The sequence below is a fragment of the Acinonyx jubatus genome, chromosome F2, assembly GCF_027475565.1.
Source record: "Acinonyx jubatus isolate Ajub_Pintada_27869175 chromosome F2, VMU_Ajub_asm_v1.0, whole genome shotgun sequence".
Lineage (NCBI taxonomy): Eukaryota > Metazoa > Chordata > Mammalia > Carnivora > Felidae > Acinonyx > Acinonyx jubatus.
In genome coordinates, this window is record NC_069394.1 from 29,997,620 (window position 1) to 30,259,268 (window position 261,649).

The window sequence follows — 261,649 nt, forward strand, 5'->3', positions numbered from 1 at the left end:
GATAGGCAATAATGGAATCGTTAATAAACAGGACTCTTCTAATAGTCTTATTGTTTCTACATGATTGTCTCAAGTTTCTAAATTTCTGAACATCTCCTGAAACTGAAGGCATAGAAAAGGAAATTTAAGCAGTACAAAATTCTAGCATATGGTCATATCTACAAACGTTCATACTGCCGTGGTTAGCAGTAAAAAAAAATCTTATCTTTTGCCTAAGGAGTAAATACATTCATTCCTACAGCAATGAAGGCAGGACCGAAGATTTCATCAGAATGAAATCAGTAGCATCAAGTGTATTCTCCAAACCTAAGGCACTAGATGTTTAAATCAGGAGTCTTTGAGGCTGGAGGGAGAGAGGAGGATTATGACTAAGAAATACTTGAGTGGAAAGTGAACTTTCCTTTAAAGAAACAAGGTCCCAATTTCTTGAGTACTGCAAGCAAAGGACTACAAGTTTTTAAAGTTTTTGTGGAGAAGAAACAAAGTCAAGAAATAACACTTCTGGGGATAAGCGAAAGCTGTTGGAAATACCCCTTTCACTCCGTACACTGAAGGCACGTTTTAATTTCAGCCTGCTAACAGATCGTCCTATAAAACAAAGGAAGACGTAAATTAAAAAGTGGCAGAGATGGGGTAGCTTTCGGGATGCGGCTCAAGTTCAAACTCAGCGGGTCAGAATCAGCAGTCCTGGCCGGTAGCTCAGGAAGGACGGTTTAGGAGAAGCCATCAGTCCGTCAGATGCTCCTGCAGGAAGGTCAGGGCAGAGGTTGGAAACGACCCCCGAGCGCCCGAAAAAGACGCCTTGGGGGTGAACACAGCTAGGCTCCCTGGCGCAGCGAGGTAAGGGGGCGCCCCCATCCTAGCCACTCCTCAGTTTAGCCAAGCACTCCAGGAAAGCCCGGAGGGGATTTGCCTTGGGTTGGGCTCGCTGGAGGCTGTCAGCGCTCTTTAGGACCACAGGGAAACCCGAGAGTTTCTGGCTTTAGGACCCAGGAACTCCGAGGCAGCCTGACACAGATGCCTTGGACCACAGCACCACCTACTTATAGAAGCATCCCGAGCCTCAGCCCGGCTGCATCTCCGTCGGAAAGTGCGCTCGTCACATCCCTTCGGCCTCGCGGGAGCGTTCTGTCTCCCACAGCTTGGAAAGGGAGAAATCCCTGATGTGAAGTGGCTGTGGAGTAGAGCCTAGGAAACCGCCCAGTTGGATAGGGACCCAGAAAGAGAGCGGTCGTGCCGGTCGCCCGAGCGCCGCACTCACCGGTGGGGACGCAGCATCCCCGAGGCTGCGGACGCGCCCGCCCCGCCGCGCTCCCGCTAGCGCCGCCAGCCCAGCGGACCGTGGGCGCACTGCGAGCCCGTGGCGTCCGCCGGAATCCCGGAGCTGCCGGGCGCTCCCGGCGGCTCCCGGCAAACTTTTCCCCAGCCCACGTGCTAGCGAGGCGCCTCGCTTCCCCAGCCCGGGATGGAGCGCCGCGCCTAGGCAAGCCGCACCGTCCGAGACGTAAGTGCCGCGGTAGGCGACCCGCGTCCGGCCACCGCGGCCAAGGCGCTTGCTTACCCCCACCGAGGGACCCAAAGGCCAGCGGGGGCTCTTTAAACCCTGCTCCCGCGGAGCTCTTTCCTTTCCCGGGAGCAGCCTCCCGACGCCCTTTCCCCTGGGTCGGAGTCTGTAGCTCCGCAGACATTGCGAATTCACTGATTGTAAATCACCCTCCCCACCAAATCGCCGGCAGCTGTGCTCTCGGGGTTAAACTGCCCCGCAGCTCGTGCCTGGCGGTGGGTTCGCGTCCCCCTCCCTCCCCTTCTTAAATTGGGACGCGCGAAGAGCCGGTTGTCTCCCCGGGGCGCTCTCCACTCCACGTCTCCTCGTCTCTCAGGTTCAAGGCTTGAGAGATGCTGACCGCGCAGAACTGACCAGTGCGGTCCCCGGGCTAGTGGCCACTCACCCTTTGCATCTTCCCCAGCAGCGCGGTGGGCGCCGGCTACTTGGATGAGCTCTCCAGTTCCCCGACTTTGAGAGGCGCCTGTCCCCCGCCCGACCGCCCAGATGCAGTTTCGCCTCTTCTCCTTTGCCCTCATCATCCTGAATTGTATGGATTACAGCCACTGCCAAGGCAATCGATGGAGACGCAGTAAGCGAGGTGGGTCCTACTCTGCCCGAGGTGCGTGGGAGCCGGTGGGATCGAGGAGGGGGCGGGTCGCGGCACTCAGGCGGGGGCTCCCGGGGCTCAGCTGGGCAGACAGTGCCCTCTACCTCGCTCTCGCGCGCCACCGCTCCGCACTTTGTGGGCCCCTGAGCTCGGCGGAACGCAGTCTTTTCCGTTCTCAGTAGGCACCGCGAGCGGGAGAGAGAGGTGCGGAGGGCCGGGGGAGCCCCGCGGGCGCTCAGGGCTAAGTGGTGCGGTCCGTAGCCGGTTCGTTGCCACGCTTCTACTCCTCAACTCTGCTCTTTCGCTCTCCTTTCTTATCGGGCATCCAGTTTTTCTTGTTCTTCTGCTTCTCTGTCTTCATTTCTTTTTGGTCCTCTTACCCATCTCCCGTGCAGCTCATCTGTCTCTACATTCCTCACCCACGTGCGCCCCAGATCGCTTTGAACACCGCCTAGTAGTGTGTGTGTGTGTGTATGTGTGTGGGAGGGCGGGCGAGTGAGCGAGCGCAAGCTGAGGAGGGGTACCAAGTCGAGGTGGAGGACCTAGACTTACAGGGAAAGGGAATAATTGACCTCTATTTCTGGAACCTAAGACTAGATGGGATGGTTTATTGAACTTTTTGCATTGAGCAGCAACTTGTACGCAGGGTTTCGGGGCGGGGGCATTGATGTTTTGGGGACAGGGCTGACTTTGCTCTCTCCGTGATACTTCCCGCAAAAGTAGCCGTTTATGTTCTCAATGAAATTCACTTGCGGCTTTTTAACCGCTCCCTTAATCTCCATCGCTTGTGTGCGCTGCAGGGAAGGCGAGGGAAGGCCTCCAGAAAGATTTCGGAGAGCTAGCTTTCAGGCAGATTTACTGTGCGCCCATTTCTGTCTGAGTCCTGCTGTGGCTGCAGCTAATCCAGCTGCATTTTAGGGGAAGGGCCGCTAGACACAATGAAGTCATCTGGGGGATTTAAACACAGCCTCAACACACACACACACACACACACTGTATTACCCGCGCATGGACGGTGCATAGCAGCCCCTTAGAACTGTCTTCGACTAGCAATTTGGACTTTGGCACAGTTAGGATTTGTCTTGAAGTTAACAAATTTCGAACCCCCCCCCCCTCGCACCCCGGGATCTAAACGTCGCACTCGACTTGTGATGTGATTTGTCTAGAACCCATTTAATAGAATCTCTGGTCCTGCACCCAGATTTTGGAGAGCGCTCTTCACGCCCTAATTTTTCATAGCTTTTTATAGGACGTTATTAAACTGGAGATTGGCGGGCCCAAGGGCAGAGCTCGGGGTAACTGGTGGTGTGCGATTTCCATAACCTCCGCTCTCCAGTTGACGCTACGGATCTGTGGTTTTTAAAAAGGCCACCCCTTCTCTTTTTCCCAATTCTGGCATTTGGAAAATGCTTATTTTCAGAAACCATTGCGCATAAAAATGCTAGGGAGAAATTTCTTCCCAGAAGCCATGAAAGTTTAATATTGATGTTCGTCCTGAAAAAGTCCTTTTCCATCTCCTCCTCCATCGCCCCTCCCCACTGCCTCCTCCCTCCACCTGCTATTTTCTTTTCAGGTATTATTCGCAGATCTGGCAATTTTTGGTTACACTGTGGTCAAGTGTGTTTGGAGAGACTTTCTCCCCACCTACCAGCACGCGATGCAGTCTACTTGGTCGGAAAAAAACTGACGTGCTTAAACTTTGTGCAAATATAGAAATTCCTAAGACGCACATGCCAGGTTGTTCGTTAGGTGACTTACTAATCCCGCGAGGTCTTTCTGATCCACACTGCCTGTCTCATTGTGGCCGAGGGAGGAAGATGCTAACATAACGTTTTAGTAGAACTTAACACGGCGATGCTGGATGGAGGACATTACAGCACCCCTGCGGCCAGAAGTGGTATTGCATGCGTTTCCCGGCCGTGCCGTCTCTAAACTTGGCCCTGTGCCGCCTTAGGTATCTGAGGCAAAACCTATTCATTTCAAAGCTGCTTGGCAAAATCTCATAGCAATTACCTTCCATGTCCCCCCCAAGTGCTGACACTTAGAAACCCAATTCTAAAGCGTGCAATAGTGACTTTTGCCAAACCAACCTTTCAATTTAATAAAATTCAACTGCTTTCAAGTACGTGTAAATTGGTAAGGGTGTAAAGGAAAAAAAATTTATCAAAGTTTGCCACTCCCCCCCCCCCCCCCCAACACACACACCGCCTTTTCTTAACAGATGTCCCTTTCCAAATTCCAAGTTTCTGGCTAAAATAACTACGGGTTTTAAAAGTGACCACACTATCTGTGCCAACAAAGGGTGTACTGTGTTTTTAATTAAAAGTGGAACTACTTGAAGGCCTGGCTAGACAGCCAGGGTGATAGTAGCTTTTCTGCTTTGCAAGAAAGCTTAGGGATTGCATTGTGAGTGTATTGAGATGAATAGAGATCTAACTCAGGTTGTGTGAATTGTCCCTCTTCACAAACTTAAGCTGGTTTTAATTGATCTCATGTCCACTGATTGATTCTACACCAATTGTTGTGCCTACCAAACAATTGGCTTTCCCAAAGGAGATTGATTTAAATTAGTTCTTTGGTGAATGCCTGACCACTAGCCAAATCATGTCAGCAGTGACAGTTGACACGCTAGAGCCTATTGTGTACCAACATTTCCCCTTTTCCCTTTGTTTTGGGTAGTGGCAGTTAAATATTACTTTCTAGGGAGAAAAGTGATTAGTACCTTCTCTCCCCCTCCCGCCCCCCCCCCCCAATAAAGAAGTGTTGTGGCTTAGAAGATCAGTTATTTTTTTTGGCTTTGTGCTACTGTGCAGGCAGCTGAGATCCCGGGATTGGTTAGACTGATGCCTGCGAGCTGATGCTTTTATTTTTTCTTCCATATTCCATCTGCAAATAATCAAACCTTCACTGTGGAGCACTCTCAGAACTCCTTTGGCATTATGTTTAGTCTGCTCTATGATCTCAGATGCTCTATAATATCATTTTCTTAATGAAATAAAATTCTTGGCAGAGACTAGATAATTTAGTCAGTTAAAATCAATTGCATCCAGTTTGGAATAGAGAGCAAATATTTAACTGTATGTTCTATTTCAAAATCTAGCCAGAGGACTGAGAGAATAGAATGTCAACCTTCCTACTTTTGGCCAAACCTAGTATGTGGGACAGATCACCATAAACCACAGTACCTACAGTCTTTCTTCCTCTTCTTTAGAAAAAAAAATCCTAAAATAAAAATGTATTTGATAATCACTCATAGGGCCTGGTAACAAAAATTTTTAATTAGGCCCAAACACAATAGAGAATGAATATCGTGTAGAGAGGAGACCCATGCTGATAGACAACTCATGTTTTGAAAAGCTGATAGACAACTCATGTTTTGTCTACATGGTAACAGTTGTAACTCCTTGGCCCCCTCACCCCACCCTCTTGTTCAAAAGTATAGTCATTATTAGCTACTATTAGCCCCCACTGCCTGTATCTGCCTTGGAACCACTTATGATTTATTTATATGGTAAATTGTGTTGATGTGTCTCATTCTTTGAAATGGTCTTAAGCCACATTTCAGGCTGACTTACCGAAAGATGGATAGACAAATTATAACTTTATTGCGGTTTCCGAGCTTTCTTGAGGTTGGAATGCAGTGACTTAATTATCTATCTCCTTCATTCTCTTTACATTTTAATCAGGGATTTGTGAAAACTTTTTGATACAACTCTTTAAAAGCAGCAAGACTCCCGGATATGTAGTTGGTGTTCCTGGTGGTCGGTTGGTAGGGGGCAGAGTGAGACAAGTGTTTCCTGCCTAGCCTTTTCCATACTAAAACCCCAGCTTCTCCCTCCCATAACCTCTCATTTTCCCTAAGATTAGATTTGGCTTCCTCTATGAAACGGAAGTGTTTATCACAAATAGTGTGGTATGTTTCTGGTAATCGAGGTTGGTGAGAAACATTTTCTCTTCTATGTTATCGGGCTACATAAAAACTTGATGAAGAGATTGGAGATACTTGGTTTTACAAGTACTTTTAATGCTAGCTTATTTCTCTTGGTATTCTTTCAAAAATACAAATGGCACTTGGGACATAGATTTACCTACACTTAAATGAAGAAGATTTAAAATGTTTTGTATATTAGCTTTTTAAAGTTCCAGAGTATTTCAGAAAATATCCTGTGATCTTTAACTTTGCATATACATATGTTCTTTCTTTACTTCTCTTTTGTTAATGGGCTGTTTTGTTCTTCTAGCATAATTCTGAGTTTTTCTGGCTAGTATCTTACCAGTGCACAGAGGTTAAAAATCGGCTGTGTCTCAACCAACATTTTGTTATGCTACTGAAATTTGGAAGCGATTCAGAATAGGTGATGTTCCCCCCAGGCCTCCATTTAATTCTGGCTTTCTTTATCTGCTTATAAATTCAGCTTGGGTAGAAGCCAGTATTTGTAGAAATCACAAGTTGGAAATGATGCTTCTAATTCCTTAATGTAAAACCACCTCTTGACTCATTCAGAGATGAACTGGCCAGTTTTTGGATCATCCAGGATACATTTTACTACATTCCTTCCAACCGATTGGCTTTTAAACCTTTTTACTCCCCTGGGGATCAGCACCCTTACCCCTCCTAAATGTAGGAAATAAATGACAGTCAAGTCATTTGATAAAACACATGATAACCACTCTGCTAAAAGGGGATGATAAGCTCTGGGATGAAAATAGTTTTAAATTTTCCCCCCTTTTTTCCCCCCAAAATGTCATGATCACTTTTTCCCATTATCTGCAACAATCAAGGATTGGTCATTAGGTACAGCGTTGCATGTCGATATTTACACATTTTCATAATTTTAGCTTGAGTAAATATGGAAGATGCTAATTATGAGAATTTATGAAATATGGAAGGTGCTAATTAATGCTGAAGAGCACATATAATGCATATAATTGTCTATGTGCTAGGGAAAGGATATATACACGTATAGGTGTATGTGTTTTCATGGGTGTGTAGAGAAAGAGATTGGGGTGGGATGACAATGGAGATTGGGTCTTCGGAACTAAAAAGGATTTTCACTCTTATTTCCCAGTTATTCTCTTGTCCTCTTTCTCAGACTGAATGACGGGACCAGGATGGGAGTGGAGGAGAGAGAATGAGTAAGGAGAGTGTGCTTTTATTCTTTCCAAGGCCTGCCCCTCCCCCATTCTTCTCTCTTCTAGGACCCGTCCATGCCAGTCATCTTTTCAAGCATGCTGCTTTCCCCCAAACTTAAAATTTTTAATTTCCTTCTTTCCCTTGCTTTACAATCTCTTCTTTTTAAAAAAAAATTTTTTTTTAATGTTTATTTTTGAGACAGGGACAGAGCATGAACAGGGGAGGGCCAGAGAGAGGGAGACACAGAATCTGAGGCAGGGTCCAGGCTCTGAGCCATCAGCACAGAATCCAACATGGGGCTCGAACTCACGGACGGAGAGATCATGACCTGAGCCGAAGTCAGATGCTTAACCGACTGAGCCACCCAGGCACCCCTACAATCTCTTCTTTTTCTCACTTGTACCCTTCCCTTCATTCCCTTGTATTCCCTTGTTAATAGTCCTGTTTCATTCACCCTTCAATCAGTTACAATCTGGTTTTATTTCATTCACCCTTCAATCAATCACAATCCACCATTTTATTGAAAAGTTTTTCTTAATGGTCCTCCGTACTTCTATTCACCTCATTGCAATGCCGCCAACATCACTACAGGCCTCTTTGACTCATTTCTCTGGAGAAATCCCTCCTTTCCAAAGAAGGGCTCTTCCTTTGACCAGTGACTTCACACTCTAGTTTTGCCTCCTGTATTTTACCCACTTCTCTTCTTTGGTCCCCTCATTCAGAGTAGGTGTACACCAGTGTTTATTTTCCTTTATTCTTTCCCTTGAGAGTATTTTATCCATCCCTGTATCTTCAACTGTTATTTCCATGTCACGTCCTTCAACTCCAGCTCTGACTTAGAAACAAATATAAATATTCTTTACTTCAGGGTATATTCCCCTCTCACTTCCCAACTACTGCCACATGGATAGATAATCCATGCACCCTCATGTATGGATAGATAGGACGTTCCATGCACACACAATCTCGACAACTCCTCTCCTCTTCTGTGCCCTCTCCCAAATGTTTTCTCTGCCTGTGTTTCTTACTCTGTTCATGAGGTTTGTGTGTTGAGGCTGGAAGCCTCACTGCAGTCTTTGCCCTCCCTAGTGCCTCTTATATCAGTTCATTGGGTCTAGTGCATGTATCTCAGAAATGTTTATATCCACCCCATCCTTTCTATTCCCAAAGATACTTCCTAGCTCACACCCTTGAGGATTCCTTATCTCCCAGCATCTACTACTTCTTCACTCCATCCTTCATGAGGCTGCCATGTTGAATTTTTCTCAACCACACATCTGATCATGTTATTTCATATTTATTTCTGTTAATAAACCCCCAAACATCGAGGTCTCCATACTGACAGCAGAGCAAGTGCCAGCCTCTTTCACACTGCATTCAAGGCTTTCCTCACCATTTAACCACAGCCCGTTTCCAACTTTCCACCACCCTGGAAGTGCCACAAGCTTAAGCTTTCCCAGATTACTCCATTTCCAAGCATACTATATGTTTTGAGGTTTTTAAGTTGTGGAGCATCTGGTGGTGCCCAGCTGAAGTCACTGCCTCTATGAAGCCCACTGGAATTTTCTGCCCTTTTTCTGAAGTCAGAATCTTATTCCCTCCTAGCTTTCTCGGCTTTCTGTGCTCCTCTTAAAGCATGCTCTTATTACTCCTTAGGCAAAATGTCTTACCGTAACCACATTTCAAACTCCTCTAGGGAGGAGCTTGGGGAGATTCATCTCCATATGCCCAAAGCAGGCCTTAACAGAGTGCTTCTCCACAAGCTGTGGCTGAACAAAAAGTCCTTGACTAAAAGATTTTGTCTGCCCTTGAAATAATTTTGGTAACTTGAAGTTTTTAAAAAAAACTCTAAGTTATTTGCACATAGTTGAAGTTTGAATGAATCATTAGATAATAGGCATAATCTCATTTGCTGTTCTTCATTTAAAGACAAAAAACGTTGCTACATAAAAGCCTCCCCAGTCCAGCCCTCACTCTGAAGTCTCTTCTGATAATCTTCAAATTTCATAGAGCACACTAGTGTCTGTTTGTATATCTGTATACCTGTTTATTAGTCGAATGATAGACATCCCACGTGGCAGAGGAGTTTGGGCCAGTGAAGGGGAAATCCTGGGGTGAGGATAATATACATATTTTAAAAGATTTTTTTCTAGATTGAGGGTCAATCAATAATTGTTCCCAAAACACTTTTCCCATATGAATAATCATTTAGAGGAAAATAAAAGAAAGCAGTATTTCTTTTCCTAAAAGGCAATTATATTAATAACCTACAAAGTGCAGGAAAAACATTCAATCCGCATTCTTGTCTTCTGACTTGAGTATAATCAACCCATGTAGACACGCCTATGAGAGACACAGGTGTGTGTGTGGGGGGGGGGGAGAGAACAAGTTCATTTGTAGGTGTCAATAGACCCCATAGGTTGTTTTTGCATAGTGCCTTCCAGGAGAGCATTGACCATTCACCATTTGGAGCAGGTGAGATCAGTTTAGCATAACTGGAAAGTAAACTGCTTACTGAAATGAGATTTTAAAAACTAATGGTTAAGTGGAAGAGAGAACTAGAATTGAGTCCTCCTGAATTCATGGCTCTTCTGTACACAATACATGTCCGACATAAACACTATTTAAAAAAAATCACCTTTGAACCCATTCAAAAGTCTTTTGAACTACAGACCTTTATGAAGCCTCAGAACTTCCTACAACTCCTAATTCTGCAAATAAAGTAACTAATATTAAGTAACTGAAGGCTGGATAGGTGGGTTAACTGAGGTGTAGGACCATAAGTGTGATCTGATTTTAAAAAACCTTTTTTTTCATACTTGTGTTGCTAAATTTTTTTTATTATACTTTGTTTTTTGTATGTGTATTTTTGGAACCCTGTTATGTCTTGAACTCCAGTAGCCAGAATAAATATGTGTGTCTGTAGGTGTGTGCCCATGCAGATGGGTGTGTCAGTGTGTGTGTTTGTAGATGTATTCATGTATTTTATGTGTACTCACATATATGTTAAACCATCATAATCAGAATAACCAACCAAGGTTAGAGAAAGACTATTAAATATTCTTTTACTCTTAAAATGTAGAGTAATTACAGGTAGTTTTCCTTCTCCTCTAGTTGCTTGGGGAAGACCTTTAAAATGTAGTTAAAACTTTTCAATTTTCATCACTTGAAGGCTGTTAAGAGCATTTAGAAAGTTTAGCTTACTTAGCACCTCTATTATTATTTTTACGGTTTATTTTTGAGTCAGAGACAGAACATGAGCTGGTGAGAGGCACAGAGAGAGGGAGACACAGAATCTGAATCAGGCTCCAGGCTCTGAGCTGTCAGCACAGAGCCTGACACGGGGCTCAAACCCATGAACCGTGAGATCATGACCTGGGATGAAGTGGGATGCTTAACTGACTGAGCCACCCAGGCACCCAAATACTTAGCACATTTCTTTAGAGCAGGCTTTCCTAACTTGGGGTCAAGAGATGGGACTGGGGTTTTTGTGAGTCCCCTGAAAATTAGGAGCAAAACCTTTCTTTTTAGGGTGTAGAGAGGAGCTAAAGCTTTCACTGGAGTCTCAACGTGGCCATGGTTGATCTGTTTCCTTCAATAGGTTAAAGAAGCATTGGTTAAAGTAATAAAAGGTAGACCTTCTTAATTAACATGATGCTAAATGGTTGTTTCAAATTGATATATACCTTTGTCTAAAATTTTATTTTCCAGGTATGGGTTTCCAGTCATTTGCCATATGTATATTTCACAATATGAAGGCACATCAGAGGCACTATCTCAAGATTTATCTCCATAAGTAATTACTTGGCTAGTGATCCCTTACTCAAAGAGAATGGATGTTTAATTCTCTCCATTCTTCTAAAAAGTTTGTGGAAGTGTGAAATACACAGAATAAGAGGTTTTGTTAAAACCCTCTTCTCATATGGTCTAATTTTACTTCATTAATAAAATGGTAATATAGAGTTTTTAGAAATTGCTCTTGCAATTTTCTAGCTGATGACACAGGCTGGCATTGAATTGATTCTTACATATCCTGCTGCTGGCTCACAGATTGGTCAAAACCAGGCAAACACACTTCCATTGAGGTCAAGTGGGCTTCTGTTAGGTGTTTGCTGGCTCAGTGGATTTTATATTTTTCTACGACGGTGGCTTTAGTGTCTTCCCTATCGCTGGATACAACTTGCCGACCAGCCACTCAGCGGTTAAAACTCACTGATCGATAGAGGGCACACTTTGCATTCTTTTCCTGTGCTTTGTTCTCTGAAGTTTGGTGGGATGTGTGCATACTTACTTCGTCCTGCAGGCTCAGGTGGGAAAACTGCTGTGCTTTCTCCAGTAAGATTGATGCTGTGATCATCTTGATATTCATACAGAAAGGGAGCAGGGGAAAAAGGAATAGAGGGTTCAGCTTTACTGGAGCATTTCTGGTTTGGGTCCCTAATCCTTTTTGATAAGACCTCACCAAAAGGCAAACGTAATCAACCTCCTAGTTTTAAGATCTGTGAGACAAAGATGGTGTCAACTTAGAGGTGGTTTCCAGCTTCTACAGTCACTTTAAAAACATGAGTTTTAGAATAATGTTTCCCATAGAGTGCATGCCTGAAAATTCAAGTAACTGGTAAAATTTGGAGTTGTCCAAAACCAACTCCAAATAAACACTTGCCAATTAATTGTCTGCCAAATTCTTGAATCTTTATGGAGAACATACATGGCTTTTAATCTCACAATTTTGCTTTTTGAGAATACTGAAAATTGTCCAATCTTTATTTTGAAAATCCAATGTTAAAGGTTCTCTTTCTTCATGTAATAAAGTCTGACAGGATCTAAAAATCCTCTGGCCCCTCATTGTTCACCTTACATGCTGTGTTCTAATACCTCCTTCTTGTAGATAAAAGCTGGCTTTTAATGTTGAGGGATTTGCTAGATCAGCATTATGACTTTGCATATTTAGCACACCTTTTTTTTCCAAGACCAGGTTTCAGTTTAGTTGAGTCATAGTGGGGTTGATATCCCAAAGTGATGGATCCTGTGCCCATTGTACCTCCCCCCCCCACCAGAGACTTTTGGGGTAACTATGACCCCTCCTTAGTCTTTTGGGGGTAACTATGGTATTTGTTGCTCTCTTCCACTACCATCATTGGTCTTTGGAGACTCTGCACTGAATGAAAAACCTTTGGAAGCCCAGTGGATTGAGAATTGCACCTGGGGCTCCAAGATTACCATCCTTAATATAAACTAAGGCAATTCTGATCTTTAACTTGTCATGCATTCGAGGTCGTTCTTGTAGGTAGAAGAATACTTCTGAAAAATTCTAATTTTTGATGCTTGAGTCTTGTTTTGTTTTGTTTTTTAGAGGTTCTTTGTCTTTGGAAGTGTTTATGTATGTGTGTTTAAGGGTCAGGTTCATAGGGAAATTGTGAGGAACTCTTAGGTGTTCTGGGCTCTCCTAAGTAGATAAGAAGTGGCAGAGAACAGCTGTATGTTGGATAAATTGAGAAAATCACCTTAAAATTTTCTATTTAAGGATCTGGAATCTGTAATTCTTTGAGTGAAATTAAGGCTGTTGTATCCATAGCATTCCTTCTACTGGTGAAAGATACCTGTGGTCACTGTCCTTCCTTCAGGTGAGTATAGTAGAGAAACTTTGTTAAAATTAGGTGACTAAGTAATTTTAAAACTCCAGTATTGTTTGATAGTGGACAGATGTGGTTCCCAGGAGCATGATTAGTGGGTTGGGGTTGGTTTATTGTGGAGTTAGGGAAGCTGTTTGTGCAACTTCTGGTCATCAGTAAGTCATACAGTGGCTGAGGTGATTCTTGACTGAATCCTGTCAATCACGAATGATTTCTTTGTCTCTCCTTTAAATAATACTACTCTGTAAATTGATCTAGGGGTGGGAAGTTCTCCCTTGAAAGTTGTTCAAAATTATGAATTTGGTGCAATGTAATTGTTCCCTTATGCAGAAATAAAAATTAGTCCTTTGCAGCCGCTATGGGTGATCAACATGATTTTGATTTGAAAGAGACTCAAGAGAATAATAACTATTGTAAAAGCTTTCGCAAGCTTCAAGTAATCCTCTTGTTGAATTCTGAGGGAAAGTTTTGAAGACATGGCAGAGCCTGGACCTAGAGAGGAGAAGAAAGAGGCAGGGACAAGATCACTCCTTTCCAAGACTTGTGGCCTGTTATGTGGAAAAATGATGTGATGTATCCCAACTTTTGGAGTTAGAAAAAAAAAATGAAGCTCCTAGGAAGATTCCAGCTGTGTTTAGGAAATTACCCACTAATGAAAGAGCCTCTTTCTTGAAAATCTAAATCGCTGGAAATTGCCCTTTTCTAACAACAACAGGTATTTCTCTTTTTATTAACAGAGGGTATTTCTTAAGAGTGTTGTAAAGTTGGTGACTGTACTGAGTGTGGAGGGACCTCTAAGGACCATTCATACCGCAAGAGCCATGACAAACACATCTGTAATGCATCTGGCATCTACTAGGTACTTAAATAGAAATTCTTGTTGACAACTATGGACTCCAATTATAAGACGCTTAGCTTTCTAAATCGGATACTAAGCAAAATTACTTCATTAGGTTCTGCATCATGCCTCTGAGTAATCATTTGAAACGTTTGTAATAAACAATACTGCAATACTATAGATACTGAAGCTTAATCTGAATTCCTAAAAAAGAAAGGCCTATTTCTCAATTCTGACATGACTCTGATGTCAATTTCTAGAATGCTTCATTTTAAGAAAGCTAGATTTCTTTTTTTTAATGTTTATTATTGAGAGACAGAGATAGAGCATGAGCATGGGAGGGACAGAGAGAGGGGGAGACACAGAATCTGAAGCAGGCTCCAGGCTCTGTGAGCTGTCAGCACAGAGCCCAATGTGGGGCTCGAACTCACTGGGCTCAAACTCACAAACCGTGAGATCATGACCTGAGCCGAAGTCAGAGGCTTAACCGACAGAGCCACCCAGAAGCCCCTAGAAAGCTAGATTTCAATGCAGCTATAGCCAGCATGAGTTATGCCATATAAATAATTTGCTTTCTTTAATAGGTTTACGAGACTGGGTGATAAATAAGTGTTTGACAAAAATTCATTAATAATAGCTTGCACTTACAAAAGCATAATTGCCTCTAAAAATACTTTTGGGAAAGGTAGGGAAATGCAGGTACATCATCACATGTTTCTTACTGAATTATATTTGACAGAGTGGTGAGTAATGGATTGTTCACTTTGAGGGACACCTCTGGTATAGTAAAGGAATCTCTCATCAGCCTTGTTTGGAATAAGGCTTTCTCTTTCTCTCTCTTTCTCTCTCTTTCTCTCTCTTTCTCTCTCTTTCTCTCTCTTTCTCTCTCTTTCTCTCTCTTTCTCTCTCTTTCTCTCTCTTTCTCTCTCTTTCTCTCTCTTTCTCTCTCTTTCTCTCTCTTTCTCTCTCTTTCTCTCTCTTTCTCTCTCTTTCTCTCTCTTTCTCTCTCTCTCTCTCTCTCTCTCTCTCTCTCTCTCTCTCTCTCTCTTTCTCTCTCTCTCTCTCTCTCTTTCTCTCTCTCTCTCTCTCTCTCTCTCTCTCTCTCTCTCTCTCTCTCTCTCTCTCTCTCTCTCTCTTTCTCTCTTTCTCTCTTTCTCTCTTTCTCTCTTTCTCTCTTTCTCTGTTTCTCTTTCTCTCTTTCTCTCTTTCTCTCTTTCTCTCTTTCTCTCTTTCTCTCTCTCTCTCTCTCTTTCTCTCTTTCTCTCTTCTCTCTTTCTCTCTCTTTCTCTCTTTCTCTCTTTCTCTCTTTCTCTCTTTCTCTCTTTCTCTCTTTCTCTCTTTCTCTCTTTCTCTCTTTCTCTCTCTCTCTCTCTTCTCTCTCTCTCTCTTTCTCTCTTTCTCTCTTTCTCTCTTTCTCTCTCTCTCTCTCTCTCTCTCTCTCTCTCTCTTCTCTCTCTTTCTCTCTCTTTCTCTCTCTTTCTCTCTCTTTCTCTCTCTTTCTCTCTCTTTCTCTCTCTTTCTCTCTCTCTCTCTCTCTTTCTCTCTCTTCTCTCTCTTTCTCTCTCTTTCTCTCTCTTTCTCTCTCTTTCTCTCTCTTTCTCTCTCTTTCTCTCTCTTTCTCTCTCTTTCTCTCTCTTTCTCTCTCTTTCTCTCTCTTTCTCTCTCTTTCTCTCTCTTTCTCTCTCTTTCTCTCTCTTTCTCTCTCTCTCTCTCTCTCTCTCTCTCTCTCTCTCTCTCTCTTTCTCTCTCTCTCTCTCTCTCTCTCTCTCCTCCCTTTCTCTCTCTCCCCCTCCCCCTCCCCCTCCCCCTTCCCCTCCCCCCTCCCCTCTCCCTCCCTCCTTCCCCTCCCCCCTTCCCCCTCTCCCCCTCCCCCTCTCCCTCTCTATCTCTCCAGATCATGATCTGAGCCACCCAGGCACTGCTGGAACTATATTAATGATGAGGTTGAAGACAGGTCGAAGACGGATGGCATTGCCAACTACACTTTTGCATGTTATGAAGTTGAACAGGACATTTAAATGTTGGCCAATGGGTTACAAAAGATACTGATAGCTGGGAATGACTAAATGAATTTATGAATGAAAATTTAACAGAAAAAAATGGAGAGTGTTTCTCTTAAGATCAAGGACACAACTATGGAGGATGAGGATGTTGGAGACCAGGGGTTATCGTTGATTTTTTTTGACTCATTCTGAGAGTATGACGTGATAGAGTTGCAAAAAGTAATTGGATACTATAAGAGGAATATTAACCTGGATTGAAGAATGAGGTAGAGGAAGGTCCCCAGCCCACACCATGTTCTGTTCTAGACATCCTTACTTTTAGAAGTGCAATGGCAGCACATACTATCCTACTGTATTGATTTTTAGGGCTGCTGTGACAAATTTCCCCAAATGAGGTGGCTTAAAAGACAAGAAATCAATTTTCTCACAGTTCTGGAGACTAGAAGTCCAACATTAAGGTGTCAGCAGGTGCATGTGCCCTCTGAAACTGCAGAGGGGGAACATCCTTCCTGGCCTCCTGCAGCTCCTGGAAGCCCCAGACATTCCTTAGGTGGGAGCAGCCTATTAACTCCAATCTCTGCTCCATTTTCACTATGGCTGTCTCCCCTCTGTGTCAGTCCCTCTCCCTTCTTCCAAGAATACTGGTTATATTGGATTAGGACCAACTCTAATGACCTCATGTTAACCTGATTACAGTTGCAAAGACCCCATTTCCAAATCCGTCTACATTCCTAGGTGCTGGCGATTAGGACTTCATCTCTTTTTGGGGTACACAGTCCAACCCACAGCAAGTCCTAACCTGTGACAGACATTTCGGTTCTTTCTATCCTCATTTTCACAACAATCCTGTGGAATTGGTGTTATTAACTATACTAATAACTAGTATTAATGGTACCAGAAGTAGAATGACTGCAGCAGTCCCATCTCTACTAGACTATGTGCTGCACACACAGGATGATATTACTGGCATCCCTGGAGTTGTGCACACAGTGGCCCTGGGGTTGAAGATGCTTTAGACCTGGTTCATAGGGTTTGGACTAAGACGTCAAATTCCTTTCCACCTCTGAAGTTATATGAAACTGCACCAATCTGAAGAACCACCTGCCTGTGTTGATTACTTTTTCAAATAACCATGAATCAAACTGACTTCTTATTCAGCTGAAGTTGAAAGATCGGTTTTACTAATTTCTTATTGAAGTTGACCGAATGCCAAGAGCTGTGAGCATCTTTTACGGAGCACTCCTGAAATCTCCATATTGTCTACAGTGCTTCTGGTGTTAGAGGAGTTTTCAATTCCTTTTGATTTTGAGTTGCATCCAGTATTGACATTGTCAAGGCACTTGTTCTATTCATACTTGTTAGCTACATATAAAGAGCTGATAAAACAGTCTTTTAAACGTTCTTTTTAATTTTAATTTTTTATAAATTTTTATTTTTGAGAGAGAGCACTAGCAGGGGAGGGGCAGGAAGAGAGGGGGGCAGAGGATCTGAGGCAGACTTCACAGGGACAGTAGAGAGCCTGATGTGGGGCTTGAACTTCTGAACTGGGAGATCATGACCTGAGCCAAAGGCAGACCGTTAACCAACTGAGCCTCCCAGGCACCCCTGTTCTCACATTTTAAATGTAAAATTTTTCGGGGCTCCTGGATGGATCAGTCGGTTAAGCAAGTGACTTCGGCTCAGGTCATGATCTCTCAGTCCATGAGTTTGAGCCCCACGTCGGGATCTGTGCTGACAGCTTGGAGCCTGGAGCCTGCTTCGGATTCTGTGTCTCCATCTCTCTCTACCCCTTCCCTGCTCATGTTTAATAAATAAACATTAAAAAATATTTTTAAAAAGTAAATGAAAATTTTCAAATGTATGCAAAAGCAGAGAGGGTACATAATGATTCCCCATACAGCCATCACCTAGATTGAATAAATACTGAGATTGTGCCACATTTCCTTTATTTTTTGGTTTCTTTTTTTACTTTGGTTTATAAAGCAAATGTCAGATATTTTGTCACTTTTACCTTAAGTATTTCTGAATGCATGTCTTACAAATAGGGACATTTTTTCCCCAAACCACAGCGTCATTAACATACCCAACAAAGTTGGTTATTCCTTGGCAACCTCCTTTAATCAAGGTGTAATCAAACTTCACCAATGGCCTTCGATGTTTTTATACAACTGCTATGTATGGATCAGCATTCACATAATACCCACTCGTACCTGGTTGGGATGTTCCTCGAATTCCTTTGATGCTAGAACAGTACTTCTCCCCTATTTTTCCATGCCATGGACTTATTGAAAAAAATCAAGTCAATTTTCTGCAGAATGGCATTCTGGATTTTTCCTGCTGCTCCCTTACTGGGGAGGTGGGTGGGAGGTCAGTTGACTTAGTCCTCTATCCTCTGTTTTTGTAAATTGGAAGCTCTCCTTGAAGATTCGATTCAGATTCGACCCTTTTGGCTAGAACACCTCACAGGTGGTGCTGTGTGCTTCACATTACACTGCCTCAGGAAGCACACAACATGCCGTTGGGCCATTCTTGGGAACGCAAAGATGAATCACTGGGTTCATGTGGTAACAGCCTGATCCCTCCATTTTAAGGTTCCTATTAACCTTTCATCTAATGGTTTCTTCGGTTGATGATTTTTGCTGACTCATTCATTTCATTAGGGTTACAAAATAGTTTCCCCCCCCCACTTCTGTTCTTTTCATATTTATTAGCTACAATTCTGTTTTATTTTTTTCAGATTAATTTCATTAAATGTTTTTAATATAGTTTATTGTCAAGTTGGCTAACATACAGTATAGACCGTGTGCTCTTGGTTTTGGGGGTAGATTCTTGTGATTCATCGCTTACATACAACACCCAGTGCTCATTTCAACAGTGCCCTCCTCAATACCCATCACCCATTTCCCCCTCCCCACACCCCCATCAAGCCTCAGTTCTCTGTATTTAAGAGTCTCTTATGGTTTGCCTCCCTCTCTGTTTTTATCTTATTTTTCCTTCTCTTATGCTCATCTGTTTTGTTTCTTAAATTCCACTTATGAGTGAAATCATATGATATCTGTGTTGACTGACTTATTTCACTTAGCATAATACCCTCCAATTCCATCCACGTCGCTGCAAATGGCAAGATTTCATTCTTTCTCGTTGTCAAGTAGTATTCCATTGTATATATAAATCATATCTTTATCCATTCATCAGTGCTAAAATTATATTTAAAAAGAACTGTTCTTTTTCAACCATAGATGTTTTGTTAATATGAAACACAGTTCTTCTAGGAAAAGCAGGCAATATGCCTAATCCTTCCCCTTTAATCGCCAACCTTCAGAAGAAGGAGTTGATGCATGTTTGGCTGGCTAAACATGATTAACTTCACTGCAAGTGTATAAAATGCTTTGATTTGTGTCAAGTCATTGCCTGTCAGACAGAGGAGGTGAAATCTTCCAGTAGTTTCTGCTTACGGAAACATTTGTGGTACAATGACATCAAAACAATCTTTTTGGCTTCTGCTAACAGGAATGAAATGCAAACCTTCTGAAAACCTGAATCCTATTAAACATCTTCTGATAATGTTTTCTGTTAACAGCCTTCAGAGACGCTACTGAGTGAACATACAGTAGCTTTGGCCTGGTGTAATCTGAGGCTCAGTGGGTGGAAAAACAGGACTTTGTGCTACTTAAACACTCTCTGGAAGGCTTAGAGAGGGAGGAAGGAAAATATTTGAGGAGATCAACTGGATGTTGTAGAATAGAAGTAACGTCACCTGAGAAGGATTAAGGTTTCCCCAAAGCTTGACCTGGTGACAACTAGCCACTTAGAATGTGCTCACTGAGGCTGTCAATAGCTTGTTTTCAGTTGTGCCATCTTGAATTTGCAGCGATATGAAGAGAGGGTCTAGAGATTGCATGTCTTCAGTGGGTAAGTGGCGGTAAAGTTGTAAAAAAAAAAAAATTAACATTCCTCTTACTTAAGAGCTGCAGCTGGCTCTAATTACAGAAATTGCTTTATCCATTAAAAACTTAGCTCATTGCTACCAATCAAGTTACCATTGGTATAGCTTTTATATTACCCAGTGAAGGATACCTGTGATATGTACATTTAATAGTTCAGTGGAGTTGAAGTTTGAAGTCACAGATATCTATGGCCTGCTAGAAAATTTGAATATAAACACCTTTAATACGTGGCTCACAAGAGCAAAGCTGCTGCTGGAGAAATAGTCTAGGTGTGTGCCTTTCTTATAGGTAAAGTGCCTTTATGGTACTTTTAAGAGTGCAAAAAGTATTGAGCTGAGGAAATTGGTTTTAAAGCCAGGAAAACAGAGTTGGAACGCACCTAACTGCTTTAACTGATTAAAGACTGAGAATGATTTTCTTCCCCTTTCAACCTGTATGTTTTTAAGAGAACAAATGAGCTATATCCACTAATTAGGGCTAGTAGTTCATGTCCTTCAGACCCTATTTGGTTTTGAAAGTTATTTTGGTCATAAACCCCCATCTTGAGACATTCAGGTATTTGGTCCTGGAAGCAAGACTTTACACCATGTCTCTATATGTAGTTTTTTTAAAAAAGCCACTAACTGTAGATCATTTCTTTTTAATGAAGTATAATTGACCTACAATATCCTGTTTCAAGTGTACGTCATAATTAGCTATTTTTATACATCTTGAAATGATCTTCACCATAAGTGCAGAATTTTTTTTATGGCTATAAATCCAATGTTTGCTCATTGTTGGAAATTTGGAAAATAGAACAATGAAGAAAACAAAATGACCAATAGTCTTTCTGCTCAGTGATCATGGCTATTAACATTTTGGTTTTTAACCTTCTAGATGTTTCTTTTCCTTCTACATAAATAGAAGATTTTAAAACAATATCCTAAACACATACTCGTAACTATTTTAATGACCTTATTTATAACTTCTGCATTATAAGTTCTTGTTCACCATGAAATTTAAAAATCCATTACCTTATTTTGGGGCAGTCTGTGCTGAAAACTTTTAATATTGAAATGTTACTGAGGCTCATGAACATCCTCTACACCTTTTCCTACATCGTTTCTCCTTAGGAATCGTTTGCAGAACTGAATATAATACACTATGATCATTGCATGTATTGAGTACTTTCTTCGTGCCAAGCACAGTACTTTATGTTACATATTTAATCCTTAAATGACCTTGTAAGGTAGACTCTCCCTTTCTAGCCATTTTACAGAGGAAGAATCCAGGCACAGGAGGGAAGGTAATTTGACAAGTTCACAGAACTCGTAGGTGTTAGAGTGAGAATTTTAGTCTGGGCATTTTGACTCAGCCATGCTGTTAACCACCAAGACAGACAGGTACAGTTTTTTACTTTCTTACCAATTGTTCTCCATAATATTGCACTGATTCTTACTTTTTAAGTGGGAGACAGGATGCTTATTGCTTTGAGCTTTTTATTTTTTTCATATATACATACACAGGTATATTTAAAACCTCTTGTTGGATGATTATTAAACAATTTTTTAAAGTTTATTCTGGAAGAGAGAGAGAGTGAGCAAGCAGGAGGGGCAGAGAGAGGCGGGGAGAGAATACCAAGCAAGCTTCCACTGTTTGCACAGAGCCCGTTGTGGTACTCAAAATCCCAAACTGTGAGATAGTGTCCTGAGCCAAAACCAAGAGTCAGACACTTAACTGATTAAGCCACCCAGGTGCCCCTTGTTGGATTATTGCTGGGACTAGAAAGAAGCCTCTCCTTTTCCGCTAAGGAACTCCCCATTTAAAATAGGGCCTTCTGGGGCGCCTGGGTGGTTCAATCGGTTGAGCATCTGACTTTGGCTCAGGTCCTGGTCTCACAGTTCATGAGTTCATGCCCCGTGTCAGGCTCTGTGCTGACAGCTCGGAGCCTGGAGCCTGCTTCATAGTCTGGGTCTCCCTCTCTCTCTGCCCCTCCCCCACTTGTGCTCTCTTTCTATCAAAAATAAATATTAAAAAATTTTTAAAAAATAGAGCATTCTTTCCCTGGTTCCACAAAACCTTAATATCCACTTAGTTGCTTAAATCTTCATTTCTCTTTTCTGAGCAATACCTCGGATTTCTATATGCCCCCTCCAGAATATTTTTGAATCCCTCCTCCAAGTCTATTGCTGTCTTGTAGATCATGTTATCCCCATCTCCCTCCCAAAACATGTCAGGTAGGCTTCCTGCAGCTCTTCCTGGGGTCTGTTCTCCACAGGTTGCTCACAGGGATTGCTTCCCAAACAAAACTCAGAGCCTTCAATTCTGCTGCTTTATTGCATCAGTGCTTTCTGTGACACCCAAAATAACACCCAAACTCCTTGCTCAGCCCAGAAGTCTCTCTGTCTCTGTGTGACATGGTTTCTGGTTATGTCTCCAACTCTCCTTTGACGTCTGTTTCTCAAACACTGTAACCAATTTTCCTGTTCCAGGACCTTTACATTTGTTGCTTACTCTGTCTAGAAAGCTCTTCCCCCAACTCCTTTTCATAAACAAGCTCCTTTTTCAATCACTGTATTTAAAGCAGCACATTGCTTTTTCTCCATTTCCTGCAGTTAAATTGTCTATTGGGGCCAAGATAGGGTGAGGCAAGAGGGAGTTCTGGGGGCGGGGGCGTGCACAGATCTAAGGTGTGCTTACCCAAGCCTGAGAGGGAGCGACACCTTACATTTTGTACCATGGGACCCTCACTCACCATCTCTAGTCCCGTCCCCCTCCATTCTATCACGTTAGGATATTTCTGTAGCCAAGAACACTATATTCATCAAAACCCATTTCCTTTGCCTCTTGTACATGCAACTAGACTACATTTGCCTTGAACCTGGGTGTGGCCATGGGCCTGTGGTTTGCAGTGGAATGTGTGCAGAAATGATATATTTATCTCTAGATCTGGCCCCAGTTAACCTCCTGTGGGACAGCCTCTGTTAAGTCACCCAACTTGGTGCAGAGGATCTAGCCCCCTTCTCTGAGCCTCCTGGGGAAGACAGGATCGCCAGGGGAACAAAGCTTGGGTCCCTGAAGGGCCCTGTGGAAGTCTGCTGGCTGCACATCTGCACCAGACTCTGTGTGAGCAAGAAACAAACTTCTTTTGTGTTAAGACTTTGACACTTGTACCAGCATGGGCGAACCTGGAGGGTATTATGCTAGGTGAAACAAGCCAGATGGAGAAAGGCAAATACTGCATGGCATCACTTATATATGCCCTCTAAAAAGTCACGTTCACAGAAATAGAGTAGAAAAGTAGTTGTCAGGGGTTGTGTGTGTGGGGGGGGGGGGGGAATAGGGAGAGGTTGGTAAAAGGTAACAAAGTTTCACATATGAGTAAAGTCTAAGGATCTAATGTGTAACATGGTGACTATAGTTATAGTCATCGTGATAACAGTTTTCTTTTTTTTTTTTTTTAACATTTATTCATTTTTGAGAGACTGAGACAGTGAGTGAGTGGGGGAGGGGGCAGAGAGAGAGGGAGACACAGAATCCTAAGCAGGCTCCGGGATCTGAGCTGTCAGCACAGAGCCTGATGTGAAGCTTGAACTCGCGAACCTCAATATCATGACCTGAGCCGAAGTTGGATGCCCAATCGACTGAGCCACCCAGGCGCCCCATATAACACTGTATTTTCTAATTGAAATTTGCTGAGTAGAACTCGTTCTCAGCCAAACAACAAAAAAGCCAGTAAAATAGGTAATGGATGTGTTAATTAACTTGGTGCAGGGAACATTTTCATAATGTATATGTATATCAAATCATCATGTACACTTTAGTAATACTACAAATTTATTTGCCAATATATTTATTTATTTGTCAATAAAACTGAGGGGGAAAAAAACTAGCATGGTCATAACCAATACAGGCTCTCTTATCCTCATCAAAGCTTTTAGAACGTAAGCTCCAAAGGAGTGGGAACCTTGTTCACACGGTCATCAGGGCTCAGTGCAAGGCTTAGTCCATCGTAGTAATCAAAGAAATACATTTTTTGAACAAATAAATGCAAGAGATCAATAGCAGTCTATAAAAAGTCTAAATGACAAAAGAATAATGCAGATAAAAAAATATCTTCGGGGCTCAAAGGGGAAGAAATGAATGATGCTCTAGGAAAAGAGTTCATGAAAATGGGGGCATAAGTTAACTCTTAAACATAAGGCACACACTTTTTATAAAGCAGTCCTTCCATTTCTTAGTTAAAAATGTTTCGAAAGCCTATACCAAAGGTATAGCATGGTGATTTCATGCTAAAATTATCATTTAATAGCAGCCAACATTAGGCCATTTTTTAGTTACATGATCATAACTAGAAAAATATCGAAAATTTCTTCCCTTAATTATTGATAATGCTTCATATACTTGAACTTTTAAGAATTTCTTAATTGGCAAAACAGGAGCAATGTCTGCTTTTACTATTAGTAAAGTAAAATTCCTTCACATTCAAGTTCAATAGATAATTTTCCTTGCCTAGTGATTGAAACATTAGTTTGGGGTTAGAACCTAGTGGCATTCCTTCTGGAAATATCTACAGGCTCTACGGAGAGCACATTGTCTGGAGTTGTACTGTTGATGGGAAGGATTTTTGGTTAAGATTATTAGGGTTTTTTTTTTTTAACCCTTTTATGAAGAGGTTAATGTCTTTAGTTTCTTTGAAGTCCCAAGATTGTGGGCATGGAGGAGGATGGGTAAGAGGAGAGAGGAGTGCTGCTGAAGGTCCCTGGAGGCTGCGGTGGGGGTGGCTGAGTGAGCCGCTGCTGGCTGTGGGTACCTTCCCACCGAGAAGAATGTGAGAACAGGATGCATGCGGGCAGCAGATGGCCCAGGTTCTGCATCTGTCAGAAGATCCACATACTCAGGCTCAGTACTCAGTGAAGACCCAGAGAGTATAAAATCTGACACTTTTTTTTTAATTTTTTTTTTTTTTTACGTTTATTTTTGAGACAGAGAGAGACAGAGCATGAACGGGGGAAGGGCAGACAGAGAGGGAGACACAGAACCGGAAGCAGGCTCCAGACTCTGAGCCATCAGCCCAGAGCCCGATGCGGGGCTCGAACTCACGGTCTGTGAGATCGTGACCTGAGCTGAAGTTGGACGCTTAACCAACTGAGCCACCCAGGCGCCCCTAAAATCTGACACTTTTAAAGTTATTGATAAGGTGCATGTGCTCTGGCTGGAATGGCTGTTTATGACTTTCTGTCCTAAGTGAACATGACTAGTAACTCTTCCCTAGCTCTGCCACACGCACACATGGGGCATGGCAGAGAGAGACGCACCCCCCCCCCCCACACACACAGACATACACACAGACACAGAGAGAGACAGACACATAGAGACCCACACACAGAGACATGTGCATGCAGAGACGCCAAGAGACCCACATGCACACATGCATACACCAAGAGACAGGGCAGGGAGAGGGACCCACAGAGATGGGGTGGGGGGACAGGGATGGACAGGAAAAGGCAGAGAGTGAGCATAAGAGAGAGACAGGGACAAACAGGGAAAGGCAGAGATTGAGAGAGGGACAGAGAGACAGGGGTGGACAGACAGGGATGGACAGAGACATAGAGGCAGACTGAGGGACACAGACAGGCAGACAGAGAGAGGGACAGAGAACTTCAATTCACCTTTTGACCATTCTGCTTATTTAAAATATAATTTTTGGACTAAATGGTCCCATGAATCCTTTTAACAGTAAAATTCCTATTTCCATTCATTTGGTCTGAACTTTTTCACCAAAAATTCTAGCACATTTTGATAATCTGTAATGTTGGTTAGATTATTCCCCATTTCTGTGCCTCGGTTTCTCTGTTTGTAGGGAGGGGGTGAGAGTGCTCACCTAGCTGATCTTGTTGTGGGAGTCCTAGGAGGCTGCGTGTTGAGCCTGCGGAGCAGTGCCTGGGGCGGAGCGAGCATGCGGTGACCGTTAGCTGCTGCTAATTAGATTTTCCACTTGCTGACTCTGGATGTCTTCTTGCTTATAGCTGCAACCACAAGCAAACCTCTAATAAATTGTCCATTCACGGTTTTGAAAGACACCCTGAAATAGCGTCTTTTAAAAAAGCATTCTGATTTCAATGAACTTTTAAGGGCTAAATTATGTAGGAATTAGAGAACACGTGGTTTAATTGATCTGGCACTATTGAACAGGGTGCCCAGGAATACATCCCTGTTAGGAGTTTGTTGAAAAAATCATAGGTAAGTTTGAATTTCTCAAAGGAAGGGCATTTTCTTTTAAGCTAGCTATTTGTGGTGAAGAACAGAAAATGTGTGTGCTTAGAGAAACCAAATATCGCTAGCTAAGGTGCAAAATATACCTTCTAATAAAAAGTAGTGTGTTCATAGAAACACATGTTAATCTAGAACTTACAATCAGCATATGTCCAGTTTCCTTGCTTTCTATATGATCCAGTTTTATATAAATAGCTTTATTTCAGTGTGAAAATGAGGAACATTAGAAATACTCCACCAACTGAAAAATCTAAAAATTTCCTTTATATTTTCTAGCATTTTTACTTTTTTAAAAAAAAAATTTTTTTAATGTTTATTTTTGAGACAGAGGGAGACAGAGCACGAATGGGGGAGGGGCAGAGAGAGAGGGAGACACAGAATCTGAAACAGGCTCCAGGCTCTGAGCTGTCAGCACAGAGCCCGATGTGGGGTTCGAGCCCACGAACCGTGAGATCATGACCTGAAGTTGGACACTTAACTGACTGAGCCACCCAGGTGCCCCTAGCATTTTTACTTTTTAAAAAATGTACAGACTAATACTTTAATGTGTATACAGCTTAGTTATTACTAAAGAACTAGGATAGAAATGCCTAAAGAAAACACTTGAAGAAACTAAAATTTACTTAACCCTGGTGGTACATGTGATTCAGATAATTGTATTGAGATCTATCTGACATGTTAAAAGCTGTATGTATTTATAAAGTTCAATGAGTTTGGGGACAAGTAGACACCTGGGAAACCATCATCAAGGCCCTAGACCTTCATCATGCCCCAAGTTTCTTCCCACCTTTGTTATTTATTTTGTGGAAAGAAAACTGAGTATAATATCTATCCTCCTAGCAGATTTTAAGCCAGTTAAATTTTAATTTGAATGCAATACTGTTAGCTGCAGTCACTATGTTCACAGATTTCCAGAACTGATTTTCGTGCATGTGACTTGAGTTCTTTGGTTATGATTTAGTAGAAAATTCTGACTTAGGAGGAAGGCGTCCTGGGTTTGAGTTCCTTCTGGATGGCCACCACCTCTCCCTGTGACTACAGTCCTTGAATCTTTCTGGCCATAGTAAAAGAATGAATTTGAACATCTGATTTTTACTTCCCCTTCTGTCTGTCTGGAAGACCAACTCCCTGTGTGTCTTTTTCACTTACTGGGATGATATTCACAACTACTTTGTCCTATCCTTTAAAAATTCTGGTGCTGATAAGCCCAGACCTTTCTGCCCTACTCTCAGAACATTCATGTATTTTCTGTGTACGTTGCTTTTTTTTTTTTTTTTTTTTTTTTTTTTTTTTTTGCTGAGGCTTTTAGGAAATAGGCAGTATATGAAACATTTGTTTTTTAATCATTGGACATCATTTAGTACCCATATTTTCTGTATACAGCAAGAAGCAGCCAGTTTAAAGGAAAACAATTTCTTTGTGGCCTTTCTTTATCTCCTACCTCTCCCCCACCCCCTCATTGACGGAGCCCCAAACCTTAAATGTACTGAATTTAGAGTCTTGATTTCTACTCCCCTACACTTGGTGTTAGTCACTCGGTGACTGTCAGTGACACACTGTCTAGATTATAGTAATAGACATCCTGTTTTAATAGTTAGGTGAGCTTTAAAAAATATTAGCTACCAGTTCTTATTCTCTCAACATGTCAGTGAGTTTTTCTTTGCCAAATGTGTTATTGGTGGGATCGGGGGGCAGTGGGGGCGAGCAGCTTTTCTCATCGCCGAAAGCCCTGCAGCGTTCTTCAGCTCTTGCACACATCCTTACATGTGGTTTTGATTTTATGGTGTGAGAGGGTTCTTCACTTCTTGATTCATTTGTGGCATGTTGCTGTAGCCATCACTGTAATTCATTTCCTAGGAAGAAATCCGAAAGTTCAAGTCAGTAAAAGAGAACCCAGGAAAAAGCAACTGAGAGATCTTTTATTTCTCCCAAATGACTCTTCTGTCCTTGTAGATGTGCTAGCTTTTCTTCCTGATCTCATAAAGTATAGTCTTCCTTTAAAAAAATTTTAGTGTTTATTTTTGAGAGGGAGAGAGAGAGAGAGAGAGAAAGTGAGTGAGCAGGGGAGGGGCAGAGAGAGAGAGAGAGGGAGACACAGAGTCTGAAGCAGGCTCCAGGCTCTGAGTGGTCAGCACAGAGCCCGATGAAGGGCTGGAACTTGTGAACTATGAGATCATGACCTGAGCCGAAGTCAGATGCTTAACTGACTGAGCCACCCAGGCATCCTGGTTTTTTGTTTTGTTTTGTTTAAATTCAGAGCTTGTGATGTAGGAACCAATTATCTAGCCCAGCCAGACTTCAGGTCCTGTTCAACATTTACCAGGTGGTGGTAGCAGTTTTCCTGGAGACTGTTTCATTTATTCATGCTTGCAATTAATTTCTTTGTTCATTTCAAACAGGATTTTATTAATGCCACCTTGAGTCCTTTTGTTACTTAAAAATTTTTTTCACTTCTAATTTTGTGAACTGGAAATAAACAGAAACCTAAAAAGAATCATAAACCTTCACACACCCAGAGCCTAGAATAAAAACTTAACACTTGACTATATTGGCTTCATCAATCTATATGTTCATACTCTTGTTCCTCATTTTTTATTTAAAGTTTTTTTAAATTTATTTTGAGAGAGAATGAGGGCATGCATGCATGAACAGGAGAGGGGCAGAGAGAGAGAATCCCAAGAAGGCTCTGTGCTGTCATTGTGGAGCCTGGCATAGGCCTTGATCCCACAAACTGTGAGATCATGACCTGAACCAAAATCAAGAGTCAGAGACTTAACCAACTGAGCCATCCAGGCGCCCCTCTTATTACACATGTTTAATAGTTAAACTATAGCTGCTTAGTATGGTACCATGAAAAAAGTGACAAATTATTTAAAAGGATGAATTTTACTCTTCTCTAAATGCTTTTTAAAATCAAGCATTATAATTAACTGATCTATAACTCAAGTTGGAAATCGTATGAAAGGTAGCATTTTAGCACTTAAATAGATGTAAGTAGAAAGCATTTTGTGTTCACTTGGAAGGCTTTGCTGGGCTGTGGACATTCTCTTTGAAAATGAATGAGATATAAAACAAATATATCTTGGAAACTCAAGTGGTTTGGAGGGTGCTAACGATTTTTTAGTGTTGACTAAGTGTAGTGGAAAAAGTAGAGCAGTGAGTGGTCTAGTGGTTTTACTGTTTTTGTTTTCCTGAGATTATGGAATCACGTACAAGATAGAAAACTTTTTTAAGCTTTGTAATTCCCAGCTTGGGGTAAAAAGAAAAAAATGGAACTGAAAGGGCTTCATGTGTTTTTTCTAAATGTCAAGGATTTAAAGTTACAGTAAAGTTTAAGCTATTTGTAACTGGAAAATGGGTCCTTTTGGAAAGCCAAGATTCCGGGTAGATGAAAATGATTACTTGAAATGTTGGTACTTAGAAAAATATTTTTCCTGACTCTAATAGATTTCCTAAAATTTCAGTTTCTTTGTGACTGATTTTTTAAAAATGTTTATTTATTTTGAGAGCACGATTTCTTGAGCAGGGTAGGTGCAGAGAGAGAGAGGGAGAGATAATCCCAAGCAGGCTCCGTGCAATCAGCCCAGAGCCCGATGTGGGGCTCAGCTCAATCTCCTGAACCATGAGATCATGACCTGAGTCGAAATTAAGAGTTGGACGCTTAACTGACTGAGGCTTCCAGGAGCCCCATGACTCTGATATTTGTAATTTTAACCAAATCTAGTTCTTGTGCAGCCTCAAGTGGGATTTAAAATTGAGTAGATGTTGATAGCTGAGCTCCACTTCCCTAGAATTTTCTAGTGTCCCTAGAATTTGCTTCCTTGAAGTCCTTCAGGACTTTTCTTAAAAGTTGGCTTGAGGCATGTAAAGAGAGGCAGGGTGTTCAATGGATAGCATTCTAGGTCTAAGCTATATGTCTTTGGCAGGTTGCTCAACCTTTCTTGGCCTCTGTTTTTCCATCTCTTAGATTGAGGTAAATAGCACCTACCTCCTTAGGGTAACTAGGGATTAGAGTGTGATACCTAAAGAGTGCTTAACATGGTACTTAGCGTACGGTAACAACAAAAAGGTTTTAGTTGTTGTTAATTTTCTACAGAACTCTTCAGCAAATGTACATAAGCATATCCCTTATATGTCTATATTTTCTCTTCATAATAAAAGAAAATCTTTATGAGGTCAGTCCCTAAACTTGTCCCTTACTTTGGGTGAATATTATACATACAGTGGACCACAGGCATCTCCTTAAATTGTATCAGCTTTCTTACTTTACCAAGTTATTCACTGAGGGAGAAGGCGCACACTGACCAGCAACCTTGCAAGTATTTTGTTGAGGTGTTTTGAGGAGCATATGTGGTGAAGTGTACAAATTCTTCAACGTTATCAGAAGATCGCACTTCTGCTAACCACACGTGAGGTCACAAGTTCCCCAAAGTTCCCCTTAATATACTTTGTGTGGTCTCTGCCATAAGCAGGATTAAAGATTGTAATTTAAATATTTATAGTAAGATTGAGAGCTTTGACTAGTGTTTTCTGGTACATGATTAAATTCTGCGTTCATTAATAATTCATATCCTGGATAAGGCCAGGTTTAAATTCTAGAAGGTGATAAAAATATTTCTCAGTGCTAGTCCTGCTCCCACAGGGTAATCATTGGCAAAGAAATGGCTTTCTGGTTGCTGCATCCGGCTAAACACACATGCCTCTGACATTGACTGATGCAGCTTCCAGCCTCCATCTTTGCTTTTTTCCCCCCTTTTCTTCATTGTTTCTTTTTACCTTTTTGGCTTTTTTCTCTGTGAACACTTGGGATCAATAGTATCCTAGCAGATGATTAGGATTTTTTTTTTAATTATGTCTGCTGACGACGTAAAAATGTAATGTTTTGTCTGCACACCCAAATGGTTTATTTCTAGAAAGCCTATAATGTGGACTGCCCTTGACAGTTATATTGGGACTGCCAATATAATGTTATAATGTGGACTGCCCTTGACAATTATATTGGGAAAGGGGATTCATAGGATGAATGTTTAAATTCTTGCCCATTATGTGTGTAATTTGGCCGAACTGCATTAATACACTGGGTCAGACTTGAATTACGGACTTGAAGCCTGCACCATTTCAGAACATGGGTGTGCCTATGAGGTGTTAGTAGCAGAGTATTTTGCAAATAGTGCTTTTGTCTCAAGGTGCCAATTTTAAACCAAGAAAAAAATTTACATGGCTGGATAGAATATAAGATTGTTCCTTCCCTCCCTAAACTAATGGTTTAAAAACATGACCCATGACCATTTTTTTCTTTGCTAGTCTGAGTTCTCTTCATTTTTCCTCTATATATCGTATCCTGTTCACATCTTCATGGTTTTGTGTACCACTGAATAAACCGTTTTCTTCCCAGTCTTTTGAATAGTCTAAGGATGTACTTGTTAAATGTTTCATGGTGTATGTGGTGTGAGAAAAATTTGTAGTTGTTCTTGATTTGGACATTTCACAAGGCAATGAAACCCCAGATACTGTAATCCAAGGTGAATGATAACACATTTTATCTTTGCATTGGTGAAATTGTATTCTACTGTCCTGCAAATGTGCAAATGTTTTCTTTTGCATAAGGCCCTAGGCTTGAATGGTGGCTGCTGATTAACAAAGGGCTTCCTACTCTGTGAAACTGTGTGTGCGGTGAGCCTTCTTCCAGCAGTGGTCCCTGCTGTTCATGCTGTCTTGGAATAGGGGTCATTTAGCATTTAACTCTCCCTGTCTTGGCTTTTGGCTTCTCCAAGATGAGGTGTTTCATGTTTTACTGAATATTTACTGATCTGAATCTGAGATACAGGGATTCTCCAGTTCAGTGAATAAAGATGGCAAGGTAGGAAGGAGGTTTAAGATGGAGCTGTGTTTTATATTCCACAGTTTAATTCCAACCATATATATAAAATATGTATATCCTTGGGTATCAACTCTATGGTGATCTGAATGGACTAAGCAGTTAGCAAATTGTTCACATATTGTCACCTGAAACTCACTTAGGTAGATGTAGGGAAAAATCTTTTACCATTTCAGATGTATACCAGTGTAACCTATACAGACAAGATGTCTATCTTTTTAATGTCTAGAAAAGGTGAGTATACTTCAGCTAAGCTTGTGTGGCAGCTACATGTGGAAAAGACATTTCTTCCCCCTACTAAATGCCCCCCCCAAATTTTAATATTTGTAAGTTTCAGTATTTGTGAATAGTGAATGAAACCTACTTTTTTTTACAAGCTCAAATATGTCATTTTATATAATAAAGGCAGAAAGAAATGAATGTTCTGAGAGTGTTTGGATTTTGAATCTGGTGGGGGCTAATACATGGGCTTTGTAATCAAGAGAGAAACTTCTGTGTTTAATTTACATTAAATTTTTTTTGTGTGTGTGGAAAATGGAGCAATATCAAGTTGCTATTGATAACAATACAAATGCAATTCTATCCATGTAACATCTCAAATTCTTGGTCATTAAAACAAAGTTTTGTGCAAGTGGCTCTTTGATTTCCTTTTCTCTGGAGTGTTCTTGCCTCACAGAGAGCCCTCTCTCGCCCCTGCTCAGACAGCCTTGACTACCCTACAGGGCTTTCACGTTCCTTGGCTTCTCCATTGGCTGTCACAATTACAAAGTTGTCATGGTTATCTCTTTAATTTTCTTTCCTATTAAACGTAGGTTGAGAGAATGTTGGCATGCTTCAAGGTGAGAAATGCTAAGACAATTTTTTTCCCGAAATCCTACTCCCCCCCCCTGCCCCCGCCAAGTATATTACTACCAAATCCAACCAAATTAAAATAACCATTCCCTCGTAGCAATTTAGCAAAAAGAGCAATGTGATGTTTTAGATAGAACTTTAGAAATCATTTGTTTTCTTTTGTTGCTTATTAGGAACAAAATATTACTTGCCACCATTAGAGAAACAAAGAAATGAAACAAGATCCTTACCTTGTCTGAGCAAGAAAAGTCACTGTGGGGTTCTCTCTCCTGGTAGGCTGGTGCTTGGTGCTGTAGCCCAGCCTCTGCATCTCTGAGGCTTACATGGGATTTCAGAATGACAGGGCGTTAACAGTACATGGAAATAGAAAAAGCATTTTAATCAAAACAAACCTCCCACTACAAATCCAGTGCACGCACTTAGGTTTGACGGTCCCATTTATCAAGACACTTGCTGTCATACAGTGGCTGCTGTCCTCTGCTCCCTTGCCACACACACCCCTTTCCCCCTTCCCGGTGCTGCCTCTGCTTTTCACAGCCTCTGAGACTCTTCAGCGCTTCCTCCCTTCTAGTAATGATAGCTACCATCTATTTTTGTTGTAGTTTTTATACATACTTTGTATGTTCCAGCCTTGCGCTTGACAGATATTCAATACTTCATTTACTCCTTGCAACAGCCACTTGCTATGGATCTGGAAGCTCATTGGCAGGAGTTAAGGGAGCCAAGAGGTGAGGCAAGAAGTTCTTACAGCTAGCATGTGATGGGCCCAGGATCTGAAGTTGGGCCTGACTCTAAACAAAGCCCTTGATCCCCCAACTGCCCAGTTTTGTCCTGCTTCCAAGCTGCAAGTTTTGAGCTTCCAGCATCTGTTACCCATCACTGTCACTCTGGATGCAGAGCTTGTCCTGCACCTCCTGCTAGTCTACTAATCATCTTGAAGGATGTCACTCCTCACTTCCTCATGTTTTCCTCTTTGTCACTTAGGTTTCCTACATGTCAGAAGAAAGCAGTGTTAATGGCAAAGTCACTTCTATTTCTGTATGATGACTTTTTCCATCTTGCCATTCATTAATCCCACATTTGATGAGCACTGGTGTTGAGCTATAATGGAATCTGGGTTGCAGTCCATAATGCTGCTTTTCTGGAATCTTCTCATGGAGTCCCCCTCCCTTCATTTCTCCAGACTTCCTCATTCAGTTCACAGGGTTCCTTTAAACTTAGCACCCATAGTTACTATGGTGGTGACCTTCAAGAACTGGTCTTTTATCTCATTTTCTCTTCAGCTATTGAAATAACTGTATTTTAAGACCCTTCTAAATATCAGTTATCCAATTTGTATCTTCTTCTCTTGAATACAATTTATATGGTTCAACCTGTCATAAACTCTGGGTCTAAAGTTCTATCTTTCTTTACTATCACTTAATTGACCTTGGTTTTTTTTTTTTTCACTTTTTTTACTTTTTTGTAACTACAGGTCTGTGTGTGTGTGTGTGTGTGTATATATATGTGCGTGTGTATACACATGCACACACACACACATATTTGACAGCATGTTGTATTGGTAGACTCAGGATTCTGACTGGACCTGTGTTCTTAGTCCATTTGGGCTGCTATAAGAGAACCTCATAGACAATGGGGCCTATACACAACAGAAATTCCTCAGTTCTAGAGGCTGAAAGTCTGAGATCAGGATGCCAGCATGGATGTTTTCAGTGAGGATCTTCCATGTTGCAGACAGCCATTTCCTTTTTGTATCTTCAGATGGTAGAGAGAGGGCTAGCTAGCTCACTGGCCCCTTCTTATAAGGGCACCAATCTATTCAGGAAGGTTCCACTCTCAGACACATCTCCCCAAGGCCCCACCTCCCAACATTATCACATTGGAATTAGAATTTCAGTATATGGACTTTTTTTGCGGGGGGGAGGAAGGGACACAAACATTTATTCCATAACCATCATCTTTGAGGCTGTAGTCTGTATTATTGCTTTCCCCTTGGACCATTTGTGAACGTCTCAAACTGCTAAGAGGTGTTTGGTGTAGTGTTGCCCTTAAGTGGGATTTACTACTCCTTGGAGATGCTTTTTGTCATCATTTGTATTGGACTCTATCACATCCTCCTTCCACACCTTCCAAATGGTTCCCTGCAGTCTTGGTCTTGATCCCATACTGTCTCTTGTCACTCCTGTAACAACCTTGCTGCTTAAGTTCCTGAGAAGAACAGAGCTGTACACTTAGTGCTCACTAATCTTTTCTCATTCTCACCACACGTGTTCTTTCCTGTTCCCATATCCCACTCTACTTAAAAACTTCTTTAGTCACCCATTCTTTAAATTCATTTTTTTTCCCACTATTTCAGATGAAGTGAAGCCTGTTGCTCCTACCTGGACCTTTGGTCTTCTTTACTGGGCCTTGCTCAGATGTGATCTGTTCCATTTGTATCTTCTGCCTCTTATTTGCTGGCACTGTCCTCTTTTACTTTGAAAGAAATTTTAGGAATCTTCGATAGTATGTACAAAACAACAGTGTCCTCTGACTTTACAACCCTTAAAATGCAATTTTTGCTCTTGCCATTCCTTTCATGGTCCATCTTTCTTGGAAAAAAATTACATCCCTATAGCATTCTTTTTTATTTTCCCCATACGTTTGTTCTTTTAACATCATCTAAAATGTTGCAAAGAGAAGAAACCTGATTTCAGTTCATGCTTTGGGGCTTGTCAAAATTGTTTGATAACTTTAAACTCTCTTAGACAAGCCCTGTATTTTCATTTGCATGCTGGAGAGCTCTACTTTCTTGGCCAACTTGTCCTAAAAGTGAACATGTCCTCCCTCAGCCAGAGCTAAGCAAGTGGGACCCACAACTCCACACTGTCCTCTTGCTCAGTACTGACTCTGCTGTTGATTTTGGTGATACTTCAGTTCTCTTTCCCAGATTGGAAATTTTGATGACATCTTAGAATATTCTGTTCCTTTAGAACCCTGTGCTCTATGTATTATTAACACTTGTTAGTTTTGGTTTATAATCAAATCCACCCTTTGTTAAATTTCTCCTTGTGGGTGTCCCGGCCCAGGTCAGTATTTTAGTCATGATTATTGCAAAAGTCTTTTAAATGTTTGATCTCCATTTATCACTCTAGTTTTTCCATTAGGTTTACACATCAAACCACATTAGTTTTCCTATGGTTACTCTTTGGTCCTGTCTTTCTGCTGCTCAGATTTTAGGAACTTAATGCCTGGAAGCTAACATTCTTAGTGTGATATTTCATGCACTGTTTGGTCTGGACCCAACCTGCCTTTGTAGCCATCTGAGACCATCAAGTGTTTATGCTCCAACTAAACTGCATCATTTATGGTTCCCAAGCATTTGCTCATGTAAGTTTTTTTTTCCTCCCTTCTAAAATGCCTTTACTTCTTACATTGCTTCCATTTGAAATCTAGCCCACAGGACCCATTCAGATACCTTCAGTGATCACCCAAGTTGAGAAGTTAATGGATTTTGAGGCGGCTGGGTAGCTCAGTCAGTTGAGCCTCCAGCTTTGGCTCAGGTCATGATCTCACAGTCTGTGGGTTCGAGCCCTGCGTCAGACTCTGTGCTGACAGCTCAGAGCCTGGAGCCTGCTTTGGATTCTGTGTCTTCCTCTCTCTCTGCCCCTCCCCTGCTCATGCTCTGTCTTTATCTGTCTCAAAAATAAATAAAATCATTAAAAAAAATTAAAAAGTTAATAGACTTAGGCAGGAAATTTTAATATGTATATTTTATATACTTGCCTATTAGTGTAGGTGTTTTAATGCCTATGCATACAGCCCTTCTAGTTGGATTCTTTTTAAGGACTCCAATAGTGACTTCTGTGTTTCTGTTCTTCAGAGTCTTCCAGCAACAGGCACTTAGTATTATTTTTTTTGATTAATCCCTTGTTCATACTATTTATTATCTGACCAATAGTGAGAGAGGGTAGAAGTGCTTGGCAGCTCAGTAGGCACTGGGACCTTCTTGGGGTTGATGGGAGAGGAGAGGGGCTGGGTCAGCCCAGTGGAGGCTGGATGGATGAGCTCAGTGCATCTTTACCCTCCAGTTCTTCATTCCTTTTGAAAGGAACCTTATGATTAAACTATCTTTCAAACATTGATTTTTTTCCACCCTGTTAAGCACAAGAAAAACACCCATGAAGCATTCTTTTGTTCTAAACATTAAAGCCAGACTGCCTGGGTTTGAATCCTGACTTTGTCAGTTATGAGCTGAATGACGTTGAACAAGATACATAACATCTCCGTGCTTCACTTTTACCTTTGGTATAATTGGAATAACAGTACCTCATAAGGTTCTCATAAATATTAAATGAGTGAATACATGTAAAGAATATTACTATGGTATATACTACATTCTCAGGTACAGGTAGTTGCTATTAAACAATAAGGAGATACAAGAACTTATGATTTTTAATTTCGTTGCCAGATGGTAAAAGTACTATGATTTTAGCACATGAAGACAAGAATAGTTAAGATCGAGAAACTCCTAAAATCTAGGACACAGTGGAAAAATGAAGGGAAGCATGAAGGGAAATGTCAGAATCTAGTATCATGTTTGTTTTGCTGTCCTGTACACTAGTGGGCTCATCAACTGACTTAATTAAGCCACTCAAGAACATGGATGATTATTTATGATACCCAGGAGGAGCAAAGCATTTCATCAAATACTTCCTAGATGCCGGTAACTTAAAATGAATAACACATGGTCTTGTTTTGGGGGATGCTCAAATTTGTGGAATAAACTGGTAAATACAACCCAACATAAAAAGCACTGTTGATACAGACACATAGGATGTGCCATAGGCTTTTATGCCTAGTCCAGAGGAGGTGTCTGAGGAGCCAAATCTTAGAAGATGGTCAGACTTTCACAGACAACAGAGCACATCTTCACATTTTGATAATATAAGGTGACTTTGTTTTGTATGCTATGCTAAGATCTGGGAGGAGAGCAAAACTGTAGTGGTGGTTTATTTGGTATGAAGGAACGCTAATTGTACCAAATTGTGTTTTTTTTTTAATAACAATTTTGGATTTTAATACAAATTCTTTCTTTTAAATTTTTTTTAATATTTATTTATTTTTGAGAGACAGAGAGCACAAGCAGGGGAGGCACAGAGAGAGAAAGGGAGACCCAGAATCCGAAGCAGGCTCCAGGCTCTGAGCTGTCAGCACAGAGCCTGACGCGGGCTTGAACTCATAAACCGTGAGATCATGACCTGAGCTGAAGTTGGACACCCAACCGACTGAGCCACCCAGGTGCCCCAATACAAATTATTTTTTTTAAAGGTGCGTTTTCATACTTGAAGGACAGTGTGCACAGATTGACAGGATGCTTTTGTGTCTCTGTCTTCATAACGGATTTAACAAAATAAGAAAGTCTGTTTATATTAGCAAGTATATGGACAGACTTTGTCTGTGGTTCCTAAATCTGAAAATGGTGGGAACAACCTTGGGAGCATCTAATGACCTGAGAGCCTGGGCTCCAATCAATCCAAAGAAACTGAAACAGCCTGTGTGAGAAGGGAGCTGGATTCTGTGTCCCATGAATCGCAGGTGTCTAAGTACTGCAGGAGAAACCAGTGCTCACTGTAAGCTTGTGCTGCTGATGTGGAAACTACTAATTGTCTGTGATACTGGTTTATACTCAAAAGCAAGATGAAACAGCAGGAAGACACAAAAGTGAGTTGAAACTCCATAGGAAATACCACCAACTCTTTGACTTGCACTTATCTCGTCCCTTACTTATCCTAAGAAGCAGCTACAAGAAGCAGTACTTTGAAGATAACAATATAATTCAGAAAAGCTATCTATATTTCTAAAGTTCCCTTGCTGCTGCTAGATACTCAGATAATCATTTGGTCTTTTGTCTCCATTGCTGTCTTGGAGAAGGATCCAATCTTGTTTCCAACTCCTTTTCTCTCCCTGTTGAGCAATGCAGACATGGAAGGTATGGTTGCCTGGAGGGAATGAATTTTCAATAGGTTTCAATTATTTAATGTAAAATTGATATGTGTTATGGTGGGGGGTGGGGAAGCAAAACAACCTGTAGGGGGAAAAAGTTGGTAATTTCAGTCAAAACAAAAAGAAAATAAAACTTGGCTTCTGTGTAGGAGTCTGCTTGGTCACATAAGGTTATCATAAAATAACATGTATATTTTCTAGACCTTATATTTAGGAGAATTTCTGGACTGATTTTCACATAGCTTTGGCCATAGCCAAAATCTTGGTCACAGCAAATCTTTCTCTACTTTGATGCTACTGTGACCCCAGTACCTTCTCAGCTGGGCCATCATTTTGAGCTCTACATAAAGGGGAAAAAGTAGACATCAAGAACTTTTTTATTACGAAGAATTCCAATCAAATAGAAGATATCTCACCGTATACATCACGCAGACTCCATATTTATTATTATGCTTGATCTGTCCTTTTGTTCCTGCTAAAGTATTTTAAAGCAAATCACAGATATCCTATATTTTACCTTAAGGTACTTCATTATCTGTAAACCATGGTTCCTTAAGAATCACAATGCCATCAGCACATTTAACAAAATTAATAGTACTTTCTCAGCATCATTTAATATCTATAACAACTAAATTTATTAGATTGTCTCTAAAAATGACTTATTACAGTTTATTTGAATTGGGATCCTACTTTGGGAAAAGGGCATTTTTAAGGATGGCATTAAAGATACACTTAAGGAACACTTTATTCCCACTATAATTAGAACAAGTCGGGGAGAAACTCAGAGGCTCATGGGATTTCTTAAGTATTTTGTGGAAGGAACTAATACTTTCTCTCAATTTTCTGTCCTTAAGGAGCACTATGATCTATCCCCTGAGAATGAACAATCCGACGCATTTTTCAAACCATATAAACCACAGTTTCTGGTTTAATGAGAGATTACTTTTCACATTGCATTCCATGTTAGTGCAGATACAGTGATTTCATGTTCTAAAGTTAGTCCTACAATTACCATTTTGATTGCTCTTAGAAAAATGTACACAAAGAATACAGTGACTCAGCGAAGGGTGTTGCCAGTGGGTTGTAGTTTTTAGCTTTCCAATTATGCTGGAATTGCATAAAGAATGTACATCTTGGTGTTGCATTTCTCTGCTCCCCGTGCCTTTCCACACGCCACCACCAGCATCAAGTACAACCACCCTCCTTTTCTTCATTTTTACTATTTTTTTTCACTAAAAAAAAAATAGGCAGCTTGAGGGAGACGGAAGTGCAGCCTGGGGAAGATGAGTGGTGTGGAGGGGATGAAGCTGGAATCGGAGAGGTCACCTAAAAGTGTTTGCAGTAATCTTGGCACAAGTCTATTGCAGCTGGACCAGGGGTCCTCCTATCGGGTGACAAGAAGAGCTGCTAGAAGGTTTTAGAAGTATCCTCTCATCTTGGTGCCTTACTGAATCTGGGGAATGAAAAAGTGGGGACCAAGAATTTGTGCTGCGGTACACTATAAAAGATATTTTGTTTTTGAGAAGAGGAAAATTGATAGGTGGTAGTTTTTTTTTTTTTATTTCATTATCTTCACTTTGAGATACTAGATAGCCAAGGGAAAATGTTCACTAAATATCTAAATATCTAGGATATGTGACCAGGATGCAGGATAGAAATGGGAACTATTGATTGGGAAGATCAAGTCACTTATTCATCTATAGAAAAAACATCAACCCTCATATGCTAGAAAGCGAACTAAGGTGTCAGTCTTAAAAATTTAAGACTGTCTGCCCTCAAAGAATTCAGCATTTAGTGGGAATGAAGATGAATAAACAGATTCTCAGCTCACATATGGTCAATCCCTCTATGTATATTACTGTTTATGATTATGTACAGTTAGGCTTAAATTTGGTAGAACAAATAAATGTTTTTTTTTCCTTTTTGTAACTTCCCCTTCTTTCCAATTCTCATTTTCCTTTTTTTTTTTTTTTTTTTTTTTAAATCTCAATTTTGAGAGGTGCCTGGGTGGCTCAGTCAGTTAAGCATCTGACTTCGGCTCAGGTCATGATCTCACGGTTTGTGAGTTTGAGCCCTGCGTTGGCTCTGTGCTGAAAGCTCAAAGCCTGGAGCCTGCTTCAGATTCTGTGTCTTTCCCTCTTTCATTGCCCCTCCCCTGCTCACACTCTCTCTCTCAAAAGTAAATAGGCTTTAAAAAAAATCTTAATTTTGAAATTAGGTCAAGAGTATGAAAGGTGTTTTACTTGAAGTTACTGAGTTGAAGAGGCAGGATTGGCATCAGAACATGTATTTGCCCCGTATGACTGTGGTCTAGTCCCTGGGAGAGAGCTACATCTTGTACAAGCTGTGTGTTGTTATATGGGGTGCCTAGCTCCCCTCTGTCTTTTCTCCCTTACTGGTCTCTGCTAATGTAAGCCAGTATTGTAGCTGCTGAACCAGTTTTGTTTTGAGCAAAATGTGGTGCATTAATCCTATTTTCTTCCATCACCTTTCTTTTCTACTTGGGCTGGAGAAGAGTAAGCTAGTCAATGTCTCCAAAACATGGCACATAATCCTGGATTAAGGTCACTTTGTTTTATTCCTCTTCCATTTACAGAGAGAGCAGGAGAGGGGGAGGGAGAGAAGAAAGACAAAAACAAAGTCTGCTTACTAGCCAAAACTTTAATCTTTGGCATTCCCATCATCAGTAAATATTGTTTTTACATTTTCATTTACAGTTGATCTTGAATTTTGAATGTACAAAATTATACCTTTTTATTCTCTGATTTTTATGTCCTTTCTTATTCTCACCCAGGTGACACTGAGTACTCCTACTCCTCTTGTTCTGAAAGGGCTTTTGCAGAACAAGAAAAGGTTTGACCCTTTGTGTTAAACTAAACTGGGGCACCTGGGTGGCTCAGGTCATGATCTCACAGTCTGTGAGTTCGACTCCCACATCAGGCTCTGAGCTGTCAGCACAGAGCCTGTAGCCTGTTTCAGATTCTGTGTCTCCCTCTCTCTCTGCCCCTCCCCCGCTCATGCTCTGTCTCTCTCTCTCTCTCTCTCTCTCTCTCTCTCTCTCTCTCTCAAAAATATATAAACATTAAAAAAATTAATAAATAAAATAGATTGACAATCTACTCCATAGTTTTCAAAGTGCATGGATGCATAGTGTTTTTAATAAGTAATAAGCATTATTTATATATATATTTTTAGTGGGTAGTATAAAGTCATTCCACAAGGAAGGAAAGTTATAACGGACTCCTGTTTACTCTTAAAACTTCCTACATCAAGTTTTCCACACCATATAATGATGATCCATTAGTGATACAAGATCTTTGGGATATTTAAAAAAAATTTTTTTAACGTTTTATTTATTTTTGAGACAGAGACAGAGCATGAACGGGGGAGGGGCAGAGAGAGAGGGAGACACAGAATCGGAAGCAGGCTCCAGGCTCTGAGCCGTCAGCCCAGATCCCGACGCGGGGCTCGAACTCACGGACCGCGAGATCGTGACCTGAGCTGAAGTAGGACGCTTAACCGACTGCGCCACCCAGGCGCCCCTGGGATATTTTAAATATCCTCTCTATAGCCATTATTTGAAGACAAGTTAATCTGGTGGTAGATTCAAGCCTATAACATCATGACTTGCAAATAGACTGGTTCAAGTTATGCTTGTTCCAGTTTGAGAATGTAACTTGGATGCATATCCTCTGAGATAAAAGAATAATCTAACATTGTCTACACTGAACATTGTCTAACATTGAACTCTGTCAATAGACTAATTTTCTCTCTGGTAGCATAAAAAGTCCTCTAGATCCTTACAGGATATTACTATGTTAGTGGCCAAATGCTTGTCAATTCTTCAAGGATACCATAGAGTGATTTCAATGAATGTTAGATATACTTGATGAAATGTATCCCGTTATTATATCTTCAAAAGGAGCAAAATTGAATAGTTGACAGAAATATAAAAAAGAGAACCATTTCATATCAAGTGATGGCTTTCCTTGTTGGATTCTTAAAAACATAACAGGTCTTATTCAGAGTTCTTTCTGACTTGCCTCTATTGGCTATTTTTGGAGTTCCTTCTCTGGATTTCCATAGGAACTTGCACATACTTCTATCATAGCACTTACAAAATATATTGGTTTTAATTTCATTATGTATCCTAAAGAAGTGGAACATATTTAAACCAGCAGAGGAATGATAAAAGGATTGTGGGTTCTATTCCCCATCAATTTACCCAGCTATTTTTGGGTATCACATGCAGTCACCATATGGCATCCATCATGGCTCTCCTCCCTTGCTTAGCCACTAGTCAATGTCTGTGGCTCATGAAGTCATTTGGGGGAGCCTCATCATGACCACTGCTCATGGCAGTGCAAATACCAGGCAAGACCGAAGATTCCCTCTTCTGAAACTTCTTGAGTTGCCAACCTGCGGGGGTATCAGAGCCAGGCTGGTTTCCATAAAGAGGTTTAGTCACCCTTCCAGACTCCACACTGTACTTTGGTTCAATGAATGAATTCTTCTTGGACCTCTCTCCACCATCTTGACCAGCTCACCCAGCTATGATACCTCACCCTTCTAACTTTGGGAACTAAAATCCAGTTCAAAGGGGTGGGCAACATCACAAGCTTCTTTGTCTTTTGATCTATCCTAGAATCCTCGATTGCAAAACTCTTTCCTCCATCCTGGGTACCAAACAAAATGAACCTGGAGCTGAGAAAAGGCAAGAAGGGCCATTTCTGCTAAAAGTGTTTGAACCGCAGTTGGAAGAATTCAGATAACCCTGTTAAATGATGATTGTGTTCCTCACTGAACTCTGAACTCTACAGGGACTGTCTTTATTTTGACACCTTACATAATGTTAAAGGAATCAGTTAAGTGGAGGAGGAATTACTGCAGTGTCTTGGTCAGATTTAATAGTTGTCACAACTACTTTCAAGGTGGAATAGTTCCCATCACTCTCCCCTGCTTCCTTTGAAGAACATTAAGTATGTAAATATACTTGTTGCTCACAATCTATTTCAAGCTTCCTTTTAGTGGAAAAAATGTTGAGTGTATCTTTTATTTTTCTTGAATCTCATTATGCTTGCGAAGACTGATACATGTTGTCTTGTAGATGCTTTGAAGTATAAGAGTTTTCTGGTAGGTAATGGTTCCTGAGCCTCTACATTTGTAGCAAATTAAAAGTGATGATTTTTGTGAGTGTTTGTTCCCTCCTTTAGGTATGGAATATTTGAGGATAGGGTACTTTAGTTGTTAATTTTCTATGTCCACAGGAATTTTCTTTTTAGAAAAATTATTTTGAATATTACCATTGTATTTAAATTGATAACAGCCAAAAATATGCTAGGCACTAACAATAAATAGCATCTGATCTGTAATCCTCACAAGAATCCTTAGCAGAGAAGCTGGCAAACTTTATCCATAAAGGGCCAGAGAGTAATAATTTTAGGCTTTGTGGATCACAAGTCTTTGTAGCAACTCCTCATTTGGGGAAAAACTAAGACTCCAATGTTGAGAGATACCCAAGATGACCTTGCTTGTAAACACCTGCTATAGGACTTGAATGGACTACATTCTGTCCTGTTTGAAATATATATATATATATATCTCAATAGTAAAATATTTGTTTCTACTCACTGGTGTAGGAGTATCTACTACCTGCAAAGCACTGCATAGTGTACTATGGAGACAATACAGGCCAATCATAGGATCATACAATGTAGATGGGAGGTAGTCAGTAAATAGCATTCCTCTTGTCTACCCAAGTTGTGAATGCTGATAAGAGGTCAGTGTGTGTGTGTGTGTGTGTGTGTGTGTGTTTATAAAATATATTTGTTTATTTTAAGAGAGTACGAACAGGAGAGGGACAGAAAGAGAGAGAGATAATCCCAAGCAGGCTCTGCACTGTCAGCATGGAGCTCCATACGGAGCTTGACCTCATGAACTGTGAGATCATGACCCGAGCTAAAACCAAGAATTGGACACTTAACCAACTGAGCCACCCAGGTGCGGCAAGAGGTTAGGATTTTTAGATAACAAATTAAAAAATCAGTTTTGTTACTGACAAAGCTGATACTGGAGAACATGGTTTTGATGTGGAGCAAAATGAGCTTCCTAATCTCAAACCTTGGATTCAGACAGGCCTAGCCAGCCAGGCACAGACTATGTGACTGCAAGACTCCTGTTTCTGTAACACTTTGGGAATGCAGGAAAATTCCAGTGAGGAAAAGATGGAAGAGGGTGCTGGTCTGCAATGCCTAATTCCTTATTCCCAAATCCTCATATAGAGCATTCTCTTCCTCTTTCTTGTGGAAGAATTCATGAGAGGGAGGAGAATGTGTATGGTATCATGTGAATAGATATCTCCCTGGGAAGAAGGAAACATCAGGAATGGGAAGTAGGTATCTCCCTTCTTTCTGTGCAACACAGAACAATTGACACAAAGGAGAGAATGATGGAGTTGCTTTGGAATTTACAGCGAAGAGAAAATACTTCCAGGATTGGAGAAAAGGAGACATTTAACTGAGAACGTGGTGGTTGGACAAGTCCTTGAATGGTTTTCACTTGAATATATGGACATAATGAGCCAAAGAATAGGAGCATCAAAAGCAGAGGTGCATTGGGAGGTCAAGAGGTCAGTTGCTGGGTCACAGAGCTAGGGTGACCAAATGTTCCAATATGCCTGAGACCATCTAGGTTTCAGCACTGAAAATCCTGCATCCTGGGAAACCCCTCAGTCCTGGACAAAGTGGATGGTTGGTTTCTTGAATGTCAGGTTGGGAACTTGACCCTTTAATTTGTTGGACTGTAGAATATATAGGATGGGTACATGTGTGGTAGGTGACTGGAGTTTTGGTACATTTAATTGCATGAGCCACTAGGCTGGATATAGAGGATTTAAAGGGTACTGTAGACATTGGAAACCATTGAAGAATTTTTGAAGGATGTGAGGGTTACATTGAACCTTATGGTATAGGAATATGTAGAAATGAGCTTGTAGACTATTGAATATAAAATCAGAGAAGAATATGTTTAGAGTGGGGCTCCTGGGTGGCTCAGTCAGTTAAGCATCTGACTGTTGATTTCAGCTCATGTCATGATCTCATGGTTTGTGGAATCAAGCTCTGCATTGAGCTCTGCGCTGACAGCACGGAGCCTGTTTGGGATTCACTTTGCCCCTCGCTCGCACACATGCATGCTCTCTCTCTCCTCTTTCTCTCTCTCCAGATAAAGAAAAAAAAGGATATATTAGAATGAATGGAAAAATCCAGGAGAGTTTTGTTTTTGAGATAGATGAAATCCAAAGAAATATGATCCCTTTTTATTGTTTCTGTTCAGCTGTGAAAAGTGCTGCTTAGAATTCACTCCTCAAAACTACATCCATCCTGATGCATTTCTTCTAATGGATAATGGTTTATGTGACGTGATAGAGGTGTTAGCTAATGCTGCAGTGATAATCATACTGTAATCTATAAATGTATTAATACATTGTACACCTTAAACTTATACAATGTTATATGTCAATTATATCTCAATTAAAAATCCAGAGGATGGTGGTGACTGGAATGAATTGCTTTAACTGAACTAATGGATTGTTTTTTAAGTACAAGCTCTCTACTGCTCTTTTTCCCCGATAAAAATACCTTTGTAATGGAAGTGTTTCCAGAAAGTTTTTTAAAATTATTATTCAAGAGTGGTTTTCATTACCTTGACTGTATTGAATGTTCTGCTTGCATGTTGGGAATCCTATCTGATTGACAAAATGGGTGACTTATTTGGCAAAGTCTACTGGGTAAAGTCTGCATGGTGGTTTGTCGTTGGCATTGAATAAACTGGATGAACCAGATGTAGATGTTATCTGTTGAAACATCTAGACAATGTCTTTCATTGAGTAACTATTCATTAAATCAGATTTCTCAGAGAAAATTGAGAAGAACATGTAATATGTTTGAGCATATTGGTCTCTTAAATAATCGTTATTATATAAGAACTATCAGGTTTTTGTGATTTACTTCAAAGCTCTATGAAATATAGAAGTAACATAGAAATTTGGGTCTTTGGAAAAACTGACAGCTTCACAAAACTACTTTGTATTAATCACTATAGTTTTTATAGGTAATTATTAATAGGATCAGTTGGCTATTGCTTCTTTTTAAGCTTGTTATATTTTTATTTTGAAATAATTTCAGACTTCTAGAAAAGTTGGAGTAAAATTTTAAGAGACAAAACAGATTAACATTAGGGAAGGGAAACAAAAATAATATAAAAACAGGGAGGGGGACAAAACAGAAGAGACTCCTAAATATGGAGAACAAACTGAGGGTTATGGGAGGGGTTGTGGGAGGGGGGATGGGCTAAATGGGTAAGGGGCGCTAAGGAATCTACTCCTGCAAACATTGTTGCACTATATGCTAACTAATTTGGATGTAAATTTTAAAAAATAAAAAAAAAGTTATAAAAAAATTGTACAAAGAATAATACCTGTAACTTAGATGCCTCAAATGTTAATATTTTACAAAACTTCAACATTATCTATTTTTTTCCTGAAATTTTGAGTAAGTTGGAGACCTCCTTAAAAACATCAGTGTTTAGTTCCTAAAAGCAAAAACCTTCTAATTTATAACCACATTTATTAAAAAAAGAAAACACTGATACAATACTGTTTTGTGGTCTTTAGGGCTTATCCCAATTTTCCCAGTTGCCCTACTAATGTGATATGTAGTAAGAGGGAAAAAAAAATGTTTCACTTCTAATCTGGAATCCTACCTTGTTTGAGTTTTCATGTTTCTTTATTCTTCTTTAATCTGGACCACTATTACAGCCTATCTTTCATGTTCTTGACCTTTTTAAAAGGTACTGGCTGGTCAGTCCGTATATTCCTCAGTTTGAATTTGTCTAATGTTTCCTTGTGATTAGACTGAAGTTCAGCTTTTTTTTTTTACTTTTTCAATGTTTATTTTTTGAGAGACAGAGTATGAGCGGGGGAGGAGCAGAGAGAGAGGGAGACAGAATCTGAAGCAGGCTCCAGGCTCTGAGCTGTCAGCACAGAGCCTGGACGCGGGGCACGAACCCACAAACCGGGAGATCAGGACTTGAGCCTAAGTCGAACACTCAACCGACTGAGCCACCCAGGTGCCCCAGAAGGTCTGTATTTTTGTTAGAGATATGACAGAAAATTTTTTTGCACCAGTGTATTATATCAGGAAGCACATGATATGTTCCATTTCTGGTGATACTACTTTTGATTAAAGTATCTTGTTTGTAAGGGCACCTGGGTGGCTCAGTCAGTTAAGTATCTGACTCCTGATTTTGGCGCAGATCTCATGGTTCCCCTCCCCTGCTCATGCATGCTTGGTTTTCTCTCTGGGTCTCAAAATAAACTTAGAGAAGAATAAAGTAACTTGTCTTAAGTTACTGCATTTCATTTTGACATTAAATATCTTGTGGGAAATACTTTGCTTACTATACAAAATGTTTTTTAGAGCAAGCCAGAGTGGGAGAGGGGCAGAGGGAGGGTTAGAGAGAATTTCTTTCTTTTTTTTTTTTTTTTTTTTTTTTTTGATGGAGAGAGAGAATCTTAAGCAGGCCCCTGCTCAGCATGGAGCTCAAAGCAGGGCTTGATCCCATGACCTTACGATCATGACCTAAGCAGAAATTAAGACTTGGTCACTCAACCAACTGGGCCACCCCATGGGGCCCCTAAAATGTTTTTTTTAAATGGTACATTTACTCAGTAGCTTTTTCTAGTGCTTGAAATGATTATTACTACAGTGATTTCCAAGTAGGAAATTCCTCATTTATTCTATATTCATTAGTTGGAATTCTGCAAAGAAGAACTTTCTTTTCTCCATTTATTCATTTGCAGCAGTACAGATTCATGGTTTATTGTTCTGTGGATTATGATCTCTTACTGTTATTTATTCTGTTCAAATTGTCCCAGATTGGGCCACTCTGAGCTCTTCTGGTCTTTTTGACGTGTTCCCATCATTCTTTGAAGACTTCTTTACTTTCTGGCACAAGATCTCTCAGGCTGACTTTGTTCTGTCTCTGATCCAGTCTTTGTATTAGTCATTTCTCCAGGGAGACCTAGCTCCTTGGAGTTGAGAATGGTGTTTAGAAAACAAAATCTGGATGCTAGTTATGCTCATTGCTATTAGGATGTCATTACTTATAGATTTTCTAAGCAAACAAAACTGGGAAATATATGCATGTGTGTTTGTGTATACACACATCTATTCATATACATATATGTACATATTAAAAATGACTTCATGCTGTCATGACTTCCAAATCTAATCCAACATTGCAAGGTTCATTCTAGTGTTCTCTCTTTCTATATTTTGAAGTCTCTTTTCTAACCTTGAGAAACCTGTCATTCATAGGATATTTACCTATTTGCTCAATTCTAAAATAGGGTACTTTTAGAAATGCTAAAATACATAAAATGCAAAACAAATGTACTAAGACTCAGTATTGATGTAGAGTTCTCTTTAGCTTAAGGAAATGTAGTAAAAATACTGTGTTCAAAAATTACTTGAGTTCCCCTCCCACCTCAGTATGGTTCTATTATTCATTTGAATTTCAGTTAGATTGATTTGTTTCTGGTTTTGTTATTTTTGTGGGGGAGGGTAATGGGTGGTTTCCTCTTCCCTATCCTTGTTGTTTTCATTTTTTAAGGATGTCAAATATTCCCATGATTCTGAAGGTCAGATCAATACAAAAGAGGTGTATGTACTTGGTACACCCTATCCTTTCTAGCCTGTTTCCACTCCATTTCACTTGCTGACTACAGGTAACCAATCTGACAAGTTTCAGGTTTATTCATCTTATTTCCCATTTTTACCCAGCTATCAACAGTAATATACATTAGATTTTTTTATTGTGGTTTTTTTTAACCTAACCATATATCCTGGAAATCCTATCCATTTACAGATCTTCCTCATTATTTTTTATGGCTGCATTGTACCTTGTGTGGATATATCATAATTTATTCATTTACTTTCCTGTGTATGGGGGTTTAGATTGCTTCTAAGCAAACAAAACTAGGAACTATATACATGTATATTTGTGTATACACACATGTATTCATATACATATATGTACATGTTAAAAATGACTTCATTATGTCATGGCTTCCAATTCTAATCCAACACTGCAGGATTCATTCTAGTATTCTCTCTTTCCATATTTTGAAGTCTCTTTCTAACCTCGAGAAGAATGTTGCACGGGAGAAAACTGATGCAAAGAATAACCCTGTGCATGTCTTCAGATTAGTATAATTTTTATTTTATTGAGGCAACTTAATCCAAGTTTTCTCCAAGTTTGGAGAGAAATTTGGAGTTAAGTATGTGTCAACGTGTTTTCTTCAGAAGTATCCTCAGTGCATAAAATCGTTAAATTCTCCTACCTTTAAACACAGCAACATATCATATTGGGGCCATCCACCATGAAATTTCAGTAACTTAATTCATGTTTAATGTGTGGTCAAAAGAGCCCTATGCTTCCTGGCTTTTTATTATCTTGGGTAATCTGAGTAGCTTCTAACGAGAGGTTCTAAAAGAATTTGGGTAACTGGTTTTACAGCCGTAATTGAGACACAGCCCTACATAACTCCTTCCATCGACCACTTCCTCCTCCCTGTATAGGATACAGGCCTTAAAGACCAGTTGCAGGGCCATGTGCCTTTCCAAATTAATAGTTTTTTTTTTAATATAGATAGTCTCCTAAACAATGCATTTTCTAAACACTTGGTTATGAATATCTATCTGTGGCTGTAACACAACGTCCTATTAAATGGAACCATATATATTGTGGATTTACGGATAAAAAATGTTTATAGGACTGTTCTGCGACACCTTTAATATTGCCACTTTTCTGTTCAACTGTCACCACCTAAGAGGAAGCCAATCTTAATTTTATTTGTACATCCTTTCTCTTAAGTGTTTGCATTCTGCTGGTTTCTTAACTTTTAATCTAAAATCAAAGCATATCATTTTAGTTCAGATGCCATGTGTTGTGTTTTATCTGATCCTCATGCACTTGAACTCAGGCTTCCTTGACAAAGACTCTGTTGTTTGTGGGTTGATTGACTTTAACCAGAAGCTGGTGTTTTCTAAGCTTCGTTTTTAGAATGGGCTCTGGGGGCAATGTGGCGTGTTCCTCAGGGATGCTTAAGTACTAGGATTTTTTTTTCTATTCTGAATTTTCTGCATTTGATTAAAGTGATATAATTTTGTTCCTCTGCACTAATGTTGAAGAGAATCTCTTCTCACTATTTCTGAAGAGTAAATTACTAAACAGTAATATGAGTGCTAAGCCTCTGAAAACTTGATGATGGAATCATTTCATTATAAGGAATCAGTCTACCTCCCTTATTTCCTCTCTCCATCTTTCTCTACCTCTCATTGTAGTTATGCTCATTATACACAAATACAGCTTCATGAAAAGCATGTCCCCATTCATTACCGTTCTCTAGGCACAACTACTGTTATTTTATATCAATTTCTGATTCTTTGTATGGGTTTACATCCTTGCACACACAAACTGTCATACACATTTGGGAGCTTGGGAATGAAGATGAAGTGTTTCTTCTCCCCAAAGGCCAAGGTAGGAACTTGAAGAAAACCACTTTGAAATTGAGTTGCTATGGACAGAAAGGGGAGAGCCTTTTCCTGCCGGTGTGGGAAATCTGCTTAGGTGGTACACAGCTGCTTTCCCTGTGTGCTGCCTAAAGAAGAGAAAGGAGATAGAGATGGAACTTCCTCTAGAAGGCGCTGGAGACAGAACCTGTGTGTTGGATTACAGGGTGGGTGAGGTTAGGGGCTATGGTCTTGACAGAACCTTTGTACATGGTAAGGATGGGGCTGGCTAACTCTTGGATTGGAGGATACAGTGTGAATGCAGTGTTAGCTGGAAAATGTGGTGTGATCTGTAAAGGGAGCACCCAAGCGAAGGGAAGTTGGCATGGGTATTAACCCCTCCACAACAGACTGCTTTTTGATAATAGTGATGAAGTCATCACTTTTCTTCCCAAGGCCATTAAGACCAACCAGGGAAAGGGCTAGAACCCTGCCCTGTAAGTGGAAGATACAGCTCTTTTCTCTCTGTAGCACACTGAGGACTTAATGGATCCAAACTCTGTGTACTCCAAGCTGTTGCAGAATTAGATTTTTCCTACTTATGTGTGGGGAGGGGAGGAATGACTTTGCATTCAATTCAAGTTGATGTTTTAAAGTAAAAAGAACTGGGCTTCATATCTGAAAGAACTATAATAAATTTTGACTGACTTTCATTTATGGACTATGTTCAATACCTAGAGAGCTGATACTTGACTAGAAAGCGAAAACTCAGGATAGCAGAAGGGGCAGGTTTGGGGAGAAAAAGTTTATTTATATATCTCAGTGAGTCAGACTGTCTCAGTACATTGGTTAATGATTTGTTTGGCAAAGAGATACAATTGATTAGCCTTTCAAATATATAAAACATTGTCATAAAATTGTTTAAAATGATTGAGATAAAACTTTAGAGATTTTTCCCTTTATTATTTAATGTTGCACTAAATTTGGCTTATCTGGAATAAATATCTTGTTAAATTAGACTGTTGGCTCCTGGAAACTAGGAGCCTTATTTTCTAACAAGCCAAGTAAAAGGTATGTATGTTACAGCTTGTTAGTTGAAAGGTGCTGTGTTTTAGCAATATATTCTGAACTAATAGCAAACATCTATACTAGATGTGAAGCACTGAGGTAGACTCTGGGCACATCAAAATATACAGGAGGTGATATTTGCCTTTGAAGAACTTTTCTTCTACTGGGAGAGACAGCTGGGTAGTTTCATCATAATGTAACAAATATAGAAATAGAAGATACTCTAGCATGTCTCAGGGGCATATTACAGTGACCCTTTAGCCCTTCAAAGTGGTTAAAGAATATCAGAGGCAGCTTCCTGGAGGGGGTTGCATATTCCTTTTTAAGTTAGGAAATGGTGTCATTTACTTATCATTATTCCTTATGTTCTATATACTACAGACATCATAATTGTTGAATGACTAAATGAATGAAATAGAGCCATATAAGAGCCTTGAATTAGGCATATTAAGTAACTAGAAAAATAAGGTCAAATAGGGGTGAGGTATTCTAGGGATTAATGGTGACGAGTGAAAACAGAACCCCAAGAATTTAGGGCTGGTGTTTTGTGGAGGGATGAAATCTAGCTTGGAGATAAGACTGGGTGGGCTTGGTTTTGGAGTAATGGAGACTATAGTGAACTTTTAAACAAGGGAAGTGGTAATACTTGTATTGAATTCTTAAATCCCTCTTGAAGCATAGTTACAGGAAAGACCAGATGGAAGGGAGAGTTGGAAGCATGAAAGTGTGTAGACGTGTGGAAAGCCCAAGTTCTGCAGTGAGAAATATGGTCATAAAAATGCGGGAGAGAGACTGAAGGGGATTGGAGAGTGAAGATTTTAGGTGTTGGCAACTAACTGTGGTGAGGGATGGAAGTTCAGGATGGATGTAAGGTGTTGGTCTCTGACCTATAAGCAGAAGTCTCTTGGATAGAGCTTCCAGAAAAGTTATTGGTTTCTTATAAAAAATGAGAGAGCCCCAGCAGACATAAACCCTTGTCCCTTGCCTGGAGTGCCATGCAATCAATGCCTCCTATTGTCTCCTTGAAGAAAAGTGGGATCCTGAAAGAATGGTAGGCAACGAGTAATGTCTGACACCTGGTAAGGTAAGTTACCTATTAGTCTTCCTATCACTAGTACTAAAAGGCACCAAAATCTATTCTTTTAAAGAAATCTTGGGAAGAACATTACATACCAATAGGGGATTACTATATTTGCAAGGAAAAAAAAATGTGGCTGTCATATCCTTAACATGCACTCAATTGGCAAGTGCTTTAGCGCTTCCTAAGACTGATATTGTCATTATCACAAAGAATAACAAAAAGTTAATAAAAGGAGGTGATTGTGGTCTTTCTCACCAGCTTGATTTGAATGAACAGTGTGAAAAATAGAAACTCTCAAAGGGAAGTTTAAAAGCACATGACCATGTGACTCCAGTGTGGCTCAGACCCAAAGGTTGAGGGAAGCCCACAAAAGGAAAAGGCTACCATGGAGTGTGGGTCAGCTTTGCAGAAGATCCAATAAAAATAAAAGTTGGTAAGGGTAGTATTTTATTAGTAACAAGACTCAGTGCCAGGTAGCTCACTATAACATTGTGAGTTGTATTCCTTTTGTTAGACTTGAAAATATTAGTGACTATGAGGTTCAGTGACCAGAAATAATAAATCTTGTATTAAGTTGATCCTTCTCTTGTATTTATATTTAAAATAATCTATATTTCATTGGCTACACTTATTTAAGTGTATATACCACCATACATCAGTTTTCAAAACTATTTTAAACATATGCATTAAGATGTGCAATACTTGGACTGGCATGAAGTCTGTTTTTTTAAAGTAGGAATTGTTAAACATAAAAACCAAGTTCTCTAATCGATCGTGAAGGCATGAAATTCAGGGTGCTGGTGGTTTTAGATTCTTCATGTTTTACGGGAAAAAATCTTCACATTTGGTGATACATGAATTTATTTTTAATGCTTTATCTGGATTTTCTATCATTTCCCTACCCCCTTTCCCATTCTCATTTAAGACTTTGAGACGTCTTGGCAAAGAGGAACAAAGAGATTTAATTCTTACTGAATATGAAACTCCTCAGGCCTGGATAATATCTGTATTTTTGCGAAGTCTGGAAAGTTATAAGTTTCAGCCAACACTGGAACAGCTTGAGAAACTGTTGAAATCATACATGTATTGTTTTGTCTCTTGTGTAGGAAAGTACTTCTGTGTGGCCTGGTTTTGTTTGATGTGGTCCTAGTTAATTTGGTTGGCCGTTTGAGGTCTCTAATGTTGACCTAAGGGAAATTTGGGAAATATTGGTTAATATGCCACAGTGTGAGAAGGATTTATAACAAATGCCATGTATCATTAATATAGGCATTCGTTCCTTGTAAACTCAATATTTGATATAAGAATGTATCATGATGGGTGTTTGGGTGGCTCTGTTGGTTACGAGTCCAATTCTTGATTTCAGCTCAGGTCATGATCTCCTGGTTGGTGTGGTGGAGCCCTATGTGGGGCATTGCCCTGAGAGCGAGGGGCCTGCTTGGGATTCTCTCTCTGCCCTTACCCTACTTGTGCACGAGCTCTCTCTCATAAACTTAAAAAATGCATCACAGTAACTTAGATGACTGATGCCCTCATTTCCCCCTCAAGGAAAATAAAAGAGCTCATTTACCACCCCAAAAGAGTCTCATCATGAAATAAGGTTGAACTGTTTGTTGGTCTTGAGACTCTCGTTTTCTGCTAAGATTGAAGTGAAGTGTAAGTGAAGTCCCCTTTTATTAAGAAAATACAAGTATGAATTCAGGCTATAACTTTATCCACAATGCATTAAATACAAACATTATAGCAAATTATATTTTGTTTTCCTCTACGTCAAAAAAATTAAGTTTTCTTCAATTGCTGAATGAAGCAAGATACTTTAGAATGAGCCCTTAGATTCTAAAGGCTTTTTTGTTACTTTTATAATTGGTAGCAATTAGAAAATATCTGGACTTATATTGTAGTATTTTAACATTCGGCTACATATTTCTCTCTAAATTTGTAAATGCTGTGTAATGGAATCGTTAGTTTGAAATTTCTTCTAACTTCATTCTATAAAATAGAATTTCCTAAGTATGGATAAATCATTCATTACAAATATAAGAATAAGCAGATTTTTTTGTCTTAATATTTTGTTTTTAATCAAAGTTATACACAAGATACAGTTTGGAGTCCAATAATTCGAACAGGCTTCTTTTGAAAAACTGTCCTTGTCCCAATGCCCTCCTGCCTCCTTTTCCCCAAGTACTTTCAACTCTTTTGATTTTTTATTAAAGTATAGTTGACACATAATATTATGTTAGTTTCACGTGTGGAAGTTCGTGATTTGATTCGACAGCGTGACCTGTTACACTGTGCTCACCATAAGTATAGCTACCATCTGTCACTCTGCAACCCTATTACAATACCATTGTCTATATTCCTATACTGTACCTTTATCCCCATGACTTAGTCATTCCATACTTTGAACTCTTCTAGAATCTTGGGTATTTATGTTCATAACTCTTTATAATATGCTTTTATTACTCCTCCTCTACTTTTTAGTTTCAAGCATTATGTATTCAGTTTCCCCTCTGGGAGATAAGGATTTAGCCTACTCTCACTACGTTCCTTCCTCACTGTACACAAGTATGCTACCGCTCCCCATCCTCCCAGTAGAGTTAGAGGATAGTTTTGGAAGGATGAATACCTTGTGTTTCTATTCCTATAACCATGCAAGCACAGCTGAGTTACATAGTGCATATATATTTTTGCATTTCCTACCCTGTGTTACTTGTTTTCTCTGGAGATGGTTTCTATTCTATACAGACATCCTTAATTCAACTATAAACTTTCTTTGGTCTCCCTAAATTTCTTCCTAGAGTGTGAGAAGATAATTATTTTATTAATTGTAACCTTTGGAGGAAACTTCTTGCAGAGTTTGATCTCCTGCAATCTGGACTGATTGCCCTACCGCCTCCTTCATAGATCTCATCCTGCCATTTTCCTTCACCATCATCTTGGGGATTCCTTTTGTCTCTAACTTGTGTTTGATGCCTTGTTTCCTGGATTCCGTCCATCTTTTTTTTTTTTTTTAATTTTTAATTCTCTGTGGAGCATATTCTTCAGTAACTTACTGAGAAAGAATACAAAGGATATATATTTTTGAGACCTACCTGTCAGAAAATATCTTTATCCTGCTCTATAGATGACACTTATAGATGTTTTTGGACACTTCTTGGAGATCTTCTTTAGTCATCTCCTAACTCTCAGATTTCAGCCTCAGGATGGACCTTCCTTTCTAACTCTCTTAATTTCCTCTCCAGTTCTTCTGCACCCAAGTGGGTGGTGGAAGTTAGGAGAATATGCTTCTCTAGAAGAGTACATTTCCTTTTTTCTGTAGCCTCACCTTCAAAAGTTTTATGGATGCTGACAGTTGGTTTGTGGTTGTCAAAGAGAACTAGAGCTGGACAATAGTTATAGTTGTAAAAGCATATTGTATTCAGGAATCACTGCAACTGAAGAAAAGAGACTTTGGTATAGAACTGGGTGCAATTCTGAATACAACCAGGAAAGAAATGGAGATTTACAGTCAAGGATTAGGGTGGGGAGAGGGTCATGGGGACAAACTTAGTAAAAGGAAATACTGAGTGTAGGGCGATATTCTTGCTAACTTAAAGGATTATTGATAAAGGTAGGCCAAAGTGATCAGATAGTAAGGGTGGAGGATGAGGAATGTGATCAGACATCAAGAATTGAGGAGGATTCTCTCTAAACTCACTTAGCAGGATTCTTGCCACTATTGGCCTATGCAGGCCCAGCAAGGTCAGGTCCAAGGTCAAGGCCTACTCAAAAAGAAGAGGAACAGGAGCCTGACAAGTGTGGTCAAGGGGAAAATCTTTGTGATTGAAGTTCTTGTTACTTTACCACATGGGTTCAGATTGTAGAGAGTAAAAAATTTCTCAAGGTAGTCCTTGTAATACACTCATGGGTGATGTCACTTGGTTTTTTATTTTTAGAATGTGAAATAGTACCACGGACATCTAAGTAATCTGGGGAGAATAATGTTTTCTTTTTTCTAAGACTAATCATGCTCAGTTATTAGTCACACTGAAGAATTTAAATATGTATGTATATCAGAAAAGAGTGATGTAATTTTATGTCTAAAAACCCACTGTTACCATATAATTGAAGAGGGTACTTAGGCTTCTATTAGGGTTCACAAACTAATTTAGGCCTAGGAATCACAGGTTTAATGGGGCATTTTTCTACAAAGGAAATATGTAACAAACTGGGCATCCTAAAGATTGATCAGTGTAGTTATAAATTAGCTTACTAATTTATAAGCATATACAGATTCTATTTTTGGCTATCAACATTGATCTCTACCAGGTAGTAGAAGGCCAAGCCAATGGGAAAAACTTAGGGCAAGCTCTTGAGCTTACCTGAGCATACAGACAATAGGAACAGGCAGATGAATTTATGTTCACAGTGGCGGAAAAATATAAGGATAAAGGCAAAAACAAAACAAAAACAAAAAACAAAAAAAGGTGATTAAGTGTGGGATATGAAGTTTCTAGTTTATATTGAAGTTATTAGTATTGAGGGTTTACAAGATCCCTGAGAATTTTGAGGTTTTAAATCATCAGGAAATGAATTTTGAAATTAGGTAGAGAGCATTCTCTTATCTTTAAACAAATGAATAGCATACCCATTCCTTGTTATGGACTGATAATCCCTACCAAAGATCTATCATGAAATTGGAGAAGATACAAGAAAGATTATAAAAAGGTCAATATACATAGTACCTATCCATGGGGAGTAAAGAAGAACAATAGGAATCTATAGACACAAGTGTTGGGGAGAGAGATGGCCATGTTTTTTTGATGGCACGGATATGAATAGTATCGATGGTAAGAACACTACTTTATTCCAAGATGGGGTGAGCAGTGGCACTATAAAATATCACCTTACCCAACTAGTTATAAACTTATGGAACTGATTACTCTAAGAGGAAGTAGGGGTGGAAAATATAAATAACCTCAAAAATGATTTAACTAAATTTGTGGATTACAGATTCATAATGGGTTATTACAGGGAACTAGGATGTTTTGGGTACACTCCTAACCTTTGAGGTTGACATCAAAGAACAGCCATTCTCCCCACAGCATGTCCCCTGGTGCCATCATCAGAATCCTGGACAGGAAGGATCATGAGTCTGATCCAATGTGGCAAGACCCATTAGACTCTGATCGGTGCCAGATCTGTGTGGGTTGTAAATTTAGGGTAAATTCCAATATGAGAGTGGTAAATTTCAATGAATGAAAACTTGAAAACCTTAATTTTAAACTGCCTAATTTTTGTTTGTTTTCCATCATTTAGTGTACTCCTAAAGCTTATTTTTCAATTCTTTGGAAGATATTTTTATTATGTAGCCTGTACTTGACTATGATTGTACTTTATGACCTAGTAATTTCCCATACTGTAGATTGAATATGATCAACTAATAACCCTGGGAAATACATCTTCTACCCTTTCTCTTGCACAGCAACACATTTTCAATTGCAGTTTAATATTGAGAGAATAAAATAGATTCTACTTCATTTTTGACTTTTGGCTTTCCTGATAGACATATCTATAAGATTCCCCTTTGAATCAATTTTAATCTATGTATAGGGATGCACAAAGATAATTTTAGTGCTTTCAGGTACAGAGATTTATTTTCCTTAATACTTTTTTGGTGGGAGGAGGGGGGTATTACATTCAGAACCTTGATCTGAATGCCTTAAAGCAATGTGCAGAATCAACCAGGGACCGTGTTTCAAAATGATTTCAGTTCACCAGGTGTGGAGTGAGGCCTGAGATTCTGCCTCCAGGTGATGCTGCTGCTACAGGGCTGAGAACCACATTTTGCAAACAAGGCTTTCAAGTGTTACTTGCTCATATAGCTCTGCAGTTTTCAAAACCAATCTTGGTCTCAGCTGTCTCTCAAAATATGTTTTTGGAAAGTTTAAGGAACACATAAAACAAATAATTTGAATGGACAAGATCCAAATGCTCTATTTAGATGTTGAGCTAATCTAGAAATACTTTTTTCCTTTTTTTTTTTTTTTACCTATTGTGAATTCTTCCATCTCTCTTCCTTTTCTATTTGCATTCTGTATTGAAAATTGTGACCAAATGACACAAATGTTTCTTGATTCTATTAAACTTAAGCACACACACATGCACACACTTTCAGTTCTGTGTATTTTGCCTAATTATTGGCAATAAACTTGGTAAAGGGATCTAAGGCTTACAAATGTTCTACTTGGAGGAAATTGTAATTAAGGCTATTAAGGCCTTTGGGTTCCTGTGTGTATTTTAAGCAAATTAGGATTTTATGTGTCTTTTAAAGAGACAGTAACTCTTCCCTGTCCAATTAGTTCCTCTTCATGGCTGAGCATGCGCATTCAGTGCATGTGGTTGAAAGGGCATGTGTCCTCCTTTGTTCTTTCATGTAAATCATTGGTGTAAATGAAGGATTTGTTTTTTCTAGATTCCATATGTGAAACTCTGGATAAGTAAAACCTAAGAAATGAATTGAAGGGGTCCATTGTAATTTGGTACCAAAATTATTTTTAAAAACCAACTTATTCTTTAAATAATTTTTAAAACATTTTAAGGCAGAATAATTGCTGTTACCTTTTATTTTCAAAATGGCATTGTTCCTATTAAAAAAGTATGTTCATTCCAAGACATTTATGAAGTACTGCAGAGTATAAAGAAGATTGATTCATTTTACCTCTTTGCATTAACTATGTTAACATTTTTGTGTCTATTTTTTTCTTTTTTTAAAATTAAATACCACTATAGTTACATACAGTGTTATATTAGTTGCAGGTGTACAGTATAGTGATTCAACTATTCCATGAACCACCCAGTGCTCATCAAAACGAGTACAAAGTTATTTTGCCTATTTTACCCATCCCCTACCCACCTCCCCTCTGGTAGCCATCAGTTCTCTACAGTTAAGAGCTTGTTTCTTGGCTTGTTTCTCTTTTTTTCCCTTTATCATTTTTTTTTTCTGTTGCTTATATTCTACATACGAGTGAAATCATGTGGTATTTGTCTTTCCTTGACTTACTTCACTTAGAATTGTATTCTCCAGCTCCAGTCATGTCATGGCAAATGTTGGGGTGCCTGGGTGGCTCATTTGGTTAAGCGTCCAACTTTGGCTCAGGTCATGATCTCACGATTCTTGAGTTTGAGCCCTGCGTTGGGCTCTGTGCTGACAGCTCAGAGCCTGGAGCCAACTTCAGATTCTGTGTCTCCCTCTCCCTCTACCCCTCCCCTGATTGTGCTCTGTCTCTCTCACTCTCAAAAATAAATAATAAAACATTTAAAAATTTTTTTTGGGGGGGGGAACTCCACATTGTAAAATTCATTACCCACAATTATTATATCACCATAAAAAATAGGAATTTTAACAAAGTTTGACATTCAAAAAGTGAAAATAAAAAAGTACATGATTTACAAGTACATAAATATCCATGCACACTTTTAGAATGATGGCTACTGGAAGCACAAGACCTTTTAAAATTCCAATCTAGACAAGACTGTCATTCCAACTGTCTCTTTCCTACATGTTGGAAATATCAGGAATCTTAAGAGAGCTGCTGTGGTCAGTGTCACATTCATCCCAGCCTCCTTCCTAAGCCTGTTGCTGATGTTGAAAATGTGATGAATCTTTTGGCTTAGCTTTGATGCTTTTTCATTAATTCACTTCTGTAGTAAACTGTGGCAGGTCTTCCACTTCAAATCCAGCAGCCATTTCCATCACTTTGTCTAAAAGGTCTTTGTTGTAACTGCAACCCAGGAAGAGGTAGTTGGCCTTACACCATGGAGAGGGACAGAAGCTGGGCCAAGCAGCCACTGCCATTGGGTGAGTCGCAGTAGTCAGGCAAATGGCACAGGATGAATTCCATGTGAACCTCCAATTTCTTCTCACTCTTTGAGTGGGAGCAAAACTGTTCTTAGTTGGCTGCCTGCCACACCCCCAAAACCAGCTCTTCCACCACAGCAGCCACCTCACTACCCAACATGGCCCTCTGCCACTGAAGCCTGTACCCCTACAGTCTTTGTTTTAAGGTCTCCTTTGTCTGATATTAGGTATTGCTACCCTGGCTTTCTTTTCACTCCTATTTGCATGATGGAGGTTTCTCCATCCCCTCACTTTCAATCTGCAGGTGTCTTCAGGTCTAAAATAAGTATCTTATAGGCAGCATATAGATGGATCTTGTATTTTTACTCATTCTATCGTCCTTTGTCTTTCGATTGGAGCGTTTAGTCCATTTACATTCAAAGTAGTTATTAATAGGTATGTATTTATTGCCATTTTGTTTCTTGTTTCATGATTGTTTTTGTAGTTCTTCTCTGTTTCTTGTTCTCTTCTCTGTGGGCTTTCTTTAGTGATGTATTTGGATTCCTTTCTCTTCATTTTTTGCATATCATTGTTTTTTGATTTGTGGTTATCATTAGGCTTGTATATAACATCTGCATGTTGCAGTCTAGATTAAGTTGATGGTTGCTCAAGTTTGAACCCATTCTTCTTTCCACTCCACATTTTAGGTTTATGGTGTCATACCCTTCCATCATCCAAGTGGATCCCTTGACTGATTTTTAGAGATCTACTTATTTTTACTGCTTTTGTGCTTCCCACTTTGCTTACTTTTATTGTCTTTTCCTTTCCATTCAGAGTCTCCTTTGACATTTCATGTAAGGTTGGTTTAGTGGTCATGAACTCTTTTAGCTTTTGTTTGAGAAACTCTTTATCTCTCCTTCTATCCTGAATGACAGCTTTACTGTATAGAATATTCTTTGCTGCACCTATTTCCTATTCAGCACTTTATATGTATCATGCCACTCCGTTCTGGGTTGGAAAGTTTCTGCTGAAAAATCCCCTGATAGCCTTATGGAATTTCCCATGTACATAATTATCTTCTTTTGTCCTGCCTGCTGTTTTTAATATTTTGTCTTTATTACTATATTTTGCCATTTTAATTATAATATATCTTGGTGTGGATCTGGTTTTGTTGATTTTGTTGGGCGTTCTCTGTGTCTCCTGGATCTGGATATTTGTTTCCTTCCCTAGATTAGGAAAAGTTTTCAGCTATTATTTCTTCAAATAAATTTTTTGCCCCCTTTTCTCTCCCTTCTCCAGCTCCTATAATGCAAATGTTATTACATTAGTTGGAGTCACTGAGTTCCCTAAGTCTCTTCTTGTTTTGCCTTTTTTTTCTTCTCCTTGCTTAGCTTCATTACTCTGTCTTCTAGGTTATTAATTTGTTTCTTTGCTCCTTCCAGCCTGCTGTTCATTCCATTATGCCTGGTTCTCATTTTATAGATTGATCCCTTTATCTCTGTGTTATTCCTTATTTCTGTGTTAAGGGTCTCACTCATGTCTTCTAATCTTCTCTTAAGTCCACTGAGTATCTTTATGATAATTACTTTAAATTCTCTATCAAGCATGTTACATATTTCTCTTTCACTTAGGTCTCTGGCTATGGCCTTGTCCTAATCCTTCATTTGGGACAAATTTCTCCATCTTATTTTATCTGAGTGTCTGTTCCTGTGTTAGGAAAATCAGCTATGTCTCCTGGTCTTGAGGGTAATGGTCTTCTGAAGAAGAGGTTCTTTAGGACCCGCAGTGTAGTGTCCCCTGTTCCCAGGGTCTAGCATTTGAGGAGTATCTGCAATGTATGCTGTGTACACTCTGCTCTTTTGTCCTGGCCACTCTACCCTTCAGGCCAGTTGTCTGTAGCGGCTTTCCTTGTCTGTTGTGGGCAGTGTTTGGTCCCTGGCCTGAATGTGGTAAGTTTTAATGAGGTATACTCTGGTCTGCTTGTGAAATAAAGGCATACTTCCCCCTTTGGAATTAATAAGTAATCTCCTGGGCAATATTTTTTCCCAATAAACTTTCACCTAATGGTGTTAGGATGGTGATGATCCCTGCCTTAATAAAATTATTGTATTGAGGGCAAAATGGTTAATCTAATTATGTGGCCACAGTCATTCAAATGCAATATTGTAAGATTGTCTACAAGATAACTGGCCTGAGCTCTAAAGGATCTCAATGTCTAGAAGGACAAAGAATAATGGATGAAGTATTCCTAATTAAAAGGACCCAGGAAACAAACCAAATGCAGTGCACATTTGATTGGTTTCTGGATAGATGGGAAAAACAGGACAATTTTGGAATAGTTGAGGAAATGTGAATATTCACAGCTTATTAGTAATATTTTACCCATGTTAAATTGCTGAGGTCCTGCAATGGTATTATGATTACATAAGACAATGACCTTATTCTCAGAAGGAGTATGCTAAATTTCACCTGAAGTATTGTGATGTCCTTACTTTCAAATAGTTTATCAAAACTATATGTGTGCATTTCCATGCCTTTACTTCTATTCATAGATCTATGTGTGCATAGGGATATTGATATATAACAGGGAGAGAAAACGGGAATGATATATATATTTTTTAAATAATGAACCTAGTTTTGATATGACTTATTCTTAGTGACTTAAAAATACCAGGATATGTTTATAATAATTGTTCTAAACCAAAAGTGTTTACAACTCTGATGTCCTAAAACCTCACCCAGAATTTGGAGATTTTGAAGTTCAGTTTACTGAAAATCAAACTCTCTTCTTTAAATTCCTGTTTCATTTTTTCAAAAACTAACTTCTCAAAATTAATGAATATAAACATAAAATTCATTAACATCTTCTTGCATATCTTATTTTTCAAAATTTTTTCCTAAGCCATACTTGATTTTCCTTCACTTTGAAGGTCTTTATTTTTAACAATTATAAAAAGGAAAACAGAAAATAAAAATTTGTCTCTTTCATGTAATGTTACCCATATCTTAATAGTTGGGTTTAACTTTTCCTTTTTGTTAATTTTGCTCTAAAAAAATTCATAAACCTTAAGAAACTTTAACCTCCTTTACATTTCATTTGTGATTATTTTTCTCCTGAGTACATACTGTTGTATATGTTGCTTGAAATGTTTGAATTTATTGGGGAACTTGCTATCAAACCAATTTGATTTCTGTAGAATGTCACTCATTTTTTCCCCCTTTGGGATTGTACAAGTAGATTCTTATTTTGAAAACATCCTCTTAACCCCTATTCTAATTTAGAAACATTGACTGCAAATCCAAAACTGTTTCCTTTCAAACTTAAAAAAAATACACATTCCTGAAGTCTTCAATTATATTTCTAGGGTCACAGTCTCTGTATTCTATTATAAACTCCCCAGTAACATAATAATTTCTGTGTTCTCAACACATTTTTCCTTGAATCCAAGTTAAGTACTGAGTGGCACCTTTTGTTGATTTTGCTGTTGGCTGAAAGATAAATTGTCAATAAAATAAGCCAAGATTTGTCTGATCTACTAAACATTTTTTTTCTTGCATTCCCCAACACTGTGCATACATCTCATACATACTGTTCTCTCTCTCTTTGGGATATCCTCCTCAAACTTCTGCTTTCTCTTTAATACCCAGCTCCTATTACCACCTATTTCTTAGCTATTCCAGGATAAATTAAATCTTCATGTTTACCCAAAACACTTGGTGGCATGCACATAAAATAAAATTTAAAAACCATGGCACCTTGTAGTGCTCTCACTGAACAAATCTAGGATAAGTTGAGCATTAAATACAGTAACAGATGACAGTCCACTGAATAAAATCCATGGTTCCCTACTGATAAAAACAGACAAATGAGGGAGAAGGGGAAGCTCCTCCTAACAACTGAATTCTCCCTTATCGATGGAGAAGGAATGATGGAGTTAGAAAATCACCTTTGAGAACCATCAGAGTAATAGTTGATTTAGGCAAGCATAAAAAAGAATACCATAACTATTGTGCGTAATTATGAGGAACAGGATATTTATACAATCTTACTGTATTTTTTCAAAAGTTACTTGTTACAGAGGTGAAAGTAATAACTTTATAGTATAGAAACCTGGAAGATAACATCTTAACTAAGGGATCAAGGTTAATATCATGAGTAATGGAACCAAATTCATTTGTTGCTCCTTGGCATGCACAAGAAAGGACACAACATCACTTCATACATTATCCAAAGAATGTGTGGCCAATCGGGGAGTATCAGACAAACCCAAGTAAACATTCTGTAAATAACTGACCTATTCTCTTCCAAAATGCAAGTTCATGAAAGAGGAGGTGTTCCAGATTAAGGAGACTAAAAAAGAAGACAGTCTAATGCAGTGCATAAAGTTGGATGGGATTCTAGTGTAAGAGAAAAATAGATATAAATGACGTTATTGGAATAATTGAATATGGACTGTGGATTAGAAAATAGTATTATATCAATATGGCTGATATAAGACAATGCCCTTATTTTTGGAAATATGTAGTGAACACTGAAAAAATGTAGAGATAAAAGAGCATAATGTCTGCTATCACTACTGAAATGGTTCAGAAAAAATAGTACATGCATACGTCTGTACATAATCTGTAAATGTAGGCATATATCCATGTCTATGGCTATCTATACATCTGTGTCTGTAAACACATACATATACTATATATAGTTTTGCCACTTTTTGAGAGTGACCAAACACTATTTCTAGTTTTTCATTAATAGGCAATTTGTTTTTGTCTTCCAAGGCCTGGAGGAAATGGAGGAGAACTGTGGTCAGAAAGCAGTGGCAAATTGGTCTCCAAATCTGTTTAGAACAGAGGTTTCTCCTGCATCAGAATGTTAGTCCATATCTCCCCACTGTAGCACATCTTAAAAGTCTAGTTTTGGATCATTTGAATGGTGTCCCCAGCCTTTCTAATTACACAGGTATGCTTGCTGTGTTACTTCAAAGGCCCTTTAGCCAGGATAGCATCTGTCTTCAAAGACAGGAGAGTGGCCCATTTGCAGGAAATTGTATGGTTTGGGTAGGTTTTTTTGTTTCTTCTTTGAACTTGTTAAGTAGAGATCCCTATTGAAGAAGTGCTGGCCTTTTGCTGTATGCCCAAACAGTGAAATACTTGCCATTTATAATTCTGAAGATTCTCTTTAACCTCTGCTAGGAGAACCCTGTAACTCAGTTTCTCCCTGTTCTCCTTTCTGTTGTATCAGCAGTGTTATTCTGAAATGTTTTTCTGAATGACATCTTAATTTGGTTGGTTTATGAGACTTAATATATTCCTACTTACGTTAGGAAAGAATTAGTATAGTGCTCTTAGTGACTAATCATCAAAAGGAATTTTGGTTATTTTGCTGCAGCTAAAAACAGAGCAAAGCGCAGGGGGCAAATTAAAAGGCACAGCCTAATTTGAAAAACTCACAGTTTTAATTATGCTAGAATGCATTTTTTCCCCTAGGTGCTATGCATATATCTCTTAATGGGGAAAGAAAAAGCATGGCTTTTGTGAGAGCTGGATTCAAATTTGTCACAAACAAACTGTATGACCTTGGAAAGGTTTCTTAAACTCTCTGATCTGTTTATTCACTTTGATAAACAGAAATTATGAGTAATAAGCATTACTTTCATGTAGCCTGCAATTTGTCACGTATTAGGTTCTCCAAAGTTCGTTTTCTTCCCCCCCCACCCACCCTTTTTGACTTTCCTCTTTTTCATTGCTTCTTGTTCTGAGTAGACAGAATTTTCTCAGAATAAATATGGTTAAGCAGCTAGATTTCAAACTGGGTCTGAGGTAAGGAATGCTGTGAGGCATATCGACAAAGCATTTTAAAATAAACTGTTTATAAATGTTAAATGCAGACAATCGATTTAAAAATTGAAAACTATCTTCTGTAGGTCTGGATATTTAATAGCGAATCATTCTCACTTCTGTTCAGGTGTGTGTGTGTGTATGTGTGTGTGTGTGTGTGTGTGTGTGTGTGTGTGGTTTTAACAAGAGTGACCTACATTGAATGTAATAAAGCTTTCACTTTTTTCCCTTGCTTCACAGTGTAGTCCTTAATAATTGTTGCATAATAATGTTTGTCAGCCCTAAGGGTTTGTTAGTGTGTTTTTCATTAATGCAGCTTAAAAAAATTTTATTATCTTTGAAGAAACCTTTCTCTGGGACAGCATAGCTAGCAGTGTTTATTCTCAATTTTCAGACACTGTGGTATGATCCATGGAAGTTTCCACATCTAAAACACATGGAGTCTTTAATCTGGTTAGTTATGACACAGATTCTTCTTGAGGGCTGTGTTTATGACACCAAATAAGCCATCCAGTTTGCCTTCCATTTATTGTTTTAAAATTAAAAGTGGAATAAGCAGGAGTTACCAAACTAGTTTCTATTCTAGGAAGCAGGTGTACATGTGGAATAGTTGAATAGCTTGTGCATGATGGGAATATATATTGAATAGACACCATCCCTCCCATCCTCCCCTTTTAAAAACAATTTAATTTTTGTGTAGTCCAAATGGGGGAGATTTTTTTTCTACAGGCAATTAGGCAGGTCAGACCCTATGGCCCTTACAAAGCATGTAAAGCTATTTTGAAGAAGTGTTAGTGTAAGATGTACTTAAGCACTTTTTGGAATAAAATTCTGGCTCTGCTTGTGAGCAATTTGTTTTTCTCTATTTAAATAATTGGATTATCTTCTTATATAAACATGGAACTGTGCGAGAGTGGTAGTTTCACAATCTTCCTAAATGTATATATTTAGATCTCATGTTGGAGTTACCATTAACACCAGCAGTCTGTCAACATTTCCATAGGGTTGCTTAAGTATGTTGTGAAAGCCCAAGCCAACCTTGGCATGGGAAATCTGTGCTACACAGCAATTTCTAGCTATGGCTTACAGGCTTACTGCACACATTCTAACTTTAAGCTTACTTTTAGCACTAGAACAGTTTTATAGAGTAAAATTTTTTCTCTCTCACAGATTCAGGTGAGTGGTTTATTTTATATAACAGAAGATCTGATTCTTTTGTCTCAAAAACATCATGTATCTTTGAAAAAAAATGAGCAGTCTCAAGCCATCTTATATTTTTCTCGGATTTCATCAACTAATTAATGTTATTAGTGTTAGTAGTTGTTGAAGCTGAAAAGCATATGATTCTGGTGGTGGTATTTGCCCTCTTGAGTAGCTTAGTTTTGTGATGAGTGTGTTTTGATCCTTAATTATACACTTTCTCCCCTATTTGTCAGAATTAATGTCTGGTATAGGGATATGCATTAATATTTTTGTGTCAAAGAGTTTTAGGGGAGGAAAAGGAATAATTCTTATAGGGCTTGGCTTTCAAAATGAATGTTAATTATGGGAAATACTTCATCATTTGGGGAATTATATATGCTAAATTGAGGGTTTAGGATTTTATTTTTTATAAGAGGCTATATATACATAACTACTTTTTTCCATTTATGTGACTTGTCATTTTACTTAGGGTATTAACGACCATTTTGAAAACATGTTTTTGGAGAATTTTGAAATCCCATTTAATTCTTTTGAATTTTTATGTTCAACCTGAGCTGCTTGCTCCTCAAGTTTGGGCAGACTGTCTTGATTGTTAATGATGTCTGACTTGTTAAGTTAGAAGGAGAATGTATTTCTCATGTTATGGATATGTTTGTTGCGCCCTCAAACAGACCCATGTAAGACTTCATGTTTATTTTGCAACTTTGTCTTGGTTCATTATCTTTCCTTGGCCTGCAGTTATTGATTATTCTGGGCTTCTCTATGACATCTTAGCTGTCCCACTTGAAGCATGCATGAGTCATGCCTCATAGAGGCTTTCTGCTTCCCTGTTCCATGTAAAAAAATGCCCAGTGAATCACACTATGGCCACAGTTAACTGTGGTGGTAAATGTACTTCTCAGGTGCCCAACTATGGGGATTATGGCTCAAATAGCACTGGCATGGGCAAATAATGAGCATATAACTGTGCTCATTTTTTTCCTTTTTTGTTTTTCAAGTTATTAGCACTTCACATGTTAAAATAAATCCATAACTCCATTTAGCTCTCTCCCCCCATATTTTAAAATCTCTTGGTAGCCTTGAGTTTTTGTACAGTGAGATACATATTTTTGTAAGTGAAGCAAGAGAATCTAATTAAAGACCTTTAATCCTGATGTCATTAAGAATATTCATCTCTAAAGATGATTTCCATGTTGGGGGGGGCTTATAAATTTTTAGAAATAATATTTTCCCAAGGATTACTTCTAGAGATAAAGACCTGTTAAGTCATTCATTCATTGTAGGTGAATAAAATGGAATTATAAACTATTAAATAATTATCAAATTTTCAGGTAGCCAATTAATATGGATTTCTCAAAGCTAGTACTTAGAGAAGTTAAATTTTTATAAGCCTTTTACTTAACAATATTGTTACCTGTTACCTCATGATAAAAGCTGAGAAGAGGTAATGAGAAATATGGTTTAATTCTAGAGATTGTAAAATTTTGGAATTCTTGGTGCAAGTTTGTCTTTTATTCTCAATTTTTTTCTAGAATAAATTCATGCTAATCTAGCTCCTCTAAAACGTAATGGAAATTTGAGAAATTTTTCTCTAAGCTTTGTTAACATTGTTAGTTTTAACGTCTATTTTCTTTCTGGGGCATGATGAGTATAATAATCTAGAGCATTAACATTCGTTGTCTTTATATCGAAGACCAAATTGCATGTTCCATGATGCTATTTCCTATAAATATTTACAACTTAGTGTAAAACTTAGTAAAGTATCCTAAGATAGCAATTTTTCATTTTGCTCAAATCTTTCGTAGCTCCTTAACTCATGATCTTGATTACTTAGTTGAGTTTGAGCTTGGGTAGTTCACATGATTAAAGGATTTTTATCCTAATGTTGCCAGGTTCTAGTGGGAGGATCTGTTCCCAACTCAATTTGTATAGGATCCAATAGGCAGGTTTCTTGTTATTGGTGCCAGAGATAGGGTGTTTAATTTTAAACCTATATCTTGAATTTGGGATTGGGCAGACACAAATATTAGCGATTTCATAAATTTGAATGATGAAGTTAACTGTTTACTTTTAAAAATTTGTTGAAATTGTAATGTTGTACTAGCAAAGATGGAGCAAAGCTAAGAGGCCAACAGCCCATTGTTAAGTCCCATTATTTTAGAGTTAGAAATTTGTACCTTTTGTCAGGAATGGATTCCTTCACCAGGAAGGAATTTAGATTTCTTTTTGCTTGGCAAGGGCTAAATTCTGAAACAGGGGAACACTTTTAAAAAGTGTTAGGAGTATATTAGAAACAGATGGGCATTCAACACCTACATAAAATGCTCAATGGGATAAAATGTGAATAACTGGATTTAATTTAACAAAGGATCAAACTTAAAATACCAGCATTCATAAAAGACCAAACTTACTTTTCAATTTAAGAGGAACACAAATCAAATAACTAGAATTAAGAAAAAGAGGTTATATTTATGCTGTTTTTCTCTCTTTATATACTTGTTAGTAATATAGGTATTTTGACCTGGGTTCTGCCTGATAATTTTTCTTGTTTTATGTATATCCACATATTCCTTTCCTTGTCAGGGAGATATGTGTAGACTTGTGTTAATAGTACTGCCTAACACCTTTCTGAAATTTGTTAATGTTTTATGTGATATATTTCATCTTTAGAATTTTGGGTGGGTCTAGACTTAGAAAAAAGTGTTTTGGTTGGAATGATGAAGCTCTGGATCTCAGCAGGCTTTAGTGTTGGAAAAGTTGAAGCTTACAGAGAGAGCAAATAAACATGGTCATCAAAGCTGGGAATTAAGATCTGTTTATTCACCTGCACAGTTGAATTAAACCTCCTAGCAATAGGCAGAGCCATTTAACTTATTAAGATCCTGACCAAATAAATTAGTCCTGTTTAAAAGGCTGTTTTTGCCTGGCTTTAGATACGGAGATTGCTGTAGTCACCATATAATGGATGAAGAAATTCTTGTTGAATTAAGTTACTAATTTACAAGATAGAGACCACTAGGATAGTTGACATTGGACAATGGTTCATTCAACTGAAAAGTCTATTTGACATTTGGGGCATGAAGCTTCAAATTGCAAAAAAAAAAAAAAAAAAAAAAAGAAAGAAAAAAAAGAAAAAAGAAAAAAATGTGCTCTTATCCTTCGGTGTTGAGGAGCACTATTAATGGCTAGAGAAAATGGGTGATTGGGAAGAGCACTTATGTTGGATATGGCTTACATCACTTTTGCTTTAAGAGAATTCCTCATTTGTGGGGTTATAAAGATAGCAGATATGGATTGAGATAAGTATTCCCTGATTCATTTTCATTAAGTCAGTCAAGGTTCAAGTAAATAAAGCCTTGCTTTTAATGATTTTAAGGATACCTTTAAAAAATGTGGAGCACAATTTGTTGACTCTAAAATCTTCGTGATCCAGATGAAAGTTGGCTTCAGATACATAAAGACAAAACAAAAAGCCTTTAATTTATGTTGGTTCTCTCAGTTCTGTAATTCTTTTTTCTCCATATTTGTTAGTATAGAATGTGATTTATGGTGATAAAGAGCTCTTGGTTTAGCTTTTGAACTAAAAGTATAGTTTCAGCACTTGTTTGCGATGATAGTCTTTTTAAACCATTCTATGTATGTAAATCTTCCAAATTTTGTCTTAATAAGCTAATTGGGAATTTGGACAACCTTGATAGAGTTCTTTTCTAAATCTATAGTTAAATTGAAGAGCAGAATGCAGCCAGCAAACTAACCACAGACATTACAGGGGGTTCTGAACACAGACATGTTACAGGGGGTTCCAAAATGTGGGGCTCCCTTTGATGCATCTCCAGCTAGCAACCTCTGCTCTTGCCTTAGTCTCCTGGTTACTCCTATTTAAGGGTTTCCCTCTCACAAGAGTCATCAATTGCTTCCCCAAATATCATGCCATAGGGTCTTTGTGCTTAAGGTGGGTTATGTTCTTAGACAGCCCTGAAAATAAAAATGAGTTGGGTTCTCCTAGTCACCTCCCCTGTCAAAGCCATTTTGTCCATCATATAGCTGATGAGTACTCCAGTTCTGTTCCTCTCACCCAGATTTCTGCACCATATCAACCCTTTAATTTTTACCCCTTTCTTACACAGAGAGGGTGAGCCAAATCTCAGTTTTTGAAACTTACCTACTCTTTACACCCTGCTCAGGATGCTAATAACCATATCAGAGTAGAATCTCTTCAGAAGACAGCTGGGGAAATTGTAAATAGTATAGGCTTATTTTCATTCAGCTGTATGAAAATGCTTTATAAATCAATATTATCTTGTCAGAGTAAAGTCTAACTGAAATCCTTTAATGAGCATAAAAGCAGGAGAATCAACCCAAAAACAGACTTTACGGTAAAATAAAGGTGGATATAGGGTTGGGGCACCATAAATGTCTTAGTGAGAAATAATAAGAGCCTGAATTATGAGAGAATTAGTGGGAATAAGGATAGTGAGTTGGAATTAAGTGTATAGGAGGAGACATTATCATAGAAGCCACAGGAGGAATAAAACTTTCTGAAGTGACCCAGGCTACAGGAGTTGTGAGGACCAGAAACTGAGAATGAGGTCTTGCATTAAAGTTTAGAAAACTGGTCATGGTCTTCAGAAAAGTAGTGTTGGGGATAACTGAATGGGTGGTTGTGGTAAACAGAGGAAGCAGATAGAACTGATGCTTCCAGAAAAATAAGAGAGTGATACTGGTTTTGTTCATTGCTAGGAAAAGATGCTCACAACTTAACTGAAATTGAACAAGTTAGCATACATGTAAAGTATGGTCAGTTATGAAAAATAAAGTTATGTTACACATACAAAAATGTATATATGTCTAGAAAGTAGACTTCTAAAATATAATGAAGAATTATATCTGAGGAAGTAACTTTTTGTCTGTGTCGATTCTTTTTTTTCCAACACAGTTGCAGATTTTGGAAAATATGGTAGTAAATAAGAAACAATTTGGAAAGCATCAATAGGTTTGTAAATAAGAGAAGGTCCATGAAATAGACTCCATATGCAGATAAAGCAGTTGAACAGTTTATAGAAAAAAAAATCCTGGGATAGGTGGGAAGAATCAGATATTAACGGTCAATTCAAAGAGCAACCTTGGCCTTAATTCCTGGTTTCTGAGTTCCTTTCAGAAGAACAAAACTCCTGTTTCAATATCTTCCTAGAAGAGAAGCTATAAAAATCAAATCAGGGCTGTTGGGAGCCCAGGAGAAGCAGGGAGAGCATCTTGTGGAACTAAAACCTATATAGATCTGCTACAACTAGCTGTAAATATATCAGATGTTGAATCAAAGGTGTGGTATACAGCTCACTTTGTTGTATAGCTGCTAGTTTGAATACTTAGGGCTTCATATTCTTTTATATGCAATAAAAATTGTATGTAGGGCAAAGAGGATGTGGCCTCAAAGCTAAAGTCTCAATAGTTGCTGAGTTTTCTCGTCCTTCTCTTACTTCTTTCCTCTGTGGGTTAACCTGATAAAATGAAGTCAGTGTGACCTCCTATATCTTGTTATGCTTATGACTTTGCTTGGTATAGTGATAACTAAAAGTTATATGAGTTTTTCATATTTTAGAAATTATATTAGGATATAAGATTTTATATCTGAATTTTATACTAGGGCTAGAAACAGTATTTTGTTTCTTTAAAATTACTCTTTTTATCATTAGATATAGTAAAGTTTATAAGGTTCATACATCAATTTTCCAGATGCTATTTCAACATTTACTTAGTATCGTCCCACCTTGTCCATCCAATAGGATATTTCTGTTTAAAAATAACCATAAATGTAAGTAATATTACATAGGTGAGCATCCAATATAATTTATAGAATCTTCAAAAGAGATGTAATTATAAGTAACAATTACATTATCCTGAAGTTAGTGTATGGCCTTTGTACCCATTTTTTTTCTTGTTTAAAACCTTCAGATACAATTTACTTATAAATTATGCACATTACTTGTAAAAATGCACATCTGGATAGGTTTTACGACTATATACGTTGCCCATCACCTCCTGTAGTGGGTTAAATAGGGTCCGCACCCCCAACCCCTGCCCTCATTCATGTCCACCTGGAGACTCAGAATATGACCTTATTTGAAAATAGGGGCTTTGCAAATACATTTAAGTGTGGAGATCATACTAGATTAAGGTGGTCCCTAAATCCAATGACAGGGTCTCTGTTAGCGACAGGACACACAGAGGTACATAGAGAAGAAGACTATGTGCCAATGAAGTCAGATTGGAGATCTGCCACCAGCCATGGAAAATCTGGGGCCACCAGAAGAAGAGAGAAGGATTCTTCCCTAGGGTCTTCAGAGGAAGCATGGCTCTATGGACACCTTGATTTCAGACTTCTAGCCTACAGAACTGAGAGAATGAATTCCTGGTGTTGAAGTCACTACATTGTGGAATTTGTTAAGGCAGGCTTAGGAAGCAAACATACCTGCCAAAAATTCCAGTATACCCCTTTCCAGTCAGTCTTAAACCCTCAAAGGCATTTAATGTTCTAATTTGTGTCCCCATAGATTAGTTTCACGTGTCCTTGACATCAATATAAATAGTTATATGGAGTATACCTTTTTCTTTTTTTAATCTGACTTTCTTCAACATAATATATAGAAGTTTCATTCCTGTTCATGTGTCAGTAGTTTTTTTCATCATTAAAATACACTACAATTTATCCATTATTTTGGTTACAGACATGTGGATTGTTACCTCCTACTTATATTTTATACATTTAGGACATCTGTAGTTGTCACTGGTTTAGAAGTTCTACATTACTGTTTTTGAGGTTGCTACCTAGAGTTTTAGCAAATACATTTAACTTGACAAAGTTTAATTCGTGTTGGTCTTCCTCACTCAAAATATAGAAACTTGAAATGCTTTTTGTTTTCCCTCAACTCTTCCACATTATTGCTGTTAAATATAAAATATGTATTATTTTTAAACCTTGGAAATTATTACTTTTTAAAAACTGGAATTTTTAATAGACACACCAACATTTCTCAATTGATTTGATCACTATTGCTTATTACATTCTACTTCCTTCTGGGTTCCATTTCATTTTTCCAATACATACAGTTTATTCTTTTGGTGAGTGGTTAATAAGTTTCTTGCCTTTAATTTGGCTGAATGGATCTTTATTTTGGCCTCATTCTTAAACTATCATTTAATTGCTTGTAGAATTATAGTTTGATAATTTTCTCTTAGCATGCTGAAGAAAATATTTCACTATCTAACACTTATTATTTCTGATGAGATTTCTCCTAGGGGCCAAAACTGTATTCCTTTGTATGTACAATAAAACCTTGGATTGCAAGTAACTTACTCTGCAAGTGTTCAGCAAGACAAGCAAACATTTCTAACAAATTTTAACTTGATAAATAAATGAGCGATGTCTTGCAATACAAGTAGTATATGATGCCGAACGTCACGTGAGCACAACTGAGCCAATGGTTCTTGCAATTTGCTTTGATATACAAGTGCTTTGGATTACAAGCATGTTCCAGAATGAGTTATGCTCGCAAACCAAGGTTTTACCGTTTCTCTCTGGTTTGATTTCATTCTTTAGTATAAATATGCTGTGTTCAGATGCAGACTTATTTTTACTGATCCCCTCAGTTCTACAAAGCTTTCATCTAAGAATCCATCTCTTTCTTTAAATCTGGAAACTGATCAGCCATGATCTCTTTGGATATTACGTCTTACTCATATTCTCTATTTTTTGATACTACAACACCTAATAATCATGTATTAAAACTTTTTCTTTTTACATGCTTCTTACCTTTTTCACATTTTTATCTTTTTTGGTGCTACAGTTATTTAAACATGTTTTCTAGTTAAATACCTTTTTTTTTTTTCTAATGTACCATTAAAGTTGTCTATAGAACTTTTTTTCAGTTTTAAAATTTTCATTTCTTTCTAACTTGCACAGTCACTATATGATATTGTTTCTTCCCATGTGATTTCTAGTTCTTGTTTTATCTCTTCAAATATTCTGAAGATAATCATTTGAGACTTTCAGATGGTTCTATTATATATGACTGGTTAGGTGTGAAGTCTGTCTTTCTGAGATTGATGACTCTTCCCCATGGAGGTTTGCTTGTACGTGTGATTGGTTCATTTTGTTTGTTTGTTTGTTTAACATTTATTCAGTTTTGAAAGGCAGAGACAGAGTGCAAATGGGGGAAGGGCAGAGGGGGAGGGAGACACAGAAACAGAAGCAGGCTCCAGGCTCCGAGCTATCAGCACAGAGCCCGATGAGGGGCCGGAACTCACGGACCACGAAATCATGACCTGAGGTGAAGTCGGCCACTTAACCAACTGAGCCACCCAGGCGCCCAGTGATTGGTTCATTTTGATGTGAAGTTTGTTTTCCATGCAAGTTCCAGGCCTCAGGATTGTAGAAAACTTTACAAGATAGTTTGATATTTGTTACTTTGTGGGTTTTCCTGGATTGACGTTTTTATGTTAGCCTCTTGATTTAGTTATTTGACACCAGATTGATAGTTTGAACTTGTATCCCATACTTGGATATATTGTGGATTTGGGGGTTCTTGTGCCTCATGGGCTATGTTTTCTCTCTACTGTGCTCACCCACTCTATCCCCCTAATCTGGGGTTGAAATCTTCTCTGGAAAATTAGGGCAGGGGCTTCTAGTACTGGTTTCATGTGCAAACAGCCCTCACAACTCCAGTCTACATAAGGAGACCCAAGTGTCTGGTCTTCATGTGCATATTTCTTGGCCTTGATTCAAGACCCTGACATAAGGTCTGCTTCTGTCTGGTCTAACATCTCCATAGGCCATGGTAGACCTTCAGCCCTACCTCTGAGTTTCCTCTTTGTTTCTAAGTTTGGTTGTGTATTAACCTTTTTTTTTTTTTTTCAGGTTGGGAGTGGATATTTTGTTCCACATTTCTATGTGATTAGAGTAGGACCAGAGACCCTTGTCCCTTCAGCATGTTGTATTGACCGGAGGTCTGATCATACTTCTATTTGAATGTGTGTTTTGTGTTTTCTCTTACAGCTAGTTATGTATCAAATCCCATTTGCAAGGGTTGTTTGTCTTGTTCAAAGGACAACGGGTGCAGCCGATGTCAACAGAAGTTGTTCTTCTTTCTTCGAAGAGAAGGCATGCGCCAGTATGGAGAATGCCTGCATTCCTGTCCATCTGGCTACTATGGACACCGAGCCCCAGACATGAACAGATGTGCAAGTGAGCAGTTGATTTTTGTCTACTATTTACTGTTGATGAAACTTGGGGGGAGCTAAATTGAAAATTTTGGCTAAAAACAAATGTAATTTTAATATGCTACAGAAATAGTGCAATCTTAAACTTAAAATTCAGTGGGGGTAGGATAAGAATATTTTTATCTTTTGTCTAGAAGTACATTGCATACACACTTTTTATTTTTAGGTTATTTAAGTATTTTTTGTATAACAAGCATCTCCAATACAAGCTTGTTAAGATCTGTATAAGGCATACTTAGCGCAACAACAACAAAATCCCCAAGGAATTTAAATGTCTTTATACTGGGAACATTGTCTCCACTTTACTACAGTGTCTATGGCTTCTTTTGCCTCTTTTTTTTTTTATCTGAGTTTGTAATCCATAGTTTAGTCTAATCTATAATACATTATATTAAATAGTTCTGTAAAGCACCGTTACTAATAAAAGATTTAACTAAAATATTTAGTTCATTTTAGAATATTTTGAGTTCTAAGTTTAACAATTAGAAAAAGTATTAAGGAATGGCATTCTATACATAGTCATACAGGAATGATTTTTATCTTTTAATCCAAAAATCACTTATAAAATGATTCTCAACTTCTAAGTGAATAGTAGTAATTGGAATTAAAAAAAAAAAAATGAATGACACACCAAAAGAACATCCCTTTCTTTAAGGAGCTTAAATGTTAGGGCATAGAGAGGATAAGGAAAAAAACAAAACAAAACATGGAGCGAAATGACAAAATGACAAAAGGGTAAAAGTTTAATTTTAATTCAGTACACTAAGTTATATCAGGCAAGCAGTATGTTAGGGGAGTAATTTAATTACCTCCCATTAATACTGTATACATGGCTATTAAATCAGCCAAGGCCTTTAGATTAGAGGAGAGTTTGAATTGAATCATCCAAGGACAATATTATTTTGGAAGAAGGCAGAACTAATGGTGGGAGGCTAAATAGATTTTAGAAAGAAGGAGACACACATGTGTAAAAATAATGTGCTTGGAGAACAATAAGTCCCATCTGGGATGTGGTTGGTATTTTGGCAAGGCCATTTAATCTACATTGCTGAACATTCAGTATCCTCAGTCCTTGCCCATGAAATGTTCTTTGTGCCCTCAAGTCACTGTGACAAGTAAAAATGTACCCAGACATTTTTGAACACCTCCTAGATGATTAGTCCAATTTATAATACATTATCTCTGGATAAGAACCATTGAGTCGGATGGGCTTAGTAGAAGGTGTGGTTGGAACTGAGAATGGAAAGGGACAGAGGTTGGAGTGCAAGGATAAAGGACTTGAATGCTGTGCCAAGGAGTCTGGATATTACCTACAGGTTTCAAGCAGGAGAGGACTGAAGAGGTTGCTTTGTTCAGGATAGTTTTAGCGGCAGTGCGGGCAATGAATTGGAGAAGGACAGAAAGTAGAGGAAGGCTACTGTAACAGTTACAGATGAGAAATCACATTCTGATGAAAGGTCTGTGGGTAATGAATTCCAGAGATTTTAAAAAATAGAATCAAGGAGACCTAGAAACTAATTTCAGAGAGTGCAAAGAGAATCAAATTTGGTCCTAAGTTTTCTAGGTGAATAATTTTCCATTAGCAGAGATAGAAATACATAGGCTCAGTGAAAATTCGTATCTGCTTCTATTTCATGGAATTGTTTGGATTAACAATTACAGAGACAGAACTCCCAACCTCTGACAACAGACTGTCTAATTTTTCAAGTATGTACCTTGTCCTTAATTTTTTGATTTGGGGGCTATCTAGTAATTTGTCTGCCATAGTTTTTTTAACTTCCATGGAATGATAGGTTTCCCTTAAAAGGGAGTCCTAGTCAGATTGCGTTAGACCACCTGGTGGGAGGGGGCAGGATTTGCGTTCCTGAATATTTGGTGCATTTTTCATTCCATACCATCAGTGCACAAGTAAGATGAGGTAAGAGTGTAGATGGCTCCAGGCAGTTACTCCAAGTTCTAGGCCTAGCACTTATGCAGTCTGTGTATGGACAGTACCCTGACAATGTAATGTGTTACTCAACCCTAGGACATTGGCGAGTCCAAGGGGCTGCTAATAATAACTATGCAGGGACACAGTTGTAAACCAGGACTGTCCCAGGCAAACCTGTATGGATAGCCACCTCAGCAATACTTTATAGTGTATCAACAGATATATCTTCAAACACATTTTGGCTAAGTTTATCCCTTTTCTCAGAAAGAGCAGTGACTGTAAATCAGCCTTGGAAAGAGAATTTCTATGTGAGAATGGGTTTGCTGTGGTTATACTTATTGTAACTGAATGTAATCGATGTTTGCAGTTTACTGACTTAGAGGAAATCATTACTTATCTGGTATAAGCTGGAAGGGCTTATGAGTAAGATTCCTGTGAATCAAAGTGAAAGTGGAAAATTATTTCTTAAATCTCACTATATGACTTTGGATGGCCATGATTCTTTCATACCAATTATTTGATTTTTTCCCCCATACTTTGCATATATTCCATTGTTGTTTGTATCGTATTCAGAGGATGAGACAGAGTTAAATTGGAAAAGCTGTTACAGACTTAGAATTTGAAATCATACCCACTTTTTATTAAGAAGCAATTATTGCTCTACAGTAGAGAAGAAAATTATACTTCAAGCAACAGTAGCTTTAAATTTTTTTTAATGTTTATTTATTTTTGAGAAAGAGCGAGCGAGCAAGAATGCATGCATGAGTGAGCAGGGGAGGGGCAGAGAGAGAGGAAGACACAGGATCTCAAGCAGGCTCCAGGCTCTGAGCTGTCAGCACAGAGCCCGACGAGGGGCTCAAACCCACGAACCACAAGATCATGACCTGAGCTAAAGTCAGACACTTAACAGAATGAGCCACCCAGGCACCCCAACAGTAGCTTTTTAAAAACATTCTTTTTCAGAGAGTGAGAGAACAGGCAAGAAAGAGGGGCAGAGGGGAAGAGAGAAGAGAGAATCCCAAGCAGGCTCCATGCTTAGTATGCAGCTGGATGTTGGGCTCAATTTCATGACCCTGCCAGGATAATGACCTGAGCCAAAATCAAGAGTTGGACACTCAACTGAGTGAGCCACCCGGGTGCCCCAAGCACAGTAGCTTTATAAAACTTCCTAGCACATCTGTTTTAAGATTTTAATTGCAAAGCAGTATTTTCAGAAGGAAGACTTGCTTTATGAAATGTTGGCTAGGTTTGGCCTCTTGGCACATACAGTGTGGAGCTTATAAAGCCAGACATGCTTTTAAAAACCAATTCAGTATCCATTTGAAGCATATTATGAAAAATGTATACACTCAAGGACACTAAGAGCTGCCATTGTCTCTGATGGTGTTAGGTGATATTTCTCTCGTTACTTTTTTCTCATTTATTGAAAAACTCATTTACATGAAAAAACTTTATTCCTTAGATAGTTACAAATATTCTTTGTAGAAAGCTTAGAAAGCACATAGGCCTTAAAAAAACAGCAAAAGCAAAAAAAAAAAAAAAAAAACAGAGATAACAAAAGTTAACATTTGGCTTCTACCCTCAACTTTTGTTTCTATGTATATTTATGTCTTTCTCCCTTTACAAGTGTACCCCTGTTCTATTTTGTAACTTGTTTCAACTTAATGGATTTTGAACATTATGTTAATGTCATTAAATATGGCTGCATATATCCTACTGAGTGGATATATCCTAATATATTTAATCACCTATTAAGAATTTGATTTTAGTTTTTCAATAATATGAAGAATATTCTTATATAGTCTCTCATATACACACTTTAGTTTTATACATTTATCTGATTTGCATAAGATAAACTTTTAAACATAAAAACATGTTTTCAGCTTTATTAAGATTAACATGTAACAATATCACATATTTAAAGACTTTTGATATATATTGCCAAATGGCCTTCTAGAAAAGTTGCACCAGTCCACATCTTAACTAATAGCAGACATTTGCCCTTGCGTCTAACAATAAGTGCTATTTACAAAAAGTACAAAAAAATGCATTTTTTGGTTTAATATTTTCTTTGGTAAGGTGAAGTTCATTTGTTTTTTACCTGAATATTGGCATTGTGACATTTACCAGAATCTCTGGCTTTTTTTCTTCTGTTTGCAAAACTGTCTTGTTCTTAGTGATTAAAAAACTTTAAATCAAATATCACAAGAAATTTATGTTCAAGATTATGAAGGGAGAGTTCCACGGATTATCACAAAAAGGGCAACTTGTGCAACTGCAATACAGGTCAAGAGGAATGTTAGCGCCCCAAGAATGCTTATGAGGTCTTTTAACAATCACTCCTATCACTTCTGCCTCCACAAAACTACCATCCTGACTTGTAACCAAAACACATATAAAAGATTACTCATGATCCTTTATAAAGATCTATAAATTGGAAACAACCCAAATGTCCAAGCAACACAACATTGAAAAAATGCATAACATATTAAAAAAGAAAATATATAAAAATAGAAATGAATGAACTACCTCAACATGCAGCAACATAGATAAATCTCACAATGTAATGTTGAATGAAGGAAGTCATAAAATGATACATTGACATACATTGTGAAAATAGTTAAAACTAACCTGTGGTACTAGAAGTCAGGATTGTGGTTCTTCTATGTGTTTATTGAACACTTCCTTTGTGCTGGATTTTGTACGGGTTACCTATCGATACGGTAATGAGTCATAATTAGTTGGTGCCCTTAAGTTGCTTATGGTATAGTGTAGTGGTTCTCTACCATGGGTAATTTCTCCCCTTAGGGGACATGTGGTAATGTTTGCAGATATTTTTGGTTATTTACAGTTGAAGGGATGCTGGTGGATAGACTATAGATACTGCAAAACATTAGACAAAGGCATAGGACAGCCCCCTGCAACAAAGAACCGTGCGGCCCAAAACATCAGTAGCATTGAGGCTGAGAAACCCTGTTCCGGTGGAGCAGGCAGACAAGTAATCAATTAGTTCAGGGTAGGGGTGTGATAAAGGGTGCTAATTTGCTTCTGTTTGCTACCAATTACTCTGTTAGATACATATTTTCTCATTTTTCAAAGAAGTGTGCAGAGGATGTCATACTATTTTTATTTTCTGTATGAAGTTTCCTAAACTGAGTGAAACGCACTTTCCAAAGGTTGGGTGGATTTCATCAATGGGGGAGATGACCCTTATAAAGACTCTAGGCATTTTCAGAATTGTCAGGATTAAGCGTTCTAGGTAAGAAAAAAAGAAAGGAAAAGCACACTTGAAGGTGTGGAGACACACAGAAAATCATCCACTGTTAAGTAAAATGTAGGTGATTGAGTCCAGTTCCACTGCATAACCAGAAATGATAGTCAAGGTGGCGGGGACTGAGTTTGACAGACCTTTTGTGCTAAAGTTAGTCGGTTTAAGCACCTTCCTGAAGCCACAAGTAGTCAGTGAAGGATTTTAAGTAGGGGAATAAGAAGAGGAAATATTTTTCTTTTGGCAGAATGAAATGTGCGTTAAAGGGAAGTCAGCAATGAAGGTGGCAAGGGCAATAATCTAGGTTAAAAAAAATGAAATGAGAATAGATATTTCCTCTTCAGACCTTCCCTGACTAATCTGTCTAAAATGTTAACTTTCCTTCCCAATGTTTCCTTTCTTCATTTTTTATCTCTCCCCCCTTTCCTCATTCTTTCACTCCCTCCTTTCCTCCCTTCTTTCCTCAGCACTATGGGTAGCTAACATACTCAGGTTTTGCCTGTTATATTCACTTCTCCCAATAGAATGTAAGCTCCAAGAGGGGAAGGGATTTAAGACTGTTTGGCTTGAATACAGGCTTACGATCTGCAGAACAGTGTTGACACATAGTGGGGCTCAACACATTTATTCAATGAATAAATGAAGGTAATCATAGTGGAAACGGGAATGAGAGAGATATTGAGGGATAATCAACAGGACTTGATAATGGGATGTTGACTAAAGGTGAAGGGAGACTGAGATTACTCTTATGATTTTGGCTTGGAAGTTGGGTAGTGAATTTATGAAGGTACGGAATCAGAGAAGGTGCATATGTGCTGGCAAGAAAGGCCATTATGGTGGAGAATGGGTGTTTTGGGACATGTTGAGTTCAAAGTGGTATGAGATATCCTGGGGAAGGTACCCAAAGGGCAGTTAGATGTAAGCATTCAAAGCTCTCAAGGGAACTCTAAACTTAGTCTTTGGCAGAAAATACTATGACCTACTCTGCATGCTTCTTTGAAAAATAAAATGAGAAAATATAGATCTAACAGATCATGAGTAATCTTTTATATGTGTTTTGGTTTCAAGTCAAGATGGTAGTTGAGGGAGAAGAGAGGGGAGTGATTGTTCAAAGACCTCACAAAAGTTCTTGAGGCACTAACATTCCTCTTGACTTGTATTATGGTTGCATATGTTGCCCATTTTGTGATAATCCATTGAACTCTCCATTTATAATTTGAACACAAAATTGTGGTATTTTTATTTTATGGATGAAATTTCCTAAACTGAGTGAAATACACTTTCTAAAGGTTGGATGGATTTCAGCAATGGGGGAGATATTGTTTAAACAATAGAACTGTTGACCTTTACGGGAGGAGTTTCATTGTTACTATTGGGGCACTGTCCTCATTGCTCTGGTTTGAGGGAGCACATGGAATCTTAGGCAAGCAGACATGGTGATTGTTGGTTGAAAAGTATCTATTGATAGCAAGACGGCTCTTGAATTAGGAGATTGTGTGTGTGTGTGTGTGTGTGTGTGTGTGTGTGTGTGGTGGAAGGAGACTTGAATGGGAAAGAGCCATATGAGGTGGAGAAATAGGGGAATGATTGAAGAAACAAGGTCACTGAGGAGACAGAAGAACATAGGATCCAAGACTTAAGTGGGAAAACTAGCCTTAGATGAAAGGCTTGTCTAATCAGAAATCTATAAAGTATCTATATCCTATCAGTCAAGCATTTGTTTTATTCATTTACCAGTGAGGGGATCAGAAATATGCTGAAGTGGCAGGAAAAGGATTAACTTTTTATGTATAAGAAAATACATATACATTTGTTGCCAGAGGCAGTGTATTTTCAAAAATAATTTGTAAACAAAAAATTACAGAAATGAGATCTGCATCCAGAGAATTTGCTACTTTTGTTTTTAGCTCCTTCTTCTGTATTTGATGATTCTGCCCTTCTCTTTGGCACTTTGTAAAAATGTGTTTTAGGCTAAGAGAATGTTAGCATTATGTTTTTGAAATGACATAGGTTTAAAAATGAGTAATTTAGAACATACAAGAAAATTCGCAGTTAAATGTAACCATCCCTTAATTTGTGAACTGCAAGACCAGTGTTGAAGGGTTTTTAAAGAATTACTGCATGTCAAATTTGAGTACTTTTAAAAATACCTGCCATTCTTGAATCATGAAGTTTAATGATGCATTTGGAAAAAGGGTGGGGCACCTGGGTGGCTGAGTTGATTAAGCCTCAGGCTTCATTCAGGTCATGATCTCTTGGTTTGTGGGTTCAAGCCCTGAGTCAGACTCTGTGCTGACAGCTCAGAGCCTGGAGCCTGCTTCTGATTCTGTGTCTCCCTCTCTCTGCCTCACCCTCACTTACACTCTGTCTCTCAAAAATGAATAAACATTATTTTTTTTAAAGGAAAAATGCCTAGGTATTTAAAATGAACAGAAGTGTTTAAAATGTTTTTAATCAAATCTGAATAACTATGAACTATAAGCGAGCAGGATGCATATGCTGACTCTGAGAACAATAAAGTCCATATGATGTGTGTTTAAATATCTGTAAAGAAGCAGATCTCTGACAAATATGTTACTGTGATCTCAGTGTCTGGGGGATTATATGAGAAGTAAAATAAAACTAAAAATTAAGAATGTCTTTATTTAGAAGATGCCTATGGATGGACTAAGGACCCAACTGGGTTGCTTGTGAAATTGATACAAATTAGACAGTGGTATTGTGTAATCACTATTACCCAAAGTGCTGCAAATCACAATAGACAAATAGGGTAGATGTATCACAGAATCAGAAGAGGTCAGAGAAGGGACATGTTAGCAGTAAGGTGAGAATAGTCATTGGAAGACTGTGGAAACAGTGGAACTTAGCTTTATTTTCTTCTGCCTTCACCATCTAGCCTGGGTGGCAAGGTAGTGAAGAGCTAGGGGGCATTTTGTGTTTAACACCTGTTAAAACACTGGTTGCTTTCTTCCATGCCCCGAGTTTCTTATTGGGTAGATCTGAAATGGTGCCTAAGAATTTATATTGTCAACAAATACCCAGGTGATGCTGACTTGGCTGGGTCAGAAACTAGCCTTTGAAAATTGCTGCAATGTAATAATTATGTTGTCTCCATCCATCACTGATTATGGAATAGGCAGGCCACTTTGTATTTAGTAGAAGACCAGTTTTAGTACCACCTAAGCATAATGAGGATATTTTGAGGAAATGTGTGTCCTTCTCCACATCAATCATTAATCATCAATATCATAATCAGTAATAATGTATCTGTTCGTGGACTCTACTAAGCTGATCACAATGAAATAGAATACACTGGCTTTCAGCCAGGCTTCTAATGCTCTTGAATCCTTCCTCCTCAGGCTCCTGTCTTTGCCTTCCCCACTTTCTCATGACTTGCTCTTCCTTCTTCTGAGATTTCCATTACTTTATGTATTCTGGCATGCTTAGTGTTCTAATTAATAATTATGTCTGGTATCTTAGAGTCTAATTCTTTTGATTTTGTTGATACAGGTACTGCAAAAGATTCTGATTGAAATATAGCTTCCATATGAATTGAAGCTTTTTAAAAATGTTTATTTTTGAGAGAGTAAAAGAGAGGGAGTAGAATACCAAGCAGGATCCACACTATCAGCATGGAGCCCAATGTGGGGCTCGAACTCATGAATTCTGAGATCATGACTTGAGTCAAAAATCAAGAGTCTATCACATAACTGACTGACCCACCCTGGCACTCCATGAATTGAAGAATTGTAAATAGTTGTTTGGGCCATATTATGAAAGGAAGAAACAGGGGAGGGTTTATGGGCAGGAGAAGAGGGATCATGGTGACTATTTAGACTGAGAGGACCCTTCTGATCGCTCTGTCCACAGCTGGCTCCTGAGCTACATGTCAGTCAGGTGTACTAACTTACTCTTTGATGATAGGTGAAGTTCATATTGAGTCCCAGTGTCTTCATCTTTAAAACTTAGGGGAGGTTAGGAGGTCATTGCTCTAATATTCTGTGATTCTATAACTGCCTCCAGAAGTTACTGCTTTTTGCTATTCTAGTCAGCCCCTCTCCTCAAATTTCTGGTGGGAATGGCTATTCTAACACTCCCCTCAACAACCCTGTGATGTAGGTAAGTGTTTACATTTTACCATTGAAGCTCAAAGAGGTTCAGAAACCTACCCAAGGACACACTTATGAAGCAGAGCTAAGAATGAGATCTAAGATTCTCTCTGATTGTGTTATTTATTTTTTATTTATTTTTATTTTATTTTTTAATTTTACATCCAAGTTAGCATATACTGGTTGGAACTAGAAGGTATTATGCTAAGCGAAATTAGTCAGAGAAAGACAAATATCAAAGGATTCTCTCTGATTCTAATGCCTGTTTCTTTTTCTTTTTAAGCCACTTTTACTGAGATATATAATTGACATATAGCACTGTGTATGTTTAACGTGTACAGCAAAATTTTACTTATGTATCTTGTGAAATGATTACCACAATAAGTTAACATCCATCATCTCATGTAAATACAAAAAATAAAGGAAAAGAAATGAGCTGTGATTAGATCTTTGGTATTTACTCTCTTAACACCTTTCACATATACCAAAAAGCAGTATTAACTGTAGCCATCACCTTGTATGTTTCACCCCTACTACTTATCTAACAACTGGAGGTTTGTACCTTTTGAGCACCTTCATTCAGTTCCCCCTCACCCTACCTTCAACCACTGGTAACAACAGATCTGATGTTTTTTGTTTTTGTTTTTCTCCTATGAGTTGTTTTTTCTTTTCTTTTTTTCTTTTCTTTTTGATTTCACATATAAGTGAAATCATGCGATATTTGCCTTTCCCTGTCTGATTTATTTCACTTAGCCATGTTTCTTTAGCTACTCCATGCTGCTGCTCTTAGAGAAAATAAAATCACAAAACACATTATTTGTTAAGCTTTAGAATCTGTCTTTTTTGAGCAGGGTTGAGGGTAGGTCATCACTTTTAATTGGCACACTTTGAAAAGCCATTCTCTTAAGCTGGTTCCTTTCCCAAAAAAGGACCTTGCCCTACAGGCTGCTCTGCAGAAAACATGTTCTCTTGGTTAACAGGTTACTGCCAGCTGGGAAAGTCTGATTAGCTGAAGTGGCTTGTACACCTTTATAAGAGCTGCTACCAGCCAGTTAATAAACTGACCATAACTGGATAAAGTTAAAGAATAGTTCTTTAGGGGAGGGACTGTGAGGATGGCCCTGCTGCCCCCTTATCAGAAGCTAATTGAGAGGTCGTCACCTGCTGGGTCTCTTGATTCTTATGCTTTCTTAAGAAATTCCATCCCTGCAGGAGAGCTGGCTAGGTTTTGATGCACCTATGATTGGGATAAAACAAAACATTTGTTAATTGACTTTAGTTTCAGGGGATTGTATCCAAGCTTGGTCTCCACCGAGCCACAGTTTAATTGCCTGAGCAGCCAGTCAAGAGCCTGTCATCTAAAAGGTGCTCGCTACATATGAACTGAATAATTGATATGAATCCTAGGTGGCTCAGGGTCTCTGAGAGGAGAGCAGTTTCTGTAACATTAGTTGCTCTTCTGTAAAAAACACCTTGAACTTATTACTAACAATAGACACTTATTTAGTACTTTCTTTTTGGCTAAATCTTCTCCACAGTTTATGCATATACCTGACTATTTGAGGCAAGTAAACGGGGAGGGGTGGGGGAAGCCTAGAGAAGTTAAGCAGCTCAGCTCATTCAAAGTCACCGACTGGTGCTTAGCAGAGTTGATAGTGGAATGTGTGTCTGACTAGTGACAACCCATGTTCTTTGTTCAAGCATTCTTGAAATGCTTTTTGGTTTGTTCTAAAGAGGCATTCCTTTATAAGTTCATGGAACATATAAGCTAAAAATTGAAAGTACTTATATATTTAATGAAGACATTCCTGTTAACTACCTTTAATATTTAAAATCTCATAAGGGTAAATTCCTAGTAGCACTGCTAGGAATTTACCCAAGGGATACAGGAGTGCTGATGCATAGGGGCACTTGTACCCCAATGTTTATAGCAGCATTCTCAACAATAGCCAAATTATGGAAAGAGCCTAAATGTCCATCAACTGAGGAATGGATAAAGAAGACGTGGTTTATATACACAATGGAATACTACTTGGCAATGAGAAAGAATGAAATATGGCCTTTTGTAGCAACGTGGATGGAACTGGAGAGTGTTATGCTAAAGGAAATAAGTCATACAAAGACAGATACCATATGTTTTCACTCGTATGTGGATCCTGAGAAACTTAACAGAAGACCATGGGGGAGGGGAAGGGGAAAAAAAAGTTACAGAGAGGGAAGGAGGCAAACCATAAGAGACTCTTAAAAACTGAGAATAAACTGAGGGTTGATGGGGTGGGGAGGGAGGGGAAAGTGGGTGATTGGCATTGAGGAGGGCACCTGTTGGGATGAGCACTGGGTGTTGTATGGAAACCAATTTGACAATAAATTTCATATTAAAAAAATAAAATCTCGTAATGGTAAAGACACTAACTTCTTGATGATCATTAGGAAGCTGGTGGTACAGTGAAGCAACCAGGTAGGCTTCTATTCATCATGTGACAGCCCTTTTCACTGTCTTTATTATTCTTTTAGTATGATGATGAGGATAGATGATGATGAATGTAATTGGGTGATACTTTTCTATGTAGTTGGGTGTATTGTGAAATCTCTCCTGTCTCATCATTTTGTAAGTGGAGTTCAAGTAAAGAGAAAGTAGTAGCTTTTAATGTGTTGTGCGAAAGAAAACAAATAGTAACAGCCATTTCAAATAGTGCTTAAAAGGATGTTTTGTTCAGTTAATAAGTAGTTAAACTGATCATCCAGAATGAATGTGTGTGTGTGTGTGTGTGTGTGTGTGTGTGTTCACAGCCCTACAAGGCTTCTGTCAGGCATGTAGAAATTCCCTTAATTAAAAAAAATTGTTATATAGATTTGGAAGAGACCTGGTTAATTCTCTCACTCTCTCTGCCTCCTCTCTCTCAACCCTCACCAAAAATATGCATATTGAGGTTTCTAAATAAGAACTTCCCCAGAGTTGCACAATTATCCAGTAACAGTGTGACCCCAGTGACTGAGATACTGTCATATTGTTCCTTAAAAAATAAACCATGGAATACAGAAGAAACTACTATGCACAATTACAAACCTGCATATAGAAAAATCTCAGGTTCTTTGACAATTTTTTTTCTGAAATGGTCAGTTTAAGTGTTTTCAATCCCACTAAGGATCAAAGACATTAGATTTTATCTTCTAAAGAGAGAAATCAATTTGTGGTTAAATCACATCTTTATTTTTTTAATATGAATTTATTTATTTATTTAAATATGAAATTTATTGTCAAATTGGTTTCCATACAACAAGTGCTCATCCCAACAAATGCCCTCCTCAATGCCAATCACCCACTTTCCCCTCCCTCCCACCCCCCATCAACCCTCAGTTTATTCTCAGTTTTTAAGAGTCTCTTATGGTTTGGCTCCCTCCCTCCCTAACTTTTTTTTCCCCTTCCCCTCCCCCATGGTCTTCTGTTAAGTTTCTCAGGATCCACATACGAGTGAAAACATATGGTATCTGTCTTTGTATGACTTATTTCCCTTAGCATAACACTCTCCAGTTCCATCCACGTTGCTACAAAAGGCCATATTTCATTCTTTGTCATTGCCAAGTAGTATTCCATTGTATATATAAACCACAATTTCTTTATCCATTCCTCAGTTGATGGACATTTAGGCTCTTTCCATAATTTGGCTATTGTTGAGAGTGCTGCTATAAACATTGGGGTACAAGTGCCCCTATGCATCAGCACTCCTATATCCCTTGGGTAAATTCCTAGCAGTGCTATTGCTGGGTCACAGGGTAGGTCTATTTTTAATTTTTTGAGGAAACTCCACACTGTTTTCCAGAGCAGTTGCGCCCGTTTGCATTCCCACCAACAGTGCAAGAGGGTTCCTGTTCCTCCACATCCTCTACAGCATCTATAGTCTCCCAATTTGTTCATTTTAGCCACTCTGACTGGCGTGAGCTGATATCTGAGTGTGGTTTTGATTTATATTTCCCTTAAATCACATCTTTAAAAGAGCACTAGATTAGAAGGAACTCAGCTCTGATTTGAGCTCTAAAAGTAACTAGCTTTGCAAGCTTACACAAGTTACATAGTATGGTCTAGGGCAATAGTCTTCTAGTTCCAATAACTGTCATAAGTCTATGAAAAAAAACCTGAGTAATATTTACTGTTGGCAGTCACCATTTTCATATTGGTCTCTTTGTGACTTTATATATATTTAAAGTCTAGTTTCTGCAAAATCCTGTCTCCCTGCAATGCTCATTTCTACTTGGTTTACAGTTAAGGAATATGCATACTTCTTGTTTCTTAGACAAAGATAAAAAAAAAAATCTAAGAGCTTCAACACCATATATAATCAGTTGGTGCCTAATTCGGAAATGGAGCTCTTTACAATGTAAAGTATTTTTATACCAAAATCATGCTATTGCATTAAAATGTACAAGGCAGACTCCGTTTCAGTATTTATTTTAAGCTGATAGAAATGTAATGGATTTGTTAGTCATTTGGCAGCTATACCTGTCATCCAATGTTATGTCAAGCACCTATGCTAGGCCCTGTGATGCAGAATAGAATAAGACATGTTCTGTTTTCTTCATGAGATCTTCATTTGATGGGAGGATTATGATGAATGTAAGAAAAACCACGAGAGTAGAATTGTTGTCTCAGGTACCTGGATGCTGGGAGGGCATAGGGAGTTTAGAGGAAACTTCAGCATTGCCAGGGTAAAGGTACTATGGCAATGAGGCAAGGGAAGTAGAAGGACATGTCTAGACAGAGGGATGTTGGGCTTTAAAATCAAGGGTTTGAACTGAACCTGGAAGTAAAGGGAAGCTGCTGAAGGATTTTAAACTTGAGCTTTGGAAGATCACAGTGGTCTTTCTGTGGCTAAGGCGGAGCCATCTTAGTTTATTTTATTTTTTATTTTTTTTTACATTTACTTATTTTTGAGAGAGAAACAGAGCACACGTGGGGAGGGGCAGAGAGAGAAGGAGACAGAATTCAAAGCAAGCTCCAGGCTCTGAGCTGTCAGCACAGAGCCTGACGCGGGGCTCCATCCCACAAACCATGAGATCGTGACCTGAGCCGAAGTTGGACATTCAACCAACTGAACCACCCAGGCACCCCAGAGCCATCTTAGTTTAGATCATTGTGACCTATAGCCCCGGTGTGGCTAAGCCATCAAGATTTGAAGAAGCAGACCACATGAGACATGCCATCAACAGCGACAGTAATGGTGATTTCACTTCACACTATGGATGTTTCGTATGCTGGTCCACAGCACTGATGCTCTAGCACCTTGTGAGCACACCCTGCTTTAATCGTATTACACAACCCTCTAAAGAAAAATCATGGAGCACTTGTTCTATTTATTCTGGAAGCCAAATTATATCAAATAGCCTGAGAGCTAGAATATTTATTTTCTTCTTTGTAACTTTGTAGTTTGTAACATGGCTTTGTAATTTTCAGGACTCTTAACAGAAGATTTAAAAAATTTTTAATTTAGGGTCCTAAAATGCTTGCTCTGATATGTAACAGAAGTCTTCTTTCTCACACTTACATTTAATTTTCTTAGGAGTTTGTAGTTCTCTTGAATGAGCCTCTCATTTCAGTTTAGACCCAAGTTTGACAGAATCATTCTGCTTTAAAGGCAGGTGCTACCTTGTGGTCTGTTTTCCTTTGTGCAAATAAAGCTTCTACTTAGCACTTCAGCTTTTAAAGTGTGTTTGCATCCATCCTTTCATTTGCTCCTGGAAATCCTAGGACGGAAGAAGTGTTATCCCCACTTATGGAGCAAGTAAGCAGTTCTGAGGAGTCCACTGGCAAGCCCGAGGGTTTGCAGCCTCTGCATTGCATGGCTGAAACTATCTATTGTTGTAATCAAACTGGATAAGCAGAACTAACAAAGCTACCTTCACAGAGTTGGGCAGATATATCAGCCTGTATATCAGGAGGCATAAATGTAATGCAGGTTTTAACCAAAATGCATTGTTTGGTAAAATTTTTCTCCCTTCTTTCTCTCCAACCAACACTTCACTGACTAGTCAATGCATATGTAATCAAGAAACCACAGGCTTATTAAAGGCAGCATGGAATTTTGATCTATTGATAACTCCTAAGGAGTCCTATTTCTTGATTTATCAATATAGTATGAAAAACAGGGAAGTACAAATGTTCCCATGTTGAGATAATCCAATTCCAGCAGCGTCTTGTTCATTTGATATTTGTATTATGTACACACCAGATGATGTATTTAAGACATCATTATGCCTCCCTAAGCTTAAATGCTACCATTTGGTGTTTTAAACATGAAGCCTGGTTCTTTCTTCCTTCAATGTGCCCATGGATTTCAATCATTTTCTAGCCTAGGACTCAGCAAACTATGACCCATGGGCAAAATCTGGCTTGCCAGCTTTTTGGGGGGCCCTTGTAAAAAATAGCTTTGAGAGTTTTAAGTGGTTGAGAAAAACGTCAAAGGGGGAACAATATTTTGTGGTACACAAAAATGATACTTCAAATTTCAGTGTTCATAAATAAAGTTTTATTGGAAAACAGCCATGCACTACATATTGTCTATGGCTGTTTTTGATCTACAACAGAGTCGAGTAGTTTAGACAGAGACTGCGTGGCCCACAAAACCTAAAATATTTATCTGGCCCTTTAGAGGAAAAGTTTGATGTTTCTTGCTCTAGCCTATTTAGAGTGTGAAGGGATTAAGAGATTCTTCTTGTTTTCCTTGAATGAGGGTTGAGTGGAGAGCAACCCCATGTTAGCTTCCATATACTTTGCTGTTTAGTTGGGTGGACAGAGGTGTATTTGCCAACATTTGGAAAAGTTCAACTAAATCTCAGGTCTGCAGTTTACAATAAACTGCTCTGGTTCCACCTTAATATGAAAAATTGACAAGTTGAAAAGAGAAAAGCGCACAAGGTGTAACCAAGATGAGAGATCTGCTACTTGGTAGGAAAATAAAATCTAGTAAGAGACATGAATTTGCTTTATGATTTTTACAATTGTTTCATTGTTACCATATTCCTTCCATTTGAGATAGTTGTCCTCTCCTCTCATTTGCTTTAAATAGGAAAAAAAAATCCCTTTAAACACCTGCCTTTGTATTCTCAGTAAATGTGTCCAAGTTTTAATTTCAGTTATTTTGAGAATACTTCAAATATGCATCACTTGAATATACAGGAAGTGAAGCCAACGTTTTTATAGTTTCTCATTGTTTGATTGCATGATTTTACATAAACATCAGTGTTTCTTCAGATTTTTTTGTGTGGGTGGGCCAGACATAATTTTTAAACATTCTAATATTAGAATGCATCTACCAACATATATTTCCCAATTTGAGTTTTGGGTATTTATTTTTTAAGTTTATTTATATATTAGCATGAATGGGGGGGTGCAGAGAGAGAGAGAGAGAGAGAGAGAGAGAGAGAGAATATCTCAAGCAGACCCATGCTGTCAGCACAGAGCTTGACGTGGGGCTTGATCTCAGAAACCCTGAGATGATAACCTGAATCTAAATCAAGAGTCTGATACGTAACTGACTGAGCCACCCAGGTGCCCCAAGGTTTTGTGTGTGTGTTTTTTTTAATGACCTATTTTAACACTTTAAAATGAGTCAGGAAAACAAAATACTTTTGATAGCATATGTATCCTCTAAAGTTGAAATAAGACACTTTTGGCATGCAAGGTAAAATTCTATAGATATCTGAAAAACAACATATGAATTTCCATTCATCCTATCTAATTAAAATTTGACTAAAGTTAAAAACAAGGCCAGAATTTTGCAACCCTTGTGGTCTTTCATAAATTGAAAGACCTTCATAAATTGAACATCTTCATTTTATGTAAAGGGCCCTGCACCTTTCTAGTAATATCTATTTAATATTTTGTGATACACAAGATAGCAATATTTTGGGTAGGCTTATGTAGCTCTAGGGAGTGATAAAATTATGTGGTACCTTCCACCTGTTCTTTTTGTTCTCATTTTAAATGTGATGCTCCAAACAATCCTATGATATGGTTAGGTCTGGTATTTTCCCTCCCATCTGATAGTGAAAGGAGTAGTAGGGCACAGAGAGGATGTAATTTCTCTTACTTCTAAGGTCAAAATTACATTTAGATCCATTTTCCTAAATCCTGGTTCCTAATATTTGAGTAGATGACTTCTCATGTAGGTAACCAACAAATGATTGTGTTCTGTTTCTTTAGCTGCATGGCCTAAAGAAGGGTGTAAAGCCACACGGGGTGCCTGGGTGGCTCAGTTGGTTAAGCGTCCGACTTTCAGCTCAGGTCATGATCTCATGGTTCATGAGTTCAAGCCCCATATTGAGCTCTGTGCTGACAGTTCAGAGCCTGAAGTCTGCTTCAGATTCTGTGTCTCCCTCTCTCTGCCCCTTGACTGCTTGCTTACGCACTCCCTCTCTAAAGTAAATACACATTAAAAAAATAAAAATGAAAAAGGAAGGGTAAAGCCATTATATTGAGTACAGGCATTAGTCTCAGGATAATGTCTTTCATTTGAGTAGTGCTAATATATAAATGTTTATTAAAATGATTACATATATATGCGCATCTGTAGATCTACTACAAATGGAGTATCCTGGTATTTTGTTGGTTCTTCCTTTCATCTGCCATCTTGGACTGTCCTGTTTGGTAAAGTTTTACTCTCATGATAGCTCACATTCTTTGATCACTAATTACGCAGTAGATACTGTGCTGAAATCTTTGCCTTTATCAAGCTTCTGAAATGTCTCAAAAACCCTAAGATAGGACTGATGTTAACCTTTTTTTTTTATATATAGATGATGATACTGAGGCAAAGGGTTTTGCCAACTTGCCCACAGTCACATAATGGTAAATGAGCCAAGATGCTAACCTCAGATCTGCTAACCACTGTACTATTTGAAAGGTCATGGTATTCTCAACATAGTTCTTGTTTCCTGCCTTTGGATCCTGTTCTGAGTCTCCTATTCTGCACTTGACATAGTTGAATTTCATCCTGTGCTAATTCTCCTAATTAATAAAGGCAATTTTAACATAAACCCATTGCAATGGGTTTTACACAGACTTCCACCCTGGATCTTCTTTTAACTCGGTAGTACTGGTTTTCTCTGTCATCACTCAAATAGTAAGTATGAAAACTTGAGTCCTGAAACCTCTGAGTCTGTCCTTTATTTATGTATTTCTTTAGGTTGAAATATCATGAAGCTTCTCATGAGCTGTGTATAGGCCATACTACAAAAAATGTAATTTAAAATTTTAGGTCATAATTTTCATCATTCCTTAGTCTAATGGGATTATTGCAATAGTATATATTAGAAAATGCATGCCTTTGGTAACATAAAGCTTAAAAACTTCAGTTAAGTATACCTAAGCCATTGCAAGTTTTGAGAAGGAATGTTAAACAAGAATATTTGAAGTTGTTAGAGAAGCCTAAAAATATTTAAACAATTTAAAAAAACCCTCATATTAAGTTGCACAGTTTAGTACTTCCCATGTGAAAAATTGCTAAAATTCTAATTCTGAATGTCTTTTGGAACAACCTGTCCCTTGAATTTCTGCAAAAATTTTAGCGTATACCGAGCTGGGGTTTTCCAGGGGCCAGCTTGATGCTTTTTGATACAGCTGCAATCCAAAGAATAAATACCCCTAGTGGGTGTCAGCATCTGCCACATTCTGAATGGAGATGCTGGTGCTTTGACAATAAAGGGCAGCTGAACAATTAGCAGTCAGATTTTCATGTTGTGCTAAGACAGCCTGTACCTGACAGCCTTGATGACCAAAAAATAATAGAAAAATGTTCATTTGCATGTGTCTGAGCTCCTGTCTACCTCACCGATTGCTTCCCTTTCTCCAATAATTAATTGCAATATATGGAATTACATTTTCACAGTTGGGTTTAACAAAGGCTGATTTTTCTATGCTTTTAATTTAAGGTTTTAATTCTCTTGTTTACTTGATTGCCATCTGAGATATTCATTTAAAAGATGGCTGTTGTCATCTAAATTTTTGGTGAGAAGATAAACAAAACTTTCTCTCCTGGTGTGCCAAAACCAGATTTATCAAATGGACAAACCTGTTGTATCAAAATCAGAGAGCTGATACCAAAGTTGGGGGTGGGGGGAATTGTGCATCTTTGGTTTCTCTCGGTTTTTCATCTCTTCTACCCAGTTTGTCACTTTTATTGGTTCATCCTGTGACCATTACCTTTTAGTGTTGAGCCTCTTGGTGATTTTCCTTACCTCCATTCTTTCTTCTTTCAGGAAACTTAAGTTTCCTAAAGTATTCCTTCCCTGCTCCCTTTGTATATAAGAAGGAGTAATCACATTATTACCTCATTGCCTGCCGCTGTACCTTTGCTTTTAGTAGACCAAGATCCTGAAATGCAGGAACATTGCTTTTTCATCTGAGCCTCTAGCTCTCCATCATGATGCCTGACCTCTGGCACTTTTTTTTTTTTTTTTTTTTTGAGAGAGAGGGAGGGAGGGAGGGGGCGGGCAGGCATATGGGCACAGTCAGTGCAGAGGGAGAGGGAGAAAGAATCTTAAGCAGCCTCCATGCCCAGCACAAAGCCTGCCTTCTGGGTTTGACCTCATCACCATGAGATCATGACCTAAGCTGAAATCAAGGGTCCAATACCTAACCGACTGAGCCACCCAGGCGCCCTATATGCTTCTGTCTGTTGAAATCAGGGAACAAACTGGGTACCATCTTGGTCATGTTGCTCTCATGCTCAAGAATCTATCAAGACTCTCTCCCTGCTAGACCAAGCCCTAATCTTGAGCCTAACTTCATTTATTAATTTTAATTATGACTTAAATACTTGAAGTCACACAAAGTTGAAGAGATTTATAACTTCCTTTTTTGAAACAAAGTAAATAAGAAGTAAATTCCCCACTTACAGCAAAGTAACCATTTAAAGTAACCATCTTCCACTTCTGATCTCCAGCTCATTTAAGCCACTCTTCATTGGGCTCATCATGTGCCATATAAATTTTCTGTTGTGTGATTATGAATGGAGTCACCCTCGTCAAGACTCCACTCTTCCCTCTGTCTCTTTAAAACCTGCCCAGCTGAGGTTCCAACTTCCATGGCATATGTTACCTGCCGCACTTGAATACTTAAGTTCTCTATTATAATTGTTTTCAGGTGTTGGACTATTTGTTCTTCCAATACGATTTGCATTCCTTTCCAGCAACCATGGCTTTTCTTTCTATATAACAGATATTTACAGGGCATGTGCAAGCAATCTCATACCTAGCATTCAAATGGGTTTTTAAATATAAAGGAATTGAGTTTTTAAATGGCACTTGTGTTCGTTCATTTGGCAAGCATTAAAACTCCACCATGTGTCCGGCACTGTGTTAGAAACAAAGAATTTACAGACTGAAAGAAAAACTGTAATGGCAGAACAGAAATGGATCTGTATTTTCTGCCTCTAATGTACACAGCACATGCCTTTAATATCTAGTATGCTATATTGCAGTACTTTGTGAGTGCCTCATGCCCCCCTGTCTTTGGCACCTCTAGGACAGGGAATGGGTATTATAATTTTATATTCTCAGGGTCTGGTACAATACCTGGCATGTGCTCCTTTTTTGGGGAATGCTTGGAATGAACTATTGAACTGAACTACAGTATAATTTGAAAAATGTTATAATGGAGCCTGTGTGGATACTGTGGAGGGACAGGAGAGGGGTACCTACCCTATTTTTGTTTCTTGGCCAGAGTAAGTTCCCCTTGCCAAATGACAGCTTCATCAGATTGTATTTGGACACAGTTTCACTTGGACAGTAGTTTTACTTAAACCAATATTGGCAGTGCTCACTTGGATTACATTTTTGAGGAGGCACTGTAATTTAGAAGCATGTAAGTTGGCTAAAGTAGGGTCTTATTTCTGAACAAGGACAAAGTATAGATTTTTATGGAGACCTCTGTTCAGCAAACTCTGGTATCTCTGTTTTCTTAAGCCATATAGAGTTTTCTAAAGTTGATCAGTCTATTGAATGATCTCATTGGTGTCTTAAAACTCATTTATTTATAAAATTGACATAAGGATTTTCCTGAACTGTTAATAAAGTAGCTATTTTTGGGAAGCAGTCCTATTGTACCATTCAGGTAAATACGAGTAGTTCTGTATCTTCTGCACCTGTTTTGATTTTTTTATTGATAACGAGAATGTTTTACTTTTATATAAAAGAATTAATAAGGTTGATGTGAATCCCACTTATTTAAGGATCACAAGCTGAAGAAATTTCTGGGAGAGAATGGATACAGGCTAGAGGGGAACCTGGAACTATAAGTTCCTACCAATAGTGGTTTTCTCCAAAGCAAGAGTTAGATCTGGGAGAAGTGGCTGAACGGGACAGGCGGTTGTGGATGGAACTGGAGTTGGTAATAGAGGTTCCAGGAAGCATGTCAAGAAGTAGATTGGCAGGGTAGGTGGTTGAGACAGTTGCTTTGAAAAGCTTTTGGTTCAAAGGTATTTGATTTGATGTGCTCTCAGTTTAGGCTTCTGAGTGTGTGGGCTGCCTGTGTTGGTTTTATGTTGTGGCAGGATCCCTGAGACCCAGGAAGGTTAGCGGAGCTTCAGATTATGTCAGGACTTGGAGCCAATCAAAGCTTCTGTTTAAATGCTTTGTTAAATAAGAAATATTTTGATATTTTTTTCTCCTAATGATTTGAATGAAGGAAAAGCACCATTGAACATATGGAAACGAAGGATATTGATGAGATGGTCAAAGAGTTGTGTATTTTGAAGGCTAAGGTAGTTCAACATTATCATATAAGGGGTATAATTTCATGCACATAGCTCTGAAAAGAAATTGTGTGCAGCATAATTGGGGATGCAATGCCTGTTAAAATCAAAATAACTTCTTTCAGAATGTAAATTTAATCACGTCACAGTGTTTATTAAAATAACTTTTTCTGTTTTACTTTTAATACATAAACCCATTAAAATTATAAAAGAGTCATATGATTCAGGGGCTCCTGGGTGGCTTAGTTGGTTGGGCATATGACTCTTGGTTTCGGCTCAGGTCATGATGCCGAAGTTATGGGATCCAACTCCATGTCAGTCTCCTGGCTGAGCATGGAGCCTGCTTAAGATTCCCTTTCTCTCTCTCTCTCAAATAAAAATTAAAAAAAAATTAAAGATTCAGATCATTCAGAAATGTATAATTTTTAACATATTTCAAAATTCCACCACCTCTTTCCCAAGTTCTCTAGGCTCCTTCATACATCACACATGTGCAGTCATTGCACCATACTCCATATATCCTGCAACAGGCCTTTTTAACTTACTGATAGATCTCAGAGCTTTTCTCAGTCACTGCTTATAATTCACCCTGTGCTGCTTCATGGTTGTAGTAGTCTACAGTTTGAATGCATCAGATATTTATTGTCCTTAAATTTGAGGACAAATAATCAAGATTTTCTTTAGGTATTTTTACATAGAATGATAGGTATTTCAGAAATTCCACATTCTGTGAACTGATATTAGGAGCATGGAATGAAATGAGGAAAGGGAGCTACAAGTAAGAGTAAATATCAGCAGAGGACCTTATAAAATTATTTCCAAATGCTTACTGCTATAAGTTTTAGGCCAAAAAGCTTATTGGCATAATCCATGTTTTAAAGAAAACGCAGACCTTGTAGATAACCGCAGATTTATGAAGTGTATAGTTCTCTTTTCTCTTCTTAATATAAATGCTTTGTTGTCTTTACCCTTTAGTTCTATTTTATCCTTTGGAATGTTTATAATTATTTTGAAAAATAATTCAGCTAATAGGAAGGGCTGCTTGCTTTTTTGAAAAAGCAAGACAACCAACAATTTGTGGACACAATGTATTTTGGTCATGATTAAGAACCAACTGACCAGCTATAGATGACAGTTTTATTAAAATATAAGTCACAGCATTTAAGATTACAAATGCATATTTTGTGGGGTGACAAATTGTTCTTTACCCACTATCCTCCCCCAAAGAGTGATAGTGTAATTTGACTATGGACTTCTACGCATTGGTTTTCCAGTTGTAAATTTAAAACATTTTAGGAACAGACTTAGATGCACCATGGTGGTCATTTAATGCATGAAGCCTGTTAGACCCTGTTAGACCCTGTTAGACCCTGTTTAATGCATGAAGCCTGTTAGATTGAAAGGTGAAGGTTGCTATTTACTTTTTATGGGTCCAGAAACTTTCGTTATTTAAACTGTAGTCTATTTCAACAAAAGTATTTTTTAGTCTTTAAATTCTGTTTTCTCACTTTACTTTCTCAATTTTCAAAATTTTAATATTCAGTGATATCCTGTTTTGGTTCTATGTTCTATTCCATTATCTCTTTGCTTGCAGCAACTGTACATTTTAAAGCTTTTCTGAATTATTAAAGGACCAAATACAGTAGTGACATTCAGAGGCTTGTTAAATGAATAAAAGTGATGCCATGGAGTTTTCCTAGAGGTTAACATATTGTCAGTTGCCGTCAACTAAATCTCTTACAAGTAATGCACTATATAATCTGTTGAAAACCTGAGTTTTCAATTAACCAGTCCTCCAGCCTTCTCTTCTTTCCTCTCCTTGAAGAGCAGAGTATATTTATTTTCACCTGTGTAAGCCAATTATCTCCAGTCCAGATGTTACCGGTCTACCAGGGAATCTGACCTAGAATACTAGTCTATAAATTAGTTCTTTTTACACTTTGTTGAAATGTGTGTGGTTTAGTGGAAAACATACACGTTTCTAATCTCCTGTTGCTTCTGTGTGCAGACTGCCTATTATGAGCCAGTCAATTTGCCTATACTATTACAAATCTCCACAATAATAGTCTTGTAAGGTCAGTGATGTGTCCCTGTTTTATACAGAAGGAAATAGACACTCAGAGCCCTGTAGTTACTTGCCCAGAGTCACAGAGCTGCTAAGAGGAGAGCTGGGATTCAAACCCAGAAATAGCAGACCTAAAAGCACTTCTTTTTAACAAACTGTTCCTAGAGAAATTCTGTTAGCACGTTATAGAGAAAAGAATACAGATTTAGAAGGCAATCAGTTTGGGGGCCTTTAAGAACCACCTCAGCCACTATTAGCTGTGTGACTTTCTCTTGATCTCAAGTTCCTTTTTTTGCAAACTATGGATAGTACTGCTTACCTTATAGGATTATTATAAAGACTAAATGGAAATGCATGTAAAGCCTTTGGCACATTGTAAGCTTTCAAAAAGAGTGACTATACTATCCCTCCAAGTTAAGACACCTTCTGCTGAAAGTAAATGTCAGCACTGACTAACATTAAAGAGAATTTTAATTTACTGTCCTGAAAACAGAAGATACTGATTAGAGTATTCCCATTGTGTTTTTCATTGTAGGTCTTTTGAAGAGCAGAACAGATTTCAATCCCAGCAGCAATGCAATTTGTAGTGGGCGTGTTTTCCTTTTCTTTTTAATCCTTTGTTTTAATCTCATTTGGAGTTGCAAAATTTTCTGAAGGGTCTTATGCTTGCTGCCTAGGGCCCTAGGCTGGAATTTTCTCTTAGCCTATTGATGTGGTGAGCTGTTGGAAGAGGTAGGAGTGATTTAGAATGAGATGGCATTAGGAAACAAATGAGTTGAACACATACTTTTCTGACCACTAGAATTTCGATTGAGCTAACCGGTAAATTTGTGAGTTTTATTTGCAAAACAAGTAAATTTCTTTGACTGAAATTTTCTTTTTCTCTTTAAAATTGTTTTTAGGATGCAGAATAGAAAACTGTGATTCTTGCTTTAGCAAAGACTTTTGTACCAAGTGCAAAGTAGGCTTTTATTTGCATAGAGGCCGTTGCTTTGATGAATGTCCAGATGGTTTTGCACCATTAGATGAAACCATGGAATGTGTGGGTGAGTAGTTTTTCATGTAACTTTCAAACGTCAACTTTTATTTTAACACCTGTTCCTTGAAAAAATTATGCATGCTGGATATATTTAACCTAAAAACAAATTGGTTCTCTTGTTAATTACAACTGAAAATTATTTAAGTTCTTTGCTGCCTTGCTGAATTTTTTTAGGCATCGTGACATTGGTAGTGTCCTATTAAATCTTCCTACAAAATTTGCTAGTCATACATTGGCTAGGTTCAACTCTTTAAATGCTGGTATGTTTTTATCATCTGTAATACATACATATATTAGAAATTGTAAAAAACAAAATTTCAAGCAGTACCATGAACTATTCTATCACTTTTTAATGTATCTTAATTATGGAGCTTCCTGTTTAGCCATTTAAAAAGTTGAAAAGAAAAATTTTGTGCAAAATGTTTTGTGGATTATCTGCTGCATGTTGGAAAGTGTATTAAAACAATGTTATTTTTTACTAAATTTAGATATCTAGAATGTGTAACTTAATATACACTGTTCATGAATAGTTAGGAGTACATGTTTTAAAAATGTTACAATTTTTGAGTGTTTGAAAAACACTTTGCTATTTTTAGACAACTGATTAGAATGTAAAGATCTGTGAATGCCTACATTTTGATGAATGCCTAATCTAACGAATCTAACGTCCAGGTGTAATGGCATCACCATCACACCCCCTTCTCACCACCCTGGATTCTATTTGACATGTTATACATGTGAGAGGATTTATAACAGAATTGTGTATTAAATGAGACTTTGCATCCCCTTAAAATGGGGACTTAGAAAATGGGAACTTTTTTTCTGCAGAAATATTGTTGAAATAGTCTAATGATCTATTTGAAAATTTGCAGAGAACACATTCAAATGACAGGATTTTGAAGAAATGTGTACTTATATTCTTGTTTATGTGGGGGTTAATATGATCATACAGGTGACACCCTATAAAAAAAAAGAAAGTCATCAGAAGAGAATATTCAGAATGTTGAATTTCCTTTTGAGAGGCAAGACCCACACCCATTACAAATGTTCAGTGGAAACTCTTATGAAATCCTTAAGTATAAAAAATTACAAATAGAGCCCTATGTACTTCCCTGAGTAAAAACTCTTAAATAGCTTTGAAAAGTCTATGTGTAACCACTATGCCTGCTGAGATCTGAAATGCCAAAATATTGTGTGTGGACTCAGGGCCTGAGTCCTCATCTGCTAGTGCAAAGGGGCTTTTGCATGGTGAATTTGGTGAGGAGGTTTAACTCTGCATATTTTTATCCTTTCATTCCCCATCCCAGGTGTTTGGAGGGGAGCCTACATCTCCACTATAGGAATTTACAAAATGAGATACTAAAAGCTTTTACATGAAAACCTACATTTGCAAATACCTGACCATACTTGCTTATAGTGTTACAGAGCACCAATTTAGGGAGTAAGAGATATAGACAGTGGTTTCTAGACAGCTAGTGAAAGGATTCTGATAACCAGAAGATGTGAAAACAAACTCCCTGTCCTTTTCCCCGAGTACTGGCTTCCACAGTAAAACTAACACAATTGTGAGTTGCCACGGGGGCATTTGGAATTAACCTGTAAAATTTTGTCTTCTTTCATAATTTGAAAAGAGGCTTTTCTTCTCTTGGTTTTAGCTATTGAATCTGTTAAAGACTCTGTATTTCAGTATCTTTAGAAGGAACCAATGGCATTCCTCTAAAAAATAAGATAAAAACAGTGTAATAGTCTTTAAATTACTTAAGTGGCAGTTCCTTGACGTAGATGAAAGTAACCCTATGGTCCAAAATATTAAAGTGTCTGAAAAGGGAATACAGGTCTTTGTGGTCTGTAAAACATAATTTATCTGAAGGAGGTGTGGAGAAAACACAGCTATAAAGTTTGACAGTGGAACAAATGGACACCAAATTGTTACCTGTGTTTGTATTTTTTTCTTTTTTTCTTTATTAGAAGGATGCGAAGTTGGTCATTGGAGTGAATGGGGAGCTTGTAGCAGAAATAATCGCACATGTGGATTTAAATGGGGTCTGGAAACCAGAACACGGCAAATTGTTAAAAAGCCAGCAAAGGACACGATACCATGTCCAACCATCGCTGAATCCAGGAGATGTAAGATGGCCATGAGGCATTGTCCGGGAGGTGAGTTTAGAGAATTAACGATGGTGGGCTCTGTGCTCTCTGACTTCTCTTCTCCCTAACCATCCTCCCTCCCCATAGAGGAAACCTAATAATATGACTGGTGATAGGGTAAAATGTATCCTGTAGTTACTAAGAGACAAATTCTTAAAATGTGAAGAATATAAAGTGAATATTTCACTTTCGTGATCCCTTGAAAATGATTTGGAAGAGTACATGACAAATGAGCTTTCTAAAATGAGAGTTTTACAATATGTGTGTGTGGGGGGGTGCTGATGTGCCCTGCAGATGTTGCTCTGAGGGAAGTGGCCAACTTTCAGTTGAGAAGAGTTTAGATTAGGAGGGTTTATGAAATCTGTAAAATCATCTGCATCATTACTAGTTGAAGATGACAACTTAAAATAAACTTGCCCAAACACTGGGAGGAATAAATGTTGTCTTAATGTTACCACAATTAGCTGGTTCCCTTTGTTTGGATAATAATTTGTAGAAAACAGCTACTGGTATGTGTGTGTTTATTCATGTCTTTGTAGTAATTGTGCTGATTTGCAGTAATTATTCTGTAATAACAGGATTAGGCCCATTTACAAATTAGGAGAAGCATACATAGCTCAGGTGCTGGCTGAAGCTGAGTCAGTACATTGAAATGCAGTTTTTAGCGATGTCACTGTGGTTCTTAAAGCATAATCGCTTGTTACTATTTATTTTATCACCAGCGGATGCTACGTTGCCAGAGATGAAGTGGGGATTTTTCTAGTGCACAAAATAGAAAGGCAAAAAAAAAAAAAAAAAAAAAAGCAAGTTGTGTTTGGAAAACTGCCCTTGAAAATAATCAAAACGTTTGTTTGCCTCCATTCTTGCTATTAGGACATAGCTTTTCAGCCCTGTAGCTGTAGCCCAGAAAGAGAATATATATCTGCTTAAATGGATTTATATTCCTATTATGCTTCCTCGTAGAGAGGTTTATGATCCATGGAGGAAGACAAAACTTTTAAGACTTGAAGACTCCAGTCGGCTTTTGAGAACTATTAGATCCAGATTCAGAAGCTACTATTAGGCAGGCAGATTTTCCTCTTGAATTAGTTTTGCTTTCCTTCACTGGGGCTTCGAAACAAAGTTTTTTTGGGTCTGCTTTTCACTAACAAGGATGGTTTTGTTCAGTTCAACGGAGTATTTTTGAGTCAAAATAAAAGAAAATATTTTCTTACAAAACTAATAAGGCACTTCTTGGATAGCTGAGAGCATTTAACCTGCAACCTTGTGCCTAAAAACAAACCCGATGTATTCAGGTATTGGAAATAAAGACTTTCTTTGTTGTATATTGTTTATGTAACTACCCCCCACCATCCCTCTTCCAGCAACGTGGCCCCCCAATTGTGGTTTACGTTAATAGCAAAAATTAACCTGAAAATGCTCCTATAACAAACATGCTTATGTGTAACAAGAGCCGGCACATTCCCCTCCCCTCTGAAATGATTTTGACCTACCCCAGGTCTGGCTTGAGAGTTTTGTAGATAACAGCTACATTGTTAACCTATAACGTTTATGGCATTTTTATATATTTTCTTTTGCTTCCAGCAATACTAAATAGAATATAACCTGACAGTGTCAGTAGCTGAAATTATGTCAAAACAAACATTTATGTATCATCTGCTAATAATCTCTTTTTGACCACTGAACCAGTAATGAACTTGGATTTAATTTCCTATTTAGGTTTTACCAAGCATTATTTATTAGGAGAGGGCAGCTATCACTTTAACCCCTGCATCTAAATTTTTGGTTTGATAAATTCAGTATTATCTAACCTTTAAAGTTAGGAGGTTTGAAAAGTTGTATTAGAATTTGTTTTACTGTTTAATGTTTCATAAAAAGAACTAAAATAGACCTGCTGATAGAAATTGAAGGTTACTCTCCAATAAAAAACTTCTATTTACAAATGTAGGAAATGAAAAGTAGAAAATTAGTCTTGGAACTTGAGCTCCAATTGATAAAAATTGGCATAACTTCCAGTGGAGTAACCCACCTTGCCTCAGGTGAGAGAGGGAACAGTTCCTTTTTTCAGCAGGTCATGGTCATTAATGGAAGAATGGAGAAGAAAACCACTTTATCCCATTTTACATCTTGACTTGATTTCAGTGATCTGCTTTGACAAACCATGCAAAAATGTAAGTCGTAATCAGGTTGGGAATACAGGCATTTTTCAGATCTTTTCAACATATGTATGGATTTCTCTCCTGTTGGAGCCAATCTTAACCTGATTGCACACAAATGCAGCCTTAACCTCCTTCACACTAAAGCACTGGCACATTAAAATCAGCTGCTTTTGATTACTGGAAGGCAGAAGTTAGAGGTCAGCTAAATGGAATAGTCACTAAGTGTATAAGATATTACACTGAGATCTATTAGAAATGAGAACATAAATGGATAGAAGATAAAAAAAAACCAATGTAATGTTTTAGTATAACTTTTCTTATTGCATGCTTATTTGCCTTTTTTAAGAAAGAAAGAATACCTGGAAATAACTTAAGTCATGGATTGATTTGCATGTTAAGTTATTCAGTGTCCATTCTCCAACTTCTCTGATTAGTTGAGTTTTGGGGGCTTTTCTGACACTCATTCGTTGGGATTCTGGTCTAGCGATCACAAGATCTGGGTCTCTGCACCCTGTCAACTCGTTAACTCTGTGACCCTTGGCAAGTCACTTAACCTCTCTTGGCCTCTATTTCCTCATTTGTAAATTGAGGGTATTGGGGCGGGCAATTTCTAAGATCCAGTCCAATTCTAAAATCCAATGATTCTAAGACAAATCACCAACAGATATGGGCAAGGTCTGCGGTCGTCATGTAAGTCCAAGAGCATTGTTCATGCCCAAAGGACTGAACACTCTTCCAGTAGCTATAGTGTGCATTTGCCAAACCCTTCCACATCTGGCAGCTTTTCTCCCTCCTCCTGCCTCCTCACGGGTAGTCAACTATCCAAGACTAAGCAAGACTCTAAATCTGCCTATGACCTGTGGTTTAGCAAAGATAGCAGGAGGCTGGAGGAAAAAAAAGGGGATCATAAAAGACCATGATAAAAAGAGGTAAACAGAGAGCCAAAAAAAAAAAAAAAAAAAAGAACAATGAGTGTAGGAAACAAGTGCAAAAAAGAAAAAAAGAAAGGTCTACTTAAAAATAAAGAGCCTACTTATTGTGGATATCTGTCTTCACTTTCCTTGCTCCATTCTGTAGGGACTAGTTTATTCTATTAATATACAGCCTGGAGCTTCAAATGGAAGGGATTTCAAGTCATGACCCTGTGCATTAGATAATATGTTAGTAGAAAAATAAAGACATGCTGTTATCTATTTAAATGACAAATGGGAGAATAGAATCATAGTGCTAAGGTGTAGAGTTGAAAGATGTTCATGTACAGGGGAAACTGTTACTTGGGTGACTGTAGTCTTCAGGACTGGCCAACATAACCTCAACCTGAGATATTCTGTCTGTGTGTATGGCACTCCTTGTTACTTTGTAAGGTCCCCTGACAATTAACGTTAATTTATCAGGTATTATTGAGCACTGTTATGTACCAATCACTTGCCTAGGCATGATACTGCTCAGAGTCCTCACAGAACTGTTTCTAGTGGGAATCTTGGCAATCAAGAAGTAAGTGGATGAATGCATAATTTCACGTGGAGATGGAGGCTGGCAAGAAACACAAAGCAGGATAATGAACTAGTGAAAGATTGAGAATAGGAGTGTACTATTTTACATAGGGAATTTAGGGAAATGGAGGGAGTAACATTTGATCAGAGATCTGAATGAAGGAGATCTTCTGAAGAGCTAAGGAAGGATCTTTTTAGCTATTGACAACAATGACTGTGAATGTCCTTGATTCTCCCACAGCATATTGGGGAAGAGGAAGAAACTGCAATCCAGGAAGGCTCTGACTGGTCCACGGTGATACGTGGCAAGTTTCTAGTGGTAGGTCCAGGACTAGGACTAATGTCTTGCTGCCTGGGAAACCCAAGTTTTCCTCGTTCCTTACAATAAAAATCAAAGATAAAGCTATGGTTGTCTATCAAAGAAGCCAACTCTAAACTATTTCTCCCCTAATCCCAACACATCATCTTAGTTTTGCTCTACAAATACTTTAAAAAAAACCTGACACCCTGCGGTTACCAACCCCTCCCAGTATCTTCCAACTCGAAATAGTAAAGCATACTCCAAGAGTCATTTCATAAATGCCCGAGTATTGAACCACTGGCTTTGCTTTGATTCAGACACCCCTACAAAGTCCTGCTTCTTTAATTTTAGTGTCATTGGTCCTCTGTTGGGGGGAAAAGTGTGACTTCCAGATTGTTCTTTTCATCTTAGTGTGTTTGAGTCACCCTCGAGGCCAGCCTCTAAGGCTGCCTTGCATTGAGCCATGCTCAGCACTCGCCTGGGCTTACTTGCTTTCAGGGGGAAGGTCTAGGGATTTGAGTCCCACCTCTGCATTTTGGGCTCTGTGCCCAGCATGGCTTTGCTCTTTCTGACCCAGTGAAGCAATCAGACTTGATAAAGTAATTTAGGCAATGCTTTGACAGACACTTATAGCTTTCTGTCTCTTTGGCTTGTGGCTGCCTCTACTCACTGTGCAGCAGTTATTAGTACATTATGATGCATTTCTTAAGCCCTCATCATATTTTCTCAGAATTGTGCTAACTTTAAATATAGAATCTCCTACTATATACTATTTCAATTTGAAAATGACTCATTCCTTTTATGAGACATTAATTGACCTTCATCTTTTTTTTAAGAGGCTTTTAACTTGATAGGAAACAAAAAATACTATTTAGCAACTCAGAAACTTAATCTCTGCAAACATCTACTTTTTAAAAGGCAGCAGTAATAAGACCTCTCTAATCTTTGTTTTCTGTATATAAACTGACAGCAACATGTGCACTAGGTATTAGATAATAGAACTAAAGATGGTTGTGGATTGTGATGGATTAAACTGAGAGCAGGAAATAAGTACATTTGCAGTAGGATAGGGTCAAGAAAATATGCTTTAGACATATGTTCTTTATTTTCTACATTTTGTTTACATTTGAGTTGCAATTTATGTGGTCTGCTTTATGCATGCCAACCTCAAGAGTTGGTTTGGAAGAGAGGAGAAGAGAAAAACCTTTTCTTCTGAAACTTTCCGAGTTGTCAGGAATGTAGGTGCCGAATTTATGATATGAAGAAGAGAGCATTCTGGTTGCCTCCATGTTTGCTATGCTAAATACCTTTCTATATTTCTTTTAAGATCAGTGATATGTGTTAGTCACTTTAGGCATATTGTGCACTTTCCCAGGTACTCTGGATACATGGCAGCTAATTGTGATGTTTATTCTAGAGAGATTATAAACTGGGACAGTCATCACCTTTTAAATGTTAATGTATAATTATTATATAAAATTGACATTTAACAAAGGTCCGTCTGTCTTTAAACATTTCTGCATTTTTGTTAGTAGCTAAAGTGTCCATAATTCCTGCATCGGTGGTCTGAACAATGAGCCTTTAGGTAGTGTCCTGTGACATGACCCCTCACTCTTTATTCCCTTCCCTATCACTTTTTAGTATTTTAAATTTGCTTCCTGGAAAGTGGATAGGTTTTCGTGTTTTAGCAGTGATTTCTTTGAGACTTGCTTATTGTCACATTTCCGATGGTAAGGGTCTAAGGCTATGGGGGAACAGAAAAGTGGGCTCTAATGCACCATGCTTTGGGGATGATGAAAACTCAAGACACAAAGCTAAGTACGGTCTTGGACACGGACATGGAAGTCCGAGGGTGTGCAAAGCACTGATAGCATGGAGTCTGCAGGAAAGGCTAGAAGACCAGCTCTTCTGCCAGTTTCATATTGAGCCTGACTTGGTGCCAGCCTTGCCTGCCCGAGGGGGCCAGGGAGTGAGTGAGTGAAAGATGCCCCACCTTTGTGCTGTTCTCTACAGCATCCCATCTGGGGTCTCTCCTAGCCTTGTTTAATTACAGTGAAGAGCAACATGTACTAGTCTCTTTTATGGGCACTTGTAAAAAGGATTTCTCAACTACACATGTCACCAAAGGCCTGATGTTCTATGTGCAAGAAGGCAAGGACAGAAAAATTCCAAAGGGGCCTTTGTCTTACACAGCAGTAAGCTACTCTGATCTTAATGTAAAATATATAAAGCAATTTTTACAACACTCTAAAATAAAAACAACTTTAATAGGACACACATGGTGTCAGTGGTAAAAATTTTTTCCCCCTTCTAGGGGACGTTTTTATTTTTCTTCCTTAGGAGATAAGAAAGCCTGAAGTATAAATCCCCTCATGGTTTCTTAGAACAACTTAATTTCCTCATCAGACACCTCTAGGATCTTTAAATGGTGTTGATAAAAATGGTGCAGGCGGTTTGCTCACTGAGATTTCCTGTAAATGCGTATCTAGCTACTGGACTGACCTAGAGCTGTGTGGTGGATATCGTCCAGGATCAGGAGGCAGAAAGAAAACATTTTAATGGAAATAGTGACAGAGTTTTACTAACATCTCAGAATGACTCATGTTGTCATCATACAGAAGTGGTTAAGAAGATACAATTATTCTGTGCAATAGAGTGGGGCACAAAGTTTCAGGTGGCAGAAGTTATTAGCATTTATTTAAACTAAACATGTAAAGGCAGTAGGTTTTGCTTTACAATCGACCTGTTTATGTAATACTTGGACCTACTATTTCTGTGTGTCAGTATTATTTTCTTCTATTTGAGGACTTTGGAAACTAGGAGTAAAATATTTGAACTTGTATAGTCAAGAGACATTGAACAATTGATGTTATGCCCTTATGTTCATTAGTCCAGTGATTTAATAATAACTTAATGTAAAAAGATATTTAATGACATGGTAAAACAAAATTTAAACATCAGAACTAGGACAAACTTAGAGGCTCAGGACTGATAAAGAAAATAGACTATATGAATACATGTAGTATTCATATTTTCAACCAACTGGTTGAAATAATTGAGCCAAAATTTGACCTTGGGTTACCTATCCAAGGCAAAGGGGAAAGGTAGATCTGTTTTTTTCTATCTTAATTTCAAAGAAATGACAAATTACAAAATACAATATCAATTTAATAAGTTTTTGAATGGAAAAGTTGGTGTATATGTACATATATGCACATATGTGTATATTCACATAACATACATAAACATATATACACATATATGCATATGTGTGTATATGAATGTATACATATATGCACACATGTATGTACACAAAAATGAGTACTCATTCCAATTTCAGACACATGAAAGTGTGTGCCTGTGTGTGGAGGGGGTGGGACCTGCATCATAGAATTAAGGAAATTAATGATAATTATTACAGAAAACATTTCCGTTCCATAGGGAGACAAACACTAAACAGATTTCTCAAATCAAGAATCACATTCAGAGCAATGAACAGTATGGTGGACCATGTCTTTACCAATATCCATATCTCAAGCATGTGTTTTCAGAAGATAGAAGGCAGCTTGGGAGTGTTTATTCCTTAATGTAAGCTGAAGGTGTAATCCATGAAAGTTGACTGTCTGGAGGCCTGGGCAATATGGAATTGAGATTTGTTGACTTATCAGTTGTATTTGAGTACAATTGTTCAGTAGGTTCTTTTAGTGAATAATGAATACATCTAGAACTTTGTGTAAGAGAATCCAGAAAATGTGCATTTGTATTGAGGGTCAGTTACTTTTTGAACTTGTCAATAACCATAACCGTGGTGTCTTTTCTATATAATACAATGTTCTTAAGTAAGATCAGGAGATGCATATTTAGATGTAGAGTTATTTCTGGTGATTATCTCAAGCCTTGCACTAATAATTTGGCCTTGTCCGTCCCCCCAAGGCTGACCTTCAGTTATTTTAATCTGTCAAAACTATTTGGTATGAGAGAACTACGTAAATTTTGAGTAAATTCTTACTGAGTGTAACTGACTTCATTAAAATATGTTGCAAGGTGACTTCTAATTTCTCTTTTGAGAAAATTTTTCCATTTTCATACCTATAAGTTCATTAAATCAATATTCAAACATCTATTAATACCTATGTTCTAAAGAAACAGGCAGATTGAAAGTGATACAAACAGATGAGTTTATAGTCTACTTAAGGACGAAGAAAATGCACATTACAAAATAATAAAAGCAGAGTTGAGTTGGTAAATGGTAAGTATCGTTTTAGGCTCTGGTGTTACAGGAAATATTTTTGGCTGTTGTGGCCAGGAGATGCTCCTTGAAGAACAAATTTAAATGATAATTAAAAGGGGTAGGTGGGAAACACATTTGAAAAGGGGAGGAGATTATTTTAGACTGAGAGACCATTGTGGGGAAAGATGTAGATGCCAAAGTGTGCCTCTTGTGTCCAAGAGAGGGTGAGCAGAAGAACCTGGCTGCAGCTCCGAGATTGTTAGTGGCAATACAGAAGCTCACAGCAAAAATAGAAGTTGCATACTGTTTGCCAAGTGCCTCTATGGAGAGGACAGGGTTTTTAATTTTACCTAGCACACAGTGGAGAGCCATGGGGTACTTGGCTGTGGACGTATTTTAGCAGAATGCTGGTTGAAGACAGAAGTGGTTGAGGTGGTGTCTGTGAAGTGTAACTAAGTACACTTCACATCCCAAATTTGGGGCAGAGCGTCAAGCAGAGCCTGAGTTTGGGAGAATTAACAGAGAATGCTTATGGGTTCTGATGTTTATGCATTTTTCTGTTATGCTCGCTTTTCTAAAGAGTGAAGGATTTTGCTTTGACTTGCGGTCCACTGTGACTCTTATCTTTTTCTGCCAACTTTCTAAGCCAGGCCGTTCGCTAGTTTGTAGTAGTGCAGTTTATTTTTTAAAAACGTAGGCACATTTTGCATTCACCCTAACTGAACTATATTTACTTTCTAACTGCTATTTCCATTTGCCATTTACCAAGACCCTTGGATGTATTATTCTTTATTTTCTGGCTTATGGTGTTAACCTTCTAATGGATTTCCTTTACCAGTCAGCTTGAAGTACTTTGAAAGTTTAAAGTATACACATTAAATACTATTCAAAGATGGAAATGCTCCTACAAGACACAATTTCCAATGTATAATCTAAGGTGCTTTTGTCTAGAATGTCATTTGCTAACTGTGCAAAGTGTTGGGTTAAGAAGGATTCAGAGTTAAATGCTAGGTTCAGGAGAAAACTGTACAGTTATCAATTTGTGGTGTTTGTGGCATAGAAAGCAATGTGTCCTGTATTCTCCCTAATTCTAATCCTTTAATCCATCCTGCTCTTGGCTTTCTCCTGCCTTTCCCTCCAATCTTCCAACACACACTTAGATGTCTTTGACAAGTAGTTATCTAGCTTCTATTTTATACCTGCAGTGATGGTGGAAGTCTGTATATTGGGGGAAAACAGTATGGAAAATGCGGGAAGAGTTTTAAATTTGATGTGTCCTGGTTTTCATCACTTGTTGAATGACATTGGTTTAAATTACTTAATTTCCCAAAGCTTTGTCTTATATGAAATGGGGATATGTCACAGGATCATTGTAAGGAGTAAATTGGTACATATGCAAATGGATTTTATGATTCTACACTTTGTTGTGATTCTATTAATTCTATATTTACCATTCTTCCCATGACTGGCTTACTCTTGTCTCTTTATTTTCCTTTAATTTCTCCCCATCTCATGGCTTTGGCTATCATTCAGATGTGAAATCCTCTCCCATTTGAGCCCCAACCTCACTGTTCGGGCTCTTGATGGGCATCTTTCCCTAGATATCTTCCCAGCATGTCAATACAAGTGTAGCTAAAACATACCTTGTTGTCTTTCCAAAACCTTACTTCTCCTGGGATGATCATCCTTTATAAAGACATCTCTAGGGGCACCTGGATGGCTCAGTTGGTTGAGTGTCTGATTTCAGCTTAGGTCATGATCTCACTGTTCCTGAGCTCGAGCCCTGCATTGGGCTCTGTGCAGCCAGCTCGGAGCCTGGAGCCTACTTAGGATTCAGTGTCTCCTTCTCTGTCTGTCTCTCTCTGCACCTCCCTTGCTGTCTCTCTCTCTCTCTCTCTCTCTCTCTCTCTCTCTCTCTCTCTCTCTCAAAAATAATAAACATAAAAAAAACCCTCCAAAGGCACCTCTAGCCTCCCAGTTACCCAGGCTCTTGGCCCTACATTTGTATCTCTTTTTACATTCAAACAAATTAGGGCTCAGACCTTTACTCAACCAGCTTGCAAGTATGCAAACCTGAGAAATTTACTCAATCTCTCTCAGCTCCAGCATCTATATTATAGGGATAATAGATAATCCTGCTTCATAGGATTGTTATGAGGTTTAAACAACATCATTTAAAATAATCAAGGATCAAAAAACATAGGTTGTTATTAATTTTGTTTTAATAATCCTGCACCCAGGTGTGTTTCTCCACCATCCATTCATCTTTATTTCTGTGGCCTCTACATGAAGCCTTTATTTGTGTAGAAGATTGCAGTAGTTTTTCATGGGCAGAGAGAGTATAGGTTAATTTACATCCCAGCTGACAGATGTGGCTGCATGTTCTAAGCCTAACTTGTTCCTCACGTACCTACTCTAATCTAGGTGTAAAATGGAAACCTTAAATTCTAAAAATGGCTGGGACAGCCATTGATTATCCTGATGAGCATAGGCCCTAGTACAGAGTAAGCCTCCAATGTGGAAAAGGATGAAGGTTGCAGGATGACTTGTACAGGTTAATGCTGGCTAAGGACGTGATACTTGAGAATATAGACCTGGAATCCTGGGACAATTTGAGTAAGTAAAAGTGAGTCGAGGGTGAAGGGAGAAAGAGAGTGAGCAAAAGTCTGACAAAATGCAAAGTATATAGGTTACCATTTATATAAACATGAAGAATCTGTTGAAACAGTCCATGTATTAGGAAGCAAAAGGGAAAAATTCGGGCAAAAGGTGTAGAAATAAGGAGAAGGAATGAGCTCAACAGATACTTCAAAACCAGTAAGTTACCAAATTAGACCTCCTGGATTGAACAGTGCCAGAAGAATTTGAGACTGCTTGAATAATTCTCACAGGGAAGAGAAAGTCTCTGTCCATTTGTGGTGATTCATTTATAAACTGCAAGTTGGGTAAGTGAATATTCAAAAAGGAATTAAAGCATAGGCATAACATATGATAAGTAGTTTATAACAACCAGCCACTCAAGGCATAAGAAAGTAATGAGCCCAAGGTTAGGAACACAGGTACAGATGTTCAACAAATTCAGTGATGTGTGTTGCCTCACTGTACCTAAAGACATTTTTGTTTTGGAAATTCATTTTCTTAAACCTATTTATAACAATAATCTTGAGGAAACCTATAGAAGGGAAGGAAGCTCTAGACCTGGATTCAAGAGTGCTCAAATTACATTCTGTACAGGATAGAATGGGGCAGTTGACCCTTGAACAGTGCAGGGGTTGGAGGCACTGACCATTCACATAGTCAAAACTCCATGTTTAACTTCCAACTCCCCAAAAACTTAACTACCAGTAGCCTACTGTTGACTGGAAGGCCTTACTGCTAACAGTCAATTTATACATATTTTGTATGTTATATGTATTTTATACTGTATTTTTACAACCAAGTAAGCTGCAGAAAAAATGTTCAGAAAATCATAAGGATGAGAAAATACATGTACAGGGCTATGCTGTATTTATCTTCAGAAATCCTCACATAAGTGGACTGGTGCAATTGAAACCCATGTTGTTCAAGGGTCAACCATATATGGTTTTTTCTTACAGCTTGCAAGGAGGCCTAGCAGGTTAGTGATCTGGTCTCTCAACCCTGGTTGAATGATAGTAGCTACTTTTTTCTTTATTTTGGAGGTTCAGCATGGATTTTCCTTTGTAAAAAGAGCATATCTTTCTATAAAACAAAACTTTACAGATGCACTCATTTATATTCTTTCCTTTACGTGTTTGAAGCCAAGGTGCAGGGTCATAGTAGATGCTAAAGGCAAAGCTTGGTTCTTGCTTAGACATCACACTTGGAACTCTTTCTTCCACACAGCCTTACCTTTCAACCCTCAGGAATCTCTGAGCATTCCTCAGAGGTAATACCACTAGGTTTGTTCATGTTATCACATATATATCCTCCATGGTGACTGGCCTTACGTTTTTGCAATGTTTCCCCTTGGAATAGTAGTATAACACTTAGGATGGACTGAATTCAACAACGTATCAACTATTTGCAGGAGTACACTGCAAGATGCAGTGATGGTCCAATAAAAACAAAAAGCCACTCTAGAATTTATAATTTTTCATTTGAACATACAAATTATATATAGTTAAAAATGGTATAAGCTGGACAAGCACATGATCTGCTCCAAGCCCAAATTTATTTCATCTTGAGCTGCCTCTTTACCATTTTATTCCATAGTTATTCTCTTGTTTCTAGGAGAAATTTTGGGCAGGTCTCACATCTTAACTGCTCATTTTCAGCAATACGATTCTGTGGTCACGTTTAGTCACTGATGTAGTCTTACCTTTAGTTATTACAATGTCTAGTCCAAGATAATAACCATAATTAGAAACTTGAATTAGTAATAAGTCTTTGATTGTTATCTTGGACTTCTAGAAAATGTGTAACAGACTTTGGCTGATACAAAGTTTATTTTCCAAAATACCTCTGTATAGAAGAGTCTACTTTCTAAACTACCTCTTTCTTGAAAATTCTAAAGTAAATGACCCTCTAATGAAATGGTAAAACTAAATGCTAAAACTAAAATGCTAAAACTAAATACTAAAACTAAATGCTAATCCTTGGAAGATGTATATTATATAGACTTGCATCCCTTTTGCACTCTCTTTCATTTTATGTCAAAACCTGGAGAAGGAAACCATATGCCTATGTGTTACACGTATGCAAAAATTTCTTGTAGTATTCTTGTATTTTCATGTTGAGAGTGGTATTGCTAACTTGAGTAATTTAAAGTAATTTCTGCCTCAAATGTCAAGTGTCTGTTGCATTTCAGATCTTCCTCCATTTGGTATAATTGTCAACTTGAAGCGCACAGACTGACCTAATACAGTAATCAAACATGCTTTGAATTAAGAGTTATTTGGCTCGCTTCTGTTTGAAGCAATGCACTTGGTATTGCCATTACAAGTTTGTCTCTCCTTTCTCAGAAACATAAGACTTGTATATCCCAAGAACCACCACATGAAATTTTCCACCAGGTGGATGACATGTGAGCATATCTAGTTGCAAAACTGTAACATGGGTAGTAGCCTAATTTGAACCATTCCTTTTATAATAGCTTACATTTATTAAGAACTTGCTTATGGAGTTCAAACATGGGTGGTGACCTCTTAAGCACCCATATTTTAAAACTTAAAAACATACAGCTCTCAAATTGCCCATGTTTTGTGTAACTTTTAGTGCTTAGTAAGAAATGATTCCACAATCCGTATTCTGCAATGAATGTGTAATTAAAGATGATTGAAAATTCAAAATTTGTGGTCACTTAGTCCCTTCATAAACATTTGCTCATGAGTGTGTGTGTGTGTGACAGAGAGAGAGAGTGAGTTAGGGGAGAGGGGGATGAGAATTAGTGGTTTCAGCACCACATTTAGGGAAATGTTCAATGTTGTGCTCAGCATTTTGTTTGACAGTTGTTACCTTGTTTTCATTGTCTCTCCACTTTTGTTTATTTCCCTGTTTCTTAAGCAGCCTAATGAAATCTCATCAGCTAACTGGGATTGAATTTTGATGAGTGCCAAGTTGCTTTGATGAAATCTAGTGTAATTATGTTAAACCCGACTTGATTTGGCTTTAATGCTGGCATTTTCCATATTGAGAAAATTAGTGCATTTGTCCGCTCCTGGAGAGAGAAGCCCAGTAAGAAACAAAGATAGCTCAAATACAAAAAGCAACCACAATTTAAGTTCATTTATATCTTTGTTTCAAAACTAGCTTTTCCAGGCATTCAAACCCTTTGTTTCAGCATCTGTTCCTTGTAATAGCAGCAGATTTGGAATTTGCTATTAGCCAAAACTACCTTCATCCATGAACTAGAAAACAAAAATATATAGTTCCTGTTGACCAAAAAAAAAGCTTTTGTGTCCTATTATCTGGATTTTTCTGGGGATGGGATAGGGCAAGAAAGATTTTAGCATTTTAAGTACAAAATATTGTTTCATTTTATCGACAAAGGAAAAACTGAATTTTAAAATTGTACTTCCTAGTGTTATTTCAGGTTGAAAATCTAATACTGTACAGGAGTCAAAGAATATTTGAGTCCAAAAACGCTCAAATTTACATCTTAATTTCTGATACTTGAGTAGAGGAAACTGTACTTCCTGAAATTTTATATAATTATAATAACAGTGTACCTCTTAGGAGAATACTATGATGCCAGAATTTCAAGAGATTTGGGCATTAGGTCATGGCACTGCACAGGGTGTTCAGAATGTTCACATCGGCTGAAGTAAGACCTTTAACTGCTCAGTCAGTGCACTTTCCCCTCCTCATATAGGAGGCCAGCAGGCTTCTGTCAGCAGCACTTTAAAACCGGATCCGGAATTGGAAGAGACCTCCCACTTCTAGTCAGTAACCATGAACTGACATAATATCTTTGAATTATCAGAAGATAATTTCCACTCTGGACAGTTCTTGAGGAGACTGGGCTATTCTGGGGACACTTAGAGATTATTCTGTCTGTTTTCTGCTTTGAGTTGTTCCCTGAAGTTACTGTAGAATTTTGACCTCTCAAGGCTGGCACAAAACATCCCTACTCTAAAACTCTTACAGATGGCGACAGTTTAATCAAAGTCAGAAAGCTGGTGGCAGATGAATGAAGGCAGTTCTGTGGCCCTGGGAGAAAGTTATATATGTTCTATTTCTTCAAAATCCTGTGTGTTGTGCCTTTATGTAACTGGATTCAAGTGCGTTTTCTTTTTTGTGTTTTCTCCCTGGTCAGTTTTTAGTAGGCACAACTTACCAGAATTATTAGTCACTAACTACAAAGAGTTCTTTACTGCATTGTTTATAGAGTGTTCAGTCAAGGACTGCTTTAGAATTACAGCATTACTGAATCTTGCTAACTGTGAACAGGATGGGTTCAACAAAATGCCAATTTCTCACTGGTTAGATTTATTCATGTTCTGACTCCCATATCCACTGGAAATGAACATTTGTCAGAGTGGTATCTATGATGATGTAAATTTAACGGTGTTTTACATTTTCAGTAATCCATGAAAGATCTGGCAAAGGGCTATCTTAATGGATTTTACAGCTGAAGCCCCAAAACACAAAATAAAAATAGTTTGCACTTACTATTTACAGTGTGTAGAAATTACCTTTGCATAAATGACTTCAGAATCTACTTGTTATGGTGTGTGTGTGTGTGTGTGTGTGTGTGTGTGTGTGTTCACTTTTTAGGCTATTAGAGCTGTTAGATTATGTCAGCAACATAATCTAGACCAAGGATCTGGTAAAGCTTTTGTACATCCCAGTTCCTAGACTTTTATGCAGATTGATTTAGAGTAAGGCTATCACAGAAGATAATTTCTAGATAAAGAATGTAGGAGAGTGGCTTCCAACAGCTCTGTTCTCAGCTTCCTTTTTGGATTCTGACTGTGACCTATGTCATAGCCCCGGATGAGTTGCACATAGTCATTCCAAGGTTTGGATATAATTGCTGTCTTCTTGGTATAAGGATTCCCTGATCCATAGTCTTGAGAGGAACTGATAAAATAGGCACTTTCTGCTAAGACGGATGGTTTTTCATTATAATGGGTATTTTACAAAACACGAGCCATGATGAGTGAAGTGATTTAAGATTTGAAAAAGTTTAAAAGCTACTGACATTAAAGCAAGAACCACATGCCAAAGGCAGGGAACACCGACACCATAAAAAAGTGTTGATGCCAGTTGCTTGAGAAACTCTTCAAGGAGGCATATTAAGGCTTAAAAAAAAAAACTTTATCAGAAAGGAGTTGTGATTTGTTGCATCAATGGCTAAAACAGTTCATGTATTTGATTTTTCCTCATTTCATTTGTTTGTCAAAGCTTTTCAAATTGTGTTTTCTATACATCAAATGGTCTTTCAAAATTGTGCTTGTTTCTTCAGATTTCCAGGTCCTTTAAGATTTTTTAAACTTTTTTGAGAGTAGTTGACACGCAATGTTACATTAGTTTCAGGTGTACGATATAGTGCTTGAACAAGCTTTATACGTTATGCTGTGCTGGCCACAGATGTAGCTATTGACTATCACCATACTGTACTATTATAGTATCATTGACTATATTCTTTATGCCATGTTTTTATTTCTGGGACTTATTCAACCCATAACTGGAAGCCTGTTTTTTTTTTTTTTTTTTTTTTTTTTTTTTAATAAGAATTGCACCTACTTAAGGTATACAGGCTCCTTTTTATTTGGTATCCTGACTCTCCATTGCTTGCTAGACCCTACTTCAGGAAGGGGTTTGTGGAGGCAAATCCTGAATGGCCTTGGGCCAAGATGCTATGAGCAAAGCATCCAAAGTGTAGAGACTGAGAGTTGAAGCTTTTCTGAGAGAAACAGACCATCTGAGTTTTTAATTAGAAAACTGCTCAAATCCACACCTCAGTGTCCTCTCCTGAGGCTCCTAAACCAGAATCTAGAGTATATTTACTAGTGTTTTTCTTTTTTAAAACATGCAATAAAAATGTAGAACCACAGCCAGGGGAGAGATGAAAGGGTAAGGGTGTGTATCTCAAGGGATTGATAACAGGATTAGAACTTTGTAGAAATCATTTGCATTTACAATACACACTTCTCTGAAGCTGTGAAACCTGGTGTTTTACATTTCAAGTTCCTTTTAGGCAAAATCCAACACCTTATCTGCTAAGCAGAAATGACTACCTCTGTGAAAATTTAAGAACTGGTCCCAAAAGCAGGAAGGAGTTAGACTAGCCTAACAGGAAAGCCATTCAGGACAAAGTCTTCTCTAAGTGAGTACCGTGGCAAAAAGGCAAGATTTCTCTCAAATTGTTTGTAGATGAAATTGAAGATATTACAATAGCGAAATCAAAAGGTTCTCAGGTGGCTACAAACTAAAACACTGAGGAAGCTGTGTTCCATGTGGACTTACGGGATGTCAGTTTGGATCTGTGGGTATTACCGCTTCCTTACGGTTGTCTCTGGTTCAGAGATGGTATTAAACAATTGTAGTTTTGTTTTTGTTTTTGTTTTTTGTTTTTTTAGGACAGATACTGTTTAGTGAAAAACACTTAAATAAAATCAGCATTGTGTTTGTACAACAGCCACAGAAAAATCAAGGATTGATTTTACTAGCAAGCCTGTAGCACACACTGGACATTGAGATTCTAGATGGTTCTTGTTACATTAATAGAATGTGGACAAGACACTTGGCAGTTAATGTATTGGCGTCTTTTGCCTCATGTTTGTCTGTGGCTGGGCAGGTGCTTCATGGGGATCAGTAACACCAGATCACAATAAATCTTTGAAATGCTACTTCTTTCAGCGTTTCAGGTAGTGCTCTTGCAAACGTTCTCCATTTGAGTGATTGAACAGCAAAGCAAAGGCATAGAGACAGCCTCAATGTGAATGCTAATTTAATTTAAACTGCTGTTCTAGTAACTTCTTAATCATTGTGTCATTTGGTTTAGTAACTTTCTTAGCCCTGCACCCTAAACAGTTTGTGATGGATCAGCTGTACTACCAGGCCATCAAATGTATTCATTTTTGGAAGCAAACACTTCATGGTTGTTTAAAAATCCAGAGTATTCACATGGGGGAAGTGTGGGAGGTTTCAAGTTTCTGAAACATTTCGCAGAAAATGAAGTGATAACAGTTCCTGCCGGTGGCCATATGACTCAATAATAACTAGAAGGAAAAAAAAAAATGTTTGTTTAGGCTTGGCCAGAGTTAATAACAAGCCAGAGTTACAATCTTAGTTTTGCTCACAAACGTGTTTCCTTTCTCCGTGACCCTATTCCTCATCTTCTGCAGACATCTTGTATTGAGCTTTCCTGAGACCTGCCTTCACCCTTTGAGAGACATTCAATATGTATTTTGAGTTGATTCAAGGCTTTTTCTTTGCCCCTGTTCACTAAAAACACAATATGAGCAAAATCTCAAATCTGTTGCCATAGTCCAGTGTCAGCCTGTGCTGTGGCAAAATGTGGGCAGCATTTGTGGTAGGAAGTCAGAGGTAAACAATTGGAAGTTTCTCATTTCAGTTCCGTGACTTACTGCCTCAGTTCATCAAAATTCTTTACTCTCAGGGATTGCAGGATACATTTGGCACCAACATGTGCTAACATGTGCTTTTGTTGTGTTTAAATTCCTTCTCAGCTTGGCTGGCCAGATCTTTATTTTATTTTGGTCTGTAGGCACATCTGTCACCTGTCTCTTCAGAGGTTATATGCCTCTGGGGAGGGACTCCTTTTTCCTGAACCTATGCTTCATGTTTAGCTTCCAAATACTTTTCACATTTCTATAGCCACAATCAGGTGAGCCACCCAATTTTTAACCCATTGGGTTGATGGGCTGGGGAGTTATGGCCTGTTTTATTGTATTTATTTATTTTCACTAAGTGGGTGGGATATTGTAGCTTTAATAAATGACTTTTTGTGCTGATAGTGTTGTGGGCTGAGAGACTGTGTATTTTGAAAAGAAAACCTTTCATTTCAATATGTTAAGTAATTCTGCAGGAATTTATAAATGAAAGGTTTAAGATAATGTATTTTAAGGAGGCGTCCTAGAGCATTTGCCTAGTAAAATGATAGGTAGTTTGTAAACTCTCACAAGAATGAAATTATTTGAAGATTTGTGGGTTAAACTAATTTTTCTGAATATGTCAAGCTCTGAATTCATAAATACTTTACTATAAACAGAAGCAAATTATTTGATTTAAAAATACCTAGAAATACAGCAGAACCAAAATTTTTAGCCATGACAATAAAACTCCCAAGTCTATTAAATGTTTTATCTCTTGTAACTTGAAATTTATACTCTAAATGACACCTAATGTTAAGGATATAAGAATGTTGTCTGATATAGTACTATACTGCAATTTCATTTCAAGGATCCTATTGTGGACAGTTTCAGGATTCTAAGCGGACACAAGAAATATCAGGCTTTATATACCTCACTCATATTCCCTGTGTATGTGTGTGTATATGATTGAAAAGCATATTTTCTTAATTGGCCTGCTGATGATATGGAGAAGGGGTGCTCCCTATACTATGGATCAAATCCATTTCGTGAAATGCTCAGCTACTGAAAAACTTGGTGAAAATAACCTTATAGAAAAGTTACTAATGTAGAATTGCAAGTTCAGACATCTAGGGATAAATATTTTGGTGTCTCACATGTGGATTGCCTTTAATTCCTTGATTACTTGGCATCTCCAGTTGATGTCAACCTGTTCCAACCTTGATGCCACCACAACCTGAGACTCCATCGTTGGCCACCTGCCCCATCTGTTTTTTCTTAGCCCTCACGTGATGGGAAGCAGAATAGCAAAGGAGTAAAGAGAGCAAAAGCCTTGCAGTTACAGTTTTGAGATTACCTTTCCGATAACTGTTTGCCATTGGACATCTCTCTGCTACTGTTTTTCTTTCTGGCAAGATGGGGACAGATGACGGAATCTACCTTTCAGGCTTGTGAGTTTGTAAGGAGAATGCCAAGTGTCTGCACGTAGCTAACATTCATTTCCTGTGTGCTCGTGGCTGTTAGTGGGCACGTGCCATCTCCTTCAGCTGACCTCAGAAGGCTTGCTAGGACACTAGAGCTCTTCAGGTTCCAGAAGGTAGGAGTATTGTTCCAGATTCCTAGCTCTTTCTGTTAAACATGTAAACCCAGGTTCTTTATTCATGCAGTGCAGAGGGCACCTGTCATTTAGAGTGCTATTTTGTGGGCCTGTACATCAGTCCCAGGCCTTTATGTTTTCTGATTCTTGCCACTTACTTGGGCATTTGTTTTTAATTTCCATGTCTAGAGACCTGGTCATACTTTCCACAAATCTTGACAATCATCCTGGGGGGATAAGGACTTGTTACAAGTTCGGGACCCAATAGCAAGCCATGAGATTGTGAAACTTAAAAGGTGAATATTTAGATTACCTCCATTTTGAGCCTTATCTCATTATGGGTATCTTTAAAAAAAATTTTTTTTTTAATGTTTATTTTTTTTTGAGAGAGAAAGAGTGGGGGAGGGGGGAGAGAGAGAGGGAGACACAGAATCCGAAGCAGGCTCCAGGCTCTGAGCTGTCAGCACAGAGCCTGATGTGGGGCTTGAACTCACAAACTGTGAGATCATGACCTGAGCCAAAGTCGGACGCTTAACTGACTGAGCCACCCATGCACCCCATGATGGGTATCTTTTGTGTTATTAATGTATATTTTCTAAAATAAGCTTTAAAATTATTAGCTTAAAGATTTATAGTAGTATATAATTTTTGTATATCTGAACATTTTTAGGCATATTCAAGTCTGAGTAGCGTATAAAATATACATTAAATTATATACATAGAATCTTTTATATATAATATATATTATACATATATAATATGTAGTATATAAAATATATATATTATATGTATAATAATTTTATAGAAAGAGAAGATTCTTTGCATGTAATAAGCATATGATATTTTTTACCATGCCTAAATTATAAAGTTGACTACTTAAGATTTTCCTGCATTTTGGGACAGTTGTTTCTTTTTCTCAGTAATTCTCTTGAGCAAAAAAGAATCAGGATGGAAAAATCGATAGCATTCCTAGTCATAAGTATCAGCCAACTAAATAATGAGTAAACATACTAAACAGAAAAATAAAGTGAAAATCACCAAGATACTAATAGTGGTTGTTGCTTGGTGGTGAGATTAAGGTTTATGACAGGAAGGAGTGTCACACCGAGTGTTCAATCTTCAGTGTTTAATAGGTCCTTGCATATAAGTGGGTAGTCAGTATCTGAATGAATGTGGATGTGTAAAAATGTTCTTCTCTTATACTTCTTGCAATTTTAAAATTTTATGTAATTAACACTGTCTTAGTACTATAATAAAACAAATCCTGAAGTTATTGTATAAGAAAAGATTTTTGTGATTATCAGTATGAATATAATCTGTATTTTGGCTTATTTTCTTAGGATAATTTGAATAGTAGAGTTACTGTAACAAAGAATATGATTTTTTTGGCCAAAATTTATATTATCAAATGGCTTTCCAAAGAGCTTATGTAGCCTTGTGCTACCAGCAAAGTATAACGGCCTCACCACACCTTGCTAGGATTATGTTTTATATTTTAAAACATAATTTTATTATGTTTTTAAAAATACTTCATTTTCAATTCTATTTGTTTATTAATGACGGGATCCCACTTAAATTTCTTTGCCAGTTTTATTTCCTGTTTTCTGAAATGTCTTTGTAACCTACACTCATGATAAGCAAGGAGTATGTGCATGACTTTAAAAGCTTAGGAAAAAAAGGACATACAAATTATGTGGTAATTTTACTTTTTCTTTTTAAAGATGAGGTTCTAAGAATTCTACAATTGCAAGGAGTTTGAAATTATCACAAGTTGGATAGTTAGGACTACTTTATTGGGTCCAAGTATAAGGTCTTTAATTTTTAGATGGACTGAAAGGAGTATAGAGTTGCACTAAAATTGCTGCATTTATAAGCTGTTGCATTGTACAAAGGTACTTTTAGCATCTGTTCTAAACTTTGAGTCTTGGGTGGCACCAGATAAGACAAATAGAATTAAGGGCATAATTGCTATTTTTTGAAAAATCGTTTTATGAAAATGAATTTTTACCCTTTGAGGTAAAACTTGGCATATGTGTTCTCCCTAGAAATCTGTTCATGGGATTCAACATTTTTTCTAGAGCTGTTCATGTGGTGGTACTTAAAAGTTTTTGACATAAATATGTATCTTTTACATGGGTGATAAATTTGAGACCAGCATTTTTATGAGCATGGTAGTAGATGAAAGAGAATGAATAATTTAAATACATGTATATTTCATATAAGTATATGTGCAATCTCTTTGGCCAATTGCTTTTCAAAAGCTGATTATATTATGTGGGCTTATATTTATTTTTATAGCACGCCCAACATATGTTGGACCCATGGATTAGGTTGTAATACTGGAAAAACTATGCTATCTGATTTTCATACTGATAGTGACGTGGTTCATTTAAACTCAGTGTCAGCTCAGAGAGGTATATGTATGTCTAAGTGAATCCTCCATTAGGCAGTGTTTACAAGGAGGTATCATGGGTGTTAGTTTTTCTATGACTGAACAACATACACAGGCTTGAACTCAGCCTCATGGTCTAGTACTCCAGAATCCTCCAAACCTGTTCAGTCTCAGGTTGAGGAAATCATAGACAGGTGTCCCCACAATCTTAGCTAATTCCTCAGCCCAGCTTAAGGATCCTGTTACCTCTCTCTCATTTGGCACAGTTGGTATCCCTAACCTTGACTGTTCTCAGAAGATGATGATAATTTCTCTTTCTGGCTTGAATCTGAAGTACCTCACCTTTCTTCCTGTTTATCTTCAAACACTATACCTACTTTTCTTGTATCTTCTCATGGAAGAAACCTCTTTCTTTCAAGGCTACCCCATATTCCTGAGTCTTAGCCCTTTTCCAGGAGGACCTATTTATCTGTTACAACATTTCCTTTATTATATTTCCCTCCTCTGTCCACTTCTTCTCAGCTGCCTTTATTACCCCAGCCCCTGACCTTCATATTCCCACCGGGTTTTCCCACATGCACTGCAAATTAAACACATCGAAAATGATTTCAAATTCTCCTTTGAAACAGGCTCTTCCACCTGCTCTCCCTTCCCTACTCATTTTAGCCACAACCTGGAAAGCAACCCAAACTCCTTTGTTCTTACTTGCCTGGCCGTTTGCTCACCGATTCTACTCGATTCTACCTCTACAACTCGTTGCCTTCTCCTTCTCTCTGCCTGGTTGCTGCTCTTTCTTCTCTTGGTACATCTTCCCTACTTTGACTGGTCTGTCTTCTTGTTTCTTTTTTGAGACCAACTCTAGAAGACTATCTCTTTATTATGTAAAGACTAGAATCTTTAAGGCATTAGCTTGAAACAAATATGCACCTTTATTAAATATTACTAAAATTTCTAGGTTAAGTATTTAGTGATAGTGATAGTCTTTTCTTTTTGTTTCTCTCTCTTTTTTTTTTTTTTTATAAAAGCATGCGTTGCATTTATTCTATCAAGTGTGGTCACTTCATTTTAAATTTTTAGTGAACTTGTTTCATGTTGTTAGTCCCTAGTTTTGTGTCACTGGACCTCTGCAAATTTTATTGTATTTTACTTTTCTATTTTTAGTATAATATTTCTGTGACTTGATACAAATGATCCAATTAATTTTGTGAGTGCCTAGCATCCGAACATAAAGTAACACAGAGTGATAACATTCATGTGCTTGGACAGCATTTAAAGGAAAAAGAAAGGAGGCTTGTGTCAAAAGTGTGCTGCAGATCTCAGATTACCAAGGGCATTACTGGACTTCAGGTATCTTGGAACCATAAGTACTGCAAAACTAGGATTTGGAGGATATGTGAAGAATAAAGACTACTTTATATTAACATTTCTTTTTACTATAAAGGAAATAGCATTAATTTGAAGAGAGTTAGTTTACACAAAGTAACTCTTGTTCATTGTTGGTTTCAATTTTTTAGGGCAAGATTAATAAGAATTATTAAGTAGTCTAAACCTTAAATTTGTGCCTTGTAATTAGCTTAATTTCATGTCACAGGTTTTTATGGGAGCCATCTAAATTTTTTTATTCACTGGGAGAGCACTGTTATGTTTCCAGCCTGAGCAGAGGAAGGCTGGTTTTCATGTATGTCCTGAAACAAATTAGCACAGTTTGGTTAAAACAGCTGCCTAAGTGATGAGAAACAAATTGGATTAGAAAATCCTACTTGGTAGTTTAACATGTCAATTAGTTAAGTTAGGATTTGAACCGTATCATACAGTCATGAGATGGAAAATGACACACGGTGGTCAAGCCAAGTGTCTGGTAATGGGGCCAGCCTCAATCCCTGGCTCTGCTTTGATCAAAAAGGAATGGTATATTTCCCCTTCTGACAACAGTCCAGTTTCTCCAAGTGCAAGATGAGAATTGTACACTTAATAAGGCTTGATCAAGTACCCATTGTGAATTAGATGACTTATTTAAAGATGAAGCAACATACTTGGAAATCATTACAGAAAGCAAGGCTATCTAATTTCAGTGCACTGGTGCTTTGTTATTCAGTGTGGTGGTTCAGAATGCATCCGCACATCATGAGGAATCCTGGTGGTCACATGGTATAATGTAGGAAATTCACTGGGTCAGATATAGGAGTGGACTTAACAATGTTCATCAGCCGTAAGTTCAAAACTGCAGGATCTGTGCTCCTCCAGAACTTGGGAGCGCTGGGAAAGTACTGCAGTAAGAAGGACTGAGGTCTGGCCAAGAGAGCCTGGAAAGCTTAGATCCTCTTTTATCCTTATTCTTCTTGCAAACCCAGTTTCCTATACTCCATTCCTACTTTATTTCTAACTCTTGAAGCTCTTACATAACCAGGCTTTTAAAGGCGAAAGCCTTGGAGTTCAACTTCTGGTTCCTTGACTTAGTAGCTTTGTGACTTTGGCAGCTACTTAACTTCACAACCCTTTGTTCCCCCATTTATAAAATGATAATATCTACCTTCAATGTTGTGACAACTATTAAACGGGTTAACACATGCAAAATGTGTAGTGTCTGTGTATATATTAATGTTACCTAGGAATGACGTTGATAACATCAGTTCACTTAAAAGAATATGGAGAAAGCAATCCTAATGGTACTTGAGAAGTGGTTTCCAAACCACAGAGAACATCAGAATCACCCAGAAGCCTCAAAATAGGTAGGGAAAAAGAAACATGGATTCTTTCTATGAATATTCTAGCTGAATTGGGCCTCATAATCTCCACTGGCAACATTTTTCCTCTCCAGCAGATATTTTGCCTAATACCTTCTTTAAAATCAGAGTTAATAGTCTAATTGCTTTGCATTTCTCTTCATAGTGGGAAACCTGTTTGGATAGGATAAAAAAAAAAAGCAGCCAAGCAGCTTTTGAAAAGATGAAATTTTTATGTTTCTAAGTTTTCTACAACTTGTCCCAGATCATTGTAAGATGATGGGGGGAAGGAAGGGAGGTTGTTCTTTTTTTTTTTTTTTAATGTTTATTTTTGAAAGGGAGAGATACAGAGTGCTAGTGGGGGCAGAGAGAGGGGGACAGAAGATCTGAAGTGGGCTCTGCACTGACAGAGAGCTTGATGTGGGGTTCGAACTCATGAACCCTGAGATTATGAACTGAGCCCAAGTCGGACATTTAACCACCTGAGCCACCCAGCTGCCCCAGGAGGGAATTATAGTGTCCATCAGAGATTTTGAAACTTAATTGAATATTTCTACCTTAGTAAAACTGAACCCATTTATCTGTATAATCTCTTCAAGCTTGTAGTTATTGAAAAATTTATATTCTCTTTCCCTATTCTTAGCCGAGAGCAGCTTGCACATTATTTACTTACTTGGGTGCTGTTCTGCAAATTCGTCTATTTAAAGCTTGTGAGGGAGCCAAGCCACAGGATCTGGCTGACTTTCAGCTGCTAAACAGGGGGCATGTAACTTGCCATTGGTCCCCAACTGAGAGAACTGTGGGTGTAATTTCTTTTTTGGTAAACCTCCATCCTGAAGTGAATTTATCTCCTCTACACATTTGTTTTCCTTTGAGTGTTTTCCTTTTGTTGCATGATCCTCACTTTGTTGGACAGAAGTACTTCTGTAGTGTTACTTACCCTCTCAAAACAACAAAATTTACTTTTGTGATGCTGTTTAAGTCAGAGGATATAAAGGAAATCCCATCCAAACCAGCAGTTACCATTCATCAGAGGTGGGCGGGGCAAATTGAAGCTGCTCTTGAAGTCAGAAAACCAATAGTCCGTGGCAAGACGGAGCTGGGACTGCAGGGCCACAATGTGGGCTTACGACAGTGTCAGGGCTTGTGGTCAAACCTACTCTGTGGTTTGACTCTGAGTTACGTTGTCTCATGTGGTTGGTTTAAGAAAGGTCATTCCTTCTCTCTCGGTGTCATTGATATTTTTTGTTATCAATGATTCCCCTCACCCCCCATTTCTACCACGGCCACCAACATATATTCAGTGTTTACTGTGTGCCATGAACTGGGCTCAAACTTCATTTTCTTATTTAATCACGACTTTTTTTTTTTTAATGTGGTAGGAAACTACTATTTCTCACATCTTACAGATGAGAAACCAAGGCTTAGAGAAGATACTAGCTGTGAAGCTTTGGAGAAAAAGTGGCAGAGCTCAGGTTTATGCCGGGGCTCTCAGTCCCCAAAGAGCATGTTCTTAACCTCTATGCTGTATTGCTTTCCTGAACTAAGATGATTGTTGGAAAGTATCCATGTTAGGAACTCACCACTTTTAAATGTTCCATACATAAAAATTTGGAATGGCTTTTCTCCCAGTTCCGTTATTTTAAAATAATGTAAGTACCTCTAGTAAAGGGAATCAAAAGGTTAGGCTAGAAAGCTTTATATAATTTGGCAAGACTAAATTTTTAGTTTCTTGTTTAAAATAAATATGACCTTTCAAAAGAAGAATAGGCAGTATGTGTTTATATAAAGCCAGTTATTTATGCAAACTTTGTCAGCTAAGTACTACATCTGTTAACTATATACTTTTTAAAAGGGTAGTAAAGGATGATCTAATAAGGCATAAAGATCATAAAGATTATATGAAACCTGGTGGCCAATGATTTTTTTTTTCTCTCTGAGAAATTGTACTTAACCACAGAAGAGGGTTTAGAGCTTAAATAGTCAAGGGTTCCTTGGTACTTAAAGTTGTTAAAAATACTTAGGTATTCTCTTGGGTCTCTAAAATACTCTGTCCAGGATAAATGGATGTAGACATATTTTAAGGCAGATGGATGAAGTAGATGAGCTTTCAGAATCCTAGCCAGCACTGTGATCTATTCTGTCCTGCATTTAATAATTCTGATTAGTCAGGAGATTTTTAGAATTTGACATTTACCATTGGTGTAAGTAAAACAGAATTGGACTTGACAGCTGTTCTTAGTCATGTAAACTTAAGTTTTAATATTTGAACATAAAACTAATGTTCAATGTCCTCTGGTTAAGAATGGTAACTAGATGGACTTGCCTTGGCCACCACCCAACCTGACTTGTCCCTAAAATCCAGAAGGAAGTTCCAACAACTAAAAACCAAAAGGACTGAATTTAAAAACAGAAGTTGAAGGCCATTTGTTATGCTTCTGATAGCTATGTCTACCTGAAAGCTAGAAATGGCTTCACTCCCAACCAGTGGACCCTGGGTGAGAAATGAAAGTTCTCTGCCAATGAGAGAACTGGACAGATGTCCTTTTTGTCCTTTTTGTTGCATGACTTCTTTGTAACAACAGAATGGTAATTATAAATAGTGAATACTTCTAATATTCCAGATACTACATTAAGTGATGTTAACTCATTTAATTACTGCAATGACTGTACAGGTTAGATACTGTTACTATTCCCGATTTCCAGATGAGGATATAGAGGCACAGAGATGACCATTATTAGCCGTGTGGTTTGAGCAAGTTAAGTAATGAAGTCAGATTCTGATCCAGAGGGTCTGGCTTCAGGGCTTGTGCTCCTAATGACAAGGATAAACTGTCCGTGAAGCCAGATTCCTCTTTCTTAAACCTTTCTCTCTAAAGTGTTTGTCTTGCAATTTCCTACAAATATTCACCAACTCCCAGAAAATAAATGCATAAGAAATAGGTGACACATTGTATCTTGGAAAGTGTGGTTCCTTTTAGTGGTATATAAGTCAGGGGGATGACAGAAAGAACCCTGATGGGAGTGACTGTAAAGATTATAATTAACATATTTCACTTCAGTATTCTAGAAATCCAGACAGTAGGTAAGAGAAGGTTCAATTCTAATTTAGCATAGTTAGAGCAGAGAAAAGTTGCCTAAACATTGAATTAGGTTGGGGAATGGGCATATCAAGTGCCACTCATGAGTTGGGATGAAAATAGAATTTAACCAACACCCAAACATTCAGAGAGAAAGCCCAAAGGCAGCCCTCACAATTTATCTCCTAGATCCTGAGTAGACTTGCCCTTCTTTGAGGAGAAAAAAAGTGTGTTGTGTAATTGTCACGTAATGAGAGGAAAATCATTCAGAAACTTTGCCAAGTTCAGATTCCTGATATTCCTGCATGAGAAGAACAGAAGAAAAATTAAGGAAAAAAGTTTGTCCTCAGTAGGGACAAACTAGTTTGTCAGTAGGATGCAGGGAAGACTTATTCTTCATAAGTTAGGTTGGGAAGCAGTGGTGCATGGGCTGAGATCAAGGGATAAGGTGATCCGATGAGAAGTGAGGTCAGATGACCCAAAGCAAGCTAAACCTAGAGCGGTCATAGGGTTTTCACTGGGGAGTGTCCAGTACAGAATTGATTGTTTGGAAAACAGAATAATGATATGGAGGAAAATCTTGAGAAACAAAATCTGAGAAGACAAGGACAAATTGATGAAAATGATGGCAGGAAAGATGATAGAGACCAACAATAAAAAGTCTCAGTTGAAAAATGGCCCAGTTTTATAGAGCCAGAGATTATGGCCTCAGACTGGCAAAAGTATTTGAATAAAAGGGATAAAGAGAAAAGTCCACAACCATCTATAGGAAAGTACTTTACATCCAAAGCACAAAAATCAAAATCAGACTGTCCTGAGACTTACAGTTTTGGTGTCAAAAGGAAAAAAGAGTAGACTAGCGCCTACATTTTGAAAGATGAAGATGTAACTAGATAATCTTGGAACACAGCCAAGTTGTCTTCACTGATGTGCCATGCCACCTGAGTTGTCACCATTGCAGTATTTGCTGTAATTGCAGAAAGCTTTACTCCAGCTTTGTGAAACAAATCCTGTCATAATGGGTTCACATGCACTTGCCAGCACAAACATTTAACTAGGGCATGAACCCAGGCAAGAAGGATGTGTGGCACATTTCAGTCTCCCCTCTGTGGCTCTCCCAGTAGGATAATGCATATCCTGGTTATCTATTACTGCGTGACAAATGTTCCAAACTTAGTAGCTTAAACTTACTAGTTTAAAACAATTATTGCTTATGAAAGAAATCTTATCATCTCTGGTGATCTGAGAGTTGACAGGTTGCATTTGGAGGCTCTCACTTGGGGACATTCATTCTGCTGTGTCCATTGACTGCTAAAGATGCCTCCATCTGGAGGCTTCTTCCTGACCCGTGTGGCTCCTGGGCTGGCATGGCTGGAAGAGTTGGTGCTGGTTGAGTGTCTCTCTCTCCATGTAGTCTCTTCATGTGTTTTGCTTGGGTTTCTTCACAGTGAGACCTCTGGGTGGACCCAGATTGAAGCTTCAGGCTTCTTAGGAAGTCCCAGAAAATCACCTCTCTCATGCAAGTTGTTAAGGCCAATCCAAATTCAAAGTCGTTGGGGGGGGGGGGGTGCAGGGAACAGAACAGACTCCACCTCTGGGTGAAGGAGTGGCAAATGCATATAAGGAGGGAAGTTTTGTCACCACTCACTTTATTTCCTAAATCTGGAAGCTTTCGAATACCATAGAGTGCCATTTCTTGGTTTAACACAAATACACCTATGGAAGAGTTTATTTAGTTTTACTAAAGAGGTAATTTGGCTATGTAAATTATTTTTATTCAGAAATCCTTGGTTGGATTGTTACATAGATGTTAACTAAGGATTTTAGTGATAGTCTGGGAAATTATTTTATTATATATTTATTAGTGATAGTCTGGGAAAGGTATTTTCATAAACTGGAAATAAACTTTTTCCATTTCAAAATGGAAGACAGGCTCCACTATCCAAAAATGTGCTATTCAGCATTTTTTCAGGAATGGATTAGATCCAGGTACTGACGGTTCCTGTAGTGAAAGGGCATAAAGACACTGAAATATGCAACAGTTACAAAGTGTGATGTTCATATTCTCATTTCTTGAAAAAATCTTTGTAAGATATCCTAAGAAATCAAGTAGTTGGTTAGCATTCATGATCTAGAACCATTTTTATTTAAAGCACACACATGAGTGCATACACACGTCTTTGGTTAACAATGGTTATTTCTTAGAGGTTTTTATAAAAAAACATTTTACAGTGATTTTGTATTTTGTGTTTTTTAAAAATTTTTTAGTTTTATAATTCATTGTCAAGTTAGCTAACATACAGAGTATACAGTGTGCTCTTGGCTTCGGGAATAGATTTCCATGATGCATCACTTACATACAATACCCAGTGCTCATCCCAACAAGTGCCCTCCTCAATGCCCATCACCCATTTCCCCCTCCTCTCTGCCCCTCCCATCAACCCTACATTTGTTGTCTGTATTTAAGAGTCTCTTATGATTTGACTCCCTCTCAGTTTGTAGCTTTTTTTTTTCTTTCTCCTGTGGTCTTCTGTTAAGTTTCTCAAATTCCACATGTGAGTGAGAACATAAGATATCTGTCTTTCTCTGACTGATTTATTTCACTTAGCATAACACCCTCCAGTTCCACGTTTGTTTACTTTTGAGAGAGAGAATGAGAAGGGGGAAGAGGATCCAAAGCGGGCTCTGTGCTTACAGCAGAGAACCTGTTGTGAGGCTCAAATCCATGAACCGTGAGATCATCACCTGAGCCAAAGTTAGATGCTTAACCAACAGAGTCACCCAGGTGCCCCAATTTTGTATTTTTAAAATAAATGTAGCTACCAAAAAGTACAAATAATTGATATGTATAAAGAACAATGATAAAATACAAAATCCCTGTACCCACCACTCAGTTTATAAAATAGACCATTATTGATGACATTGCCAAGATGGCAGAGGAGACCCCAGCCTTCATTCTCCACAAAGACTGGCAAACAAAAACGTTTCTGGGAGAGCTCTGGAGTCCACTTAAGAAACTTCAACAACCCATGTGACAAAATACTTGATAGTAAATGATCAAAAAAGGAAAGAAGTTTCATTTGGGCCTCATCATGCCATCCCCCATGACTGCATTGCTCAGAGCCAAGAGAGAACACCCAGCTAGGAAGAATTCCCCTCTCAGCTTTCTCAGCCTTTTGGGGTACTGCATGAAGGACCCGCTTTTGTCACCCCATCCAGAGACCAGAAAAGCTGAGATGTATACAGATGGCTAGGAACAAGGCCTAAACGCAGGGGCTACCAGTATCAGCCACACAGTGGGAGGAACCTCAGTTCCCAGGGACAACCTGCTCTGCAGATGAACCCAGTAGCTTTCACCACTGAAGAAACCAGGGTCACCCAGATCCCCGACAAATTTCACTAGTTTTCACCCGATGAGTACTCATATTTGGTGATGCAGCTGCCTGAGTCCCTACCCACTCCCTGCCCTCCACCCCTGACAAAAGCCCAAGACCCATACAGAAAGCCAGTCCCTGTGGCTATGTGAGTGCAAGACACCAGCTTAGAACACTCCCAGCTGATCCTCACCACTGTGCATGCTCTTGAAGCTAGCCCCTCCACCTGCACCCTTGAATGCTGCTGGTCTGATGCCCAGCGCTAGCCTCCATTGTCACATGCCCATCCATGGCAAGAGCTTAGAGCTATGAGAGTAGGTGCCTATAACCAAGGCCCCCACAGCTGCTTGCAGTTCTGGATCTGGCTCTGGCTCTGGCTCCTGTCCTTGGCCTGTACCACTGGGCTCACTTGCAGCTATCACCTCCAGCTTTATACCTGCATGCCTCTAGACTAACCTCTGACACTGGCCTCCACTGCCACATGCATGCCTGTGGAGGGACCATTCAGCTTCAGGAGGGCATATACATAGCCAGGGCTCCCGCAGCTGCCCATGGACCCTGATGTGGCCCTGACTTCTGTTACTGGCTTGTACCACTGAACTCACCTGTAGCTAACTATCCCAGCTATGTACTCACACACCCTCAGTCTGACTGTTGACACCAGCCTCTGCTGTGCACCAGTGATCACAACCATTAGCCACAGTCATGCACACTGATAGCCAGGGCCCCCAGAGTGTCCAGGGCATCTGCAGTTGGCCTTCACCATTGCTACCTGTCCTGGCTCCCCCTGTGTGTGTGTGTGTGTGTGTGTGTGTTTGTGTTTGTGTTTGCAATAGGCCTCTGCCACTAATCAGGCACCTGCAGCTGGTTCCCTGCAGCCAAATGCATGCCTGCCACTGGCTCCAGCCACTACTGCTGCCTGCTTTGGTTCCTAGCCTCTGAACCTGGAGTTGTTACTGAGGCTCCCAACAACCCTTACAGCTTCTGCAGACCTCTGCAGCAGTCACCAGGGACGTGTGGTTATTTAGTTGAGAGGGTGCCCACTCTTAAGACTCTTTGTCAACATTGTACCAGAATTCCTAGACAGAGTAATTAGGCAAGGGAAAATAAAAGGGATATAAATCAGAAAAAAGAAGTAAAACTATGTTTGCTGATGGCATTATCTTGTGTATATAAAATCCAAGATTCCATCCCCAAACTGTTATACCTAGTAAATGACTTTAGTAAAGTTGCAGGATACAGAATCAATGTACAAAAGTAAGTTGCGTGTTTGTACACTAGCAATGACCTATTGAAAAAAAAAAGAGTCCTATTTAAATAACATCAAAAGATAAATGTATTTAACCAAGGAAGTGAGTGATTTATATGCCAGAAACTATAAGATTCTGACGAAAGAGACAAATCAAAAGATATCTGATGTTCAGGGATCAGAAAAGTTACTATTGTTAAAATATCTATATTACCCAGAGCCATCTATAGGATTCAGTGCAATCTCTCTCCCAGAGTGGATTGATAAATTTTGATCTTACCTCCCACAAATGTTTTTAATGGGATATGGTAAATTTATTCATCTGGAAATTTAACTTCTTTCCCCTTTTAAGACCTCCATATTTGTAACCATGATTTTGAATTCAACTGATTGAAAATAACTTTCACACCAGAGCAAAACTATAAAGAACATTTGTATTAAAAGCAATTTACCTCTAAAAAAAATTTCTAATGGCATTTTTCACAGAAATATAAAAATTTCTATTTCACAGATATGGAAAAATTTTTGTGGAACCATAAAAGACCCTGAATAGCTAAAGCATCTTGAGAAAGAAAAAAAGTTGGAGGCATCACACTTACTCATTTTAAGCCATAATTGAGAGCCCAGAAATAAACACATGTATATATGGTCAACTTATATTTGACAAGGGAGCCAAGAACACAAAGGATAGTCTCTTTGATAAATGGTGTTAGGAAAACTGGATATCCACATGCAAAAGAATGAATTTAAGCTCCTATTATACATCACCAAAAATTAACTCAAAATGGATTAAAGATTGAAACATAAGGTCTGAAACCATAAAATTCTTAGAAGAAAAAATAGGGGAAAAACCCCATTGTACTTTATTTATTTATTTATTTATTTATTTATTTTATTTTTAATGTTTATTTATTCTTGAGACAGAGACAGAGTGTGAATAGGGGAGGAGCAGAGAGAGAGAGGGAGACACAGAATCCGAAACAGGCTCCAGGCTCTGAGCTGTCCGCACAGAGCCCGATGCAGGGCTCGAACCCACGAACTCTGAGATCATGACCTGAGCCGAAGTCAGACACTTAACCGACTGAGCCACCCAGGCGCCCCCATTGTACATTTAAACTAGACCTATAGATGAATTATTTCATTGCTTTTTATCTACTCTATATTTTAACATATTGCACTTAATTTTTAATGTGTACAGTTACATGTATACCAATTTTAACTGATAATATATAAAATTCTTCCAAAGTAGCATATGAGTAAAGAACTCTTCATCTGCTTGACACCATGCATTTAGATAAGCTTAATGATTAAATTCCTACCTCAAATAAAACCTTGCTGGCACTAGGGAATGTTCATTACTCAATGGAAAAGCCACAGTGTTTCAGTCAATCAGTGTGGTCAACTTGTGAAATGCTCAATTTGTGGTGTTATATGGAATGAAATTGAAAAAAGATTTATGCACAGATATTTTCTTTTTACTTTAACTTTTTTTATTGTCACAGTTTGACACAGAATACATTCACTTTTTGCTACTATAACATTAATTTTCTGTCTTGATCTTGTGAAGAGATCTAGGAAAGATAGTATGAGGAAGAAATTAGGAATCAAGGTTATTAAACATGTCAGTGGCTTCTGGATTTCTGTGCACTCCAGATACAGAATGAGTTATACAGGAATTAGTTTACCTCACTTGAATCTAATGTTACCAGATAAGTAGCTAATACATTTTTGCCTTCAGAGAATCCCTTCTCTTTGCATTTTTTTTTTTATTCCTTTGGTAATGGGAGTGTGGCCAGATACATTTTAGCCATAGTAGAAACCATAGCCCATCTTCTATTTGGTTCTCTTCCTCAGCCTTCAAAAACCTTGGATTTCCCATCCTAAATAACCCCTTGCTATCCGCTTCCATCTCTCTCTTGGAACAGCAGTCTCTAGTGGAACCTTCACTTCTGCCTCTTGACTTACTCCTGCCAGTCTGGTCTCTGCTCTGTCAGCATTACTGAACTCCTCTTTGACGTCATTGATGATATCCTAATATCCAAACTGAAAAGCCACTTTCTTTTAGTTTGTTAAATAAAAATTGTATTTAAGGTGTATAACCTGATTTGATATGCATATACATGATGAAATGGTTACCACAGTCAAGCTAATTTACATAACTTCTCCCATAGCTACATATGTGTGTGTGTGTGTGTGTGTGTGTTCGATGAGAGCACCTGAAGTCTCTCTCAGCAAATTTCCAGTATTCAATACAATGTTAACTATAGTCATCATACTTGTACCTTAACTTTAATGCTTAGAACAAAATGACGTATGATCCAAATGTTGCCATTTTGCTTTTGTAATATTTCTATTGCAGACTTCCTAGAGGATTATGTTTTTAGAGACTTTATGATTAGTCTCTTTGGTGTTTCTATAATGGAAATCCTTAAAATAGGATTTACGACAAAGTTATCCTTATCTCAGCTTATAAGTTCTAACAGGTAGTGTTACAGTAAAGCTTTGAAAATCCTATCCTGTCATAAATAAAATGCTTCCCTGTCATTTGGGTGACTTTAGGGATTGATATCTAAATGAGGAGGTATTTATGAAATGGTACCCTAGACCAATTTGTCTTTGAGTTAAATAGAATCCATGATAGTTTTTTTCTCCCCCCCTCCTACCATACAACTTCCTCTCATCTGGACTTGTTTCTTTCCATATTTTGTTTGTAAATACAGGAACTGGGAAAGAGCTCTAAAGTCATGCTTTGCCCTTAGTTAATAGGAATTATTTTTCCGTATTTCATGGCATAAAACCTGTACCCTTAAAGGAACTTTGCTGTTCAAGCAAAAAATGTTTTGTCAGAGCCAGAAAAATAGCACTGATTAGTTATGACTCCAAGCCATAAACTTTTACCATAGAGATTTTGCGACTCTTTTTGAGTTTACTGTTTTTAATTCCCCAGATGTTTTAATCTTTTATTTAATGTGTAATTTGGCCATAATCCTTACAAAATAGAATTTTAAATGCTCCATGATGTACACAAATATATTTAAGTAAACTGTCTTCTCAACCAGTATACCCAGGTGTAGTTTATGGAGGGATATGTTTTAGGTACATGTGCACTTACAATTTTTTTTTTTTTTACATTTATTTGTTTTTGAGAGACAAAGCACAGTGAGGGATGGGCAGAGAGAGAAGGAGACACAGAATCCAAAGCAGGCTCCAGGCTCTGAGCTGTCAGCACAGAGCCCGATGCGGGGCTTGAACTCACAAACTGTGAGATCATGACCTGAGTCAAAGTCAGATGCTCAACCCACTGAGCCACCCAGGCACCCCACACGTGCACTTATAAAGATGCATACACCTGCATCCCTCAGAGAAATTGTGCACAGTAATTTTTAGGATGGACTACTTCATTGCTGTCAGTGACCTAGAATTTCAGATTAAATTGAAGGGTCATTAAAATATAGCTGCAGTTGTCTTTAAAACAACTTGATTAATGCTATAATTAATTTAGCTTTTAAGGAAACATGTGAATCATGAGCCCTGGGCATTATTTTGGTGAGATTTAGAATTTTTTTATAGGAAGATGTGGAAAATGCATACTTTAAGGCAATTTAAAATACTTTATGAAGTGTTAAGTGTATCAAAATAGAAGTATTAATCCTTACATTTATTACCCATGCATTTTGTCAGTTTTGTATTAGAATCAAACTGATTAGAAGTGATTTCCATAAATGTCTTGTCTTCTGACTGAATTCTGTACTACTACTGTAAAAAAAATGCTAACCTAATTTTTGAAAATGGTAAAGCAGGAAAGCTTTCTATTCTCAATAACTCACTCTCCGACTTCCCTGATAAAGGAGTTATTATAACCATGTTCTATCTTTGTAGCTGTAACTTTTTTTCATTAGCAACATAATAGTGAAAGGTAGAATACAGTTCTTTTACAAGATGATTTTTTTATATGTGAGCCTTAACATCTTTTTTTCACAGTCTTTCCTTAAAGTCCCTTTTTTTTTTTTTTTAACCAACTTCATTTTTGGTCCCCTCATTTGGACAGGCTGGCTTAAATGATTGAAAGCCAAATGAGGATGCAGTATCTGAGTATAGTAAATGTGCACAGCACTTTGCCCACCCTACAGTTTTGGTGGGCATGACTTCAACCGTTAATAGGCATTTTTAACTTTTAACTCAACTGCACTGATGCATTTAGCTCATGTTTAAACACAGGTCCTGAGCCTGCTGCCCTGCTAAGATGGTGAGAATGTTGCCTTTTTTTTAACATAAATTCTTAGTGATTTCTCTATATGTTTTTTTTCATGGAACTCCAGGCGATGTCTTTACTATAAACATAGTTGTTCGGAATGTGAATCTCCTCTTGGATATCTGATTCAGTGATGATTCATTTTAAATTGTTTCCATTAGGTCTTACATCGTTTCATGTTACTTGTAAACTTTTGGTTTCTCATGTTTTCTTTTGACACCTAAGTTAAATAAAACTGATTAGAGTATAGTGATATAAGCAATGCTTGGGAAATACTATGGATACTTATTGTGTGTATATGTATGTATGTACATGTGCAGTAGCTTCCTTTGATTTTACTTTGTAGTCTACGCTTAAAAGTCAATATACTTCTGGAGAGTAAATTACCATTTTCAGTTGAGGAGAAATAAAGCTAATTTATTAAAGATTAGGATGTTTATAAAAATCCTTACCCATGTTCTGCTCTTTTAATATTTGGCAAGCACAGACAAAGATATTAGGATTCAAGATAACTCAGCAAAGTTTTAGACTTCTTGAAACTTTATTAGAGATTTGATGTCTCTAATAATCATTAGGTGTGTTGAACATGTTATTTAGAGTTCCTTGTCCAGTATTTTGCTTCTAATTGAGATCCATCACTGCTGCGTGGGTGGTTGACAAAGATTCTACATTGACCATAACATTTGTTTTGTTTTTACTTGTAGACAGAGACTATTCATTTTGGCAAATACTTGTTTACTTTCCATGTTCTGCAAGAATAACAGTGAAAAAAAAATGCCCTTTATCATCCTGGTCTTGTATCAAAACAATGATGGGCCCAGCCTTCATTTTATGAATTTGATGGTCCAGGCATTTAACCGTGAATGACCTGTTCATAGGGTTTGTGGGAGCCTCTGATTAAAGGGAAGAATGTTGTAACACTGAGCTTCTTCCTCTCTTACCTCTCAGGACATCACATTTATATCACACAAAGGTGATGAGAGAGAGATTAGCACAATGGATAAGGAGGGTAAACAAAGGGAACAGATTCCCTGAGTTCAAATCAGAGCTCTGCCATATGCTGGCTCTGTCATCTTAGGTTACCTTACCTTTATGATCTTCTGTTTTCTTTTCTGCATAGTAGGACTAAAGATACTATCTATTTCACAGAGGTATTTTTAGTATGAAATGAGTTGTACATAAAACACTGCCTGGCACATAGTTAACACCTATGTGGTGGTGGTGGTGATTAGCTAACACCTACATGATGATGATTTAATAATTTGGAAGAAGCTCAGAGTACCTTTCTGAAAGAAAAAAAGGATTTGTAATATGCTCCCTTCAATACAGCTAATATTTTAATACCTCTCATATTAAATATTTGACACAATATTTGTGTCACCTGGTCTGAAAGGGAATTACTTTACAATTTTTGAAGTGCCAACTCTATATCTTAGATATATATCTATATACTCTCTATATATCTATATACTCTCTATATCTATATAGATATATAGATCCTTTAAAAAGAGTCCCCCAACTTGATAATAATTCAAATTTATTTTTTTAAGTTTGTTTATTTTTGGGAGAGAGAAAGAAATGAATGAATGTGGGGGAGAGGCAAAGAGAGAAGGGGGGTAGAGAGAGAGAATGAATGAATGAATGAATGAATGAATGAATGAATGAATGAATCACCAGGCAGGCACACTATCAGCACAGAGCCTGATGTGGGGCTTGAACCCATGAACCATGAGATCATGACTTGAGCCAAAATCTGACGCTTAACTCACTGAGTCACCCAGGTGCTCCTATAATAGTTTTTTTCAACTGCAATTTTGGTTTTTTTTGTCCAACTCTTTAGAATTTCTGCAAACTAATTAGATTGTCTTTCAAAAAAACCCGGAATCTTGTTAATTGGGTGAATTGAGACATAGAGTAAAGTAAAGCAAGTTTCTGGTATATAACCACAGGAGAAATGAGTCATCTGTAACATGAGTGATCTACACCTTAGCTTGAGCATAAAGATAAGGGGCGCTTTTCCTGGCTGTGTGCCTTCCTCTTGACACAGGGGTAGCTTGATTTCTGTTGCTTTCTTGGGGCATCATCACAAATGGAACCAAGGGAGGGGAGTCCCAGCACAAAGAAGTTTGCTTCATTTCACAATTTGGAAGCTATTTCTCAGTTGGGAAGGAGGTTGTCATTTACTTTGAAGTGCTCTTACATCCTCTTCCAAAGTTCTTTCTCCTGCCCACGTCCTTTTCCTCAGAGTTTTATACTCTCGACTTGTGTATACTCTTAACTTGGTGCTGAATCACCTCTTGAAGCTTAAAAACAATTCTGGATTTTCTGTCCTGAAGGTTTCAGTCAGGAGTCAGTGGATGGCTAGGGAACCTATACTTAAAAAAACCTCCCTGGAGGATTCTATGTCTGGCCCATGAACTGGCTTTTGGAACCACAGGTCTAAACTTCCAATTCTCAGCTGGAAGAGAAACATCCTGTGTTTTCTTCCCTTGGGCTTTACCATGGGCACGCTGTTGATACTGAGCTGGAAATGCTAAATGTGTTGCTTGACCTCAGGAAACTGAGGCTTTGAATGCCTTAACCCCAGGGAAGAATTAAAATGAGAAGTATACATTGTAGGGCCAGGCCCATGGGGAAACTAATGTGGCCCAAGGGAACTCTGATATACTGGGGGACTGGTTGGGAAGATTGATGCTTTTTTTCATCCTAGTATTTACTTATTAATTTGTTTGTTCAGCAGCCATTTAAATGATTATGAGATCAAAGACATTTTGCTGGGCACAAGGGATGCAAATAGTATAGTGGAAAGAATACAGGTTTTAGAATCAGCCAGATGTTGGTTTGAATCCTTGCCGAGCTATGTGATTTTGAGCTATTAACTTCTCTAAACTTATTTCCTCATTGGCAAAATGGAAATAATGCCTACCTTGCAGGCTGTCATAAGGATTATAAATAATACACATGAGGCATCTCACATAAGTTAGCATTCATGTGGCAGGTATAGTGTCTGGAACTGTACACACATTTTCTTTGCCCCTCATAGGTGGTACTATTGATACCAATTTAGAAATGAGTAAGCCTTTGAAACAGTAACTGCTCCAAGATCACTAGCTTCTGAGAGGAAGAGCTTTGCTTTGAATCCAGGGCTGTCTGACCCCCAATCTGATGTCCTAACCATGTATCCTAGATGCCTGCTCAGTCTAGTGTCATGTACTCCCCCCATTCCAGACTAGACCTAGGTGTGACCCATCCATGGGCTGGCCAGGCATTGATGACTCTGTGGCAAGGCGTATTGATTCCCTCTCTGGGGACTATGCAATCAAGACTAGAGACTGAGGTTGTTACAAAGCTTAAAGGTCATGGGGTTTACTCAGGGCTAGGTTGCCTTCATAGACCATGTGTAAACTGATGCTGAGGGCAGAAGCCAGGTGGAGTCCAGGAAAAGCAAGAGAGTTCATTTTATGATAGATGATAAAGACCAGGTGGGTTAGGTTCTTTACCACATTCAGTGTGTAGATCTAGCCCATATATCTTTGCTCTAATTCCTCTTATTAGTTGAGATAAGTTTGACTATCGGCAACATGATTTTTAGAAAGACCAGGAGTCTAACCAGGACTCTAGTGGCATTAAAATGTAGCTATGCGTAGTTATTCACATAGTAGCCATGGTATACAGGCAAACAAAATTGCAACAGAAAGTGATAAATTTTTTAACAAGAGAGGTCTAAAGTGCTGAAGGGCACAGAGGAGGGAATGCACTTATGATCCTTCATGGAACATGTGTCTCCTTATGTTCTCCTGTGCTGGCTGTTTTCATGTAAGGCTCACTCCTTAGGTGGAGCAGTAGGCTTGGACTGATAGCCCGTTCTTGGACTTACCTAATATGTAGCAATTACTGATTCATTTTACTTGTAAGTATGTCTTCAAGTTCCAAAGAAATTGTTTGGAATCCAAATTAAATAAATGCTTGCCATATGATGATAGTCCTAAATATAATAGCTTGGACTCCTTTTTTTTTTTTCTTTAATGGTTATTGATTGAAGACCAAGAAGAGGGTATTAAATCCTCTTATTCTAATGGAATTATCTTAAAAGGTATCTTCTGGTATAGCATGAAGTCAGCTATGGAGGAACTTGAAACTCTTCTCTGGTTATCCCATTGGTCCTAATCAAATAAAATCAGTTATATCATTTTCTCTGCAAAACTGGATGTTTTTCTGACTTAAGGGTACCAAATGAGCCTTATATTTTTCTGCAAATTTTTAGTGAATTTAGGGTGTATAGCTGTACAACATTCTAGCAGAATGGTTTGAATACTGATTTTTTTTCATAATATGCAGTTAACTAAGAAGATGTGTAAAGCGCTTACAGTGCATGGTCCATATTAGGAATGACCACCATCTCATTTGCCCTACCCAGGAAACATATAGATTGCACCTTGCTAAAAAAATAAGCATTGAATCAATGCAGTATACATTTACAGAAAGTCTTAGGTTACAGATGCTATTTATGCAATTCATAAGGGGTTTTCAGTTATGAAGAGGGTCAGAGAAATATTAGTTGTCTTCTAAGACTTTTCTCTTAGAAAAAAAAAAATCTAAACTATGTCCTTAGCCAGTAATCTTTAAAGCTGTTAAAGAATATGAAACCTGCTTCCCAGTCTAGCGCAGTTGCTAAGAAGCTATAGGAGCTTGGTTAGGATGCTCTAGTTTTTCTGTGCCTCATTTGCTTCATATCTTAACACTTGGCAGAGTTGGAGTAGAGCAGGGGGTGGAACATATCTGCTATACTCTGTCTCTCTACCTTCCCAATTTGGCCAAATGATCAGCATCCTGGGAGGCCAACTTGATGACAGCCCTTTGTCCTCAATCAGCACCTGACAATCAGCTCTTATACTTTTCTTAAATCTGTGTGCACCCCCTGGACCAGAAGATAATGAAGATAATTTTTAGTTTTACAACTCTATTCTTATAAATAAGAGATCCAAGAAAAGGACATGTTCTTTACAGATATTTTATATTAACTGCCCCATAAGAAAATGGCAACCTGGATGTGTGAATAATGCTTTTTCCCTAAATCACCATTTGAAAAGCAAATTCATTTGACTTTTCTTCTCTCATTAGCTCCCTTGACCCTCAAACATCTTTTTAAAGGATTACAGTTACACTTTTCTTTGTGCTGCACTTGGACCTTGCTATGTATCCTTTAGTCCACTATAGAGCTTTAAAGGAAAAAAAAAAAAAAGCCTCCAGCTGGGGTTAAAAGAAAGTGTTTAAGAAGTTAGAGCTCCAAAGCTCCCCGGCCTGCACACTTTTTACACCAGAGATACTAGTAAAAGTGAATTGTTGCCCCCTTGTGGTATTTTTTCACACAAGTGAAGTTGTAGAGTATAATTTTAATCTCTGCCACCTTGAAACTGTCTTTGCGATGAACTTAGTTATTATGAAAAAAATTAGGTATTTTTGAAACCACCTCTCCTTGTTTATTTATTCTCATCTGTCTTAAACTTTATAGGATCTTGTCTTTGATATTTTTTGAAATACCAGATATCTAAGAGCTTAAGTCAAATGGATGACCAAAATTATATGGAAGAAACCCAAATATCATTCAAATTACTTTTCTGTAGTCCTTGGCACTTCAAATGAGTTTGTAGGGTCTTAGGAATATATTATTGCCCCTTTTATAAGTCATGTTATATACCTGAAGATATTCTTCAGAGCTATAAAATAGGGAAAATTTGAAATACCATGTCCGGGAATGCTTAGTTGTGATATAGTTAATTCATAAGGGTTCAGGTGATCTTTAGGATTAGATTTTCTTCCATTTTCATTATATGGAATATGAAACAAGATTTTAAAACCAAATGGGGCTTCCTTTCAACAAAATAGACTTCATGCCCAATAAAATGCTTCATAGGAAGAGTGTAGAGGTCTTATGGACAAAGAAATCCATTTCATACTATTCCTTTTTACAATAAAAACGTGGCAAACTCTTAAAAATAGAACAGTAAAACAGTCATAATTGGCTTATTGATTTTTTAAATAAGTCATAAATGTATATAGGAATTCTAAATGATTTTCATGTTTGATTAGAGAAGTCCATTCTGTCAACCATTTTCTCTTTTGGATGATTGTCCCTCTCCACTAATAACCTTGAAAGTGAACAACTACTTGCAAGCTATCTGAAGATGATGGGTAGGTTTTTGAAGCACCTGCTCTTTTATAAAGATGAAATGACTAAGTGACTACTTGGCAGATTTCCACATTATGTCTTGAAACTGAAGATGCCCAGTGAAATCTCCTTAGTATGTAACTTATTTTTCAACACTGCAAAACTTGTTGGTTTGTTTCTGGATTATTTTGCTCTCAAAGAAAATTTGATCACAGTCAGGAAATAGTCATTGAAGGATTTGCCAGTCCTTTCCAAAGACATTTGTCTGTGCAATATTTTTAGTGTAAGAGAGATTATTTCTTACGCTAAAGTGTAAGAGAGATTATTTCTTAAAAAGCAGATAAATGTCACTAAAAACATCAATTAAAGAATTTTGTACTATGAATAAGGAGACAGAGTGGATTCGTTTGCTTTACTTATTCAAGGTCTTGCCTTGGAGTCTCAGCTAATGTAAAAATAACCATTAATATGTTATTCAGAAGTATTATAGACAGTGCAAGATTTTGATCTCAGGCTATGTAGGACATGCCGTGGTAGATCCCAGTAATGCTCATCATATTTGCCTACTTGAACACCTTTCTAGATTAAAGCAGCTTTGTGAACTAATGTCCATCCTTAATGCCAGAAGTGTTTAGGTAGTCCAGTAATTGTTAAGCTTTTATATCTTATATCCAATTAGGATTGACCATTCCACTAAAAAGTCTGCTTACCACCAGAGGAGGAATGTTTTGTATTATATCCTTTTCCTTATAATCTATTTATGATAAATTTTAGGGACATCAGCTTCCCTTGGGAGCAAATTTAATTGCTGTCGCCTTAAGATACAAAATACTTCATAGTTGAAAACACATTTCAGTAATCATAAAGAGAGGTCATGAAAAATTGGGTAGTAGGAAATTTCCATAACTTAGGAAATTTTTTTTCAGAATTTTATAGTAAACATCTTTATGCATAAATCTCTGTCCAAGTTTAGGTTATTTTCCTAGGACAGATTCCTAAATTTGGATAAAAAGTTATGAATATTTTAATGCTTTTGTATGCATTGCCAGATGGCTTTTAGAAAGACTGTATCAATTTTATATTCTCATAATGCATCCTGATGCCTGTCTCTCTACATTCTCACGTGAATCTTGGCAGTAGCAACTCATTTGGCATTTTTAATTGTGAAATTTGGTTACTATATTAGCTGTTTTTATTTCCCTTATGGATTATATTTAAGTCTTTTGTATATTTTTATATGAGCTTTTAAAATATTTAGGAGCCAAACTGGCATTTTCCCAGAGAATCATCAATCACCCTTAAATAAATAAATCTCTGTTGCTACTCACTCTTGGGCAAACTCAAGTTGCCCATGTGAGAAAAAGAAATTGCTCAATTGTTATTCATTGTCTACAACTCAGTCCTTGTGAAGATGTGGAAGCAACTTTCTCTGTTCTAACTTGCATGTGTCTTCTGAAGTACAACACAATCCCCCAGTGTGGTGCTTACCTGACCTTTTTGTCCCTCTTGAGCTGCTTTGAAGAATGACAAGATCTCTGAGATGATCCCCAAGTCCCCCTGGTGAATTTCATAAATACAATGAAGCCCAGGTTTCAAGTTAGCATCACAAAATTGTCATTAAAATTTAATAGGAATTCGTCCTGGTTTCAGATGATCACTTTTGTCACAATTATGGATCTAAGAGTAGAAATACATTTGTCATAATTGTTACTTACTTTCCTGTGTGTGTGTGTGTGTGTGTGTGTAGAGATAAAAGGGGAGATTTTTGTTATTTTTTTCATAGTCAAAGCTACTGAATTTTTTCTTCACTTTTCTTTCATTGCATTACAATTAGAAAGTCTTCCTCAAAACACTTAATCACCTTTATAGAAATCCTAGGCAACCTTTGTAGCCTTCCTGGGGATGTACAAGAACCATTGCTCCAATTAGGAAAAACTATTGCCTAAACCTAGTGAAGGAAAAACCTTTTGAAGACCTTCCTCAACTTTGGGGTTTATGAAGGAATGAAATTCATGTCTGCCAGGCAGTGGAGTCAGTATTTTCACAGCTTCATGCAATTTGTGAGTCTGCCTGATATCTTGGTTGAAAAGAATCTACCCTATTTCTGATTCTAATAGCAGTAATCTACAGCTGGACGTTAGGAGTATTTCCATAAGGGGCTGTTCACCTTTCTCTGTAGAAGAGTCGATAGGTTATCCTGTTGGACCATTTCCACATGTGTGCAAGTCAATGTAATTATGTTGGTTAGAGCGTGGTTTTGATGGTATTGTTCTAACTTCATTTTGATGATGATCTTGTGATATTTTAGACAACTCTCTGATGAAAGAGGATCATGGCATCTTCATTCTGTAAATGTAAAAACTGGGAGTCACAAGTGTGAGGCTATCTCAGTTACAGACCATACTTACCTACCAGCTCTTCTTCGTTCTACCTTTCTGTATTAAACCCCATTGCTTTCCTTAACAACTAAAATATCTAGCCAGTCTTCTGCATCTAGCCAGCCAGACAGGGCTGAAGAGATTCAATGGATAGTGATTTATCAAGGCCACTGTATTTGTGTTTATTTTTTATTTTTTTATTCTCTAGTTAGCATACCATGTAATCTTGGCTTCAGGAGTAGAACTCAGTGATTCATTTCTTATATATGACAACTGGTGCTCATCCTGAAAAGTTCCCTCCTTAATTTCCATCACCCATTTAACCCACCTCCATAAACCCTCAGGTCTATGTATTTAAAAGTCTCTTATGGTTTGCCTCTCTGTTTTTATCTTATTTTTCCTTCTCTTCCCCTATGTTCATCTGTTAAGTTTCTCAAGTTCTACATATGAGTGAAATCATGTGATATCTGTCTTTCTCTAACTTATTTCACTTAGCATAATACCCTCCAGTTCCATCCATGTTGTTGCAAATGGCAAGATTTCATTATTTTTCATTGCCAAGTAGTATTCCATTGTGTGTGTGTATACACACACACACAGACACACACGCACCACCCCACATCTTCTTAATCCATTCATCAGTTGATGGACATTTGGGCTCTTTCTATACTTTGGCTATTGTTGATAGAGCTGCTATAAACATGAGGGCTCATGTGCCTCTTCAGATCAGCACTTTTCTATCCTTTGGATAAATTCCTAGTAGTGTAATTTGATGGGTCATAAGGTAGTTGTATTTTTAATTTTTTGAGGAACCTTCACACTGATTTCTGGAGTGGCTGCACCAATTTTGCATTCCCACCAACAGTGCAAGAGGTTCCCCTTTCTCCACAGCCTCACCTGAGTTGTTAATTTTAGCCATTCTGAGAGGTGTGAAGTGGTCTCTCATGTGGTTTTGATTTGTATTTACCTGATAAGTGATTTTGAGTATCTTCATGTGTCTGTTTAAGGCCACTGTATTCTTAAAGCACTCAGGACAAAGATATGCAGAATTTGTCATTAGAGCTGGACATACCTGGAGGTTGACAATCTCCTCATAAAACTCCAACCTTTCTGTGCTGATCTTGGGCAGTGTATTTTCCAGGTGGTTGTTCATGAACTAAAAAGAAAGTTAAATGCATGAGTTGAATTTGGGTGACTGGCATCATACTTGCCTTTAGATGCTTCCTGTACAGGGTGAACGTGCTTAAGCATGTAAACTCATTTGAAAGTGTACAAGGCATTCTCCAAGTCTAAAAAGGAGGAAATATAAATTAGCATGCTTGTATGTCCAATATAACTTATTTTCAAATATATAGATAAAAACAGGGATATATATTTTCAGTTAGCTTTAGTCTTATCAGTTAGAGTTCAGAAGAAAATATGTACAAGACCTTTTTTATACCTTAGGTTAGGTTATATTTTAATATTTTTTTTATTCGAGTTCGACTTTAAGTCAAAACAGCCTACTTTGGACCACAAAATATTTTCAGTTAATTTAGGCCTATCCGTGGTCAAATCTTGGCTAACCATCTTAATTCTTTGGTATTTGCGATATATCCTACATGAGAAATGGGGCTGACCAAAAAGAAAACCAAGCAATGAACCAAAAGCACAGAGGTGTCATTCAAAAGAGACTTTTGAGGAAAATTTTTAGGGTTGTAACTAGGTCTCCCAAGTTATTTGGAACTTGGTTATTTGGAACCAGTACTATATAACTTATCGCCAATGGAATAATTGTGCAATTTGAAAACTTATATAAGTTTTCAGAAGCATTGCTGAAATTTTGGCCACGCTATGAACTATTTTATGCAAATAGTGAGTTAACTTTCCTATCACACAATTTTTATATCAGCCAGCAAACCCAAAGACCATTCAATATTGACAATTACATCAGAATGATTTATTAGGTAAGTGGCATGAAATTGACCCTCTCTTAAAATAAGAATTTCCAGTCATTCAGTATAGATCTTCTGTTAGTGAAAGCAGTACACATTTTTCATATGAAAAATTAAAATGGTGAATGTGAAAAGATTTAACAAATACTCAATATATTTTTATCTTAACACATTTAAAAATCTAGTAAAATTATTTTTCCATGTACTCAATTTCAATTTGCCTTTAAAAGAAACTCTAGGCTTTAAATAAATCAAATATGAGCTCATTTTTACAATGTAGTCAGCAATGATTTTAACTAAGGTTTTTGTTTAGAAAAAAATAATTGATGCTTCTTTTTAAATATATAGTTTTATGTTAAGTATTTAATCTCTCTGACCTCATTAGGTGTGTGTCATCATTAGATATAATGTTACTAAAGTAGTTGTAACTTTACAGCTTCTTTGATTAATGATGGTTTGGACTAAGGTTTCACTGGGTAGGATTAACTATGTTTAAAGATGGCAAGCTGCCATTATAACATTAATGCCAGAATTTAATAAGAACCAGAAAATAACTTCAAGGACTTTAATAATTTAATGTGAGGGCATGATCATATTTTGATTATTTTACTGTAGTGTCCTATTAAAAATAAGTTATTCTTTATGTTGTGATAAAGTTTTACTCCACACACACCGAATATCAACTATGTGCCAATCATGTGACTGTTTTCCATGCTCAAATAAGATAATATATGAGAAACATCTCCCTTATTTAGAAATCTCCTAGCCTTCTGTAATCTAGTGTTACTAATTTCCTAAGGCATGGGTCTATATCCCTAACTTCTGGCCTGTTTCTTTCACATTTCTTACATTAGCTGCCACCTCCATTGTCTAGACTGAACAGCTGACCAGATATGGCCCTGTAATGAAGGGTGGGAAGGTTGGAAAGCATGCATTAGAAGTGAATGTCCTATTTGTGGTACGGATTACTACACAGGAAGAGAAAAGTTTTGCAGGACTATACTGTTAAAACACTAGTCTGTTGAGGGAAAAATCTTTCTGTACTGAGGGTATATTGTAATGACTTCATTTCTGCAAAATACAGGTGCCCTTGATGCTCTTTACTGTTTTAAAACCTCCATGATTCCTATGTGTTTAGAACCAAAGAGGGAAATGGACCTAACACAAATAAATGCCTGCTATTCTTTGCTCTCACATTCTTAAGTATACATGCTTGCAAAGAAAAGCTGAGACCTTGTAAAAACTATAAACCATGACTACAAGATGTAAGAAGTAAAATACAGCAGAGGCAAAGGGAGACTAGATGCAAAAACTCCTGATGCAGACAAACCTCACCCCTTTAGCTCACAGTCTGGGTTTCCTGGTTGTGAAGGCAAAGAGGAGAAATAGGATTATGTGGTGGGTGATCTTCTGGTTGTAAGACACATGTCATCAGTTTTTCAGACACGAGCATTTTTCTTGTTCACCGTAATAAGAATAACTTATTCCAGGGGATTTGTAGAAGAAGCCATAGCCACATAAGGAGTGATGTCCCCATGAATTTTTATAGAAAAGAAGAAAGTATTTCACCTATGTCATTTCATACACCAGCCTTTGGAGAACAGGGAGGGAGTAATGTTAAAAGCAAGACATTTTTTTCTCCCAGGGGGGCAGGGAAAAGGGAGTTTGAAACTTCTGGTATATTTACTGTAGATAGATGCTTATTTTCTTTCGCCCCACTGACCTGTGGAGCAGTAGAAAGATGTAAAGATGTCTAGTAAAGGGTAGCATTGTTAACAGTCGGAGGGGATAAATGGAATTTTTGTGGCAGGATGAGATTTGCAAGACTGATCAGGCTGCTGGGAGGTTTTTAAATATGCCAGTTCCCTATAACAGGAAGATCAGTCTCTGTTTTAGACAGCATATCCAATTTAGTAAATTATTATTACTCCGTCAAAATTAATGTGAACAATTTTCTCTTTGAGGCTGCTTTTTCCATAGGTGATGTTTTCCAGATGGGCTTTGTGTAAAACTCTTAATGTTTTGTGTTTTCTTTCCTAGAGAAAGAGCCTTTTCTGACATGTCTTCATTTCTTTCTCTTTCCCTCCTTGTAGGAAAGAGAGCCCCAAAGGCAAAGGAGAAGAACAAGAAAAAGAAGAGGAAGCTGATAGAAAGAGCCCAGGAGCAACACAGTGTCTTCCTAGCTACAGACAGAGCTCATCAGTAAAATAGGAGACTTGTAGGTTAGATTTTGGGGGATTTTTGTTTTTGCAAAAGTGCACAAAGCTACTCTCCCCGCCTGGACACTGGTGTGTGGCGTTTATGCTGCCTTGACCAGTATTTGTTCCCGGTAATGTTGTGAAAGGAGGAGCCACGAGCGTGGTCTCTGTTATTTATGCTTCAATTTGCATCTGGAGACTGTGAAGGCAGGAGCTCACGGCCTGAATCGGTGGAAGAGGGAGTGGGTGTCCAGCATGTGCCTTGGCTCCACATGCACGGAGGGAACGTGGCATCATGGAGAGACAACGGCCGTGAGGCCCCAGACCACCACTGGAGAACAGACTTGTGCATATTTATGGGAAAGAAGACACTCCGCAGGCAAAGTGCTATTTCACCTGTGACCTTGATTTCTCACGTTGTGTATTTGCAAGGATAAATGTATGTGGATATCTGCTTTTAGCTGGGGGTATGCTCCAGGGATTCCTGCTCAGTATCACATCAGCTCCAACATGTACATAATCTGTGGGGCCATCCATAAACCTCTTACTGTATATTTATGCCTTCTTTCCTGTAACAAGTCATACCTGATTAATATTATGTCACTTTGTTTCTAGATGTTCCTAACCATCGTCCAGTAAATGACTTCTAGTTGTGCGAATTGACGGATGTTTTGTTGCCCCTTGAAATGTAACTTTTCTTGGAGGGCTTATTGCTCATTGTAAGAATAGGATAAGCTAGTTTGTACATAGGCTCAAATGACCAGTGTCAAAGAATCTGAATATCAGTAGAACTTCCCCACTCCAGCTCTCCTCCTACAGATAAAGCAGCATGTGTCAGGCAGAAACTAAAACTCCCTTTACGTCTAAGAGGTGATGACTTTATGAAACACAATTGAAAACGCAAGGAATTACATGCAGTCCCTTCTAGTACTCATCATGCAGTTTCAGAGGCTAGAGATATTTTCAAACTTTTGCTTCAAGCTTCAATATATATACATATTTATCTAAAGCCATCCCTGACTTACCAGGACAGGGTACCTACCAATATTCTTGGGTCACTGTAGAAATTACCATCGTGAGACCATGCATAGAATTTGAGAAGAAAACAGTATGAATTCCTGTAACTGCTGCTCAGATCTTAACAGGTCTCCTTTGAGCCAGATCCGTATCCTCTCCAAGACAGAAGAACACGATGGAGACTTCCCTGGGGACTTTTGGAGCAGCTGTTTCAAAAACATCATCATATACTTGAGGAAATCAGCTCTCAGAGAGCTTTGAATTGGCTTCTTCTATAAAAGCATCATTATCTTCCTGGCTAATTCAGATGAAAATTAAAACAAAAAAATGGTACAGATGTTTAAGGAAAAAAAAAGCAAGGTAAAGCATTTTTTCTCACCTTGCATTGGCAAAACTACCTCTTCAGCATTTTTGTTTTGAGTCAAAAGCATCTTACCAGTGAGTATCAATGTCCTATACATCATTATGAGAATATTGTTGCTATGAGATAATAAGCCATATATGAATGTTGTACACAACTTTAGGGTTTGCATTTAATCCTAAAGTGCTCACCTCGTTTCATGTCTATTTACACTATATTCCTATTTACTAAGTGGGGAAGGGGCTCCTTTATATAGTGCTTCATCGTTAATAAGTCAATATCTGTTCTGTTTCTGAGATGTTCTTTTCATGCATTAAAAATCTTCAAAATTATTGTTTGTGGAAGTTTTCTTTAGAGGTACATTTAGAGCAAAAAGAAATACTTTAACAACTCTACCCCTAAATAATGATCCTTACAAAAACACAAATGTTACCAAAAGGAACTAAATAGTTTAGCTATACATTACACTAGAGTGGAATGGAGTGGTTAGGCAGTGTGGCTCTAAAATCTCTACTCCTGAGTTCTAATCTAGACTCTGAGAGTAGCCTGGGGCAAATTATCTCTCCAGGTCTCTGTTCCTCATCTGTGAAATAGAGGTAACAGTAGTATCTACCTGTAGGCCTATGTTTTGAGGATTAAATTAGGTAAAATGTGTAAAGTATGGTCAGCACAGGGTATATACTAAGTGCTATCCAAGTTACCTGTTATTAATTGCCTCTTCTTGGCTAATTATTTCAAAAACACTCATTTCTCTCTATATTTTTGAAAATTTCAGTTCCTTTCTATCTATTGCTTGATGCCTAGGCATCATTTGCCCCAATTTTTATTCTTTATTTTTATTTTTTATTAAAAAAATTTTTTTAAACATTTATTATTGAGAGACAGAGACAGACCGTGAGCAGGGGAGGGGCAGAAAGAGAGGGAGACACAGAATCCAAAGCAGGCTCCAGGCTCTGAGCTGTCAGCACAGAGCCGGATGTGGGGCTCGAACTCACAAACCACAAGATCATGACCTGAGCTGATGTCAGACGCTTAACTGACTGAGCCACCCAGGCATCCCTGCCCCAATTTTTATTCTTATGGGAATTGATTTACAGCTGACATATAATCTTCCAATTGTAAATAAAAGATTCTTACTACAGTATCATTTATAGCTTTCTGGGAATACAAAGAAAATCTCGTGGTTTTCTATAAGTAGCTTTACCATTCCTATATTTATATGATGTATATAAATATAGACCATATGAAACTGGTTCCCCCCTCCAATATTTTCATGGAGCTTAGCATCTGTAAAAGTAAATGATGGAATCACAACTTTGTCAATTAAGTTTAGGTAGAGAAAATGGGTGAAGGGAGTCAAAAGGTAGAAAGTTACACAACAAATATGTCATAGGGAAGGCAATGTATAACATGGCGACTATAGTTACTAATGCTATTGCATATTTGAAAGTTTCTAAGAGAATCTTAAGTGTTCTTATTACAGAAGTTTGACAGACAAGCACTTAGGAAAAGCCATTTTTATGAATGTCTTTGTTCTTTTTCAAGATGCTAATACCAATAATTGTATGCATGGAATTTTCATGTTTTGCTAGAAACATGTGGAGAAAAGATAGCACTTAGCCTCAAGTGTGTGACTCCTATAAAGGTCATGTGTGATTCCTCCTCCAGCTTCATATTTTTTTCTTTAAAGGAGAGCTGTGAAGAGAAAGAAAAGGGCATCATCTGTTCATGTTAGAGAAGTTTGTGCATAGTAGATATTACTTGATAATATCATTAGACAAGGTAGAATTAGTAACCCTGTGAATGTATATCTTGACCGATCTCATCATCTTCCCTCTTCTTTCAAAAGGAATAACTATTTCACTTATGCATCTGACCCCCTTCCTGTTACTTTGGGGGATCTTCAGTATCCACTTCTAGAATTTCTTCAGCCCTTCCTCTTCTCAAGTCACCATTTCATCAAAGTCTTCACGGTCCACATTTCTGAAAACTTTTGTTCATTAATGGCTTGTTCCCTTCTCGGCGATTTCTTCCCACACCACCACACTATCATTGTTCTGACAAAGGGAGCAGTGATGTTCCCCTTGCTAAACACAAGGAGGACATTTGCCTTGATCTTTTTGTATGTGTCCTGTCTGCTCTTTCCACCAAGTTTAACTTTATTGTGCCCTTTTCTCTAGGAATTTCATTTCTCATTTGGCTTCTATGACAATCTTAACCAGGGCATTGTACTTCTTCTTAGTCTTTTCAAGTTCTTTCTTGGCCTAAATTAAAAACACTGAAGTTTCATAGGTGAACTTACTGTTTAATCTTTTACTCTTCTCATTTCCTCATTTTGCTTGGGAAATATGATCTTATGGCTTCACATACCATCTGTATGCTCTTGGTTTCCAAAACACATATTGGTCTCCAGGTCTTCGTTAACAATTTCCAATCCTCAAATAGAGATATCGACTAGGGAGCCCACACTGCCCTCAAGCTCAGTGTATCTAAAACTGAATTTGTTACTACCTCAGTCAGGCTCCAGTCAAGAAAATAAACTAGTCAACATATTTCAAACAGGGAGTTTAACAGTGATAATTGGTTATACAGGTAATAAAGGAGGTGGGAAGCTGAAGTGGGAATGACAAGACCACCCAAAGATTAATAATAGGAGGAAGCCACTATTACCCCTAGGGCAACCTCTTCCTGATAACAGGAAGAGATTGAGTTTCCAGAATCTAGAAGGCAAGGCCACCCAGCTCAAGCTAGAACTATAGCTGAAGCTAGAGCTGCGAACACAGAAAAAGATGGAATGAAAGAAAGCTTATCTGGTAGGAGGAAGCTAAAATGTAAATCTGGTCACCCTGAGAAATGCTGCCAGAGGCAAACAGAGGAAAAAACACCCTGGATTCTCCTAACCTTCATATCTCCAGTCTTTTACCCACACCTGCCATTGCCCAAAGCTATCTGGAAACTAGGGAGCCTGAGTAATGTAGTTCTCTGTGACACTGAGTGCAACAGAAGGACATAGACCCAGGAGCAATGAGCAAATGGTCAACATAATCACTGACATCTGCCCCCAAAACAATTCCTCTTCCTGCCGTCCCCCTTTAGTAGTTAATAAAACCTTTAACTACATAGTTGGTTACATGAACACTCTTGTATTCATCATTTACTCCCATTGTTTCCTACATCTAATCAGTTCTATATTCTAGTGAGCCTACCTCAGAAATCTCTCTTGAATTTCTCCCCATGTCTTTGCTTTCTTTGTGCTATGGCTGTGCTAAGTTCTCTTTGTATCTCTTGTAGACTGTTTGTTATCCTAAATATTCTTACCTCCAGCTTCACTCCAGGTATTCATTTGTATTTCTACTACTTCTTTTTCTGTTAATATATTGGTGGGTTTTATAGAATAAAATCTTGAATTTTTTATATGAAACACAGTAACCTTCTAACTTCCTCTTTACCCACTTATCTTGTAGGGATCATGAAAAGACTGAATGCATTGGGATTATCATTATTATAAAATCTTCAAGGGTTTCTTTCAGGTAAACTCAGACATGCATACCATAATGGTTGATACCCTTGAATCATGAAGGCAGAGATGTAAGGGCAACTATGACTTTAAAAGTAGATGGTGGGCCACCTGGGTGGCTCAGTTGGTTAGGTGTTCAACTGAGGCTCAGGTCATGATCTTGAGGTCTAGTCTGTGGGCTTAAGCCCCACGTCAGGCTCTGTGCTGACAGCTCAGAGCTTGGAGCCTCCTTTGGGTTCTGTGTCTTCCTCTCTCTCTGTCCCTTCCCTGCTTGCTTGCATGCTCGTTCTCTCTCAAAATAATAAGTAAACACTAAAAAAACCCCTTAAAAGTAGATGGTGAACACACAAAATCTGAGAGGTCAGTCTGAAAACTGTGTCCAAGATTTAGACAATTCCCATATTAATCTAAGACAAATCACTACAATAAACTGCCATGTGCCACCTCCCCCAGCTTCAGAAGACAGTGATTGGTGAACTAAACACAAGCCTTAGAAACCTTCCCAACAAAGGTGTTCCAAGGAAACATTGCTAAGAGATTGAAGTTGCCAAGGGAATTATCCTCTCTTGGATTCCCAGGTCCACTTAATGCCTGAGATGGTGATAACTGTCTTCTCTCAGAAACACTCTCTGGAGTATTCCACGAAATAGTTTTCAAATATTTCCACTAAGACACCCTTAAAGACAGGAAAATAAAGTTGTAAGTCTGGGATTAGAACCTTTATTAGCAGACTAACTCCTCCTCAGGTTTTTAACCTCAGTCTCTGCGACAGCATGCTCTCCATGTGCACATCCAACATTTATTTGATTCTCTTCTGACTTTGTTTCTTCCCATTGCTAATTTAGTTATAAGACTCTGTCACAAGGTCTGTTTTTGAGAAAAGGGGTTAGCAAACTTTTTCCATGAAGGCCCTGAGAGTAAACAGTGGGTTTTATAGGACAAGTGGTCTTGGTCACAGCAACTCAGCCATGCGACTGTGGTACAAAAGCAACCCTAGACAGTAAACAAGTGGGTGTGACTATATTGCAATAAAAATTTATTTACAGACACAAATATGGATTTCATAGTTTCACAACATAGTATTCTTTTGATTTTTTTCAACCATTTAATACATGTACAATTGCGGGGCGCCTGGGTGGCGCAGTCGGTTAAGCGTCCGACTTTAGCCAGGTCACGATCTCGCGGTCCGTGAGTTCGAGCCCCGCGTCAGGCTCTGGGCTGATGGCTCAGAGCCTGGAGCCTGTTTCCGATTCTGTGTCTCCCTCTCTCTCTGCCCCTCCCCCGTTCATGCTCTGTCTCTCTCTGTCCCAAAAATAAATAAACGTTGAAAAAAAAATTAAAAAAAAAATACATGTACAATTGTTGGTTTGACAACCACACAAAAACAGGTGGCAGTCTGGATATAGCATAAAACCTGTGGGTCAGTGAACTATCCTTGCAAATTCTGTGAAAGGCTACCTCTAATTCTGCCTCTGAAGGAGTCCATTAAATGTACTGAAGGCCTATGCCGTTTAAAACCACCTTGTATGTGGCCAAGTCTCAAAGTTCTATTTTCACTCTTGATTATCTAACTCTAATTCTAGTTTTCTCTCTTTATTTGCCATAGGATATCATATGTACTTTGGGCCCAAACCTAAAGTGAAATAGTAAAAACTCAAAAATCAAAAAAATTTTTTCTGCCTAAGTTTTCTCCTATTTAACTTTTTCATTGGTATAAATAGCACTACTATCTTCTAGTGTACCCAAGCCCCTGCATCCTGATGGGACAATCTTATACTTCCTCTTTATTCCATCTTCAACATCAAGAGATCTTCCTTATTTTTCTGTAATGTGCGTCTGTGGTGTACTCTTCCTTTGTTTTAATCTATGTGAAATAAAGCACTGGACTAATTTTAAATGCAACCAAGAAAACTCTTTTTAAAAATGATTATTTGTTTATACTTACTGGCATCTTTATTTCTGGGATCCATAACTCCTTAATTGTGTTGCCCATTATCTTAGTTTTTCTTTCCATTGGAGTGTGCCTTCCATTTCCTGCCTTAGCCTATGAAAATTGAGTGTACAATGAATGCCTTCTAAGAACAAAACTTGGTAGGCAATGATTGCAGTGCCCCTGCCCTCCAGCTTGTTCATTTGGAATGAAAGATGATTTTTAGACTAACATTGTGTATCTTCTTGAGCTCCTCTACTATGGAGACCACAGAACAGGCTATGTGGTAATGGAAGGAGTGTCAAGAAAGGCATCTCTGGGAACTTTGGCATGAGGTCTGGATGCTGAGTATATGAAGATATAAAAAGGATATAAAAAGGGAAAAAAGTAGCTCTGACACTGGAACCAGCCAGGACAAAGGCCCTAAGGTGCAAACAGGACAGCAAGGACCAAAGTACAGACAAAAGGGAGGAGTTTTTAGAGTATAGTCAGGAGGAGCATGGAACCAATATTCAAAGGATGGGTCATGAAAGCTATGGCAAAAGCTTTAGTCTAGGTGCTTGGAAAACCACTGGAGGATTTAAGCAGGGGAGTGATATGATTTGATTCCTTTACCCTATTCACTAGGGGTGCTGTGTGGAAGGTGGGTTTTCAGAGTTAAAGCAGAGAGACAAATTAGCAGGTTATTTCAGTAATCAGATGAGAATATGACTTGGGCTGGTGGATGGCAGTAAAAAAGGGGAGAAATGGTTATATTCAGGACATAGTTTGGCAGAAGAGCCCACACACTTGCCAATGAGTTGGACGTAGTCAGTAGTCATGGAAGAAAAAAAAATGGAACTGAATTATGTCCCCTAGGTTTCTTGCCTTATGCAATAGTATATATCAGGAAGGTGAGGAAAACTGGGGATTACGTAAATCTATTTTTCATAGGATAAGTTTGAGATGCCTGTTTGATATTTATATGTTTGATATCTCTAAATCTGGATTTTAGGCAAAAGTTGAGATCTGGAGACATATCCAGTGGGGTATATCAGTGTATAAATGGCACTGAGCACCAAGGATGCACATGGGCTGATGCAGAGAGAGAATGTAGAAGGAGAAGAGACTTAAAAGCACTGGAACCTTAGATATCAACCAGAGAAGGAGACACCAGTAAAGGGACTTGAAAAGGTGTCCTGGGAGAAAAACTAGGAGCAGGTAGTTGCTAACAGTGACAAAGAACTTGGATTTAAAGTTTACATAGTTTCCTTCCCCCTCATGTTAGAATAAAAATCTAAGAGAAGTGAAGGACAATTAGGAAAAATTTGTAATAATTGAGGAGTTTGGTCTTCTCAAATTGTTTTCCTCATTGTACACTCCAAGAGTGAAACTAACCAATACCTTATAATCTCCTTGAACATGTTTTCAATGTAGAAAGACTTTAAATAAGTCAATGCTCAAAAATCTTTGGAAACTACTCTTTACACAAATGTGATAATGATACTTAATTTCAGGTTACTATATCACCTACCAATTTCATCTACATTTATGATGAAATAATTATCTCAATGACCTAAGAAAGAATTTCCCTTTATTTCTTTCAAATTTAATAAACTATATCAAGTGAACAACAAGCATTTTGTGAATTATAGGTCCTTGGGTTTGTAATTTTCAACAATGAAGATTTTTTTAAAGTTGTAATTATTGAGGTACTTTTATAACAGCCCTCTGATGTAGGACCGTACATGTTTGAACAGAGTTAAGTATTACACACACCTACATAATCATGGTATTTAACTGGAAAGCAAGAGAAGTGTTAAAGTACTTTTTTTCAGTGTTTACTATGTAAAAGAGAATAACTAAAGTTCTAACTACTTTCATTATATTTTGAAATTAAATAAATATATTTTTATTCTTCTTTCCCATCACACATGCTTCTTTCAAATTTATTCTTTCCTATATATACTACCTGGAAAAACTAAATTTGACAGAAACACTGATTGCATACTCATAACCAGTTCTCTCCTTTCTGACCAATCATAAGCATCCCATTTCTCAGTATTCTTATAGCTGGGTGAAGCCTTATGATTGATTTTAACCAATGGAATTTTGGCTTAAAATTATGTGTATCACTTCAGAGCTAGGGCATTTAAGAGCATATATCTGTTCTGTCTCTTTTGGCTGTCCATAAAGGTAGACCCACAAGATGAAAGCAACCTATATCTCTGAGTCACTGCATGGAAAACAGTTTCCTTCCGTGGTTGCCAAGCCTTAATCATACTTTGCATGAATAAGAAATAAACCTTTACTGTATTAACTACTGAGATTCTGGGGTTATTTGTTACCTTACATGGCCTGGCATTACTCTATAGTGCAGTTTCCCAGTTTACTTTTTCTTGGGATTAAGAAACTATCAGGGTGCTGAGTGGCTCAGTTGATTAAGCATCTGGCTCTTGATTTTGGCTCGGGTCATGATCTCACAGTCATGGGATTGAGCCCTGCATCAGGCTCTGTGCTAATTGGAGCACAGAGCCTGCTTGGGATTTTCTCTCTCTCTCTCTCTCTCTCTCTCTCTCTCTCTCTCTGCCCCTTCCCCTCTTGTTCTCTCTGTTTCTCTCTCTGTCTCTTTCTCAATAAATAAACATTAAAAAAAACCTATCTTACTTATTAGTTGAAACCTGATCAGTAGATCTATAAAAGCAAAAAAGTCAAAAGGATATTTGACCAAAATAATTGACTTGCTTAGGTTTAGAATTAGAACAATGACATATACTTTTAGTGAAGTGTCCTATTTTGATGGCAGAGATTGACTACCATTCTGATGGTAGTACAATAATTTGTTGTCAAACTTTTCCAAGGATTCACATAATATTATTAGATAGTCAAGGTAGCACGTAATCTCTATGGGTTTTTTTTCCACACACCTACCCTATGCCACAAGACTAGGCAATCTATAAAATGCTATTAGTGGATGGTCAACAAGATGGTGAAATAGGAGTCTTCTTAATTCTCCTCCTCCCACAGACACACTGAGTGTACAGCTAAAGAGTAATGACCTCTGAAAGAGATCTAGAAACTAGCTGAGTGACTCCCACACATTGGGCAAATGAGGAAATATCCACACTGGAATGGGTAGGGAAGACTAAGACAGACATTCACCACAAACCCCATTCCCATGATAGCACCATAAAACCAAGAGGGAACTCCAAACTCCCAGTGTCTCCATGAGAAGGGAAGGGTTTTGACCCATATATAGCACCCCAACATTTGTTTTTGGAGAGGGAGAGAAAGAGAGAGAGAGAGAGAGAGCACAAGCAGTGGAGAGTCAGAAGGAGAGGGAGGAGAGAATCCTAAACAGGTCCCCCACTCAGTGCAGAACCTGATGCAGGGCTTGATTCAATGACTGTGAGATCATGACCTGGGCTGAAATCAAAAGTCAGGTGCTCAGCTGACTAAGCCACACAGGCACCCTTATAGCACCCCAACTTTTAAGACTCCTGTTGAGGAACAGGACCTCTAAACACTTATCTCTGAAAGCCGGTGAGGCTTGTGTCCAATTGTTAACTGTTGTGAACACTCACTGTGGCTATGTCCCTATGGTTCAGTGCAGAGGGAACAGGCAAAATTGCTCATCTCCCAGTGTTTTCCTGAAAGAAGTCCATCTATATACATTAAAAGCTGCTACCTGAGTGCTAAGCTTCTAATTTAGCACACATCTAGGGGCTATCTGTAATCCTCCCTGGAGACCACAGGAACCACGACACCTCCCTTGCCATCTTTTTGTAGCCAGCTACAAGTCAGCAGTATTTCCTGGAAGGAGCCTGTACACATGTCTGCACCTCAGGTTTTGTGCTGTCACCTGAGGGACAGGTCCCTGGATTGCCTGGATCTGATAGCCAATGGGACTTCCATTCATAAATCCCACAGAACTGTAGCAAACAAAAAAGAAGTTCCCAATTGGCTATTCTCTCAGGGCTCAGTGCAGAGGAAACAGGCAAAAATGCCCATCTCAGTCTTTCCCAAAAAAGTGTTTATCTACATACTTTAAAAGCTCTGCCTAATGGTCAGGCTTCTAATTTAGCACGCATTTAGGGGCTGGCAACAATACTTCCTGGAGATGAGAGAAGCTAGTGGACACTTTATCTGCCTTCTCCCTCTAGCCCACTCCAAATCATCAGTATCTCCTTGGAGTATATACATGTCTGGGACCACAGTTCTCATGACTGCTGCATGAAAGACAAGCCTCCAGGTCTCTGGACACTGATAGCAAATGGAGCTTGCATATGTGACCCCACAGAAATGTAGCAAACAGAAGCAGCTCTTAATGGGTACGGAAGCAATCCCTTCTCCTACCATGGCTATAACTCCCAGCACAGAGAGATGAAGCAAAATGGTCATCTCCCAGTTTCTTCCTAGAAACTACATACTTTCCCAGCTTCTGCCTGAGGGTCCAGCTTCTAATGAACCTGCATTTAGATGATGAATATGCTTCTCCCCTTTGGACACTGATGGGCCTTGGCATACTTTCAACTTCTGGGAGAGACTAAGAACAAAGAAGCCAACTAGGACAATCACAAATGTTTGAGAGATAATCAAGAGCTTGGGCTGGGATAATTGACAAAGTTCATCTCCTAGAGAAGACTTTTCTGTGAAAACTGGGAGAGATGGCTATTTTATCTAATGTGCAGAAGCCAACACAAAAAGTCAAGGAAAATAAAGAAACAGAGGACTATGTTCAAAAAAAAAAAAGAGTAAGATAACTTTCCAGAAGCAGATTTGAAAAAAATAATTTTAAGTTTATTCACTTTTGAGAGAGAGAGAGAGAGAGAGAGAGAGAGAGAGAGAGGGAGCGTGAGCAGGGGAGGGGCAGAGAGGGAGACACAGAATCCAAAGCAGTCTCCAGGTCTGAGCTGTCAGCACAGAGCCTGATGTGGGGCTCAAAGTCACAAACCATGAGATCATAACCTGAGCTGAAGTCAGATGCTTAACTGACTGAGCCACCCAGGCGCCCCTCCAGAAGCAGATTTTTATAAAATGGAGACAAGTGGTTTACCTGATAGTTCAAAATAATAGTATAAAGATATTCACTGAGGAGAGGAGTGCAATGAATGAACAAAGTGAGAAATTTCAACCAGTGGGAAATATCAAAACATACCAATCAAATCAAAGAGCTGAAAAATGCAAGAGTTGAACTAAAAAAATTCAATAGTGGGGTTTAACAGGAGACTAGATCAAACAGAAGAAAGGGTCAGCAAACTTAAAGACAGGGCAATGGAATTTATCTAATCAGAGGAACAAAAAGGAAAAAAGAAGAATGAAAAAGCTTAAGAGACTTATAGGACACCACCAAGTGTACCATTATATGCATTATAGGGTTCGTAGAAGGAGAAGAGAGAAAGAAAGGGCAAAATGCATATTCAAAGAAATAATGGCTGAAAACTTCCATAACATGGAGAAAGAAATATACATCTAGACCCAAAAAGCCCATAGAGAACCAAATAAGATGAATTTAAAGAGACCCATACTAAGAAACATTATAATTAAATTGTCAAAGGTTATAGATAAGGAAAGAATCCTAAAAGCAGTAAGAGAAAAGCAACAAATTATGTACAAGGGAACCACCATAAGACTATGAACAAATTTTCAGCAGAAACTTTGTAGGCCAGAAGGAAGAAAGATGACACATTCAAAGTACTGAAAGAAAAAAAAAAAAAAAAACACCCTGCCAATAAAAATACAAAGTTGGCTAGAAAAGAATTGAAGAAGAGAGAAAGCAGAAAAGGAAACTAGAGGCCAATATTTGTGATGAACACAGATGCAAACATTTTCAACAAAATACTAGCAAACTGAGTTCAACAGTACATTAACAAGATCATGAACCATGATCAAGTAGGATTTATTTTAGGGATGTAACATTTGCAAATCAATGTGGTACATCACATTATCAAAATGAAAAATATAAAGCATCTCAATAAATGCAAAAAAACCGAAAAAATACAACATCCTTTATAAATAAAAGCTCTCAACAAACTGGGTAGAAGAAATGTACCTAATTTAATAAAGGCCATATATGACAAATCCACAGCTAATATTCAACAGTGAAATGCTGAAAGATTTTCTTTTAAGATCAAGAATAAGACAAAGATGTCCACTCTCCTAATTTTACTCAACATAGTATTGGAAGTCCTGGCCAGAACATTTAGGCAAGAAAAAAAAAAGACATCCAAGTCAGAAAGGAAGAAATAAAATGGTCTCCATTTGCAGATGGCATGATGTTATATATAGAAAACCTAAAGAGTCCACCATAAAAACCCTGTCTTACCTAATAGACAAATTCAGTAAAGTTGCAGGATAAAGATCAATATGCAAAAATGAACTGTGTTTCTATACACTAACAATTAAAAATAAGAAACAGAAATGAAGAAAATAATCTCATTTATAGTAGATCAAAAAGAATGAAATACTGAGGTATAAATTTAACCACAGAGGTAAATGATCTGTACACCTCTGGATATTGATGGAAAGAAATTGAAGAAGACACAAATAAATGGAAAGATTTCTCATGTTCATGAATTTGAAACATTAATGATGTTAAAATGTCCAGACTACCAAAGTTCTCTGCAGATTCAATGCAATCTCTATCAAAATTCCAATGATATTTTAAATAAATAGAACAAACAATCCTAACATTTATAAGGAACCACAAAAGACACCAAATAGCCAAAGCAATCTTGAGAAAAAAGAACAATGCTGGGGGCATTACACTTCCTGGTTTCAAACTATATTACAAAACTGTAGTAATTAAAACAGTATGAAGTTGGCATTAAAAAAAAGACACTTAAACCAATGGAACAGAATAGAGAGCCCAGAAATTATCCTATGCATTTATAGGGAATTAATTTACAACAAAAGAGCCAAGAATATACAATGGGGAAATTGTCTTTTCAATAAACGGTGCTGAGAAACTGGATTGCCACGTGAGAAAGAAACTGAAACCTCATCTTATGTCATATATCAAAAAATATCTGAAAATGGATTCAAGACTTAAATGTAAGCTCCGGGACTGCTAAACTCCTAGAAGAAAACATATGCGGTAAGCTTCTCAACATTGGTCTAGGAAGTAATTGGATATTTGACACCAAAAGCAAAGGTAACAAAAACAAAAACAAACCAGTAGGACTACATCAAGCTAAAAGCTTTTGCTCAGTAAAGGAAATCATCAACAGAATTAAAAAGAAATCTATGGGATAGGAAAATATTTTCAAAACACATATCAAATAAGAGATTAATATCGCAAATATATTAGAAATACATACAACTCAATAGCAAAAACAAATAACCCAATTAAAAAATGAATAAAGGACCTCAACAGACATTTTTTCCAAAGATGATATTCAGATGGCCAAAAGGTACATGAGAAGCTTCTCAATAAAACTAATATAAGAAAAATGCATATGAAAACCACAAGAGATGTCACCTCACACCTGTTAGAATTGCTATCATTTTAAAACTAACAAACTAGAGATAAATTCTAGGGAAGATGTGGAAAAAAGGAAACCTCTGTGCACTGCTGATAGGAGTGTAAATTGGTTCAGCCACTATGGAAAACTGTGTATGGAGGCTCCTCAAAAGTTAAAAATAGAACAATCATGTGATACAACAATGTTACTTCTGGGTAGATATTTGAAATGAAACAAAATCACTACTGAAGGAGATATCTTCACCCCCATGTTCATGGCATTATTTACAGTAGCCATGACATGGAAACAACCTAACTGTCCAATGAGGGATGAATTAATAAAATGTGTGTATGGGGTCACCTGGGTGGCTCAGTCAGTTAAGTGTCTGACTCTGGCTGGGGTCATGATCTCACAGTTTAGGAGTTTGAGCACTGCTTGGGGCTCCATGCTGACAGCTCAGAGTCTGGAGCCTGTTGCAGATTCCGTGTCTCCTCTTTCTCTGCTCCTCCCCTGCTTGTGCTCTGTCTCTCTCTCTCTCTCAGAAATAAATAAACATTAAAAAAGAAAAAAGAAAATGTGTGTATGTACGAATTTTTAATCACAAAGGAGAAAGAAATCCTGTCATTTGACTACATGGCTGGAACTTAAGGACATTACTGTAAGTAAAATAAATCAGAAAAGACAAATATTTGCAATCTCAGTGATATGTGGAACCTAAAAAAACCCTGAACTCCTGGAAACAGAGAATGGGCTGGTAGTTTCCAGGGGCAGGATCTGGGGGAGGGACAGGGGAAATGAATGAAGGTGGTCAAAAGGAACAAAATTCCAGTTATAAAATAAGTTCTGGGGATATAATATACAGCATGATGACTGACTATAGTTAACAATACTGTACTGTATATTTATAAGTTGTTATAAGAGATCTTAAAAGTTCTCATCACAAGAAAGAAATTTGTAACTACAAGGAGATGGACATTAACTAAATTTATTGTAGTAGTCATTTCACAATATAGACACATAGCTGTTACATTGTACACCTTGAGCTGATATAATCTGTCAATTATAATGCAATAAAACTAGAAAGAACAAAAATAAATGTTGAATAATCAAGAAGTTAATCCCAAGACTTTAATCCCCAGACTTTAAAAATCTGTCACACTCATTTTAATTAACTTATTCCAAAACGTAACATCTTCATAATCTCCATTAAAATGGTTCTTATTACTCCCCCCAATTCCCCCAAAAGCCCACGATGACATATCACCTCACTCGTCTTAGGATGGCCATTATAAAAAAGACACAAGATAGCAAATGCTGGCAAGAGTGGGGAGAAAGAGAACACCTGTGCATTGTCTGTGGCAATGTACACTTGTAAAGCTCAATGTAAAACTATATTGAGCTTCCTTGATGAGTTAAAAAGAGATCCACCATATGATCCAGAAATCTCACTTCTGGGTACATATCTGAAGGAAACAAAATTATTCTCTTGAAGAGGTATCTGTACTCCCATGTTCATTACAGCATTATTCACAATTGCCAAGCTGTGGAAACAACCTAGGTGTCCATCAACATGGACATGATGAAAGGATCAAGAAGATGCGATATCCATATAAAATGAAATGCTGTTCAGCCTTACAAAAGAATAAATCCTATCATGTGTGACAACATGGACAACAGGGAATTATGCTAAGTAAAATAAACTCAGGCAGAAAAAGACAAATACTGCATATTATCACTTATATGTGGACACACAAAAAAATTAAACTCATAGAAACAGAGTAGAAAAGTAGTTGCCAGGGGTATGGAAAATAGGGACTGGTTAGTAAAAGGCTACACATTTTCAGTCATGAGATGAGGAACTAATGTATATCATGGTGTTTATATTGATAACACTGTATCATATAGTTGAAATTTGCTAAGAGAGTAGAACTTAAATTTCCTCACCAAAAAAAGGGAGGGCATTAGATATGTGAGGTGATGAATTTGCTAATTAACTCTATGAGGGAAACCCATTCATAACATGTATGTATATCAAATCCTCATGTTGTACACTCTAAATATCTTAAAATTTTGTCAATTACGCTTCAATAAAGCTAAAAACTGCTGTTAATGATAGCTTATATTTATCCTTTGTTAATGAGGTTAATCTTTGACTGCCATAGCATATCACATTACTGACCACTCAGCCCACAAAAGACATCTTCATCCAAATCCCATTTATTATGGACTGAATTATGTCTTCCTAAAATCTATATGTTGAAGCCATAACCAACAATATGACTGTGTTTGGAGGTAATTAAGGTTAAACGAGGTCATAAGGATGGGGCCCCAATCCAGTTAGACTGGTGTCCTTATAGGAAAAAGAAGAGACAACAGAAGCGTGCATGCACAGAGAGGCCATGGGAGGATACAGTAAGAAGACAGCCATCTCCAAACCAAAGAGAGCTGCTTCAAGAGAAACCAAACCTTCTGACACCTTGATCTTGGAATTCCAGCCATCTGAACCATGAGAAATAAATTTCTGTTGTTAAACATATAGTCTATGGTATTTTGTTACACAGCTGTAGAAGACTAATACACCATTCTTCACCAGGTTGCCCTTGGCATCATCTCCTCCATGTAACCTTATCTAAGTCATCATTGATACCCTCCTTTTCTGAATTTCTACAGTAAATGTAACTCAGGACTTAATATCACTTTTAAATAAAAGGCTATAACTTTGTTTTTCAATAAGCTAATTATTTTTACCTCACTAACTGGTTGTAAATCCCTTGAGATGAGAATCCATGGTCTATATCCCATCTTTTTATTCCTCAAGATTTCACGTATCATAGCTATTCAGTAAAGGATTCTGTTAATGGCCCGGTATTTTCTTTCCGATTTTTAATTATTAAAATTTGAATCAGCCCATAATCCCAAGAAGAAAGTTTTTAGAACAGACGGGCGAATTTTTACATTATTTGTATAATTTTTCAATTACATTAAATTTATCTTAAAGATGTGATTGTTATACTATAAAGTACTTCCTATCATATATCTAAGATAATTGTGTGTCTGTGATTTTGCTCAATGTTTACAAGGGGAACAGGGCAATTTATCTGTTTTAATTAACTCATAGTTTATCAGATTAGTTCTCAATTCAATGTAATTTGCAAAGTGACACTTGGTCAAAGTTTTAATTAGGGAAGTAAAACATCTGTTTTAAGTGTGACACCTTTATTTTTTGATGAACTAAGTGACTTGGGATGAATAGCTATGGGTTTCTTTTACAACAAAGAGCAAAAGTGGACTCATCCATTTTCAATCAGGAGCTATACTCAGAATTATACTGTAATAGTTTGAACTCTTTTATACACATATTCATTTAGAAAAAGAACAGGACTCTGTATGTATATGTTTCTCTGTCCCTGTTTGTGTCTTTATGTGTTTCTCTCTGCCTTTTTCCTCTCTTCTCTCTGATCCTACTCCCGACAGCTTTGTCCTGTTGGTCTGTGTCTGTCCCTGAAAACACAAATCATTTTCTCTTGGATATGCAGGCAAAATACTCCTGAAAGTTCTTGGTGTTCTCTAGTTTGTTCTGAAATTACATTATTAAGAGCTTACTGAGCAAAACTCAACATTGATCAAATGGAAAAAGGAAGCACCACTAAGTTACAGCTCCAAGCAAAACCACTTTATGAGTGTGTGGCTGGACTGCACGTTAATGACACCAGTGCCCAGGTGGCCAAATTTATGTCCACCCTCTTGATCTGATAATACAGAGCAGAGGATGAATTGGTAATGAACCAGGCTGAAAACAGATGGTGACTCCATGTGTGTTTGCTGCTGAAAACCTACAAAGGGGAAACATTAAATATGTGTCTTTAGATTTAAATTAGTGCATTTCAAAAACACAGGCTGTTGAGCTTTTGAAAACAGGCTGGCTGAATGTGTTTCATCTTATAGTTTTGAACTCTGATGCATTTTGTGGAATAGCAACAGGCAAAACGAATGGTATGTTAGTTACCCTTTCTTTAGCTCCTCAATATCAACGGTGCTCCACTGTAATTAGGTGCTTGTGTGCAGTTCTTTGTCATTAAATTTGCTACACCCTAATTAGGAAAGTTAGAAAATTCAAAAGACCACCATCTAAAAATTGGCACCAATTATTAAATATATTTTCTCAGATTATACGATTTATTTTTACTCCACAATACTGATTGAGTTTAGTACTGACATGATTTGTTTTAAAACATTTTCTTGATATACAAACAGTATAAATGTATAAAATAAAAAATGTATCAAAACATAGAACATTCTACTGGCTGTATAGACACTTGGGCTGTACTGAGATATTTATTTGGGTCTGAATCTATCCAGAAATGATCATTTCTTTGATTTGCATTTTAAGACAAGTAAAGCTGGTTCTTCAATGCCAATCCAAACACATCCCAGAATAATTTGAGGAAAAGCTACCACAAACTCACCCTATGATTCTGTGAGGGCCTTGGATGATTTAATATAAAACTACATAAAAATGAGTATAGTTGAAGGTTGGGTAAAGTTTATAACGAGTCCAGAATTTGGCCTGGACTCTGTAGACAATGGAGTTACAGGAAATGGGAGCCCAGATAAAAGAGGGATAAGAGTGGTTTACTCCCCACCTCACATCTCACATCTGCTCTGCATAAATCTCTGGGCTATTATTACCTGAGCAATTTCTTCTGTGTTCTTCCAGGTAAAACTCAAACTGTCCAAGTTCAAGGTGGATTTGATTTAGATCTTGGACATGCCTGAGTTTACCCAAAGTGGCAGAATTTTTGAGTGGAGCCAATTTTATACTACTGCGTGAATTTACTTCTTAAATATAATCTCTCCCTTCCTTTTGGTTTAGTGGTGGTGATGGTGGTGGTAGTGATGATGATGACTTTGGGAGGATTTATTATACTTTTTAAAGCTGTTATGAAAAGATATTAAAATCTTTATCAAGTGTGCTCACCAAGGAAATATGTTGAATGGCAGTTATTTTCACAAGCCTAGGAGAAAGGGGAACATGAGATGCTACTGGAGTCTTCCTAGAGGGTCCTGATTCTACTCCCTCTCTCTCCTAGCTTCCTGCCCTCCCTTTCTGCCCTTCATATTTTGTCTCTTTCTTTCTTACTGCTCCCACCTCTCTGTTTTCCCTTCATCTGTCTCAACTTGAGAAATACAATTTAGGGAAAGTTATGGTCCATGGTTTTTGTTGGAAATTATATGTTATTCAAAGCAAAACAAACTCAAAAAGAACAATAAGAATCTTTGCCTCTTGTCACTGTTTCAAATGTGCAAAATACCAGAATTAAGGTTCTAAACTGTCTGAAAGTCTGAGCAGCTGGAAGTGCAGGTTCATAAATTCTATAATAGGAATAGGAGGACTTGATGGATTGATTCTTCATGATGGTACTTCTGCTCTGTGATCCAAAAAACCACTGGCTGCTCCCATTAGGCTGAACAATTCAAACTTGTAATTGTATCACAAATTCCCTGAAGACATGGATCTTGGGTTTTAATCATTGTTTTCCACGTCATTTAACATAGGTCTTTGCATATATCAAATAAGATTTCTACAGTGATTCAAAATGTTTATATATATGACAAGTATAATATGTAGGCATAGAGTATAAAAATTAAAAATACACCTATAAAATACATTAAAATTTTGGTTCATACAAAAATTGTGAGGTATGACAAGCAAGTAGTGATATGCCCATTTGACACTACAGAGACAGAAACGGTATGAGTGATTTGTTTCAACCCCATGGCTCTTTTTACACCAGGCTATCAGATAAAATATTTATTTAGTAATCCTTGAATATAAAATTTGCAGCCAAATGGCCCATGAAAATGTCTGACAAGGGTTTCTTCCCGGACTCAATGGCTATCATAACTAAATTGAAGACATGTTTCTCTTCTCTTATTCAAAATTTGGACATCAAAGCTTGGCCCTGTGTAATTTAAATAATTCATACAAAGCACTTATAAAGCATATTTAACATCAATGTTGAACATGAAATGTCCAGCAATTCTACCCACCTTAAGATAAATAAGACCTGAGTTTGCACACACCTTATAAATTCTCAAAACACACATGCCACTGCCTGACTATGCGTTAGTAGGGCACATGAAAAATACATGATGCATGCCCTCAGGCAGCATGAAGTTTAGTAATAAAACAGACCTACAAAGAGACACTCAGGGACATTGAATACAAAGTGTTAAAATTGAGCTATAAACAAAATACTGTGCTAACACACAGAAAGGTTCTGCCACCATTTTCAAAGAGACAAATTTTTGTCAATTCAGTAGTCCTGGTCATACGTGTTTTCTTTGACATTTGTCACTCTGAAGTTCTCCCCCAAATCCAGGGAAGATTTGCTGTTTTCCTGCACCCTTAAGGCAGTGCGGTATAAGTTGCAAAATTGGACAGTTGGTGTTTGCCATGGTGCTGATTTCCAAACGACACTTTCTTGAAAAAATGATAAAGGAGCATGTTCCATGTTCAACATCAATGCTTTTAAGGATTAATTAGGGTTCACATCCATACTTGGAAAATTCAAATACAACCTAAGTGTTTTTATAGTCTAAATAACAATCATTGTGTTATGAGCCACCTAGGTGGCTCAGTCAGTTAAATGTCCCACTCTTGACTTCAGCTCAGGTCATGGCCTCATGGTCCTGAGATTGAGCCCTGTGTTGGCTCCATGCTGACAGCATGGAGCCTGCTTGGGATTCTCCTCCCTCCCCCTCACCCCCCGGACCTGCCCCTGTTCATGCTCTTTTTCTCTGTCTCTCAAAAATAAACATTTAAATACAATCTTTACTATGCATATACATAATTTTAGGTTTGAATTTTTTTAATGTTTATTTATTTTTGAGGCAGAGAGAGACAGAGCATGAATGGGGGAGGGTCAGAGAGAGAGGGAGACACAGAATCCGAAGCAGGCTCCAGGCTCTGAGCTGTCAGCACAGAGCCCAACGCGGGGCTGGAACTCATGGACCGTGAGATCATGACCTGAGCCTAAGTCGGACCCTTAACCGACTGAGCCACCCAGGCGCCCCTAGGTTTGAATTTTTAACAAAGATGGAAGTATCCTCAAACACTAAAAACATATGTTAAAACTGTTTTAAAAATCATTTTTAAAATATAGAAAGGTAAAACAGAGAACACAATTGATCTATAATTCCTTCTCCCCAAAGAGCATAGCTTTTAGCATTATAGTGTTTATTTCTACTTTAAAACATATTTTTTCATGTTTATTTTTGAGAGAGAGAGAGAGACACAGAGTGTGAGCAGGAGAGGGTCAGAGAGAGAGGGAGACACAGAATCCAAAGCAGTCTCCTGGCTCTGAGCTATCAGCACAGTGCTGATGCGGGGCTTGAAACCATGAATGGTGAGATCAGAACTGAGCCGAAGGCCAATGCTTAACTGACTAAGCCACCCAGGCATCCCTATTTCTACTTCCTAATGCATTTATACATTAAAAAACTGAAATCATACTGATTTATATGTGATTTTATAATTATTTTATATTTTATTTTTATTATCACATATAGTTACCCTGTATTATTAAAATAACATAAATATTTAGTATATAATTTTAAAAGCATGTCTCCAGAGGCAAGGGAAACAAAAGCAAAAATGAACTATTGGGACCTCATCAAGATAAAAAGCTTCTGCACAGCAAAGGAAATTATTGACAAAACTAAAAGGCAACCAACAGAATAGGAGAAGGTATTTGCAAATGACATATCACATAAAGGATTAGTATCCAAAATCTATAAAGAACTTGTCAAACTTAACACCCAAAAAAACAAATAATCCAGTGAAGAAGACATGAATAAACACCTTTCCAAAGAAGACATCCAGATGGCTAACAAACACATAAAAAGATGCCCAGCATCACTCATCATCAGGGAAATACAAATCAAAAACACATTGAGATACCACCTCACACCAGTCATAATGGCTAAAATTAACAACACAGGAAACAACAGATGTTAGCAAGGATATGAGAAAGGGGAGCCCCGTTGCACTGTTGGTGGGAATGCAAACTTGTGCAGCCACTCTGGAAAACAGTATGGAGGTTCCCCCAAAATTAGAGTTATAAGCTATGACCCAACAATTGCACTACTAGGTATTTATCCAAAGGATACAAAATTGCTGATTCAAATGGGCACCTGACCCCAATATTTATAACAGTGTTATCAACAGAAGCCAAATATGGGAAGAGCCCAGATGTCCATTGACTGATGAATGGGTTAAGTGAAATTAGTCAGAGAAAGACAAATGTATGATTTCAGTCATCTGAGGAATTTAAGATACAAAACAGATGAACAAAAGGGAAGGGAAGCAAAAATAATAAAAAAAATAGGGAGGGGACAAAACATAAAGGACTCTTAAATATAGAGAACAAACAGAGGGTTGCTGGAGGGGTTGTGGAAGGGGACATGGGCTAAATGGGTAAGGGGCATTAAGGAAATCATTGAAATCATTGTTGTACTATGTGCTAACTAACTTGGATGTAAAATAAAAAATAAAGTAATTAAAAAAAGAAAACATGGATACACACACACACATACATATATACATACACACAATGGGTTACTACTTGGCGATGAAAAAGAATGAAATCCTGCCATTTGCAACAACATGGGTGGAACTAGATGTACTATGCTGAGCGAAATAAGTCAGTCAGAAAAAGACAAATATCATATTATTTCACTCATATGTAGAATTTAATAAACACAACAGATGAACATAGGGGAAAGGAAGGAAAAATAAGATAAAAACAGAGATGGAGGCAAATCATAAGAGACTCTTAAATACAGAGAACAAACTGAGGGTTACTGGGAGGGTAAGGGCTAAATGAGTGATAGGCATTAAGGAGGGCACTTGTTGGGATGAGTACTGGGTGTTGTATGTAAATGATGAATCACTAAATTCTACTCCTGAAACCATTATTACACTATATGTTAATTAACTTGGATTTAAATGTTTAAAAATTGGAAAACAAATATTTATTAAACACATCCCAATGTTTTGGTGTTATAGATGCAATGTGCTTCAGGAGAAAGTCCTAGAATAGAAATTCTGGGTCAATAGGTTTGCATATTTTTAAGATTTTTAAAATTATGATTCCACATTACCATATAGAAAGTTTATCAAAATTTGTATTCCCATAAGTAATGCATGAAAGTATCCCAAAGAAGCAGATTTTGAGATCTTATTTAAAGGAAAAATATTAACAAAGACAATCATTATTTATAGGTAGAACAAAGAGAATGATGGTAGCTAATGACCACTGCTTATTAGATGACCCCATTATTCAGTAAGAATTGTGCTAACTTAACTGTATGAGATTTAAAAATTTATTCATATAGCCTTTTTAATTCTCTGATGTTAGTTTTATTATTACACTTAACTCTAAGCTCCTTCTTGGGAACAACTGTGTCTTTAATCCTTAACTTTTCATGCCTTAGTACCCAAAGCATTCCAGGACGTTAGTGATATACTTAAAATACACTGACTGAATTATGTAGACACAAATCCAACTCAGAAAAAGAATTTTCTGCTCAAAGCTTGACACAAAGTAATAACGTATTATCAGGTTGTATTATGAGTAATTAAAGCTTTATCCTTTCCATCAAGCTAACTTAGGCAGTCCATACAACATACATTGAATTAGATCAAGAAATAGAATCCCTTCCCTAAATAGTTCACCAGTAGAGAAGATAGACATGCAAGCAGGATCAGCTATGTATGTGAGTCTGGTACAAGATGAAAATGCAGAGCCTTTTCAAAAATTAAGAATTTTAAGAGAGCAGCAGTGTAGCATTAAACCACTACTATGTGGGGCCCTGCTAAGTGTGGACAATGCATGACTGCAAAGTTCACACACCCATGTATTCAGCTCTGGAAGTAAGCGTGATTGTATGGTACAGGATAATAAATGCCTAAATGGAAGTGTGTATTAAAGTATAATAGGAACACAATGGAAGTGGTGTTCTCATTCTGAACAGTTCTAGTGGCTTCACCAATTAGCGTATAGTAATCAAGATAAACCTGGTTGCTTTTAGCAAAATACTGCAACCAATGCAGTCAAACATGAAGAAAAAGAAATAGATATATTCGAGCCTTCTGCATCTTTTAACCAGATATTAGACAGCATGCGTTATTTAAAGACTGAATCTGACATTTGGAGGAGAAAAGAGTCATTTTCATGTATGAAGAACAGTGAGGCAAACATACGAGATAAACACCAAATATGTTTGTGATTTTGTTTCCTAATCTATGGGAGCCAAGGAAACTCACATTTTATTCTTTTTTTCCTATTCCAGTCAAGACAATATAATTCTAAGAAAGCAAATGAAAAATATTCCAGGATAGGACATCAATCGTTTTTTACAATAAGAGTGAACAGACCAACAGACCTTTTGGCTTTTCTTATTTGGATTAACTTCAATGTCTAAAAGTTGCTAAGTAACACTTTTAATACTAAGAGATTTCAAGGCCAGGGAATTAATGATCCATGACCCTATTTAAGAGAAATATTAGTGCATCATAAGGCGAGATGGCTGAATACAGTAATGGGAACTTTGGGTAATACACTTAACCACTTTCATGTGCTACTTTTTCATCGCTGCTCATGGTCAATTTGGCATGACACAATTTTTTTATTAGAGCATTTACCAAAATTATTTCATCATTATCTCAAGTCAGCTAATAATTACATGGGAAAATAATGATATGGAGAGAACAACCATCGTATGGTCATTACCATTTTGAGACAGTTATTTCTAGATCTTGTAAATGTTTAGCACATAGTAAGTGTAATTTAACCTTTCAATATACATCTCATGGGTTCATTTCAGCAAAACCAAACACACACACACACACACACACGCACACACACACACACAGACATGCACACATATACACACACAGTCCTCTCACAAACCTTTCCCTGTGCTGGAAACACTTATCCACTCTGCCTTGGACTTCAGCAACTGGGTCCTCCCCATGAAATTTAAGCCAACAACAAAACCACCACACAGAGAGGACTCAACCTGGGCAGAGAACAATCTCTGAAGGTCTCCTGAAGCCAAACTTGGCTAAAACCTTGTCAGCTCAGAGTGAAAGGGAACTTCAAAGGGAGTAAACAGCTTCTGTGGATTTGTGGCCATGGGAGTTTTAAAGTTGAATAAAACCCCCCAAATTGGCTTGGACTCATTCTGCTGAAAGCACAAAAAGTTTCAGAGGAACACATCACCTTTTAAAACAAATGTTTTAATTTTTCTATAAAAGACATTGAGTTTTATATTTGGAAAAGTTCTCAAGTAGCAATCTACTTTCTAGTACCAACAGTTAGACCCCTAGAGTTCACATTAGATTACTTCATATGGCCTCCAAGAATGGAGACCTTGGGATAGTTGGGAATGTTTTAGGGAGCTCTGGAAAAAAATCCTGGAGGCGTTCATTTTGGCTAACATATGAAAGCCTGGGATCCTAGGGCTAGGTTTTTTTTTTCCCCTGAAGCAAGGAAAATTGCTCACAAATTGCCTAAATCTGAGGCTCTATCATTTTTATGATAAACCCAGAAGGTTGCTGCATAAAAGTGACTTATCCTCCTTACCAATATCCAGGGGAAGATGGTTGAGGATGACAGATGTCTAGAAATGCCCCCCTGTTCTGTGTGAATTTCCAGTCAGACCTTTCTCAGTGATAACCTGGCATCCACCCTTCAGAGATATACATACACCAGACATGTGATAACTTCATTGTAAAGAAATATCACTTGAAGTATGGCATGAAATAACCTGGACATTTCCCAACAAACTGGTAATTCTTACTTTTAGGTGGGTAATTACACAATTTGAAATTGAGAATAGCTAACTAAACTCTCTTTCCCATCAAGTTGAATTAAATTTACAAACTTCATCACAAGGCAAGCAATATCCACGATCTGTAACATATCAACTATGACTCTGGGTAAACTTTTTCCCAGTATGACCCCCAGGTTCCTCATCTATGAAATGGTTTAAAAACTGTTTACAAGTGTTGAGAAATCCAATGAACTAGTGTATAAAGTATTTTCTATATAGCAGACAATAAATACAAGTTGTAGACATATTATGCATTATAATGTCAGAGAATCTTGAAGTAACATGCAGCATGACTTCACAGCCTTCATGAAAAACCTCCCTCATCTCTATACAACTCAGTGTTCATCACCCTATATGAGAATAGACATGTTCATACACAAGTCATTGGTCCCTGGAACTGTTGTACTGAAGAAAAGTTGTAGCCTGAGCTCCCGTAGGATGTAAGACCTTCCATCCTTATGCCATAATTTTCTCTGTGACTTCCAAGCATCAATGATCACTGCCTCTCTTTTGTCTTCATCCTGTCTCTGCTTCTTGACCAGTTATAGTCTCTCTAGTCTCTTAAAACTTGTCACAGAACTCTAAATTTTACTGTATTTAATCTATTCTTCTTCTCAATGCATAGACAGAACTAAGGAAATAATCTCATGCACTTTCATGTTTCAAATCTGAGGAAAAGTTAATTACAGAGGAAAATTAGGTGGTTGGGGACAAGAGTTGTAAGGAGGATCATATTCTTTTTTTTTTAACATTTGAAAAGGTTCAAAGTGCATTCTATCAAAACTTTAATAGTTTTAAAGTGGAGAAGATGAAAGTGTGAGTTATTCTGCTGTGAAGATGCTTTGTGGAAATGAGCAAAAAATATTCAAACAAGAAGCAGCCCAAATAATCATTAAGCATCTGAAAGGACGTTCATTTCCAGTAGTGGAAAGGAAAACAAACTGAAACCGTGTTGAAGTACTATTTCACACCCGTTCGTTTGAATACATTAGTATCTATGGCTATTCCAGGAATTAGTGAGAATGTAGGAAAGTAGGGATTCATATACTGTTGGGAGGCATTTTACATTACTACAACATTTTGGGGGTGATGTGATAATATCCATAAAATCGAAGCTATGCACATTTCATGATCTAACAATTTCACTTCCAAGTATACCTCTCAGAAACGATCACATATTTGCATGTGGCACCTTGTATAGCTATGAATGTTGTTGAAGCAAGGTTGTTAAAAGTCTATCAACCAGACCAAAAATAAACAAATCATGGAATGTTCACATGGTGGAAGAGTATGAACAGAGAACTGATTGAACTAGCTCCATCTAGATCAAGAAGGATGTATCTTACAAAGACATTTTCAGGAAAGCCTGGTTTCCCAGATACCTAGAGTATGATGTTATCTATGTAAATCTTAGAAATATACAAAGCAGTTCTGTACGTATATGTAGTATACATGGATACATACGTAGTAAAATATAAAGAAATGCATGGGGTTGGTAGCAAAATCAGGATAGAAGTTACTTCCTTTGGAGGAGGTATCACTGGGAGATCAGAGGGTCTGGTACACAGGATATGTCAACTATATTGATTACGTTTTATTTCTGAAGCTGAGTTCATCATGTTACTCCCCAAACCCTTTTGTATCTGAAATACTTTACAATAATTTTAAAAAATTTTGAAGTGTAAAATCAGACTTGGGTTTTAGAGTAAGGAAAACATAGGAGAAAGGAACTAACATTAAACATCTGATCTTAACATTAAACACTTCGTATTTGTTATATTTTTTAATCCTTATTGTTGTCTCTCCCATTTCAGGTGAACATCTGGAGAAAGTATAAGTACCAGAAAGATATTTGAGGCTGTAACAGAGATTTGACCAAGTCAATTTGGCTCCAAAGAATTGATACAGGACATTGCAGGGAGAGGGGGAGAAGTTCTAGCTCACGGAAAGATTACTGAGGACACCCCGTAACAGGGGCCTGACAAGTTGCCTTTCTCCTTCTCTTTTATCTTGTAATTCAACACCTTTGACAATTTTTGCTCCCTTACTTACATGTAATTATCCTTAGCAGACAACAAGCTATTCAAGTTCAAGGTTTGTGTTTGATTCATTGCTATAGTTAGTCACATGCTGCTATTAGTGCTCAGAGCACAGTGGGTGCTTAGTGCATGCTGGATGGATGAGTGAGTGATAGATAATGACACAGATGTGCCAATATGATCATATAGAGGCAATCTCATCATTCATTGCTATGAACATACTGATTCCAACATGTAAAAATCAGTACAGACAAGGACAGGTAAATAAAAAACATAATACTTAGGCTCAGCTGCAAAATGAAAGGGAGCTACATGCTCTATTATGGGGGCAAAGTAATTCCCTTCAAAGTGGTAATTAAGGGAGATGATTCTAATTTGAAACTGGTTTCCTAATTGATGTTTGGCTTTGAGAAATCTCACAGGCCTTTAAATTATATATATTTTGTTTAACTCTTTATAGCTTACCCCCACCACTACCAAACCCCAAAAATTCCTTCTTGAGATTGAGGAGGTGAGTACACATAAAGGGTCAAAATATTTACCATTTACTATCCAGAACATTAATTTGCTATCCTAAGCCTCAAAAATATTAAATATGAAATTATGAAAAATTATGAATTAAAAGCATTATCATGAAAAGCTTTTAAGCTCAAATGTCACCAGTCGAATCTTCCCTGACTATCTAAGCTAAAAGAGCAAACTCCTCTCCATCATTCCTATCTATCAACTTCCCCTGCTTTACTATTCCTGGCAATGACATAGAATCTATTTCTAGGTTAGGCATGTCACCTCCTCTACCCAATAAAATATAGTCTCCAAGAGGGCAGGAACTTCACTTGCATTGTTCACACATATATCCTTGGCACCTGAAATAATGTCCAGAAGATGAGAAATCCTAAATAAATAGGTTAAATGAATGAATGCATGAATGACTGAGTCCATCTTACATATGCAATAATCTTTAGAGGTTTTCATTTAACAAATCCAAGTCTTCTTCTGTAACTGTATTTATCCACATCTTCAAATATAGTGAACAGCAGCAGTTTCTTTTTCTTCCCCCTGCCGCCTCCTCCTCTTCTACAGGTTTATTGAGGTTTAATTAACAAAGAATTGCATAGATTTAAAGTGTACAATGCATCCAAAAGTTTCTTTGTGCCCCTTCGTAATCTCTCTTTGAACCCCTCTCTATCCTCAGGCGAATAACAAGTTGCTCTTTGTCACTGTAGATAAATTTCTAGAATTTTATACAAATGGAATAGTACAGTATGCGCTCTTTTTTATCCAGGCTTCTTTCATTCAGCATAGAGACTTATATTTGTTGTCATATGTATCATTAGTTCATCTCTTTTCATTGCTAAATAGTATTTCATTGTACGGATATACCATAAGTCATGTATCCATTCAATAGTTAATGGGCATTTGGGTAATTTCCAGTTTGGGGATATTACAAAAGAACTGTCCTGAAAATTCATATGCAAGTCTTTATGAAGATACATTGTTTCTTTTCCCTTGAGTATATTCCTAGGAGTGAAATGACTGAGTCATACCATAAGTTTAAGATTTAAAAAAACTCACAGCCTATTTTCCAAAGTGATTGTACTATTCATTCCACAAAAATGTATGAGAATTCCAATTGATCTACGTATTTACCAACACTTTATTGGTCTTTTTCATTCTTTGATATTCCAATAAGTGTGTAGCGGCATATCACTGTGTTCCTACGTGTGTGCTGTTAGCGTATTCTCATGTGCTTATTTGTTTTCATTGTATCTTTTTTGGTAAAGCGTCTGTTGAAATATTTTGCCCAATTTTAAAAACTGGATTTTTTATTTTTTCTTATTACTGAGTTTTAGAATTTCTTTATATATTCTGGATACACTTACTTAATGAGATAGGTCATTTGTCCTATTTTCTCCCAGTCTGTGGTTTGTCTTTTCATTTTTTAAACAATGTCTTCAAAACGCAAAAAAATACCAGGGTTTCTTTATTGAACAAATTTATGAAATGCCACACTCTGCTAGGATCTAAGAATTCAGATGCTTACTGGAAAACAAGGTCCCTGCCTTTAGGGTGTGTACAATTTAGTATAATGAAGCGCAACCAGGGATCAATGCAGGAAATTGGGATTAGTGCTAGCCACACGTCAATCTATATGAATCCTGGAGGTTGATATTGTACATCCAGGAAAGACTGTGGTCCATCCTTTGCAGAACCAGCTCCTAAAGGAATCCCTTAGCCCAATAATACTGTAGGTTGGTCTAGTTTGACTTGCCATGTGTCAAAACAAGAAACAATGAAATAAGGCACATTTATCTAGAGTTTTTCTGAATTGCAAATGGCCAAGTATTTTAGTGATGTACTTTCATTCTATAAAATATCTACTGAATATTCTGTGCTACCTGAAGTTGAGGGAAATGAATGATTTTTATCCATGGTAGCTGTAGAGAAATATGGTCCAAATCCATTCACATTTTGATAAATACTGGAATAGGCAACTAAGTCTTAAGATAAAAAGAGTGTGTGCGCTTATTTGGAGAAATTGCAAGAAAGACAGATTCTTAGCCTAAGGAATAGAGAGTCATAAACTAGGAAGGGTAGATGGAACATTTTTTTCAAGTGGTAAGAAAACATTAGCAATATTGAGCCAAAATGATCACCAATTCTAGGGCCTAGAGACACTGTACCTCAATAGTGACCACAAGATTTTGTGCCAAAATTACTGAAAGAATAAAATGGTGCTATTGATCGAAATGTATGTTTCAGAAAGAGTACTGAGTTTTGAGTTAAGAATAATTGATTAAATACTTTCATTTTGGACAGAAAGAAAAAACATTCAAATGGAAATGCCCAGTAGGCAGGGCTAAGTGTGACTGGTGCTTACAGATTTCTTAGCACTAGAGGAAACCGATTATGAGTCATCAACAAAAAGATAAACCTGAGAGTAGATACATTTTTAAAGGAATGTGGAAATAAAAAGAGTGCTGGGTAGAAAATGAATACTGGGAAGGAAAAGGACCTAGAATTATCATTCCATAGAAGCATTGAGTTAAAAGTAACTCAATTATTTTAATCTCTTCTGCAATGGGAAAAAATAAAACTTTTTACAATATCTGATGTGGCCAGTAGATATTTGGTTGACAAATGGAGTATTTATAGGTTTTTAAGATAGCCTACTCTGTTGCCTGACAATTTAAACAACTGGAAAAAGCCTTTCTTGTATTGAACGCCATACAACCAAACTATTATCTTTGACTTTGGTTACAGTTCCTGGCACAGAATAGGCATTCAAGCAATGTTTGTTAGATGACCAGATGGTTCTCCTTTTGTTCTTAGCCAATTCAGTAAGTCTACTCTTTTCCATGTGTAATCCAGATGGCTGAACAGTTACATGAATTTTTAGCTGCATAAACCAAAGTAACTTAAATTATTGTGATAGTCCATTGTGTATCTCCACTTGACTTTTTACTTTTTGAGGTTAATGTTCTGAATTTACAAATTAAATCTTTTATGATATCTAGACAAACATTTTTAAGAAGATAAATGAAGAAATGTGTCACATGGCTTCCTTCTCTCTAAAAGTAGGTGGTGTTGTTTTGAGTGGAGATCCTAAAGGAGACAAAATTTTGTACAGTGGCTTTGGAAGAGGGTATTTAAGATATACAAAGATTTCAGAATACCAAACAAATTGTATTTATGGGCCATGATGGTCCCATAATTTACAGAAAAATATATATCATTATGGAAACTGGAGAAAAAGGACAATGAGAGGATTGCCTAATTCAGAAGACAAAGTAGAGACATTATAAAATGTGACACTAACATGTTGGACCATGAAAGCTCTCCCATCTCAGATTTTTCCATATCAGAATCCTACTTGTTCTTTTATTCTGTAAGTCCACATGAGGCTAGGAACTGCATCTCTGGTAAGGAATTATGCTTTAGAGTACACCCAAGTTCAGGTTTCTATAAGCAGGAAGATGTTTGATTTATGGGTTGCTCAACCCTCATTTAGAAATGGCCACAGATAAACTACATCACTTTCTTGGATAGTTTCTGGTACTCAGAATTGACAGATGGTTGACAAAGATCATGACTATTGTTTTAGTTTCCCATCCACTAATTGCTACTATAGCACGCTGATTAAGAGCATGGATTTGGGAGTCCAAGAGATCTGTATTTAAATTCTGGTTTTGTTGCTTACTAGGTTGTGTAAGCAGTACTACATTACTTAACATCCCTGGTTACCATTTTTCATCTAAAGTGGGAATATAATAGGTAGGTTGTTATAAGTTTTAAATGGTTGTTATAAGGGTTAAATGAGGTAATATATCTAAAGTGCCTTGCTTAATGGCCGGAAGAATTTAAAAAACTGTTATTGGGTTCCTGCCCTTCCAGAATTCTTGACCTTCCTATTATAAGTGCAATCTGTATTCTCCCATTCTCACTCTAAGGGACACTCATGACCTTACAACTTAGGGATCATATTAAACACTTATGATTCAGAATAATAAGATCCTTTAGGTATTATAGAAAACTGTCATTTGAGCAGAAGTCTTAAATTTGTTCCAGGATATCCTGAAATGTAGCAGATGTTTAGGAGAGGGAAATCAGTGAATAAACAATGGCATTTATACAAGGGCTGATGATATTCAAGAAGCAGCTAAGCTTACCCACCAGTTACAAGCAAAAGCAGTTGCAAAGCTGCGGACATCCCCACCTTCACAAGTACCTGCCCTTGCAAGGTCTGATCTCCCAATAAACTGAACACATAGAGAAGACCAGGGCAGCACAGAGTATATGTGAAGGATTATACAAGTACAAAACTTCCCCAAAGGAAGAACCCAGAAGAAACTGACACACGCATGTACAGTGCTCAATCATTCTTCAAATTTTGAGAGAAGTAGAAATGAAAAATAGGCAAGGAATTGGTATAATTATTCCTAATACTCCTCAGACGGTTGGAATTCCTGTTTTATTGGCCCAGGCAGGAACCTGGAGAATTTGAAAGGATGTCTGCTCTTATATACATCAAATGTGGGTGACTCCAGAGGAGAAAGAGACCCTCTCCTTTTTTCATTTTGTGCTGAATAGGATACAGCCATGTCAATTCATTTCAGTATAGACTGTGGCTGCTTTCATATCACAACAGCTGAGTTGTGACAGAAAACATGGCCCACAAAGCCATATATATACATATATATATATATATATATATATGTCAAATTATATATATATATATATATATATATATATATATATATATATATATTCATTCCATATAAATATATGGAAGAGTTTACAGATACCTGCTCTGGATCAATTACCCAGGAAGCACAAAGATACCTTTTCCTCTCTGTTTTTCAAGTAGCATAAATGGCAAAGGGACAATCTCAGCTTCTATTTCAATGCAACAGTTGCTACGCCCCATGGTGGAAGAATGTGTCTCTTTGGTGCTAAATTCTCCAACCAGAAAAGCTAAAAGTTTTAGGGACAGTGGAAAAAAATGTTTTATAAATGGTTAATAAAGTGCAGTAATGGGACATGTCACACCTACATCCACCCTTGGGTTTCCAGGTCCATGTACTCTAACTTTGGGAAAAACAGCACTTCATCTCAGTCACTGGCTCAGAATGTATGTTACAGCCCAAACTTGGAAGGTATTAATTGCCAACTGGTTCTCTAACTAAACCTTTGATGACCCTTATTTTATATGGGTAATGAGGTACATGGCAAGACTAGTGAGCTCCATGAGGATCAGTCCACAGCCTCATTCTTTAGCTAAAATTGAGTTTCTTGGTAAAGCTATGCCATCTTAGAATACTCTAACAAAGAAGTTGTGGATGTTATTTTTAGCAGAAGCATGGCGGGTAAGGGAGGCAAATCCAAATCCAGAAATACTTATTTCATAAAGGCAAATCATTGTCTCTTCCATGATTGCTGAGGCCTCAGTGGTTGTGCCCCCAAAATTCATATGTTGAAATGTTCATCCCCAAGGTGATGGTATCAGGAGGTGGAACCTTTGGGGGTGATTAGGTCTCTAATAAAAGATCTCACAGAGTTCCCTGCACACTTCTATGTGAGAACTGTAAAGAAGTTTGTGATCGGAAGAGGACCCTCATCTATACTGGCACCCTAATCTCAGACTTTCAGCCTCCTGAAGTGTGAGAAATAAATTTTTGTTGTTTATGAAGCACCTAGTCTGTGGTATTTTGTTATAGCGACCAGAACTAAGATAGTAATGGTAGGGCTGCAATATAATCAACATTTTATCAGATATTTGGCTGGTTCTCTACGGACTTAGTACTGGTGTCTTCAGAATATTGTGTCCAAAGTCGGGGTAATCTGACCAGCCTTGATGAGAACAGTCTAGGCTATTGATCTTGCATAAAATACATCCCTACCATCATGGCACATTGTTCCTGAGCCCACTGATCAAACAGTTGGGGGCCTGGGTGGGAATGAAGTTGATTTGACATACACAGGATGTACCATCCTGTTCATGTTACTGTTGAGTCTCTTCACAATCGTTAGTGAACATTGACATATGACATGACTGTTCTCACACTTCAGGCCCATTTTGAAGGGGCCAGAGGACCCTTTACAAAACTTCCTTGACACTAATCTGCAAAATTCTCCCTTCTGAGTCTCTGACCAAATAGCCAAACCATACCTGAAGATCAATATAGACACATGCCTTAGACCCTCTGTCCTTCAAGGCAAAGTGGATAACCAACATACCAGCAGTCATTACTTTGTGTGGTTCTGATATGCAAAAATTTACTTATTATGGTTTAGTTTAATAAATTTCATGGTTTAGTCTCAACACAATTAAAAATTTAGTTTCCACATATATTAACTATAAGAAATTGCATAAAGTATAAACTTCATTGCCAACTTTTCAATCCACAAAATCGCTATGTAAACAGATGCACATAATGATCAGTGACCAATTGTGTCACTTCTTTCAAAGTCTATTACTGATTGGTCACTGCTTATCTGTTATTTAGTACACACACAGCAAAGTATGTCATTTGATGTCTCTTTGTCTCCCATGATAAACCTATATGAATTTTTTAAAAAATGGGTAAGTGGAAAAGAGATTAGCCCATAAAGATGGACATGTGACAAAGAAATGAAACTATTAATGCTGGAAGTGAATTTTAAATCAAATGTAAATGGAATTATATAAGAAATGGCTGACCATGAGAATATTGAAATTTTTTTTTGCCATTTGAGAGACTCTAAATATGTAACCAGAGGAACTCAGTGAAGGCAAACTTATGGATATAAGTGAAGAAAGTGGTGTGACAAGAGGTGAAGCTATTCCAGAGGAAGTGATGCTAACAACAACAACAAAAGCACATAAGAAACATTAGAGGAATTCTCAGAGATACTTCAGGACATTGTAAGTGCAAAGGATAAAATGTTTGACAAATAAAAAAGAATATGACAGAAGCCTTTTATTTCAATGAGGTCCCAATAGTTCATTTATACTTTTGTTTCCCTTGCCTCTGGAGACATGTTGAGTAAGACATTGCTGCAGCCCAGGTCAAAGAAGTTTTTGCCTGCTTTCTCCTCTAGGATTTTGATGGTTTCCTGTCTTATGTTTAGGTCTTTCATCTATTTTGAGTTTATTTTTGTGCATGGTGTAAAAAAGTGATCCAGGTTCATTTTTCTGCATGTCACTGTCCACTTTTGTCAGCATCATTTGCTGAAGAGACTGTCTTTATTCCTTTGGATACTCTTTCCTGCTTTGTCAAAGATTACTTGGCCATATGTTTTGAGGCCCATTTCTGGGTTCTCTACTCTGTTCCACTGATCTGAGTGTCTGTTTCTGTGCCAGTACCATACTGTCTTGATGATTACAGCTTTGTAATACATCTTGAAGTCTGGGATTATGATGCCTCCAGCTTCGGTTTTCTTTTTCAGGATTGCTTTGGTTATTTGGGGTCTTTTCTGGTTCCATACAAATTTTAAGATTGTTTGTTCCAGCTCTGTGAAGAATGCTGTTGTTATTATGATAGGTATTTCAATGAATATGTAGATTGCTTTGGGTAGTATTGACATCTTAACAATATTTCCTCTTCCAATTCAGGAGCATGAAATATTTTTCCATTTTTTGTGTCTTTTTCAATTTCTTACCTAAGCTTTCTATAGTTTTCAGTGGATAGGTTTTTCACCTCTTTGGTTAGGTTTATTCCTAGATATTTTATGATTTTTGATGCAATTGTAAATGGGATTGATTCCTCGATTTCTCTTTCTGCTGCTTCATTATTGGTGTTTAGGAAAGAAATGTTCAGCAAAACTAAAAGGCAACCAATGGAATGGGAGAAGATATTTGCAAATGACATATCAGATAAAGGGTTAGTATCAAATATCTATAAAGAACTTATCAAACTCAACACCCAAAAACCAAACAATCCAGTGAAGAAATGCACAAAAGACATGAATAGACACTTTTCCAAAGAAGACATCCAGATGGCAAACAGACACATGAAAAAATGCTCAACATCACTCATCATCAGGGAAATACAAATTAAAACCACAATGAGATACCACATTACTCCAGTCAGAATGGCTAAAATTAACAACTCAGGCAATGACAGATATTGGCGAGGATGTGGAGAAAGAGGATTTCTTTTGTACTACTGGTGAGAATGTAAACTGGTGCAACCACTCTGGAAAACAGTGTGTAGGTTCCTCAGAAAATAAAAAATAGAACTACCTTATGACCCAGCAATTGCACTACTAGGTATTTATCCAAGGGATACAGGTGTGTTGTTTTGAAGGGGCACATGCACCCCAATGTTTACAGCAGCACTATCAACAATAGCCAAAGTATGGAAAGAGCCCAAATGTCCATCGATGGATGAATGGATAAAGAAGATGTGGTATATATATACAATGGAGTATTACTCGGCAATCAAAAAGAATGAAATCTTGCCATTAGCAACTACGTGGATGGAACTAGAGGGTATTATGCTAAGGGAAATAAGTCAGTCAGAGAAATATATCATATGACTTCATTCATATGAGAACTTTAATATACAAAACAGATGAACACAAGAGAAGGGAAGCAAAAATAATATAAAAACAGGGAGGAGGAGAAAACATAAGAGACAAATAAAACAAACAGAGGGTTGCTGGAAGGGCTGTGGGAGGGGGATGGGCTAAATGGGTAAGGGGCATTAAGGAATCTACTCCTGAAATTACTGTTGCACTATATGTTAACTTGGATGTAAATTTAAAAATATTAAAATATAAATAAATGGAGAACTAAGGCTAAAAAAAAGAATATGGCAATTCACTAAGGCATAGAAAAGAAAGCTCTTTCCATTTTGTAATTTACACAAGGAGACAATCACTGTTTACACTACTTTTGATAAGTTTTTCCTTTTTTTGTAAAGAAATAAAATGTGTTTTATTTTTTTAATTTTTAAAAAAATGTTTGTTTATTTTTGAGAGAGACAGAGTGTGAGTTGGGTGGGGCAGAGAGAGAGGGAGTCAGAATCCAAAGCAGGCTCCAGGCTCTGAGCTGTCAGCACAGAGCCTGACACGGGGCTCAAACCCACGAACCACGAGATCATGACCTGAATCAAAGTTGGAGACTTAATTGACTGAGCCACCCAGCTGCCCTAGAAATAAAATACTTTAATTTTCATGTTTATAATGTTTTAAATTACAGTAAATTGAATAAATATTAATTTTACTATTTTTTTTCCCTATACATTTATAATTTATAGCAGGAAAGTGTTTAATGCTTGACAAAAATTTTTAAAGTTCACAGAACAACACAAAACAATAGTTTTTCCCACTCATTACTAAGATTGCTCTTCAAAGTTGCATCTTGTATGGCCATTTTTACAATCTCAAACTAATGTGCAAAGAGAGACATATTAGGAGGATTCTGCCTATTAGGCTCTCCATTTCCATGTTTCATCCAAGGATATTCCCGGTCATTTCAACCCGATGTCAGCATATCAAGAATAAGAATCTTCAAGATAAGCTCAGTGTTTCTCTTTCTTGATCACCTATCTTAAAAGCTATACATAGACAGTAGTGACACAGGAGTGGTTTCAATGGAAATGCAAGCTAACTGTTCAAGCGGTTTATAATTTCAAGGCGCTGCCCCACTGCACTTCCATTTGAAGATGGAGTGGTGTGGACATGACCAACTTTATTTTCTGGTGTAACAGTTAGTACCTAGTTCTTGATGGGTAGCTCAGGTTGCACAGACATCTTGTTTTCCAGAGTCACTCTCTGTCAGGGCCCTATTGCAAGCCCAGAGCTGTTTTTCTCCAAAAGGGGAATAGTTGTAGAAGAGCACAGTTTTTCTCCACAACCTCTACTGTGATTCTCTTATTGGGGCTTACCAAAGAATTCAAACAACAACGTGACCTTCTAAAAATGCTTTGATTTATTTGGCTCCACTGATTCCCACTGGTTTATACTTGGACAAGCTGGATAACTTTCTCAGGTTCTACTCAAAACTAGCAGACCTTTGGATCACTTAGTACATTGGTCAGAATACTAACCAAAATATGCTGTAAGTTGTCTCAACAGTCTAAAGAGGTCTAATAAATGATACCACTAGTTTTTGACACATAAGGGGCTAGGTATAGCAATTTAGCTTTCACTTTGGAGAGAATCCCTGCATACTCCAGACTACTGGATCCCCCAGAAACTTAACTAAGGTAGAAAATCCTTGCACTTTTGTGGGTTTTACTTCCCACCTTCTATCCTACAAAAACATCTCTAACATCTGCTACTTTCTGTTTTCTAGAGCCTCTAAAAATGGTGTCAAAAATGTAGATGACTGATGGGCATCCTGTAGGATGTTCAATCAAGCTTCCTGAGAATTCAGTTATGGATCAGGGTTGGAGAGGTTAACTAATTCTAGGTAAAGTAGGAAAAAATTACTGCTCCCCCTGATGAATGAAAGCAAGTTGCTTTTGGCAATTCCTGGTTTTGAGCTAGAGAGAAAGCATTCACTATGCTCAGTTCCAGACACCAGGAGTGGTGGTGTTTTGTGCCAGCAGAAACATCTGAATCAGTAGTTGCAATTGAACTTGCAATTATATCTAATATTTATGCCTTTTTAACTTTTTCTTGTCTTATTGAGCTTTCTGAGACATCCACTACACTGTTGAATAGAAGTGGGGAGAGTTTACATCATTGCCTTTTTCCTAACCTTAGAGGAGATTTGTTCAGTCTTTTTCTTTAAAGTGCAATATTAGGTAGCCTTAGGATGTTTGTACATGTCCTTAGAAGGTTGAGGAAATTTCTTTTTTCTGAGTAGGCATGGAATTCTGTAAAATATTTTTATGCTTACATTAAGATAATCACATGATTTCTTTCCTTTTTTTCCTGATAAGGTAATAAATTACTTTGACTTTTTTAAAAAATGCAAATCCAACCTTAAATACCTGGAATGAAGCTCTTTTGGTCATGATGTATCATTCTCTTACACACTGTTCAGTTTGATTTGATAATATATTGGTAAATACCTCTATATCTATATTTATGAGAAATATTGGTCTGTAATTCTCATTTATTTTAATGTCCTTGCCTGAGAACACTCTGTAAATATTTGTTGAATAAATGAATCCAGTACACAAAGATAAAGCAAAAAAATATGGTATACTAAAGATATGGTATTAGTTAGACACCAAAATACATACAAGACACATGTACACTTGGGGGAAGACTCAGAAAGACCCCTCCACTTCCAGATATACCAGCTACAGCCCATTCCCCATACTGTACACAACATAATCTTTCTAAAATGTACATCTTATCAACTCCTTCTTAGAAAACTATCAGTGGTTCCTATCACTCTCAGAGCAGTTTAAGTTTTTAAGCTTTTGAAATTTCCCTTTTTATATCTCCAAAGTAGCAGCACACAGCACTAATAATAAACTATGTACTTTGATGACTCTGGGTTTTTGCACTTTCTAGTCTATTGGGAACCCTTTATTTCCTCTCTCTACAGCCGGTGTACGCATACACATAGCTACATACTTGTAATTTCTCCTGGCTAACACCTAAATATTCTTTTGGTCTCCTCTTAAATGTAATTTTCATCCTTTTCATTAGGGAGGTCTCCCTAGGCCCCAAGACGGAATACAACACCCCTTGTTATGTGCCCATGGTGGTAGGAAAGGGGATACGATGAAACAGGCTTTGTCAGTAGATTTGGATTCAAATCTCTGCACTGTCACTTATTATCTGAAGACATTTATAGAAGTTACTTAAGTTCTGTGCCTCCTATCCCTCAAAAATGTAGCTAGAACAGTTTGATATAAGGAATAAATGAAGGAGGTATGTACTGTATAAGTGGACATGCTTGGCTCAATGCAGAGAGCGAGTTCTCAATAAATGGACATTACTGTTCTTTTGCCATATTAATTTTACCATCACAGAACTTAGTACCATGTATTATAGTTTTCCACATATTTCATTTTTTAATTAGATAGTAAGTTATCTAATACTATATTCACTATAATTTTAGTTTTCATCATAATATTGGAAATATAAGTGTTCACTAAATGTAAGCTGTTGCTATTATGATTATTGTAAAAATTTAGAGCTAGATTTTTCTAAATCAGGTGGTCCTAAGGGTTGACCAGAAAAGAATGGTTCTATTTGGGGGGTGAAAGAAATTGCTGGACACTGGAGGAGAGGTAGCACATGGAACCCTAAAGGTGACAGGAATTCAGATAAGGTGACCATGTATTGGGGGACTGATATTAAGAACTACGGCATTATGTATCATGGCTTTGGGAGCATGGCCATAGGTCCTACGGGTTGTGTAGGGCTGAGCTAGACTGAACAGACATAGGAAAATAAATATCAGCATAAATAATTTATTGCAAACTCTCTGATATCATACACTAGTGGGATTAGTAATTCACACAGGATTATTCTGCATTAGGGGACCAGGAGGTAGAGAGAGATATGAAAAGGTCAGATGTGAAGACCAGATGCTAAGGGGCAGACTTAAAACCGTACACTGTGGGTGAACAGTTCTCAGTCAGCTAAATTACAGTGGACAAGAAGGATCTGGGTAAAAACCTGGAGTTCTCCTTTGGCCAGCTCCCCTAGAATTCCTAGCCCTTCCTCAAAAGGTCCTAGGGAGCAAGAGAAGTGTGGGGAAGTAGGAGGCTTTATAGCTGCCATTCTTGTACCTTGTAAGTCATGGAGAAAATTCATGCTGATTCAGTAGTATGCCACATTTTTCTGGTTGTGTTTTTTTTTTTAACTGGTTATTAATGCACTTTTACGTCACCTTGAAGACTTCTTAATTATACTTACAGAGTTCACAAATAAAGTCCTCTGAATCTCTGTCAAATTGTCCACACAGCTACTTGTGGCTACCAAAGCTTTACTCCTACTATTGCCCCCACTAGGGCCCTGAAGCTACTGGCCCATTCATGAGGTTATGGCTTCCTTCACCAGGTTAAGCTGGCATGCACACTGGTATTGGCATTGATGGGAGCACTGGCACTGTTAATGACCACAAAGTCAAGAAGTATCAACATAAAACTATGCCAAAGCCATGCTATTAAAGCAAGGAGGATCCCTTTCCCTCATTTCTGTGCTTTTTGTTTCTTTAGTTCCAGAATATACTTGTGGTCCCGGTAGCTCCTGGGGCTTTCATATTTCTACACCCAACAGTCATTGGTTAAAAGCTTCTGGAGAAAAGCACAGAAAAATGGTATAAAGGGATCCCAGGGAATGTGGGGGGAGCATGAAAATAGTGTACTACAGTCATCATCATCATCATCTTAGTGCTAACATTTATTCAGCATTATGTACTAGGTCCCACAGTAATTTTACATGCATCCTTTAATGTAATCATCACAACTACTCCCATCTTACAGATGAGGAAAGTGAGGGTTGCATAGATTAAAACCTTGTCCAAGTCTGCTTACAGCTTAGCATACCCTTAGAGTCCAGGGGTGATGGCCACAGTGCCGAAAGGAAGACAATGTAGTAGTGGAAAATGTTGTGGATGTTCCACGGACTAGGTCAGAATTAGCTATCTGGCTACTTGCACTTAATTCCTATTAAGGCTAGAAAAAACATAGTTGAAAAGTCTCCCATTTGACCTCTGGTAGTCCTACATGTCTAGGTCCTGCCCATGGATGTCTAACTGTGAACAGGGCTGTGAGTATAATTAGCTTAGAGGGTCAGGAAGGAGATGAACTGTAAGAAACTAAGCAGTGTTGATGGTCAGCAGCTGCAGATATTTAGCTAAGATAGTCCAGCACAGCCTCTTGTCATTAGAGGAAGGAGATCTTAGAACCGTAGTTTTTTGTATTTTCAGGGACAGGCAGTTTAAATTATATGTTTTTAACAATGTATTGAAAAAAGAGCTCACCTGATGAGGAAATAAATTATTTAATGAGAAAGAAAATACTTACATACATAGTCTTCTATTCTGAAAACAGGTTGGGATTTTATAGCAATTTTCAAACTTTGCAGCCCACCCAGGACACCATTTATTCAGACAGTTAATGGGCAGTTGTGACCTGAGACTCAGGGGTCATGATAGGATTAATCCCCTTTCCCTGAGAAAGAGCTAAGGAACCTTCCCCCTACTCTGCGAGTAGCATGGAGTTGTGCCACAGAGGCCAGTAGACAATTGAACATCTGTCTGGTGGCCTAGTTGTAATAGGAGCCTTTAAGACTACTGCTTGTTGACCTTTGAAATTCTACCGATTGACCTGGCATGATGGACTATTATATTTGCCTCTTGGAGTTTGAGTAGCCTTGTCTATAAAAATGTCTGAGGGACACTTTCCCTTTGAATACCTCTCACATATTCCACTGGCCCCAATATTCTCCTAATGGGGTTGGGAGTTTTGATACTAGACTAATCTTGATGTAATTTTGCACTATCTATCACGGTTACTCTGGGTGTTGCAATTTGCCGTGGGAAAAAGACTCAGGTTGTGCCAAATCAGCTACAGAGCTCCCCAAACTCACAGCATTTCTTCCAGCTGGAACTTACCTGTATTTGTGGAAAGGCTCCATTATGTTGCTTCATCCTCAAGATCCCACTGCCCTCTGTTGGAAGCCATGGTTCTCCTCCGTGGCCACTGGCACAATGTTGCTGGAGCTGGAGCTGTTTCCTTTTGAGCAAACCAGAATGTTACAAATCACCTGGTGTGCTGAAGCTTGTAGACTTGTGATTCTACAAAATCCAGCCTGGATCATGATCACCTGGTGGACTGTTCAATCATAGCCTGTGAGGCCCAGGCTCAGAATTTCTGACTCAGTCAATCTGGAATGGGCTCTAAGGATCTGCATTTCTAACAAGTTCCAACACTATGCTGATGTTGCTAGTTTAAGGACTGAACTTTGAGAACCCCTGAATATAGAAAAATTTAGACACAAATGGCAGGATATAATAAAGCATGCTGAAAGTTGCACATTGATAACACAGATTGCAGGGAGGGAATCAATTGCTGGCCAAGCACAGGGCAGATCAGGTGAGGAAAATGAGGATCAGAAAACTATGATGATTCTAGCTCTACTGCTTGCTTTACAAATTCTGCAGGATGACATCAGTATTAAATATTCCTAAACTAGAAATACAACCATTACCCGAGACTTGTAGCTCAAGCATGAAATCCAAATCCAGTCGATTCTCCTCAATATCTCGCAAACCTACCTCACTTTCTTTATCCAGCTTTATCTTGTTTCCTCGCTCACCCTCTCTCACCACCTTCTGTGAGGACAGCCTCTTCCCCAATCGGCTGCTTCTACTTATTAACAATTCTCCATGCAGCCATGGAAACCACGATCTTAGATGAAACCTTGATCACCTGTTTACATTATTTTCAAATGAATTGCTAATTTGTTATAATCAAGTTGAGTTCAAAAAGTGTGCTTCTCATACTCTCCTGTGCATTCCTGCTCTCAGAAAACTCTGCTTGTACATCATTCTTGCCAACTAAATATTAAGTATCTCAAGAGCAGGGACAAATTCTTTTCCTCTTTGCTTTTTTAACACATATGTAGTAATCATAATCAAAGTAATAATAAACATGATGTGCCCAAAACTTTATACTCATTATCTTCCAACTTTAAACTACTTGCAGATTAACATCATTTACCCCACTTTTCAGATAAGGAAATGGAGGCTTGGAAAGGCTAAGTACCTTACTCAGGATCACACAGTTAATAAAGCACCAAATAAAGATTTGAACTCAGTTCTGTCAGATTCAAAATAGTATCATCGCAGATACATCTGCCCCACGGCACTTAGAGAGGAGACAAAATCATTCTTTGTTGCCTGAACAGACCTGCTGATAATCTATACAGCTTGGCCGGGCAGAGGAGACCAGCTTCCTGCACATTCCAACCTTCTGTGTTTTCTCCTATATCCCTGCCTTAGCCAAAGCCAGTTCCTTTGCCTGCAATGTCCTTCTCTCTCATTGTTTTTGTTCAGTTTTCAGGAATTAGTTCTGGCTCTCCTCTCCTAAATCTTTGCTATACCTCCCCAGCACTTCCATAGCATCTCAAATAAATCTCTTTTGTAACTTATCACAACTTTACTAGTCTGACACTCTTTTCCCCTATTGTGAGTCATTGAGGTTTGGGGGGAAGCCCATTTTAAACCCGCAGTGCCTGGAATAGAATATGTGAATTAATTAGGGTATTTTTGGCTGCAAGGAACCAGAACCCTAACTCAACATGTCTTAAATAAAAAGGAAATTAATAGGATCACATAACTTGAAGTCCAGCTCAAAACACCTACAGGGATTTTGTTAAAATTAAATAGTTTATACTCACACATATAAAATATCTCATATTTATTGTATGCGTGGCAGAGAATACGTGCTCAGTAAATAGAAGCTGTCACGACCTTGGATATTACTTTCATTTATCCATATCTGGATCACATATATAAGGATTATTTGAAAAAACTGCAATTCTAGACTGGATTTTTTTTCTGTATTACCTAGCACAGCATTTCTCAAACAGGAGCAACCACATACATCAGAATCATATGAGGTACTTCTTAAAATGCAGGCTTGTATCTCTTTTTAAACTTACTAAATTGGCAGGGGGTGGTTAGGAGTCTGGGGAGTGGGGTCGAACAGCCTTATTAAAAGCTCTGCAAGTCTTTCTTATTCCCATGTCTCTCCTCTCCTTTCCCATTCCGTAATAGAATTATATATTTCTATTATATCTGGGAGAAAGGTTTGAAATTTCCAGTCTGCTCAACGCTTTTTTTACAGGTGAGAAAGCTGAGACCCAGCGAAATATAGTGAATTGTCCAATGTCAGCAAATTACTGGAAGAGCTGAACTTAAATGACTTTTTTTTTTCTACCTTCATTTGGCTCATTTTTACCATTGCTACTTCTCCACTGGTGTGTCAGAGTGAATTCTATATTCAGCAAATCGGCTAGAACAAGTTTAGACTAATAGAAACACATAGCTTTTATTACATGTTAGGAAGTGCTTCAAGCACTTTTCAGTGATATCACAGGTAATACTTGGAAAAATCTTCAAAGGTAGGTGCTACATTATCTTCATTTTACAGAGAAACAAACAGAAGCACCAAAAAGTAGAGTAACTCAGTCTAGGTCAAACAGCTAGCTGGTGATGCTGGGATTTGAACAAGAGAGCCTGACTACACGTTCTGCTTCCTCTGGGGAAGAGCACATCAGCTTACTCCAGCAGTGCATTCATTCTTACACACTCTATTATGTTAGAGTTTTTACAAACATAGTGTTTAAAGGCACATTCCATTTCCTAGACTCTGGTCTTCAAGGATGGTAATCAACGTGGTGTGGAATCAATTTTAGCCAGGAGAGGACCATCCTAAGAGACAGTTGTTAAACTCCAATTTTAATCATTACTTCCTGTATATCTATGTTTTATAATTATAAAGTCTTAGTGCTTGAGGGAGAAAGACTAAAGGATTTATAATCACGGTCTGGCTCTGGGACCTGAGTTGGTTTTTGTTTGTTTGTTTAAGATTTTATTTATTTATTTGTTTGTTTTAATTTTTTTAAGGTTTATTTTATTTTTTAAGAGAGAGACAGAGCATGAGTAGGGAATGAGCAGAAAGAGAGGGAGATACAGAATCGGAAGCAAGATCTAGTCTCTGAGCTGACAGTACAGAGCCCAATGCGGGGCTTGAACCCACGAACTGTGAGATCATGACCTGAGCTGAAATTGGACACTTAACCGACTGAGCAACCCAGGAACTCCAAGATTTTATTTTTAAGTAAGCTCTACACCCAACGTGGGAATCGATCTCACAACCCTGAGATCAAGAATAGACTGAGCCAGCCAGGTGCTCCTCCTGAGCTTTATTATTTTTTTAATTAGCTCTTTGTCATTGATTAATTTGTTGACCCTCTCTGATTCTCTGGCATCTTCACCATATTTTAGTTTATTGAAATTCTCACTGTCCTTTTAAGTCCTTGCTATTCAAAGTGTGGTTGGAGGGTCAGTAGCATGAGTACTACCTGGACCTTGTTAGAAATGCAGACGTCCAGACCTTACCCATGACCCGTTGAGATAGAATCTGCAGTTTAACCAGCTTCCCTGGACATTCCTCTAGACACCTTTAGGAAGCACCTCTTTAAGGTATATCTGTGATGCCCTAAGATGTTCCTGGGCTTAAATCTCTAATCTGTGACCTGTCACCTGTGACCATGGCCAGTTAACTAACATTTCTCTGTCTCTGTTGCCTTACCTACAAAATGAGTATGATTTTGCTTGTAGGATTCTTGTGAGCACTATATGAGGTAGAGAGCAGAAAGTATTTGATACACAGTTACTAGTAAAAAAATATTTATTATTCTCAATCCACCAATAGCAATTATAATTTTGCTGGTTTTGAATATCACACTTTGGTTTTCACGTATTCATCTTCAGTTCTGTTCTCTGAAGACACAGAGATGCCTCAATGCCTTTCTAAGTTGTTCGATAGATATTTATTGAATTTGATACTTGTCAACTGATTCATATAATTTCCTACAAGGTCAAAGTCGTCTCATGTCAGAGAACCAGACTAATTCTTTGTATTTTAATAAAGTTCCTACATTGTGAGGAATCTTCAAAAGAGCACAACATATGGGCAAAGGCCCTAATTAAACACTTGTTGAAAGTAAATTAGTTAATTAGAGTTGACCGCTACTTCCCACAGAGGGTAATCAACGCGAGGTCTGTGGAGAGCACCAACATCCTGTGGGGGCAGAAACAGGGCTTGTTTTCAGGCAAAAATATGTTCTTTAATAAATGCTTTTATGTGCTTCATCCTGTCCATATTAGAAAAAAAGTCACCAAGTCCACAAACAAATAAAAGTGTAATAACCTAGTGAATTTCTGTCTCTGCTACTTCTAACATTAAGGTACAACTCACAAAAAGGTGCTACCCTATTTCCCCCAAGGAGAACTAATTTGGGGAGTTAGAGACTGAAGGTTTTCTTTTATTATATTATTATACATTATTATTATATTTGTTATATTGTTATAAAAGAAAGCTCAATTCCTAGTTGAACCCTTTACCAGGAATAATTGGAGAAATAACTGTGATCACCAGAATCAATCTCTAGAATCTGCCTGACATTTAATGGAGTAGGCTAAATTTCTGGATGGTTCTTGTTGGGGGGTGAGTACAATAACAATTTTATTTGTATAAAAATCAGGAATCTAAATGAACAAGGAGCAAAATGAAATCCTGATCTAACCAGTTCAAAAGAAAAGAATAAAAAAGAAAAAAGAAAAGAAAAGAAATCAGTGATCTAGTTCATATAAAATACAAGCTAACCTGAGTCATCATTCATTCACTCTTCACACTAGGTTCAGACCATTTCTGGGGTTTTCTGATTTATGTTTATTTTCATCTGGGTATGTAGTTTGGGTTTTGGCTAGCACCAGCAATGGAAATACCATGAGAAAAAATAAGTTACTCTCAAAGCATTTTGGCCTTGACCAAACCCGTTGTTTCATGAAATTGAAGTTTTGACATTTAACTTTTTGGAAAGTAACTGCAAATAATGTTGGTTTCAGTCATAATAGATCAATAAATAAACACTTTCTCTCTTCTACATGGCCTCGTGGGAGATGACTGGAACAAGAAGAGCCCCAAAGTTGAGACTTGGGTTTTGGTTTTGTCTCAGTCACTGAACTAGTCTGCCGTGAATACAAAGAGCACCCTTTAATGCTAGAAGCACCTAGAGGGGTATTCCATAGGGTAGCCCAATACTTCTCTTTACCATCCCATTGAAGATCCCTTTTTTTTCCAGCTCTCTGTTCTTCCTCTCTCTTTCTCTCTTTTCTTCCATTCCCCTCTCTTTTTCTTCCTTCCTTTCTTCTTTCTTTCTTCCTTTTTATTTTTTCTTTAAAGAACTTTTCAGTGATCTCAAAGGCAAAACAAAAGCTCAGACTAGGGATGGGGCTGTCTAAAAGTTGTGTGTGTGTGTGTTTGTGAGTATGCATGATTTTTTACAGTTTGCACAAAATGTCAAATTCAGGTTGGTCCTAGGATGAAAGAGGGCTACCTTCTGAATTGAAGAAACTGACCAGGTGAGCAAGGAATGAAGAGGGGGACATTCTGTGACAAAACAGAAGCATGGCAGTCCCCTTACCTGACAGTCTTTGGTGGGTTTTGAGAGTGTTTACACATTTCTTGCTTGTCAGAACAGCTACACAAAGTTCGATTTGAGTCGTTGTTCACTTAACCCAGCCACAGAGACTCCCTGTTTGAAACCACAAATGCTATTTGTACTGAGAAAGCAGTCCCATGGCTTATGAAACCCAGCTATTTCATTGGCGCCTTTTCAGCTCATGTTCTTCCATTAGAAACTGACTTCTCGATTAGGGGTGAAAAATGCAAATGAAATATGCCTCCTGGTTTTTTTTGTTTTTTTTTTTTACTCAAATGTAGAGAAATTTCAGGATTTGAAAAAAGCTCAGTATGTGCCTTGTGTTTTCTATCCACTTTGTTATCCCTCTGAATATCTAAAATATCTCAGTCAAGTTAGATAAGAACAAATACCTTTTAACATAAGAAAAAGATCTCTTCCTTTATGAGGAGTAGGAGAAAAAGTGAAATATCAGAGATCTTCACTATTAGAATCAGGCTCTAATTGTTCAATTTTTGTGTTATAAAAAATGTGTATTTTGCTGATTTTAATTTTATGATTTTCCAGGACAACCCGGAATGGAGGATACATTGTTTTGAGCTATTGTACCTACCTGACCTATACATATATCTTAAATTTTTTTAGTTATAGCTTTCTTTTGCAGCTCCTCGTATAGACTGTTCTTGACAAAGTTCTGACTGACTGACTCAGGGCTTTGTTGAACTTTGGGAGGGATCAGTTGGTGGGGAACCAGGGTGCACTTGGACTCTAGAAGTATCGCTCAGGTTCCAGAGGAATATAAATATTTGAACGTGCAAGAGAGATATTTCCCTTAGAGCTGAGCTCCTTCCAACTTACTGTTGAGTGTTAGCTATAATTGCAATATAAGAGGTTGTAGGAAACCCTAAATAATGTTAAGCACACTAGTTTTACAGCCTTTACCCAAGAACATTCCCACCCCAAGGAAAACTAGGTGCTTCCTCTAGAACTGTGTACTTGGCTTTTTGGTAGGTCTGGGTTCTGATATATTGGCTGAGTGGCTTCTATGGCAGCATTAACCTTGGTTCCACATCGAGGGATTTCATTTTTCTTCTTGCCTTAAAATTTGTCAACATACTGCTGTGTGATACATTTCTTGATTAATTTTTGGATTTCTCTCCTTTTGCTTGTGTATTTATTATAAAATACCATTACTACATAAAGAAATCATTAGATTAGGACAATAGCTATTATAATCTGGATCTTGGTTATCTGACACAGACTTTATGAGAATATTTCAAGAAGTAGTTTCTGAAACTGGACTATAAGCAAGTTCACTAGAGTGTATGCATCTCCAGGGAAGACACTGACCTTATATACCTTTAAATATTCAGCACCTAGTGCCTGACACACAGAGGCACTAATTGTAATTGTTTATTGCCTTTGGTTTCAGTGAATTAGGCCAACAGTACATATTTCTGTGTTACCTACTATAGTAAGGTATTATGACATTGTTGTGAACAAGTCATGATACAGAAATAACAATCTATTAAAGCTATTTTCAAATTTCAGCTTGTATAGAGATTGCTTAATGAATTTTTTTAAAAATGTATATTCCCTGGCTTCATACCCAAAGATTCTCATTCAGCAGGACTGCATGGGCATGGGCACAGGCATCTCTATCTGTAGAAGCACAGATGTATTTTGATGTGGGTGGTCAGTTGCAGAAAATCTGTGCATTAATGAGTTTTTAAATACTCTGTATGCACTGGTCCTCAATCACATGAAAATTTGAAAACACCTGTTTAATATGCAATCTGAGCACAATGAATTAATATAGTAATATTTTCAGATAAAGTCACTATAAGTAGTAATTACTGTTTATGTCTCTTGATAGTTTCTTGTGTGTGTGTGTCCATGTGTTTGCATGTGTCTGGATGTAAACCATCCACTCAGCACTCCCTAAGTAGCAAACATTTATTAAATTCTTAAGAGGTGCTGGGGACCTTCAATATGCTTGATAGGTATTAACATATTTAACGATCAAAACAAAACTATATAAAGTTCTAAATAAAGTTCTTTTATTATTTCCATGTAAGAGTTAAGAAAACTAGGCACAAAGAGGTTAAATAATTTACTTAAAGTCACAAATTTCATAAGTTCTATGAAGTTAACAGTTTAAAATTCTATTGATTTTGGATAAAGGCAAGACTTACACACAAAAAAAGTAAGTACAAAGTACTCTTCAAAATAAATCAAGAAGATCAAAGTGAAACAAAGTTTGTGAGTTCCTGAATGTAATATTAGGTAAACTTTTTAGCACTAATTTCATAAACAGTCAGTAAGCCAATATATTATTTTATACTAGTTCCTAGAATAATTTTGAGTCTGATTTTTAAAAAATAATCAGGGCAAAAAATAGGAGTTTCAGATTACCTGATATTGTTATAGAGGGAATATTAATTCAAATGGCCCCAAACCTCTGATGTGACTCCAGAAACCACACGTGGAATAGAAGACAGTCCTGCAGGAGCTATGGCTGAAGAGCGCAGGGAACAGTCATGGTGAATGACACTCTGAACCTTCTTACCTTTAAACAGCCTGTTCCACCGGGAAACCTTCCATCCAAAATTGGCATTACTGCTTTTTTTTTTCTTTTTCAAATTCAGATTCAACAAGCCTGAACTGAGGACTGACCCTGTGCCAGAAATGCTGCTAGCTTTTAAATTATACATTATCTTATTCCATCCTTACAACCACGGTTTGTGGTATGTTATTCATTACTGTTATTGATGCTTACCATTTTATGTATGTGAAAATTGAGGCTTTGTGAAATTAGGTAAATGACTAGCAAGTGGCAGACTCGAGATCTGGGTCCAAGTCTGATTCCAAGTTTAGGGTTTCAGCCCTTCTATAACCATCTCAAAAAGTGGCTTTTGGTTTGGTAACAATGGCATAAAGTTTGACTAGTCTGTGAGTTTAAGAAGAGCGTAAAGACTTCACAAGGGTTTTAGTATGAGTATGTTTTCTACTACTCTTGGCAAATACATAAAATCACTAAAACTGCTTGGGGGGGGTGGGGAGAGAGAGAGGGGGAGGGAGGGAGAAGTGTTGGTGGGAAGAGGCATAGTCATTCATTCAACAAAATTTCCTGAGTAGTACTGTGGAACATACCGCGTTAGGTACTGTAGTACTAGAAATAGAACAAGATACACATGGAGCTTAAAATCTAGCAGGGCAAATACATTAAGCAGATATAGTTGTCTTAAGTGCCATGCAGGAGGATCTTTAAAACTAATACCATAACACAGAGATCCAATCCAAACTGACTTGGGAAATTACTGAAGGACTCTCAAAACAGGGAGATTTAAGGTAGGACTGAATTAGAAATGGTAGATAGGCAAAACAAGAAGTGGGTTGCAGAAATCTTCACAGGATCTTTTCTCCCTCATGCCACCGTCTTCTGCACTAGCAGATTACACAGTTGTGCCTGGGATGTGATCAGTATCAGCCCACTCATTTATATATCTCCCTAAGACCTTCCCAACTAGCTCAGAGTGAGTTCTACACTACAAGGGAGGTCTAGGAACCAATATTTTGAATACAAATAAAATAAAATAGTCCTTGGAAAGTTTAAATTCTTTTCCCCCCTGACTAGACTTTGGCAAACACATCAAATGTAGCACCTCTTACCTTTAAGAAAACTTCAACATTTAACTTAATTTTTATTATGTTTTTGAAGTCTATAAATCTCCATTGTACATTTTCCACAGAATGCATTTTAATTCCATTGATATTAAAGAAAGTACACGAAGCACTCTGGCCCACTAGATGGAGAAATCAGAATGGTGCGGAAGTGTGGCCAGGACTCAGAGTTTCCATTCTCTTCCAAGGGAAACCAAATGAGAAAAATAATACATCATAAAAGTCAGAGTTCTGAGCGTAATTCTGGAAATAGGGAGGAAATAGGATATCTCATTTTTAAAAAGTGTGCCTTGAATTCCCAGCTGAAGCTACAAAGTTATGCAGAGTACACCCTATCACCTTTCTAATCAGACTTAACCAATGGCTCCTCCTGGGGTTCACTGAACACTCAAGTAGGCATTTAGAGAAACCAAGTTAGGTGCCTTTGTAAGGATCATGAGTTAGGTTCGTCAGTCAGCTGTTTAATATAGACCCTCCGCTACCCTAACTTTAATCTTCACAAAGTTTTTTCATCTAAATTGTCCCAGACAAATGTTTCCCCTGCAGGTCTCCGAGGTAACTGTGATGCGGTGTTGGTGTTGTTGATACTAGGTAGCAAAACGAAAGTCCTGCCTTAACCAGCAATAGGTTCTATCAGAAAATCTTAACCAAGCCCCGCACAGGAGAATTACGTAGGCAACTTTCAAAGCATCTCCACCTCCACGTCCCAGTGGCAGAGACGCTGATTTAACTCGTGTGGAGTGGCACCTGGGCAGCAGTTTTTAAAAGCCTTCCCAGGTTGGGACGCCTGGGTGGCTCAGTTGGTTAAACATCTGACTCTTGATTTTGGTTCAGGTCATGATCTCAGGATTGTGAGAGGGAGCCCTGCGCAGAGCCCCAAAGAGAGCCCCACATAAAGCCTCACGTGGAGCCCTGTGTCCAGCTCCAGGTCAGGCTGAGAGTGCAGTTTGCTTAAGGCTCTCTTTTTCTGCCCCTCTCCTGCTCTCACGCACACGGACTCTCTCTACCTCTCTGACTCAATACAATAATAATAATAAAAATAAAAGCTCTCCCGGGTAATTCTAATGTGTAGCTAGGTCTTTACCAGTTGTAGGTTTCAGTTTTCTCGTTTGTAAAATGAAATGATTCCTAAAGCATTTTATTTTATTTTATTTTATTGTATCTCATTTCATTTTTTTCCTTTTCTTTAAGATAAATGGATAAAAGTTACAGTGTGGTTGTGATTTGGACATTTTCATGTTTATTTTAAATTTGATGAATGCTTATTATTCATTAACTGATGACACTGAGCTTGAGTTAAGGTACATCCTACTCCACGTCCTATCTGCTCTTTCTCCTGGGACTCAGTACGCACAATAGTAGCTAATATTGAGTGTGTGTTTGTGCTGGGCACTGTGTAAGGCAGTGCTACTCAAAGTATGGCTGGCAGACCAGAGCATGCAAACTGTTACCAGTGACAAAATACATACAAAAATGAAAATGGCCTTTGAAGTAATCTGAGCTTCTATTGCATATATATTTGCCTTTATTTATGTATAAAGAAAAAAGAAAAGTGTTGTGTATATATATTGCCTGTGTATGTGTGTATGTATGATTTCTAATAATTCATTTTATTGCATTTTTTTAAGTATCCTCTACAGTTGTTTGGGAATTTAAAAATCCTCAAAACTTCACCATAGACAGTTTGAGAGGCGGTGGCAAAAAGTCCCTATGGCTATTCTAACTGGATCCTTGCCACTAATTTCTTTAAAAATATTTTTTTAATGTTTATCTATTTATTTTAAGAGATACAGAGAGTGCACACATGCACACACACACACACACACACACACAAGCTGGGGAGGAGCAGAAAGAGAGGGAGAGAGGGAATCCCAAGCAGGCTCTGTGTGAATAGCACAGAGCCTGAGGTGGGGCTTGAATTCACGAATTCTGAGATGATGACCTGAACTGAAACTAAGAGTTGGACACTCAACCAACGGAACCATCCAGGTGCCCCCTTGCCACTAATTCCAACGAAGCAATTGACTTTTTTGTAACTGAGGAAGCTGAGGATTAAAATAACTTGCTTAAGGTTGCCCTTTTCGTAAGATCTGTAGGACTTGAAGCCAGGAAGTGCAGACCCGGAGCCTAGAGCCAGAGGGGTGGGAAGGGTGTGGAAGTGAGCTCCATTTGATATGGGCAGGGGAAGTGTGGCTGTGAAGAGTGTCAGTGCTGGGGAGGGCCACTTTCACACGGTGTGACCCAACATGTCCTCTGAGTCAGTTTTATCCTTTATGCATAATTAAAATCTCCCCAGCCTTGTGAACATTAGTTAAGCTCCTATAATGAGTTTGAAATTTGAATTGTCTGTATATTTATGAAACCAAACCAGAGTGAAATAAAAAGAGACTTTTTAAAATTGAGAGAGTGGCCTTTCGGTGGCAAGTTTGAGATTTTTTTCTGCCATCAGCAAGATAAAATTAGTTAAAGAAAGTAAAGAAGTTATTTTTCTGCATACTTTGGTTATCTGTTTGTTAAATTTTAAGCCTGCTCAAGATATGTTGTGGGCCTCTTTTATCCTCTCTTCATAATCTGGGCAGAAAGAAATAGCTTTTTGGAAAAGTTTCTGAGACTCCTATCCTGGGAAAAACAGACATTGTACCCTAACGTATTTTCCTATTTCCCCTCCAGAACTTTACTTTCTATTCAAAAGATGTAAGATAAAAATTATTGAATTTCTTTTTTTAAAACTTATTTTAATATATTTAATTTAATATTCAATATATTTAATTTACTTTAACATATTGAATAGTTTTTAATATTTAAATAACATGTTAACTATCATAAGTGGTAATAAAGTATGAACAATTAAATCCAGCCATTTTTGTCTTACATATATTAGATCATTGGTAAAAATCAAGTATTCTCTCCTAGAGCATAAAATAGATTTGGTTTATATACACATTTTTAGAAACTTACCTATTATGTAGAGTGGGATGTACAGTAAAACCTTGGATTGTAAATAACTTATTCTGTGAGTGTTCTGCAAGACGAGAAAACATACCTAATAAATTTTAACTTGATAAACGAGTGATGTCTTGCAAAAGGAGCAGTACGTGATACCAAATGTCACATGATCACAACTGAGCCAATGGTTCTTCTCTTTCTCTATTGCTGCAGAATGGTGGGTGATCATCTCCCATGCTCAGATGCTCAGTCTCAGGCCACGGCATTTGGCAGAAATCAGTGATTTTTCAGAATGTTGGAAGATGCACACAATTGGCACCAGTGTATTTTTTGTCACTTCAAAGCACCTGTGGACAGTCCTTTGCTTTGCCATACAAGAGTAAGCTTAGGAATGCTTTGCTTCATTCTAGGTCAGGCTGCCTGCAGATATAGACCCTTTCCTCTGCTGTCTATTGCCAGTTACATCAAATACAGTATATGACAAGAGTTTATTAATACTGTACAGTAGTTAACCTCCGTGCGAGCGTATACAATGGTCCTCATGCAGAAAAAGATTCCATTGAGCCAATAGATAGCAGTGATTCCATTAGTGATAGTGAAAGTCGTCCTACACAATAACCCTGCTCTCTCTTGTCTCCCACATGCCAGTCATGAAGGTTTTCAAAGGTAAGTGCAGGTTAATTTATTTTTCTTTATATATATTTTTTATTATTTTGTATGATATTATAGTATTGTAGTCATTTTTATATGAATATGTTTGGGTTGTGGAATGAATCATCTGAGTTTCCATTATTTCTTATGGGGAAATTCACTTTGATATACAAGTGCTTTGGATTACAAGCATGTTCCAGAAAGAATTATGCTTGCAAACCAAGGTTTTACTGTATTTAGATTTCTAAGAGCATTAAGAGGGGGACAATTGGAAAATTTGAAGTGGAATTTGAGTACAATTATGGAAATATGGAATAAATGTGGAATTTCAGAACCAGGAGAGCTGACCTCTGCATTTCTCCTAGGTGTGGACACAGCAAAACATGAAAATCACCTTGCCTTGATTTGTAGGGTCCCAGTGGCCCTCTCTACATAGTGTTTGCCACAAAGCACCCAGGCAGCACCCCTGAAATCTCCACAAGTAATGGTTTCAGGCTTGAGTACTATCTTTTAGTCACTTTGAAGATAGTCTACTATCTTTAGTGGACTAAAGTCCACTAAATTTTATAATAAATTCATTTAGTTGATGAAAAGTCCACTTAATTTTATAATAAATGCTTGCTAGTTCCTTGCTAAGTATGAGGAAATGAATACGCTGGTGATGGACAAACAGTGACTCAGTGAGGTGCACAGGAAAGAGCATGTGCAAAGAATAGGAAGCACTTAAGCAAAGTGAGTGGCCCTGCCTTAGGGTGTGGCATCTCTGCCAGGAGTCGGTCTCATGAAGGTAGGATTTGAAATGAGAGGACTTAGTATTCCCTTCTCAATTATTTACTAAGCATCTCCTTAGAAAGCCTGTCACATAATTCGCTGCTTAGGGGGCCTAAGAAATGGTTCTCACCTTCATGTAAGGCAGAATCTTTTCTTTATGAAGAAAGAATTCTAAAGCACCATGAAAAGCATGAAGACCCCACTTCCTCATAAACTGCTTGGAGAGGAAGGAGGAGGAAGTGACCAACTGCTGTGGCCTTGGGCAAACCAAGGGTGAAAACGGGGAGAGTTACTATACGGTTGCACAGCAAATCAAATGAGCTAGGAAATGTGTAGGAACTGCTTTTAAAGTGTAAAGCAGTGTTTTTATGTTTATGAATCACCTTAAAACATCTGTTGTAGCCTACAACATTCCCATAGGTATCCACAATTAGCCATGGCTGCGGGAGGCAGAGCGTTGTGCTTCCCTTGGGATGGTGTATATTGCAGGGGGGGGGGGCATGGCCCCTGACATCCACACAACCTGCAATGATTCAGCAGCATAAAGGACTTCCCTTGCTCAGTGTGGTCCCACCATTGTAAATCCCTGCACCTTGTGCTGAATATTGTTCCCTCTCCTAGGAGTGATTCCCTTTACCATTTATCTCAGTCAGCTTGGGCTGCCATAACAAAACTGGTGGCTGGAAAGCCCACGATAAGATGCTGGAAGATTTAATTCCTGGTGAGAGTCCTCTTTCTGGCTTGCATCTGGCCACCATGTCTTCATATGACAATGAGCGAGAGAGAGAGAGAGAGAGAGCGTGCTCTGGCCTTTCTTCCTCTTATTATAATAAGAGAGAGCCCCATTCTCATAATCTCATCCAAACCAAATTGCTTTCAAAAGTTCCCACCTTTAAATACAATCACATTGGGGAAATGCTAGGACTTCAGTATTTGAATGTTGAGGGAACACAAACATTCAGTCCATAACATGTTTCCAGTGTTGCACACATCCTTCAAGACTTGCAAGCATCTTATCTCTAAAAACTTTCTTTAACCCATTCAAATAGAATTGATCATTCTCATTTTGCCCCACCAGTGAAATTGCTACATCCATCTCTGTATCTGATCGTTATTGACTCACTTAATGTTTATTGTGATTATCTTACAGAAAATACTCTTGCATTTTACACCTTGGTCATTGCTCCTAGCACCATCATTGTGCATGCAGGCTAAGCAGTTAATACGTGTTTATGGAATGCATATTTAAATCAATGCAAACAAAATGGCTTTACTAGATAGTAGCCAAAAGGAGTGGGGGGAGAAAGCATATTACATAGGATAAGGGGTCCATCGTCTGTTTATCAATCATAATAACTCATGAAAATAGGATTGGGAGAAAAATCCCAGGAGTTTTTCTTGAAGAGAAAGCCTTGGAAATATACCAGGAGAAAGTTCTGGGAGGTAATGTCAGGATAACATTTGGACCAACGACACCTAGCTAGATTTTGAACAGGATTGCAGATTACCTTTCAGTACTAGGTGCTCTTGCTAAATGAATGCATTTTTATTTCAAATTCCAATATGTCTCCCATTTGGAGACATTTTGATTCACTGGGTGTTCAATTTACAAATACCTCAAGAAACAGCTTGCTAAATTTGCCCAAAGCTGCTTTTTGTGTTTCTCCACCTGCAATTCGTATCACTGAAATAAGTACTACCAACAGTTTGAGCTCTATTTGGTGTGGTCCCAGAATATAACTGTTCTAACAGGGCCCTGTTGGACTGTCTATAGTTCAACACTTTTTATTGGCAGCTAAGGGAAAGAATGTAATCGTCTAACTACCTCCTGCCCACACCCCACTCTTTTCACCCTTTCCAACAATCAGCCTGCTGTAACAGTTCAGTGCTAGAATAGGAAAATATTGCAACTTATCCAGGCCATCTGATGAAGAAGCGAGGAACACTGTGTGAGATGTGAAAGGGACAATGCCTCAACCCCTGACATGAGAAGGATCAGGCCAAGAGGAGAATTTGGCAATGGGGATGTGGCTTTCTTGGAACATGTTAGAATTTCCAAGAAACAAATTAAATGTGATTTAAGGAAAATGGGTGTGTTCCTCCAATCTAGACATAAAAAGAAAATTGCAACCAGGGTTCAAGACTGGGGATGGGCCTCATGGTGGGCTCCACACAAGTCATCACGTTTCCCATCAAGATTGCATGCAGAATGTCATTCTAGTGTGCTTTTGTTTATTTGTTCAGATGTGTTTTTTTTCCTTTTTTTTTTTTTTTTTTTTTGTCTGTTTTGCTCCATAGCTTGAGACTTTCAGGACACGGATTTCAGGCTCCAATACCAATTAATGTGCAGAAGTCAGGCAAAATGAAAAGATTTTATCTTTTTCTATATTTCTAAATTAATGTCAGCAAGAGGCTGACATTGGCCCCACTTGTGGCCTGTGCTATTATGGCCCTAACGTAGCCCTCATCCCCCACTTGGCTGATACAATTACTGATTAACCTGCCTTCCAAATTTCCTCTCTCTCACCATTTGGCTCACTTGACCTACAGACTCAGTCTCATTTCAGGCAGTGGATGACCCATCCTTCCTCAGTGGGAGGGGTTAAAAGGTGCCTGAGTCTGCCCTATTTGCTAGGAGCCTCTCTGATTCTGTGCTCTGCTTCTGATTAAGGACTCTCACTCCCATCTTTTTCTTAATAATCAGCCAACATGGTGCCGTTTCTGAGCCCAGAGCCTCCTGGCTGCAGGACAAGCTGCCAGTCTTTTTATGATCCTGACTTCCTGGTACTACTCGTTCAATCACTGCCTAAATTGTCTGCTGTCACCGCAGACCCTGAAAACCTGCTCTGCTTGCTTCCTCCTTTCAGTAGTCCCCCCTCTCGCTCTGCTGGGATCAGTCGTTAAGCTACAACCTCTTAGCTGGCGAGACTCTGGATGCCTGGTTTTAGATGGTCTGCTGGCAGCCCCTGAGTAATCTTTCTGACACGTTAGAAAAAGCAGAGGAGGAGGAGCACCTGGGTGGCTCAGTGGGTTAAGCGTCTGACTTCGGCTCAGGTCAGGATCTCGTGGTTCCTGAGTCTTAGCCCCTCACTGAGCTCTGTGCTGACAGCTCAGAGCCTGGAGCCTGCTTCAGAGTCTGTGTCTCACTCTCTCTCTGCACCTCCCCTTCTCATGCTCTGTCTCTCAAAAATGAATAAATGTTAAAAAAAAATTAAAAAAAAAAAGAAGCAGAGGAAATGCTCCCTGCTTCTCCTGTGAATGGCATAAAGGGAGGGAAAGTTGCAAGAAGCAGCCACAGAGAAGGTGGTGTGGCAGCACCTTCAGTGCAGAATGAATGCTATGTCCTGGAATTTGAAGGAGAAAAGAAGTTTCCTGGTTTATCTCAATGCAGAGCAGATCAAGGAGATGCATGGGTCAGCATTTACCAACAAGGGGCTACTTTGACAGTAGAGAGAACTACTGACCCCAGGGTGGGTGGGTAGGGGGAAGCTAAAATCCCTTTAGTCTATGTCCAACGTCACTATGATATCGAACTACGTCTCCAATTTATCACTGTTATTGTGGCTAATTCTTTTTTTAAAAATGGATGCTCATGTACAAATTCAAGGAGATCAAAATTGTGTAAAATGAGAAGTTAAATTTTCTATCCTACCCATGGCCACCCAAGATATGTACTTTTTTTGAATGTTTCCATGAATGTGCATTGTTTTTATAATTAAAATGTATATTTTAACACAAATTAGATACAAATGTAATATAAGCCCCTTCATTTTCCTGCAACTTCCTTTATTTTAAAAATTAATATATTTTAAAAATTATATTTATAATAAAATTATAAATGCCTTAAAAAGATATGGACATCTTTCTACATTAGCACCCATACTGTTTACTGAACACATTCTTTTTAACAACTGCATAGTATCCCGAGATCTGGATAATCCAGTCTACCAACATCCTTTACATTCTAAAATCAGAAAACTATAGAAGAAAATAGAAACCATAATTTGTCTGGAGATAAGCTGTACCAAAGGCTAAAATAGCTGGGTCAATCTGCAGCTTTGGCTGGCCCCTGAGAGGAACAAATGATTGAGAGAATGTTTCAAGAAAGGGCCAAAGACTTTTAATAAAGCTAAGGAAGAGGAGAGTAATTTTGAATTAAAGACCAGAGAGGGAAGGGTGTGATAGATTCACATGGCTTGTTGGTTCATGAAGAAAGGATCCAGGTTCTTTTCGAGTGGTTTGGAGGTTGGGAACAGAGTTCATTCTCCCAAGGAAAGCTTTCAGTTCAAAACTGGGAAAGGATGATAAAAAAGGGGTTAAGTACCACACGATTTTCTTTTAAGTCATGATCAAAATGATGCTATCCTTTATAAGAAAAACCAAGGCTAGACTTTATAGATGCATCAGCAAAGCAGTATCATTTCTCCAGACATCAAAACCCTGAGTTTTTCCATTAGGCAAGATTTTGAAGGGCATGACTGTAGTATTTTGTGTTTAAAAACCTTAGAAAGAAGAATATTGCATTGAAAGGAGCAGAGAGCATATAGTACCTTTTTGTTTTTACAGCAATCCTGCATGAATAGAAGTGTGATGGGTGCTCCATGGTACCAGACACCCCTGGAGCTTGGCTTAGGCAGAGTGCTTTGGAGAGTTCTCTGTTATCAGCATAGATGTGGATTGTATGAAGGGAACAGCTGACTCTGGCAGGGTGGCAGCCAACAACGTTTTGTTTCATCACTCCATGCCTTCAGATCTGTTTTGTTTGCTGCTTATTGTCACGACTGACCTTCTGGCTGGAACAGAATGTCTAAATATGTCTTGTGAGGGACCTTCTAAGAGAGAGGCCACCAGGAGAGCACTTGCAGGGAAGTAGTTTCATTCGGAAATCTGAGGAAGAAGGGAAATGGTTTCAAAAAAGTTTAAGTCCAGAGTGAGCAGCTTGCCAAAAGATAGACACTGTGGATGAAGTAAGAGCTTTGCTCCCATAAGGATGGGAAAACGGATGCTTCATCAGGAAATAAGTAAGAAGTTGCTGACAGGGTGAGATACTGTCAACTGCAAGCAGATTCCTTTTATAGGACCCTATTTCTCATGATAATTCTGAGCAAGGGCACTGAAGCAACTTTCACCTTGCCACTGTTTTGGCAAGCCCTGTTTCCATGGAGAGCTTGAGCATTGCCACGACCAATTTCCACTCAGTTATCTCTAAATACAGGGAAACATTCATCCAGAATCTCGAGAAACCACAAAAATGGATATTTCATCAAGTAGAATTTTCTTCCATGTTGATTTCAAGTTTTGATGGTTCTAGGCTTGTTGTTTGACACATGTATGTAGTTCTTTGGTGCACATTCCATAAAAGTAGGAAAGACTTCAAACCTGGGCTTTAGTTAAAAAGGAAATTGATTCCGGACCAGTTGTTGAGTTCTAGATAAAACTGCCACACAGACCTGGTTTGATTCATTTTATAAAAGAGAAGATGCCTCAGGGAAAAATAAATGCCTTAATTGCCTGGGAGATTCAAAATTGCATCCACTGCTGAGCACTGTCCAGCCTTTTGGCTTGTTTCTGGTGAGCCTGTTTAAGTAATGTGGCTTTATTTAATTTGGCATAACTTTCTGTTATTACTGAACAAGAGGGAAGTTAAGCTTTTGATAAAGAAATATCATATTATATTCTGGGAATATTCAAATGTCAGTGAAAAAGAAGAAATGTAGGTGGTGTTGACAGTAAAACTCTTCACATTTTACTCTTAAGAACATGGCTACCATTCATTAAGCCAGGGGTGCCATGGAAAATTTACGGACTTTGGATTTATATAGAACAACTAATTCCAAGTTGTATGTATTTCTTCACTCTCCAAATCTCTATTTCTTCATCTGTACAGCAGTGTTTGTTACAAATGGTGTGGGTGTTAATCACCATAACACTTACAACATGCCTCACAAATGGCAGGGGCTCAAAATGTCTTAGTTTACATTCTTTCCTCTTCTCCCTGCCTTCCTTGGCAGGTTTTCCTTAATAAAAGAAAAGTTCTATAACAATCAATCCTGAATATTTAGGTCCTCTTCCCTTCAAAACCAGAATAAGATATAGGAGTAAAATGTCTTCCTTTATACTGATTTATGAAGTCAATTATTGCTGACATGAGAGTGGGGTAGAATTGTTCAGTTTTTTTTTATACATGATAGAGATATTATAACTTCATACAGGGTAGCACAGGTATTAAAGGTATGTGATTTGGACTTCAGAAGTTTGAGTCCAAACTGGGGTTAAGTGACTTGTCCAAGGTCAAACACACCATCTGTGTGACCGTGGATAAATTATTTAGCACAAACATGCATCCATGATTTGGGAGAAAACTTATACCACTGCCATCACTAAGTGGTCATTTAATCAAAAACGTTTACTGTTCTAGGCACAGAGTTATGAAGAGGACAGAAACATATCCTGCCTTTGCTGGGGTTAACACATAATGGGGAAGGGATGGAGAGAAGCATGCAAACTAATGAATACAAAAGACAAATTCCAATAGCACTATGTTCTATGAAGGACATAAAACAGAGTGATGAGATGGAGGGTGAGTGAGAGAGGGAAATGGCGTGATCTTTTAGTTAGGATGGTTCAAGAAGGACTCTCTAGAGACACAACACTTTGAGCTAAAACCCAAGTGGTGTACAGGAAAGAGGCAGTCTTGTGAGAAAGTCTGTGGTAGAGAGTTTGAGAAACACCAGGTGGAATGGCAATGAGTTGGGAATAAGGTTCAGAGCTGACCAGAAAGAAAGCTAGTGTAAGTAGGGTGCTGAGGAAGCTGAAGAGATGGGCAAAGGGAAGATTATGGAGGACTTTGTAGGCCATAAAGAGTTAGAATTTACTCTAAAAAATTCTTTTAAGCAGGTTGATCGATCAGATTTACACATTTACAAGATTACTCTAGAGAGAGAACAAGAGAATTTTTCCATGGTCAAATAAACTAGGAGCATACCATATCCTATAGTAACTTTCTGTGTATTCAAAATACCCATATCTCGGTTGGTGTCAGAGTGTCCATGAAGGGCCAAGCAATATTGGCTCAGCACCACCTTCCATGACTTATGGAAAGTTCAGTGTTCACTCCAAGTCCTTGGTGACTTCACAAATGGCTCATATTTTCACAGTCACTCTTGGTAAAGACCCTCCCATCCAAAGTGGAGACAGTTCCCCTACCCTTTGAACCTGTGCTACAGTTGTTAACTTGCGTTCACCAACAGAACTCTGGGGAATGGTAGTGCGCCAGTTCAAGATCAGGCTTCAAGAGACGTTGAGTGTTTCTGCTCTGTCTCAGAGCCTTGTCAATACCAGGTGAATGTACAAGCCTGGTCTAGTGGGCTAGAGAATGAGAGACTGCATGCAGCAGAGCTGAACCATCCCAGTTGAAGCCATCCTACATGAGCCAGCCTCCAGCTGACCAAGCAGCTGACTGATACATAAGCTAATTGATAAAGCTAACTGATGTGTAAGGCTTTTGTGTAGCACAGATTTCACTCATCTTTCAGGAGAGATGGGTTTTACTAATCACATTAACTCAACTGTTTTTAAAAATGCTGTGCTGATTATTCATCACCCCCACCTCCCCCAACTCCTCATTATCAGGAGGGCAATCCTCCAAACTTCCTTTTCTCCAAAGTCCATGCATCTTCGAATGCAGAGCAATCTAGTTCTTGCCAACCCTTGCCACCAAATCCAAATAAGGATTTCACTCTGCACATCCAAAGAGTCATTTCTGCACCCTGTTAGCTCTGTTCTTCTGAGTCTCATGCCTCCTCCCTCACTACAAGCTCCTTCAAGGTGAAGAGACAATCTTTTACAATGCATTTCACCACTGATGGGATTTATGATACTGAGGGCACCATTGAATGCTTTACACTTAAACACTACAGTCAGTTACATTTCTATTACACATGTTAGCATTTTAAATTCTCGGAGAAATTCTACCAGAAACACTCGGGTTTCACTTTGTTTAGCCCAACATCTCATAGTCCTATGCCCAACAAATATTCTTTCCCCTGTGTGTGTGTGTGTGTGTGTGTGTGAGAGAGAGAGAGAGAGAGAGAGAGAGAGAAAGAGAAAGAGAAAGAGAGAGAGAGAAGGAAAGAGAACTTTGATTATCTTGCTAAACGACCCTTTCTTACAAACATGGAAAATGCTTCTCCTTGAATCTGATCTTCCCTTACTACCCGCACAAATACTACTCTGGTAGGCTGTGTATTCCTCACATAGGCCATGATCATTTCTGTCACCTTTCAATCACTCCACGTAGGGAAGGCCCACTCTCCAAAATGCGTTCTAACTCCGATGTCTTCCAAGCAGTAATTCTCCACTGTTTCAACTCAGACCAGCCTCTTATTTCTCTGGTCTCTTGTACTCTTGTTCCGCCTCCCCCCGCCCCAACTCATTTAGATGTCCTCATAGAATAACACATTACTTTTTCCAGGCTGATTTCCATAAGTAAACTACTAAAGTATAAGCTTCTTCAGGAAAGGGACACTATTACACACTTTCGTGTATTCCACTGTGCTGGACATAGAGCAGGTCCTAATAATCTATTTGTTGTATTGAGCTGATAATAAAATAATGAGAATAACTGTTTTATTGAGCATTTTATATGTGCCTGGCTCTATATGAGCACATTATATACATTATCATATTGCATTTAAAAAAACTTATAAAATATTATCCTTATTTTACAGATGAGAAAATTAATATTCAGAGAAGTGATCGAATTTGCTATTAAATGACCAAGTCACAAATCAGACCCAGATCTGACTCTTAACTACGCTGCCATATTGCCCTCAATTACATTTATACCTATGTTAACCAAATTTGAAGACATCACACATAACCACAGATGTCTGCACTTACTTTGATAGACATGATAAATGTGTATACTGCTTATTGAATGATCAGAAGTTGCAAGCTTGAGATTCCGCTCACATTTCCACCCAGTCACAATGACCATTTTCTATCACAGCAGACCAGAGAAGCAAGGTCACTGTGAGATAACAAGAGAAGCCAAAAAAACAAAAGAAAACAAAATAAAACACACACACACACACACACCAGGACAGAATTAGGGTAATCATTAAAATCATTAAAAGAAGCATTAGGAGTTTGTGATGAGCCATATCAAGGAGATTCACAGCCCACAAGCCCAGCACACTGAGCTATATTTGCTATAATTATATTACAGATGATTACGGTTTGCACATTTATTGTATTACACTTTGAGATCATGTACATCATTTAAGTAAGGAAAGTTTTTTAGGAATGATATTAGTTTCAGTCTAAATTTAATTTTTGAAAAGTAAACAATGCACAGTACATCTAAGCCACAGTTAAAGCGAAAGTCTTAGCTTTGTACCTAACAACGTATCTTCTTTGAGAGCTTAAAAATCCAGCCTCCCATAACACCCCCACCTCAGAAACTGATCTTGATTCAACTGTGGCTCTGACACGCAGCTCTTTAATTTAGTTTTTTGCTGACAGCTGCCTTCAATTTTTGCCTGTTTATGGAAGTAAATTAAAAGAACACACTGTCTGTGATCCAGTGGCTCTTTGTGGTGGAGTCCTATTCAGTTCCTAAATCAAAACCCAGATAGTTGTCAGGAGAACTAATCCTTATGTAAACATGATTGCCTTTGCAGGCCAGAGCTCGCAGAGGCTCTGAGAAACCTATAGGAAGTATGCCACTTTCCCAGGTACTTCAAGGGTCAATGTCTTTGTTATTTCAGTTTCTAAATAATGAATTTAGAACAATTCACATGGGGTTCAGAAGCTTCTGATGGTCTGAGCGGTGGTCTTTGTTTATGCACACGTGAGAGCCCCCATTCTTCAGCAATTGCAAGAGCATCCGTCTGGCATCAGTACTTATGAAACGCGGGGGACAAATACCTGAAAAGAGGCCTCCAGTAAACTTTAATTCATGTAACTTCCCTCCAATTCAAGAATGCTTTGGTAAAAGATAGCATTAAGTCTCATGAAAGGAGACTTGATTTTAAGTATAAATAAACTGACAGTATTGCATATGCTATTTCTAGTTTTTCTAAGCAAGTGGAAAAAAACAAAACCTAATTTTACTGGCAGTGGAAAGGCACTTATTAAAACTATATAACTTATTATATGTTCTTTAAATCTTCAAATCCAGGCCATACTGGATCTTCAAAGCATCAGGCCATACTGATTGTTTCTTCTCTTTGGGATGTTATCTTCTTGGAAATATTTGAAACAATCACTGAGAAATTTCCCTGGGAATGTCATGCTGCTTTATGGGGTGTGAACAAGGCAGCATGTTGCTATACAGTTGTTAGAAGTATAATATGATCTTGTGAGCTGATTAAGGGCAAGAAGGATATTTTATCACTTCTACAAAGAATAGTGACAGCCTTTGGCTGTTTTTTGTGGGTAATTCTAATCTCAGTGTAAAGCATGATAAAATGTTTATGCATGATGATATTTTATCCCAGAAGTGGTTGCATTTCAGTAGAAGTGGACCATAATTTTGCTTTTAGACTTGAAAGAGTTTGGATATTCCACTTAGCTAATTGCAAATACATTCCTGAAGTACAAAATACTGTTAACTCTTACCCTTTTTAGAAAAGAAATTCTGAGTACATTAGCTTAAGAAGGGTTAATATGCTACTCCTTAAGACAATGTTGTGCAATAATACTCAAGACATAGATAAGATAAGGTATGATATAGACCATCCAGGCATACAATGGTTTGACTGGCGATGGTGTGAAAGTTATGTGGATTCAATACAAACCATACTTAAAAGTTTGAATTTGTATTTTTTCCTGGACGAGAGATATGGGGTATGATCCTCTCTTGTGATGCTAGGCAGTGGCAGTGGGACGCAGCTCCCAGCCAGCCACATAGTCATGAGGGCAGACAATGCATACGCTGACAACCATTCTGTATCCATACAACCATTCTGTGTTTCACTTTCAGTACAGTAGTCAATAAATTACATGAGATATCCAACACTTTGTTATAAAATTTGTGTTCAATGATTTTGCCCAACAGTTGGCTAATGTGAGTGTTCTGAGCACACGTAAGGTAAACGAGGCTAAGCCAGGATGTTTGGTAGATTAGGTGTATTATTAAATGCCTTTTCAACTTAACAATGTTTTCAACTTATGATGGGTTTATTGGAACTTAACACCTTCAGAAACCAAGGAAGATCTGTATACGTTTTTCTGGGAGAGAACTCCCATGGGCTCCAAGCAGATAGTACAACATGACCAAAGTTCCTGAGATGGGGAGGAGGAACTGGAAAGAGGCTGGTGTGTTTGGAGCCGATGAGTGAAGGCAAGAGTGGCATGAACTGAGACTGTACAGGTAGGCAGTGGTCAGGTGTACAGCAACGAGAAGGACTTCAGAGCCTTTTAAAAATGAAATGGGAAACTAAGAAAGAGTTTTAGGCAGATCCCTCTGACTGTTCTGTGGCATAGAAGAAGGCAAGGGGGTTGAGGGAAGACAGCTAAAGAGGCTTTTTCAGTCATCCTGAGGAGATATAAGGGTGGTCAGTGTGAATGGAGGGATTCAAATGCTTTGAAATCTATTTTGGAGAGTCTGTATCATAAGTGTTATGCTAGGAAGGGGAAATAAAGTGATAAGGTCAATAGTCTGTACATGTGAATTCTAATTTTCCAAAATCTCATCAGAAAGTTGTACAGAAAGTTGTACTTGAGAATGGTAAATGCTATTATAGAATCAAACGCAGGACACTTTGAAAAGCGTATGGAATAGGAAGCCAACCTACAGGAAAAACTACATCTAAGAAGTGTTGGCAAGGAATTGATTATCAACTTAAAAAGAAATTAATGTTTATTTATTTTGAGAGAGAGAGACAGCAGCAGAGACAGAGGGACAGAGAGAGAGGGACAGAGAGAGAGGATACCAAGCAGTGCAGAGCACAATGTGCAGCTCGATCCCATGAACCATGAGATCATGACCTGAGCTGAAATCAACAGTTGGATGCTTAACTGACTGAGCCACCCAGACGCCCCTGATTATCAATTTTTTGTTGAGAAACCTTTGTATGAGTACAGTTGCAACACTGCATTAGAGAAACTCAGAGTTATTTCTATAGTCCATATCTAGGAATTTATTGATAAGGAAACTGGCATTCAGAAAGGTTGTGTCTTGCCTCCGAATATACCGATGGATAATCACAAAATCACTTAAACATTTATCAACAATGACTTGTTCATGGTGGTAAATAAGAAACATGGTTCTTCGGCTCACCAAATTTTCCTAATTAAGATGGAGAGGTTGAAGATGACTACAAAGTTTCTTGCCTGAGCACCTGCATGGATAGCAGTGTCATTAATTAAAATAAGGAACATTGGCAGGAACCATTTTTGAGGTGTCGGGAGTGCACAGGAGAAACAATAGATTCCATTTCAAGGTGTATGTGGATGTTCAAGTGGAAATATTAGTATGGACAATCATTTTAATAAAAGGCCGGTATCTAATAAAACCAGCTGAGTGACACCATCTCATTTCAATTCCTGTTTCAAATTAGAGCCAAAGATAATTTGTTTCCAGATAAAATAGCTCTTTTAAAAAGGGTATCATAATAGAAAGATGTATTTACACTTTCAAATGCACTAAGTACTCCCAAATCAAACTGGCATGGTTTTCCATCTCCTGGGAGCTTAAAAAGTCTTTTATTTTTTGCTTGTTTTCTTTCTTTAATTAAATTCATCTTATAGGTCAGAGCAGCAGACACTGTACATTGTTTTAATCATTATTGAGGAACATGCATAGTGGAATTCACTGAGGAAAAGAAATCATTAATTATTCCTTTTTCCAGGATTGTTCTAGGTACTGGAATTGTTCAAAAAGACAAAACTTTGGATCTGCTGACCGCTCAAGTCAGCTCATTCCACATTCACGGAATGTGTTGCTGGATGAGGACACTTTGGTGGCAGGAGAGAAAACAGAGACATTGGTCTGTGGTGTGGTAAGGCAGGTGTTAGGAACTTCAACTTTCAATTTATAACCTTGATTAATTGGTTTGGTATAAGTTTGATTAAATAAGGCAGTCAAGGAATCTGAAACACACAACCAGAATCTCTGCGTTCAGATTCTAACTTTCCTAAAAGTGAGGCAAACCACAAGAAAAATTCATACCAGAGATTTGTCAAGTGAACACACATGAACCAACATAGCCACCACCGTCATGAGAAGAATCTTCTTGCAATGTTTTAGAAATAGCATAATTCAAGTATCCCTTGATTTAAAACATCAGGTTTATAAATCTTCTGAAATACAAATCAGGGGGAGTGGTTCCTTGGAGAGAGTGAAACTTCTGTTGGGTCATTGTGCTTTATTCTGATTGGAGGAAACCCTTGAGGGGAGGAAAGAGGAGGAGCTCCAGTTACTAGAATTAGCAACATACACTAAAATAAACCTTCCAGGTCCTTTTAGCCAAGTGAAGAGATTCAGATAAAAATCAGGGTTCTTCCCCATTGTAGAGCTTGGATAGAAGGGACTACTTTTGAGGTGTTTATCTTCTCTCTCTCTCTCTCTCTTTTTTTTTTTTTTTTTTTTTTTTTTTTTTTTTTTTTTTTTTTTTGAGATCACCTGGTGGAGAAATACAGATGCTCAAACTGACGGGAGCTGTGATTGGGCCAACTCCCAAAGAGGTGGAGGTGGTGGGGTAGGGGAAGGCTGGAAGTTACCCCACTTCCTTATCTTCTTTGGCATTTGGAATAAATGTATCAATCATAGCTCACAAGGGGTTTAGGACCAACACTCTGAAACGCATCTGGTTATCATTCCCAAGGGAAATTAGCTCATGCCGTGCCATTATCCTGTCAAGAAATCAAAGGGCTCTTCCTGCATCAGAGACTTTGGTTTCCCTTTGTCCATTTTTTTTGTGACCCTCACCTGTGATTGGCTTGCAGTTGCTTTACAGCTATCACAACACAGTCCTTTTCTGGAGGCCGGCTTACTATAACCACTTCTCATTTTTATTGGGGTAGTCCCCCTACATATATTTTGAATTCACTTTATAGTTTAGTTTAATGATAATATATAAAATTGTTTATAGGGGAGGATATGTTACAGTTTCCAAGCAATCAACTGGAAATGGTATTTCTACCATACAACCTATTGGTGAATTGGTGATCCTTGTACCTAGTTAGCCTAACTTCCTATATGTTCTTCATCAACAATGTAATATTCCTATGAAACAAGTAGTATAGATACTAAGTAAGATGATGTGAATTAAGATAGATTTCTTCTGTAGAGTTCAGATTGGAAGTTGTCATTAAGTCATGTAGTCAAATTCTCTCATGTTATAATTGATCAAATTGCAGCTCAGAGACACATAGTTAGACTGATCATATAATTTATTGTTCACGATGAACACTCTTGGAGTGCTGGAGCTACAGGTATAAAATGGGGCAATGTGGGAAACACTGCAACACATACCCTACTCATAATCAAACTTGCCCAATGGGCTTTGTTAATGACAGAGATAATATCACAAGCCTGGAAAGCCTGAAGCTTTGTTCTTATATTACACCGAATGAGAAGAAATTTGATTCATGCAGTTTGTAGAGATTTTCATCAATAAGTTACTCTCTCTCATCCTACATTAACATGAGAGAAAACACATTTTCCATGTTAATTTAACTTTATGCCAAAGTTAATGCCCAAACATTTTTGTTAATGTTATACTAATGATAAAGTTCATATGGATGATAATGACATTTATTAATTTTTTAAAATTAAGATATAGACAGTATATTTGCTGCCATATTTTGAGTGGTTCTGAGACTCACATGGAGCTGCAACTTTTTGATAAAGTATATATCTATGCAAAATTGATTACCTTTTACAGAACATAAAATGAAAGTCAGCAAAATCAGAGGAAAACAACCATAGAGAAATACCTACTAAGTCATAGCCATAGAGCTTTCAAAATACATTTATTTAATGAGAAAATATATTTAAAAAGTGGTGAGACAAATTTATGTTAGAGTAATTTTATTGATGGATTCTAGCATAAACAGGGACAATATTCTAAACTATCACACGATAGTCATCACATAAGCTATCACATAATTGCAATAGGTTACCTTTAAAGCAAATAAACTTGAGGTGATCTGAGTGTTGGACACTGGAAGAATAAGAATACCAGGATCATAGTCCCACTTTTTGGGATCCATTTCATAGACTCAAATCACTGACATTTAGCAATCAAACTTTAACATTATTTTTCCTTCTTTTCAACTCCCTGGCTGATGGTGGCCAACAGAAAATAAGTATTTCCATTTCCTTATTAAAAAGACACTGTCTTACATTCTAGTTCACTGCAGGGAAGAAGTCAGATTCACTGCAATGGGAGTTCAAAGGTGAATTATAAAAGACATGGTGGAATTTTTGCCTTATATCAACATCCAAAAATAAATCTATTCTCTGGGAGATCAAATAGGTTCCTGGTAGCACAATTAAATTCTCTGTCCATGATAATCAGGTTGCTAACTAGATCCAGAGTGTTTGCTGGATAGGAAGTATACCTCTTACATTTTGACAATTACTGTTCAAATACCAACTTAAAAAAATCTCTATACTTCTACAAAACAAACAAACAAAAACAAAACAGACAAACAAAAAACAAACCAAAGCAAAACAAAACAAAATATCATTGCATTGAGTGAAAAGACCAAGGCTTAATAGAACGGTCCCTTGAAACTGAAATATTCATAAGAATCACCTAGAGGGTATGTCAATTCTGGACCCCACCTCTAGAGATTCAAATTCTGTAGAGCTGGAAAGGAGGCCAAGATTCAGCACTTTTGAGAAGTACTGCAGAAGTTCCTCCTGCAAGGTGATTCTGTTGAAGGAGGTTCATAGACAACGGCTTGATTTAGAAATAGGTAAGTAAGTACATAAGCTGGAAAATTTATCTGCATGTTCCCAACAATATTTGACCAGAGGTTTTCTGAGTTTTTCAATGCTATAGCAGATTTTTTGAATTCAGGTTCATGAATTCCAGGTAAATAAATATTTTAATAATTTATTTCATTAAATATTATTACATGGGAAAAGTAAGTATTATGTTTGTCTATTTTTTCATAGCATAAGAAGTGTGTGTGTGTGTGTGTGCGCGCATATGTTGGGAAATTGAGAAATCTAGATACAATAATTAATATTTTATTCTTTAACAAAATTAATTTCTTGATAAAATTGGTTTGTATATAAAAAAGTAGTTGTTTAGACAAACTACTTTTTTCCCTGGTCTTCAACATATGTTTTATCCTTAAAAATTGTAGAAATTTAATCTGGTTTCTCTTTTAACTATATAAATATCTCCTCAAATAAGGATAACATTTAAAAGGATAATGGAAAGCAATAGAATATAATCTCAAATAACTTTGACTTTTAGGAAAGAAATGAATATTAGTATAGATAGACCCAAACCAATTAATGAAAGTCCTGAGGAAAAGTTTTAGGAGCTAGGATTGTTTAGTCTAGAAGAGAGATGATTAGGGAATATTTTTTTTATAGTGGCCAAGCCTAAAATATTTATGTAAGAAGACAGTTGACATTTCTTCATCTCAACTAGACAAAGAAAGTATGATTCTTGTGATCTTAAAAGCATTTGTTTATAGCTTTTCAATAAATATACCTTTTCCTGCATCTCCCTTCTTCTCCTTCTTCATTTCTTGCTTTCCTTCCTCCCTTCCTTTGTGTGCAAGTAGAGCATCTGTTATATGCCAGGCACAAAGGAAATGAGGTTGGTTTAAGGTAGGTACATTGGTTAGGGAAGATTTCATGAAGAATGTTGGTTGGTTATTTTAACATTTTGTAAGATATCTATGTATAAAATGACATATGGGATGGATTTCCCAGGTTTCTAAAAAAGACCAATTTCTTTGAGAAATTTAAGTCTAATTTTCAGTATGTTAATCTCCAATAAAAGAGTCTAGTAACATGATTCAATTTCAGGGTATAGAGTATTATAGAAATTATTAAGTCCATAACAGTGGAGCAGCTACCAGAAAACTTTTCTTCTATTAAAAAAAATAGTTTCACTGATAGCACTTGGAAAAGATTATTAAGTCTACCTGGCAGGCTCCCTCCTCTCCCCAATTCTGTCCCGTTCTTTCATTTAATGATCAAAGAAAGATACTATTGACCAAATAGAGTGCCAAATCAGGTATCAGGATCAGGAGTATCTGATTCTAGTTTTTAGCAATTATTGATAAGAAACTGAATAAGCTGCTTACCTGGTCTGAGTTTCATCTCTTTTTTCCTCTCCATCAGCCTTCCTGTAACACTTATGTGCACCCTTTTTTTTTCTTTTTCTTTTTGAGAGAGAGAGAACTAGAGAGAGTGTGCGTGAGCAGGGGAGGAACGGGGGTGGGGGTGGGGGTGGAGAGAAAGAGAGAGAGAGAGAGAGAAAGAATCTCAAGCAGGCTCCATGCCCAGTGCAGAGCCCGATGTCAAGAGGCTCAATTTCATGACTTTCAGATCATGACCTGAGCCCAAATCAAGAGCTGTATACTCAACTGAATGAGTCACCCAGGTGCCCCTATGTGGCCCATTTTTAAGAAAGATTCATCTTGCATCTTGGGACTCATTTTGGTTCAGGCTAGGACCTAGAAATAGAGCATTCTACTAGGTGCACTGTTGAAAAATGGGTTCACGAGGCTTAAAAAGTCAAAAAGGTATAAAAGAATGACCACAGCTGAACTCAGTTCAAGCAAATATGCAAGGATGAAGTAGTGAAGAATAGTGAAGGGATGCCAAGAAGACTGATGGAGCATGTGACAGACAAGAATTATAATTAGGACTCAAGCAAAGTGGTGGCTGGCACCGAAAAATACCAGTGAGTCCCTGGGAGGGAAACTGGAAGACACAGGAACAAGGACAAGCCTTGCAGTCAACTGGGTCAAGCCTTAGGAATTCTAGGCAACAATTTGAATGAATTAGTAAATGTTTTTAATAAGAAGTGATATGCACACCTTAAGAATAACTATGTTGTATCTCTTTATAAATATAGTACAATTCTAGGTTTTCACTAACTGGAACTTCTCAGCTTCCACTTCAAGTCAACCTTTAAACACTGTCCACAGCCTCCATTTCATGTCATGTTTTGCCATCTAGTGGCTGATCATAGTATGAGGTAAAAGCTACTCAAACCCAAGCCGGTATTTCTGTATGTGTGGTTGAAAACCTGAGGCATTCAACTTTGCAAAACATTGGGGATTCTCTTTGCTCTTTTTATATGCTGCCTTTCTCTAAAGAGAATACATGATGCGTATACTTGGGGGTTGAAATTTCAGTTCATGAAAGGACTGAGCAAGTTTGAGAACAGAATCTAACAAAATTATATATATGTCTTCACTTACTAATTTTCTTAGCATTAAAAAAAAAATCACCTTTTTGGTATTTATCTCTCACTCAAAGTTTACATAAATTGAAATCCAATAGATTTCTTCAATTGAGTCATTCAGGTTTGTTCATTTTATTATCATATGCTGAAACCAATCTGTCATTTAATTACGACCAATGTTGTAGGTCATTTTTCCCACACTCAGCCCAGCTTGTCTTTTCCCTTTGTGTCCCTTGTTTGTGAAAGAGGTATCACTTGACATTTTTGTATCATTAAAAGCAATCTATGGCTTGGGTTCCTGGGTGGCTCAGTCAGTTAAGCGTCTGACTTCTGCTCAGGTCATGATCTCACGGTCCATGAGTTCGAGCCCCATGTCAGGCTCTGTGGTGACAGCTCGGAGCCTGGAGCCTGCTTTGGATTCTGTGTTTCCCTCTCTCTCTGCCCCTCTTCTGCTCATGTTCTCTCTCTCTCTCTCTCTCAAAAATAAATAAACATTAAAAAAGCAATCTATGGCTCAACTTCCTGTTCCCTCATGCGAGACATGACACCAGTTATTATTAAATTAGCTTGTAATTTAAATAAATGATTTTGGAAACTTGACTGCTTTGTTCTATCCAGCACCAGGTCCCTTTAGGACTGCTTGTATGTGCGGAGTTCGTGTGAAAGACAATCCACAATCAACATTCAGACTATGCAATGGCCAAACACATGAAGAGGCAGCCCTCACAATGAACACTTTACATGGTGCTCTGAGAAAAGCACAGGATACTTCAAAGCCACATTTGGAGGGACTGTCTAATGCATAGGAATTTCGTTTGTTTAGTGGTTAAGAGTCTGCTTTGGGGCGAATTGACAGATTTGCATTCCAGTTCTGATAAGCTGCAGTGGCTTATTTAGCCTCCTCAAGCTTCATTTCCTTTCTCTGTCCAATAGGGAAATTGTAAGTGTTAAATAAAATATTTTATATATAGCTTTGTCTTAGTTCAGTGTCTGGCATGTAGTAATCATTTAATAAATAGAAGTTGCTATGAGGATAAAACTGAGAAGCTCTGGCAAACAATCCGTGTTTTGCCATACATTTCTAATTCTGCCTAAATAACCTTTTACACTGTAAATGCTTGGCTTACTGTACTAGAACTATGAGACCATCTTTGGGGCAGCCCCCTCTGTAAGCTCTGTAGCCTGAGGAATGATTTACAGATGATGGTCAAAGATATGTTATTTCAAACAAGAGAGGAAAGAGTGTCAAAAAGAGAGGAGTCCAAAATCATAGGCCTCATTCGTTCCAGCACTACAGGCCCTAGCTGTGCAGAGGGATATGCTCTGTGGCCAGCAGAGGCATGAGGAAAGGAGGAAATTCGCCCTTAAATCCTTGATATGTGTTTTCGGTACTTGTGAAAATTTGAGCAGGAAAAGGGACTCAGAAAGAAAGGAGAGCCATCTGGATTATAATAATGAAGAAGTTCCTCTTCAGATATCTTAGGAGATGAGATGGGGGCGGGGAGCAGAGGTTGAGACCACATAAGCCACTGAAGCGCAGATTAGAGCTCTTGTTCTGCCATTTCCCAGCTGGCTTAACTTGGGGTAAATCATTGAGTGCTGTGGAGTCTGTTCTTTTGACATCTACAGGGAATAATGTGGCCCTCGGAGCAAATCACAGTACACCGTGGTTGGCCTTTGACATCTGCGAAGAAAAATGCAGCCAGGAATGCTCACAGGACCACACCATCCTGTGACTGTGCAAACTCCATGACAGCAGGTACCAACCTAGCTTGCTTCTCACTGTGTTCTCTGCACACGGCACAGCATTCAGTACATTGTAGATGTTTGCATTGTATTTGTTGAAAGAGTGAGCCAATGCGCTCATTGCATTTTTCCATCCTTAACCCCAAGCCTGTATCTGCAACTGCCTAAAAGAGGTTCCCAATTGGATATTTGGAAGGCAGCACAAAACCATGGGCAAAACTCACCTTCTGATTCCCACCCCTACAGCTGAGATCTGTGAATGGTCCTACCAACCACCTCATTGTTCCTGCCAGAAACCCCTTTTAATCCTTGTTTCTTCTCTTTTCCTCACTCCAGGCATTCTGCCACTTTGAACTCCCAACTTTATTTTTTTAACATTTTTAAGACTTTATTTATTTATTATAATTTGTTGTCAAATTGGCTTCCAGTGTTCATCCCAACAAGTGCCTTCCTCTATGTCCATCACCCATTTCCCCCCTCCCCCACTCCCCATCACCCTCAGTTTGTTCTCTGTATTTAAGAATCTTATGGTCTGCCACCCTCCCTCTCTGTTTGTAACTTTTTTCCCCCTTCCTTCCCCCCATGGTCTTCTGTGAAGTTTCTCAAGATCCACATATGAATGAAAATGTGATATCTGTCCTTCTCTAACTTATTTCACTTAGCATAAAACCCTCCAGTTCTATCCATGTTGCTGTAAATGGCAGGATTCATTCTTTCTCATTGCCAAGTAGTATTCCATTGTATATATAAACCACATCTTCTTTATAGCAGCACTTTCAACAATAGCCAGATTATAGAAACAGCCTAAATGTCCATAAATTCCCAACCTTATTTGTAATATGTGCAGCTTTTTTGACCTCCTCTGCCATGGCTGTAGTTCAGGACACTTGAACTGCCTGAATTTCTGCAACAACCTTTATGACCGCATTTCTTGCATCTACTTTTGTCCCCACCAATTCCTTCATGATGAATAACAGGTCTCTGGGAAGGGAAGCATTGAAGCGTACAGTCAGAGCTGAAGAAAGGAGGTGCCTGTGTGATGGTGAATGGAAAAATACTGGGATGGAAGAGAGGAGACCTAAGTCTAGATCTGGCTCCAGTACTGCCTGGATATGTGAATCTGAGTGTGTTTTTGCCTCTTTGCATATGGGCTTCTTCATCTGTAAAATAAAGAGCTTGGATCACATGATTTCTAAGGACCCTTCAAACTCTGGAATTCAATGATTTTGTTAAAGATGTGTCTAATTCTGGAGCAAGTGCTTTCTGTGATGGTTTAAAACTGACTTTAATAATAGAGTTGTGCCAGATATCATGCATTTTGAAATCTTCAGACTGGAAACAGTGGCCAAAGTAAGAAGGATTAAAGACTCAGATTGACATAACTGTTCATGCCAGGAAAGAGACTACTGAATCTCAAATACTGACTTTTAACGGGACTTATTTCAAATTTGAATAGCCTGGAACTTATACATGATCCTTTCTAGTCATGAAACTTCTGATAATTCTTAGGCTCTCAGTTTGGAAAGACATAATCAGATTTTATATATGACCTTTTGAAATTTGCAGTGAAAATACATGTATACTACCAAAATGGTAATGGGGAAACAGGAAGACCTTAGGCTGTAGGCTCTCTGAAAACAAAGATCATATCTATTTTTGCTCACTACTATAATCCCAGTGCATATAATATTTACTCTCAAAATATTTGTTGAATTAGTAAGGCAAATGAAATGTCACTATTATTTTACTGAGCTGTCTAGCAAATTAAATTTTGAGAAGTGTAGCAGGTGTCTCACTGAAGAGGTATGTGGTAGATTGATGGCAAGAGTGGCCCCAATTCTCCTCTTCACAGCCATACCCCTTACAATGTGACTCTGAATCTTCTCCCATCAGGAGCTGAAATCTGTTCCCCACCCCTTGCATCTAGGCTGGCTTTGGAACTTGCTTTGGCTAATAGAATGTGGCAAAAGTGATGGTGTGCCATTTTCAAGCATAGACCTCAAGGAGGGTTTGTAGCTTCTGCTCTGTCTATTGGACACCTGCTTCTGCCAGGAGAATAAGCCTGGGCTGGTCTACTGGAGGTTGAGAGACCATATGGAACAGATATAAGTTGATCCAGCCAAGGTCCTAGACTAGCCAGCCTTCCCAGTCCAGTGCTAACTACAGATGAATGGAAAGTCCATATAAGCATAACTGGCCAGCACATTCACAGATTCGTGAGAAATAATATATGGTTGCTATTTTGAGCCACTAAGTTATCAAATGATTTGTTACATGGTTATTATTCTGGCAATAGACAACTGATAAAGAATGAAAAAATGTTGAAGTTATCCAATCCAGCCCATGATCTTCTTGTTAAGCCAGGAAACCTAAGTGCATCTGCTAAGAGAAGAAGGGTATTTTGTTTTAAACTTGCATTTGAGCTAACATTGGTCCTGACCGTAGCTGCTGGAATAGGGAACATAATTTTTCCTGAAGTTCACTGAAAAGTCGGTCAGAATAACTAATTACTGCTTTTAGAAAAACATCTTTTTATTTTCACCAACCAGGGGTTGAGTTCAAGGTTACATTGTAAAACCAGGATTTGTGGTTTGCAAGGCTGTTTGTTATGCAGAAGCTTCTCACTAGAAGCTTCCTCTGTAGTCAGGATACCTTCCACCAGCGTGGCTGTGGCATCTTGGTAAACTGTGCACCTGGGCTTCCCATAGGAGAAATCACATACATTTTCACTTACTGATAATTCTAAAAATATTGCCATGCCCTTTACTGAAACAGTTGAGCGTAAACACTGAAGAATGAAGTAGGTAATTTTAATTATATCATTACTATTGGAAACAAATATCCAGGGACAATTTGGTAATTTCCAAAGACTATCTATTAGCTGCTATTGATCTACTTCAATTATCCATATTTTTTTCTTTATTTTTTAAAAAATTTTTTAGCATTTTTTAAAAATTCCCTATTGAGAGACAGAGACAGAGCATGAGCATGGGAGGGGCAGAGAGAGAGGGAGAGACATAGAATCTGAAGCAGGCTCCAGGCTCAGAGCCATCAGCACAGAGCCTGAGGAGGGGCTGGAACTCATGGAGTGCAAGATCATGACCTGAGCTGAAGTCGGCCGCCTAACCAACTGAACCACCCAGGCATCCCCAATTATCCATGTTTTTATGCCCAACTATGAGTAACATGTTATTGAAACCTTATTTTTATTTTTAAAATATATATACATACATACACATGTATATAATACACACACACACACACATACAAAATTCAGTCATAAAAATTAGGAAACCCTGCCATTTGCAACAATGTGGATGGACCTAGAGGGCATTAAGGTAAGTGAAATAACTGAGACAGAGAAAGACAAATACTTACATGTCAAATTAAAAGAACTGAATTCACAGACACTGCGAATAGATTGGCTGTTGCCAGAAGCAAAGGTTGCAAACAGGTAGCCAAAACGAGTGGAAGTGGTCAAAAGGTACAAGCTTCTGGTAATAAGTTCCAGGGATCCAACGTACAGCATAGTGACTATAGTTAACAATACTGTATCATATATTTAAAACTTGTTGAGGGGCACCTGGGTGGCTCAGTCGGTTGAGCGTGGGACTTCGACTCAGATCCTAATCTGGTGGTTCTTGAGTTTGGGTTCCCCCACCTCTTGCTGCTGTCAGCCTGTCAGTGGCAGAGCTGGCTTTGGATCATCTGTCCCCCTTTCTCTGCCCCTCCCCCACTTGCGTTTTCCCAAAAATAAATAAATATTGAAAAAAAATTGTTGAGAGATTAGATCATCTTAAAAGTTCTCATCACAATAAAATTTAGCTATGTGTAGTGATGGATTTTAAGTAAACTTATTGTGGTGATCACTTTGTAATATATGCATATATCAAATCATTAGGTCGTACACCTTAAACTAGTACAATGTTATATTTCAATAAAATAATACAATTTTTAAAAAGTTTAAATAGGGTGACATGGTAGGCTAAAATGGGCCTTCAGGTTTAAACTGCACGAGTAGGGGTAAAGGCATAGGAGAGAGAAAATAATGATCTCATAATGTGATTCAGTGCTTGGGCAGAATGTGCAGTTACTGTAGTCAGTCTGAGAATTGTATTTTGTGAGGCACATTGACAAACTGGAATAAGTTTAGAGAAAGGTACCATGTTGTTGTGAAGCCCAAGAACCCTGCGGCATGAAACATGGCTGAAGAAGCTGGAGATATTTGTGCTAGGAAAGAAGAAAATTATGGGGAACACCACAGACGTCAACTTTCTGAAGGACTATCAGGTGGTATAGAAATCCGGCCCCTCTAGTGCTTCCTTGGATAGAAGGCTGGATCTCTGAAACATTCTAACTCAAATCACGTTGTTTGCCAGTGTTACAAATATTCACATGGTTTCTCATTGTTCTTACAAGGAAACCCATTTTCTTGGGTCTGCCTTTGTCCCATCTGAAGTCTCAGGTACCACTATGCCCCTCACTCACTAGGGTACAGGCACATTGAATTTTGCTGTTCCTTCAACACGAAGCATTCAAACCTACCTCCGGGTGCGTATACTTTCTGTTCTTCAACTAAACAAGGAACTAAATGAACAAGTACATGAAACAGTAGTACGAATAGGTTAAAGGTAGCAGATTTTGCTCAATACAAGGAAGAACTGACAATCAGAGCCCCAAATCCAGAGCCCCGGCAAAAAAAGTGAAGATTTTTCTATCTGGAATGATCAAAGTAGAGCTAATAGCATCTTAGCAGGGAAGTTCTAGAAGGTGGATGGGTTGCTTTGGTTTGTGTGGGACAGAAGCTCATCATAAATTGTCTTAGACCCGAAGGGGAATATCGCGGTTTATTTAACTGAAAATCACAGCATGGCTGAATCCAGGTAATTAAATAATGTCCGTGGGAACATTATTTGTTCTAATCACAACCTCTGCTTCTCTGTATCTTGGCCTCATTCTAAGGCAGGCTATCTCCGAGAGGAAGCAGTGTAGACTCCAGAAGTTTCAGAATTATATCCTGCCTGATTAGCAACCTTAGAAGAAAGAGAGTTGCTATTTCCTAAAAATTCCAGCAATAGCCCTAGGATTAACTATGTTTGGTTTGGCTGGGCCACATGTCCACCTTTAGCCAATCACTGAGGTGCCAGAGATGAGATACTTTCAGTTGCTACAACTCTCAGGTCACTAAAACCCAAAGTAGAATCAGCTTTACTGGAACAGCTTAAAATGAAATTGTGAGAGGCCTGGTTCCTCAAAATAAAATCAGGGAGTAGCTAACAAAGGCAAGAGAAAGGGATGCTGAAAAGGCAAAAACATGAGATTCCTGTTGTAAATAACATTCAGGGTTTTTATAACTGGCAAAAAGATTGGGTTGCCTGACTTCTACAAATGGCTCTGTGTTCTACGATAGAGTGAAAGCCATTCCTTTGTCTTTACCTACTCTGGTCCATCTCTCAGGAAGATCCTGTTGTATCTGGTGGCTTGGGCTGAAGACAAAATAATCCATTCATGGCAGGTGCAAGACAGGTATTAGGGAAGGGGAGAGAAAAATTGGACCTGTCCTGAGATCAGACTGGGTAAGAGTTGAGGGACTGTGATCCATTTGCAGAGCCTGGCTCTGGGGGTTGTGATCTGTTAGGCTACCAGAGAACACTATCATCTTCTTCACATTTCCAGAAATAATTGGAATCAAGCAGCCCAAGACCTCAGGTTACTCCTTGGCAGCCCAGAACCTCTCACTCAGGCTCAATCTATCACCATCTTCCTTGAACACTGCTACCTCTCTTTGGAACTTATGGATCCCCTATTCCTAAAAAACCTATCTCAAGTCCCAGTGTGTAAGGACTTTACACTTTATAAGTTATTCCCTATGTTAAAAGGACACTAGTTTTGTTTTGATATCTTCTCAGGGTGGTACCCTTGCAGAGAAAGATATTTCTTCACCTGTTAAATGTTCCAGCTGAATCTGAGCTGGAATTCATAGTTTAGCTGCAAATGGTAAAACAGTGAATGCCTGACCCTTCTTTCACTCTGCCACTAGGAATCTCTTTGTACAAAGCAATTAGAAAACCTCCTTCAAGAGAGAAGTTTTAGGTATGTCTCGGGAGAGAGAGAGACAAAGAAAAGAGAGACATGGAGGGCTGCATGGTCTCTGGCCCAGCCTGGCTCCAGAAACTAGATCTGACTCAACAGGGAGGAGGACTTCATGAAATTTTCATGAAGAGCTTTGTAAGTTACGGAGATATTTACCCATGGTGTTGCTAAGCCCAGGTGGCAAACTGGGATGAGACGCTGGGGGTAGAAGGACAACATTCATTTATGAAAGGAAGCCAGCGTGGCTTTAGGGCATTGATGAGTGCATAAATTAAGGCAGCTGCATTTAGAGTGGAAAGAAGTGAACAAGGAGGTCTGGATAGATAAGGGGCAAAGGATCAGACAGGGAGAGTGAGAAAGAGAGAACCAAGGTGGCTTCCTAGTTTTGGTTTGGGTGTCTGTGTGCATGGAGATGGTGGATGCCATTTACCGAGTTGGGGAATATAGGAGGAGTTTTAGGTAAAAATCTCATTAATTGAACGTGTTTATTGGCAAACATTTCTACAAGATTCCAGTTAGTTTTGAACATAACTAACATTTATATCTAAGAATTGGGTGTGAGTATATGTCACAGAGGTGTGAGTACTGCCTGTGTGTCTGTTTACATGTCCCTGGGTGGGTTGTGTATAGGGCTGGTGGGGGCCACAATGAAGCGAGAATGGGGAAGATTTCATACCTGAGATTAGGTTGGCACAGCAGTGGTAGTCAACTGAACCTGCTCTATCACTCAGTGGGTAGTAAATAGTCTCATTTGGGCAGTAATATATTTGTGAAATCAGGATAAGAGATAAGTAATAAAGTACTCCATAGATTGTTTAGTTGTTGGAAATTCTACTATGTTGGGAAAAATGCTCAGTGTCAACATAGGTAATAGTTTTCAATTTTTCCAAGAACGGTTGTGGCTTTGGCTTCCTTTGTGACCACTTCATTTATGCTACATTTCATAAGCTAAAAGTAAAAGGCTCTTTTTGAATGTATATTATTGTGTACACTATTGTGTACAAATAGAAAAGCAATTTCATATCTGACATTATTATTAATATAATGCTAGCTAAAATTCACTGAATACATGCCCTATGCCAGGCATTAATCTAGGTTTTGATTCTTTATTACATATTTAATCCATTGACTCCTTGAGTTCAATAGGTACCAGCCATAGTTCCAATTTATAGCTGAGGAAAGTGAGGATCAAAGTAGTTAAGTAACTTATTGAAGATCCACATAGCTAACAGGTAAGAAAGCTAAGCTGTAAATTCATATAGTCTGATTGCTCAGCCCAGCAATCAATCACAGCAGTGCATGTGGTAGGCAGCCTCTATGATTCCCCAGTGATCCCCTGGCTTCTTGGTATTCCCACCTTTGTGTAATTGCCTCCCCTTGCATGTGAGCTGAGCCTATAGACTTGCTTCTACAGAACAGAGTACAGTAAAAATAATGGGATGTTACTTCCAAAGCTATGCTATGGTCTAAATGTTTGTGTCCCTCCCTTTCCCCCCAAATTCATGTGCTGAAATCCTAAAGATGATGGTATGAGTAGGGTGGACCTTTGGGGTTGTTCAAATCATGAGTAGAGCCCTCATGACAGAGACAGTACTGGTACAGAAGAGGCTCTGGAGAGCCCCTCAGCCTCTTCCACCATGTAAGGACTTGAGAGGAGTCTGCAGACTGGAAGAGAACCCTTACCTGACCATGCCAGCAACCTAACCTCAGACTTCCAGTTTCCAGAACTGTGAGTAAGAAATTTCTGTTTATAGGCTACCCAGTCTCTGGTATTTTGTTATAGCAGTCCAAATGGATTAATACAGGTTACAAAAAAGACTGTGGTTCCTATCCCTCTCTCTCTCTCTCTTTCTTCCTCTCTCTCTTTCTTCCTCTCTCTCTTTCTAGCTCTCTCACTCACTTGATAAAAGACAGATGCCTGTTTGTGAGTTGCACCATGGAAAGGCATGATGAATAACTGAAGTCCTCAGTCCTACAACCATGAGGAACTGAGTCTGGCTAGCAAGCATATGAGTCAACTAGGAAGCAGGTCCTTAGCCTTAGTCTCAAGATGACTACTGACCCTCCTGAGAGACACTAAGAGGCACCCAATTACTTCTGGGTTTATGACCCACAGGAGCTGTGAGATGCCAATATTTGCTGTTTTAAGCTATTAAGTTTTGGAGTGATTTGCTACCTGGGAAAAGATAATGAATAAAACAAGTCAATAAATTGAGATTATGGCTCCTTCCTTTCTCTTGGGTTTACAGCATGCTCATTATCTTATTGGCCAATTATTTTATTTTATTTTATTTTATTTTATTTTATTTTATTCTGTTTTATTTTAATTTTTAAAAATTTATTTATTTTGAAAGAGACAGAAACAGCATGAGTGGGGAGGGACAGGAAGAGAGAGAGAGAGAGAGAGAGAGAGAGCATCCCAAGCAGTCTCCAAGCTGCTAGTACAGAACCTGATGTGGGCCTCAAACCCACAAGCTGTGAGATCATGACCTGAGCCAAAACCAAGAGTCGGATGCCCAACCAACTGAGCCACCCAAGTGCCCCTTAATTTTCTCTCTTTATATATTTTTAAGTCTTTTTATTTTTGAAAGATGGACATGCAAAGAGAGAGAGAAACACATAATCCGAAGCAGTCTCCAGGCTCTGAACTGTCAGCACAGAGCCCCACGCGGGTCTTGAACTCACAAACCCCATGAGATCATGACCTGAACTGAAGTCTGATGCTTAAATGACTGAGCCACCCAAGTAGCCCTTTTTCTTTTATATTAAATATTCTTTTCTTACAAGTTATCTTCTAAAATTCTGACTTTTTTATGCTTCTGACAGAAGAAGTTTTAAAAACATGGCCTTTGGATTTTGACAGACCTAGGTTTAGATGCCTCCTTCACCAACCGCACACTATAGTCATTTGGGGAAAGTTACTAAACACTGCTGAGCCTTAATTTCTTCGTTTGTTAAATGAAATAATAATACTAATGTGAACACTTTTAAAATTGAAGTATGCATGTTTAAGTGTGTGTGTGAGAGAGAAAGGGAGAGAGAGAAAGAGAGAGTGAGAACGGACAGATCTTTCTTTTTTGGGAAAGGTGAGGGGTGCCATTGTGTTCCCTATCCTTAGGGAATCCAAACTGAGAGCTCTAGAAGACAACTCTCCATCTTTTCTTGGAAGTCTGCTTAGAATTAACTCTGTCTCTGAGGAGAAAAGGGAAGCAGAGGGCAGAGAAATCCCCAGACAGGGGAAGCTATGGAAACGAAGTGTACACAGTGGAAGAAGCTCTATGGGGGATGTGCGTTGTGTGAATCTGGGAAGTTCGTCCACCCAGTGCTCACAAAGACTCAGCTGAGTGTTGTATGCCCAGGGTTGCCCTGAAGTAGCAGAATCAGTGGATTTTCAGGAAACCACTGGGCATCTCAATTGCAACCAGTGTGGCCTTCTCTGGATTCTTTGCTCTGTAAAAGAAACTCAGGACTTTTGCATCACTTAGAGTCAGGTAAACTCATGAGAGAGTAAATAATGATGGAGAATTACTTCCCTGGGATCTTAGAGCTGGATGTTTGAACATGATTGAAAGGTAGTAAAAGAATGAGATGTTCCTTGTACTCCCTAGTGTTGGTTAAAAATTTACACCCATATGTCTGTAGAGGCATTAGAATGTTCTGCCTGTTGGTGCCTAGGGCCTTGGAAGCACCTTCAGAGTGGCCTGTACTGATGGAGCATTTTTTACTGCTTGGAACGTGCATTTTTATGGGTGAACTACTCTTACACACTGTGCAAAATGGCTGATCACTTTCTCCCTAGAGCATGAGCATTTTCCAGGCTTTATTTATTCCGGCCCTGATAGTCGAGCAAGATATGCTTGTGCAGATAAGACGAATGTGACCGTGTTCCAGGATGTCAGAACTTGTGATTTTCATCACTCTGGTTACCATCTTTTAGGGTGAAGATTTTCCAAAAGGCCAAGTTATCATTTTTCACTTATGATGACTCCCAAGAGAGTGACCACTGATTCTAAATAGAGACATTTATTTTGCTTTAGGAGTGGTTTGCAAAGCAGTTTTAATTAGGTGCTGAGCTCTTTATCAGTCCTCAGCAACCCAAATTAGCTATCATATCCCCCTGAGAGCTCCTCAGTACTGGGTTCTCAGCCTTTCTCCTCTTCCCACTCCTAAAGTCAGCAGGAAATTGTCCTGTCTGAGGACCAATAGCACTGCTGTAAAACTTGCCTTTTAGTTCTCAGTGGTTCTAAGTCATATTGCAATCTGCAAGCTGAACTACGTTAGTGACCTGATTTTTGTAATATTTAACAGGCTTTAAGGGAGTTTAGCTATTTGGAGTTGAATCTGGAAGCACTTCAACTCAGCTATTTTTCAAAGATGTTTATTTTCTGTATCTCTGGCAGTGTTTTGCTTAGAAATGCTGCTGACACGCTCTCTCAGTAGTGGCATTCCAGACCCCTGCAGGAACTCCTTAGATGAGAGAAAAAAAGGCCACATTGGACAGAGGTCAGACTTGAACAGAGCTCAGGGAATTTAAATCAATGTAAGCACATCAGAATATAACAAAATGAGTCTCCCTCTTCGCAGTGCCGGAAAATGCTTTGTAATTCTAGGAATAAATTATCAATGTTTCTTTATGAAAAACAGCCATGACCTTCTCAAAGGGAAGAACTAAAGGAGTTCTTATAATGAAACTTGCACAAGTAGGAGCCCAGGACACTTGCCTTAAGAAAAGCTTTGAGGACTGATAACCTTGAAGCATTGTCTGAAGGAAATGGAATGATTTTGAGATCTAACCCTGAAGCACAAATTAAAAAAAAAAAAAAAAGCTTGTGTTAAAGTCAGATTTCAATATCATACATTAAATGATTCCTGGCGTGGACATTATTTTCCTAGTTCCTAACTTTTTCTTTGCAAAGAGATGGGCAAATAAGTATTTCCTTTGCTGGTATCTGCAAAATACTGTATATTTTGAGTGAAGCCTTTTTATTTTCTATCTTATTTGGCTGAAATCAGTATCCCTGTATTCATTCAAATTTCAACACTCATCTTGTTTCTTCATAGCTGTTTGAACTTGAAACATTATTAAAATAAATCTATATACATTCTTTGGTAAGCTAAGTCAAAGAGTTTCCACTGATTGCATTTTCAATTGTTTTCTCTCCAAATGTTCATTTCAAGTGTGTTACTATGATCTCCATCTGTATATATCTTATTTCTTTTTAATTTGTTGATGTACAGTAAAATTAGCTTCTCTACTGAAAATTTGCTCTTTTGAACTGATTTGGGGAATTTTCAAGAACAGGGGTTTATAGACCAAGACTGTTACATATTCTTTGCTTTAACATTGGTTATGTACTGGGATCATATTACCTATTATACATTTTTGGAAAACAATAATTATATTTAATAATGACTTATAATTTAAAATATTTTGAATTATTTTATATTATTTGCACAACTACACATATACAAAAACTAAACACAGAATTAGCTGAGTCTCTTAAGACCCCTCAGAAATTTCATAGCAGAGTCAAGGCTTGAGACTAGTATCTCAGCAGTCAATCCTGATTTGACTTCTAAACTCCCCATCTTGGTAACTGGCTTGCCATTCTCCCTGTAACCCAGGCAGGAATGTGGCAGGATCATTGAGGCCTCCTTTCCCATCATCCCACCTGGAGAAGACCCGCTGTCTTGGCCCGGGCCCTCCCTTCCAGGCCCACCACACCCTGACTCAATTTTTCTAGACCAAGACACTAGTCTCCCAGTTTTTCTGTCTAGAGACACTCTCCACCATACAACAGCCAGGGTAGCCTTTCACAATTACAAATCTGGTCAAGTTTTTTTGTTTGTTTGTTTCAGTTTGATTTCCTTTAGTATTTCTCTATTGCCTAAACCCTGATCACCATTGCATAATGGAGGAATATTTTGATATTAACTGATTTTCCCCCTTTTTAAGAAAAACCTCACACTATGAAAGTGTTCCAACAATCAAAACATGGAGATAATAGATAGTGGAGAGAGTAGTATTGATGAACCCTTGTGGGCTATCATCTAGCTAGATTATCAGCACTCGGCTAATCTTGTTTTATCTATCCTTCCCCACCCTCCCACCCCAGTACCCTTTGCTGGATTAATTTAAAGCAAAATCTCAGAAAAGCCCTTGTGGGCTCCCCCCCGCCCAACAAATTTTCTCTTTTCCCTTGATTTCAGGCAGGAACTGAGGTGTAGCCCAGGCTCACCCCCTCGGGGGATGGAACATTCAGGGACAGTTTTAGGTTTCAAACTTCAAAGTAGGCTTTTGGAACTCTTACCAGAGACAAGGGTTTTCAGTTTCAGAAGACAAAGGGTACGCAACAGATTTGGGAAGAAGAGGTGATAGTGTAAATGTCAATCTCCTATCCCAGGTTTCTGAAGAGAGAAGCAGTCAGAGAGGAAGCAAGCCTGGCAAAATCCATGAAATCCCAGGTGAGGTAGCTGTGCCCTGACCTGGGTGAGTCCACGGTGGACGGCTGTTAGAAAACACCACATTTTGGGGTGGGGTGGGGACTGAAGCAGAAAGGATACCTATGTACCTGTGACCTTATGTCCAGCTAAGCCCTGGGAAGCACGCTGTGACATCATGCTGTGCAGACTGAGTGAGAAAGGTGGTTTGGCATGGTGGATCAGAAATGTACAGAGTTTTTCTGGGGATTTAGGGGTTGTCAAGAAAGAGCAAGATGATCTGGAGGGAATGCATGGTTGAGACAAGGAGGACAGAGAGTAGGAACACAGTGGAATCGTGAACTTCTCAGAGGATGCCAGCCAGATGGAGACTCAGCAGCTGGTGGACCCTCAGATGCTGTGGTACTCTGAATCAACTTCCAGAGAAGGGGAGAGGACAGGCCCTGAGTTGTGGTACATTCACAGTTTTGCCACCAGGTGAAATGAGAAGTTAAGACAAATTAAATTTACTTATGGGAAGCAGAGTTCACTTTTGTCCCCTGAGGTTGTATCCACTCCGTACAGAAGAAGTCATCAGCACACAGACTTTCTCTCTCCCTCTTTTTCTTTGTAGTAACTCACATTCCATGTCTTCATTGGCTTTGTTGTTTGGCAGGCTCTGGGAGGGCAATGGCTGGTGGAAGCTTCAGGCAGACATGCCACCAATTGTCAATTCAAAGGAAAAGAAAACACCTCTTTGCCAATAGGTCCCCCAAAGCATTAGGGCTGACTCATGGAATTGTTTTGTCTCGTGTCCTTGAACCAATCATGGTGGCCACTGAGATGGATATGCTCATATGGTTCACCTGAATGACATGACTACATTGAAGTTGGGGAATGGGGTCAGCTCACCTCTATCTCTGAAGGGAAAGTGAGGGCGATGTTCTCAGAAAGGCAAAAACGATATAGAACAGGCTGAAGGAACAGAGGTCTACCACATATTTAATAAATATTTTCTTAAATTGGTGGAAAAAATAAGGCCTTCAAGATCTAAGACCAGGACTCTTGCAACTAGACTATATTGCCTCTATCTTTATTCCATAGCTTATACATTAACATCCTTTACTGAGCAAGAAGTTGGAACATGGCTGCCAGAAAATGGTGTTAGCTCTGTAAGTAAGCTGATTATGACACATTCTGTGCAAGAGTTATGAATTTTTAATGGTGCTTCTATGGCACCTAGCTTTCAAGATTTAAAATCTTATAAAAATTTAACAGTATGCTGATAAGTAGCAAGACAGTGCAAGAAATGAGGTGAGAGATTACATTTCAAAGTAAGTGATCTGACCAGTTCTAAGTGACATGTGAATTTAGGGAGATTCATCCATCCTGAAAAACATAAGTTTTATTTACTTATGAACTTCCTGAGTTCTCCCCAAATTTTCCACTTATAGTCAAATGCTCACATTCCTCAAGATAGACTACAGGTCCTGTTCTCCTCCTGCACCCCCTGTGTAGCACAGGCTCAACAGTACTTACTGAATGAATGAACGAATGAAGTGAATGTGAGCAGTGGTCTAGATCCAAGTAGGGCAGACACACTCAATGTTGACCATAGAATGGAATGTAGAATGTTATTTTTAACTTGTATTTGTTTTTTCATACTTGATGTGGGTTAATCTTAAAATTACATTGCATTCTGCATTTCTCTTCTCATGGCAGTTATCATGCTTGTTAAAAATAACATGGTATTATTGAATCTTACCATGTAGCAGGCACTCTTGTGAGGACAGTTCACTTAATCCCTGCAACAACCCTAGGAGATTCTGTTATTACGCACATCTTTTATTACAAAACTTGTTGCTTGTGGAGTGCTGGGATTTGATCCTGGCAGTGGGATTTCGATGTGTGTATTCTGGCTAGTAGGCTTACAGGGCCTTTTCTAAATACTTGTTTGACGTCTGTTTCTGTCTTGGAATGTCGGTTTTATGATAGGGTCTTATCCACCCACCTAGCACAGGGATTTGTGCATATTAATGTGCACCAAATGAAAGAAGGAATTAATTAGTTAATTTCCTTAGCACACACTGATTGAAAGGAAAGAAGAGTTAAAAAGTGTGGTAGGTATCAGAGAGTTTACAAAATTCTTAGAGGCTATAGGAAGCCTATAATACATTATAAAAAAACCCCTGCATATTTAATGGATATAGACAGATAAGGATACAGATATAGATAGTCAGCATGTATAGCCTACTTTTAGTTAGACTCACTTCTTGTAGCCCTAAATTTGAATAATAAAATCATCATATTCTTGGTGTGGGTTGGTACACATGTCACAATTAATACAAATATTAATACTTTTCTGCTTTTACATTAGTGGTTTTTTGTTTTTGAATGATTTCTTGTAAGTGTGCTTGTGGACACAATGGAATAGAAGAAACATTTATAGACATGAAATACGAAAGCCTATTATAATCGACATTTTATTCTGAATCACCAGCACTTTCCACATTAAAGAATGATGTAATAAGTCATGAAGGATATTGGTATCAAACTCTTTTAAATATTCATGTTTATAAGCCACTGAGTGCAACAGTCTTCAGCATTTCCTTAGTTTTGCCAAGTATGGTGAGAAATACAAAGATAAATCATAACAAGGATTATACTAATTATATATCTCATAATTGCCTTAAGATTTCAGTTTCTCTTTAAAATTTTAGTCTTCCAAATAGGTGTTTTTAGCTCTCATGTGCCCACTAGCTACCCATCTATTTTATTTTATTTTATTTTATTTTATTTTATTTTATTTTATTTTATTTTATTTATTTATTTTTTTTTATTGTGGGGGCTAAAAGTGGATGTCCAAAACAAACTTTAGATTTCATTTGGATTAGTCATTCAAACTTATGTTGGCTATTCATCAAATTAGGTACTTAATTTATGGAATAAAAAATTGAATTTGCAATCCCAAGGAATCTCCTCTGAGATTACAGATGCTAGAATTGAGGTAGTATTGAGTGATTTAATTTTCCAGTAACGGCTAGCATTTTCTCCCCCAAGGTAGCAATCTACTTGAACTACATCCTAGTTGAATTTCATGATTTCTCAGTCACTTTGTCTCAGGTTAGATCTGTAGGTCCAAGGCTTAAATGGTGTGTCAGAGGGTCTGGTCTGTTACCTGCAACTCTGGTGCTGCCCTGGGGAGTAGGTAGAGGCAAATGACATTCCCTTAGGTGACAGCTCATGAAAGGTAGAGTCTCTCTTCATTTGTTGGTCAAAAAATCACATCAAGGACTGCCTCTAAGGTGTGTAGGATCCTGGGAAAATGTATTTTTGTGTGGCTCCTGGCTAACAAACAATTAGATTAAAAATATACTATGAAATTCATGGACCCATGTAACATGGAATGATTTATCAATGGACATTTAGAATAATGGATAGAGAAAAGGTATTTACATATTTATTTAGTGTCTAATCAGCATAAGTAAAAATTCTTCATAGTGTCCAAATCCCATCTCTTTCTGTTGAAGTTCAGGAACCATCTTTTTGTGTTATTGTCAAATGTGCTGTTCCCAGCTAATTTTATATCTTCCACTGCAGGATAAAGGTAGAAATGCTAATATTATTCACAATGTCATGGCTCCTTAGAACTTGTTTTTATAGAAACAGTACTTTTTTTAAAGTTTATTTATTTGTTTTGAGAGAGACAGAGATAGCACCAGTGGGGGAGAAGGGGAGAGAGAGGGAGAGAGAGAATTCCAAGCAGGCTCTGCATTGTCAGCATGGAGCCCAATGTGGGGCTCGAACCCATGAAGCCGTGAGATCATGACCTGAACCAAAACCAAGAGTTGGACGCTTAACCGACTGAGCCATCCAGGCGGCCCTATAGAAACAATATTGATGTTTGTCTTTGAAGTTCCCTAACACCATTGACTTAATGCTGGTTGTATTAGGACCCATGAGGCTGCATTATCCTGTGGGCAGTGGTTTCCAGGGACAAAGGTTATTACTTTATTTTGTTGTTGATAATGTATGAAAGTTTTATCCAGTTTAACCAGGCAAATGTGAAAAATATTTGTTTTCTGGCTATGTTAAATTTATCATTTAACATTTTTATAGTGTAAGAGCAATTCACTTTCCTTCATGTCTTCTTTAAAAATTGTCAGGATCATAATTGCCGTGCTCCTGGAATGTGAAGTCCTCATTGTGGAAGTCATCCAGACACTGGCTCAACTGACATGGGCACATTTGTCAGTTCTTGAGAGGGTCCTACAGGCCCTACAAGATGTCATGGTGCAGAAAGTCTAGCTGAGCCTTTCTCCTCACCTCTGCAATGACCGAAGGTGGGCCACCTCACACTACTGTTGTCAGGACTCATCACCAAGCAAGTAGCCCTCTGTGGACCAATTAGAATGCTGAGGACCGAGCACCAGTCCACTTTTTGACCAGCCGGGAACTCTTCTTGACTCATGTGGGGAAGCCAAATGGTGGGAACTGCATGGCCCTTGACATATTCCATTTCTTAGCGTTTACATCTCTCTTAACAGAAGCATCAGGTTAGTTCAGAGCTCAGAAAATTTCAGAGAAGAGAAGATCACCAGTTTTTAACTTAGCAGAAAATGACTGTAGGTACACCAATTTTTGTAGGAACAGATTGAGGAAAATGGAGAAGGATGACAGTTTGCCCCCAAATGGTTTCTCTTGAACAGAACTTCTTATCCACCCTCTCTGCTGCCCCCTAAATAGAAACAGGGGTATGGGATGTGTGGCCCAGACCCAGCACTTTCTGCTCTAGCAGTCAGCTCCTTTAGGGATGGCTCAGCTGCAGAGAGCTCCCCCTTCCAGATTACACCCTTCTCAGGACGACTTCTATCTGCTCTGATAAACAAGGGATGGAAGGAAGAAGCTTGGCCATTTCTGCCCCATGTGGGGAACTCCAGGGAGCACAGCTCACTCCAATGTACCTTGTTGGGTTGGTGGTGGCTTTCGTATCCTGCACTATAGGTCAACTCCTCTCTCTGCTTGATCCTGCTTCCTCCCCCATCCTGTCACAGGTGCTTTTTGCTAAGAAACATCTTGCTCTCCATATTCCATCTGATCATCTGCTTCCAGAGAATCCATCTGAGGTAACACTCCTCAACCTACTTTTACATAGACTGGGGGGCAGTTGAAGGAAAAGGGGAGATTTCAGAGATCCTTCTGGGAAGTGTCAGGCTCCATGTTTCTATCATGGACAGTGTGGGGTTTTAGTTTATTTTTTCTTTCTTTTTCTCCCTCTCTCTCCTCCCTCCCTTTGTTTCTCCTTCTCTTCCTCTCTTCCTCTCTCGCTCCCTCTCCATCCCTCCCTCCCTCTTTCCCTTTCCTTTCCCTCTCTCTCTTTCTTTCCAGAGTGTGGCTCTGGTTGCTGATTCCTAGAGAGGAAGATATATGGCCTCACCATCACATATCACTTTAGTTCCACAGGCATTAGTTAGTTTGTACTCCAACCACACTATAAGGATTTGGAGGGCAGGAACTTGTCTTATCTTAACATTTTTTTGTATTTTTCCCAGGACCAAATACAGTCTGGGCACGTAATTAGTACTTAATATACTCAATACATGTTCATCTTCTTCCTCCTCCTCTTCCTTCTTTTTAGAAACCGTCCAACTTATCTAGTGCTCCAATTGCTCTGGGTTTGTATATATCCATGCCCACTGCTACAACCTGGTGTAACCACCACCTTCTCTTGCAAGGACTACTGCCTCACAGTCTTAAGATATCATCTTACTTCCTCTCTTGTGCCTCCTCAGGCTGACTTTTAGAGAGTCTCTCTAAAGATAAGTCAAATCATCTAATTCCAGTGGCTTTCTCCTTAGGGCTACAGTGACATTCAGACTCCTAACTGTGGTCTAGAAAGCCCTACCTGATCTGGCTACTGCTTCCTCTTCAATGTCCACTCCTTCCATTCTCCTCCTTGTTCATGTGGTCTAGACACACTGGCCTTCTTCATCCCTTCAACATGCAAGTCTGATCCAAGTTTAGAGACTTTGTACTTGCTCTTTCTTCTTCTTAGAAGCTTCTTTCCACAGGTATCTGTCTGTGAGACTCTTCCTATTACCGAAGTCTCAGTTTAATGTCACCTCCTCAGAAATGTCTTCACTGACCATTCTAACTAAAGCAGGCATGAGGACCCTCTCTCCTACATTAGTTTATTTTATCATCTGCATGCACTCACCACTAGCTAAAATTAGGCTATTTCTTTGGGTTTGTCTGACTCCTCTCTCTTGAATGTAAGATCCGTGAGCGTAGGGGCTTAGTCATATTTTCTGTTCTATTTCTAGTGCATAGAATAGGTCTTGACATAAAGATGCTGCTCAAAAAGTACTTGCTGATGACTGAACTATCATTCATAAATGTATCATTTGTATCTACAACTATGTCTCCTTTCCTGTTCTTAATGTTCTTTTGTATGTGTATTTTTCTCTCTCTGCTTTTTTCTTTTTCTTGATTATACTTGCCAATCCATTAGCTACTTATTATTTTTATTAGGAAAGTAATTTTTGGTTTTGTTCATCAGCAATCATGTCTCTGTTTTCTAACTTCTTAAAAAACTTCAGTCTTATGTTTCTTGGTTTTACTTTAAATTCATCAACATTTATCTCACTCCAGTATGTTTATCCAGCATGGCATATAACTCTGGGTCTCCTGTCCACTCTCCTTTAACTACTTAGGATAGACAAAGCACACCTGAATGCAGAGATGAAATGTCAACAGAATGAAGTTGTTCAGACACTTGTTGATGTGTATTTCACGATCTGCCCTCTCAATGAATTTTTGTGCCAGTGAAGAGCTTTCTAGTTTTTTGCCTTTAGGCTACTCCACTGGAAAATGAGCCCAACTACCAGAGTACTGGTACCAGAGTACTGGACCAGAGTACTTTACTGTTTGTCTACTGAGGTCTTAGAAACAAATTTATTCCTTGAGTACCTATGAAGTTAGGTTGTGAAGATTTATATCAAGAAATAGAGCAGAGATGCATCCCAGCCTCTTCCACACCCTCTAGCCTTTCTGTCCTGTGTCTGTCTGTTTTGTGTTCAGTCCTGCTGAAAAGGAGTGGGATCAAGCTTTCACCTCTTATGAACCCTTGACCATAGTCTGCCTTTGAGACCTAGAATGGGAGAGAGAATGACTTAGATCCCATAAGAACATGTTGGTAGACATTCTCTGATGTCATGATCCCCTATATTATTTCCTAATGTAAGAATAATAGAGTATTTAGTTGGGAATATCCAAGAACTTTTGGAATATGGACAGCCTGCTATGTCATCTCAGAGTAGGATTGACTAAGGTAGCACTTTCCACAGCACCCAAAGCAATGAAGTAAGTGCACATTAACTGAGGAAAAATTTACATGATTTCATTTGATTATGGACTAGGTGAAAACTTGAAAAATCCATCTTTTTACTTATGCTCGTTGTGCTGAAACTCATTCTAGTTTTCTAAACTTTTCCTTTTTGGTCACAAAGGTAATGAAAAATCCATTTCCTGGAAGCAGATTCCAAAATAGAAGCTAAGAACAATAATGAATTAATAAGAAAAGCACACACTTTGATACCCAAATAGCTTACTGAAGAAAGTAAAAGCCAGACTCATTGTTTGCATTTCTTCTTAAAATTGTAAAAACACACACCTATGGACTATAAGTCTTTTGTTTTAATTTTTGGTTTTCTTCAACCTGTAAAATGATTCACACAATGGGGCATTATAGCTAGCCTTAAAAATATAGAAACTATGTATTAACATATACACATATTTATACATATATTTATATAAATACATGCCTATACATATATATCTCAGATATAAAATATAATGTATATCTCAAATGTGTATGAACAAGTTATGTGAAGCATAACCAAGTTGTCAGAGCAATAATACCGTCGTTTAAAACAGACCCCTGTACGTGCTTTGCTTTTTCAGAAAGTTGGAAATCAATCCTTGGAATTGAATTTTATCATACAACTTCTATGTAATTCTAGCCTACAGTTTATTTCATAGAGAAAAAGCATAATTCAGAGCTGTTCTTCTCAACCATGAGCTTATCTCATGGGAAGTGGAGAAATATTTGACTGTGAACTTTCCAAAGCCGTGGTAAACTTATTCATATCAAATCTGGCCCAACCACAGCATCTGATGCTTTTTAGCCACTTTGTCATGTAATAGCATTCTCTCCACTGTCTCTGCCATATGGATCCCTCTGGTTTGATTGAATTCATTGGAGTAAGGTGCTTTTAATGCAGGTAATTAATACAAAAAGGTTTGGGAGTGTGTATTATCCCAATATATGCATTTATTGAGAAGAGCCTTTCTCTTCTGCCCCATGCAGTTTATGACATATTCATGTTTCTGATAAATTTTGGCTTAAGTCAACAGAAGCAGGGAAAAGAAGAATGTGTGGCTATTCAGGGTAAGGGGGGAAAGGTTCAGATTGACATGGGAGTGGAGAGTAAGGAGGGGAGATATGGGGAGGACCGACATTAAAGTTGGAACAGAAAAATGTAGCCAGCTCATGGAGAGATATGATTCCAGGATTTTACACTGTATCATGTTAAATATAGTTGATTCTCATTATTCATGGATTATGTATTTTCAAATCTGCTTCTTAGATAAAATTCATTTATACCCCCCACCCCCTGCCAAATCAATATGGTCTTTGCAGTCATAATGAGACATACATAGAAGGGCAAAAAAATTGAGTCCCCAGAACAAGCTGAAGCTTTACTTTCTTGTTTCTCAGACTGTAAACTGGTCTTAGAATTGTCAAAACACACATAGACTATACGTCTTCTGTTTTAATTTTTGGATCCTTTCATAGTATATCTAGTGCCATGGTTTGTGCATTTTGTGTGCTTTTTGTTGGTGATTTCACCATTTAAAATGGCCCCCAAGAATAGTGCTGTGGTACTATTTAGAGTACGTACAGGCAAGAAATCTACGGTGTGACTTATGGAGAAAATACATGTGTTAGATAATGTTCAGTAAGCTTTGTTTAGGCATCAGTTACTGTGCTGTTGTTAGTTTAATGTTAAAGAATCAACAATGTATATATTAAATAAGATGATTTTTTTTTAAAAATGTTTATTTATTCATTTTGAGAGAGGGGCGTGGGGCAGGAGCAGAAAGAGAGGGAGAGAGAAAGTCTCAAGCAGGCTCCATGCTGTCAGCACGGAGCACAATGCAGGGCTCAATCTTGTGAGATCATGATCTGTGCAGAAATCAAGAGTCAGATGCCCAACTGACTGAGCCACCCAGTTGCCCCTAAATAAGATGTTTTTAAAGAAAATCATACATACAAGATTACATATTGGTCAACTGATGACAATTCTGTGACCAGAGGCCTAACAGAACCTAATCCTGTGTATCTTCTACAAGGAATGCTTCCATATTCACTAATTCATCGTGCCTGGTAACTTCACAGAACATTATCTATCATGACTGATAAGAATTGCTTATAACTTTTTTTCTAAAAAAATTTTTTTAATGTTTATTTATTTTTGAGAGAGAGACAGAGTGCAGGCAGGGGAGGGGCAAAGAGAGGGTGTGGGGACACAGAATCCGAAGCAGGCTGCAGGCTCTGAGCTGTCAGCACACAGCCTGACGCGGGGCTCGAACTCACAAACCATGAGATCATGACCTGAGCCAAAGTCGGAGGCTTAACTGACTGAGCCACCCAGGTGCCCCACTTGTAACTTTTTTTTCCAAATACAATGGGAAGTCACTGAAAGGTTTAAAGCAGGATATGTGCTCTATAGCATTAATGTGCATGTCTGTGCCCATTTTGAAGACCCAGGCAAGAGATGTCAAACTGCATGTTTCAAATAGCATTTAAAGTTTTGTTATACAGAGTATTGCAATCTGTAGTGGGCCCAGTATTCTAACTGTAGTTCATGGGCACGTATGCACACACACATACCCTCATTCAACTAGATATAGTAGCTTCTCTAGCTGCTTTGTTATCTCATTCAACAAATACTTTTGAGCACCTTTTGTGTGCGAGGCATGGTTTTAAGGACTTAAGATTGAATGGTAGACACAAAATCCTTTCATCTATGGATCTTATGGTCTAGTGCAATAGTTCTCAATCCTGGGTGCACATAAAATTTTCTGAGAAGTACATTAAAAATCCTGATGCCACACTCTACCCCCAAATCAATTATCTATGGGTGAGACCAAGGCATCAAGTATTTGTTAAAGTTCCCCAAATGATTCTGCTGTATGACCAAGATTGAGAACTGCCATTCTAGTGGAAAAACAACCACTCAAATGGCTCTTGTTTTGTGTCAGGCATAGTTTTAAGCACTCTACATATAATGTGTCTTTTAATTGCCACAGTAAACTCCTGAGTTAGGTACTATTACATCCCCACTTGACAGATCAGAAAACTGATACACAGAGAAGTTGAGTACGTTGTCCAAGCTTGCGGAGTTAGTAAGTATCAGAATCACACCTGGGAAGTCAGGATTCAGCGCCCTGCTATTAACTTCTCCTCCATGTTACCTTGCCCTCAGTTGTTCACGCCTGGGCCTTGACCTGAGCCAATCGATAATCTTCTCTCGGAACTTTAAATGACAGGAACGGTGGGCATTGGAAGCTAGACAGGTTTTAGAGGGTATAATGCTTCCTTATGAAGGCTTCTTGCACTAGAGATGAAGGTATCACGACTTAGGAAGCACAGCTGATGAACACCAGAAGCATTCAAGACCCTCATTTTAGCTGTTTCTAAGGCCCAACCAGATCCCTGCTCTTCTTGTGATTTGTCTCTATGAACTTCAGTTGAATTCTGTCAACCATCAAATTCTCATTTTTTTTACTAAGCTAGTTCAAGTTAGAAGTTATTTGTGAATAAAAGTATCCATAGTTCATTGGTTATATTCTCTAAATACCATATGTAGTACACTCAAGGAATAATGTTAAATAAGCTTATTATCAACTCTATATCCATGACTCCATCACGATCCCAGAGATCTCTCAATCTGTGATGTTGAGACAGTTGCCTAACCTATAACACAAATAGCAAGCAGTGTCTTCAGTAGCATCCAGTTTCTCTTGAGGAGCTAATATCTCTTAAGAGTGACTTCTGGTGCTCTTGGGCAGGTGGCCTTCCAGGATGCCATCCTACTAGTAAACAGCCCTTGCTGAATCCAGGATCTGGAGAAATCTTTCCATAGCCTAGGTTTTAGCTCCATAAATAATTAAGAACATACAACATGTCTTTATGCAGAATCCTTTATTCTTTGTTTTGATTTTAAATGAAAGCCTCCTACTATATTATTTCCAGACTATACACTGATTGACATCAAGGCAATACTGTGTATTCAGACCCTTGTGTGTAGCATGGAGTCTGCTTAATTGTCAGACTGTAGATTATATTATTTTGTTCCCTTGTGGCATTTAAGAGTGAGTTTTACACAGCCTCTTGTTGTCCAACTTAAACAAAAAAAGATTCCATCAACTCTAGATGATGCTGTTTTAGACAAATAGCAAAATCGGTAGGAGATGAGCTAGCCTTCAGTGGAACCTGTGTTTAGCAGTTTAAATACATTCTGGGATTCCTTTCTCTTCTGTAACTTCAGAAATAACTACAGGAGCCCAGAAGACCTTATTAAAAATATTGAAATACACAGCATTTATAAAATCTTTCTCCTACTGGAAACATTCTAGCTCCAACCTACTGACAGTATTGTAAAATATTGACTTCTTTATCTATTTTCTGTTTCTATAGCCCTCTCCTTCAGTATACTACAATTTGATTTGTATTTAAGAAATTGTCAATATTCTATTGTTAACCTTTTATGATTATGAATCCCTGAATGGGCTTGTCCTTGAACCTTACCAGTCTGTACAGGTGGCAAGGAATTCAAGTGTGAGGTTTCTCCCTCAGCCTCCGTACACTATGAACCATTGTGCACCAGCAGGTGGCAGCAAAAATAAATAAACTCAGCTAAAGAGTGTATTACAAAGACTCAGAGAAATGATGCCCTTTATCTAAATCTTTCATTCCCAATTCCTATCTTTCCTATTTCATTCCTATCTACGTTATTTTGCAGAATAATTTGCTGATGTAGCAATATTAGTGAAAGACAATCCTTCACCCTGGCTATAATGAAAAGCTGAACTCATTAAGGAGATTACAATGGGTGGCCCAGAAAAGGTGGGAGAGAGGTGAGTAGAAGATGCAGAGAGTAGTGATTTGTCAGGACTGGTGGGGAAAGGGATTGCAGGTCCTAGGAGCAGTAGGCACCTGCAGTCTCTTCCCCATGGTGTGGCTGAGTGAAGGCAAAATACACGGGTGGGTTTTGGATAAGTGTCGAAGCAATCGGGGAGGATGGATAACTGGGGATGCCAAGGCCATGTTTTGTGCTACACAATATTATTGGGATCTTCATCTGAACCTAGTGTAGGAGAAGTCCCTGAATAATGGGACTGAAATGAAGACTGAATGTCTTGATAACACAACGTGATATGTGCTCGAGTCTCAGATTTATTTAGATTCAGAGAAAATAAAGTTCAATGACATTATCTTAGACTTTCAAGCTTACAGTGCAAGTTCTATCCTGTGTACAATCTTGGATTTTGGTTCTGCAGAAACAACTTGTCTCATAACGGGTAGGGTTGCAACTCTGTTCTAGCAACTTCTTCTCTTGATGCAAAGTAAAGATATTTTTCATCCCTCCCTGGGGTGGTCAGTGAAGGAACAGGTGCTCCTACCAGTCACTGAGTGCCCTTCTTTTTTAATTCTTGTGACAAGTGAACACAGGAAACAAATAGGCCTGGCTTTGAGACATTATCTGTACCCAAACCATTCCCATCCACAGCCTCAGCTCACAGACTAAGAAACTTGGGATGCAAGAATTGCATTTTTCCACTTAAAAAAAATTACAGTTTTCCACTTAAGACCTTTAAAAACGAAATCCATATTAACAAACTTAACTCCCACAACTGGCCCTCAAATTTTTAAGACTTGTCTTCTCACTGATATTCTTTGCTCTTTGTCTTTTCACTGATACTCAATTCTTTGATATTAAAAGAGCAACTTATAAGTTTCCAATAAAAATTGTTGTAAGTCTGTACTTGGTTGCTATCAATAAGTGTCAATTAAGTGGTGAAATGATATGCAAAACTTTAGTTACAAAAATCATCTCTACAGCACCTGAATTCAGAGAATCTAAACTATAAAAAGATAAGTTTCTCTCACTGAAGATGCAATGCACTGAATTCTTCATCTGTGTTCATCCTTGAAGGCAATACTTTTATTATCTTTATTGAAAACCCTTGGATAAAAGTGACCAGCACAAATAAAAACTCAAGAGGGGTGCCTGGGTGGCTCAGTCGGTTAAGCGTCTGACTTTGGCTCAGGTCATAATCTCACAGTCCATGAGTTTGAGCCCTACGTCGGTCTCTGTGATGATAGCTCAGAGCCTGGAGCCTGCTTCATATTCTGTGTTTCTCTCTCTCTCTTCCCCTCCCCTGCTCATGCTCTGTCTCTGTCTCAAAACTAAATAAAAACACTTTTTTTAAAGTTTTTAAAAATCAAGATATGTATCAGCAAGGATTAAAAATAAATGAAAGAAACCACTTCTGTGATTTGGGAAAACTGGGATCACACAGCCTTCTATAAAATCTGAAAACCTATAAAAATCTCACTGCAAATGTTTCTGGTATAATCTTAAAACCAAGTACTATACTCTGATCAGCATTCTGAAATTTAGCCAGTAGAGGGCAGTCAAAGAGTGACTCATAGAATTTAACTTAATCCAGGCTCTATACACAGTTCTTGAAGAATTGTTTCAAGTAAGCAAGCATCCCTAACTCTTTAAAAATCCTGTGTCTTCATTATATCACTTCTGGGTTCTGAATTTACATTATACTTATAACAATGCTTTTCCCCCCCGACAAAGTATTGTTTTCCTTCAAATTATTTAGGATCTGAAGTTTGTGAAATATTGCTCCTATCTTTAACTTAATGTGGCCTACGCTGTTTTTCAAAAGACTCACTGTAGAACAGAAAATGACCATTTTTCCCCTGTATCTGTCAAAAATCTAAATTTAGAAATGTTGAATGAAGTATTTATAGAGTGTGAGTTGAATTGGATAAAGAAAGATACATAAAGATAAAGAAAGATACATTAACCTTCTACTGTTTAGAGTCATATCAAAAAATTTGAACTCTTGGTTTTAATTCCCCTTACCTAATGCCCCTTTGGGGAGGATTTCTGGTCCTCGCAGAAGAGAACTGTATGGAACTTGGCATGTTTACAGGACTGCAGCGTCAAGTGACGCCTAATTTGTATCCAGTTTGCACCCCCAGGGGAATCAGGCAAGTATTAGAATCAAGGACTTCAAATGAAGATGATATGAAGTTGTTTTAAAAATGGGTGAAAGTTCAAGACTGACTTTAAAAATTTGTTTCAAAGGTTGGTTTCACATGCTAGTTGGAACAGAAATCAGGCAACATATTCATCTTCAGTCCAACCCACCAAACAACTTGATGCCACTGTGTGCCAGTCCCTGTGTCTATCGCTGATGGAAGAAGGGAACGGGATATACCCAAGACAGGCAACAGCCATCGTGGAAGTTGTTGTGGGGCACACTTCTTTCTCACCCTGATGGAATGTGATGCTTTCTGTGGCAGCAGTTTTCAAAGCATGGCGAGTCCTATTCTCCCCACTCTCCCATCCCCTAAACCACCAGCAGCAGCATTACCTGGGCACTTGTCAGAAATGCAAATCAATAATGCTGTGTGTGGAGCCCAGCAATCTGTGTTGTAACAAGCCCTCCAGATGATTCTGTTGGGTGCTCAAGTTTGATACTTGAGCCACTCTACTGCCTCTCAGCAGGTAGAGCAACCTGTACTCTTAGTAAGAAAGATAATATTATGGCTTTTAACAACAGGATTCCCTGCCTTTTCAGCTGATTTGGAAACCAGGCAGGGAAGAGGGAAGGTGTTCAGTGGACCCCTTTGAGGACCCTAATGAAATTCAGGATCCAGCAGAGGAGATAGATTTATATGAAGTTGAAGTTTAAACCAGTGTGATTCTCACAGTCTTAACACAACTACTATGTCAAAAGAACCCATCTGTCTCTTTGCAATATAAAAAAGTTGTGTTTTTTGTTTCTTTCTTCAGTTTTTCCTTCTTTACCTTCCTTGGTCTCAGATAGCAATCTGATCCTTATAGCCAAATTAGACATTTTATATTGAGAAAAAACAAGCTGTCACACACCTTCTTTTACTTTAAGAAATTCCTTTCTCAGGCTGTTTTAAGAAAACTTGAAGGATGGATCCATTTAATACTCATTAGAATATATCAGAAACTGATAACCCAAGAATGTTTTGTGTGACTTCTTTTGGAATCTTTGCATTATAAAGACAACACAGGCTTTACCTGCAGTTGAAAATTAAAATTCCTGCTCCACTTCTCTTTGTTAATCTAAATCCTGCCAGTCCCTTGCTGCCTGGAGTGAATTTTCTTTTCATTGACTATCTCAGTCACTAGAGACCCCCTTCTTTCTCTGATGCCCATAGAACTCATGGCCTGGTCTTCTTGCCTGACACTTCACCTGTGCTCCTTCATCAATAACTCATCCATTGACTTAACTTTTGAATCCATCATTTTAAAAACTTCTCATAGAGACATAACATAAATTGGAGAATTGGGGAAAATGGAGAGTGATTGCTAAAGGGGGCAGGGTTTCTTTATGGGGTGATGAACATATTCCAAAATTGGTTGTGGTGGTGGTTGCACAATTGTGTAAATATACTAAAAATGACTGAAACACACATTTTACCTGAGTGAGTTATAGGGTATGTGAAATATAATCAACAAATTGTTGAGTGTTGAAATATATTCAACAAATTGCTGAGTGTTGAGTATGTGAAATATACTCAACATATTGTTGATTGTTATTGAAAACAATCTCATTTGATAAAGGCTAGAGTGATACACATGCAAGACATTTCAATGTTTGGATGTAGAGACTGATAGATCTGTCTCCACGACCTGTGATAACTTACAGAATATAAAGGGGAATTTGAAGTCATGAACATCTTTACAGAAAAACTCATAATCGTTGTCTCCTCCATTTCCCTTGCTCATAGATGTATATGAACCATGCTCAATCTTGTTCTACTTCTGGGAAGATTTTATTTCTAAATTCCAAACCATTTCCATATACAGAAGACTTTTCTTAAAAATGGATTTATCAGTTAAGATGGAAGGCTTGGTGTCCTATTTAAAAACATGCTGAAGAAATGGAGGCAGTGCACCCGCGGTCCTGAGTCTCTGGCTTCAATAGTATTTGAATGCAACAGACCCGGGGACACCCCTCCTTCCCCCTGTTCCCATACCCCAACCTCCCCCAGTTGCCATTCCACCTTTCCTTGCCTAGAGACCAGCCAAAACCGTTTTCTGTGGTTAGCTCCTTATTGTCTTCTACGAACCATGAGCTTCTAGATTCGTCAGCAGTATCCACCAAGACGGAGACAGCGGTCAGCAACCTGGTCAACCTGCGTGTGCAGGCCTGCTACACTTACCTCTCTCTGGGTGTCTATTTGCACTGCAAGAGGTGGCTGTGCAGGGTGCTGGCCGCTTCTTCAGAGAGTTGATGGAGGAACAGCAGGAGGGCGCGGAGCGAACCGCCAGGTGGCAGCACCCTCTGCCAGGACCTGCAAGAGCCCTCCCAAGGGGAGGGTGAGTAAAGCTGTGGACTCCACAGAGCCGCCCTGGCCCCAAAGAAAATCCTAAATCAGGCCCTTTGGGATATGCACGGCCTGGATTCTGCCCGCTCAGACCCCATCTCTGCGACTTCCTGGAGAGCCACTTCCTAGATGAGGAGGTGAAACTCATCAAGAAGATGGGCAATCATCTCTGACCTCCCAGGCTGGCTAGCAACTGTGTCTCTTAAAGGCTCAGCCTCGAGTATGACTAGGAGCCTCGGAGCCCAAGAGACACTGAGGGACACTGTGCTGCATCGCTGCTGGTGTCAGGGCTTCTGTCAGAGCCTATCCAGGTAGTCACTAGGCAGCTTTCAGCCACTCTGGAGCCCTCTCCCAAGAAGTGGACCAAATGGAAGCAATAAAGTGTCTTGCCAAAAAAATAAAAAATAAGGAAGAAAAAGAAAAAAAAATGGAGAAAGTTGCGTAGCATGTTACTGACAACCACATCAGTCTACTCTGTTATTAAAAATGGTTGATATTTCTTGTTTATTATCTTTGTTTTACACATGAGGAAACTGAGAAATGAGACTTTAAGCCCAAAGTCACTCTGCCTTTAAGTGACAAAGCCAGTTGTGAACAATCCATATCCAGAGACTCAGTGCTTAGCCATCACCCTTTGCTGCCTCCCAGAGTAGACCTTTATGTGAATGAGCCTTCCCTATTGCCAAGGCACATTCCCTGTGCAGATGGGAAAAGAACACAGACTTGAAGTGTCTGCTAAAATGGAAAAATAAAAAACAGAAACACAAGATTATGACAAAATACTGGGTTAGAGTATGTTCAAATTCTAGCTACTTAATAGGCTCAATCAACATGAGCATTGTTCCTCATTTGTAAACCTGGAAGCATGCTGTCCATTACAGGATCTAATGAGGATTAATAATGATAATGTGTGTGAAAGTAAGTTATTACCCTGTGGATACCCAGTAAATGTTTGATTTGTAAGTGAATGAATACATAGTGCATATTTTGCCA

The 261,649-nt window shown here is 38.2% G+C and overlaps 1 protein-coding gene and 1 pseudogene across 1 annotated transcript; one reads left to right on the forward strand and one right to left on the reverse strand.

Annotated features, from left to right (window-relative positions):
- The first annotated feature begins 1,315 nt into the window (after window positions 1–1,315).
- RSPO2 (R-spondin 2) lies at window positions 1,316–160,389 on the forward strand. Its single transcript, XM_027064024.2, has 6 exons — window positions 1,316–1,504; window positions 1,971–2,144; window positions 77,312–77,500; window positions 102,556–102,699; window positions 104,661–104,849; window positions 154,285–160,389. Exons 2-6 carry the CDS (start codon window positions 2,051–2,053, stop codon window positions 154,395–154,397), a joined length of 729 nt encoding a protein of 242 aa, XP_026919825.1. The 5' UTR covers window positions 1,316–1,504; window positions 1,971–2,050; the 3' UTR covers window positions 154,398–160,389.
- Window positions 61,052–61,399, reverse strand: LOC106973370 (CDKN2AIP N-terminal-like protein; annotated as a pseudogene).
- Window positions 160,390–261,649: the final 101,260 nt, after the last annotated feature.

Coding starts and splice junctions, on each gene's coding strand:
- RSPO2 (XM_027064024.2), top strand. CDS start 2,051: ATGCAGTTTCGCCTCTTCTCCTTTGCCCTCATCATCCTGAATTGTATG. Junction 77,501..102,555: donor AGACATGAACAGATGTGCAA/GTGAGCAGTTGA, acceptor AATTGTTTTTAG/GATGCAGAATAGAAAACTGT. Junction 104,850..154,284: donor CATGAGGCATTGTCCGGGAG/GTGAGTTTAGAG, acceptor CCCTCCTTGTAG/GAAAGAGAGCCCCAAAGGCA.